This window comes from Chiloscyllium punctatum, chromosome 9 (assembly GCF_047496795.1).
Source record: "Chiloscyllium punctatum isolate Juve2018m chromosome 9, sChiPun1.3, whole genome shotgun sequence".
NCBI classification, from domain to species: Eukaryota; Metazoa; Chordata; class Chondrichthyes; order Orectolobiformes; family Hemiscylliidae; genus Chiloscyllium; species Chiloscyllium punctatum.
In genome coordinates, this window is record NC_092747.1 from 31,839,081 (window position 1) to 32,127,438 (window position 288,358).

Sequence of the window (288,358 nt, forward strand, 5' to 3'; positions counted from 1 at the left end):
GTCTGCTATGGCTACTTGCAGATATTCCAAAATCTCTGCCTGTAAGCCTCAGAAACTATTCATTCACACTGAAGAAAGTGAATGAAAGTGAAGCCTCCTCAGAAAGTAAAATTTAAACCTTGGGTGTTATTCCAACCAACCTGGCTTGCTTGAAAAATGTTGAGTTTCTTTTGCTCACCTCATCTGCTTAGATATCTTTTCTACATCACAGCTTTATTTTGAGTTGGATTTAGATTTTTCTTCATCATAATATTTCCTGGAGCCAGATCCATCTTGATTTAGTTCCTGCCTCTTAAGCTAATATTAGCTCACTTGCCTTTCTCTTTCCTGCCTCTACTTCCTTTTCTCATTCCAATTGCAATTTTAGTTCTAGCTTCCTAAATGCTTTCTTTCTCTCGATTTCTCTGAAGTGATTCTCTTTCAAGTTCAATCTTTTGTTTTAACCTCTGTCTTTCCAGTTAGTGGGAGTTATTTTTATTTTCTTGTCCAGGTTTCATCGTCTGCAACTGAATTTTCACTAATTCAATTGAATCGTTAACAGGATTACCTTTCCTCCTTTCAAATTTCACAATCACTCAATTTATGTCTGCTTTCCTAGCACTTGCTTTCAATTATAACTTCCACTTGTCCATTAATTCTAGTAGCTTAGCCTTGGTTGCTTTTTGTAAATCATCTAGAGATAAATCTTCATCATGAAAACTCTTATCAGCAGTCAGTCATTTTGGTTTAATAACGCTTTTCCATTTACCCATCTCCAATTACTATTACTCCCAATTAGATGTCACCATTAAGTAACCAACCAATTTTATGTTATAATTGAGACGGAAGAGTGCAGCTCTTCTGTATTCTCACTACTCCATGGGTCACAACATGAATGTAATTATATTATTCAGCAGCTGAAAAAGCTAATCATATGCTTTCTCCATTTAGACTCACAAGCAACAGAAGTTGCTGGAGAATCTCAGCAGGTCTGGCAGCATTTGTGAAGAGTCAGCAGACTCAACATTGCAAGTCCAGTGATGAGGCTTCTGAACAAGTCTAAAAAGGGGTTTGAGAAATTGAAATGTTAACTTTGTTTTGTCTTCACAGATGCTGCCAGTTCTGCTGAGTTTCTCCAGCAACTTCTGTTTTATGTTTGTTCCAGATCTCCAGCATCTGCAGTTCTTTGTTATATTTTAGACTCATGAGAAACCCAGTTGTTTGACCTTTTTATGCTATTGATAATTTTGTGTTTATTTATTTTAGGGAAAGCAATGATATAGTGATAATGCTCTGGGGTTTAAATCCCACCTAAAAAGTACAAAGCAATTCTGGAATTAAAAGAACAATGCTAACCATCAAGCCATTTTCAATTGTTGTAAATACACATCTACTTCATCATTGTTCTTTTGGGAAGGAAATCAACCATCGTAACCAGTTTGGTCTTAGATGTGACTTCAGACCTAACACAATGTGGGTGATTTTGAAATGCAAGTCATTCAGTTGTATCAAACTGCTAAAAACTATCAAAAAAGGTATGAAGCCAAATGGAACACCTTCCAGTGAAAATGATAATAGCCAACTCACCCCTGCTGGCCTGGCAATGTCCTCCATACTAATATCTTGAGGGTTGTGCCAAAATTGAGAAAGCTGTTTCGTAGAATGATCAAGCAGCAGTTTGGTATAGTCATACATATGGATTTGTACCTTATAGTGTCCCATACAGCACCGTTACCGGTCCAAGGAATGTCCTATCCCATCAGTAGGGCAAATCTAGCAGAGGTGGTGGTACAGTGGTAGACAGTTGGTAGGGAGCTTTCAACATTGACCTTGAACCCATGAAGTCTAATGAAGCATAGCAAGGAAATCTCCTCCTTATCACAAGGTACCAACACCTCCCAACTCCTTTCTCCATGCACGCACGCACGCACACATATAAACATGCACTCTCAGCTGATAAATCAGCATGTGTCTATGTTGAACATCAGTTGGACAAAGCACTGGCAGTGGCAGGTATTCTGGATGGGGACCACAATGTCCATCACCAAGATTGGTGCAGGAACACCACTACTAACTGAGCTGGTCAAGTCCTTCTAGCTCAGTGAGCAAAACTTACATCCAGAGCTGGTCAAGTCCTAAAGAACGGAATTGCTATTCTGGGTAGGGAGATGAAAGAGGGAAAAACCTTCTTGATCTCATCCTCATCAATCTGCCACCTGCAGGCATATCTGTTAATGGCAGTACTGGGAAGAATGATCATTGCACAGTCCTTGTGGAGCCTAGTTCCCTTAGTCCCTTCTTCACACCCAGAATATACTCTATTGCGTTGTGTAGCATTAGAACCGTGCTAAATCGGGACAGACTTAGAATAGATCTAGCAATTCCAAACTGGATATTATGATGTGTGGTGGGCCATCAGAAACAGCAGAATGATGCTCCAACACAATCTGTAATCTCATGGCCTGGAATATCCCCCACTCAATTATCACCATCAAGCCAAGGGATCCACCCTGGTTCAGCGGCGAGTGCAGACAGGTGTGCCAGGAGCAATACCAGGCATACCTGAAAACAAACTAATGGTACCAACCTGGTGAAGCTACCAAATAGGATTGCTGTCTACCTACAGCAGCAAGAGACAGACAGAACTAAGTGCTTGCACAACCAACAGATCTAAGCTCTGTTGTGCTATTGCAGCTAGTCATGAATGGGGATGGACTACTGAATAAGTCACTGGAGGACTGGATTCCAAGAATATCCTCATCCTCAATGTTGTGATATGCCAGAACATCAGTGCAAAAGATTAGGCTGACGTATTTGCAACAATCTTCAACCAGAAGTGCCAACTGTGTGATCCATCTCCGTTTCCTCCAGAAATCCACAGCATCACAGATGCCACTCTTCAGGCAATTTGATTCACTCCACATGAGGTTGAAGACACTGGATATTGTGAAGGCAGCAGGTCCTGACAACATGTCAGTAAAAGTGCTTTAAACATACCATGCTTCTAGCCAAGCTATTCCAGTACAGCTACAAAACTGTCATCAGAAAACTGCCAAGGTATGTTGTGTAAACAAAAATCAGGAGAAATCTAACCCTGCCAATTGCTGCCTATTAGACTACTCTCATTCATCATTAGAAATAGAATGTGTCATCAAAGTGTTATCAGGCAGCATTAGCTAAGATATAGATGAAAGTGAGGACTGCAGATGCTGGAGCTTAAAGTCAAGATTAGAGTGATGCTGGAAAAGCACAGCTGGTCAGGTAGCATCCAAGGAGCAAGAAAATCAACATTTCAGGCAGGAGCCCTTCATCAGGAAACCACCTTCCTGATGAAGGGCTCTTGCCCGAAACATCGATTTTCCTGCTCCTTGACTGCTGCCTGACCGGCTGTGCTTTTCCAGCACCACTCTAATCTTAGCTAAGATATAGCCTGACGTCCAGTTTGAGTTCTGTCAGGGACTCTCAGCACTTAACCTCATTGGTTCAAACATAGACAAAAGAGGTGAATTCCAGTGGTGAGGTGAGAGTGACAGCCACTGGCATTAAAGCCATATTTGACCAAGTGTGGCATTAAGAAGCTTTAGCAAAACTGGAGTTAATGGGTGTCATGGGGAACATTCTCTATGGATTGGAGTCCGACACAGCATAAAGGAAAAAAATAAGTTGTTGTTGGAAGTTGATTTTCAGGAGTTCCTCAGGTTTATGTCATATGCCCCCCATCATCAGCTGCTTTATCCATGACAGTCACTCCATTATAAAGTCAGAAATGGGAATGTTTGCCAATGTCTCCACAATGTTCAACAGTATTCACAACTCTTCAGGTATTGAGCAGCCCATGTCCAAGTGCAGCAAGGTTCCTATCAACATCCAGTCTTGGGCTAACAAGTAACAAGTAACTACCACACCACACAAATGACAAATGATGACAATCTCCATCAAGAGAGAATCTACCCAATGCCCATTTACATTCAATAACATTACCATCACTGAATCCTCCTCTACAAACTTCATGGGGGTTACCATTATCAAGAAACTGAACTTGACTAGCCATATAAATACAATGGCTACAAGACCAGGTCAGATGCTAGGACTCCTACATTGAATAACCTCCTGATTCTCCAAAGCCTGTCTACTATCTACAAGGCACAAATCAGGAGTGTGATGGAATACATCCTAATTGTTTGAATTAGTACAGCTCCAACAACACTCATGACAAGTTAGCACTTGATGAGCAACACTTCCACAAATATTCATGCCTCTATCACTGATGTTTGATAGCAGCAGTGTACCATCTACAAGGTGCCTTGCAGAAATTTAACAAGGTTTCTTAGCACCCTAACCACTACATCTAGAATGTCAAGGGCCACAGATACATGGAATGTCACCTCTGCTAGATCCCTTCTAAACCGCTCACCATCCTAACTTGGAAATATATCATTATTCCTTCTGTGTTGTTAGTTCAAAATCATGAATATTATGGACAGAGAGTAAATCTGACAAAGGAGTTCAGTGACCCCATCAGAGGATTTGCTGAGATGATTCTTTAGATCATTCAAACACTGTGTCTCGATCTTCTTTCTCCGGATACCTTCAATTGTTTACAATTAGATGTACAGGGTGACTGGTCACACTTATAGAGGTCTCTGATTCGACATTAAAAAGTCACAGCTTAAAGCAAGTGCTGAAGGAAAAAATAAAATGGTTATCTTCAGACTTGAAGTGTATTTTTATTGCAGAGGTAACAACAGTTCCTTAGCTTGCAGAGATCCAATAGCTTCTCCCTATCTTGTTCACAATACACAAGCTACCTGAAAGCCAAACATGTAGTTGTTAGCAGGCAGAAGGCATTTTTCATAGATAACTGGTCTCTATTCTACAGACCAATCATGCACTTGTAGCTGGCCGAACCTTCATTTGTACATAGCCTTTGGCTGCAACTCATCTGAGGTAAGGAACTAAAATGAAAAGAAGACACTGGGTAGAGTGGTATACAGGCCTCCTTATTAGATTCAGGGATGGTCCTTTAGATTGGAAAATAACTAAGATAACTCCTTTTCTTATAAAGGGAGGGAAGCAGAAAGCAGCAAAGTACAGGCTAGTTAGCTTAGCATCTATCATAGGGAAAGTGTTTGAAATGATCACTAAAGATGCAATAACAGGGCACTTGAGATAATCTGATCAAGCCAATACAGTTTGTCAAAGGGGAATCATGTTTAACTGATCTATTGGAGTATTTTGAAGAAGTAACTTGTGCTGTAGATAAAGGGAATCAGTGGGATGTATTGTACTTAGATTTCCTGAGCTTATTTGATAAGGTCGAGAGTGTGGTGCTGGAAAAGCACAGCAAGTCAGGCAGCATCTGAGGAGCAGGAGAATCAATAGACAATAGACAACAGACAATAGGTGCAGGAGTAGGCCATTTGGCCCTTTGAGCCAGCACCACCATTCATTATGATCATGGCTGATCAACCACAATCAGTATCCTCTTCCTGCCTTATCCCCATAGCCCTTGGTTCCACTATCTTTAAGAGCTCTATACATCTCTTTCTTGAAAGTATCCAGAGACTTGACCTCCACTGCCTTCTGGGGTGGAGTATTTCATATATCCACCACTCTCTGGGTGAAGAAGTTTCTCCTCAACTCTGTTCTAAATGACCTACCCCTTATTTTTAAACTGTGTCCTCTAGTTCTGGACTCACCCATCAGCGGAAATATGCTTCCTGACTCCAGAGTGTCCAATCCTTTAATAATCTTATACGTCTCAATCAGATCCCCTCTCATCCTTCTAAACTCAAGTGTATAGAAGCCCAGTCGCTCCAATTTTTCAACATATGATTGTCCCGCCATTCCAGGAATTGACCTCGTGAACCTACGCTGTACTCCCTCAATAGCCAGAATGTCCTTCCTCAAATTTGGAGACCAAAACTGCACACAAGACTCCAGGTGCGGTCTCACCAAGGCCCTGTACCTCTTTGCTCCTATACTCAATTCTTCTTGTTATGAAGGCCAACGTGCCATTAGCTTTCTTCACTGCCTGCTGTACCTGCATGCTTGCTTTCATTGACTGATGTACAAGAACACCTAGATCTTGTTGTACTTCACCTTTACCTAACTTGACTCCATTTAGATAGTAATCCGCCTTCCTGTTCTTGCCATCAAAGTGGATAACCACACATTTATCCACTTTAAACTGCATCTGCCATGCATCCGTTCACTCACCTAGCCTGTCCAAGTCACCCTGTAATCTCATAACACGTTACAGCTTATAGCTTATCTCTTCACCTTACAGCTAAGGTAAGGCAGTTTGTTTTAAAATTACTTACCTGTAGCGGGCAGCGGTGTTTTTTTTCTCTCTCTTCACAGAAAGAGCGGGAGCAGCAGGGGAAGTGACATCTACCAGAGGGGCAGCCGGGAAGGAAAGCAGTGAGTATATATATCAGGAAGGTGGCTAAACCCAAGATTCTACACCTGTAGTATCTCCCACCCACCCTCCTCCTCTAACCTCCTTAACTACACAGGTGTTTTTTTTATGGTAAAGATTTTCTATGTCTTTACCAGTGACTGGTTAAAAATTTACTTTGTTTTTGTGTGTATATATATATTAATTCTTTTTTAGGGAAAGACTATAGCAGAGAGGTATCAGAAAGTATTCTAACTCAAACTTGTACAAAGTAACTAAGTACTTAATTAACTAAGCAGAGATGGCTGGGCAGGTGATGTGCTGTAGCTGTATGATGTGGGAGCTGGCTGATCCCATTGTGAATGGCAGTGACCACATCTGCAGCAAGTGTTGGTTGCTGGAAGAACTCCGGATCAGAGTTGATGATCTGGAATCTGAGCTTCAAACACTGCGGCACATCCGGGAGGGGGAGAGTTACCTGGACGCTTTGTTTCAGGAGGCAGTCACAGCTGGGAGATTAAGTAATTCACATTCAGCTAGGGATCAGGCTCATCAGAGTGTGACTGTAAGTGAGGCAGGCAGGGGGAACCTGAGTTCAGGAGTGGAGGAGCCTCAGACCTTGACCTTGTCCAACAGGTACAAGATTCTTGCTCCCTGTTCGGATGAGGAAAAGGGCTCTGGACAGGATGAGCCAACTGACCAAGGCACCATGGTGCAGAAGGCCATTCAAGAGAAGGGAGTTAATAGACAAGTAGTGGTTATAGGGGATTCTATAATTAGGGGGACAGATAGTATCCTTTGCAAGCCGGATCGGGAGTCTCGCATGGTGTGTTGCCTGCCCAGTGCCAGGGTGCGGGACATCTCCGACCGGCTTGAAAGGATATTGGAGCGGGAGGGGGAGGATCCAGTTGTTGTGGTCCACGTTGGCAAGACTAGGGTGGAGGACCTGTTTGGGGATTACGAAGCACTAGGCAGGAAATTGAAGCACAGGTCCTCAAGGGTCATAATCTCTGGATTACTGCCCGAGCCACGTGCCAATTGGCATAGGGACAAGAAAATTAGGCAAGTAAACATGTGGCTAAGGGATTGGTGTGGGAAAGAGGGATTCCACTTCATGGGGCATTAGAATCAGTTTTGAAACAGGGGGGATCTGTACCGTTGGGACGGTCTCCACCTGAACTGATCAGGTACCAATGTTCTAGCGAAGAGGATAATTAGGGTGGTCAGTAGGATTTTAAACTTCTGAGTTGGGGGGAAGGGAAAGTGAAAGCGACAGGGAGTATGGTGTTAAATGGAAAGATAAGCAGCAGGATAGCATGTATCCAGGCGGATTTAAAATTGAGGCAGACTGGGAATGCAGAAAAAGCAAGGATAACTTAGGACATCATATGACTTCCAATATCTCTAATGATAAGAAAGTTAGCATTAAGGCACTTTACCTGAATGCTCGTAGCATTCATAACAAAGCAGATGAACTAACGGCACAGATCATAGTGAATGATTATGATGTGGTAGGCATCACAGAGACTTGGTTAAAGGGGGGTCAGGACTGGCAGTTAAACCTCCAAGGATTTTCAACTTATTGAAAAGACAGGGAGGTCGGCAGAGGGGGTGGGGTTGCCTTGTTAGTTAAGAACAAAATTAAATCTATGGCACTGAATGACATAGCGTCGGATGATGTGGAGTCTGTGTGGGTAGAATTGAGGAACCACAAAGGCAAAAAAACCATAATGGGAGTTGTGTACAGACCTCCTAACAATGGTCAGGACCAGGGGCGCAACATGTACCGGGAAATAGAGAAGGCATGTCAGAAAGGCAAGGTCACAGTGATCATGGGAGACTTCAATATGCAGGTGGACTGGGTAAATAATGTTGCCAGTGGATCCAAAGAAAGGGAATTCATGGAATGCTTACAGGATGGCTTTTTGGAACAGCTTGTCATGGAGCCCACAAGGGAGCAGGCTATTCTGGACCTAGTGCTTTGCAATGAACCAGACTTTATAAAAGATCTTAAAGTAAGGGAACCCTTAGGAAGCAGCAATCATAATATGGTAGAGTTCAGTCTGGAGTTTGAAAGAGAGAAGGCAAAATCGGATGTAATAGTGTTACAGTTAAATAAAGGTAATTATGAGGGCATGAGAGAGGAACTGACAAAAATAGACTGGAAGCAGAGGCTTGCGGGGAAGACAGTAGAGCAAAAATGGCAGGAGTTTGTGGGTATAATTGAGGACACTGTACAGAGGTTCATCCCCAAGAAAAGAAAGATTATCCAGGGAGGGATTAGATAGCCATGGCTGACAAAGGAAGTCAGGAAATGTATTAAAGAAAAAAAGAGATCCTATAAAGTGGCCAAGAGCAGTGGGAAATCAGAAGATTGGGAAAGCTACAAAAACAAACAGAGGATAGCAAAGAGAGTAATAAGAAAGGAGAGGATCAAACATGAAGGTAGGCTAGCCAGTAACATTAGAAATGATAGTACAAGTTTCCTTCAATACATAAGAAACAAACAACAGGCAAAAGTAGACATTGGGCCACTTCAAACTGATGCTGGAAGCCTAGTGATGGGAGATAAGGAAATAGCAGGAGAACTTAATAAGTACTTTGCATCAGTCTTCACAGTGGAAGACATGAGTAATATCCCAACAATTAAGGGCAGGCACGGTGGCAAAGGGCAGGCACGGTGGCACAGTGGTTAGCACTGCTGCCTCACAGCGCCAGAGACCTGGGTTCAATTCCTGCCTCAGGCGACTGACTGTGTGGAGTTGCACATTCTCCCCGTGTCTGCGTGGGTTTCCTCCGGGTGCTCCGGTTTCCTCCCACAGTCCAAAGATGTGCAGGTTAGGTGAATTGGCCATGCTAAATTGCCCGTAGTGTTAGGTAAGGGGTAGATGTAGGGGTATGGGTGGGTTGCGCTTCGGCGGGGCGGTGTGGACTTGTTGGGCCGAAGGGCCTGTTTCCACACTGTAAGTAATCTAATTTAATCTAATTAAAGGGAGTCAGGGGGCTGAGTTGAGTATGGTTGCCATTACAAAAGAGATAGTGCTAGAAAAGCTAAAAGGTCTTAAAATTGATAAATCTCCTGTCCCCGATGGGATAAATCCTAGAGTTCTGAGAGAGGTGGCTGAGGAAATAGCGGAGGCATTGGTTGAGATCTTTCAACAGTTACTGGAGTCAGGGCAAGTCCCGGATGATTGGAAGATCGCTGTTGTAACCCCATTGTTCAAGAAAGGATCAAGACAAAAGATGGAAAATTATAGGCCAATTAGCCTAACCTCGGTTGTTGGTAAAATTCTAGAATCAATCATTAAGGATGAGGTTTCTAAATTCTTAGAAGAGCAGAGTCTGATTAGAACAAGTCAACATGTATTTAGTAAAGGGAGGTCATGCCTGACAAACCTGTTGGTATTCTTTGAAGAGGTGACAAGTAGGTTAGACCAGGGAAACCCAGTGGATGTGGTCTATCTAGACTTCCAAAAGGCCTTTGATAAGGGAGGCTGCTGAGCAAGGTGAGGGCCCATGGTGTTCGAGGTGAGCTGCTGGGATGGATTAAGGATTGGCTGTCTGACAGAAGGCAGAGAGTTGGGATAAAAGGTTCTTCTTCAGAATGGCAGCCGGTGACGAGTGGTGTCCCGCAGGGTTCAGTGTTGGGGCCACAGCTGTTCGCATTATATATTAATGATCTGGATGAAGGGACTGGGGGCATTCTAGCAAAGTTTGCAGATGATACGTAGTTAGGTGGACAGGCAGGTAGTACTGAGGAAGTGGGGAGGCTGCAGAAGGATCTAGAAAGTTTGGGAGAATGGTCCAGGAAATGGCTGATGGAATTCAACGTGAACAAATGCGAGGTCTTGCACTTTGGCAAAAAGAATAAAAGCACAGACTACTTTCTAAATGGTGAGAAAATTTGTAAAGCCAAAGTACAAAGGGATCTGGGAGTGCTAGTCGAGGATTCTCTAAAGGTCAACATGCAGGTTGAGTCCGTGATTAAGAAAGCGAATGCAATGTTGTCACTTATCTCAAGAGGGTTGGAATATAAAAGCACCGTTATGCTACTGAGACTATAAAGCTCTGGTTAGGCCCCATTTGGAGTACAGTGTCCAGTTTTGGTCCCTACACCTCAGGAAGGACATACTGGCACTGGAACGTGTCCAGCAGAGATTCACACGGATGGTCCCTGGAATGGTAGGTCTAACATATGAGGAACGGCTGAGGATCCTGGGATTGTATTCATTGGAGTTTAGAAGATTAAGGGGAGACTTAATAGAGACGTACAAGATAATACATGGCTTGGAAAGGGTGGACACTAGGAAATTGTTTCCGTTAGGTGAGGAGACTAGGACCCGTGGACACAACCTTAGAATTAGAGGGGGTCAATTCAGAACAGAAATGCGGAGACATTTCTTCAGCCAGAGAGTGGTGGGCCTGTGGAATTCATTGCCGCAGAGTGCAGTGGAGGCCGGGACACTAGATGTCTTCAAGGCAGAGATTGATAGATTCTTGTTGTCTCGAGGAATTAAGGGCTACGGGGAGAATGCGGGTAAGTGGGTTTGAAATGCCCATCAGCCATGATTGAATGGCGGAGTGGACTCGATGGGCCGAATGGCCTTACTTCCACTCCTATGTCTTATGGTCTTATGGTCTTAACATCCTCCTCACATTTCACCCTGCCACCCAGCTTCGTGTCATCAGCAAATTTGCTAATATTACTTATAGTACCTTAATCTATATCATGAATGTATATTGGAAACAGTTGCAGTTCAGCATCGAACCTTGTGGTACCCAACTGGTCACTGCCTGCCATTCCGAACGGGACCCGTTTATCATTTCTCTTTGCTTCCTGTCAGTCAGCCAATTTTCAATCCAATTCAGTATTTTGCCCCCAATATCATGTGCTCTAATTTTGCTCACTAATCTCCTATGTGGGACTTTATCAAAGGCTTTCTGAAAGTCCAGGTACACTACACCCACTATCTCTCCCTTTTCCATCTTCATAAAATTCTCAAAAAATTCCAGAAGATTAGTCAAGCATGATTTCCCCTTCATAAATCCATGCTGACTCTGACCTATCCTGTTGCTGCTATCCAAATGAGTCATAATTTCATCTTTTATAATTGACTCCAGCATCTTTCCCACCACTGACGTCAGGCTAACTGGTCTATAATTCCCTGTTTTATCTCTCATTCCTTTCTTGAAAAGTGGGAAAACATTAGCCACCCTCCAATCTGCAGGAACTGAGCCGGAACCTATAAACATTGGAAAATGATTACCAATGCGTCCACGATTTCTAGAGCCACCTCCTTAAGTACTCTGGGATGCAGAGCATCAGGTCCCAGGGACTTATCAGCCTTCATCCTAACAGTCTATCCAACACCATTTCCTGCCAAATATAAATTCCCTTCGGTTCATCCATTACCCTTGGCCCTTCAGCCACTACTACTGGGGAGATTGCTTCCCCAGTGAAGACAGATCCAAAGTACCTATTCAACTTTTCTGCCATTTCCTTGTTCCCCATAATAAATTCACCCGTTTCTGTCTTCAAGGACCCAATTTAGTCTTAACCATTTTTTTTCTTTTCACATACCTAAAAAAGCTTTTACTATCCTCCTTTATATTTTTGGCCAGTTTGCCTTCGTACCTCATTTTTTTCTCTGCATATTGCCTTTTTAGTGCTCCTCTGTTGCTCTTTAAACGTTTCCCAGTCTTCCGGCTTCCAGCTCATTTTTGCTATGTTATACTTCTCTTTTATCTTTATACAGTCCTTAACTTCCCTTGTTGGCCACAGCCGCCCCGGCCTCCATTTAGGATCTTTCTTCGTCTTTGGAGTGAATTAATCCTGCACCATCTGCAGTATATCCAGGAATACCTGCCATCCCTGCTATGGTATTGAACCATTGAACCTTGGCCAGCTCCTCACTCATAGCTCCATAATTCCCTTTGTTCAACTGCAATACTGACACTTCCGATTCTCCCTTCTCCCTCTCAAATCGCAGATTAAAACTTATCATATTATGGTCACTATCTCCTCATGGCTCCTTTACTTCAAGGTCCCTGATCAAATCTGGTTCGAATCACAAAACCAGATCCAGAATTACCTTCTCCCTGATGGGCTTCAGTACAAGTTGTTCTAAGAATCCATCTCAGAGGCACTCCACAAACTCTCTTTCTTAGGGTCCAGTACCATCCCAGTCTACCTACATGTTGAAATCCCCCATAACAACTGTAGTAATGCCTTTGCAACAGGCCAATCTCAACTCTTTATTCAACTTACACCCTATATTCAGACTACTGTTTGGGGGCCTGTAGATAACTCCCATTCGGGTCTTTCTCCCCTGGGAATTTCTCAGCTCTATCCATACTAACTCTACATCCCCTGATTCTATGACCCCCCTCGCAAGGGACTGAATATCATTCCTCACCAACAGGGCCACCCCGCCCCCTCTGCCCGTCAGTCTGTCCTTTCGATAACACGTATAGCCTTGAATATTCATTTCCCAGGCCCAGTCCACTTGAAACCATGTCTCAGTTATCCCCATAACATCGTACTTGCCAATTTTCAACTGAGCCTCAAGCTCATCCATCTTATTTCTTATGCTTCATGCATTCATATATGATATTTTTCATTTGTTACTCCCCTCATCCTTCCTATCAATCGCTATTTCACTTGACCATACTGTATGATCCCTTCTCGAGTTTTCTGCTCCATTGATTCTGTTGTCTTTCATAACTTCTCTTATTCTCACTTTCCCTTTAATTTCCTTCTTGAATTTCCCGTTTGTCCCCTCCCCCCCACTACTTAGTTTAACCATACCTATGTTACTGTGGCAAACCTGCTTGCCAGAATGCTGGTTCCCCCACCTATTAAAGTGCAACCCGTCCCTCTTGTATAAGTTATTCTTACCGCAAGTACCCCAGTGATCCAAGAATTTAAATCCTTGCTTCCTGCACCAGTTCCTCAGCCACACATTCAAGTCCATTATCTCCCTGTTCCTGCCCTCACCAGCCTGAGGATCTGGAAGCAAACCGGAGATAACCACACTGGAAGTCCTGCTTTTCAGCCTTCTTCTGAGTTCTCTGAAGTCCTGCTGTAGAATGTCCCTCCTCTTCTTCCCGATGTTATTTGTGCCCACATGCACCACCACCTCTGGCGCTTCACCTTGGCCCTTGAGGAATCGCCTGCACTCTGTCGGTGACATCATGGATCCTGGCACCAGGAAGGCAACACACCATCCTCAAATCCTGCCAGTTGCTGCAGAAACCCCTTTCAGCTCCTCTCACTATGGTGTCCCCACCGCTCTCTGCTGCAAAAGAAATCAACGTTTTGGGCATAGGTCCTTCATCAGGAACGAGGCTTGTGAGCCAAGGAGATAGAGAGATAAATGGGAGGGGTGGGGCTGGGGGTAAAGTAGCTGAGAGTGCAATAGATAAATGAAGGTGGGGGTAATGTGATAGGTCAGAGAGGAGGGTGGAGCGGATAGGTGGGAAGGAAGGAAGATGGACAGGAAAGACAGGTCATGGGGGTGGTGCTGAGTTAGAAGGTTGGAACTAAGATAAGGTGGAGGGAGGGGAAATGAGGAAACTGGTGAAGTCCACTTTAATCCCATGTGGTTTTAGGATCTCAAGGTGGAAGATGAGGTGTTCTTCCTCCAGGCTTTGGGTGGTTAGGGTTTGGCGATGGAGGAGGCCCAGCACCTGCTTGTCCTTGGCGGAATGGGAGGGGGGAGTTAAAGTGTCGGTCACAGGGCAGTGGGGTTCCTTCGTGCGTGTGTCCCAGAGATGTTCTGTAAAGTATTCTGCAAGTGGGCATCCTGTCTCCCCAATGTAGAGGAGACCGCATCAGGAGCAAAGGATACAGGAAATGACATGTGTGGATGTGCAGGTAAATCTATGCTGGATGTGGAAGGCTCCTTTGGGGCCTTAGACAGAGGTGAGGCAGGAGGTATGGGCACAGGTTTTGCATTTCTTGTGGTGGCAGGAGAAGGTGCCGGGAGGGGAGGGTGGGTTGGTGGGGGGCAGGGGGTGGACTTGACATGAGAGTCGCAGGGGGAATGGTCTTTATGGAAAGTGGATAGGGAAGGGGAGGGAAATATACTTCTGGTGGTGGGGTCTGTTTGTAGGTGGCGGAAATGGCAGAGGATAATGCAATGTATATGGACGTTGGTGGGGGTGGAAGGTGAGGACCGGAGATTCTGCCCATGTTGCGGTTGGAAGAGTGGGGTTCAAGGGCGGAGGTGCTGGAAGAGGATGAGATGCGCTGGAGGACAACATTGACCATGTGGGAGGGGAAATTGTAGTCTTTGAAGAAGGAGGCCATCTGGTGTGTTCTGTGGTGGAGCTGGTCCTCCTGACAGCAGATGCGGCAGAGGAATTTGGAATAAAGGATAGTGTTTTTACAGGAGGCAGGTTGGGAGGAGATGTAGTCCAGGTAGCTGTGGGAGTCGGTGGGTTTGCAGATGTCCTTGTTGAGTCCATCACTGTTGATGGAGATAGAGAGGTCCAGGAAGGGGACGGAGGTGTTTGAGATGGTCCAGGTGAACTTAAGGTCAGTGTGGAATGTGTTGGTGAAAGTGATGAACTGGGAGCATGAGGTGCCACCGATGCAGTCATCCGTGTGGCAGAGGAAAAGGTAGGGAGTGGTGCCAGTGTAACTCCAGAAAGATGAACTGTTCCATGTAACTGACAAAGAGACAGGCATAGTTGGGGCCCATGCAAGTGCCCATGGCTACCCCTTTCAACTGGAAGAAGCGGGAGGATTTGAAGGAGAGGTTATTGAGTGTGAGGACCAGTTTACCCAAACGAATGAGAGTGTCAGTGGAAGGATACTGGTGAGGATGCCGGGAGAGGAAGAAATGGAGGGCTTGGAGGCCTTCATCATGGCAGATAGTGGTGTATAGGGACTGGATCCATGGTGAAGATGAGGCATTGGGGGCTGGGGAAACGAAAGTCATGGACCAGGTGGAGGGTGTGGATGGTGTCCTGAACATACGTGGGAGTTCATGGACCAGTGGAGATAGGACAGTATCAAGGTATGTGGAGATGAGTTTGGTGGGGCAGGAGCAGGCTGAGACGATAGGTCAGCCAGGGTAGTCAGGTTTGTGAATCTTGGATAGGAGGTAGAACCAGGCAGTGTGGGATTCCTGGACTCTGAGGTTGGAAGCTGTGTGTGGGAGATCCCCTGAGGTGATGAGCTTGTGTATGGTCTGGGAGATGATGGTTTGGTGTTGGGAGGTGAGGTCATACCCTCATGACCTGTCCTACTTGTCCATCCTCCTTCCCACCTATCTGCTCCACCCTCCTCTCCGATCTATCACCATCAGCCCCACCTTAATCTACCTATTGCACTCTCAGCTACCTTCCCCCCAGCCCCACCCCCTCCCGTTTACCTCTCTAACCCCTCGATCCACAAGCCTCATTCCTGATGAAGGTTATGCCTGAAATGTCGATTCTCCTGCTCCTCGGATGCTGCCTGACCTGCTGTGCTTTTCCATCATCACACTCTCGACTCTAATCTCCAGCATCTGCAGTCCTCACTTTCTCCTATTTGATAAGGTGCCACATCAGAGGTTATTGTGGAAAATGCAAGCCCGTGGTATAGGGTAACATATTGGCATGGATAGAAGATTAGCTTGTTAAGAGGAAGCAGAGAAGAGGAATAAGTAGCTTCTTTTCAGGCTGGCAGAAGGTCACTCGTAGTATGTCACAGAGTTTGGTGCTAGGGCTTCAACTCTTCACAACTGATACAAATGATGGGGAGGAAGGGATCAAAGGTCAGGTAGCTACATTTACTGATGACAGGTAGGGAATTGAATTGTGAAGAAAGCAGAAACCAGACGTGGCCAAAACATAGCATGATAGCAGGAGTGGAATATAGCACGTCAGGCTGAAGGGATCAAAGGGTATAGGGGAAATGCAGGAATAGGCAGTTGAGTTGGATGATTGGATGTGACCTTACTGACTGGTGGACCAGGTTCAAATGATTGCATGGCCGGCTCCTGCTCCTTTTTTCTATGTTTCTATGAAGAGAACACATGGGGCATACAAAGGGACAGAGATAGGTTAATGGGCAAAGATCTAGCAAATAGAGTGCAATGTTGAAAGGTGCAAAGTTGCCCATTTTAGCATAAAGAATTAAAAAGCAGATTATCTAAATGGTTAGAGCAGCGGAACTCTGAGGTGCAGAAAGACTATACGATCATTGTGCATGTATTAAAGAAGTTTAATATACCGGTACAGTAAGTAAAGTAAGTCAGGGAAGTTCATAGAATACTATGTTTGTTCTGAAGGGAATTGAATGCAAGAGTGGGGAGGCTAAACTTCATCTGGCATTGTTGAGACCACATCTGGAGTACTGTGTTCTATATTGGACACTCCTTATGGAAGGATGTGAATGCATTGAAAGCAGTTCAGAGAAGATTTACTGGACTAATCTCAGGACTGGGTGGATTGCCTTATGAGGAAAAGTTAGTCAGGGTAGGCCTGTGTCCCCTGCAGTTTAGCAGGAGCCAGAGGTGACTTAATTTAAACATTACACGATTCTGAGAAGACTTGACTGAGTGGATGTGAAAGGCATATTTCCTCTTATAGGAGAATCTAGAACTTGAGATCACAGTTTAAAAATAAGGGACTGCCTATTTAAGATAGAGATGAGGAAACATATTTTTCTTTCAGAGAGTTGTGAGTCTTTGGAATTCTCTTCCTCACAAGGCAGTGGAGTTAGAATCTTTAAATATTTTTGAGGCCAAGATAGACAGATTTGTGATTACCAAGGGAATGAAAGATTATCAGAGATATCCAGGATGAGGAGTTGAAGTAAAAATCAGAATGGTCATGATCTCACTGAATGGCAGAACAGACTTGTATGGCCAAGTGACTGTAAATTGTTCCTTATCTATATGTTCATATGTTCATTACAATGTTTATCTTTCAGTTTAAATTATGTGCTATATTTTGAGTGCTAAACTGGGTGAGGACTAGACATGGTCATTTTTTAAACTTGGGGACTTGGTGCCAAAGAGCCTGGAAGCGTATTTTGTTTAAATGCATTTTATAGTGAAATTTTACAATCTTGAATTAGAGGTGCAGTTAACAGTTCAGTGCATTTAAAATAAAAATTAGAGGTAACAAAATCAGAGCTTTTGCTAGCAATGGGTATCCAGTGACCCACAGAGAGAGAACAATCCAGAAAGTCAAGTAAAAGCAAAACACTCTGGATGCTGGAAATCTGAAACAAACATAGAAAATGCTAGAGAAACTTAGCAGACCTGACAATTACTGTGGAAAAAGAGACAGTCACTGTTTCAAGTTTGGCATGACTCTTCCTTACATTGGGCTCAAAATATTAACTTTGCTTTGTTCTTCACAGATACTGACAGACCTGCGGAGTTTCTCCATTGTTCTCTGTGTTTATTCCAGAAAGTCAGTCAGTCATCATATGGATGTGCTAGACAGTGGAGGCTGAAGTTTTAAACTCTTAAGTGAGGAATCTGGCAAGAAAACTGCTTGAAATTCAGTTATGTTTGTGTTTGCTCTGATGTTACAATAATAATCAGATTAGCTTGGCTTAGGTGTTTCAGGGAGAGATTCAACTGAAGAAAAATAGCATCTAATGAATGCACAATACTTCACTGAAAGGAAAGCGGGTACATTTGCACCACTGTGAGCAAGAAGCATTAGTGTGGTGATAACGGCGACTCTTCACTGGGTTTGGATGCATATCAGGATATTAATGGGATAAAAAGAATAGTGTGAAGCTGATTTCTTTTTATCTGGTGTCTGTAATAAGGTTTTTCCGATCTTTTGTCGTATATAATGCAATTCATAGTTCCTTTTTTTAAAACGCATCTCTTTTATCGGTTAAAATTGAATTATTCTGTAATTCATTTATACGGTTAAAAAATGCAGTTAGTATCTATCAAGCCAGGTTTCACTCTAGAATTTGATTTGCTCAGTATTAACAGTAACTGGGATCTTTAAAATAATATAAATTTAAATTGCTGGAAAGACTGAACTAACTCCAGCCCAATGTGTAATAGATGTTAATGTACACTGGGTGGCAGTAGACAACCATTACAGCCTCCATGAAATACTGGAAAAAGCAGGTTGCGCAGTGCTTATGTTATCCAATGTGTACTGCTCTCCACCAATAGTACAGGTTCATAAAATTAAATCTTAGGAGAATGATTACTCTATCACTGTTCTTAATGAATGGTAAACCTTAAAGTGGCATTTATCTGTTCACTGTTTTTGCAACATGTTAATCTGTTCAAACTAGTACATTATTAAAAAGAAAATTCAAGAATTTCACTCAGCCCATTAATGATGTAATAAAAATTAGACAATTTTTACTTGCAACAATAAATTTCTGACTAACATGAGATCAATATATTTCAGGTTCAGTACTTTAACCTAGTTTATTAATATGTGACATAGCTTTATGGTAATGTTTACCCTTGAAATTTTCAACAGCAACCAATATTGTGCACAACTAACAGAAACATTGTTAATAACCATTATCCCTTGAAGTAATGTTAACCTTGCATTTTCTCATTGTTTCTCTTACCATGCCATTAATAAATATTATTGAACGACAAATTCAAACTGGATCTTAAACAAAAGCAGAAATTACTGGAGAAACTCAGCAGTTCTGGCAACATCCATGGAAAGAAAGCAAAGTTAACATTTCAAGTCCAGTGACCCTTCTTCAGACTGAATCTTGCCTGCTTATGAATTTAGGACAATGTGTGATAAAATACTTAATCTTTGAACATTCGAAGATGTTGGCAGGTGCATTTGACTGAGGCATTTCTGTATGCTCTCATCTTGAAGACTTCATTCAGCATTAATTTAAATAAGGCCTGGGTACAGATATTTTTCAAAATTATATCGGCAGTCCCTTGTACAAATCTGCAAGTATGTTACATCTGTGGCTGATGTGCTATCAAAATGTTCATATCCATATAGCTCACTATAAATCATATCTCAGGCCTGAGGCATTAATGTGAACATACAATTGCAGAAAACCACAGATGGAAACAAGCCATCAAGACCACCCATCCAGATGCCTCATAATCTTTCACACCCTTAGAATGCTCCAGGAATGTGAAATGGAGTGAACCGTTGGCTGTGACACATCTGAGTGATTGGCTGACAGTCCAAGATTGTGAGGCCTGGAAAACAAGCTGTCGTCTCTGAGCCGACATCTTGTAGGGTATCTGTCACTGGTGGGTGCCAGGAAGCTCGGTTCAATTCCACCCTCCCACAACTGTCTGAGTGGATTTTGCACAGTCTCCCCCTGATTGCATTGATTTCCTCTGTGTGTTCTGGTTTCCTCCCACAGTCCAAAGAAATGCAGTTTAGGTGGACTGGCAATGCTAAATTGCCCATCGTGTCCAGGGATGTGCAAGCTGGGTGGATTAGCCATGGGAAATGCAGGGTTACAGGGAAAGAGTGGGTTGGGAGGGGGGGGGGAGGTTTGGTTGTGGTGAGTCTGGGTGGAATGCTCTTTGAAAGGTCATTATGGACTCAATAGGCTCAATAGGTGGCATGGTGGCTCAGTGGTTAGCACTGCTGCCTCACAGTACCAGGAACCTAGGTTCGATTCCTGCCTCAGGTGACTGTCTGTGTGGAGTTTGTATATTCTCTCTGTGTCTGTGTGGGTTTACCTCTGGGTGCTCCAGTTTCCTGCCACAATCCTAAAGTTGTGCAGGTCAGGTGAATTGGCCATGCTAAATGGTCCATAGTGTTAGATGCATAAGTCAGAGGGAAATGGGTCTGGGTGGGTTACTCTTCGGAGGTTCGGTGTGGACTTGTTAGGCCGAAGGGCCTGTTTCCACACTGTAAGGAATCTATTCTAATCTGCTTACACACTGTAGAGATTCTATGATGTATTCTCTGATTCTTTATCATGCAATATAATCCAAATAATCTGCCACAGTATAGGACCACCTTAGTTAAAAAAAAGCATTAATGTCATGACAATTGCTAACTACTTTGAGCTCTCTTTTTTGGTCCAACACTGATAGTAGGAGGAGTTCCTACATGATAAAAAGATCCTTTCCAGCCCCAGTGCATCATAGTAGCATCTGTAAAGAGTGACATTCTGATCATTTATTCACAATGTCATTTACCTGATACTTCAGTCCCATTGTTTATGTTGTTTGTGGTTCTAAATACTTGGAACTGACAATACAAAAAAAGGCAGGAAGGAGGGGAAATTAAAGAGAACATGTGATTAACAGTAGAGAATATCAAAAATAGCAAAGCCTTTGAAGCCACCAATAAACGTTAATAATTCATTAAAATTAATTGATAGTAATGCTGGTAGCATCTTTTAAACTTCTATCTTTCATTGGATATTGCTGGCAAGAACAAGATTTGTTAACTCTCTCTAATTACCCTCATACTGAGTGGCTTCCTTGGCCATTTCAGAGGATAATATCATATGGATATTTACATCAATGGTAATATCACTGCAGAAAATTGGTGATGGTTTTGTATTTACTAGATTTATTGTTTGATTTTAAAGTTTTACTTCGTGATGGTTTTTTTTAGATTAGATTAGATTACTTACAGTGTGGAAACAGGCCCTTCGGCCCAACAAGTCCACACCGCCCCGCCGAAGCGTAACCCACCCATACCCCTACATCTACATTTACCCCTTACCTAACACTATGGGCAATTTAGCATGGCCAATGGTATTTGAACTGTGTTCTCAAAACACTAATGCTGGACCTTGGGATGAGGAATGCGGTGACGTGACCACTACATTGCCATCATTTCAAATTATTCACTGGTGAGGCACCATCTGGTGTAGTAGTTGGAATGATGCCCAGTTAGCTCAGGTGGCTGACCAGATCACTCAGAATAATGCCAACACAGTGGAAGATTTAATCAGTGTTCCAGCTGAGGTTAATCGGCTGATACTGCCTTGAATAAATTCATAATAGACAGGCAGGAGCTGGAATAACACAGCAATTCCGGCAGCATCAGGAGGTGGAGAAGACGACATCACGGGTGTAACCCTTCTTCTGGACTGGGCTGGGCGTGAGGGGAGCTGCAGATAAAGGGGGTGGCGGGGACAGGGTGGTGAAGTGGAGATAGTTGAAGACAGGCAGAGGGTAAGACCTGGTTGGTCAATGGGAGGAATTAAAGAAGAGTGGGAGGTATGGGGAAGGGCTGGGAAGGGGGTCGGGGATGGGAGGGATGTTACTTGAAATTGGAGAACTCAGTGTTGAGTCCTCCAGGCTGTAGGCTGCCCAGGTGGAAGGTAAGGTGTTGTTGCTCCAATTTGTGTTGTAGTTCCTTTTGGCAATGGAGATGGCCAAGGATGGACATGTCAGAAAGGGAGTGGGAAGGGGAATTAAAATGGGCAGTGACTGGGAGGTCTGGTTGACCCCGGTGGGCCCAGCTGAGATGCTCGTTGAACCATTCCCTAAGTTTACATTCGGTCTCCCCGATGTAGCGGGGGCATCTGATGCAATAAACTAGGTTGGAAGAGAGACAGGTGAGCCTCTGTCTCACCTGGAAGGGCTGTTTGGGAACCTGAATGGAGGTGGGGGGATGGTGACCCAGTCATCACTGTCTGCTGAGGAAGAGAATTCAACAGACTAAATTCTCTTCATCTCTATCTTAAGATGGAGATCACTTATTTTTATGTTAATGAAGCAAGTGGTGTTACATGTGCAGTATCATTTGGACAACATCTGGTGCCTGCTTCCCTCCCCATTCTGAATTAAAATGAGGTTATAGTAGCTTGGTTTCCCTCAAATTATTAAGAATGCTACCTAGAGAAGAAGAAGTTTTGAAAGGATTATGGAACAAAAATAGATATATAGGGTTAGTTTGCAAACCATCCCTGATCCCATTGAAAGGCACAAAAGAAATTATGGACTAAGATGTCATTCTCGTGTTTGTAGGTTATGGACGCTGTTTGCAGGTTATTTGAAATTCTCCAATCACAGTTCAGATCAATATTTGGTCTCATTAACCAATATGAAATAAGTGTGAATTCCTATTGTAAGGACACAGCGTTGTAGATGGCACCATATCTGAAACATAGGTCATTATCTCTCTTGTCATTTTGCTCAACACGCTGACAGCCATGATGAACAATTCTTATCAAACTATTACCTAAATTTTTGTTGGATATTTTCTATTATTAACAAGAATTATTTAAATGTGATGATGTATATTTCACCCGAGAAACTAAATATAAAAAAGGGAATAAAAATGAATTATTGGAAATCTGAAATAAGAAAAGAAAATACATATGGGGAGATTGAAATCTAAAAGAATAGTGCTTACGGCCCGGGTTCAACTCCTGTCGCAGTCGAGATGGACTTGGAACGAGAGATAGACCTGCCTTCTCACATTGCCAGTGAAAAGGCAGCAAGAGACACTACTGACAAAACAATCAAGAACACCTCAGGCTGAAGTAGTAGCAGATAAAGAGCCAATGACCTTCTTTTGAACTCAGAACACTTGAATGAATGAAACAGTATTTCCATTATATTTCTTGACATTAGTAATTTATAGTGACCCATAACACACTGATATTAATCCTGTAACTGACACAAAAATCACCCAACACAGGACAAATTTCCTGGACAATGCTTAACATTGAATTAATCTCACCTCCCTTTCTACTTAGATCTTAGCTTGAATTCAGGTTTTGCATAAAAGTGAATAAGCTTATATGATTTGCAGTTGGATTTCATATGTCTAAACCCACTGGTGTAGATTGATGTGATCCATACCAAAAGCTTTACATAAAGGGGCAGAAGCTCAGCTTCTGAGATTTGCCAGCCAAAGTCTGGATGTTGTCCAACTTATGCTGAATATGAACATGGCCTGCTTCATTAGCTTAAAGATAAGCGATCTCCCTCTTAAGACAGAGATGAGGAGAATTTAGCTTGTGAAATTCTCTTACTCAGAAGACATTCATGACTGAGCCATGAGTTTGTTCAAGACAGTATTAGATAGATTTTAGATGGACAAGGGGAGTCAAGGGTTAAAGGCTGAGTCAAAAAGAGTGGTGCTGGAAAAGCACAGCAGGTCATGTGAGAAGAATCCAAGGAGCAGGGGAGTCAACGTCTCAGGCATAAGCCCTTTATCAGGAATGTGGAGGGCGAAAGGGGCTGAGAGATAAATAAGGGGATGGGGTGGGACTGGGGGAAGATAGATGGGAAGGTGATAGGTAGATGCAGGTCAGGGGTGATTGTGATAGGTCAGAGGGGAGGGTGGAGCAGATAGGTGGGAAGGGAGCTGGACAGGTAGGACAGGTCAAGAGGGCGGTGCCAAGTTGGATGATTGGATCTGGGATGAGATGGTGGGAGGGGGGATTTGAAAACTGGTGAAGTCAATGTTGATGCCGTGTGGTTGGAGGGTCCCAAGGCGGAAGATGAGGCATTCTTCCTCCGATAGGCGGTGGCTTTGATTTGGCAGTGGAGGAGGCCCAGGACTTGCACGTCCTTAGGGGAGTAGGAAGGGAAGTTGAAATTGTAGGCCAAGGATAGTGGGGTTGTTTGATGCATGTGTCCCAGAGATGTTCCCTGAAATGCTCCATGTGTTGGCATTCCATCTCCCTGATGTAGAGGAGACCACATCAAGAGCAATGGACGCAGTAGGTGAGGTGGGTGGATGTGCAGGAAAATCTCTGCCACATATGAGAAGATCCTTTGGGGCCGGGTGAGGGGGGAGGAGTGGACACAGGTTTTACACCTCTTGTGGTGGCAAGGGAAGGTGCCGGGTGGGTTGGTGAGGGTTGAAGGAGTCACGGAAGGAATGGTCTCTGCAGAACCCAGATAGGGGTGGGGAGGGAAAAATGCCCTTGGGGTCTGATTGTAGGTGGCAAAAATGCAGATAATGCGCTGTATCCAGAGATTAGTGGAGTAGAAGGTGAGGATCGGTGGGGGGAGGTTCTACCCTTGTTGCAGTTGGACAGGTGGTGTTCAAGATTGGAGGTGCAGGAAGTGGAAGAGATGCGATGGAGGGTATTGTTGATCATGTGGGAGGGAAAATTGCAGTCCTTAAAATTGGAGGCCATCAGGGATGTCCCGGAATGGCATTGCTCCTCCTGGGAGCTGATATGGCGGAGGTGGAGGAATTGGGAGTAAGAGATTGCATTTTTATAGCAGGGGGAGTGGAAGTGGGTGTGGTCAAGGTAGCTGGGGGAGTTGGTGTGTTTGAAATAGAAGTCCATGGGTTATAGGCTACAGACAGTGAATAGAATTAAGACCCCAATAAAGTCAGCTCTGACCATATTTAATAGTAGGGCAGACTCATAAAGTTGAATAGCCTACTGTTGCTTCTAATTCCTGTGTATCACTTCTCCCTTATAACTATTGGTATTTACTTGCCAATTATACAACAATTCAACCAATTTATTAATGTCTCCCAGTAAGTTAGTATGGACCTCCACTGTGCAAACCATATTATTGACATTGGTGTCATCCATAAATTTGAACAAAGTTAGAAGTCACATGTAACCAGGTTATAGTCCAACAGGTTTATTTGAAATCACAAGCTTTCAGAGCGCTGCTCCTTTGTCAGGTGAAGACCCTGAATCATCTCTAAGTTCCTTGTCCTAACAGGTTCACCTGTTATAAGGCCTTTGCTTTCCCCTCTCTCTCATTCTGCTTTCTCCCAAGCTGAGAACTGATTGATTCCTGTGAGTAAAGTGAGAAACAAAAGGCTCTCTCTCCGCCATTGCAACTTGGCAGACTTGGGATGTTCCAAACAGAAATTTAAAGTAATTATCTTTTAACTTCAAAACAACCCTTTAATTCTCAGACATGATAATTTAATTCTAAATTTAGACAATGGCGCTTTCTCCTGGATTATTAGTTTTTTACCAAGAAACCACCCTATAAACAGTGGAACTTTTAGCTTCTTTGACTGGAAGTTATATGAATAATGGAGACATCACTGGTTTACATTTCAATTTCAAAGCATTTCAAAGCATTTCCTGAAACACAAAGCATTCTAGTAACACAAGAAAAATCCCTTTGGGTTATATTTACCAAAGGTCTAATTGAATTGCTCTTTCTTCAGGATTGTTTGCCAGTTTCTTGAAACTGATGTTCCCATCTATTAAAAGGAAGGCATTTCCTAAAATATTTCACGAGTAAAATCAGATATTCTCAATCGTATTCTGATACGTCCTGTGACTGCATCTGTTCTATTAAGTCACGTGCCTAAAATGTTCTACTTTACTGAATGCTTTTCAAAAATACAAATAGATTGCATCCACTGCATTTCCTTGATTTATCCTTTCAATCAATCCATCAAAGAATTCATGAACGTTGATCAAGTATGATCTGTCCTTTTGGAATCCATGCTGACTATTCTATTATGTTTTCAGTACAGGGTTGGTCTCCAATTATATTTCTGAATAGCCATTCTATTCACTTTCACTGTTCTTGAGTTCTTTAGCCATGATTCCCTGGAATTGTTTACTTTTGTTTTAGATAAATAAATTGTATTGTTTGTCAATGAGTCCTTTGATATTGTTTCCTAATCTCACTGAATCTACATAGCATCTTAACAAATACTTTCTGTTAATCAAGGAACATGACATCATCAGAAACAGCGACATTTGGGTTAATGCTGCAGCTGTGGCCTGGAGTTTATGAGCTCTGGGGTTCTGATATAAGAGCGAGGAGTGAAAGCTGAGCCTGCATATACAACAGAGGGACTGGTCTGGCAATGTTATTGCAGGTGGCCTACTAATCGAAGAGTTGCTCACTGCTGAGGTAGGCTGGAGACCTCAGGAACTCAGACAGGCACATAACAAAAATGCAGAACGTTATTAGGTTGGAAATCATAGGGACAGGGTGTTAGTGCTGCAGGAGCTGCCTTTTCTAGCTCCACTGCTTCATGAAGGCCACCTCCAGTCATCCAACAGCATCTCTATGCAGCAGAGAGTTGTCTCATCATTGACGCAGTATTAGTGTGTCTGTGAAGTAGCCATTAATACAAGGGCTTTAAGTACACGAAGGCTGTCCACCTCTGAAGAACAAACACTGATCCACATTGCAGGCCACTGCTGGGTAGATGTATCAGCAGCGGGATTGCAGAGGTGAATTGTCACAATGCTGTTCCTCATTATCTTATTGATCATCCCCATCCGAAAAGCTCACCATCCAGGGAACGGTAAACTTCTGTCCTTTGTTCCCTGAGTCAATCCCAAATAACAGTAAAGCTTTCCAAATGTTCGGAACATGCCTCCTCCAAAATTTTATTGCACAGATATTCCACACCAGTATCAAATTCACTGTTCTATAGTCCCCAGTTTTAATTTCTTCTTTCATTTATATTTCAGAAAGGAAACCCGATGCGACAACACAGAAGCACGCTGACGTTACACTATGCCCATTTGGTAGGGCTTAAATGCATTGGGATTATCCTAATCAGATCAGGTTAAGTACTGTCCCCAACTCGTCTGTGCTTGGTCACAGTTTAACCAGCTGCTTACATCTGTCAATAACTTATTGCAATAGCTTGGCGAGATTCTTCCCTATGTACTACATAGAGTCATAGAGTCATATAGCACAGAAACATACCCTCAGTCCAACCAGTCCATGCTGACCGTAATTCCAGACTAAACTTGTCCCACTTACCTGTGCCAAGCCCACGTCCCTCAAAACATTTTTCATTCATGTACTTATCCAAATGCCTTTTAAACATTGTAACTGTACCTGCATCCACCACTTCTCCTGGATGTTCATTCCACACGTGGACCACTCTCAATGTAGCAAGGTTGCCCCTCACGTCTTTTTGAAATCTTGTTCCTCTCATCTTAAAAGTATACCCCTTAGTCATGAAATCCCCCACCCGAGGGAAAGATCACCTGCCATTCACCTTATCCCAAGATTTTATAAACCTCAATAAGACCACCCTTCACACACACGCAGACAAAAGTATAAAAGCCATTTTCCCAGCATGCAGTTGCAACAAAAGACTTTTTAGCCTGCCACCTTTTAAAATATTGAGCTAAAATGTGCATTACAAAGAGAAATTTGTGAAGTACAGACAAATCACATGGTGTTTTGCCATTGGGTGTATCCATTATCATGGGTCTGGAGGGATCTACAGGAGTTTTGATGGAGTAACTGTTGTAGCTTTGGATTGAAGGTCAGGAATAACAAAATTTTCCTTTCTATTTAATAAGAGAAATCCAAGGCAAAAAAAAAACCTCATTCCTATTAAAAACACATGTGATGTTGCAGCCACACTGGAAATATTTTCCAAAGAATGTGAGAACATTTTCACATAAAACACAAAGAAACGATGACACGCCTCATAAAATAAAACGATGTAACCACTAAAGGAACTAAGCTATTATGCCTTCCTCTACTTTTAAATTATATGATTATGTGCCAGTTTACATATTAAGGATAAGTAAGGCTATGTAAAGTTTATTTTCTGACCAGCAAAATATCTACATCAAATTATCACTGGAGGAAAATTGTATTGTTTCTGACTGGCCCTCATGCCAGTTAGCAAATTCAGACCTTGGTTTAAGGTATCAGTAATGGTGGACTTAGCCAGTTACTGAAGATGGGTACAATTATATTTAATCCTGCTATAAATACTGAAACTATTAGACACAATTAGAATTGGGCCAAATCATAATTGATTTATGAGATGAAAGTTAACACACTGAAAGGTTTCCTGAAGAAGGGTTCATGCCCAAAACGTCGATTCTCCTGCTCCTCGGATGCTGCCTGACCTGCTGCGCTTTTCCAGCAACACATTTTCAGCTCTGCAAAGAAACTAACCAGCTACAAGCAGTGGATATGTTTTCAGTATTATTGGCTTGAACGACTTTCTGAAAATGTGTTGCTGGAAAAGCGCAGCAGGTCAGGCAGCATCCAAGGAGCAGGAGGATCGACGGTTCGGGCATAAGCCCTTCTTCAGGAATGGCTCATGCCCAAAACGTCGATTCTCCTGCTCCTTGGATGCTGCCTGACCTGCTGCGCTTTTCCAGCAACACATTTTCAGCTCTGATCTCCAGCAGTTGCAGTCCTCAATTTCTCCTTGAATGACTTTCTACCTACATCAATGAAGGTTAACAATCATATTGGAAAATCCCCAATTATGAGGTCACCGTATGCAATGTTTATAATGTAGGTTTTCATATAATGATCTTTTAAAAACATTTTAATTTTAAAATGTGATTTTTAGATCGTAGACCTAGCTATGTTTACTGACCATCCTTATTTGCTTAGAAGAGTGAGTGATGCATTAAATTGCTGCTGATCTGAGGATCCATTCATTCCCATAATAGTGCCGAATGTGAAACTCAATGACAGAAAGGATTATGAATATCTAAATCAGGATGTTATGAGACTTGGAGAGCAGTTCGACCTATGCAGACAATGGATTTACCTAGTAATCCATGCTGTGTGAGTGTGAGTACAAATGCAATAACAACTAACATTAATATAATACCTTCAACAAAGTCAATATTTTTTAGATTCTTAGATTCCCTACAGTGTGGAAACAGGCCCTTCAGTCCAACAAATCCACACCGACCCTCCGAAGAGCAACCCACCCAGACCCATTCCTCCTGCACCTAACACTACGGGCAATTCAGCATGGTCAATTCATCTAACCTGCACATCTTTGGATTGTGGGAGGAAACCGGAGCACCCAGAGGTAACACATGCAGACAGTGGGAGAATGTGCAAACTCCACACAAACAGCTGCCCGAGGCAGGAATTGAACCCGGGTCCTTGGTGCTGTGAGGCAGCAGTGCTAACACTCCAGGATGTTCACTGTAAAGCAAAATTTGACACAGAACAACACAAAATGGCCAAGGATTGGTCATAGAGTCATAAAGTTGTACAGCACAGAAACAGATCCTTCTGTCCAACTCATCCATGCTGACCCCATATCTTAACCTAATCTAGTCCCATTTGCCAGCACTTGGCCAATATCCCTCTAAACCCTTCCTATTTATATACCATCCATATGCCTTTTAAATGTTGCAATTGAACCAGCCTCCACCACTTCCTCTGACAGCTCATTCCATACATGTACCATCCTCTGTGTGAAAATGTTGCCCCGAGGGTCAGTTTTATATCTTGCCCCCTCACCCTAAACCTATAGCGTCTAGTTCTAGACTCCCCCAACCCAGGGAAAAGACCTTGACTTTTTATCCTATCCATTCCCCTCATGATTTTATAAACCTCTATAAGGTCACCCCTCAGCCTTCGCTCCAGGGAAAACAGCCCCAGCCTATTCAGCCTCTCCCTGCAGCTCAAATCCTCCAATCCTAGCAACATCCTTGTAAGTCTTTTCTGAACCCTTTCAAGTTTCACAACATCCTTCCGATAGGAAGGAGACCAGAATTGCATGCAATATTCCAAAAGTGGCCGAACCAATGTCCTGTACAGCTGCTGCAACATGACCTCCCAACTCTTATACTCAGACAAATAAAGGAAAGCATACCAAACACATTCTTCACTATCCTATCTACCTGTGACCCCATAAGTGATAAGTTGTAAGGTGTGTCCTAAACAAGGAAAGAGATCGAGGGCTGGGATTATTTTGGGGGGGAATTCAAGAGCTTACGTCTAGGCAGCTGAATAGTCCAACCAATGGTGGAGCAATTAAAATCTCTGATGTCCAAGAGACTGAAATGAGAGGAATGTTGACATTTTGAAGGGTAGTGAGGCTGGCGGAGATTACAGATATAGGAAGGGAGGAGGTCATGGAAGGATTTGAAGACAAAGATTATTATTTTAAAATTGAGGTGCTGCTGACCAGGAACAAATTCTGGGACTTGCTGTGACACAGGAATCAGAGATTTGTATAACTGTGAAAGAGTAGAATTTTTGGAGGTTGACCAGGAATGTGTTAAATAATAAGGCCTAACCATAACTAAGGCATAGATGATGGTTTCCAGCAGATTTGCAGAGGCATGGACATGGTTGGACAATGTTATGGGGGAAATAGATGTTACCATAAATAGAGTATTAGTGATGCCACAGATATATGGGCAGGAGCTCATATTAAGGGCAAATATGACAACAAGGTTGTGAGCAGTTTTGTTCAGTCTTGAACACTTACATGGGAGAGGTAAGTGTCATTTTCAATTGTTTAACTATTTGGTATTTCACTTTGTGTGTCTGCACAATGCATGATCCTGGGTGGGATCAATGAAAAAGTGAAATGAAGCAAACAGCTGTAAGTTTGGAAACGGTGACTTCAATGCTTTGCTCCTTCTCCAGGAACACCCGGGCGAAATCTCTTTTTTTAATTTTTCCTCACACTACTGCCTAACAGCGGTAGTGCTTATATTTTCACCAGTGCCCATGTCATGGGTATGCGGGTGCGAGACACAGTGAAGAACAACAAGCGCATAAATCTTTATTTATATCATGCTTTTTTAAAGTCATTTGTGGGACATGGGCACTGGTGGCTGGCCAGCATTGATAGTTACTTGTTACTTCCTCAAAGAATTCCAATAAATTAGACAAGCATAATTTCCTTTTCATTAAACCATATGACTCCCCCTACATCTTCTAAAGTCCCCTGCTGTAACCTCCTTAATGATAGATTCCAGCCTTTTCCTGATTGCAGATGTTAAACGAACTGAACCTGCCAGTTCTTTTATGACCCCTTTCTTTAATTCGAGTCATTTTCAAGCACCCTTTTCCCTTTTGATTTAAATAGCTTTACGTTCCTCTGCTTTTCAACTATTGGTTCACAATTATTTCTGGGATGTTATTTGAATCCTCAACATGAAAAATATCTGTTTGATTCATCTGCCATTTCCGTTTTTCCTATTATTAATTTGCTATCAATGTTAATCTCTCCCAACGAATTTCGTAGCAATTAAACATAGCTACAGCGTGAAATGGAATTATTAGGAATTAAGCTTCAGTATTGAATCCAGCCACTAGAGGGTAGCAGATTCAAACTTTGGGTGCCGCCTGCTGTTCTCATGAAATTTGCAATGAGGACTACACTGAGAAAGTGGAAAATTGAAAATCCACTAACATTCTTAAACAATTACTCGAAAATAATAGCAAAAATACACGAATATAGCATCTCTGTTCCAATAAAACTTCCAAAATGTTTTGGAGAGACGAAGGAATCCTTTTTAAAAAACGAAAAACGAAATGTAATATTTGTACAGCGCGCAAAATTGCGGCTATTTCCTACCGCAATGTAACTTAAGTTCTGAGCCGGAAAATGCTGCAAGGTTTATTTGGATCTTTACTTAGTGGCTGTTTTGCTTATTTTCGTTCTCAGAACTTTTTTCAGTTTCCTTGGTTGAAAAGGTCGCAGATCCTGGAACAGATGATGAAGAAAGAGGTTGCTGAAATTAATTAAAACATTTTCATGATAAACAATAGAAATTAACACAGCGAGTTGATACTGAAACACCGTAGTCTGGTGAAGTTAGTCTGCTTCGAATTTAATCAATGGAAATCACAGTAAACAAGTTAGAGTGAGGTTAATCTCTCTCTCACACACACACACACGGTGGGGGCAACCCAAATCCCTGGAATTTGCAACAACTTTTCAGAAGGTAACTCACTTGTGCAAATAATTATCTTGCTGAGGTGCAAGATTGACGATTGAATTTCCACTTGGATAAAAGTGTAAAAATAATCATTAGAAAACGATGTGGGCGTATATCATGCCTGGAATAGTAATTTCAAGTGGTTATGTGCATTTTAATGGATGTTAGACTTTCTCAGTAACTTTCATTATTCATGCTTGTGGCTAACCGGCTGGAGATTGGTCTGGTAGTCTGTATTTTACTGCTTTGGATGTGATCCACAGTCACTTTGCTGGTGAACTCACTCTTTTTTTTTCACAGGGGTAGGCGGTGGTGGTGTGTTATCTGGGCTGGTCCTCCTTCGAGCTCAGCTGTTGTATAAAAGCTAGCAGTTACTTTTCCTCTTGCCCATTCCAATTTCACCGCCGAGAAGGTGACAGAGCAGCCGAGATGAAGTTCTTGTTTTTAGGCACCTTCAGCCTCTTTGTTTTGACATCCTTTGATCAAGCCGAGTCATCTTACTATGACAAGATACTGTCTCACAGTCGAATCAGAGCGAAGGATAGAGGGTAAGTAAATTTTCATTTTGAAAGTAAAAGCCTAGAAATCCATGAAATTACACACTGGAAATGTGCTACTATAAAAATTATCAACCTCAAAAAAGAACCTGCTGTTGCAATTTTTCTGGGTAATTTAGTAAAGTGACTATAACCATGCCTCCTGCACACTCAAAGTTGAATTTGCAACAATATTATGCCATTTCACTCGCTTGGTTCACTTTGGACCTTGATATTTTTTGTTTCTGTTTGCAGACCTAATGTGTGCGCCCTTCAACAAGTGGCCGGGACCAAGAAGAAATACTTCAGCACTTGTCGAAACTGGTACCGCAAATCCATCTGCGGCAAAAAAGCGTAAGTTTTAATGAAACCCCCCATTCAAGGGATTTAAGGGTCGCGTAATGAAATGTCATTGGCTTCCTCCCTGCGATTTGCAAACCGCTATCTGTAACTTTGTAGCCAGCTGTTTATGTCCAAGTGGGAAGAAAACAAAAACTTAGACCATTACAATTGTTTTTTTTATTGATTCCAGAACTGATTGGTGTCAGTTTCAATACTGACAGAATCAAGGTGTTAATTTCTTGAGCAGGGTTAACCCAGGGAAGTTTTGACATTTTGAAAATCGAGTTCTGAGAAGGAACGGGAAACGAATTCAAACTACATTAAAATTAGTTAAAGTCAAGAATTACAATGGAATTGATATTTGATAAGTTTAAGAACCATTCTCTCAGCTTTTTCCATGGATTCACCACAATGCCATTCGGTCACCATCAATGTTCTATTTGGTGGGTAGTTTCACGCCTGGACTCCTTTGTTCCCCCTTGCCCCGCTAACACCACCCCATCTCTCCAAGCTGGACATACTAACATACACTAACTTGTCTGCACCAGTGACTGGCTTTCTCTGATACCAGCAAGTCCTGGACTAGGAGTTGAACTTGGAGCATTCTAGTTCAGAGGCAAAGGTGCTACTGCTAGAACTGCAAGACCCTTACATTTACAAACCCACTCTGCTGTCTAAGGTAACTTCCCTGAAATGGAATTGCAGAGTCTCATTTGCTGGTAGCGGATCTGTGACAGGAGCCTGTTTACACAAACAAGCCAGAATTCCCACAGGAAGGGAAGCAACTCTGGGGAAGTTGCAGGATATATGGTGCCTACTATTTCAGTGCAACAACCACTTGCATTTATATAACACCAATAATGCAGGAAGGAAAATCGGCCCAGAGAAGCAGGAACAATGGATGCTTGAGCTATACAGAAAGATATTAGGTGTATTCAAGAAAAAGTTGCTAAAATAGTTGAACTTCAAAGAAGGTGTTAAAGCGAGGTGAGGAACTCTAGAGCACACAGACCAGATGACTGAAAGCACAGTTGCCAAACATGGGATGGCAGTAGGAAGGTATTTTGGGTGATACAATAGAGTAAAACATTTATAATCGATAGAATTATACGAGGGACTATGGAATGTATGTTTTCACATCTATAATGGAATTGGCAAGTTTTATAGGGTGGGACGGAAGGTATTAGGCACATTGCCCTTTATTAGCAGAGGTAGCAATTATAAGAGCATGGAGGGTTTGACGGAGTTGTATATAACACCAGCTCAACCACAGCTTGAACACTCACTGCTGTACTACTCACCAATTTACAGGAAAGCTGAGATTTCACTGGACACTGAAGAGATTTACAGAGATGTTGCCAGGACTGCAGAACTTTAGCCATTGGATAAGCTGATACTGTTTTCCATGGAACAGATGAGATCAAAGGATGACTTAATTGAGGTGTACAGAATTATGATGGGCCTAGATTGAGGAAATATGGATGACTTATTTAGCTGAGCAGAGAGGTTGGGAACAGGGGAGCAGAGATTTAAAATAATTGTAGAAAATGTGATGAGGACACATTTTTCACCCAAAGTATAGTAGTCCTGGAACTCACTGCCTGAAGCCATGGGATAAAGTGTTTGAATGTTTACTGGAAGAGTTGAGTTCTGTGGAGCTGCAGAACCACAGGAAGGTGGGATAAAGTTAGGCAGCTGTTCATCGATTAGCATGAACTATACATGGAATGGTCTGTGTAGCAAAACGCCAAAATCAGAAGAACTGGGGGTTTGGATGAGTTGGAAGAAGTTTGAGATAGGGATGGATAAAGCCAACCATGGAACAAATTACAAATAAGAATGAAAAATTTGAAGCTGAATGCCGAGGATTCCCTATGAACATCCCAGATGGACATTTAACCTCCTGGATGCTACTGCTGGTAAGCCAGGAGCACATCTGTAATTTAGTTCATAGCTGGGTATCAATTAATACCCATCACAAATAAATTTTACCAAATTCACCAGGCATCATAGCATCCAATTTGTTTCGGTATTTTGTAAAATTAATGGAAACACCATACAACCTGAGATGTGGTTTGGATAGAGTCCACAGTACGTATCAAAGGCTTGTTTTTCTCCTGTAATATTTGATGTGACTGAAACAATTATAATCAGAAGTGCTCAATAATTGTCAACAGCATAATAAATTATGCCACTGACTGCCAATTCTTAGAGGTGCAAATCACAAAATAAAAACTATACAAAGGAAGATGGAACTATAATTTGATAAGTTTTAAGAATCAACATATAATTTGAACCTTATAGTTATGAACTTTGACCAAGGTGAGAGTTAGTGTTGTTAAAGAGAGCAATATTTTCTGTCTTTGGCAACCAATCGCAGATGAGATATAAAAGTTAAAAATCAACTACTTATGAGGAAATCAACAGATAGAGCACAATATAGACTATTCATTTCTGTTCTGTGTTATAAACTTAATTGATATCATGTGCCTGGATGTCATATGATTGAACCTTCTAAGATCAGTCTAACTGGGGGAGATAGAGACAACCTGTGTAGGTCAATAAGTAAAACCTTGTGCAGCACAGTGTTGGATGAAACAAAGTTTGCTGGTGTGTAGATTGGAAGGTCACTTAGGGGTCTTTACGATTCTGGAGATGACAAAGACATGGATAGACTTCAGTGGTAGAGGAGAAGGGGTACCAGGAGAAGTGTCCAGTGTGATTTAGTTGATCTAAATAGTGTATTTATATAACTTGAATGATTAAGGTTGGAAAACTACTAATGTCAATATCAGTGGATGAATGCTGAACATGCTTATGTGGTAATTCTCTGCTATTTTTACATTGCAATCACAGATTTGGAAGCAACAGATTAACTAAATTACCAGCATGGCTTTATTGTCCGGAGCTGGTAATAAAATTGTTCTTTTGCATTTATTCCTTGTCTTATTACGAGGGGTGTGCAAGATGATACTTCCAGTTTTAGTACCTTTGTGAAGTGCTTTCGGCTTTGAACCAGCATGAAATTGGAGTATAAATCTATTTAAGGGTCCAACCCATCCCCAGGGAGAATGGAATGCCACTCCTCAAAGAAAACAGTCTCAATTTCCTTTGGTTGGACACCACATGGAGTACAAATCTGTTGGGAGTGGGGGGGTGGGGGGGGGGTGTCAAATTTGGGATCTAAATTGAATGGCACACCAACCCAGCCTCATTTATATATTTGTGTGTGTTTTTTTTAAATCCACTGTTAAAGCCCATTCACAGTTTTTTGTGTTATGGCTAGACACAGCAGCAGTGGTGGCAAGAACTGGAACCATTTCACAGGAGGGAACTGTGTGCATCACACTTCCCATCCCATTTCTAAGCATTAAAGTTTTAACATGATCTGAGTGCTTTGCCAGTGCCTGTATCTAATATGATGCACACAGTTCCCTCCTGTGAAATGGTTCCAGTCCTTGCCACCCACTGCTGCAACGTCTAGCCATAACACAAAAATTGTGAGTGGGTTTTAACAGTGGATTTAAAAAAAAACACAGATTTTCATTGAAATGAAGCAGTGTTAATCTAACTTTGGTCAAATTGATGGTCTTGATCTCCAGATATGACCCATATCTCCAAGAGGTAGGCTCAAGTTGCCAGTGATTTTGCATTATATCAGCCTCTGAAAGATTTCCCCACCACTTAATCAGAGACTTGACCACATTAAAACCAATCTAGTACAAAAGAAAACATTGCAAGTGGCCTGAAAAATTTGGAAATTTAATGATGAACAATCTTCAACCTCGGGGAGAAGGCACTACTCTGTATGACACTAACTTGGCCGGATGTAAAGCTGAATACAAGTGTCCACATAAGTACAGGCAGTATTATATAGACAGCAGCAAGAACAGATCACTGAACACAGGCCAACATATAGAGTCATAAAGCCATAGAGTCATACAGCAAAGAAACAGACCCTTTGGTTCAACCAGTCCATGCCGAACATGATCCCAAACTCAACTAGTCACACATGCCTGCTCCTGGCCCATATCCCTCCAAACCTTTCCTATTCATGTACTAAGCCAAATGTCTTTTAAACATTGTAATTGTACCCACATCCACCACTTCCTCAGGAAGTTCATTCCACATGTAAACCACCCTCTGTTATTCAGTGATATAAAATTATCAGCTGATTTGCCTTGTGTTGTACAAAGTCATTAAAGTTTCCATTGACCAAAGAAGAATCTTAGACATGGACCTGTAGTATCACTGCAATCTGAGTACATGTTAAGCTCCTATTCTTCATATCAACATATTAAGAATAGTATGTCAGATATATGTTCTTACGTCTGCTATATGCTTGATAATTATACTTGACATTACAAAAGAAAATTATACTTTTCATTCAAACTGTCAGGTTAAAAGATACATTTAATAGTTTGCTTTTAGAACTTAGGTACTTAGTTCAAGACGTCAATACCTCTACTTTGGGTCCTAAATTTTGTACTGAGCTTTTATGCTATGAATTTGATTGATTAATCAAAATTGAAGTATCGGGAGAGTAGATCTGTGTTTTACTTTCTAATATTAATAATGAATGCTATAACCTCTGTTTTACTAATGAATCCCTCAACTATTTCAATAGATATACATCACTGTTAAGTGCATTGCCTATAGATATTAAACCTAGTACTTTTTCTCATCTATGTGTAAAATATTTAAATAACCTATGAAATTATTGTTCCATGTGCTCACACTTTCAGCAACACACTGAAACAACAAGCAAATGTATAGTGCATACTGAATTTCTCAAATAACTCAGGAAACAAAGTAACTGTGCAATATATCAAACTTTGCTGTTTAGTCAGGAACTGTTTTGTGCGATTGAAATGCAAATTCTCTGCCCACTTATATTCTGACTTTTATATCCTCAGCCTGCTCAGCTGTTCCAGTGAAATGCAACATAAGCTCAGGGAGCAGCACTCACTTTTTATTAGTTGCTTTACAGCCTTCCAGGCTCAATGTTGAGTTCATCATCTTCAATTTATTACCTCCCCTGCCATTTATTTATCCATTGAAAACAAAAAAATGCTGGAGATCACAGGAGGTCAGGCAGCATCCATGGAGAGAGAGCAAGCTAATGTTTTGAGTCTAGATAACTCTTTGTCAGAGCTGACATTATTTATGCATTTATTGTTTCTGCAGCTGCTTTTGTCATTCCTGCGTTATTAGCTCATCAAGAACCATCTTTTATTTCTTAATTTGCATATTGACATCTCTTTCTGCCTTCCCATCATTCGTTGTGTTAATTATCTCCTGCCTTCTATCTTCATCCCTAACAGATGCTGCCAAACCTCCTGTGCATTACCAGCATTTTCTGTTTTGCTTCAGATTTCCAGAATCTTTAGTACTTTGTGCTTCTATACCTAAGTGACCATTTGTAGTGAAGTTGCTTTGCTACGTCAGATTCTAAAGTGAAATATGACTATCAAATTTAACTAAAATTAATTAGTGTAGAAATTAGAATAAGGAAAAAGCTAAGCCAACTAAGTCCATTTGGGGTTATGATGCAATGATTATTGCGGAGATCTGGTTTTAACATGGCCAGAAATGGGAATTTAAAATTCCTGGTTCCAAGTCATTCAGAAAGAATAAGGAAGGTAAAAATCCAGGATGGGTGTGGAAGCATCGACCAAGGAGAATTTTGCAGATTTACAAGGGTGACATAACATGAAGTTTTAAAGACTGAATCTAATTGATTAGTATTTAGGAACAGAAAAGGATCTGTTAAATTGCTTGGTGTTTAATGTAGATTCCTAAAGAAGGCAATACAGGAAAAGATATGTTGGCAAGTTTCTGGGAATCATAAAAGTAATAGAAGAATAATTGTTTGGGTCTTTAATTATCCTAACAGTGAGTGGGACAAGATGGTGCAAAATCAGCAAAGGAGAAAAATACTCAAAGTGAATACAGGAGACATTCTTAATTTGTTACCTTTCCAGTTAAATGTGGAAGGAAGTGATGCTTATCCATGACTGGGGAATCATAGAATGATGCAACACTGAAAGAGGCCAATCAACCCATCATGCCTTTGCTGGCCCTTTATTTCTATCTCCATATACATTCACAGTAGTCCTTCCATTTACTCAACTTCCTTTTGACCATTACTGCCTCTATTATTTCAGGCAGTGCAATCCAGTCTAAATAAACTAATGTGAGTTGCATTTGTTTCAGTGATATCCTACCGTATTAAATTTAGGTTTAAAGTGGTTATACAATGAGACAAATCAAGTCAACATTGAACTGGAAAAGAGCTGGTTTCATTAGTTCCAAGAAAGATTAGGAAAACAGTAAATGAGAACGAGCAGACTTAACTAAGGATTACAAACTAAGAATATACCCATAATTAAGCTCCATGTAGCTGGTGTTTATTTTGATTCACTATTTCTTTATCCTCTTTCTTAGAATTCTCTTTGTCATGTGTCATTTCAAGGACCTTGCCTTTCTGCTTTGGGCACTTAATCACGTGGTTATATCCCAATTCACACCTGAAGTACTTAATAGTTGTTCCTTTGTTGTTTCTGAAACTCTTTCTTCTTTGTTTTTTTTTCATTTCTGTCTTCTATGGTAATGTCTCGATTTGAAAATACTCATCCTCATTTTAATGCTGCTAATCCTTCTGTGGTATTGATGCCTGTATCCATTATCTGTAGCATTTACAAATCCGGCACTTATTGATTCTTTATCCTTTGTGTTACTGTGGAATGGTCACTATGCCCCATGAAGAATTGTTTCCCTTGAACTTCTCAAGAACTGATATTTGATGCAACAGAGTCTCCTTCTCCAAGATCTGAACATAAGTCAAAACAAGGGGCCTATCTGCATGAGAACCTCTTGCATATTTTCAAGAATTTGAACATACATAATGCTGATCCAGGAATCCAACTGTAGCTTTGCCAACTTTTTGCATAAGCGGTTAATATCTATGCTGTAGTCTATCATGGAATGCCCATCTCTTCTGAAATCTATAAATCTGACTATAGGCATTTAACAGATCAACATGCTTGTGATTTCATCCAGAAAACTCTATCTAACCAATAGACATCCAGCTCACAAAATAGTTTACTTCTGACTTCATGTTTGATAGCTTATAACAATGCCAAGGCTACACCATTTTCCCCTTTGGTAGGGAATGTAACCAAAGTCCACATATCTGCTTTATTCTTCTACTGTCATATAGTTGACACTCAGAGAAGATTGAAAGGTATATTTTATATCCATTTTATATTTCCTTTCTGTTGTTTTCCACAATGGTTATCATTACAGGCATCTATAGAAATTGATAACTTTTCAAAAAAACAAATTTGAATATCCAGTCAATGGCCACAACAAGACTTTTACTATGGCAACTGAAAATACTGTTGATGAAACTCTGTTTTTGCAGGTCACTTGTACTTTAGAGTACAGAACAAAATTTTTTACATTTTAACCCAACTGAAAACCCACTTCATGGATGTACATTACACTGTCCCAGAAGTAGTCATTTAAAATTCCAAGAAAATCACCAAAGAGATTCATGGCTCTCATGGCTTTAGTTCCATTCCTTTTGAAGTCAAATAACATTTCTGTCAGTTTAGACCAGTGCAGGCAAGATGGGCTGATTGGTCTCCTGCACTGTAATGGTTCTCTGAATTTTCCTATAAACAAGGCCAACTTTCAATTCTTCTTTCCAATTTGGTCTTTACAATTTGAGTGCGCAAATCTGTGCAGCAAACCATAGATACTTTCAGGGTCTAGCTATTTTCTCTTTCATGCACCCTGGCAAACTAACTTTCTGAGTTTTGGGAATATGTTAGAAACCCTTCCTCTCAAAACCCATTTTCACGGTTATGTGAATCACATGTATTTAAGTAGAAATGCTGATTAGCTACTCTTGAAATTTCAACTGTCTATTATTATGAAATAAATAGACACTTTAAAGCACACTGTTCACAACGCCAAATTCTTAGTAATTTCCTTGGACTTTGGAAACTAGCCATCTAACCACATGTCACATGTCACTACCATCATCTTAAAGTGTGAGTACCTGGCACCTTGTATGCAACAGAACAATATGGACTTTCTATTAATCTTTAATACTCCCCTTTGGTCAGGTAGACTTCAGAAATGATCACATAACCTGATTCATGTTACCCAAATTTAAAGATATTGTGTCAAAACATAACAATAAATACGCAGGATGATGATTTACTGTTTGAAAACAAGATTTTAACTTTCAGCCTTCATTTTTGCGATAACCTCCTCTCCTATCATGTTCTATACTAAGCCTCTTGGTGAACGTTCGATGGAGCCAATATTTACACAGTTTCTAAACTCGCATATACATAGTTACATGTTATAAGAATATACCTTTTAACCTCAATAACCATAGCTTAGTTTGTGTCTATTTATAGGGGCTCAAGTAAATCCTCAGTTAATGACTACTGCCTACATACAATTAAACAGAACTTACATGCAATTAACAGATGCTGTGTATACGGACTTCCAAGAAACATTTGATTTAATTATTGCAAAACTATTCTATAAAATAGAAACGCATGGTAGAAAGTAAGTGATAATATGAAATTATAATTTACTAAAAGGTAAGATGCAGTGAGGGACCATGAAGAATAGTTTCCTCTTTGAGTCTTTTGGTGAGAGAGAATGTGTAGGATACTTGCCATTGCAAATCAGGACACCAAACACAAATAATGAAGTCATGTTGTATCTTTACAAATCAATAATTAGGTGTTAGCACAAGTATTGTGTACAATTTGGAGCAACACATTTTGACAAGATATAAAAGTATGTGAAAAACAACAGAGGAAATACATTGGGAAGCTAGCAGTCAGTATGGAGAGATTGGAGAAGCTGACATTGTTCAGGATCAGATAGAGATGCTAAAAATTATAAGAGGCTTCGGTGGAACAATTGGGAAGAAACTGTTTTATCTGGCAAGTAGGTCAATAACCAGAGGTCATAAATTTAAAAACAGCAAAGAAGTAATGAGAATGTTTTTCATGTAGGAGGTTGTGAAGATCTTGAACATCCACCAGAAAGGATGGTTGAATAAATTGCCTCAGGAATATTCAAAAGGCAATTGGTTGACTAATTTATATTACTGTGAAGAAAAACTGGGGCATGGGATTGAATTGTATTGCTGTTTCAATTGGGCTGAATGCCCTTTTCCTATGTCATAAAACACTGTGAATCACTTTAGTGATGTTGGAGAAGTCCCATAGAGCTATTTCTCCTTAAAGGCCATCTGTTCTTTCATGTTTGAAATATGTTCAAGTTTCCTTTATTGTAGATGGTTTTTACTATGGCTAGCTCCATTGAATATAAAGTTAACAATGAAAAATCAGCCAATGACATGTTTTTACAAGAATGATCCTTTGTCACTTCTCAAATAATTAAGGGATTGCTTATTTTAAATAAATAATTAAAAGGTGGTAATCCAGTAGTGAAGTCTGAACTGAACAGATGAAATAGCTCAACTGAAATGATGAAAAAAAAACGACTTATCCAGCATTAGAATAATTAAGTAAATATAATTGAAACATAACACAAAGGGATCTTGAGGCTGTGACTTCCAGAAACCTGGAACCCAGTTCAGACTTGAGGTATGAATGTTTCCACACTTTGATGCTTTCAGTGAAAGAAGTTCCAGTGATCGTTATTCTGTTGGCAGTCGAATGAATGTAGAAGTCTACAATTCAGCAATAAATGCTGTTTTAGTAATGCATCCATCCTTCCCACCAAAAGAAAATATTGGGTTATAAAATGTCTCAGTGGTGCAATAAAGTGTTCTTTTCTAAGAGTGTGGAATAGGAAGGAGTGCAGACAAATGCAGATAGACCATATCCTTGCATTTCAATTTACCAATGACAGGCCAAACCGTAGACTTTTAGATTCTCTCAACCTGCAATGAGCTGAAAATTCACATTGACTTGGAGTTATCATCTATTTTCAGAAAGAGCATTTTAGAAAAAGAGTCAAAGAAAGAGAAAAACCCAACACACTCCCATATCATGACTTGGAATCTGTAGTGATTGTAACAAGGTCAGCCAGGTGGACCTAATAGAATATGAATTCCCTGACTGGGGCTATTAACCTGGTCCAATCAGAGAGCCCTGACTGACAGAGAAGAACAGGAGTGTCAGGCACCCTGTTCACTCATAGACCTGGCTCTGAGAGAGCTGGATCAGTGCCGAGAAATCTCCATGTGTAAACAAAGGGCAACTTGGTGACAGGATACAAGCATCTATGGAATTATTGCAACGGCAATGAGAGAAAGAAAATACACTCCTGAAGAAATTCCCTCGCAACTGAAATCTTTGAGTTGGGGTAAGAATATCTGGCATCATGCTATTATTTTGGAAGCTTGACTCGTTCAATCCTGCCGTCAAAGACTGGGCCCAGTATGTGGAAAGAATACCTTTTTTTATGGGTAAATGACATTGGAGCAGATGAAATGCAATAATTAATTCTCCTGACAGCTTGTGGACCTGCAGCTTTTTTCAGTTATTCAGAGCCTAACTTTCCTTGAGACACCAGATACTAAACCTTTTCAAGAATTGATGGATTTAGTTAAGGAATATTATGACCCCAAGCTTTCTCTAACTCTGAGACATCATTGGTTTTACTCATAGAACATAGAACATAGAAAAATACAGTGCAGTACAGGCCCTTTGGCCCTCGATGTTGCGCCGATCCAAGCCCACCTAACCTACACTAGCCCACTATCCTCCATATGCCTATCCAATGCCTGTTTAAATGCCCATAAAGAGGGAGAGTCCACCACTGCTACTGGCAGGGCATTCCATGAACTCACGACTTGCTGAGTAAAGAATTGAACAATTGAAGAAACAGGGGAATTGGTATTGGGATTTTTGACGAGGTTAAGTTGAATGGTGGAGGCATGTGACTTGGTTTAACCCTTAATGAGATGCTGAGAGACTGTTTGTTTCATGTGATTAATGATATAACCGTGCAAAAGTGCTGATTAGCTGAAGCCCAACTGGATGTCAAACAGGCACTACAACTGGCTTTAACATTGGAAAATGTGGTAAGTGAAGCATGTGAGTTTCAGGGTATTTTGATGGAAGTGGACGCTCTTGCTAGTCCAACTGAGCTTGGGAACACCACTTGAATGAAGGCAATTGCATAGCCTCATTCAGGGCATGTCCTGAACAGAAGGACCCTCGGTCAGCCCACAACAAAACCCAAAACAAAGCCAAGCCTCAGCCAAATGGTTAACATTTTCTTCAGGATCCAAGCCTGCAAGCCATTGTAGTTGCTGCCACTATTGCAGACTTGAGACTGCAAAAGAGTCTCACCAGACCTAAATTGAGTAAGAGAACTCATAGGCTGGTATCTGGGAGAGTGCACACCCTGGGAAGTCCACCTACATGTGGTTCAGGAACATCCAAATCAGAACCAATCAAAATAATCATCTGGTGAAATGGTCACTGGGTTCCAGTAGAGCTTGATACCGGTGCAGTCTTTGCAGTGATTGCAGAACCAAGCTTTCACAACATTTCACTCCAACCCTTAAATTTGTACAAGACCTCAGCTACACTGAGAACCTAGACCAGGGAACCATTGCAAAGTAAGGGTACAACTTCAATTCCAATCTCCTCTGAGAAGCAGCTGGTTCGGTTCCCACTGATTGTAGTAAAAGCCCAAGCTTGACGGAGTGAAATTGGTGGAGAAAGGCTCACTTAGATTGGCTCAACATTTTTCAATTAGAATGACCATCTGAGTGAAATTCCAATTATATCATTCAGGAAGGTTGAGGGGCTGTCAAAGGAGCCAATGTCACCATACATGTTGACCAGGAAGCAATTCCATGATTCTGCAACGTCTGTCCAGTGCCTTTGCTTTACAGGCAAAAGTAGAGGCAGAAACCAGGAGGCCGGAAAGTGAAGCAATGATCAGATCATCCAGATTGCAGAATGGGCAGCATTAGTCATACTGAATATGAAGACCAATTGGTTGTTTCGTCTTTGTGGGGATCTTAAACAAACAGTAAACTGCTTTTCACAGCTGGATAAATACCCGATCCCTCATATGGAGGATTTATAAGCAAAGCTGACAGGGAGCTGTCCTTCACAAGACTGGACATGATATATGTCCACTTGCAATTGCAATTAGATGGGGACTCCCAGATGTATGTTACAATTAATACCCATAAGGATTTGTATCCTTATACAAGACTACCATTTGGGGTATTGTCAGCCTGTGCAACGTTTCAACGGACAATGGAGAACATTTTACAAGGTCTACCCTAGGTTGCCAATTATCTAGATGATTTTCCCATCACAGGGAAAACTAATAAGGAGCACTTGGAGAACTTGGATATAGTCCTTAGATGTTTCTTCCAGGCGGATCTACACTTTAGAAAGGAAAAATGTGTGTTCCAGACACCCCAAGTGACGTAATTGGGCCACATAGTCGACAAGACCAGGTTACACCCATTGCATGATAAAGTGAGGACGATTAATGGTGCCCCTGCTCCCACATCAGTACTGGAGCTTAGATCTTTCCTTGGGCTGGGGAATTATTGCAGAAAGTTCATACATAATCTGGCCTCCATCCTGGCACCTTTTGGATCAGTTCTTGAAAGGGTCAGCCTTGGAAATGGTCTTGCAGCCAAGCCAAAGCTTTCAGGGAAGTGAAGAAACAGCTACCATCCTTTAAGGTGTTGGCACACTGGGATCACAAACAAGATCTGGTATCGACATGTAATGCCCAGATTGCCAACAAGGATAAAAGTTACTGCCAAGTGTTGGTCACAGATAATGGGCCATCATTTACCAGCAGGGAACTTGAAAATTTCCTAATGTCAATTGCTATATAAGGACAGCTCCATACCATCCATCTTCCAATGAGCTGGCAGAAAGACCTTGAAGGCAGGCTTAAAGCAACAGCCTACAGCTTCAGTAGACACCAAACTGTCCCGATTCCTTTTTGATCACCCCTCATGCAACTACAGGGATAGCTCCAGCAGAGTTGCTACTGGCTCTGAACCAGATTATAACTGATCTTCCTGGACTGGGCAGGGAGGATGAAACAACATCAGAAATGCCAATGCTGGGTACAAGATTCCGCTCAGCAAGAGAGACAGTTTGCTTCAGGGAACAAAGTTTTATGTAGGAACCACAGGAGTGGCCCTGCATGGGTAAGAGGCACAGTCAAGGCAAGATCAAGTCCAGTGATGTATAAAGTTCAGATAGGATGGATGGTTCTGAGCAAGCACATGGACCATATGACAGCTGCAAACTTGCAAACAATGTGGGAACAACATGGCTCTCTGACTGCCTTTCTGACTGTTCCTGAACCCATGGGTCTGACCTCTCCATCAAATGTTGAAGCGACTTGGGAATCTGAGATGGACATGGCAGATGTCACCACCTTAATGCCCTTGCAGCCTGAAGAAGAGAATGAATTTCTGATTGAGGCTGTTAATCTGGTCCAATCAGGGAGCCCTGGCTGACCGATACCAACAGGAGTGTCAGACATTCTGTTCCCTCACAGAGCTGGCTCTGAGGGAGCTGGATCAGTGTTAAGGACTCTCCATATGTAAATAGTGGGTGGCTTAGTGACAGGATACCAGCCTCTGTGGAGGGATTTCAGAGTCTTGATAGGTTGTCACACCAAGGAGCAAGTTAGAGAATCACATTTGTTATTTTGCTTGAACCTTGCCCTTGTTGTCAACAATATAGTTGTGGAGAGGAATTCCATTCCTTACAGAGACCAACAGGGGAGGACAAAACAAGAGGAATTTACGCCTTAAATTGCATTCACTTTTACCATTGCACCAGTGATAGAGGTAAAGGAGACTCAAGGTAAGGGGATGGAAAAACAGAATGTAAAATAATGGATGCTGATCCTTAAAAAAAGGAAAACAAAATTGGTTAGCATTGATGCAACTGGTAAGAAGAGAAAAGATACAAGCTTGCATTTATATTTGCAAGGATACTGTCCTCCCAATGTTGACCAAGTGAGAAAGGAGCAATAAAGAGGAGGTGAAATATTCCCTCACTGCAAGGGCCAATCAGCAGCAAAGTATTCCTGAAGGAAGCCTCTTCTTCTTGTACAGCTGAACCTTATATTTCTTTGGCAAGGTGGCCATTGTGTCAAGATTTTGAAGGGTTTTATGCCATGAAGTCCAATGAGCTCTCTCTCTCTCTCTCTCTCTCTACCTCATCAAATCTGCCAAATTAACTCTCTATGCCACCCTAAAGTATCCCCCATTTGTGATTCTAGTCCTGTTTTATCCTGTGGCTTTCCTGGAAAATCTCACAACTCAGTGGATGTTCATCAAAATTCACACATCCCTCACGCCTGAGGTTTCTTTAAAAGGCTACTATGTACCTGGACTGGCATTGGCAATCTGGTGTTGTCCATCACTGCAGCCACAAAGCCACTCTGCTGATGGCATGAGCCAACATGGCTGACACATGCTTGCACATACAACCCCATTCTCTCACCCTGTCATTATTGACCACTACACTAGACAGTTTCCTTGTTTGTAGCTACATCTCAATTAAACACCTTCTGTAAGGCAGTACTACTCTATCCTCAGTGCCCACTGGACACCCACAACCTCTCATTGGCCAGGTATGCAATTCAGCCTTGAACTTCTATTGACAGGATTCTAGGTAATCCAAGGTGGAGGACAGGAAGAATTTCTGGCTGTAAGAGCTGCTCCTTTTTTTTTGAGATATTTTAGGTGTTGGGGGTGATTTCCTCGAATTCCAGGGGCAGTAATTATTGTTTTATATGCTGTTGCATTGTTTTGGAACTCTTGAAAAAAAAGTCAAAACAACAGCAGTTTTAAAAGAGAGAAGAGCAGACAAAGGAAACATATGGTGAGGACAGTGCAGGAGACAGAGAGACAGAGAACCTGCACAGTCACTGCCTTTGCTGTTTTTGAATTCATGTGTCGCTGGGCATCGGAGTGCATCTGGGAAAATTAACAAACAGTGAATTTCACAACTAATCTTGGAGGAACCGGTTTGGGTGAAGTTCACAGCAGAGAATCAGGTAAGTTGATTGTTGTTTTAAGTCTGTCCAAGAGAAAGGCTGTATTAGTAAGTACAGTGGGTTCTTTCTTGATTATATCTTCTTGGAGATAAGTCTCTTGATTAAACTTAAAATATAAGCCATAGCTATTAATTTAACCTGGGGCAGTGTTTTGTAGAGGAATAAGGCGGTGTTATTTTCTGAGTCTGTAGATTGTGAAGGAGCAAAAATGGCCTTTGCAGTGAGATGTACTTCTTGTCAGATGTGGTAGTTTAAAGAGAGATTAAGGGTTACTGCAGACTATATCTGTTGGATGCGAATCTTATCAGATCGAGTGGATCGGTTGGAGAGACAGATAGAAGTGATGAGGAATTTGCAACAGCAACAGCATGTGATGGATGGCAGTTATAGGAAGGGGGGAAAGTCTTAGATACAGTCACATAGATGGGTTAACACCAGGAAGGGTATGGGAGGTCGGCACCTAGGTCAGGAGTCTTTTGTGGATATACCCATTTCAAACAGGTATGCTGTTTTGGAAAATGTAGGGGTGATGGATTCTCAGGGGAACATAGCACGAACAGCCAAGTTTCTGGTATTGAGACTGGCTCTAATGCAACGAGGGGTATGTCGGCTTCCAAGAGATCAATTCTGTTAGGGGATTCTGTAGTCCGAGGTACAGACAGGCGCTTCTGTGGCCAGCAGAGAAAAAGCAGAATGGTGTGTTGTTCCCCTGGTGCCAGGATCAAGGATGTCTCAGAGAGGGTGCAGAATGTTCTCACAGGGGAGAGGGGCCAGCAAGAGGTCATTGTCCACATTGGAACTAACGATATAGGAAAGGAAAAGGTTGAGATTCTGAAGGAAGATTACAGAGAGTTAGGCAGAAATTTAAAAAGGAGGTCCTCAAGGGTAGTAATATCTGGATTACTCCCAGTGCTATGAGCTAGTGAGGGCAGGAATAGGAGGATAGAGTAGATGAATGCATGGCTGAGGAGCTGGTTTATGGGAGAAGGATTCACATTTTTGGATCATTGGAATCTCTTTTGGGGTAGAAGTGACCTGTACAAGAAGGACGGATTGCACCTAAATTGGAAGGGGACTAATATACTGGCAGGGAAATTTGCTAGAACTGCTTGGGAGGATTTAAACTGGTAAGGTGGGGGGATGGGACCCAGGGAGATAGTGAGGAAAGAGACTGGTACAGTTGAGAACAGAAGTGACTCAAATAGTTAGGGCAGGCAGGGACAAGGTAGGACTAATAAATTAAGCTGCATTTATTTCAATGAAAGGGGCCTAACAGGGAAGGCAAATGAACTCAGGGCGTGGTTAGGAACATGGGACTGGGACATCATAGCAATTACGGAAACATGGCTCAGGGATGGGCAGGACTGGCAGCTTAATGTTCCAGGATACAAATGCTACAGGAAGGATAGAAAGGGAGGCAAGAGAGGAGGGGAAGTGGAATTTTTGATAAGGGATAGCATTACAGCTGTGCTGAGGGAGGATATTCCCGGAAATACATCCAGGGAAGTTATTTGGGTGGAACTGAGAGATAAGAAAGGGATGATCACCTTATTGGGATTGTATTATAGACCCCCTAATAGTCAGAGGGAAATTGAGAAACAAACTTGTAAGGAGATCTCAGCTATTTGTGAGAATAATAGAATAGTTATGGTAGGGGATTTTAACTTTCCAAACATCGACCGGGACTGCCATAGTGTTAAAGATTTAGATGGATAGGAATTTGTTAAGTGTGTACAAGATAATTTTCTGATTCAGTATGTGGATGTACCGACTAGAGTAGGTGCAAAACTTGACCTACTCTTGGGAACTAAGGCAGGACAGGTGACTGAGGTGTCAGTGGGGGAGCACTTTTGGTCAGCGACCATAATTCTATTCATTTTAAAATCATGATGGAAAAGGATAGACCAGATCTAAAAGCTGAAGTTCGCGACTCTCTGTGTGGAGTTTGCACATTCTCCCCGTGTCTGCATGGGTTTCCTCCAGGTGCTCCGGTTTCCTCCCACAGTCCAAAGATGTGCAGGTCAGGTGAATTGGCCATACTAAATTGCCCATAGTGTTAGGTAAGGGGTAAATGTAGGGGAATGGGTGGTTTGCGCTTCGGCGGGGCGGTATGGACTTGTTGGGCCGAAGGGCCTGTTTCCACACTGGAAGTAATCTAATCAAATCTAAATGGGAGAAAGGCCAATTTTGATGGTATTAGACAAGAGCTTTCAAAAACTGATTGGAGGCAGATGCTCGCAGGTACACGGCTAGAAAATGGGAAGCCTTCAGAAATGAGATAATGAGAATCCAGAGAAAGTATATCCTGTCAGGGTGAAGGGGAAGGCTGGTAGGTATAGGGAATGCTGGATGACTAAAACAAATTGAGGGTTTGTTTAAGAAAAAGAGGAAGTATATGTCAGGTATAGCCAGGATAGATCGAGTGAATCCTTAGACTATAAAGGAAGTAGGAGTATACTTAAGAGGGAAATCAGGAGGGCAAAAAGGGGACATGAGATAGCTTTGGCAAGTAGAATTAAGGAGAATCCAAAGGGTTTTTACAAATACATTAAGGACAAAAGGGTAACTAGGGAGAGAATAGGGCCCCTCAAAGATCAGCAAGGCAGCCTTTGTGTGGAGCCACAGAAAATGGGGGAGATACTAAATGAATATTTTGCATCAGTATTTACTATGGAAAAGGATATGGAGATATAGACTGTAGGGAAATAGATGGTGACATCTTGCAAAATGTCCAGATTACAGAGGAGGAATTGCTGGATGTCTTGAAACGGTTAAAGGTGGATTATTTTCCAGGACCTGATCAGGTGTACCCGAGAACTCTGTGGGAAGCTAGAGAAGTGATTGCCGGGCCACTTGCTGAGATATTTGTATCATCGATAGTCACAGGTGAGGTGCCAGAAGACTGGAGGTTGGCAAACGTGGTGCCACTGTTTAAGAAGGGCAGTAAAGACAAGCCAGGGAACTATAGACTGGTGAGCCTGACCTCAGTGGTGGGCAAGTTGTTGGAGGGAATCCTGAGGGACAAGATGTACATGTATTTGGAAAGGCAAGGACTGATTAGGGATAGTCAACATGGCTGTTTGCGTGGGAAATCATGTCTCACAAACTTGATTGAGTTTTTTGAAGAAGTAACAAAGAAGATTGATGAGGGCAGAGCAGTAGAAGTGATCTATGTGGACTTCAGTAAGGCATTCGACAGGGTTCCCCATGAGCAAAGTTAGATCTCATGGAATACAGGAAGAACTAGCCATTTGGAAACAGAACTAGCTCAAAGGTAGAAGACAGAGAGTGGTGGTGGAGGGTTGTTTTTCAAACTGGAGGCTTGTAACCAGTGGAGTGCCACAAGGATCGGTGCTGGGTCCTCTATTTTTTGTCATTTACATAAATGATTTGGATGCGAGCATAAGAGGTACAGTTAGTAAGTTTGCAGATGACACCAAAATTGGAGATGTAGTGGACAGCGAAGAGGTTACCTCAGATTACAACAGGATCTGGACCAGATGGGCCAATGGGCTGAGAAGTGGCAGATGGAATTTAATTCAGATAAATGTGAGGTGTTACATTTTGGGAAAGCAAATCTTACCATTAAGTGTGTAAGTCCTGCTAAGGTCCTAGGGAATGTTGCTGAACAAAGAGACTTTGGAGTGCAGGTTCATAGTTAGTTGAAAGTGGAGTCACAGGTAGATAGGATAGTGAAAAAAGTGATTGGTCCTTTATTGGTCAGAGTGTTGAGTACAGGAGTTGGGAAGTCATGTTGCGGCTGTACAGGAAATTGGTTAAGCCACTGTTGGAATATTGCATGCAATTCTGGTCTCCTTCCTATCGGAAAGATGTTGTGAAACTTGAAAGGGTTCAGAAAAGATTTACAAGGATGTTGTCAGGGTTGGAGGCTTTGAGCTATAGGGAGAGGCTGAACAGGCTGGGGCTGTTTTCCCTAGAGCGTCGAAGGCTGAGGGGTGACCTTATAGAGGTTTACAAAATTATGAGGGGCATGTATAGGATAAATAGATGAAGTCTTTTCCCTGGGGTCGGGGAGTCCAGAACTAGAGGGCATAGATTTAAGGTGAGAGGGGAAAGATATAAAAGAGACCTAAGGGGCAATGTTTTCACGTAGAGGGTGGTGCGTGTATGGAATGAGCTGCCAGAGGAAGTGGGGGAGGCTGGTATAATTGCAACATTTAAGAGGTATTTGGATGGGTGTATGAATAAGAAGGGTTTGGAGGGATATTGGCCGGGTGCTGGCAGGTGGGACTAGATGGGGTTGGGATATAGGTCGGCATGGACGGGTTGGACCGAAGGGTCTGTTTCCATGCTGTACATTTCTATGACTCTATGACAACCAGGTGAAATTAACAAAACAAGAGGAGACGTAGTCCGCTCCCACAATGCAAACCAAGAATTCCCCACCCCAGACAGATCCCTACAAGTAAGAAGCCTGTCTGTGCAAAACAGCACATAAGAACAACTGTTTAGCCTTTAGGGTCTGGCTGAGGTACTCACACATGGCATGGTGAAGCAAGGAAAGACTGGGTGCAGTGTGCATGCAAATAAGTACTAAGTGAGCAAGCAGCCCTGAGATGCTGCCAGGTGCAGACTGTGAGCTGCATGCCTGTGCCTGCAAGCAGTGTTCTTGCTGTAGTTTCTCAGTGCTAGGTGCTAGGTACATCCTGCAATGCAAGCCTGTGCTTTATAACCATCCTGCAGGCAAATCTAAGAGATGCCATGAGGATCATAGGGGATTGTCAAATCTTGGACACCAGTATCCATGAATGAGACATGCATATGAATTGTGTCTTGAGATTCCATTACATGGTGAGCAAATAAAGGCTCTTCCCAGTCAGTGATGAGCTAAAGTCACCAGGCACCTGCTGTGATTTCCATATTGAAAACTCTTGATGTATTGTTTGTTTTGTGCATTTAACATGATAGGAAGCTGCATGTTAATGAAGTGAGATGTGCGGTCAATAAGGCATTTTAAAAGTAATTATCCCCTTTTAATTAGCAGTTGGTTGCTGCCTAGAGAGAAACTCTCCTCAATGGCCATGAGAGGTTAAAAGATTCGGAGCATTGCTCCCAATGTTGAGCCAGGTCTTACTGAACGTCTTGTGTGATTCTACCACAAATCCTGCCATCACCCATGTCAGTCAGACAACTATACAATCCATCCCATGGTTTCTGCTCGTTAAGGCAGCATTATAGAGATTGAAGGATGGATCATCTGTCTGCCTATCCTTCTGGGATATATTTGTCCCTTTTACATGGGAGAAAGCGAAGAAAACCTTCATTATCCAGTTGAAGGAACCTACAGTATACCACAGTGTCACTCCATGGTGCTCAATCTTTAAATTTAATTTGTGTTGAGCCCACGGTTGGATCTTATTGCTTTTACATGTCAGCATTTTGGCTTTTCAGGAATCTACTGTTCTAAAGTCTCATGCGGTAATCCATATTTACATATTAGGTAACAGTAAATAGATGTGTTTATGTGAGAGCTGGACTTTGTAAAACATTTGACAATTGAATATTGCAATAATGGAACACCAGCTTTGAGAGAGATCCTACTTGTGGACAGACCATCTGTAGTTAAATGTAAAATGCACAAGTAATAGAATCTCAAATCAGAACAGATGACACTGAAAATAGTCAATGAGTCAAATGCTGCCTGTGGAGAAGAGAAATTAACATTTCAGATGTAACCATTCGTCAGTTCACTCCACATTATCAGTAATGTTAGTTTCTGGGGAAATCAAGTCATTTATTTTTGCAGGCTAATTAGGGAGATAAGCTAGTCAGAAAGTTCTTTAATTGTTAAGCTGTCTCCGCACTTTCCGGTCTATGGGAAATAGTGGCCAATGCGAAAACTAGCCTCAAGAAATACTGTATCTGAATCAGATAAGATAGGACACTCACTATGTCTGCAGCATTATATATTATACACTCGAGTTATTGTTCCTCGAAGCATTGACATTGGTTGCTGCCCAGTGATTCTTTCAGAAGCAGGTCTGGGCTCATATTCTGTAATGACCTCTACCAAGATAATTTTCTTGTGTAGACACTCAATGAAACATGTGGAACTTGGGCATTCAGACCATAGTCTGGCATGACTATTTTCTGCTTTTAAAAAATGTATACCATGTAGAAATGTGCTGTTTATTGAAATTAATATGCTATCCCAAGTGCAAAGATTTCTTGTAATCGTGGTTGGAAAGAATATTTATTTGTCCAGATGGATTCCTTCCAAAATGCAAACCTTTTTCCAAGAATTTCAGCATAGAAGATGATTTCTGCTGGGAACAGGTAGAATGGACAGTAATTAATTGTACTGTTCAGCCACATCTGCATTTGCTATTACTACACGTACTGGGCCATTTGCTCAAGTCATCCAGAATACTCAGTGGAGATAGGGGCATTCTATATTTCTCCAAAACTCGAAACTTGTGAATGCGTTGTGGCATTCTATGTATGGTTCAGTGTGTGCAAACTCAGACGCTCAAAAATTTGATGACTGCAAATTATTTCTCGCATCATTTCAATGATTGAATTATTTGAATTCACCTACTCCAATCAGTAGGTGTGTTGGTCACACAGACATGGGTGACATGGGGGAAAAATGGAGAAAGGAAGAAGCAGAACGTTCAGAAGGGCTCCTCAATCTAGGGACTGGCTGGTCACAGCTCATGTAAAGTGTGCACAAATATAAAGAGTGACTCGGTGACAGGATACCAATGTCTGTGCAGTTATTTCATGTATACAACATTTTTCAGTCAGCTAGAGCTTTGAGTCTTTTAATGAGCTGAAATTTTATTTCTAGTCTTCTATGAATCTTATGGATTTGCAAGAACATTTTGCAGAGGATGTAGTAGTAAAATTAAAATTGTGTATTTTTTTTACATTCTAATAGCTTCGGTACAAGAATAAAGTGATTTGCTTTGACTGAAGTAAGTGTTAACACATGTTTTGGGGTTTGGTGGATGGAATTCCTACACAGTTACCTACTTTGGTGTCAAATAAAATGAGTATCATAGTCAAGTGGTTAGACCGTCAGACTGCAAACCTAGAGGTTATAAATGGTGAATTTGTACTATATAACCTGGTAATTTGCGGTTGAATCATTGTTTAAAAATCAGTTGGTTTACTGATGTCCTTCGGGTCTTCCTTGTTGGTTAGCCTGTGACTAGTTTTGGAGGCTGCCCAGGTACACAGTAGTGTTTGTGTGTCAGCTTGAGCAATGTTAATGTGGCAGGCTTCAAGCCTCTTTTCTTGGTCTTCTGCTTGTGGGGCTCCTCAGGTTGGATCATCTAAAGAACATGGCACTCTGCTCTGTTCATGGGACTGAGCCAACCAGAAAGTAAATGCAAAAGAAAAAGCTGTGGATGTTGAAAATCTGAAATAAAAACAAAATGTGCTGAAACTGCTAGGCAGGTCAGTCAGCATGTGGGAGACATTTTTCAGATTGAGAGGACCTCGTATTAGGGTCCAACTAGAAACATCAGTGCATTACCGGGGTCATCAGAAGCATCAAGACTAGTAGTTGTGGAACTTTAGCTGTAACTTAGAACTTTTGGAGAGCAGCCTGATACCATTAGAGCAGCCCTGTACTATAGCCTATTCAATTTCCTTTCCTCTGCCATTGGAACAAGTTTTACATCAACATTGTGGTTAAATCCCCCAGTGCTTACTGTGTGAGACCAGCCCTGTGAATTTATGTTTGTATCATTGGCTGCCAGTCAGAATGCCTGAGAAATCTCCATGGGCCTGAGAAGCTTGCAGATACATTTAATGTTTATTTGTTCCGTATTCCATTCAGGACCGAGACTCCCTTGTCAGATTGCCACTCCCAATTTTTGCATTGCACTCATGAGCTTTAGCCTATTTGACACTTCTTGTTATCATAAATTTGTTCCGCTAGTTATTTTTGAAAAGAATGTAAAACATTTTTATATTCGTCGTAAGATCTACTGATCTTCAACATTACTACATCCTGACATGACTTTATATTGTGCCAGCCTTACTTGGTAGTGTTCATGCCTGTAAATTAGAGCATTTGGGGTTAAGACCATAAAAAATAGATACAGTAGCCCTTCCTGCCTGCTCTGCCATTTAATCTGATCTGACATTCTTCATGTCCAATTTCCTGACCTTTCCCCCATTACCCATTGATTTCCCGACTGATCAAGAATCTATCTTCGCCTTAAATATGCACCAGGAGTGGGTTTGAATCGCACTCAAGAGGCAGGAATACCTAATCTAGACTGAAACAACTAGCACTGAGTGAGTGTTCTGCTGTCTTTAGATGAGAGCACATATTGGCTGTTTGAAAAACAAAGCAGATAAGTGGATTTTAAGTGCGACCTTAAAGTAAGTCTGCAGTAGTGAGTTCTTTCTTGTTTATTGGATTACTTACAGTGTGGAAACAGGCCCTTTGGCCCAACAAGTCCACACCAAACCGCTGAAGCGCTCCCACCCAGACACATTCCCCTACACCGAACATTATGGGCAATTTAGCATGGCCAATTTACCTAATCTGCACATTTTTGGACTGTGGGAGGAAACCGGAGCACCCAGAGGAAACCCATGCAGACACGGGGAGAATGTGCAAACTCCACACAGTCAGTCGCCTGAGGCAGGAATCGAACCCAGGTCTCTGGTGCTATGAGGCAGCAGTGCTAACCACTGTGCTACCGTGCCGCCCAATTATATGTTTTATTGAGCTACGTCTCTTGACTAAACTTAAAATATAAGCCATAAGTATTAATTTAACCTGGAGCAGTGTTTTGTAGAGGAATTAGACAGTGCTATTTTCTGGGTCTGTGGATTGAAAGAAGCAAAAATGGCCCTTAGTAGAGTGATATGCTGTTCTTGTCGGATGTGGGAGTTTAGGGAGAGTTTACGGGTTACTAAGGATTATATCTGCAATAAATGTCATTGGTTGCGAATCCTATCAGATTGAATGGATCAGTTGGAGAGGCAGTTAGATGCAATGAGGAATTTACAAGAGCAAGGGGGATGTGGCAGTTATAGGAAGGAGGGAAGTCTCCGATACAGTCACATAGATGGGTTAACTTCAGGAAAGGTAAGACAGGTAGGCAAGTAGTGCAGGAGTCTTCTGTGGCGATCCTCATTTCAAACAAGTATACTGCTTTGGAAAATGTAGGGGGTGATGGATTCTCAGGGGAATGTGGCATGAACAACCAAGTTTCTGGTATTGAGACTGGCTCTAATGTAATGAGGGGTTTGTCAGATTCCAAGCAATCAATTGTGTTCGGGGACTCTCTAGTCTGAGGCACAGACAGATGTTTCTGTGGCCAGCAGCAAAAAATCAGAATGGTGTGTTGCTTCCCTGGTACCAGGATCAAGGATGTCTCAGAGGGTGCAGAATGTTCTCAAGGGGGAGAGGGACCAGCAGGAGGTCATTGTATACATTGGCACCAACGGCATAGGAGGTGAAGATTGAGATTCTGAAGGGAGATTACAGAGAGTTAGGCAGGAATTTAAAAAGGAGGTCCTCAAGAGTAGTAATATCCGGATAACACCCAGTGCTACGAGCTTATGAGGGCAGAAATAGGAGGATAGAGCAGATGAATGCATGGCTGAGGAGCTGGTGTACTAATACACTGGCAGGGAGATTTGTTAGAGCTGCAGGAATTAAACTAGTAAGGTAGGGGTGTGTGGCCCAGGGAGATAGTGAGAAAAGATTTCAATCTGAGACTGGTACAGCAGGGAACAAAGGCGAGTCAAACAGTCAGGGCAGGCAGGGACAAAGCAGAGAACAAGGTAGAAATAATAAATTAAACTGCATTTATTTCAATGCAAGAGGCCTAACAGGAAAGGCAGATTAACTCAGGGCATGGTTAGGATTGTGGGAATGGGATATCATAGCCACTACAGAAATATGGCTCAGGGATGGACAGGACTGGCAGATTAATGTTCCAGGATACAAATGTGACAGAAAGGGTGGCAAGAGAGGAGAGGGAGTGGCGTTTTTGGTAAGGGAAAGCATTACAGCTGTGCTGAGGGAGGAAATACATCCAGGGAAGTTATTTGGGTGGGACTGAGAAATAAGAAAGGGATGATCACCTTATTGGGATTGTATTATAGACCCCCTAATAGAGGGAAATTGAGAAACAAATTTGTAAGGACATCTCAGTTATCTGTAAGAATAATAGGGTGGTTATGTTAAGGGAAATTAACTTTCCAAACATTGACTAGAACTGCCATATGGATTGAGATGGATAGGAATTTGTTGAGTGTGTACAAGACAAAATTTCTGATTCAGTATGTGGATGTACCTACTAGAGAAGATGCAAAACTTGACCTATTCTTGGGAAATAAGGCAGGGCAGGTGACTGAGTTGTCATTGGGGCCAGCAACCATAATTCTATTTGTTTTAAAATAGTGATGGAAAAGGATTGACCAGATCTAAAAGTTGAAGTTCTAAATTGGAGAAAGGCCAATTTTGATGGTATTAGGCAAGAACCTTCAAAAGCTGATTGGAGGAGCAGATGTTCGCAGGTAAAGGGACGGCTGGAAAATGGGAAGCCTTCAGAAATGAGAAAACGAGAATCCAGAGAAAATATATTCTTGTTAGGGTGAGAGGAAAGGCTGGTAGGTATAGGGAATGCTGGATGACTAAAGAAATTGAGGGTTTGGTTAAGAAAAGGAAGAGAGCATATGTCAGGTATAGCCAGGGTAGATTGAGTGAATCCTTAAGACAGTATAAAGGAAGTAGGAGTATACTTAAGAGGGAAATCAGGAGGGCAAAAAGGGGACATGAGATAGCATTGGCACATAGAATTAAGGAGAATCCAAAGGGATTTTACAAATATATTAAGGACAAAAGGGTAACTCAGGAGAGAATAGGGCCACTCAGAGATCAGCAAGACGGCCTTTGCGTGGAGCAGCAGGAGACGGGGCAGATACTAAATGAGTATTTTGCATCAATATTTACTGTGGACAAAGATATGGAAGATGTAGGCTGTAGATCTAGGGAAATAGGTGGTGACATCTTGAAAACTGTCCATTTTACAGAGGAAGAAGTGCTGGATGTCTTGAAATGCATAAAAGTGGATAAATCCCCAGGACCTGATCAGGTGTACCCGAGAACACTGTGGGAAGCTAGAGAAGTGTTTGCTGAGCCTCTTACTGAGATATTTGTATCATCAATAGTCACAGGTGAGGTGCTGGAAGACTGGGAGTTGGCAAACGTGGTGCGACTGTTTAAGAAGGGTAGTAAGGACAAACAAGGGAACTATAGACCAGTGAGCCTGCTGTCAGTGGTAGGCAAGTTGTTGGAGGGAATCCTGAGGGACAGGATGTACATGTATTTGGAAAGGCAAGGACTGATTAGGGATAGTCAACATGGTTTTGTGCGTGGGAAATCATGTCTCACAAACTTGATTGAGTTTTGTGAAGAAGTAACAAAGAGGATTGATGACGGCAGAGTGGTAGATGTGATCTATATGGACTTCAGTAAGGCATTCGACAAGGTTCCCCATGGGAGACTGATTAGCAAGGTTAGTGCTCATGGAATACAGGGAGAACTAGCCATTTGGATACAGAACTGGCTCAAAGGTAGAAGACAGAGGGTGGCGGTGGAGGGTTGTTTTTCAGACTGGAGGCCTGTGACCAGTGGAATGCCACAAGGATCGATGCTGGGTCCACTTCTTTTTGTCATTTATATAAATGATTTGGATGTGAGCATGAGAGGTATGGTTAGTAAGTTTGCTGATGACACCAAAATTGGAGGTGTAGTAGGCAGCGAAGAAATTTACCTCCGATTACAACAGGATCTTGATCAGATGGGCTTAAGGGCTGAGAAGTGGCAGATGGAGTTTAATTTGATAAATTTGAGGTGCTGCATTTTGGGAAAGCAAATCTTAGCAGGACTTATACACTTAATGGTAAGGTCCTAGGGAGTGTTGCTGAACAGAGAGACCTTGGCGTGCAGGTCTATAGCTCCTTGAAAGTGGAGTTGCAGGTAGATAGGATAGTGAAGAAAGTGTTTGGTATGCTTTCCTTTATTGGTCAGAGTATTGAGTACAGGATTTGGGAGATCATGTTGCGGCTGTACAGGAAATTGGTTAGGCAACTGTTGGAATATTGCGTGCAATTCTGGTCTCCTTCCTATCAGAAAGATGTTGTGAAACTTGAAAGGGTTCAGAAAAGACTTACAAGGATGTTGCCAGGGTTGAAGGATTTGAGCTATTGGGAGAGGTTGAATAGGCTGGGGCTGTTTTCCCTGGAGCGTTGGAGGCTGAGGAGTGACCTTATAGAAGTTTATAAAATCATGAGGGGCATTATAGTATAAATAGACAAAGTCTTTTCCCTGGGGTGGAGGTGTCCAGAACTAGAGGGCATAGGATTAGGGTGAGAGGGGAAAGAGACCTAAGGGGCAATGTTTTCATGCAGAGGGTGGTACGTGTATGGAATGAGCTGCCAGAGGAAGTGGTGAAGGCTGATACAATTGCAGCATTTGAAAGGGGTGTATGAATAGAGGAAGGATTTGGAGGGATATGGGCTAGGTGCTGACATGTGGGACTAGATTGGGTTGGGATATCTGGTTGGCATGGACGAATTGGACCGAAGGGTCTGTTTCTGTGCTGTACATCTCTATGACTTTATAACTCTAAATAAAATCAGATGTGGACATTGCTTTGCCTGTGTTACACTCATTCCTGTAGGTACATTTAGGCAGGTGGTGAATGCATCTACAGACACAGTGGAAATTGACACTTAAGATATTGGTATAACTTCATTTGAGAATATTCATGAGGAAAGTCTTAAAGGGGTGCTACAGATGTGCAAAAGTGAGGTGGAATGCCTGTTTTTAACCCTGGCAACATCTGATTGCTCCTGTCTGCAACATGTCTTAAACCTGCTGCAGCAAACGCCTTCAAATAGATGACAATCAAGTAACAAGCACTGGGGACTGCCATCAAACAAGATGTCTTCTCAACTGTAGAAGGGTTCTGAAGAAGGGTCACTGGACTCAATGTTAATTCTGATTTTTCTCCGCAAATGCTGCAAGACGTGCTGAGTTTCTCCTGTAATTTCTCCCATTGAGTCAAAAGAGGGTGTGCGCATTCTAGGGAAGGTGGTGGTGTAGTGGTAATGCAATTTGACGAATAGCCCAGAACCTGCAAGATAATGGTCTTGGAAAATGAGTTCAAGTCTCACCAGGGCAGATGATGAAGTTAATGTTTTAGAAAAATCTGTAATTTTAAAGAAAAATCTAGTCCAATGGTGACTGTGTAACTACTGTCGATTGTTGTAAGAGAAACTTAACTGATTCACTTGTGCCCAGATCTGCCATCCTTATCTAGTGACTACATGTGACTCCAGCCCCACAGCTATGTTGTTGATTATATAAGTGTCCTTTCAGCAATTAAACATGACCTAACCAGTGATGCCAATGTCCTGTGAATGATTGATTTTTATTTCAGAAGTTATGTTAAATCTGCAGGTCCTTGCTGATCACCATTCAATATCCACCCTCCCCTTTTGCATGCACCCCTATCCTGGATGTTTGTCCAGCTTTTGGTTGGTGTGTGAGCTGGATAAATTTACATGCTCTTTATAACCTTCACCTCTTTGACCACGAACTCTAGATTCATAACTGGCTCAGCTCAGTTCATCAGCAATTAAAACTGAGGCCAAGGACACCAATTTCATGTGGTTTTGCTGCTACAAGAGGCATGTGGATTGCGTTGCCCTCGCCTCATGACCCTAAAGCTCTTCACACAAATGTGGCACATTTATTTTGCTCCTCTTCTAAAGTAAACACCAGTTGAAGAATGAAGCTTAGGAGGTACCACATGACCTCAGTCTTCCCACAATAACATTCAGTTGCCTGGAATGTGAAATGTCAGTGAACCTAATCAATTACTGTTAAAAGGAAGGAGTCCATTTATTTGCACACGCTTTTAACGTTGATCTTTCTTTACATTACTGGACTCAGCAGTAAAATCTTTTTTTCTCCCACTGTGGTTACCTAGCAGCTGCCTCCATTTCTTCATCAGGTTAGCAGCTGTTCTGAATTAGACCTGTCCTCACGTATAGAGCAATTAAAAGTGGCCTGATCTGGCTTTGTTGCACAGCACAAGTTCCCACCTGCAGGGTATGGGTTTCATTTTGCTTTGCTGCGATGTAACATGATTCACAGGCGTGTGTAAATAGGCCAGGTGCTGCCAAAGTGGACCTGACAATCCTGCAGTTAGTTGACTTAAGGCTCTCATTGTTAATTCCAAATGGCTTCAATCAGTAGACATGCTATCTGATGTCTGTTCAATGAAATCCTGTCTGGCTTTCTGCTGTAGACATAATACGCACTTCTATTTGCTATATCGCTTAAATGGTTCACTGAAATGGCTCAATTGCTCTTTCTTTGGCAGTAGCTAATGCATTGAATGCTTTACAGCTACCAGATGTATTGATTTTAAAATAAATAAATCATATTCTCTGAAATGTGCACATGGGTTATCAGCAAGGGTGAGTTATGTCTCCATGCTGGTGGGATCATCAGCATCATGGTAATTGCTTAACTAATATTTAGAATTATTCTACTGGAGCAAGTAAACTTGGGAGACCTTCTTACTGTGTTGACCTTTTACATTTTGCAGCCATCTAATTTATTAATTTCTAGTGGAGAGCTGATATCTCAGGCAGCGCCTTTTGTGAGGTCAACTTAACAGTGCTCTGAAACACTGCAGTACCATAAGATGGATTACTTACCCACATCTGTGTTGTCTTGCTCAATGAGTTCCAGATTTCCACACAGAACATGCTGACCAGTTCCAAAGTAGAAGCCAGACACTTGTTTCTATGGGACTGACAAAGTTTTACAAAGGCCTGCCTTGCGGAGAGAGAACAATGCAGACTATAGGTGGAACAATATCCTTCAGCTCAGCAAGCCATGAGTAAGAACTGGCTGACTAAATCCTGTCTATCAATTGAGGAGAATCACATGGTCTTGAGGGACACTTTTTTTCTTGCCAAGAGTCTACCCTGAGAAATGGTGAGCACGTTCCAGACAGTTTCCCAACAATTAAGATGAACGACCAGAAAAGCTTAAAAAAAACAAGCCAAACCAGTGTTCCCTGGATGATGTAAGGTGCAGAAATTAAGTGAATCAAGAAAAAGATGCATATAGCAGAAATCAAGTTGGTAATACTAGTGAGAACCAGACTGAATATAACAGGTTTGGAGGGAAAATGAAACAAAAAAGTCTTCTATTGACTGATTAAAGAGTGAAAAGCAGGACTGGGTTAATTTTTAAACACCAAAAAGGGAATTTATGCATGACAGGAGAGGACATAGCTGACGTTCTAGCTGAGTACTTTGCATCTGTATTAACCAAGGAAGAAGGGAAAGTAATTGAGACTGATTAATTAAAGATGATATATCAAAGATAAGCATCAACCATAAATACTGGGGGAAATAGGGTAGAAATTACAGAGGCAGGGCTGTAGTCTTCTAATCCTCCTTTGTTACAAGGGTGATGCAGAGGACTGAGAATTGCAAATAATGCAACATTGTTCAAGTAAGTGTAGAAGAATAAATTGCAGTTTAACCCTAGTGATGGGAAAGCTTTTAGAAGTAATAATCCAAGACAAAACTAACTGTCATGTGGAAAAATGTAGATTAATTACATAAAACCAGTAGTTTGTTTTTAATTAATCTGATTAAGTTTAAGGTGAACTGACGGGAAGGGTTGATGAGAATGATGCAGTTGATGTGGTGCTCATGGCGAAGTGCTACAGGACAGGTTTGACAGCAAAGTTGAAATCCATGAAATAAGAATTTGAAAAAATGATTAACAAGGCACAAAGAATCCTGGCTTTATGAATAAAAGTATAGTGTAAGAGCAAGGAAGCTATGATAATCCCTTCTAATACACTCGTATGATTTCAACTAGAGCAGTGTATAGTGCTTGAGTCTGGGAATTTTTACAAGGACATTAAGGCATTAGGGAGATTGACAAGAATGGATCCAGGGACACAGAACTTTAGTTATAGAATAGAATGGAGAAATTGGGGAGTTGCTCTTGGAAAAGGCAAGGTTGAGAAGAGTTTTGATAGCAACTTTTTAAATCTTGAGGAGTCTGAACAGATTGGAAAGGAGAAACTGTTTTAATTGGCAGAAGTACTGTATACCACTGATTAAGGAGAATGACAAAAGAAGCAAAAGCATCCTGAACAAAAAAAACAATTTTAAGTAGCAAGTGGAAATACTGCCTGATGGCAGAATCAATAATGGCTTTCAAAAGGGAATGTAATACATGCTTGAAGAGACAATGTTGGCCAGTCTACAGGGGAAGGACAGGGAAAGGGAAATAGCTGAGTTGTTTTGCAGAGATATGTCATTGAAACAATGGGCTGAATGGCTTCCTTCCGTACTATAACCATTGTATGATTCAATAACATGTTTATCATCTCAGGTTATGAACTGCCAGTGAGAAAAATTGGATGTAAGGGAAGCACATGTGTAGAATTGGCCCCGAAAGTGTTGCTGCACCTGCATTTCACAAACAAAGGGTCTACTGAGGACCATTAGCGAAATAAAATTTGGATACATATGGCCACCACGTCATGTTGAGTTACATTTATCTTGAGCCTGTCATAATCTAGTTTGATTCCTAAATCAGTTCATTTTGTTTGCTATATCGGTAGGTATTTAGCTGAAGATCAGGAAGATTTTAAAACTGAGTAAATTATTTAATATGAAATTATTAGAATTTCCTAACAACTTGCACCATAACAATTATGCCAAATCATGCTCTGCATTACAGGTAGACAATGCATTTCTTTATGATTATCGGGGAATAAATTATCTCCTTTTTGACGTATAACCCAGTCTCCTCTCTAAAAGAGTGGAAAAGAAGCTGATTCATTACTGGCCATTTTGACACCCACCAGAATCCAATCCCTTATAATTTGTAAATGAGAAGATTTGCATCAATAAAAAGATAGATTTCTTGCTCATAGTGCGGGCTCATTTCACTTAAAAAAAATAACCCTGTGCTGTTGAAATGTTCAATTGGCATCAATGAGATGTGCAATGAACAACTTACTAAAATATCCTAGGGTGTTTCTCAGCAGTGGTAATACACAGCTTAAAGACACAGAATCAAGTATAAAGTTAGAGATTAAGTCAAATGATGACTATTTGGTCAAAGTGATAGGTTTTAAGGGTTTTGCTTTATAGTTAAAGGAAGAAAGCATAGTGACAAGACCTTTGGCAAGGGTCCCCAAGTCTTTGCAATTCCAGATGGGATATCCTTAAAGGGTTCTGTACCCAGGTGAGAAGCGATGAATTGGCTTCTTTTAATTCACTCCCTTATTTGGTTAGTTGCAACTGGGTTAGTTAAAAAGGATCCCTTTTCTTATGGATGCAAATGTATTTATATCTTAAAAACAGCCAACTTATTCATGTTTTCTCGAGTTAAAGAAAGTGGGATTTTATTATCTACTGAAGAAATAATAAATGTGACAGATCTACAGAACAGAATTTGAATTGAGTAAAAAAAAATGATACAAATCAGTGTAGATTTCTTGAAGAGTAGGTGTTGGAACTTTGTGACTTTTGACGTGAATGATACTGGTATAACTGATATTGGCAGTGACACATTTGTTTTTAAGATTCTTGGCGCTGCAATTTTGCAGATAGGCTTTTGTCCTATTTTACTTTTGACAGTGACTTCACTGGTTTGCCTTGCTTCCAGTACTCAGAATGAGGGTAAGTCTTCTTTACCTGCAGCACAGGGGTGTCTAATGACTGTTCTGAAGCTGTGACCTTCCCTACACACAAGTGATCAGTCCACTATAGCACAATGACTGGCTTGTTTTTAATCCTTTTTTTTATACTTTCCTAGAAGGAAGTAACAAACATATCTGTAGTTTTGGACAGACTTCACAGGAGTTAGCTTTCTGCTGAGAGAGTTTGTTAATCCCTCATTATCACTGCAGCTACAGGAAATCACAGTCCAGTTTGTTTTGAATTGCATCTCTCTCTTTGAAGAGATTCTAGTTTCTGCTTGACGTTTCCTTGTTATCTTTTCAGGTGTGACAACCTTTCCTTTCTGAGCTTTGCATGTCACTGAATTTACATCTGCAGTCATCTTTTAGCTGCATTACCTGTCTTAAAAAAAGTTGTAATTATAAGTTCAATATGTCCATAATTAATCTGAGGTTTTGATCTGTTGCAATGAGGTATAAAGGTGGAAAGGAGTATAGAGAGAATGCATGAGCTTAGATTCTACATAATTGAAGCCACAGTCACGAGTGGTGGAGCAGTTTTTTGTATGTATAATTATTTATGAGATATGTGCACCATTGGCAAGATTAAAATACAGATAGAAGATCCTTTATCCGAAATTTTTCAGTTTTCAGAATAAGTGATAGTTTAATGGTGAAATTTTTAAAAACTTTGTACAGGAACAGACTTCTAAGTAAGGACGTGCTTGGCCACGCCCCCTCATGTCATATCTGAGTGACATGCATTGAGTGGGTATCGAATTGGGGGGGTTCACAGGCCTAACGGTGCTTGGCTATGCCTCCCCACGTTACATCTGAGTGACACACATTGAGTGGGTGTCGACTTGGGTTAACTATTTGCTTGCCAACAACCTTGTTAATGAGAAAAAATCTTCACAAAAAGCCTTCGGATTTTGGATGTTCGGATAAATGATTTTCTACCTGTAGAGGATTTGAAGAAGCCAAAAGTAGCTGCTGGTAACTCATAAGATTGTAGAGCTAGAGGGAATTGCATGGATAGGGAGGAGCAAGACCATATTGAATTTGATGACAAAGACTAGAATTTTAAACTCAAGACATTTCTTGGTAGAGAGTACTGCAGGCCAGCTAGCACATGGGTGCCAGGTGAATCGGGTTTGATGCAAATAAGTCACAGACAGCATTTACTTGGATAATCTGTGGGTAAGGTAGAATGTAAGAAACTAACCAGAAGTGAATAGTCAAATTGAGGGATAACAAAGGCATGAATGAGGGTTTCAGCAGCAGATTAGTTGAGGCAGGGTTGAGCTTGAGCAATGTTACAGAAGTGAAAATGAGTGTCTTAGTGATGGTGTGATTAGAAGTTCAAGTGGGGTCAATTATGACCCCATTTCAATTTGAACACACATTCTCACAATAATCAACTATCTTGGTGAACAGAGCAAGCAGCCACAGAGAATTGCATATTTTCATATGCTGAAAGCTCTGAACAATTTAGTCATAACTCATTTGCTTCGAGACTTGTTTTCTCAGTCAATGTATCCAATCAGATTATTTTTGAAGTTAAATTATATGTTCATTTTCACTTGTTTTGACTGCAGGTTGGTGCTATATGAATGCTGCCCAGGATACATGAGGCTTGATGAAGGGCGTGGGTGCCCAGCAGGTAATTAAAATGTCCAGATTTAATCATTTTTACCATTTGATTAGATGCAATTTTATTTATTGAATACAGTGGAATTGTTGAGAAATAGCGATTTTTAAAAAAATTATGTATGTCAATTGTTTTTCTTTGTATGAAATTGTATCTTCACCATCTGCTCCATTCAGAGAGAATGCAAATTAGGAGATAATCTAGAAATCTTAAATGCTGGTTTGTTAATAGATTTTGCAGCAACGCCCTAGGCATAGCAATGAAATAATAATGCACATAACAGAAATTTAATTTTGTGGGTGGCACGGTGGCACAGTGGTTAGCACTGCTGCCTCAAAGTGCCAGAGACCTGGGTTCAATTCCTGCCTCAGCTGACTGTCTGTGTGGGGTTTGCACATTCTCTCCATGTCTGCGTGGGTTTCCTCCCACAGTCCAAAGATGTGCAGGTCAGGTGAATTGCCCATAGTCTTAGGTGTAGGGGAATGGGTGGGTCAGTGTGGACTTGTTGGGCCGAAGGGCCTGTTTCCACACTGTAAGTAATCTAATCTTCCTGGTGTGAAATATTTGGTCTATTTCAAGCAAAATGAAATCAAATGTTAGCAATCTGTAAAATGAGGTAACATCTTAGACAAAAAATATTTCTGCATTAGTCCAGCAGAATATTAGAAAGCAGCTCTCAAATATAACAATGAAGATTGATTTTTTAGTTGACATGTCTATTGATTGACCTAGAAATTAGTGAGGAACAACTCTCATGAATTATGATTTGGACATGCTGGTGTTGGACTGGGGTGTACAAAGTTAAGAATCACACAATCCTACGTTATAGTCCAACAGGTTTATTTGGGAGCACTAGCTTTCAGAGCGCTGCAAAAGGTAGTGCTTCCAAATAAACATGTTGGACTCTTACCTGGTGTTGTGTGATTTTTAACTTCATGAATTATGTTTACATTGAAGAAAGCTGTTGAAATCTGGAATACCAATGTCAGGTTCTAAAGATAATTATCCACCACATATTTTTTGACTCAACTCATAATTAAATTATCAATCACATGTACTTGACTAATTCTAATGCATCCATCCATGCTGAATGGAAGTAATTGTGGTATCCTTAGTAATCACCCCTACCTTCTCCATCTCGAGGTACTGGAAATAATTATAGAGCTGCAGTTCCTCTGGACACAGTGAGGCTGACGATAATTGTAGTATTCCTGCTTCCTGCAGTAGTCATCCAGAAATGCTGAAAGTAATTCTAATCCTCTGCTGATAGTCTACTTTGAATCAGCATGTTCAATATTGGCAGCCTTCCTATTTTGCGTGGTGCAGTAAATCCTCAAATAAATCTGATGTATCATGCTGTTAATGAATTAAAGAGCTTTTAGAAGTCTTGAGTTGTCATATAAATCATTGAGCATTTGTTTGTCATTGTACAACAGTAGTTAGAGAGTATTTCACCCTGTATTCAGTCATGTTTAACCAATCTATCAAACAAAGTTTCAAAATTTCTAACCAATTGGGCAGTTCTATGCAACCAGCAGGAATCTATTAGTTTATCCATCACTAGGTTTAAAAAAATCCTCTTTTTTAAAGCTTTCACCTTCATCCTCCGGCATGTATATTTTCTGCTATTTATTGTACATGAAATGTTAACATTTGAAGGCATTTTTTAATTATTATTTAAATGATATGTTAATTTTTTTCAAAAGGTTTTTACTCCCAGACATAATTTCTTACTAGAATGCTAGCATTAGTGGATGTCATAAAGTCTGAACAGTAGAGTCAGCTACATTTGGGAGAGCTTGCTCCCACAATAGACGGTATGTTACAGTTCACTTGAGGCATCCAAGTTGCTTGTGTCAATATGCACTTTCTACCTGCATGTTGGGGCTAAGAATAGTGACGGCGCAGATGCCAAGGTTATCTCCTTCACATGATTGATCCAGATTCTCTCTCACTCTGACTGCTTGTTATTGCGATGTTTTAGAAGGATTTGCAGGTCGACATTCAACCTGCCAGGCTGCACTACGAATATGAATACACCTTTCTCAGCTATGAATGGATTGAAATTGAAACATGTGCCTCAGAGGCAGCGATAACCACCCACTGCACTGCCAGACTTCATGCCAGAATAGACACCCTTGATCTAATGTGAATGAAGCAATAAATTAATCATTGCAACTTCAGTGGGCAACATTAACTCATTGTAGAACATAGTGTTTGGAATTATAATTTGCAATATAGTGATGTGATTTAATTTCATAAACCCATAATATTTTAAGAGACCTTTGAAATGCAATCACCTGACACACTTTACAATGTTGACAATATAGTGCACTGCCCATCATAAATATATAAAGTCATTTTATTTCCAAAGTAAATTTTACAATAGTTGTCCAAATTCTTCTGAGCAGTTATTGGGAATGCCTGTAATGGAAATGATAATAGGATGACAATTTATGTCATTACTGTAATTGAGTACAACATAGTAGTCATCTGTTGCTAAGATCAAGTATTATTATTTCTACGTTCAGAACTTCAAAGGTTTACATTGTGCTTGCCGGTATATTTTTCATATGAAGCTCAGATGTGAGTAAAACGCTTCCTTGTATTTTCTTTTTTAGTTGCCCCTATTGATCACGTCTATGGTACTTTGGGTATTGTTGGTGCCAGAAGTACACAGAATTATGCAGACAGGTCTCAACTAAGAAAAGAGATTGAAGGAGTTGGATCTTTCACCTTCTTTGCACCAAGTGATGAAGCTTGGATGCTGCTGGATGCCGTAAGTTGTTGATAAAATATGTGCCAGAAAAGCAGTCCTTTTCAATAGGCAATAAGACTGGGAGAGTTGTGTAAAAATAGCACAAGTTATCTGTGGTCAGTCAGTTTGAACAGCTGTGGCTTGAATTCCACTTCTGGCCGAAGGCAATCATCAATTGTCAGCCACACTGCAATGTGAGTCTCTGACATCAGAAAATCTCCCTTCAGAGTAAAAATGATTTGTTTTAAAAGGAAATTTCAAACCTACAGAGTTAAACCTAATCAAGGTGTGATTCAGTTAGCTGCTAGTTTATCATGGATTTATGGAAAGAAGAGAAACAACTGGGTTCAATATCTCAGGATTAAATACAGTATTAAAATAAACTAAATTCATAAACAATTTCTTGGCAGAAGCAAAAACTATTTCTCCATCCATGACTGTACTTAACACTTAAGTTAAGAGACATTTATTAATAGATATTTATAAGGTCCACAAATACACTGATATTTTGTGGCATTAATTCATCCATGAAATTATATTCTTGGCTATAACAACAACATTCAAAATTGTAGGCACAAAGAACTGGTTAAATAATTAGTATTATCTATCTTTTCCCCAACAGGAGATTCGTGATGCACTGTTGAGCAATGTGAACATTGAACTCCTCAATGCTTTGCATTACCATATGGTAGACTATCGTTTATTGACAAAGGATATGAAAGATGGAATGGCTGTACCATCAATGTACAATGACTTCCCCCTTCTCATCAATCATTATTCAAATGGGGTAGGTTTTTACTCTGTTTTACATTATTCACCACTTTTGAAGCTTGTCTGTCCTTCATGTGTGGGAGTCAGAGCTCTGACAGGTACAGTCTGATTTTGACTGTGCTTATAATTCTGCTGTTTTGGTTCTTTCCATGATTCTCCCAAACTTCAAAAGCATACCAGGAGTGACATGACAGGTGCTAAAGTTTGTTCTGTTGACTTCAAAGCTTCCACACAAATAATTTGCTCCCAGATATGAGTGAAGTATTACACCTCAGCAATGGGAATGCTTAGAATTAGGAACACACAGAGCGGGAAATGGGGGAGGGTGAGGTGGGGGTGTACTCTGCAATTCTTCTTCCTGAGCCTCAGCAGTGACCAACCTCTGAGCTGCCAGTGCTTCACTAAGGAGCTTAGCACTGAAGTCTGACAACTCTGCAGCCACAAATCCAACCTCACAGCAGAGTAAGGGTTACATTGTCACAGATGACAAAGGCAAACATGGTCATGAACTTTGACTCTGGTGCCTTCTAGCTGGAATTATTTCTTAATTTAACATTCACTGTCGCATCGAGGTGACCATGAAGCTCTCTAGGCAAAGAGACATAACCTTCCGCCCTCACCTGAGATAGGGGATGATGGATGATGGTGAAGGAGGGAAGGGTGCTAGGAAATGATATGAAGTTATCTTCTCTAAAGAGTATTGAATCTTTTCTTTAAGTTTCATGGCTGTTTTAACAATTCTTGCTCTTCAATTCACTTTTTTTTTAGAAAACTAAGTTCATATTCTGGGTTTGTGATGGAACTGGGGGAAGGGTTGTAGAGCTAAGGCTTTGAATTTACATTTATCTGAAACATTAATCTCATGCCACTTCCCATTGAATGATGTTATAGTGGGGAAACATATAGATAAGGTGAAGAATGGCCGAAACATGGAATCTTAAAAATCTATGTGGAAGGAGAAGGTTTGGAGGTGCCGGTGTTGGTCTGGGGTAGGAAAAGTTAAAAATCTCACAACGCTAGGTTATAGTTCAACAGGTTTATTTGGAAGCACTAGCTGTTGGAGCGCTGCTCCTTCATCAGGGTGATGGAGAAAACATTTCAGCTTCAACGTTGGCTACAATGAGACAGGTTGAACTGAAATGATGAGAGGTTAGTGCCACGGAGGCAAGTTAGTGAAGGAATGCAATGGGAGAAGAAGCTTTGCCTCTTGAGATGCAAAGTTTATAATATTACTTTAGGAACAGTCTTGAAAATGTGGAACTCAGGGTGAAGTGTTTGATGTTTGAAAGCTGTGCACTAAAAAATATCTATCAATTGCTAAAACCCAGACAAAATGTATTTCTCTTCTTTGTACCTTTGCAGATTGTTACAGTGAACTGTGCTAGAGTGATTTATGCAAATCACATTGCGACCAATGGTGTTGTGCACGTCATTGACCGCGTTGTCACAGCAGTTGGTAACACCATTGCAGATGTCATTGAAGGAACTGAAGAGCTTTCATCTCTCAGGGTAAATTGCTGTACAACAAATAACCTAAGCGTCAATATTATGCAATCAACTGAAGAGTTCCTGATCTCTGATTATCAATACTTTCAATATCAGCTATTTTTGAACTTGATCATGATAACTAAATATTTAGTTTAAGATGCTGGGCATACACAAACGTATTGTAGTACTACTAGGTTTAAGCATTTGTTTTATAAATGCTTGCTATTCCATCTGAAAAATTGAATGATCAAGCATAATATAATGAGTTAATGGGAGTGCCAACATGACATTGTAAGTGAACAAATTGGAGACGATTTTGATCTCGTTGCCATAGCAATGTCTGGAAGTAAAGTAATGAAAATCAGACAGAAATTAGGTTTCCATTTAATTAAGGTCCAATTTAATTTTTGGGTTGAGTTTGGTATGCGAATTTAAAGCCCCAACGCAAAGCAGGTAGGAGCTTAAGGAATGTACTCAGAAGGCACATAAAAGTGCTGCATACTGTTTTTAGGCTCCAGGCATATTGCTCATCAAGTCTTCAGCTTCCTTATGAAACCTGAATTAGGACAAGGTATTGGAAGCACTTATGCACTGCTGGACTTGGCCAGGTCAAGCCAAGTGGAGTGAGCTGCATAAAGATCATTTTTTGGTTTCTTTCTCTATTTCCAGCAAGCACTTAGATTTTCATGTGGTTTTGTGCCAGATGCAGCTGTTTATTTATGCATTCCTCCCTTTCTTTAGTTGGCTGTAGAGGGTTTATCACCAGGCTGAGCTAACAGCTTCACAGGAAGGTGGAACCAATGTAAGGATGCTTAGCAAATTGGCAAGTTGTCTGCAACCACATTCCAATAATTTTGCAGAGAAAGGTAGCAGTTCCCATTCGGCAGCTGCTGCTGATAAAGCCTCCTATTCTTTGGGATTGAAAACAAATGTGGATTCCTGTCTAACTATATAAAGTAGAATTTTTTAAACATTGAGTCACAGCATGCCATCATTTACATGGTGCTGCATGAAAGATGGCATGTCAATATGACCCTCAACCAAACAAAATTAGCATCATTTCATCATCAGGTGAAAGCCTGAGAGGAACTTTAAAGGTAGCAGTTACTCTGGCATGTGTAGCAGATTCTGTGCAGGGAAAGCAGAGTTAATGTTTCTAGTCCAGTAATCCTTCTTCAGAAGAAGAATTCAGAAACATTAATTTGGCCTATTCTCCACAGATGCTGCCAGACCTCCATGCCTTCTGGGATCACACTCCAGTACAATTTTGAGCCAGCATTATTGATGTGTACAATAATCTATTCAATGGATTCCTCTTGTCCCTGTGATTAGCTTGTTGCTGCAACATGGAAATTTTATATCAATTTTGATAGGAGAAGGATAAATAAACCATTCTATTAATATATCGTCTAACTCCCAGTAAGATCACATCTGATGTTAATACCACTTATAAATGCATATGCTGATACTTCTTTATTGGACTAAATTGCACTGGCAGTTTGGTGACCATGAATATTTGGCTGATCTTAATAGGCTGACACCACATGTACGGAGTCAGTCTCATGAACAAATTAGACGTGTTCACATCTCACGAGTTCTGAAGAAGGGTCACTGGACCCAAAACATTAACTCTATCTTCTTTCTACACATGTTGCCACACCTGCTGAGTTTTTTCGACAATTTCTGTTTTTGTTTCTGATTTCCAGCATCAGCTGTTCTTTTGGGATTTTTTTTCAAATTAAATTATGAGTGGGTTGTTTCCCATTGTAGAATGAATCTAAAGACCGACAGCAGTTTAAAATGTCAGCCTTCATCATTTCTGACTTTTCAAAGTTTGCTAGTGCATTTCAATTCCTTTTGGTTTTGGACAAATGACATAAATCACATTTGTAAAAGAACAGTGAAAAAAAACTTATTTAATTAAAAAAATGACCATTTAACTCTAGACCAGAGATCATTCTACCATCTACTTTTTTCAATGAACAGTTTGATCAAGCTTTATATTGGACCACATTCTGGAGGTGATCTTTCTATTATGTTGTTCAATGGATAAGACGAGGCCGTTTATGTTGCCAAAAATAATACTTTTTTTACACACAATTGTGGTACCTTACCTTTTAAAAATTCTTTCATGGGATGTTGGTACCTCTGACAAGGTTACCATCCCTACTTGGCCTTGAACTGATTCTCCTCCGGACTATTTCAGACAACAGTTAAAAGTCACCCAAACTGCAAGGGTCTGGACTCAGATGTAGGCCAGACCAGATAATGATGGCAGATTTCCTTTCTTAATATTAGTTTAATTCTAGTTTTTTTAAAATTGAATTCAAATTGTAATGTTGGGACTCAAAGCCATGTCTCCAAGATATTTGCCTGGAGCTCTGCATTACCATCCCAGTAAAAGAAACACTATGCCACTGCTTTGACTTGCTTTCATTTCAGGGATGCATTTTAACTATGGATCATTAAAACATTAGGATGTATATTCTAATATAGGAAACTAAAATGTCAAGGATTGTAACTTATTGGACACTATCTAATGTATTTTCCTTTCAGGCTGCTGCCATTGCCTCTGGGTTGCTTGAAAGCCTACGCAAAGATGGTCATTACACTGTTTTTGCTCCTACGAATGAAGCCTTTGACAAACTTTCACGAGACGTTCTGGAACGCATCTTAAGTGACCCTGTGGCACTAAAAGGTACTTTGTTAAATGCAATAAATGACTCAGCAAAGTCATCTAGTTCAAAGAAAACATTTGGATTCCTCCTTTTTATTGATGCCATTCCTGCATTCCACATGTGAGAAACAAAGCTCACACACCTCAATAATTGCAGTCCGAGACAAAATCTGAATCAGCAGTGTCCTTTATTTTACACTTGCAAGTGGGTGAGATGTCCAGTGCCTATAAGGTAGAGGACATACACACACCTACTTACATCTTCCACTTCCCTAAGACCAGCCCCCATTACCCCTGTTTATCTCTTGCCTTATCCGGCCTTGTCTGTGACAAAATGCTTATTCCTGGCCTCACAAGCCTGTTTGACCTCATCCTGCTGTAGGTCATTGTTAGGCATATTCTTTCTTCATCATTTTCTACCCCCTCCATCTGTGCCTTTCCCGAGGCTGTTCTGATCCCTATGACCCTTTTAATTGGGGTTTGTTCCTCTGTCTCTGTAAAAGTGGGAAACAGATGTTTATACCTACTGTTTGTACAGGCGTATCTAGCTTAACTTCATCCCCTCACAACATCTTATCTACTTGCCCATAATGTATACCATTGTTTTGAAGTCACATTTCATTCTGACATACAGTTTTAGCTAATACAAAAACAATTATATATTTCCTCCACATCGTTTCCATTCTTGTTGACTCAGCTCGTGGCTAAAACAATTACACACTGGTGTGTAACATTAATTTACCTATATCCCACACACACCTTACTTTGGTTTGTGTCAGGATTTGCATTTCAGCTGTGTTAAAATGGTTGTCAGCCAAATAGACATGAGGACATAGATCTTGACTTTGTTCAACAGTGTAAAGTCAATGATAGCGATTCAGCAATCCATTGAGGTTAATGAAATAAAATTCTGGAGAGGTTTAGGACAGGCTACTAGCTCACACCATACATTTCATCCTGAAGCACAAAGATTTGTCCCAATGTGGTTTCAGAATTGTCTGCAAAGAGTTTTTTTAAATTAACATTTTGCTGATCACAAATCCAGTCATGATGCTTTGTAAACACATAGTTTAAAGAATGGCAGAATAACCTTTGGTGATTCTGCAAATAAAAAACTTTGCATGTACTGGACAAGTTCAAAGATGTGTGGGTTAGGTGAATTGGCTATGCTAAATTGCCCGTAGTGTTAGGTGTGAATGTAGGGGAATGGGTCTGGGTGAGTTGCTCTTCGGAGGGTCGGTGTGGACTTCTTGGGACGAAGAGCCTGTTTCAACACTGTAGGGAATCTAATCTAATCTAATTAGAAAGGATATTCAAGACAAATCCAAATTTTTTATAAGTTAATTTTATTAAGTTTTGAATGTCTTGACTGATGCATTTAAAACTGTTTTTTATTAGCTGGCTGAGCATTTCTGAACATTACATGAATTATGAGTTTTGGATATTCTTTTTTGAAATCCAGTGATTAAAAATCACTTTATTCAAAATAAAGCCCCGAGTTTTGACAAGATTTCTCCTCTGTTATCTATCTCTCTCTCTCTGTATGCTTAGAATTTGTTCCTCAAAATCTGTTGGGGGAAGTGCAGTGCCCACTTAAGGTTAGCTCCAAAAACGATTTGGGTGAATGTTTTGCTTGTCTCAGATGAGTTCCTACTTGCACTTGTCATCACTAGAGTTTCAGTGATGCTATCTTTTGGATGAGGCATTGACCTCCTCAGGTGGCTGTGAAAGATTCCATGGCATTATGTCAACCAGCAGCAGCAGAGATAACCTCATTAACTTGGTCAATGTTTATCTCTCAATCAGTATCACAAAAACAGATTATCATGTTATAATTACATTGCTGTTAGTGAAAGCTTGCTGTCATTTCCTGCTTTATAACAGTTCTCCATTATCTTAAGCAGCTGGAAGAATGCTACCATCACCACAGGCACATCAAAAACTCTTCTTTGCATGCTTAGTGCTTTTGTGGTTATGAGAGGTGTTCTATAAATCATAGTGCTACAGCACAGAGTGAGGCTGCCTTATCCTGATCAATTCTATGAGAGCATTTCAACTATGGTGGCTCAGTGGTTAGCACTGCTACCTCACAGCACTAGGAGTCTGGGTTCGATTCCATCCTTGGATGACTGACTATATGGAGCTTGCACGATCTCCCTGTGTCTGCATGGGTTTCTGTTAGGTGCTATGGTTTACTCCTGCAGTTCAAAGATGTGAAGTTAGGAGGATTGGTCGTGCTAAATTACCCATAGTGTTTAGGGGTGTGTAGGTTAGATGCGTTGGCCACTGGAAATGCAGAGTGGGTAGGTGTGGACTTGTTGGGCTGAATGGCCTGTTTCCACACTGTAGAGATTCTATAATAATAAATTAATAGTCCTGCTCTCCTACACCTTTCCCTGTAGCCCTGCATATTTTTTCTATTCAGATACTTGGGAAATTCTGCATTGAAAGTCACAATTAAAACCACATAACATGCTCATGCTGTGTATTTAACCCTAACAACTTGCAATGCAATGAATTGTTTCTTCCTGTCAATTTTGGTTCATTTCTCATTCACTTTGTATCCAGGGTTCTCTGGCTGTGAACAGCAAGCTCCCTTCCAAACAGCATGGCAGGTCACCTACACCTGCAAATAATGCACCAAATCAGAAAGGCAGCTCACCATCACCTTCTCAAGGGCAATTAGGAATGCGTAATTAATACTTGCCTAGTTAGTGACGCCGATATCTCATGAACGATTTTTAAAAAATTGTTTCTCCATTGGTTCTGGCCAGACCTCTTACGATTTTGAACATCTCTAGCAAAACTTCTGTGAACTCACTCTTCTCGAAAGACAGCACTCACACCTCCATTCTATCCTCATGTCTGAAGTATCACGCCACTTGAACCAAAACAATGTTTTCTATTTTCTCCCTATAATGCATTCACATCTTTCATGATATATGGTGTCCCGCACAGAATACCAGCTTAAGTTGACGTCAAAGCAGCATTTTGCAAAGATTCACTATAACATCCTTGGACATGATGAGAAATAGCTGCTGCCATAGGAGACAGATATCTGAAGAATCTTAAAGAGACATGGAGCTAGAAACAGACTAAATGAGCCTCCTTCCTTTATGCCTGTCAACAACACACTTCAAGTTAAATCTGGTTGAGATAGTTAAGATTGGTTTTCCTCCCTCTTTTGGACTATTAACATGTCAAACTTGCCCATGATTAATTGTCTCCAGACATCATGAATTCACCATCTCCAGAGCTTTTCGAGGCCAATTTTTTTTGGCAAAATTGTAGCAGACATCCTCTTTAAACGACTGTTAATTGATCCCTCTGCTTGTGATACACACATTGCTAAAACTGTACCTTAATCATTCATGGTTAACAGTGTCCAGTCATGGATTTCCTTTCACAGGCTTCCTTCGCACATGATGAGAAGACATCTGGACTGAAATATAATTCACACCCCATCACTCATCACCCACCATTCCATCTCCCCTATTAAACCTAGGAAGCCTATAGCTCCATGAACAGTTGGAGTCTCAACAATTCAACCTGATAGTTAACTCTTGATTCCCCAATAAAATACAGAAATCATTCGAATCCAATGAATTGACAAAATCTACCAAGCAATTTAAACAGCTCTCTCCCTTTTTAATTCCATTAATTTCAACTTTCATTTTTATTTCAGTAGGACCTAAGTTTTATTTTATATTTTGAGGCTTAAAACACTCCCATGCTCTTCCTGAAATCACCAATGTGGCTGCTCCATTGGATATGTGTGCGTGAAATGTTCAGTTATTGAGTGTTTTGCATTTAATACCGATTTTTTTTTGTGGCTCTGGTCCAAATAGTAAGTTTGCTCGATTTTAATTGCACCTTTTCTGTTCATTTCTTCTCATCAGTAACCGGCAAATGAATGGTTACAAATCCATTCACAACATATTCCCACAGCTGCCTGAATTCTGGCATTGGGATAGTGGCCTGGCTCGATGGAGCAAGATCCAAATTTGAAATGATAGAGTTGTGTTCCAATGACACCATTTTATATTGGCCTGATTTTTAATCCTGTGGAGTCTTGATCCCTCCATAGAAGCCATGACTCTGATCACAGCCAGCCCAATCAGTCAAGTTCATTTTACTTTCTGAAGTGTTGAGACACAAGGACATCATGGGACTTAAGTTCAGGATTTCAACCCCTTTCCCCTTCTCTGGTCCTGGAACAACCCAGTAGCAAACTATATCCCAATTCCTCTCCCTGTTCTTGATTTGTACTGTGAAGAACCATTTACATAGTTCCCTGCCAGCTCTGTGACTCTCCCACAACACAAACTTCAACTCCTAGCAGTGACGTAAATTCACAGTGGAATTCAAGCAACTTTCAGTAATGGAGAGTGTTGAATCTGATCATCAGTTTTATACTTTAATCTTTTGTCATTTTCTTGCAGCTATGCTGAACTATCATATTCTCAACTCTGTTCAGTGTTCAGAAGCCATAATGTCTGGATCCACCTACACTACCATAGAAGGAACAAATATAGAGATTGGATGCGATGGTGATAGTCTTACTGTTAATGGGCAAAAGATGGTCAATCGCAAAGACATTGTGACGAGCAATGGTGTCATTCACTTAATTGATAAAGTGCTGATTCCAGATGCAGGTAATTAGTGAAAGGCAGCGGGTGGTAGAATAAATTACAGTAAATGCTGTATTTCTGGCTTTTGACAATTAAATACATATTGAACATAATAAATTTCTTTGGTTAAATATGAAGTCAGTACCAATGGTGAATACCATTCTTATAAAAATCAATGTTTGCTGAATAAGAAGCATAATTATGAATTTGTACTGATTTTAAAACTAACCGCTTATTACTGGAATTAAATTATGCTGAAATCGTTGTTCATAAAAACATAAATGTAATTAGAATATAAAAGATAATCAGTCAGAAGTCAGATTTGAACCAGTTATTAAATACACACAATCACATTAATGCAATGGATCAGTTGGAAATGACAGTATAAAAGTTCATTGTAAAAGTTTAGGTGCTATTCCTGATGACACTGATACTGCATTGGCTGGCTTACAGTCAGCTTTAGACCTCATTTTCTTCCCTGGAGGAAATAATTTGATAGTATTTATGGAACTAGAGCTAAGAATGACCATAAAAGGCCATCACAAGCAAGCCGAAATTATATCCTGCCCAACAATCAGACAGGCAATTTTTTTCATTTAATTATTGAGCTTATTAGTACAAGTATTCAAATTATGGAAAAACAAAGTGTTATTATTTCGGCCCCTTGTCAGTTTAGTACATTTCAAATTGCCCTTAGCCTTCCAATAAAAAACGAATGTAGTCTTTCTTCATAGAAAAAGTTCTCTTTTCTGGCAACATCCTCATAAATTTTCTCTGTGCTCTGTGCAGTGGGATCACATATTTCCACAATGTGGTGACTAGAAATGAATGCAGAATTCTACCTGTGGTCAAACTAGTGTGTTGAACAGTTCCAACATCATTTTTGTACTGTCATTGATAAAGGAAATTATTCAATGTGCCTTTCTAATCACTTTAGTTACCTGTTCAAACTATAATAGAACAAGCTCTGATCACAAACACACGCTTGACAATTACCCTTCTCTTCTGACTACTGGGTCACTTTTGCCCAGTTTCCCACCAATCCCTTGGACTTTGCTTTTGTGTGAAGTCTGACTCATGGGGCATTATTCAAAGGCTTTGCTAAAACCTGTACAAACTTCATCAAAAGCATTATCCTCACTGACTTTCCTTGTTCGCTGCTCAAAGAATTCAATCAAATTATTCAGACCCAACCTGCCTTTTACAGTTCTGTGCTGATTGAGCCAGATTAATCACTGCCTGTCTAAGTGATGGTTAATATTATTATCTCAGAACCTATTCCAATAAATTTCCCCTGCCCCACTAGGGTTAGGGTGACCAGCCTATCCTTTTCACTCTTTTTAAACAATGGTGGAATGATAGCACTCTTTCAGTCCTCCGACACTGTGCCTGTAACCAGAAAGGAGGGAAAATGACGATCAGGGCTTCCAATATTTCTTCTCTTGGTCTCTTAAAAATACTTTTAAAATCTTTTAGTCCCCCATTTGTCATTGAAGTCATGACATGACTGGTCAACTGAAATGGGGACAATTGTTTAGAGAGCTGAAATGAGTTGAATGGTTGATTTAGTACAAACTCATTTATAGGAAATCTGATAAGCTGTTCAAACACTGATGCCTTTTTCTTATTGCACTTTAAGCTATGCAGGTCTTGGAGCTGACCAATGGCAAACAGACCACATTTTATGACTTAATGAAGGAAACTGGAATTTCTGCTGCTCTTGCTGAAAATAAGGAATACACAATCCTTGCTCCCATGAATGATGCTTTCAATGGTAAATCATCTCTGTCAAATATTTAATGCAGCACGTTGATTTTGATTATGGAAGAAATTTAAGCTGGCTGTTCTAAATGGTTTGCTGCCTCATTTAGAATACCAGACAAACAAGTTTAATCTCAGCATGTTAATCTATTGTACAAGAATATTAGGAACGTTAATTTTCAGGCCATTGTATTGCTTGCTTCTGTCATTTGACTGCTAAAAGAATTACTTACAGTTGAAGACATTCTCCTGATCAGGATAATTCTAATCACTTCTGTATTGAAGGAAGTATCACCTACCCACATTCCACACCCATCAAGAGTTAAGCAAGCTGCTGGCTAATCAGAAAGCCAGCAGGACTCTAGTATCACTGGAAGTAATGGCCACTGCAGAGACTGCAGCCTGTCCATCGCAAGGAGCAGCATGATAGCAAGATCCAAAGGTGAATCAGGGCAGCTTCACTGGGACCGATCAAGCATGCTTCAGTGAGGGGATATTTTGATGACTTGCTCAATTAACTTTTATCAATGCTAGGAGCAGAATTAAGTCATTTGGCCCATCAAATCTGTTCCACCATTCAATCATGGCTGATATGTTTCATGATTCCATTCTCCTGCCTTCTTCCTGTAGCCTTCAACTCCCTTACCCATCAAGAACCTATCTTTCTCTGTCTTAACTACACTCAATGACTTGATCTCCATAGCGCTTTGTGGCAATGAGTTCTTCAGAGTCATCACCCTCTAGCTGAAGAGATCCCTTCTCATCTCGGTTCCAAAGGGTTATCCCTTCAGTCTGAGGTGATGCCCTTGGGTCTAGTCTCTCCTGCTAGAGGAAACATCTTCTCCACATCCTTTATATCCAGGTCTCTCAGTAAGTTTCAATCAGATCCTCCCTCATTCTTTTAAATTCTATCGACTACAGACCTAAAGACCTCAACTGCACCTCATACAAAAAGTCTTTCATTCACAAGATCATTCTTGTAAACCTCCTTTGGATCCCTTCCAATGCCAGCATAGCCTTCCTTAGTTACAGGGCACAAACTACTCACAATATTCCAAATGCAGAGCCCATAAAGCTTCAGCAGCACATCTCTGCTCTTATATTCTAGTCTTCTTGAAATTAATGCCAACATTGCATTTACCTTCCCAACTGTTAACTGAACCTGCATGTTAACTTTCAGCAAATTGTGAACTAGGACTCCCAAGTATAGAGTCAGAGAGTCATACAACATGGAAATACACCCCTCGGTCCAACTCAGTCATGCCAACCAAATTTCCCAAAGTAAACTCATCCTATTTGCCTGCATTTGGCCCATATCCCTCTAAATCTATCCTATTTATGTACCTGTCCAAATGACTTTTAAATGTCGCAAATGTACCTGCATCTAACATCTCCTCTGGTAGTTCACTTTTTGCTTCAGATTTCTGAAACCATTCCCTACTTAAAAAAATAGTCTATACTTCTTTTCTTCCTATCAAAGTGCATAACCCCACAATTTCCCACATTGTATTTCATCTGTCATTTCTTTGGTCACTCTCCCAGCCTGTGCACGTCCTTCTGTTGCTTCCTCACATGGTCAACGTTACCAGTCCCTCCAGCAAACTTAGCCAATACGCCCTCAATTCCTTCAGCCAGATCATTAAGGTATATGGTTGTGGTCCCAACTCTGACCTCAATTGGTCACTGGAAGCTGCCCTGAAATCAGCTCTTTGATCCCTCTTCTCTGCTTTCTGCCAGTCAGCCAAACCTCTATTCATGCCAGAACCTTATCCCTAACACCATGGGCTCTTATTTAGCACCTTGTCAAAAGCCTTCTGGAAATCCAAATAGGTCACGTCCATTGGCTCTCCTTTGTCTCATTGGCTCGATACCTCCTCAACTAATTCTAACAGAGTTACCATGCACTCTGAGTATTCTGCAATCTCATCCTTAATAATGGACTCTAAAATCTTACCAACAACTGAGGTCAGGCTAACCAGCCTATAGTTTCCTGTTTTCTGCCTCCTGCCCTTCTTAAACAAGGGTGTGACATTAACTATCTTCCAGTCCTCTGGGACCCTCCCTGACTCCAGCGATTCCTGACAGGTCACCACCAATGCCTATACAATCTCCTCAGCTATCTCCCTGATTGATTTAAACAATTAGAATCTGACAATTTAAAGGAATCAAGTTAGCAAATAATATTCCGGTTTCATGCTGACTTTAATGTAGGTGTAGACTTGTGTGATAACCAGTTTTTCAGCTATGTCCAAGTAACTGCTCTTTAGGCAAAAATATCCTCATAAACTGTCACAGGTGTTGAATTAACCGTAATAGGACTAAAAGGAATAGCAATTTAATTTAACAGTGTACTCAAGTAGTACCTCTTCCTTCAACTTGGATGTTCTCAAGACTGTTCAATTTTGAATGAATCTTTCCCGTTTCTATTTTGACAGCCGAAGTTATGGGATTTGATCAGCGAATACTAAAACTAATCCTGAGAAACCACATTTTGAAAATGAAGGTGGTCCTCAATGAGTTGTACAGTGGACAACGGCTGGAGACATTGGACGGAAATTTCCTCAGAGTTTTTATCTTCCGCACTGTAAGTACACTAGGCCAGAATTTCAATGTGCTTTGCTGGGGTATATTCCAGCAAGCATATTGGTCTGAGGCATAGCCCCACAGCTTTCCATTACAATTTCTCAATAACACATATCTTATTTTTTGGTTAGAGGGGGAGGGAAGAATAGAAACACTACAGTAATGTAGCGTTTGGGGCTTACCATTCCTTGACATCGCTCCACTGTTCAGTCATGGTGACTGAGCTGCCTTCTCCCAGAATGGTCCTCTGCCACCCTCTATTGGAGGGGCAGGAGGAGGGGACATACCTGGCAAGCAACGCTCCCTTCTCCTTACTCACCCAAGACTGTCAAATGAAAATTTCATCAGCCATAACCTATTCATTTACACTATACTTTTTATTCTGCCATTTTATGCAATATTTCAAATAGAAGACATTGTAAGGGAAATTTGAAGAAATACTGAATTTGGAAATGTGAGAATCAGTTATCTCCGTAATGCTCAAACAAATTGTGCAGATTCTTTGAATTAGCAAAGATTAGAAAGCTGTTGGGATAAAAAGAAAAATCAAGTCCTGAATTAAATCATTATAGTTTGAATTTAAATAGAATTATTCAGTACAAAAATTAAAAAGTACCGAAAACATTTAGTGAAAAAAATAGATTTTCCAGAGTTGTTTCTTGTAAATTTATTTGTGTCATAAGCATGCCCTTTTTGTGACTAAAATGTAGGCACGAAAATAAAACTCATCAGTAGATTTATCAGCATCTACAATGGAAAAGATAAGTGATGTCTCGGAAAATGAGCATTTGTCAGAATTGAAAACGGCAGGATAAGCAATATCCATTAAACCATCCACTAAACAACACATGGAATTTTTTCTTCCTTGGGTGGACTGAGTAATGATAAGAAAGATGGGAAAACACTGAGAAATACCCTCTCTGCTCCTGGGTTAACTCGAGACACCACTTCAGCCTTTCAACAATTTCCCCAGAAGCTCAGGGATACCAATGACTTGCATGTTTCTGCCAGCTGGCTTAAAGAGCAAGCAGAAGTGTCTATCTTGTGCATCAACACAGGCTGTTTTTGCACTCATATATATATATATGCATCTTACAGTTCTTACTTTCTTAACACTGACTGACTTTGTGCTTGCTCAGAGGCTGCTAACCTTGAACCACTTCAAATTGCTTTCTTAGTGCATGATTACTGACCCTCAGGTTGTCAGCTGCTGTGTGGCTTTCTTAGCACACAAGGTCTTCAGTGCTCAGTCACTGTCTGCCAGCCTCTGTGACTTGCATTACACTTGTTGCAATTTGTAGAGGAAGAGGCAGACAGCTTATTAAGGTTGGGAGCACTGAACAATCATGGGGGTGCAGATGTCACTCCACAGCTTCACGATACATAACTTCAACCCTGTAACATGTGACAGCAGTTTACATGGCAAATGCACTGGGTATACTTCAACCAGATGGCCATTTGTGTAAGTGCTAAGTGGTGACTGCAGCCAGCGAGAGTGGACCATCACAGTCAGTCAGGGGTGTCATCTGCTTCCAGGTTGACTGTGGTCAGTCAGGACTTGGACCTGCTAGACCCCTGCCATTCTGAATCATTGCAGTCAGTGGGATTGAGCTGTCCTGCAGGTCAGATATCTTTTTTGGAAAAGAAATTAGGTTTTCCATCTTACAATAAAAGAAAATAACCTCACACTTCTCCACATTATACCGTCTGCTGCCTTTTTGCCCATTCATTTAACCTCGCTGCAGCCTCCATTTTTCTCCTGACAGTGTGCCTTCCCACCTAGCCTTGTATCATCTGCAACCATGATAAACTGCTCTGTACGTCTGTGTCTAAATGATGTGATTGTAAATAGGCCCCATATCTCAAGAAGGATGTACTGGTCCTGGAGCATATTCAGAGGAGGTTGAGAATGGCCCCAGGAATGAAAAGCTTAACTTATGAGGAACGTTTGAGGACTCTGGGTCTGCACTCAATGGAGTTTAGAAGGATGGGGGGAGATCTAACTGAAAGGCCTGGACAGAGTGGATTTTGGGAAGTGGATGTTACCATTGGTAGCAGAGATGAGGACCTGAGGGCACAGCCTTAAAGTAAAAGGATGACCTTTTAGAAGAGAGATAAGGAGAAACATCTTCAGCCAGACAGTGGTGAATCTATGGAATTCCTTGCTGCAGAAGGCTGTGGAGGCCAGGTCATTGAGTAAATTAAAGACAGAGATAGAGAGGTTATTGAGCATCAATGGGATCAAGGGTTATGGGGAGAAAGCAGGAGAATGGGGTTGAGAAACTTATCAGCCAAGATTGAATGGTGGAGTAGACTCGATGGGCTGAATGACCTAGTTTCTGCCCCAAGTCTTTTAGTCTTATTTTGAAGTATATTGCATTCAATGGTTCCACTTTACATAGTCTCAAAAGCATACGTAAGTTTGTAAAACAGGATTTCCCTTTCATAAAACCATGTTAATTTTCATATTCATGTTATGCTTTGCGAAGTGAGTTGCTAAGACTTACATCAAAATAGATTCGAATACTTACTTCATGATTTATGTCAGACTAATTGATCTATGTTTCCTGTCTCCTTTATTTCTTGAAGAGCACTGTTACATTTGCTGACTTCCAGGTTAGAAATTACAACGTCAATACCGTTTACTGCAATCAGTACCTCAAAGGAAATCACTATGGTCAAGGGAGTTCCGCCTTGAATACTTAAGTGAAAAGACAGATAGTTGAAAGCAGTTGGTGGCGTCAATTAGAGACTTCACTGCACTGAAGCGTAAGAACTCAATGCTTCACAGTGAGACCCACTGCACACTCCTCCCAACCCATTTCACAGTGACACTCACTCACTGCACACTCCTCCTCGTCCATTTCACAGGGACACTCACTCACTGCTCACACCTCCCAGTCCAGTTCACAGTGATACTCAATCACTGCACACGCCTTCCAGACCATTTCACAGTGACACTCATTCACTGCACACTGCAGCCTGTCCATTTCACAGTGACACTCACTCACTGTGCACTCCTCCCAGTCCAATTCTCAGGGATTCTCACACACTGCACACTCCTCCCAGTCCATTTCACAGTGACACTCACTCACTGCACACTCCTCCCAGTCCATTTCACAGTGACACTCACTCATTGCTCACGCCTCCCAGTCCATTTCAGACTGACACTCACTCATTGCTCACGCCTCCCAGTCCATTTCACACTGACACTCACTCATTGCTCACGCCTCCCAGTCCATTTCACTCATTGCACACCCTGTCCTGGTCACCGGACATTCACTCACTGCACACTCCTCCCAGTCCAATTCGCAGGGACACCCATTCGCTGCACACTCCTCCCAGTTAATTTAACCAGGACACTAATTCAGTGCACACGGCTCCCAGTCCATTTCACAGTTACACTCACTCACTGCACACACCTCCCATTCCATTTCACACTGACACTCCTCCCTGTCCATTTCACTCATTGCACACCCCTGTCCTGTTCACCGGACATTCACTCACTGCACACTCCTCCCACTCAAGATCACAAGGACACTCACTCACTTCACACACCTCCCAGTCTTTTTCACAGGGACACCCACTCACTGCACACTCTTACAAGACCAGTTCACAGTGACACTCACTGACTGCACACTCCTCCCAGTCCATTTCACAGGGACACTCACTCATTGCACACTCTTGCCAGACCAATTCACAGGGACACTCACTCATTGCACACTCCCCCCAGTCTAATTCACAGGGACACTCACTCACTGCACACTCCTTCCACTCCAGCTCACAATGATACTCACTTCCCCACTCCTCCCACTCCATTTCACAGGAACACTCCTCCCAGTCCATTTTACTCATTACAAAGTCCTGTCCTGTTCACAGGACACTCACTCACTGCACACTCCTCCCACTCCAGATCACAGCGACACTCACTCACTGCACACTCCTCCCACCCCAGTTCACAGGGACACTCACTCACTGCACACTCCTCCCAGTCTGTTTCACAGTGACACTCACTCACTGCACACTCCTCCCAGTCTGTTTCACAGTGACACTCACTCACTGCACACTCCTCCCAGTCTGTTTCACAGCGACACTCACTCACTGCACACTCCTCCCAGTCCATTTCACAGTGACACTCACTCACTGCACACTCCTCCCAGTCTGTTTCACAGTGACACTCACTCACTGCACACTCCTCCCAGTCTGTTTCACAGTGACACTCACTCACTGCACACTCCTCCCAGTCTGTTTCACAGTGACACTCACTCACTGCACACTCCTCCCAGTCTGTTTCACAGCGACACTCACTCACTGCACACTCCTCCCAGTCCATTTCACAGTGACACTCACTCACTGCACACTCCTCCCAGTCTGTTTCACAGTGACACTCACTCACTGCACACTCCTCCCAGTCTGTTTCACAGTGACACTCACTCACTGCACACTCCTCCCAGTCTGTTTCACAGTGACACTCACTCACTGCACACTCCTCCCAGTCTGTTTCACAGTGACACTCACTCACTGCACACTCCTTCCACTCCAGCTGACAATGATACTCACTCACTGAACTTTCCTCCCAGCCCATTTCACAGGGACACGCACTCACTGCACACTCCTACATGACCAGTTCACAGGGACACTCACTCACTGCTCACGCCTCCCAGTCCATTTCACAGTGACACTCACTCACTGCACACACCTCCCAGTTCATTTCACAGGGACATTCATTCACTGCACACACCTCCCATTCGAGTTCACAGTGACACTCCTCCCAGTCCATTTCACTCATTGCACACTCCTGTCCTGTTCACAGGACACTCACTCACTGCACACTCGTCCCACTCAAGATCACAAGGACACTCACTCACTTCACACACCTCCCAGTCTTTTTCACAGGGACACCCACTCACTGCACACTCTTACAAGACCAGTTCACAGTGACACTCACTGACTGCACACTCCTCCTAGTCCATTTCACAGGGACACTCACTGCACACTCCTCCCAGTCCAATTCAAAGTGACACTCACTCACTGCACACTCATCCCAGTCCAGTTCACAGGGACACTTATTCACTGCACACTCCTCCCAGTCCACTTCACAGGGACACTCACTCACTGCACTCTCCTCCAGTCCATTTCACAGGGACACTTATTCACTGCACACTCCTCCCAGTCCAATTCACAGGGACTCTCACTCACTGCATACTCCTCCCACTCCATTTCACATGTATACTCACTCACTGCACTCTCCTCCCCGTCCAATTCACAGGGACACTTATTCACTGCACTCTCCTCCCAGTCTATTTCACACGGACACTCACTCACTGCCCACTCCTCCCAGTCCATTTCACACGGACACTCACTCACTGCCCACTCCTCCCAGTCCATTTCACAGGGACACTCACTCACTGCACACTACTCCCAGACCCGTTTGGAGGGACACTCAGTCACTGCACACTCCACCCAGTCCTTTTCATAGTGACTCTTACACACTGCACACTCCTCCCAGTCCAATTCACAGGGACACTCACTCACTGCACACTCCTCCCAGTCCATTTCACAGGGACACTCACTCACTGCACACTCCTCCCAGTCCATTTCACAGTGACACTCACTCACTGCACACTCCTCCCAGTCCAGTTCACAGTGACACTCCTCCCAGTCCATTTTATTCATTACAAAGTCCTGTCCGGTTCAGAGTGACACTCACTCACTGCACACTCCTCCCAGTCCATTTCACAGTGACACTCACTCACTGCTCACGCCTCCCAGTCCAATTCAAAGTGACACTCACTCACTGCACACTCCTCCCAGTCCATTTCACAGGGACACTCACTCACTGCACACTCCTCCCAGTCCATTTCACAGTGACACTCACTCACTGCTCACGCCTCCCAGTCCAATTCAAAGTAACACTCACTCACTGCACACTCCTCCCAGTCCATTTCACAGTGACACTCACTCACTACTAACGCCTCCCAGTCCATTTCACAGTGACACTCACTCACTGCTCAGGCCTCCCAGTCCATTTCACAGTGACACTCACTCACTACTCACGCCTCCCAGTCCATTTCACAGTGACACTCACTCACTACTCACGCCTCCCAGTCCATTTCACAGTGACACTCACTCACTGCACACTCCTCCCAGTCCATTTCACAGTGACACTCACTCACTACTCACGCCTCCCAGTCCATTTCACAGTGACACTCACTCACTGCACACTCCTCCCAGTCCATTTCACAGTGACACTCACTCACTACTCACGCCTCCCAGTCCATTTCACAGTGACACTCACTCACTGCACACTCCTCCCAGTCCATTTCACAGTGACACTCACTCACTACTCACGCCTCCCAGTCCATTTCACAGTGACACTCACTCACTGCACACTCCTCCCAGTCCATTTCACAGTGACACTCACTCACTACTCACGCCTCCCAGTCCATTTCACAGTGACACTCACTCACTGCTCAGGCCTCCCAGTCCATTTCACTCATTGCACACCCTGTCCTGGTCACCGGACATTCACTCACTGCACACTCCTCCCAGTCCAATTCGCAGGGACACCCATTCGCTGCACACTCATCCCAGTTAATTTAACCAGGACACTAATTCAGTGCTCACGCCTCCCAGTCCATTTCACAGTTACACTCACTCACTGCACACTCCTCCCAGTCCATTTCACACTGACACTCACTCACTCCCCACTCCTCCCAGTCCATTTCACAGGGACATTCATTCACTGCACACACCTCCCATTCCATTTCACACTGACACTCCTCCCTGTCCATTTCACTCATTGCACACCCCTGTCCTGTTCACCGGACATTCACTCACTGCACACTCCTCCCACTCAAGATCACAAGGACACTCACTCACTTCACACACCTCCCAGTCTTTTTCACAGGGACACCCACTCACTGCACACTCTTACAAGACCAGTTCACAGTGACACTCACTGACTGCACACTCCTCCCAGTCCATTTCACAGTGACACTCACTCATTGCACACTCTTGCCAGACCAATTCACAGGGACACTCACTCATTGCACACTCCTCCCAGTCTAATTCACAGGGACACTCACTCACTGCACACTCCTTCCACTCCAGCTCACAATGATACTCACTTCCCCACTCCTCCCACTCCATTTCACAGGAACACTCCTCCCAGTCCATTTTACTCATTACAAAGTCCTGTCCTGTTCACAGGACACTCACTCACTGCACACTCCTCCCACTCCAGATCACAGCGACACTCACTCACTGCACACTCTTCCCACCCCAGTTCACAGGGACACTCACTCACTGCACACACCTCCCAGTCCAGTTCACAGGGACACTCACTCACTGCACACTCCTCCCAGTCCAATTCTCAGGGACTCTCACTCACTGCACACTCATCGCAGTCCATTTCACTGGGACACTCACTCACTGCACACTCCTCCCAGTCCATTTCACCGGCACACTCACTCACTGCTCACGCCTCCCCGTCCATTTCACATTGACATTCACTGACTGCTCACGCCTCCCCGTCCATTTCACATTGACACTCACTCACTGCACACGCCTCCCAGTCCATTTCACATTGACACTCACTCACTGCACACGCCTCCCAGTCCATTTCACAGTGACACTCACTCACTGCATTCCCCTCCCAGTCCAATTCTCAGGGACACTCACTCACTGCACACTCCTCCTAGTCTGTTTCACAGTGACGCTCACTCACTGCACACTCCTTCCACTCCAGCTCACAATGATTCTCACTCACTGAACACTCCTCCCAGCCCATTCTACAGGGACATTCACTCACTGCTCACTCCTCCCAGTCCATTTCACACTGACACTCCTCCCTGTCCATTTCAAAGGGATATTCATTCACTGCACACACCTCCCAGTTCATTTCACAGGGACATTCATTCACTGCACACTCATCCCAGTTAATTTAACCAGGACACTAATTCAGTGCTCACACCTCCCAGTCCATTTCACAGTTACACTCACTCACTGCACACACCTCCCAGTCCATTTCACAGGGACATTCATTCACTGCACACACCTCCCATTCCATTTCACACTGACACTCCTCCCTGTCCATTTCACTCATTGCACACCCCTGTCCTGTTCACCGGACATTCACTCACTGCACACTCCTCCCACTCAAGATCACAAGGACACTCACTCACTTCACACACCTCCCAGTCTTTTTCACAGGGACACCCACTCACTGCACACTCTTACAAGACCAGTTCACAGTGACACTCACTGACTGCACACTCCTCCCAGTCCATTTCACAGTGACACTCACTCATTGCACACTCTTGCCAGACCAATTCACAGGGACACTCACTCATTGCACACTCCTCCCAGTCTAATTCACAGGGACACTCACTCACTGCACACTCCTTCCACTCCAGCTCACAATGATACTCACTTCCCCACTCCTCCCACTCCATTTCACAGGAACACTCCTCCCAGTCCATTTTACTCATTACAAAGTCCTGTCCTGTTCACAGGACACTCACTCACTGCACACTCCTCCCACTCCAGATCACAGCGACACTCACTCACTGCACACTCTTCCCACCCCAGTTCACAGGGACACTCACTCACTGCACACTCCTCCCAGTCCAGTTCACAGGGACACTCACTCACTGCACACTCCTCCCAGTCTGTTTCACAGTGACACTCACTCACTGCACACTCCTCCCAGTCCATTTCACAGTGACACTCACTCACTGCACACTCCTCCCAGTCCATTTCACCGGCACACTCACTCACTGCTCACGCCTCCCCGTCCATTTCACATTGACATTCACTGACTGCTCACGCCTCCCCGTCCATTTCACATTGACACTCACTCACTGCACACGCCTCCCAGTCCATTTCACATTGACACTCACTCACTGCACACGCCTCCCAGACCAGTTCACAGGGACACTCACTCACTGCATACGCCTCCCAGTCCATTTCACAGTGACACTCACTCACTGCACATTCCTCCTAGTCTGTTTCATAGTGACACTCACTCACTGCATTCCCCTCCCAGTCCATTTCACAGGGACACTCACTCATTGCACACTCCTCCCAGTCTAATTCACAGGGACACTCACTCACTGCACACTCCTTCCACTCCAGCTCACAATGATACTCACTTCTCCACTCCTCCCACTCCATTTCACAGTGACACTCCTCCCAGTCCATTTTACTCATTACAAAGTCCTGTCCTGTTCACAGGACACTCACTCACTGCACACTCCTCCCACTCCAGATCACAGTGACACTCACTCACTGCACACTCTTCCCACCCCAGTTCACAGGGACCCTCACTCACTGCACACTCATCGCAGTCCATTTCACTGGGACACTCACTCACTGCACACTCCTCCCAGTCCATTTCACAGTGACACTCACTCACTGCACACTCCTCCCAGTCCATTTCACCGGCACACTCACTCACTGCTCACGCCTCCCCATCCATTTCACATTGACATTCACTCACTGCTCACGCCTCCCCGTCCATTTCACATTGACATTCACTCACTGCACACGCCTCCCAGTCCATTTCACAGTGACACTTACTCACTGCTCAGGCCTCCCAGTCCATTTCACTCATTGCACACCCTGTCCTGGTCACCGGACATTCACTCACTGCACACTCCTCCCAGTCCAATTCGCAGGGACACCCATTCGCTGCACACTCATCCCAGTTAATTTAACCAGGACACTAATTCAGTGCACACGCCTCCCAGTCCATTTTACAGTTACACTCACTCACTGCACACTCCTCCCAGTCCATTTCACACTGACACTCACTCACTCCCCACTCCTCCCAGTCCATTTCACAGGGACATTCATTCACTGCACACACCTCCCATTCCATTTCACACTGACACTCCTCCCTGTCCATTTCACTCATTGCACACCCCTGTCCTGTTCACCGGACATTCACTCACTGCACACTCCTCCCACTCAAGATCACAAGGACACTCACTCACTTCACACACCTCCCAGTCTTTTTCACAGGGACACCCACTCACTGCACACTCTTACAAGACCAGTTCACAGTGACACTCACTGACTGCACACTCCTCCCAGTCCATTTCACAGGGACACTCACTCATTGCACACTCTTGCCAGACCAATTCACAGGGACACTCACTCATTGCACACTCCTCCCAGTCTAATTCACAGGGACACTCACTCACTGCACACTCCTTCCACTCCAGCTCACAATGATACTCACTTCCCCACTCCTCCCACTCCATTTCACAGGAACACTCCTCCCAGTCCATTTTACTCATTACAAAGTCCTGTCCTGTTCACAGGACACTCACTCACTGCACACTCCTCCCACTCCAGATCACAGCGACACTCACTCACTGCACACTCTTCCCACCCCAGTTCACAGGGACACTCACTCACTGCACACTCCTCCCAGTCTGTTTCACAGTGACACTCACTCACTGCACACTCCTCCCAGTCCAATTCTCAGGGACTCTCACTCACTGCACACTCATCGCAGTCCATTTCACTGGGACACTCACTCACTGCACACTCCTCCCAATCCATTTCACAGTGACACTCACTCACTGCACACTCCTCCCAGTCCATTTCACCGGCACACTCACTCACTGCTCACGCCTCCCCGTCCATTTCACATTGACATTCACTCACTGCTCACGCCTCCCCGTCCATTTCACATTGACATTCACTCACTGCACACGCCTCCCAGTCCATTTCACATTGACACTCACTCACTGCACACGCCTCCCAGTCCATTTCACAGTGACACTCACTCACTGCATTCCCCTCCCAGTCCAATTCTCAGGGACACTCACTCACTGCACACTCCTCCTAGTCTGTTTCACAGTGACGCTCACTCACTGCACATTCCTCCTAGTCTGTTTCATAGTGACACTCACTCACTGCACACTCCTTCCACTCCAGCTCACAATGATTCTCACTCACTGAACACTCCTCCCAGCCCATTCCACTGGGACACTCACTCACTGCACACTCCTCCCAGTCCATTTCACAGTGACACTCCTCCCGGTCCATTTCATTCATTACAAAGTCTTGTCCATTTCACTGGGACACTCACTCACTGCACACTCCTCCCAGTCTGATTCACCGGGACACTCACTCACTGCACACTCCTCCCAGTCCATTTCACAGTGACACTCACTCACTGCACACTCCTCCCACCCCAGTTCACAGGGACACTCACTCACTGCACACTCCTCCCAGTCCATTTCACAGTGACACCTCTCCAAGCCCATTTCACTCATTGCACACTCCTGTCCTGTTCACAGGATACTCAGTCACTGCACACTCCTCCCAGTCCATTTCACAGTGACACTCACTCACTGCACACTCCTCCCACTCCAGATCACAGGGACACTCATTCACTGAACACTCCTCCCATGCCAGTTCACAGTGACACACCTCCCAGTCTATTTTACTCATTACAAAGTCCTGTCCTGTTCACAGGACACTCACTCACTGCACACTCCTCCCAGCTTATTTCACAGCAAGAGGCACTCAATGCACACTCCTCCCAGTCCAATCCTCAGGGACACTCACTCACTGCACACTCCTCCCAGTCCATTTCACAGTGACACTCACTCACTGCACACTCCTCACAGTCCAATTCTCAGGGACACTCACTCACTGCACACTCCTCCCAGTCCAGTTCACAGTGACACTCATGCACGGCACACTCCTCCCAGTCCATTTCACAGGGACATTCACTCACAGAACCTTCCCTGAAATCCATTTCACAGGGAAACTCACTCACTGCACCCTCCTCCCAGCACATTTTACAGGGACACTCACTCACTGCACACTCCCTCAAGTCCATTTCACAGGAACACTTACTCACTGCACTCTCCCTCAAGTCCAGTTGACAGGGACACTCACTGCACAGTTTTTCCACTCCACTTCATGGGGACACTCACTCGCTGCACTCCACTCCCAGTCCATTTCACAGAGGCATCCACTCACTCCACACTACTCCCAGTCCAATTCAAAGTGACACTCACTCACTGCTCACGCCTCCCAGTCCATTTCACACTGACACTCACTCACTGCTCACGCCTCCCAGTCCATTTCACTCATTGCACACCCTGTCCTGGTCACCGGACATTCACTCACTGCACACTCCTCCCAGTCCAATTCGCAGGGACACCCATTCGCTGCACACTCCTCCCAGTTAATTTAACCGGACACTAATTCACTGCTCACGCCTCCCAGTCCATTTCACAGTTACACTCACTCACTGCACACACCTCCCAGTCCATTTCACAGTTACACTCACTCACTGCACACTCGTCCCACTCCATTTCACAGTGACACTCACTCACTGCACACACCTCCCAGTTCATTTCACAGGGACATTCATTCACTGCACACACCTCCCATTCGAGTTCACAGTGACACTCCTCCCAGTCCATTTCACTCATTGCACACTCCTGTCCTGTTCACAGGATACTCACTCACTGCACACTCGTCCCACTCAAGATCACAAGGACACTCACTCACTTCACACACCTCCCAGTCTTTTTCACAGGGACACCCACTCACTGCACACTCTTACAAGACCAGTTCACAGTGACACTCACTGACTGCACACTCCTCCCAGTCCATTTCACAGTGACACTCACTCATTGCACACTCCTCCCAGTCTAATTCACAGGGACACTCACTCACTGCACACTCCTTCCACTCCAGCTCACAATGATACTCACTTCCCCACTCCTCCCACTCCATTTCACAGGAACACTCCTCCCAGTCCATTTTACTCATTACAAAGTCCTGTCCTGTTCACAGGACACTCACTCACTGCACACTCCTCCCACTCCAGTTCACAGGGACACTCACTCACTGCACACTCCTCCCAGTCCATTTCACAGGGATATTCATTCACTGCACACACCTCCCAATCCATTTCACAGTGACACTCACTCACTGCACACTCCTTCCACTCCAGCTCACAATGATTCTCACACACTGCACACTCCTTCCAGTCCATTTCACAGTGACACTCACTCACTGCACACTCCTTCCAGTCCATTTCACAGTGACACTCACTCACTCCCCACTCCTCCCAGTCCATTTCACAGGGATATTCATTCACTGCACACACCTCCCATTCCATTTCACAGTGACACTCCTCCCAGTCCATTTCACTCATTGCACACCCCTGTCCTGTTCACAGGACACTCACTCACTGCACACTCCTCCCACTCAAGATCACAGGGACACTCACTCACTTCACACACCTCCCAGTCCATTTAACAGGGACACCTACTCACTGCACACTCCTACAAGACCAGTTCACAGTGACACTCACTCACTGCACACACCTCCCATCCCATTTCACAGTGACACTCACTGACTGCATACTCCTCCTAGTCCATGTCACAGGGACCCTCACTGCACACTCCTCCCAGTCCATTTCACAGTGACACTCACTCATTGCACACACCTGCCAGACCAATTTACAGGGACACTCATTCACTGCACATTACTACCAATCCCCTTCACAGTGACACTCACTCACTGCACACTCCTCCCACTCCATTTCACAGAGACACTCATTCACTACACACACCTCCCAGTCCAGTTCACTGTGACACTCCTCCCAGTCCATTTTATTCATTACATGCTGCATAGACTGGACTTTGAGGAGAACAGATTACAAGGATGAGTTTGTTCACGCAGATGAAAGAATATTAGAGAAAACCTGGTTCCTTTTTACCTCAGCTTTTCTAAGGTGATGTCACTGAAGCATTTTAAACAAAAGCATTATACTTGTATGATACCTTTTTGCAATAAACAGAGGCTTAGACAGGCAGCTTGTTACAGTGGGGAGTAATGAATAGACGGGGGGCATACGTTTCGCTGCAGTAGAAATCAGAACTTATTTTCTTAAAAGGGTATTGAGGCTTGCTCAATGAAGAAATGTTGTAAATGAGAGGGATTTTTGTTGAGAACAATATGTTGCATAACTTATCCATGAACAGGCTATGATCTAGTAATGTGTAATTAATTCGGAATTGATGAGTTTCCTCATTAATATTCCTCTAGGGAATAGTGATCACAACAAGGTAGAATTTCAAATTTAATTTGAGGGATAACAACTTGAATCTCAAACACTGTCCTTAACTTAAATTACAGAGAAGTGAAGAAAGGGTTCTTTAAAGCAGACTTAGACAATAGACTTATTGGATGTTCATTAGAAGGGCAATGACATGTCATAGAAATGGCTTTCAGTCCATTGAGTCTGCACCGAACATATTGCATAATGCTAATTAAAAAAAATTCTGTTCAAAAAGAAGGATTTGATGAGAAGGATGAAGCACCTATAATCAATAAAAGTGATGAAGCAGAGTATCGAATCAAAAACTAAGACATATCCAACAGTGAAAACTAATGGCATGCCAAAGGATTGGAACTTTTTCAAGAACTACCAGCAGACTAAGAATCCTCAGAAAAAGATAGAAAATTGATTGGGAATATAAATTAGCAAAAAATACAACTGATTGTTATGACAGAAGGCAAGTAATATTTGCACCACAGTTCCAGGCAATAACCTTCTCCATTAGGAGTGAATCTAACCATCACGACTTCGCATTCCGTGATATCACTGTCATGGAATTTCTCACTATCAACATCTTGTGGGTTACTATTGATCAAGAATGGAACTGGACCAGCCATATAGGTACTGTGGCTACAAGAGCAGGTCAGAGGTGGCACAATAGCTCAGTGGTCAGCATTGCTGTCTCATGGCACCCGGGACCCAGCCTCGGGGAACTGTCTGTGTAGAGTTTGCACATTCTCCCCGTGTATGCATGGGTTTCCTCTGGGTGCTCTGACTTCCTCCCACAATCCAAAGATGTGCATGTCAGGTGAACTGGCCATGTTAAATTGCCTATTGTGTTCAGGGAGGTGTCGGTTAGGTGTATTTGTCAGGGGAAGTGTATAGTCATAGGGTAGGTGGGATGGATCTGGGTGGGATACTCTAAGGGTTGGTGTGGACTTGCTAGGCCAAATGGCCTGATTCCATGCTGTAGGGAATCTATGAAACGTGCAACGAATAATCACGTCCTGACTCACTAAAGCCTGTCCATGAATACTCCCGCTTGCTGATGAGATGACTGCAACTCCAACAGTGCTCAAGTTTGATACCATTTAGGACAAAGCAGCCCACTTGATTAGCACCATCCCTACAACATAAACCCTCACCACCACTGATACAGCAGTGTGTACTGTCTACAAGGTGCACTGCAGGAATTGGGTCCTTTTTTAGCACTTTTCAAATCCATTACTACTACCATCTAGAAAGACAAAGGTAGCAGATACATGGGAATGCCTTCAACTGCAAGGTCAGCTCCAAGTCACTCACCATCCTGACTTGGAAGTATAGCATGTTCCTTTAGCGTCACTGGGTCAAACTCCTCTAACTCGCTCCCTGACAACATTATCAGTCAATGTACAGCACGTGGACTGCAGCAATTGAAAAAGGCACTCACCCACCCCCCACCCACCACCCCCACCCACCACCTCCCCACCTCCACCCCCCCCCCCCCCCCGCCGTTCTCAGGGGCAACAAGAGGTTGGCAATAATGCTGGCCAGTGACATCTACGTTCTATGAATACGTTTTTTAAAAAAATATTTATATGGATCTAGAAATTGTATAGTTTCTACCTTCTTACAATTTCTAATTTCTCTTTCTTGCTTCCCCAAAATGAAACCTGTGTTCATTCACAGCAATTAGCAATAAGCCTTGAAAAATGTTAAGTCCTGTCCCACCACCCCGCCCCCCCCATCTGAGAAGCAAAGAATAAACAATGAGATTTACTGCAATAATTACCCACAATGCTGTTCCAATGGTCTGAGTTTTGAAATCAGTTTGTACTGGTTTTTCTGGCAGGCAGTTTGCATTGAGAACTCCTGTATGATCAGAGGAAGCAAGGAAGGAAGAAACGGTGTCATTCACCAAATCAGAAAGGTCATTTTTCCTGCGGAGAAGTCCCTGCTGCAAATTCTGAGGGAAGATCCTCGCTTTAGGTAAGTACGAAGATGTTCTAGCTATTGGGATTTAAGAGAAGTTATTTTATCAGAACCAGCAGGTCAATTGCCAATTTCACCAATGTTTATATCAGTTGCAAAGCAAGAGAAGCGTACTCAATGTTCACAGATGCAGCAGTATATTTTCCTTCTGGCAGAATATACCACGTTACTTACCCATTTCTGGGAGGGAAGAATTTGGAGCCATTTTGAGGCCCAGGCCTTACTTAAGTAGAACCATGACTAGTTGGCTATCAACCGGGTATCCTGATGCAGTGGTAAGAATGTAGTTACATTACTGCACTTGTAATCCAAAGCCCTGAACATCTTACCTAAATATACAGGTTCAGACCCTCTCCACGGCAGCTAGGTAATTTATGTTTAATAAAAGAAATAACATCTGAAATATGAAGCTTCAGTAGTGGTGACCCGATTTCCATAAAAACTCAGCAGGTATTCTAATGTCTTTTAGAAAAGAAAGTCAGACATCTTTGCCTGGTTTGGTCTGTATTTGATTCCAGATTCACTTGCCCATTGAGATGGCCTAGCAAGCCACTCAATTTTCAACAGGTGTCTTACCATCTTCTCATGGGAGTTTATGATTGATAAGTGCTGGCCTTATCGGTGATACCCATGTTCAGCAAATGAATAAACAAACATTTGCTGGATTTGAGTTGGCCTAAAATTAGTTGCATTTGAGTTTGCGGGGTAACTGTGAGGGAGGGAGATTGTTCCTCATTTCATGCCCATCACAGTGAGACTGTAGTCCATACCGATGAATCCTGTAATGGCCTGTGAAGGCATGGAACCAGAAGAAATATATTCACTGACTTTACAGAGCAAGAGAGAAATGTGGGTGCAAACACTGACTCTCATCAAAATGTTGAATAGATATAAAAACTCATTGAAGTGAATTCTGACTGGACTGAAGTGGAAGGACACAGAAGGCTGTTAATGCAGAAAATGTTTGTAACCTTAAAAAGAATCTTGATACTAAAGCCAGCCGAAAGGGACGACATCCTTTTCCCATTATATTCTTCTGCCGATCTTTCTCTTGTCAAGGAACTTTCACTAATGTTACAATTACTTTTCTTATCAGCGTATTCCTGACTCTGGCAGAATCTGCAGGTTTGACAGAACTGCTTACGGAAGAAGGAGACTGGACTTTATTCGTTCCAACCAATGACGTGTTTGAAAGCCTTTCATCAGATGACCTAAAAGAATTGACAAGTAAGAAATTGAAACTTTAAAAATACAACTGTAAGTTTTACAGTTTTAACTAAAGGATCTAAATATAAAGTTTTACTTTATAGACCTAACCTCGGTGTCTTAATAATTGATCAATTCAGAGGTCCTACATGAACAATGAGGCTGTCACTAAAGTGTTTACGGCTTTTTTTTATCAGATGATTCTGATACTGTCTTGAAATGAGCACAAATCTAATTTTGGTATTGAAATGAGAAGCCAGCCCTTATGTCAGTCAAAGATTCTGAAGTTTATATTCTTCAATCTTTAAATTTGCAACATGGAGATCTTCACCATCTTAATTAGTGGGTCCTTAAAAGGAAGGCTGAGAGCTCCTCAAGGAAAAAAAGTTTCAAAACCTTTTCAACATTGTGTTTTATGGATTCTAAGGAAGTAGATGTGCCCTTCCTTGCTTCATAAGCTAAATGTAGGCAAATAACAGCTCACCCTCTTTCCCCTCAATGATCACTCCCCATATCTCTGGTTTGTTATGCAGCTTGGTTTGAGTGGTGTCTGCAGTTTTTAATTGTGGTGATTTGTTTTACTTCAGTTCATGGATGGCCAGACGGTCTAGAATTGCAATGAGTTTGGAGCACTCTCGGATTTTTATTCTTATGTTCTTTTATTTTTAACAGCTTTGTTAAAATGAAAACACATAGTGAGATTGCTTTGTATATATTTAACTTGCAGTGTGTCACTAAATTGATACCTTGCTTTAATTGGTCATGTTAATGGTCTGTGTTTTAATACGGTGAATTCATTCATTAACATAGCTTTATAGGCAGTTCCCTAACTCCAGTGCGAAAGGAGAATCACGTTGTTAAAGGGATATAAGAGTGAAACTCCACTTAGCTACTTTCTTGAATAGCCACAAATGATCCAATACAGCTAATTTTGAAAAAAAAAAGTAGTACAGTCTATTGGACTGAATTTATCCTTTGGCCAGAAGCAAAATACATATTTATTCATTCATTTTGATGTACTGCCCAACATTCTTCCCTCAACTTAAAACAGATTTCATGCTAATTCATTTGTCCTTTGTGTGGAAACAGGTGGTTGCATATAGCTACATTACAAAAGTGACTTCATTGCAAAGACATTTGTTTATGATAAGGTGCTGCTTTACACAAGTGCTTGTAGTTTCACGCATGTCTCACAGTACACTGGCATCTTTAGAACTCCAAGAGTGTTATTGATTCAGGTGTGGAAAAAACATTAGGGGGCCATTTTATTTGCCTACCTCCACATTCATGCAGAAAAACAAAGGTGGATTTGTATGGAAATTGTGAAACAAAATTTTCCGACTGTTGGCTGTGTTCAAGCATGCCTTAAAATAACACCTCGATTTCCAATCTAAAACAGAAGGAACCCTTACATTTAGTGATAAAATGAGGATCCTTTATCTGCTTCCTAGGATTGCCTGCATTTCTTCCAATAATTGTTGCTGGGCACCTCAAGAAGCTTTGCAAATTGAATTTACTGGAGTTGCCCACTAGATATTTATTACATTCTCTATATTAAATATTAAAGCTAGTCCATTCAAGTCCAAGTACATTTTTAAAAACATGGTAAATAATAATTATAGTCAAATTATCTGTGACAGTGAAAACATTGTAGAATTGCTGAAATGTAAAAAGGAGATATTTATTTTACTTTTTTCTCTATTTTTGTCTGAATCCCATTCCTCTTTCCCTCTTTATTTCACTTTCTATACATGACAGGTATTTAATTAAATATTCTAACTTACATGTCAAGATTTAGACTCCATGCTGTTCATTAAGAATTCTACAGTCTAATTGATTAAGTTGTTGGTCTTGCTTACCTTGATTTCAGACACTGTAGAGAGCACCTCACTAATAAGGATTTCTAATTACCATAATACCATCTAGGAAGCCTGTATGAGGCGTAAATGTGATGAACAATTAACACCATCCATTTAGCACTGACAGCTCAAATAACAAGACCTGCTCACTGTGTGTCCACCAGCAGCAACAATATCTTCTACTTAAATAATGGCCTTTTCCTGGTAAAACATTCCAATGCATGTACAGCAAGGAAGAGAACAAGTCATTTGGGCAGACTATTATAGCTTGGTCAGAGAAGTAGACCTTAAAGATTGCCTGAAAGGAGAGAAAAGAGATGGAGAATTTTAAGGAGCTGATTCCACAATTTTGGATCTTGGAAGCTGAATGCACGGTCGTGCAAGGAAGAAGTGCAAAAAGCTTCCAACATTGTAGCATTGAAGGAGATTTCAGGAATTGGGAGGTGTGAGCCACAGACTGATTTGTAAATAAGCTTGAAAATTTTTAAAAGCAGGCTTTGCTTATATGTGAGCCAAAGAATTCAGTAAACACAGGGGCATTGGATGAGCAGGACATGGTGCAAGTTAGGAAGTGAACAGTAAGGTTTTGGTCCTCAATCCTTAGGCTTCCCTGTTTCCAATTCATACAACCTTTGGCATTTATTTCCAGACAAAATCAGAAACAATTTGCATCTATCTTACAGGTGATAAAAATGCTCTCAGACATATCCTTCTGTACCACCTCCTCAAAGGGATTTATGTTGAAGGTGGTATTGAGTATGGAGTCACCAATGTGCTGAAATCATACCAAGGCAGCAGACTTATGGTAAAACTGGTGAGTTGTTTTGACTATAAATGTAATTTTTAGCTCAGTGTACCTAAAACTGGAATGCTGCATAGCAATATGTTCCAAATCTTATCATACATTTAAGAAAGTAGCTGACTAAAATCTCATCTGATAAAATTGTAGCCAGAGTTCTGTCATGTAGGGGAAATTCTAGCAAGTTAAGTATTTTTACTGGAATCAGTGATAATACAGACATCAATTGATCATATGTCCTTAATTCAAGGAATAGCTAAACTTTTTAGTACATTGTTACAGTCACCCCATACCTTGATCTATTTCATGTCCTTCAGTAGTTTCATACAAAGCTGAAATCATTTAGTACACTGCAGTTTTACGAGTGTGTTACGGCGTTTTGTGTTTCATTATTCACACGTGAGCCTTAACACTAAATGTCAGCAGTCTTTATACCATAGTGAGAAAGGGAAGGTAGAAATTTGTAATCAAGTTCCCCTCAACCATCACCCCGCCACCCTCCCAAACTTTGTCTACCTCTATTTGTAACAGGAGTTGTTGATGGAGAACTCCTGACCTATTTGTTTCCCCACGACGTGTGAGGTACTGTGGGCACTTGTGGCAGTCATCTGGCTGAGATCAACTAATTGAACACAAACAGTGGATTGTGCTGAGGCCTGTGTTGTTTGTTGGACTTAGCCCATTGAGTAATGGGTAAACTTAATGAACCATTAGAGGAAGTTCACATAGCTTTAAACACAAAACTAAAGAAAGTCATCATTCACAAGTTAAAGGTACATGGGTGATTTATTGTAATGAAACACATTATTGATAAAAGCACTTAAGTCATCAATCTTCTTTGCTTTCAGGCAAACAACACAATGTTAGTAAATAACGTGAAGTCCACAGAATCTGATCTCATGGCAAACAATGGTGTTATTCATGTGGTTAACTCTTTACTCTTTCCAAAAGGTAAGATTTCTGTTTTCTCAATAATGGTTAGTTGAACCTTTTCCAGTGTCTCAATTAAAGAAATCTAAGGGAATTCATTGCTAAATGGATCTTTTCAAACTGTCTACTATATGTTAATCTGTTTGTGTGTTTCAGAACAGTAGCAAAACTGCTTTGGAAATTTCCTTGTTTGCCATAATGTTAGTTGTAATGACCACAAACCACTCCCAATCTTGTATGGCTTAGCTAGGATTTCCTTTTATCACCTGGAAAATTAGTGCAGCAACTTTGGAAATGCTCAGTGTTAATATCTCATCTCCATATGGTGAAGTTTCTCAAAAATTGGAATTTTTGTCTCGCAGCAAATCTTCCAGTTATAAGGCAGAAGGCAGGGGAAGCTCTAACTTAGACATCTGTCAGACCCAGGGCTTCATTTTTACAGGATCCAGGCAACTAGCTAGTTGCCAATGTGAAAGACCCCCAGGAGCTATTGAACAATTGGATTGCGAGCAGGTCGAAAATCTTAGCAATGTCACTGGAAATGGTACTCATAGCTAGGATTATACCTGACTGAAGAAGATACAGTGGAAACCCTCCCAGCAATCTGCTGGTGTTTGGGACACCATGCTCAGTTGGGTGAGCCATGATGATGACTGGAGGGAACAGGATTGATGATGGCACGTGCTGCACTGCCCATGGGCCATTAGATACACTCCCTCCAAACATATATGAAGCACTTAAGATATTTCCATACAGCCATTTTTCAGAAATCATATTACACAATTGCGTGAATTAAAATATTTCTTTCCTGTTCTCGTTCTATGAAAAAGGAGAATTATCGTGCACTGGAGTACTTTGTATAAGCGATTGGCCTATGCAATTTTTATTTTGTATGAGATGACATAACCTTATGGTTCACATCACATTCACCACTGTTCTGAATTGATGTGGATTAATCCATAATTGTTTAATAAAAAGCAAGGGTCCATCTTTGAATTTTGATGCTGAACAGTGAATATTGGGATCCTAACCAAACAGAGGGGAACCACAATTTCATTTCATCTCAACAATTACAATTTGAGTGTAGGACCGTGAAAATCAATCAGGGAATGGGAAGGTGCCTAATAGTTTCCCTGATTCAGTCAAAGGATGCAAAGGCTAATTGTAGATCTCGACCATCACACTAAATTACCACAGTCCCACAAATCGAACAAACAAAGACATAATATTTTTGTATGGGCCAGAACAAACAAAATTGGTCATTGTAATTTTGATAAACTTGTGTTTTTTTTCTCCAATCAGACAAAAATGTAAACTCAAGATTTATTGTCTGGGCATTATCATTTGAGGATGTGCGTGAGGGCGCTTCTGAAGTATTGTGTGCAATTCTGGTCGCCCTGCGATTGAAAGGGTATTATTAAATTGGAAAGGATTCAGGAAAGATTTAGCAGGATGTTGATGGGAATGGATGGTTTGACATGTATAAAAGGCTGAATAGGTTGGGACGCTTTTCACTGGAGCAAAGGTGTTTGAGAGGTGACCTTATAGAATTTTATAAAATCATGAGGCACATTGGTAAGGTGAAAAACAAAGGACTTTTCCCTAAGGTTGGGGACTTCAAAGTTGGGTTTTCTTTTTAAGATGAGAGAAGAAAATTTGAAAAGGACATGAGGAGCAACTTTTTTTACACACAGGGTGGTTTGTGTGGAATGTACTTCCAGAGGAAGTGGTAGATGCAGGTACAGTTACAACATTTAAAAGACATTTGAATAAGAACATGTATAGGAAAGGTTTGGAGAGATCTGGGCCAAATGCGGACAGGTGGGACCAGTTTCATTTGGGAACATGGTTGGTATGGACTCGTTGGACCGAAAAATCTGTTTCCATGCTGTATGACGCTGTGATTCTACGACATAATTCACCAATATGTTTTCTCAACCAAGTATGGTTGTCATTTTTGTCTTAATTATTCATGTAGCTGTTATTAAATTATTGTGATTGAAGATTTATGAACATTTAGCATTCATAATTTGAGGTCATGACTTTAAATTTTGAACCTGTTTCGACAGATCTTCCTGTAGGAACTGATTATCTGTACAGAATTCTTACAAAAATGATCAAGTACATTGAGTTTAAGGTAAGTTAATTTAAAATTGGACCATTGAAAATAATTGAGCCAAGCATTGCATAATACTTTGAATTAGTAATAATAGATATAGCTTAAATTAATGAGATATATTTAACATTTAGATACAAGCAGTAGTGTTACAGAAATGGTGGCCAGTTACATTGTGAGCAACTAAGTCACAAGTGTCTTACATTCCTTTGGTCAAGATAGTGACTGTATGTCAATAATAACTTTATGTTGACAGAGAATTCTCCTTGCACGAGATACTTAAATACAATAATTTATGTTTATGATCTTCCAAGCTTGTATTATGAAATATATTTCTGCAATTTTCAGGATAATAGCATCATGTAACATTACCCAATCAACTGGATTTCACAGAAACAGCAAAACAACAATATATGCAGCTGACCATGGAAATAACAATCAATACAGGCTTAACAATAAATACGGGTAAATGTCCCCCTATTCCCAGTAGCATGAAGTCAGAGGAATTTCCAGACATCCAGCAGGTTACGTAGTCAATCACATTTGGAGTATTCTTACAGACAGCAAACAAACAAGTTAAAAGCACTGATTATTCTTCATTTTTCAATATAGTTTTAAAAAGAGCAGAAGATAGTAAGGGAAATACCTATGTGTTTAAAGTAGGTGGTGAAATATCATGTTTTTTTAATAAAGATAATAACAATTTCACATAATGGTGAAATTTAAACTTGCTGGTAATATAAAATAAGACTTTCAGGGCACTTAAGAATGTTCAGGGATAATTATGAGCTTGGTATGACATTTAAAAACCCAGTTACTCCTCATTTTAAAAAGCAATTATTTTTTCGAGGATCTTTGAGCAAATTTTAATTGCATAAAACATGAGGTTCTCATCCATTTAGTGATCTCTACTTGATTGCATTCTGGGGACTTCAAAAGCTCACCCCAAGGAAAAGTGTAAACTCTCTTAACCACATGTTCTGCTATGCTTGTACTTACACTAGAGGTTTCTATGAATTTCACCATTACATCTTTTTCACCTGCAAATCCAGGCCATAGGCTTGCATTTTCCCACTAAGCGTGCCTCATCTTTATGACTTTTAAAAGTTTCTATGATTTATTTAGCACTTCGACTTTGAAATTACACAATCACATAACTGAGAATACTTCTTGAAACAGGTACAAGAGAGAGACTACTCCGAAAGCACGTGCAACTACTCCTAAAGGCTTGCAAATTTCAGTGAAAGCAGACATGGAAAAACATTTTAACAACTGCATAGGTTGTGACAATTGCACAGCAGGTTGAGGGAGTGCCAAGAGAAAATGTGATCTTAGAGTAAAACTTTTTACAATGGGCAAAATCTAAAATTTGGTTTGAAGGCCAAAAAAAGATGGACATGAGGGAGTCTGGAAGGATAGAATGCATAAACCCTTGAAGCTTTTGGAACGAAGACATCTGAATTTGGGAAACCAACAAATGGTTGATGGCTGTCAGCTGCCAAAGCGTTTTCTGGGATTTTAATGTACTGGCCTCAACTAAAGTTGACAGACAACTTATGAGGGGTCAAACAGATATTTTAGTAGAGTTTGCAGGATTGAGACTTCAGAGTTGGGTTGGGGGAAGGGGTTAAGATCACAGAGGGTGCATGTCCCAGTGTGATGGGGAGTCAGGATATTTTAGTGGACCTTGAAAGAATGAGAGCTGACAAAAATGAACCGACATTATTTTTTCACAGCCTCTTTTGTTCCATCTTCCATAGCACATAGCAGGCTGTAACAAATTCTGCCCTGAAATGGACACATAGAACATAGAACATAGAACAATACAGCACAGAACAGGCCCTTCGGCCCACGATGTTGTGCCGAACTTCTATCCTAGATTAAGCACCCATCCATGTACCTATCTAAATGCCGCTTAAAGGTCGCCAATGAATCTGACTCTACCACTCCCACGGGCAGCGCATTCCATGCCCCCACCACTCTCTGGGTGAAGAACCCACCCCTGACATCTCCCCTATACCTTCCACCCTTCACCTTAAATTTATGTCCCCTTGTAACACTCTGTTGTACCCGGGGAAAAAGTTTCTGACTGTCTACTCTATCTATTCCTCTGATTATCTTATAAACCTCTATCAAGTCACCCCTCATCCTTCGCCGTTCCAACGAGAAAAGGCCGAGAACTCTCAACCTATCCTCATACGACCTACTCTCCATTCCAGGCAACATCCTGGTAAATCTTCTCTGCACCCTCTCCAAAGCTTCCACATCTTTCCTAAAGTGAGGCGACCAGAACTGCACACAGTACTCCAAATGTGGCCTAACCAAAGTCCTGTACAGCTGCAACATCACCTCACGACTCTTGAATTCAATCCCTCTGCTAATGAACGATAATACTCCATAGGCCTTCTTACAAACTCTATCCACCTGAGTGGCAACCTTCAAAGATCTATGTACATAGACCCCAAGATCCCTCTGTTCCTCCACCTGACCAAGAACCCTACCATTAACCCTGTATTCCGCATTCTTATTTGTTCTTCCAAAATGGACAACTTCACACTTGGCAGGGTTGAACTCCATCTGCCACTCCTCAGCCCAGCTCTGCATCATATCTAAGTCCCTCTGCAGCCGACAACAGCCCTCCTCACTGTCCACAACTCCAGCTATCTTTGTATCATCTGCAAATTTACTGACCCACCCTTCGACTCCCTCCTCTAAGTCATTAATAAAAATTACAAACAGCAGAGGACCCAGAACTGATCCCTGCGGAACTCCACTTGTAACTGGACTCCATGCTGAATATTTACCATCTACTACCACTCTCTGACTTCGACCGGTTAGCCAGTTTTCTATCCAATTGGCCAAATTTCCCTCTATCCCATGCCTCCTGACTTTCCGCATAAGCCTACCATGGGGAACCTTATCAAATGCCTTACTAAAATCCATGTACACTACATCCACTGCTCTACCCTCATCCACATGCTTGGTCACCTCCTCGAAGAATTCAATAAGACTTGTAAGGCAAGACCTACCCTTCACAAATCCGTGCTGGCTGTCCCTAATCAAGCAGTGCCATTCCAGATACTCGTAAATCCTATCCCTCAGTACCCTTTCCATTACTTTGCCTACCACAGAAGTAAGACTAACTGGCCTGTAATTCCCGGGGTTATCCCTATTCCCTTTTTTGAACAGGGGCACAACATTCGCTACTCTCCAGTCCCCTGGTACCACCCCCGTTGCCAGTGAAGACGAGAAGATCATTGCCAACGGTACTGCAATTTCCTCTCTTGCTTCCCACATAATCCTAGGATATATCCCGTCAGGCCCGGGGGACTTGTCTATCCTCAAGTTGTTCAAAATGTCCAACACATCTTCCTTCCTAACAGATATCTCTTCTAGCTTATCAGTCCGTTTCACACTCTCCTCTTCAACAATACAGTCCCTCTCGTTCGTAAATACTGAAGAGAAGTACTTGTTCAAGACCTCTCCTATCTCTTCCGACTCAATACACAGTCTCCCACCACTGTCCTTGATCGGACCTACCCTCGTTCTTGTCATTCTCAGGTTTCTCACATACGCATAGAATGCCTTGGGGTTATCCTTGATCCTATCCGCCAGGGATTTTTCATGCCCTCTCTTAGCTCTCCTAATCCCTTTCTTCAGGTCCCTTCTGGCTATCCTGTATCCCTCCACTGCTCTGTCTGAACCTTGTTTCCTCAACCTTATGTAAGCCTCCTTCTTCCTCTTTACTAGACATTCAACCTCCCTCGTCAACAAAGGCTCCCTCACACGACCATTTCTTTCCTGCCTGATCGGTACATACATATCAAGGACACGTCGTATCTGCTCCTTGAAAAAGTCCCACATTTCCACCACATCCTTCCCTGACAGCCTATGCTCCCAACGTATGCTCCTCAAATCCTGTCTTACAGCATCGTAATTTCCCTTCCCCCAATTGTAGAAACTTCCTTGTTGTGCGCACCTATCTCTCTCCATAACCAAGGTGAAAGTCACAGAATTGTGGTCGCCATCACCAAAATGTTCACCCACTAACAAGCCCGGAGTTACATTTATGACATAAGATACTGATATACAGGTTAGATTGGACCTGACCCCTGAGGCAATGGATGATTTGGACACTTGATTACGGGCTCCTTTGTAAACAGAGCTAGCTCCACTACACTGCTTAGAAAAATGCAATGTAATGGGAATATAAGGAGCATGACTAGATATTAAAAATAGACGCAAAGACAACGTAATGTTTTGAGACATGGGATGTTCGGATAAATGAAGGTGATAACATGGATGGTGTAGTCGGTATATATTAACTAGAGAGTAAACAAAAATATTTGAACGGTGTGTGGAAAGTTACAACTACATCAATAAAGAGTCAAAAGTCCAAAGAATTCATTAGGAACACCACATAGCAATGGTAAACTTCAGAAAGAGAACATTTGGCCTACTAAGAAGTGAAAAGACTAGTTAGGAAGGAAACTGAAAAGAATTCTCAATAAGCTAGTTATAATTTTATGTGAAACAAATGGTTTCAAGTCAGAGGAGAAAAATGCAACAGATGCTTTTTTTTAAGCAATGAGTCTTGAGGCATAATTGGACAATGTTCATCTTTACCTTATGAATGATCCAGAAAATGGGCATCACATAATGGAGTTGATGGGGATCTCTCATGGGCTGGACAGCCCGGGGGAGCTCTGTCTCACCTCTTTGGGAAAGCCTGCTATATCATTACTATCAACAGGGACTTAAAATGGGCATCAGCTGGCCTTCCCAGGAATCTTATGACCCTGGGAATAGATATCCCTTCCACTTAGAGGCCAATCAGTAGCCAGCACCTCTTCATTGTTCAAGGGAAAGGTTGCTGCTGTTGCAGACATTGCACTGGTCTGAGGCCGAGGATCAACATGGAGACGGACACAGTTGAGTGATCCCTGGACGAGGGGTTGCTGAGGAGATGAGAAAAGGTAGCCAGAGCGGAGGTAGCAAGTTGCCCTTTTCCGACTCCCAGGTCCCTCAATCAAGCCTGACTAGAAAGGACACCCCAGAAATCCAGAAACACGAAGGTTTACTTACATACGCCTGAGAAGCAAATCAGCAATATACCACTTAATGAAAAACAGTGATGGCAGGTTTGGGCCTGAAAGTGGCAATTATTCAGTATTGACTAAGTTGAACCAGTCAAAACGCCATGGGCTAGAAGGCCAGGACAGAGGTTTTCTATGGCTCCTGATTCCCCAAAGTCTATAGGTCCAAGTGAGGCATGTGATGAACTATCCCCTTTTAACTGAATGAGTGCAGCTCCTACAGCTCTCTCAACATCATCCAAAACAAAGCAGCCTGCTTAATTTATCCCAATCCACCACATTCATTGATACACAGTGGCAGCAGTGTGTATCAGTGTGCACTGCAGAAACTCCCCAAGGATCTTCTGACACCACCCTCCTAATGACTTCTACCAACATTAAGGATAAGGGCAGCAGATTCATGGTATCACCACTACCTACAAGTTCCCTCTGAGCCACTTACCATCTTGACATGGAATTATATCATTGTTCCTTCACTGTCACAGAGTCAAAATGGCTTATATTCCATGAATGAATTTTTTTAAATAGCCTCTTTAGACTCCTCTATATTAAAGAAAACAAACTCTACTGATCCAATCTTCGCTCATAATGAAAATTCACCATTGCTGGCAACATCATTGTGAATCTCCTTTGTATTCAGTCAGATATGATTACTTCCTTCCTGGAATGAGGCAACAAGAACCACATGTAGGACTCTTGTCATTTTCTGTCTAGCATGTTGCATTGTCCTCATATAACCTTTCTGACCCTAGCTCTCAACTAATAAAAGAAATTAGATACATTCTTGACCAACTTATCTGCCTTGAAGAGTGTAATACTGGAAAAGTTCAATCGGTCAGGCAGCATCTGAGAAGCAGCAGAATCGACGTTCTGAACATAAGCCCTTCATCAGGAAAGAGACTTGTGGCCCAAGGGGGCTGATAAATGGGAGGGGGTTTGGCTGGGGGGGGAAGGTAGCTGGGAATGCAATAGGTAGATGAAGGTGAGGGTAATGGTAATAGGTTGGAAAGGACGGAGGAGCGGATAGCTGGGAAGGATGATAGGCAGGCAGGACAGTTCAAGAAGGCAGCGCAAAGTTGGAAGGTTGGATCTGGGATAAGGTTGGGGGAGGGGAAATGAAGAAACTGGTGAAATCCACATTAATTCCATGTGGTTGGAGGGTCCCAAGGCAGAAGATGAGGCATCCTTCCTTCAAGCATTGGGTGTTTGGGGCTTGGTGATAGAGGAGGACTAGGACTTGCATGTCCTTGGCGGAGTAGGAGGGGGAGTTAAGTGTTTTGCCACATGGTGATGGGGTTGTTAAGGCATGTGTCCCAGAGATGTTCTCTGAAATGTTCTGCAAGTTGGTGTCCTGTCTCCCTAGTGTAGAGAAGACCACACCGAGAGCAACAGACACAGCAGATGATGTGCGTGGAAGTACAGGTGAAACTCTTTTGGATGTGGAAGGAACCTTTGGGGCCTTGGACAGAGGTTAGGGGGACGTGTGGGTGCAGATTTTGCACTTCTTACAGTGGCAGGAGAAGGTGCTGGGAGTGGAAGGTGGGTTGTTGGGGTGCATGGACCTAACAAGGGAGCCATGGAGGGAATGGTCTCTCTGGAACACAGATAATGGAGAGAAGGGAAATATATCCTGGTGGTGGGGTCTGTTTGTAGGTGGTGAAAATGGCAGAGGATGACGTGATGTATCCAAAGGTTGGTGGTGTGGAAGGTGAGGACCAGGGAGGTTCTGTCCTTGTTGCAATTGGTGGGGTGGGATTAAAGGAAGGAGGTGCGCAAAGTGGAGGAGATACACTGGAGGGCATCATCGACCACATGCAAGTAGAAATTGCTGTCTTTGAAGAAGGAAGCCATCTCGGATATTCTGTGATAGAATTAATCCTCCTAGGAGCAGATGCAGCGAAGGCTGAGGAATTGGGAATAATTTCTACATTGGAATTGGTCCTCCTGGGAGCAGATGCGACGGAGTTTCTGTGGTATAATTGGTCCTCCTAGGAGCTTTTAGTGCGTGTTTCCCAGAGATATTCTCTGAAACATTCTGCAAGTTGGTGTCCTGTCTCCCCAACGTAGAGGACACCACATCAGGAGCAACGGACACAGTAGATGTCGTGTTTGGTAGTACAGATAACTCTCTGTCGGATGTGAAAAGTTCCGTTTGGGCCTTGGGACGGAGGTGAGGTGGGAGGTGTGGACACAGGTTTTGCACTTTTTGTGGGATCAATGTGGATTTCACCAGTTAACTCATTTCCTCTCCCCCCACCTTATCCTAGATCCAACCTTCCAACTGGGCATTGCTCTCTTGAACTGTCGTACGTACCTATCCATCTTCCTTCCCACCTATCCCCTCCATCCTCCTGTCTGACCTATCACTTTCACCCCCACCTTCATCTACCTATCACATTCCCAGCTACCTTCTCCCCAGCCCCACTCCCCTCCCATTTGTGTTTCAGCCCCTTTGGGCCACAAGCCTCATTTTTGATGAAGAGCTTATGCTCTTCAATTCGTCGATTCTGCTTCTCCTCAGATGCTGCCTGACCTGCTTTGCTTTTCCAGCACCACACGCTTCGAAGCTGATCTCCACCACCTGCAGTCCTCACTTTCTCCATCTTATCTACCTGTCCTGACATCTTCAGGGGTCTCTCAACATGCAGTCCTGTGTTCATCTACACTTTTCCTCAGAATCCTCTCATTTATTTTATGTTCCTTTGTCTTATTTGTTCTTGTCTCACTTTGTTTTTTGGATTGTATTCCAATCACCAGGTTCCTTCCCACCTCACCAATCCGTTGACATCTCTTACAGTCTGCAGTTTCTTTCTTACAACCAAGCACATGTCTAAGCCTCATATCCTCTGAGTACTTCTCAATCATGCCCCTTCAATTGAAGTCTAAATCATCAATATGTACCCCAGGCAAAAAGTAACTTAGCGCTGATCCCCACAGAACCTCTCTGGAAACAGTGGTCCAATCATATTTACAACAGTCCAGTTGACCACGACGCACTCATTCTTGGCACTGAGTCAAATTTGGCTCCAACATGTAACTTTCGCCTGGAGGCCATGTGCATTTGATTTACTGGTCAGTCTGCCATGTGGAACATCTGCTAATGGTCTTGCCAAAATCCTACATCAAGCACATGAATCATCCTTTTTACTTCTTCAAGAATTTCTATCAACTTTAAGAAGTTCTACTGCTGTTCACAATGGGACTTTGCATTTGTTCCCCTAGTTTTTCTAAGTTACTTTTCTTTGAAGTAAACATAGATATTGTTGAAGGTGTGTTGTAAAACAATAAAAAATATGAGAATTATACCATCTCACTGTGCTGTGTTCAGTCAAATTCATAAATACAGATTAGCATTTTATGAGTTCTTTACAGGTAAACATTAATTTCTTTCAATAGCTGCTGCTCATGACATTATTTTAACCTTTTTACTGCAACCTATTTCGAGGGGATGTAGATGTACAAATTTCTTTTATCGAAGAAGATTAAGTCAGGTAATATATAACACAATGACATAAAATATGTTTTGTTTTATGTTTTTCCTTGGCTAGTACATTCCGGGATACACCTACAAAGAAATCAGATTGCCCATCTTCAGTAAGTTCTTTAACTATTAGCAATATTTTTGAAAGTTTGAAATTGTTAATATTGTTTTTATTGAAATTATCTGTTTAAGATTTGAATACAAAAATATATTAGGTCGCTTGAAACAGAGAAAAAAAATTGGCAATGTTATAAAATTATAAAATTATCAGAGCATGAAGGTGCCACATGAGAGATAAGCTGTTGAAAAAAATATGTCATGGTTATCAGCATGTGTCTGTCTTCAAGCTGTCCTGTGTTATAGCCCGAATATATTCAGTTCCAATTAATCTGGGCCGCCAAGATCAAGGCTCTATGTGTTCCTTAGAAACTTTTTCAGAAGTTGTGATTGCCAGGATTCCCCTACTCAATCTGACCCCACATCAGACAGAATTGTGAACAAAATAATTTCTCAAGCTCATTTATCTTGGTGGTCTCAGAAAACCCCTTGGTTAAATCCAAGTTGCTGCCAATCTTTGGAGTGCCACTCAACAGTGATGGCTGAGACACCAACTGGAGTAGATGAAGAGTTGGGAAAGGAAGAAATTCCTAGAGGTGCTCCACAGGTAGCACTACTGTTTATGTTTATACTGTTTACTAACCATAACGTGCTCTGGTGAATCAACTGCTCTTTGACTGGCATGTAATTTGCTTAGAAAATGACAGGGGAAGATGCTATAAACCTTTGTACACACAATCAGTTTGAAAGTTACTTGACATGCACTGCCAACAGATGGAAAACAATAAAGCAGCCTGGAGTTCAGCAGACTGCAGGATGAATTGGTTAGCTGTGTCAAAAGGAAATTATACATCTGAATGGAACAGAATGTAGGAAAGCTAAGACTGGATCTGTCTATCAATTGCTGCAAATTGTAATGAAAAACTTAATGGTCTTAGTATGAACCTGAATGTACTGAAAGAATCAATGAAGTCTGTTTGTTAGTCTCCCAATTGAATAATTCCGCATGCTTCAGATTTGAGTGTAATGTCCAAATAGAAGTTAGTTACTCAGATGTCAGTAACACAATAATCGTTATGGTTATATAATAGTTAGTCCCTACAGTCTTAAGGTAATCAAGCTTGACTGTTGTAGGTGTTGCATTTTCTTAGAATCTCTAGTTATACATTGGTTGCTTCACAACCATCTCTCACATGCCCAGGAGATCTTCCCAGTATCTTTAAAGGACCTTGATCCTTGATATAAATCATTCATTTTACCCAGAATTTAAATTGAAGTGAGGTTCCTTCTCTCAAAACTGGTTATGTTGATGGTTTATCTGTTGATGCACCGAGATTAGATTCCCTTCAGTGTGGAAACAGGCCCTTCAGCCCAACAAGTCCACAACGACCCTCCAAAGAGTAACCCACCAAGACCCATTTCCCTCTGACTAATACACCTAATAATATGGGCAATTTAGCATGGCCAATTCATCTAACCTACACACCTCTGGATTGTGGGAGGAAACCAAAGCACATGTAGGAAACAGACAAGAGGAAATGAGCAAACTCCACACAGACAGTCGCCCGAGGCTGGAATCGAACCCGGGTCCCTTGCGTTGTGAGGCAGCAGTGCTAACCACTGAGCCATCGTGCCCCCCCAATTGAGCTACTGTGCCGCCCCAAATCTGTTTGATTTCTGACATTATAAAGGCGATGTTGTGGACCGTTTGGGGTGCTTAATATAACTTTGCAGCTAGTTTGTACGCAAGCTGGAATATTTGTCTCCTCCTGGCTAATTATCTCACATCACCGAACTATCCAATTGTTCTTACCTTCCTGTTGATCCAACTATTGGCTGGTACAAGCACATACAAATTGGACAGCGACCCCAAGGGTTAATTGTACTGGATGGGTAAGGTGACACAAAGCAAATTCTAGTCTTCTCTCAAGCAGCTTAGCTTTTAAACTCTGCCAATTTGTTTACTTTTCCTTTCCAATCATGTTCATCCCAGCTGTTTCGCCTTCAATTTGCAAACCTACAAATTACAAAGCACCAATTTATTTACTGATAATTTTGCGAATTGTGTGAATTTTATGGGAATTAGAGATATGATGCGGAACCTTTCAAAAGGCTGCGATAAATAGGCAGAGGCTGCCGGTCATGTAGCTGGCTCTCCAGCCGGCGACACACACTGCGAAAATGTATCAAAGTAACAATGACTGTAATGGTCAATACAAATTGAATGATTAAGAAAGCGTAGGAGGCCATACGAGCCCAGACAGACTGTCCTACATTATATACCACATCCCACCATTTGTGGTCTCCTAAAGTTTTGATTCCTTTCTCAATATCTTTGTTATCCTGTTGCATGTGAACCAAATGTTCTTGCGAGGTAGCTGTACGTTGAAGGATCGACTTCAGGCTAATGGACAGAGGGGGAATTGGGTGGCCAAAATGGACCACAGACTTTAGAGTTTCCTCCTGAAGAGGCAGCTCCAACTGTATTTCTGTAACATTGTGCAGGTGAACCGGTAATAACACTTTGCCTCCGACCTTGACTGGTTCAACTGGGTAAAGACAGAACATTGGCATGCTAATTGGGCATAAGGTTTCCCCATGATGCAGATGAGAGGCACTGGTTGTAACACAGTACCTTCCCCTACCCACATAGGCAGTTCTTGCCTGCCCAGGGCTCCACTGGCTTACAGCAACTGTGCAGTTTGGCGAGTGTTCGTCCAGTGTGAAGCCACAGGCCGGGGTGGTATGCTGGTAGACGTCACACCTACACACCCACTCATTTCCAACTTGTCGACAGCACTGCAAGTCTGGGGCTAGCCATGTGCCCTTTTTGTTAATCAGCCATCGAGGATAGTCCCTAAATTCCTTGAAGATGGGTTTGCCGTTGGAATGTTCAATGACTCCGATGGATTCTACCTTATACAATTGTGCAGGAGGGGCTGTGGAGTTCAAGACGATTGGGACTGCCAATAATACTGGGACCTGACTGTCAGCACCCTGAGCGTGAGCTCGAGGGGCGAAAAATGCCAAACCGTGCCGCCTTATCTGCTTATATTCTTCTTCTGTCTTATTGGACCCTAGCCATTTGGCCAAGTGGTGATTCTTAACAAAGGCGGGAATACGATTAGATTCAAGGTCTGATAATCCCTTTTGCAGTAAGGTTAGCACAAAGTTCCCATACATACTGCAGGTGACTGCTTTGGAAATATTCTGCTGTGTGTACTCCTCGTTGTTATCCTCAATGATTTCATTGACCTTGTTGACGATGGACTGCATGGCTGTCACAATTTCTTGGGTGGATAGCAATGTTTTGCTTTGTTCATGGATTAAGTCCCCATCTTGGTCATTTAATTTAGTCAGAAGCCCCTTCAGTTGCCTCCGTATGACTTCATCGTGTTCCCACATTGATTCAACATCTATACGATTCAGGCCAGCCATACTTGCAGTCGCTCCTATCCCTATCCATTCAGCCAGGTCTCTACGTTTGCGTCGTGCCTTTAGCCCTTGACCCATGTCTGGGTCAGGGCTTCTCCAATCTGTTCTTTGGTTCCTTGCCTGTGAATCCCATACTAATTCCTTCAACATGAGGTGAAACAAATGGAGATAGTTACTATGGCACAATCCATCTGGCAGGGGCAGAGAGCTTAAATTAAAAACAACTGGAACAATTTCAAAGCGGACATCGTTATATAAAAATTCTCCTGATTCTATCACTTCTAACCCATTAGTTTGTGGATTAGGTAGGAACATGGGACAAGGAGGATCTAGACTTCTGGCAGCAGTTTTAGCAGGTTTCTTGATGGCCTCTAACCTCACATGAGAGCTGCCATAGGCACTGTCATCATCTGGTTCGCAACGGATGTTACCACTGTGCCTGTTCCAGAACTGGGGCCAGTTTAATGTTTGTATTATTATCAGACGGTTCTTTCCATCAGGTTGTTGGAATATCTTTCCTTTATATGGCACCCCGACATCCCCAACCAGTGGGGCAAACATGCCAAACTGGTCCTGGAACCATCGCCATTGGATTCCCACTGCTGTTCCATTCCCGTTACAGGTGCATTTTATCTGAACACCCTTCCCTTCCTCCACACGCGCGCCAATAATTCGGTTCCTATACAACACTCCTTCCATGTAACCAGGACTGGCTATCTCCCAGTGACAGGTCCACCGTCGACTCAGACGTTCTGTGATCTCTTTTACTCTTTCTTCTTCCCGAGACTGATTGTACTTATACCATTCAACTTGAGGGCCATGCTGGCACCAGCCTTTAATCACTGCCGAGTGGCACACCCAAAGCATGCCGAAATCAATGATCAGGCACATCCACCAAATAATCCTGGCCATACCTAAGAAGCAGTCAGAAACAGCATCTGGTTACTTGTTAGTTCAAACATTCAAGAGATAGGAGTTATATCTAACAGGATGATAGTTGATCATTAATCTCAGCTCCACATTCTCACCCAAAATCCACCTCCTACATGTTGAAAACTCTGTGTCAGCCTTGTGTACTCAATAGCTACATATCCATAGTCCCTCAGATAGAAAATTCCAAAAATTCACAACCCTCTAAGTGGAGGAATTTCCCTGAATCTCAGTATTAAATTATCGACCACTTCTCCTGAGATCATGCCCCTTAGTTCTCAACTCTCTGTCAGGGGATCAACCTCTCAGCTGGTAAGCCCCTCAGAACCTTAGGAGAAAGTGAGGACTACAGATACTGGAGATCAGAATCAAAATATTTGGTGCTGGAAAAACACAACTGGTCAGGCAGCATCCAAGGAGCAGGAGAATCGACGTTTTGAGGATAAGCTTTACATTAGGAATGCATTGGAGGGAGCATAGCCCAAGGGGTCTAAGAAATAAATGAGAGTGGTGTAGGGCTGGGCGAAGGTAGCTAGGAATGCGATAGGTGGATGAAGGTGGGAGACGATGGTGATAGGTCGGAGTGGAGGGTGAACCGAATATGTGGGAAGGAAGATGGTCAGGTAGGACAGGTTAGGCTCAATCTGGGAAAGGTGGGACTTGTACAAACAGGTCGGTCTTCACTTGAACCAGAGGGGTACTAATATCCTGGTTGGGAAATTTGCTAGTGCTATTCGGGTGGGTTTAAAATAGCTCAGCAGGGGGATGGCAATCTGAGTTATAGTTGCAGTGCACAGGAGGATAAGAGTAGGAAGGATAGGGGCAGGATTTCAGGGTCACAGCAATGTGCTGGCAGACAGCAAACTGGTTTGAAGTGTGTCTACTTCAACGCCAGAAGTATCCGAAATAAGGTAGATGTGCTTGCAGCATGGATAGGTACCTGGCACTTCGATGTTGTGGCCATTTTGGAGGCATGGATAGAGCAGGGTGAGGAATGAATGTTGCAGGTTCCAGGGTTTAGATCTTTCATTAAGAACAGGCAAGGCGGTAAAAGAGGGGGAGGTGTGGCCTTGTTAGTCAAGGATAGTATAATGGTGGCTGAGAGAACTTTTGACAAGAACTCGTCTACTGAGGTAGTGTGGGCTGAGGTTAGAAACAGGAGAGAAGAGGTCACACTGCTTGAAGTTTTTTATAGGCCTTCGCAAAGTTCCAGGGAGGTGGAAGACAGGATTAGCAACATTATTCTGGAGAGGAGTGAAAGGAACAGGGTGGTCATTATGGGGGACTTTAACATTCCCAAACATTGACTGGAAATGTTATAACTAGTACGTCGGATGGATCAGTTTTTGACCAATGTGTACAGGAGGGTTTCCTGACACAGTATGTAGAAGGGCCGACAAGAGGGGAGGCCACACTGGATCTGGTGCTTGGTAACGAACCAGGCTGGGTGTTTGATTTAGTTGTCAGTGAGCATTTTGGAGAGAGTGACCATAAATCAGTTATGTTTAGTTTAGCAATGGAAAGGGATAGGTACATGCCACAGGTCAAGAGTATTCGATGGGGTAAGGGCAATTATAATGTGATTAGGCAAGAATTAGGATGCATAGAATGGGGTAGCAAAATGCAGGGGATGCAGACAATGGAAATATGGAGCTGGTTTAAGGAACAGATATTGCGTGTCCTTGATAGGTATGTCCCTATCAGGCAGGGAGGAAGTGATAAGGTAAGGGAACTGTGGTTTACTACAGAAATTGCATCTCTTGTTAAGCAGAAGAAAGAGGCTTATGTATTAATGAGGCAAGATGGTTCAGATGAGGCGATGGAGAGTTACAGATCAGCTACGAAGGATTTAAAGACAGAGTTAAGAAGAGCAAAGAGAGGACACGAGCAGTCTTTAGCAAATAGAATAAAGGAGAGCCCTAAAGCTTTCTATAGATATATGAGGAATAAAAGGATGATTAGGGTAGGAATAGGCCAGTCAAAGACAGAAGTGGGAAGTTAAGTGTGGACCCTGTGGAGATTGGAGAGTTACTAAATGAACATTTCTCATCAGTGTTTACTCAGGAAAAGGAGAATATTGTAGAGGAGAAGAATGAGGTACGAGATATTAGACTAGAAAGGATGGAGGTTAGTTACGCAGGGGTGTTATCAATTCTAGAAGGAGTGAAAGTAGACAAGTCTCTTAGGCTGGATGCGATTTGTCCGATGATTATCTGGGAAGATAGGGAGGAGATAGCAGAGCCTTTGACTTTGATATTTGAGTCGTCATTGTCTACAGCTTTAGTACCAGAGGACTGGAGGATTGCAAGTATTGTGCCCTTGTTCAAGAAGGGCAGTAGAAATGACCCAGGTAATTATAGACCAATGAGCATTACTTCTATTGGAAAGGTTTTGGAAAGGATTATAAGAGATAAGATTTATAATCATCTAGCAAGCAACAATTTTATTTCAGACAGTCAACATGGTTTCATCAAGGGCAGGTCGTGTCTCACAAACCTCATTGAGTTTTTTGAGAAAGTGACCAAGCATGTAGATGAGGGTAGGGCAATTGATGTGGTATACATAGAGCTGAAAATGTGTCACTGGAAAAGCGCAGCAGGTCAGGCAGAATCCAAGGAACAGGAGAATTGACCCGCTGATGCCCGAAACGTCGATTCTCCTGTTCCTTGGATGCTGCCTGACCTGCTGCACTTTTCCAGCAACACATTTTCAGCTCTGATCTCCAGCATTTGCAGTCCTCACTTTCTCCTCGTGGTATACATAGACTTCAGTAAAGCCTTTGATAAGGTTCCACATGATAGGCTATTGGAGAAAATGCAGAGGCATGGAATTGAGGGTGATTTAATAGTTTGGATTAGAAACTGGCTTTCTGAAAGAAGGCAGCAAGTGCTGGTTGATAGAAAATATTCAGCCTGGAGTCCGGTTACTAGTGGTGTGCTGCAAGGATCTGTTTTTGGACCACTGCTGTTTGTCATTTTCATAAATGAATTAGACGCGAGCAGAAGTGGGTGGATTAATAAATTTGCAGATGACACTAAAGTCAGTGGAGTAGTGGACAGTTTGGAAGAATGTTACAGGTTGCAGGGGGACTTGGATAAACTGCAGAATTGGGCTGAGAGGTGGCAAATGGAGTTCAATGCAGCTAAATATGAGGTGATTCACTTTGGGAAGAATAACAGGAAGGCAGAGTACTGAGTCAATGGAAAAATTCTTGGTAGTATGGATGTGCAGAGGGATCTTGGAGTCCATGTGCATAGATCCCTGAAAGTTGCCACCCAGGTAGATAGTGCTATTAAGAAGGCATGTGGTATGTTAGGTTTCATTCGGAGAGGGATTGAGTTCCAGAGCCACAATGTCATGCTGCAACTATACAAAACTATACAAAACTTGGAATATTGTATACAGTTCTGGTCCCCATATTTCTGGAAGGATGTGGAAGTATTGGAAAAGGTGCAGAGGAGATTTACCAGGATGTTGCCTGGTCCGGAGGGAAGGTCTTATGAGGAAAGGCTGAAAGACTTGGATCTGTTCTCATTGGAAAGAAGAAGGCTAAGAGGGGATTTGATAGAGACATACAAGGTGATCAGAGGATTAGATAGGGTAGACAGTGAAAGTCCTTTTCCTAGGATGATGACATCAGCGTGTACAAGGGGGCATAACTACAAATTGAGGGGTGATAGATTTAAGACAGATGTCAGAGACAGGTTCTTCACACAGAAAGTGGTAAGGGCGTGGAATGTCCTACCTGCTAATGTAGTCAACTCAACCACATGAGGGAGATTTAAACAATCCTTAGGTAAGTACATGGATGATTTTGGGATAATGTAGGGGACCAGCTGAAAATAGTTCACAGGTCAGCGCAACATCGAGGGCTGAAGGGCCTGTTCTGCGCTGTATTGTTCTATGTTCTATAACAGTTCAAGAAGGCGGTGCCAAGTTGGAGGGTGTACTGTCCTACTTTGTCCATCTTCTGTCCCACTAATCCGTTCCTCCCTCCACTCCGACCTATCATTATCACGCCTCACCTTCATCCACCTATTGTATTCCTAGCTACCTTCCCACCAGCCCCACCCCACTTCCATTTTTCTCTCAGTCCCCTTGGGCAACCCCCACATTCCTGATGAAGAGCTTATGCTTGAAACGTCATCTTTCCTGCTCCTTGGATGCTGCTTGACCGGCTGTGCTTTTCCAGCACCTCACTTGTTGTTGCTCAGAACCTTAACCAATTTCAATGAGATGACTGCTCATCCTTCTATGTTTCAGAGAGTGTAGGCCCAATGTCCTTAACCTCTCATCGTAGGACAATCTTCTCACTGTCTCAAAATCAAAGATTTCCTTTCTTAGATGTGGAGACCCAAACTGAACAGGAGTCCAGAGATAGTGTTATTAAAGCATGATACAATTGTAGCAAAACTGTATTACTTTTGTACTCCAGCCTGTTCCAATAAATATCAACTTGTAATTTCATTTGTAACATCCTGCTGTACCAGCGTGCTAACTTTTCATGTTTCTTCATGCATCCTTTTCTTGAGAAAAAAGGGGTCAGCATCTTCTGATTCAGGTTTGAGGAAGTTTGAAAGCAATGGACAGCAATAGTGAGATGATGGTCATTGGGGTGAGTTATTTGCCTGCTACTTAATGAAGGGGCATCCTACAAAATATTGAAAAGAAAAATGAAAATAGTAAGGGAATCATTTCCAATAGGCTATGGAAGATCAGAGATGTAACAGTAAGTACATAGAACATTGAACAGTACAGCACAGAACAGGCCCTTCAGCCCACAATGTTGTGCCGACCATTGATCCTCATGTATGCACCCTCAAATTTCCGTGACCATATGCATGTCCAGCAGTCTCTTAAATGTCCCCAATGACCTCGCTTCCACAACTGCTGCTGGCAACGCATTCCATGCTCTCACAACTCTCTGTGTAAAGAACCCGCCTCTGACATCCCCTCTATACTTTCCTCCAACCAGTTTAAAACTATGACCCCTCGTGTTAGCCATTTCTGCCATGGGAAATAGTCTCTGGCTATCGACTCTATCTATGCCTCTCATTATCATGTATACCTCAATTAGGTCCCCTCTCCTCCTCCTTTTCTCCAATGAAAATAGTCCGAGCTTAGTCAACCTCGCTTCATAAGATAAGCCCTCCAGTCCCGGCAGCATCCTGGTAAACCTCCTCTGAATCCTCTCCAAAGCATCCACATATTTCCCATAATAGTGTGACCAGAACTGTACACAGTTTTCCAAGTGCAGTCTAACCAAAGTTTTATAGAGCTGCAACTAGATCTCATGACTCTTAAATTCAATCCCCCTGTTAATGAAAGCCAAAACACCATATGCTTTCTTAACAACCCTGTTCACTTGGGTGGCCATTTTAAGGGACCTATGTACCTGCACATCTAGATCCCTCTGTTCCTCCACGCTGCCAAGAATCCTATCCTTAATCCTGTACTCAGCTTCCAAAATGCATCACCTCACATTTATCCAGGTTGAACTCCATCTGCCTCCTCTCAGCCCATCTCTGCATCCTGTCAATATCCTGCTGCAGCCTACAACAGCCCTCTATACTGTCAATGACAGCTCCAACCTTTGTGTCATCTGCACACTTGCTGACCCATCCTTCAATCCCCTCATCCAAGTCATTAATAAAAATTACAAACAGTAGAGGCCCAAGGACAGAGCCTTGTGGAACACCACTCACCACTGACTTCCAGGCAGAATATTTTCCTTCTACTACCACTCGCTGTCTTCTGTTAGCCAGCCAATTCTGTATCGAGACAGTTAAGTTCCCCTGTATCCATTCCTCCTGACCTTCTGAATGAGCCTACATGGGGAACCTTTTCAAATGCCTTGCTGAAGTAGGAAGGAGAATGAACATTGTGAGTTTATGGTGCGAAAGATGGATCTTGCCAAAAGGCTGAAGCAAAGTCAAGAAATTATGGAAAGCATGGTGCACAGAAGATTAAACACTTAACTTATTTGCACTATAGAGCATATTCACATTGATACAGTGGGAAAGCATCGGTTATGGCAAGAAATTTATGTTGACTGCAACGTGTGTTCAAAATGGCTGAAGATGGATAGAAGTGAATAAAGGTTATAGAATTGATTGTCGTTTGGTAACAAGTATTTATGTTGACAAAAGAATTATGCAATGGAAGATCAGAACATAGGTCTATAGAAAATGGTATCGTGCAGAAGGCTCTCAGAGGTTGCATCTAATGGTCTGCTTGATTATGACAAGTGAACACTGGCATCTCTCATAAATACTTTAAGTGTTTACTGAAATTACTCTGGTACAAAAATGGCACAAAAATAATTTGAGTTCTGAGGAAGGGTCACTCGACCCAAAATGTTAATTCTGATTTCTCTCCACAGATGCTGTCAGACCCGCTGAGCTTTCCAGAAATTTCTTTTTCTAATTTTCATCATCTGCAATTCTTCTGGTTTTTACAAAAATAATTATATCAGTTTAATTCAACAAATAATGCCACAAAAAGGGCCTTTAACATCATGACCATTCTGATAAGATATGGTGCATCTGTTTACAAGCTATCTTTTATTTATTCAGAATTTATTTTTGTTGGTGATTTCTGCATTACAACAAACTGAATATTAAAATCAATTTAATTCCAGAGACAGTTACATATTCTGATTTTTAAAAATGAATTCAGTCATTTTACAGCTGTCTCCCACTTCTACAGGAATACGTCTTAGGTCACAGCTTGTTCTTAAACTGGAGGAAGTGGTGATCGATTAATGTATTATAGCTTGAGGGTACCTGCCTTTAAATCATATTATCCTTGCATTTTCAGCTCGTATTATCAAGGTCATTTCTCAGCCAAACATTACCAGAGAGATTGGGACAACTATTACTCGAGTGATTCCATATGGTAGACAAACATCTACATGCACTGTATTTGCAATAGCTGTTGTTTTTAACCTAACTGTTCTTTCACTAATCTTTCCTCATTTCATCTCTCCCCCACCTTGAAGCCAGTGGGTCAAGGGCTTTGTGGAAGTGAATTATTTTGCCTGTCTCACTAATAGTGAGAAAACACTGTCAGATATCTGTGATGTAAATCAATGCAACTAGTGCACTGATAAAATATTTTAAAGTGCATTAGGTCATGTAACCTGACAATAATATATGGGAGAAGGACTTATTTGCTTTGCCTCCCAGCATTGGAACCTTAGACTTTTGCAGTGCAGAAGGAGATTCTGTGTCTGTTGTCTGTGACCACCTCTCCTTTACGATGCAGCAATCCAAGACTGGTTCCATTATCCTGCACTTTCCCCATAGCCCTGTATCATCCACCGCTTCAAATTTTTTTTACTTCTATATTTAAGGGATGGTATGGCCTCTACCTCCTTATGCCATAGCATCACATCTCCAATAACCCAGAATAAACCAATATTTTTTTCTAACCCTTATTCTTACTCACAATAATAATTTTAGAATGATGATGCCCCCAATTGTTGACTGCCCAAGTATAAGGAATGATTAACAGATTTAAAATTGCGAGGAGCATGTTTAATATTTGCACGCAGCAGGCATCAGTTTGCGCCGGGAATGTGAACTTGTATAATTATAATGTTAACCCAGTGATAAAAGGTTTAAGTAAATGAAAGCTTCCTTGTATAAAATTTTAAAAAAACACTACAAGTATTCTTATGTTAGTCTGAACCGTTGCAAGCGTTAAGCTAATTTTAATGTCAGCATCTTGGCTGATGGAAGTGGGGGAAGGAGAATCTTTTCTGGGACCACAGTAGCCAATATTGACCCCAACATACTTCCTTGTGCTGGATTCATACCGAAGTTACAGCAGCCTCCAATCCAGATTTCCACTTGTGAATCATATCTCATTACCAAAGTTTGGGAAATTGTCCAATGATGGCTGCAGCAGCTTCAAGGGCAAGGTAACATTGCCGAATCATCAGTTGCAGACTTTGTAAATTAAGTGTCTAGAAATAATGGGAAATTCTGATACAATCGCTGACTCTGTGGCTGCATCCAAATGAAAACTTCAGGTAAGTGCGAGGTGCAGTGGTTGGAAAGGGTTTGGGACATACAAACTAAAAAAGATCTGACAAATGTATTATTTATATGGAATGAGCGTACAGTGTCACACTGCTAAATTCAATGCCTTCTGTCCATTTTATACTCAGATGTTCATCAAGCTGAATTTAATTCACCTGTAAGTGAGCTACCTGAATATAAATGAGTGAATAATGATGTTACATTGGTATAGTGACATTGTCCCCGTAGCCCTGGTGAGATCTTGGACAGGGGATAAAGTCTTAAATTTCTACAATTTTGTGCTTTACTGAGGGTACCCAAGTAATCTTTTATGACTGCTCAGGTTTGAAACACAGTTGACAGAAATAAGAAAGCAGGTTCCACTTTGAAAAACATTCATTTGTCATGACTTGAGTCCAACTGAAATTACATTTGGATCCCTTCCTGTTCAGCACAAAATTACAACCACATTGAATGCTTTGAAAACTAGAATGATTGAAAATCAAGTGAGTTTTTACTTTCCCTTACCTCAGTTGATCTTTCAAAAATGGAAAATCAGAAGGTATTCGGTAAACCTGCAAATCTGAACAACAATGGAGGTAGAATTAAGACTCACACAGATAATCCTGTATCCTGATGCTGATATTAACAACACTGTTTGAAACAAGTGAACACTTACTTATAAAATAGTGGCCTGAGGAATTTGATACAAATACATGAGTTGTGTTCGGAAGTTTCAATTTTATGCCAGGCTCCATTCAACAAAAGATATCCTTCACTGACTTATCATTTTACACGTTTTTTTTGACTTGATTCTGAAGGAGTGGATTCTAGTTAAGTAACAGCCCAAAATATCTTTTGCTTCTCAGAAACTAAGGTCACAGAAATTACAAGAATTGTTACAACTAAACCAGAAATAAAAATAATTAGTGGAAAGGTCATTCAAACTGGTGAGTTCTTCGTAATTTAACTTGATTATTTTGATGACATTCTGTAACATGTCTACTCTCATAAATAAATATTTTTATGAGGAAACAGAATGGGACATGAAACAGCAATTCTTAACTTATTTCATGTATTTATTTCTAATGAATATTTGGTAGGTGCACTTCAATTTGATGTACCATGAGAAGTAAATTATGAATTGGAAACTTTAATGATACTATTAAAGGAAGAGGCACATTGGCAAAGGCAGTGTCAATGTGAAAGCAGAGAGAACCCAAGGGAAAAGGCAGATTATCTGATATGTGAGGGGTGAAGAGGTTCTGATCACTGGGAGTGTAGGTGAGAATTGTCCAGTGAGACTGGAACTAAGAGAAAGCTGGTGTGCATAGGCCAGTGGGAGAGATTGGAGTGTCAGGCCAGAGGGAACAGCAGAGAGAGAAATACCGAAGATCACTGCAGTCCCCAGCAGGAAGTGAGTGGGAGATCAAACCCTGCCACCTTGCAGGGAAGCTGGGAGGGAAAAACACTACAGAAGAAAATAGGGGGAATAAATGCCAGCCTAGTCAACAATATCACATCCTGTGAATGATTTTGTTTTTCAAAAGAGGATCCTGAGTGGAGTGAAAATTGAACAAGTGAAAGTGGCAGGGACTGTGGACAAAGAGCCGGAAAATGTATTTGTATTAACTAGTAGTGATACTGGAGAAGCTAATGGCATATTTAAATGGGAGGCCTTGGAACTGCAATATTGGTAATACCTAGATATTTAAAGATATGTAGAGTAAATACTGGTGAGTGAAAACAAGACAGATATTTAATAACACTGGGAAGCTTATTGCAAACTGGATGCAATCCATGTACGTGACCATGTACGCCTAGGTCCAATTGAAATTGATGCTCAAGCTACATTTAAATTATATACAAGAACTGACTGCAAATCTACAGGTAGCTCAGCAATGAAGCAGACGCAGTTATAAGTCACTGCAGCTGTTACTCTCAGGTGAGTGTGGGAAGAGGACCAACAATGATCTTCAGTATCGCTGTGGAGACAGAGGAACAACCTTTCTCTTCCTGAAGTGGAAATAACTACCATTCACCTCATAAGACCATAACCATTCTACACCTTAGGACATTAAGGTGTAGAAAAAGAAGTAGATCACTCAATTCATCAGGGAGACAGTGAGGTCTGCAGATGCTGGAGATCAGAGTTGAGAGCGTGTTGCTGTAAAAACACAGAAGGTCAGGCAGCAACCAAGGAGCAAGAAAATCAATGTTTTGGGCCAGAGCCCTTCATCAGGAATGATGAAGGCCTCTTGATGAAGGATTCCAACCCGAAACATCACCTTTCCTGTTCCTTGGATACTGCCTGACCTGGTGTGCTTTTCCAGCGACACATTCACATCAGTCTGCTCCACCATTCAAGGAGGAAACGGATGCCCTAATCATTCCACTTTCCTTCCTTTTCCTCATAACACTTGATTCCTGATTACAAATCTGACTATTTCAACCTTGAATATATTTAACGATCCACCCCCCACAGCCCTTAACGATAAAAAGTTCCACAGATTCACTCCCCTCTGAAAGAAAAAATTCCTCATCATCTCAGTCTTAAATTTGTACCCGCTTATTCAGTGATGATGCTCTCTGGTCCTAGACTCTCCCACAAGAGGACAGAACCTTTCTGCATCTACCCTGTCAATTCCTCTAAGAATGTTAAATTTTTCACACGCGTTGATGAGGCTAGATGCAAATCAAAGTATTTTTGATAAGAACAGCTGCCAGAGAACATGAATGATTTTTTTTTTACAAAGTGTCACACAACTTCATTTGAGAGTTTCATTTTAGCTTTGCCAATAAGTGATTAGCATTTGAACAAAGTTAAGCAGATACTCTGTAATATCAGTCATTTATCTGGCATGCAGAAAAGTAATCTCTTGTTTTTGTAAATGGTTTAAATATGTCTTAGAGTTCAGTATGCCATTCTGTCTTCACTCAGTCTATAATTTCAGTGATGTAACAGTTGTTTTGTAGGTATAAATATTGATAAATTTGGTCTGCTAAATGCTTACTGCTAAATTGGGCTATAGTTCCAAAGCAGATGATCAAGTCCTGTGCCTGAAGCAGAGATTGGGCCCTTTGCAAAAGCAAGTTAGAATCCTAATGCTGCAGGCGTCCATTTTACCAAATATTTTAGCTTAGTCATAGCCGCTACCAGTTTTCATGAAAATCAGGTCAACATACAATCTGACCTTTAAATCTGTCTTTAATTAGACTACTTCAGCCTGCAACCAAAATGTTTGTTTTCTTAAAAGAACTTAACCAATTAGGACTTCATTTTAAAACCATGGGCTGCTGTCAGCCACTACACATTCTCACCCCAAAAATGTTGTTCCATCTTTTTCTCTGCCAATTGCTGTCCGTTCCCCCCTGCCCTCTCTCTATTTCTCCCCTCTATCATGATCATTTACCCTTCTCATTAAATAAATGACAGAAAATGTCAGCATTCAAATCACCAGGCAAGTTGTCTGGAGACATTCAGTTCACTGATATGATATAAATGAGACCTATTGATCAATACTGGGTCAAGATCAGGATTACCTATTTCAGACCAAGAATCACTCAGTGCAAATCTTTCTCCAGTAGCTAATGTTTAAATATAATTTAAAGCTGTGATGATAGATGTGCCAAGATTGAAAACAGGAAGTATGTGAGGTTAAGAATCATCTTCCCAACTGGATACATTACAATATTAAAAACACAAACAATATAGAGTTTCTGCAGAGACTTAAAGTAATTTTATTATTCCTTCTCTCTCTCTCGACATTGATTCAGGTTCAATTGAACGCGATGCTGACACCTTTACAAAACTTATTGAAGGAGGAGGTTCGTAGTTTTTTTTAAGAATGCTTAATGAAATTTTGTAATTTCATAACTGATGGTTAGGTTGGGATCCTTATTGTCAAAATATACAGATGAAGGGCATAGTCTAATTGACTACTGAGGTCATTTGTAAAGAAAGACTGTTGGGACACAGGTAGTAGCAAGGAAGCAGGCATGGTTAATGCTGCATTCTGTAAATCAACCTATCATCAATAAAGACATTAATGTCCAGTTCTATACTCCCATCAGCTACCTTGCACTCAGATTTAGGGAGTGAGAAAGAAATTTTTCAGTTTCTCACCTGTCACAATGTCCATTTTGCCTCTCTCAGGATATTGTTTGCTCTGTACATTATGAAACGTTCCTGAGACCTCTGACTCTTGGGAATGCTTGGTAGATTTAGATTTTATTGTAACATGTACTCAAGAGCAGGAGAACAATGGAAAGTGTATAATGTCACCACACATGCACCATCTTAGGTATAAAGGTTCCTCGGTATAAAAAAATGTGGGTACAAAATACTAATTGAAACAAAGTGAAAAATGTTCAGCAATCCCTTCATAGAATAAGTAGAAAAGTAAAAAAAAATTAATAGTGAACATTAAAGTACTTCTTAATATAAACTAGCAAAGTAAAGGAATAAAGCTAAAAGTTCAACAGGCTTTTGATGAGTCTTTAGCTTAACTCACTCTCTGGAAGACCTCAGCTCTCAGCTGCCTGTTCTTGGCACTGCTGCTGCAGATACTACTGGCTCTTCCTACGTCAGGCCATGACGCAGTCAGCACTTGTGAAGCTGCCACCTCTCCGAACTCCTCCTGCTGCCTCTGGATGCGCCCATGCAGGACCCATTCACATGCCAAGATACCACCTCGCCAGGCTGAGAAACCAGGCCAAGGCACAGCCATGCTGGGCCAAAAGACTGCCACGGGCTGCCCAAAGGATGGGCCAAGACACCACCATGCCAGGCCGAGACATGGCTGCACCGGGCCGAGAGACCATCAAGTACCTCCAAGAGACCGACACAGGCTGAGCCAGGCTGAGAAGATGCATCACCTCTGTGATGAGGCCATGAGTGAAGAAAGAAAAGTAGGACCAAGAGAGAAAAAAAGAGAAAGACATGAATGGAGTGGATGAGCTCCAACTGAAGCTTCCTACTTCACCACCATCTTGGCATAGGAATCGTAGGAACATTTAGGATGATTTTTAATTAACGGAAGTTTGTTTCTGTAGATTTGTTTATCTTGATAATTATATTAAATTTTTAAACATTTACAGAGCAGCAATGACATTTGAAGAAGAACATCCTGTTTTGACAATTATGCCTCTTTCCCTCATGAGGCTAGCTGCGTATTCAATATATAACACTGAGCGAGCTGCTCATGCAAGAAATTCTACAGTAAATTGAGTTCAGATTGTACAGACAGAATGCTCTTTACTCTGTGATCTGTACTTACCCATCAAAGTGACAAATTTAAAGTTTAAGAATGGAGAGCCTGCCTGTCAAATTTTCTGTTGTCAGAGATTGTGGTAGAGCTGTCAACATTGTTCGCTGCCAGCATAGAAGATAATCCACTCAATCTCCAGGTAATTTGTGGAATTACCTTTGAGTGGTCAATGAGTTGAAATGATATCTTGTGAGCGGAATATGAAAGGACTAATCCACTTATCATTTGCTTTAAAACGGTCCGTTACACAAATCGTGTATGTTGAGTGGCAGGTGGCTATGTTTTAGGATTAATGCTCTGACTCTATCCCAGGCTCCCTCTGTCACTGCTACAAATGCACTCAGTGTGAAGTACTTGCTGAAACTTAGGAGACACCCCAGGCTGAAATACAAACCAGGCTGTTTCCTCTCTTTAGCTAATCAAATTATCACAATGAGCAGTGGCAAGAAGCCAGGAATGTCAGCTCATGTCATCTGACATATATTTCATACTTGCTCTCTGATTTGGAACATAAGAAATGCAAGACCTAGCCCTGATTTCTCAGAGCTCAATGCTCCCTCTCCCTGTCTTTGGTAGAAATCATATAGAGGAGGTCAGTTATGATGCAGCATGAGACTAAATAACCCCATGTTACATGGCCCACCCCATCTCCTCCCTAGGTATGACTTACTGACTGCAATTTGAAACTGAAAAGAATTTAGACACCCATCCCAGGTTGAAGAGGGTCCTCTGTCCACATCTCATTCAGGCTCTGATGACATGATCAAGGCTAGATCCAAGATTTCAATTTGGGGCCTGAGCAGAGAAGTGGTGGTGCCTTTGCTGTCAGGCCAAATCTGCCAACAGCTGGACCAAAGGCCAGGCAACATCCTGAAAGATTCATTTTATTTTTGAGTTTCCTTGGCTTTGAGGGGTAGGAATGCTTAGGCCTCCAATGGCTTGAGCTTGCCATTCATCTTTCAGTTGGATTCCCAATCAATCCATCACAATTTCCCTAACTGGAGAAATCTCTTCCGGCAAGCCTTTAACACTGTCCTGCCCACCTGAATTCCCCTAACCCTCCCACACACCCCAAGCTGACCTCAGAACTGGTATCTAAATTAGGCCATAAGTTCAAAGCTGCCTGGTTTTCAAGTGGTTGAGACAAAACTCAAAAGTTACTTCAATAACTTAGTAAAGTTTTCTTTTCTTTTAAAGCATGCTTTGCTCAGAAGCAGTGAAGCTTTCCTGAAGTATGTCACTGTTTTTGCGGACAAGTATTATTTCAATTTTGAAATGTCACATTCTAGTGAAGAACAGTGATGAAGTCTTTGATTTAATCCTCTATAAATACATCAGGGCCATGCCTTCTAGGGAAATAAGATCAGAAATCATTATTGAACCCAATCGATAGAGTCTTCCCAGCTGTGGAAGGATGTGGGCAATGGTGGGAAATCTGGGAGAGTTGTTTGAGATTGGCAGTGATGAGCTTCTAAATACGTAAGTAAAAAGTCCCCATTTTCCAGAAAGTTTTAATCAGTGAGATGAGAGTCTCACTAGTGAATGGCAAGATACTAATTTGCATGTATTCACATCCTCCTTTTGTGTCAGCTCGCCTCGCTGATTTGCAGTTTCCCATTTTTCTGCCCATTGGATACAAACCAGAAGGTGACAATTCCTACCCAACTCAACTTACTTTCCAGCTCTGCATCTTAGATAATTGTCACCAACATCTCAAGGCATGCTCCATGGATAAGGACCATTTGCCCACTCCTACCCATCAGGACATCCAGGTCTCCATCAGCAAAGAAGACAACATTTTCCTTCTCTCTGATTTGTCTGAAGCAATTCACAGGAATTGTGCAAGGGAGCTGCAGACTGCCAGACCTTTACAAAATGGCGCTGACACCAGGAATCCTGGGTGGGCTTGGCAGTGACTATAGGATGTGGTGCGTAAGTAATGAGATGAGTCTGGGAATACAGCATGAGTAAAATCTCTTGGGCTTATATTGAGAAACTATCCATGAAACTCACCAAAACCAACACAACAGATTTCTGTTGGGTTTGGGTTATTTTGTATTTGATCTAGCCTGAGGAGATTAAATCAGTTTCTGTTCTGACAGCTGTCAAGGGCTAAGTCTATTAACTTTTCATTTGAGTCTGATGCAAATTCAAAGGAAGTATGACTGCAGCAAATTAAGGAAATGGAATGGATCCACCAGTTCACAGCTTGATTAGATAACTATCTCAGGAGGAACTGCATGTTTTGAAAGTTGTTTCATTTCCTGAAACAAAATGATTACCCAGAAATTATCCCAAGAGATATTATGGTACGAATGCTCCATGCAATTGTCTCAAAGTCTTCTACCTACTACTTTAATAGAAGCATTAATTAGGAAATTAAAATAACTGAGTTATTGTAGCTATTAAATATGTGATAAGAATTTAATATTAATATATTAAGTAATTGAACCATAAATATCACGTGATTTATTGTTTACTTTATGTCTTCCCGCTCAATGAAATTAGTAAATTGCATGTGTCTTATTCAATAATTATTTTGTTTAATAAATTTAGTTTCATCAGGCACAACTGAAAAATCACATCATTAATCTTCTTGATAATTACCGTCAGTGGATCTAATAATCTTGTGGTATTTTCTGTATGTTTTCTATGTCTTTCTGTGGTCTCAGCAGTGAAATCATTTAAGATTCACCATTGACATGTATCTTGTCAGGAACACAGTACACAAAGTATACCAGGATTATTGAGGGTGATCCTAAATTACTTGAGGATGAAGACATCCAAAAGCTCCTTCATGGCGGTTAGTGAGCTGATGGCTCTGGCCCTTGCCTCCTGAAGCATGGACTCATAGAGTCTCCATTCCCTATTTATAACCTCAACCAACTAATTGTTTGTATTTCCTATCTCTATGTAGAATTTGCATCGTTTTGTTGTGTCCAGTGCTGAAAGTTATTTTTCTCGGGACATGTGTTACTCATACCCAACATTTAAAAACATCTTCTTCTTAACAATCTAAGGAAACAATTCTTTATATTTATTTGTAACCTTCTTTGGTGCTGGATATCAAAATCCAGCCTGAGAAGTTTTGCCTAACCTTCATTAACAATCCAAGGTTGCCTTTGTTAATGTCCAATTAACACCAGAAACTTACTTTTAGCTGTATTCACAGTTTAAGTAATAATGTAGGGGATTTTTTTTCTGTCAATATTTTGCACTGAAGACTGATGACACAACTTTCAGAGGCTTTCATTTCCCTTTGTTGATGAACGTGGTGAGGGTGAGACCCTTATCTTTATTGATTAGCAAAAGTGTTCCACCATTTTATATTAGATGCTAATTTCAAAGGAGATTTCTAGTTCACACCCCCTCCCCAGGTTTATCATTGGGCACAACCTTTTTTATTATCTATTTTGATTGTATGCCATGGAGGTCAGAATATTCAAACGCAGCCAGTGGAAACCTCCTCCCATACACTTTCCTCCTCATTAACAATCTTTATATTCGGCATCAAAATTATTATGTTCTCATTAATGAATTTACATCCCATTAACAATCTAAAGACACATACATTTGCATTCATTATATCGTGATGCCAGACATGGTCATCTTAGAGAATACATGGTTAAAAATGGTGGTATATGGCTTTTATGTCACATTGTGAGCTGTTTATAATAACCAAGTTCACAAGTGATGCAATGCGGTATTTCCCGTAATGAGTAACATAGTGTTCCATTGCAAAGAGGAGTATGTTGTAGTAGTGAAACCCTTTCATTGTCTATCATTTCCATACTTCACTTCTATTTATCATGACAACAATTTGATTATCTGAATGTTATTCACAAATTTCCAATAGCGACAAATTTATGAGCTCTGCAAAGGGCTGAAATGTTCATCAAATGTGATTGGTTGTTTTATTTTACATATGCAGATACAAAAAAGGCCTCTCGACAAATTCAGGTTGTGTGAAGCATGTCGAATTGAGGAAACTGCTACATTTTCAGTAGCATTGCATTGGAATGCAGATAATATAATTAATTCTTAGTATTTAATAACTATACAGCTGGTGCACGACATTTAATAGAATAAGTATAGATTTTTTTGAGATTTAACCAAGCATGATTTGATTCAGATTTCTTCTTTAAGGGACTGGTACTTTCCTGTAATAATACTTGTCGTGTATCTGCTACCAAGTACTGATGCTGTCATTAACTGTTACTTTAGCAGGCTCCTCTTCCAGATTCACTAAAATTACGATTGAGGGTGAACCGCTGAGGGAGCATGAAAAAGAAGTTGAAAAAATTATTCGTTCAGGTAAGAGTATCTTCCGAAAGTCACGTAGCTCTTGCAATTGTGTTGAACTCATTCAACAGACCTAGGAAGATACATGAAACAAAGTTTTAGTGATGGACTAAACTATGATCTATTTGCATTTTGACTTTTTACTGTGGCTTGATTTTAGTTTGTTGGATCCTTCAAGAAAGCTTAGTGTATAGAATATACTAGCTCCAGTAACTATGCATTAGAACCACCACAGTGACTGCTTGGCAAGGATCTAAGATGAAGCAAGTGTCATATCTGTTATACCCTGAACTTCTGAGATGTTGTTCTTGTCATAGAGTCACACAACATGGAAACAGACCTTTCAGTCCAGCTCATTGGCACCGCTCAGACATCCCAAACTGACATAGTCCCATTTGCCAGCATTTGGCCCATATCTCTCCAAACCCTTCCTATTCATTTATCCATCCAGATGCCTTTTAAATGTTGTAATTGAACCAGCCGCCACCATTTCCACTTCATTAAAGCAAAGCAAATATATTATATGTTGAAGCTACTTCAATTGACTCATCAGGTGGAAGTAAGTTAAGCATACGCAAACAAAATTCTGATGATGAATATAAAATTGTCTTCTTTTTCTCATTTTTGGCTCATGATTTTCAGTACATTTCCTGTGTTTCTGCCTTTGTTTCTAATTTAATGTATTTTTTTTAAAGAAATACCAAGGAGAACTAATCGTGGTGTGGAAAGAATGCCAGGTATGTGAAAATTGCTTATTTGTTATTAGAATATTAGATATTATATAAATTCCCACCTGGATAATTTTTCATTTTGTACATGTTGCCTGCATTCAAATTGGATTCTCCAATTGAAACAGAGACATTAACTTTATCGTTAGAAATTTGAGACCAGTGAATCAAAGCAGTTTATGCCATTTAGAAAATGGAGGAATAGTATGGGTTGGTGCTTTATTGACTGGTTAATAATTGAAGATGGAAAGTTCATGCTTCAGGTGTTGGCTGTGGACACTTGTTTCTGCCTTTGGCATTGTGATCAGTGGCACACTTCCAGCAAGAAATAGGCAAGGGGGTCACCCCTCAAATTGGATGTTTGTGCACCCACTTGAAAGGCAAGTGCAGTGCCACCAAATGTTTAGGCCACAAATCCAGATCATTGCATTACCCACTGTTATGCAAAAAATGCCCAAAACAGGATTAGCTTTTTCACTTTCCTTTCTGTCTTCAAATAGTTTGTACTTTGTTGCTGATGGGTACTAAATTACAGGCATCCAATTTACCAGAGTTAAAGCTGTACAACTTTGTCCATTTTTCTTATATTTTCTTACTGAATGCCACAGTTGGCCTCTCCTTCAAGAAACATTAATTTCCTTCTTCAACTTCTCCTGGAACAAGTATCCAGCAATCTTATTTATACACATTACCCCCTAGACTCCTTTCAATAAATGTATTTAGCTAGGGTCCATGTGATGTTTAATTTGATATTGTAGTTTACTTGAATGTCTGTCACTGCTCCACAGTTAGGTCTTGCTAAGTTAGAGACAACCTTGCAGATTAAGCAGTTTGATGCTGAATGTAACAATTTTAAAGGTGTTATTAAAAGCAACATGCAAATATTATATTACCACAATAAATGTAAAATTCTGACATAATGATAATGGATAGTTGTTAAAATTATTAATAAAAGTTCTCATCCATCTGGGTTTTAAAGTAATCAATCTTAGAAAAATTCTAACATTAATATGTCTGACCAAAGAATGCCCCATTGCATAGTTGGTATGCATTTAACTGTATTTTCAAACATGTCCTTGAAGGTTATGTATTTCATTTACATTTTATGATTTCTACATACAGTTCGAAGAAAATCAAGACAAACTACGAGGAGACGCCCAATAAAAAGAAAACCAGTTCAAGCTTAAGAATGATTTTACACCTTCTGGTACAGAAAATGCAGGACATCCATAAAATTCAACTGGTGCAATTTAAAATTGGAGCCTGGCTTGTGGAGATCACAAATGATAAGGATGTTATAAACTCTTGTCAGGTTAAATGGTTGTTGAATTGAAAGTCAGAATACATTAACTTTTGTATTTCCCTAAGTTTTGCATTGAATCTTAGTATATTTTAGGATCAAATTTGGATGGATTCTGGGGCATTTCCTTGGTATTATTGGAAAATTAAGTCAGTGACCTTTCAAGATGTAAAATGAATAATTTACTAAACAGCAATTTATTTGTTGAATTTGTTCCCTAGGACAACAGTTGCTTTTGCTGGGTAAAATTATAGCAAGTCAGGAAAAAGAAAGCAATGAAAGAATATGTATCTTCTTGTTTTCTCAGTATTGAGATTACCATAAGCACAAGGGAAATATATTCAAGGATATAAAAATTAGAATGTTTCAAAGCGAACAGTTTAAAAAAGATTAAAAGTTGCTTTATGTTTGGTATTTGTTTCCATTTTTTGAAGCTGGGCTTAATAACTTACAGATGGGGATTTGGCTAATGCTTGGAAACTGGTACATCTGCGTGGTTAAGGATAAAAATATTAAAGTCAGTGCTTGTTCTAGTGAGTCTATGGGCTATTTCTAACATGTATTTTGTACTAAGACATAAAAAATCTTTACAGGCAACCAACACAAGTTGAGGTTGTTTGTACTTTTGTAACTGGAGTGATATCTTTATTCTGAACACTTCTTTTCTGACTCAAGTTTTGTATCAATGAAAGACTTGCTCTTTATTCCTGTTTATGTTTTGCAGTTTAAATCCTTACTTATTGCTATTTTTGGGAAACAATGCCTGAAAATCTGTGGAAAACATGCTGAACCTGGTGCTTTTCTGTATTCTCTTTGAGAAACAATTATCCATTAAAAAAAATTCCTCACGTGGTTATACCTTAACTGGCTCTGTTACTCATGTGTATCCATTTGAATGTAATAATCGCTCCATAGGATGGTGCTAGAGTGCCCAGGATATTGTTGCTTTTGACCTTTAGTGGCAATAATTCTGGATATGGGAGATAGTGATATGAAGATATTTAACTGCAACTGCTGGAAATCTAAATTAAAAAGAGAAAATGCTGCAAGCATTAATTGGGTCAGACAGTGGTTGCAGACTGTTTTACACTCCACCCAATATGATGATTTTGCCGATTTGATGATTTCTGGGGTATGGAATTTGGATGAATAGCTCTGGATCTTAAAGGAGCTAGAAGTATTTTACATGTCTCCAAATAATCTTAGTAACCATGTCTAACTATCTAATGTAACTTGTACTTAATTGTAAGTGTGCAATAAACTCAATCTCATTAAGAGCTTCTTCTTCCTCATTAGTGGTTGTTCTGCCACCACCATAAACCAAATAGGCTTTTAGACCCAGTCAAGGACAGAGGAATGGTGGCAGCATCCTTCTGCTCGCAGACATCACAATTGACACAATATCAGGTTCCATATGCATGCAAACCATACATAGCACTTTGATCATCACTGCCTCTGTTTTGTTCGACCACTTGTTGGGCCTCCAATATTGAATTATCAGAACTTGCCTCCAAGTAAATTTTGAGAAGATTGAAGCTATTGTCTATGATTCCCAGCCCAAATTCTGTTCATTCTCCATTGTTTCCAGGCCTGTTAACTGTCTTAAACTCAGCAAGACTTTGGTGTTGTGAAGAAACCTTGAAATGAGTTTGCAATCACATAGTTGCACCATCACCAACATTATCGACTTTCAGCTCGGTAACGTTGCTGGACTCCAATCTTGGTATTATCCACTGCTGAAGCTCATGTCCTTGACTTCATTAAAAATCAGTTACCCGACGAAGGAGCAGCGCTCTGAAAGATAGTACTTCACAATAAACCTGTTGGACTGTAACCTAGTGTTGCATGATTTTTAACGTTGACCACCCCAGTCCAAATCCAGCACCTCCACATCATCCTTGACTTTGTTAGATTCAAATATTGCAATGATTATCTGAACAGACTCCCATCTTCCACCCAACACAAATAATGGATATTAAAGAAATGAAGAATTAAATTAAGTTTCACATTGTCCTCCTCACAGGTTATAAAGCTATCAAGTTTTGTTTCTGTTTCCACCATTGAGAATGGAAAAAGAAGTCCAGTATTAGCTACAAGTCAGGGAGCAGAATGATTGAGGAACTTAATGTAACATGAGGGAATTGGTCCAACATAAGTAAATGGAGCTGCAGGCTGACAAGTCTTTGGGTCCATGTGCACTTCATCTCAAGCTCTTAAAAGAGGTGACTAATGAACTTGTGGATGTATAATTATCATGTAAAAACACTTGTCAGTCCCATAACTGATCTGAATATATTACATTTCAGCTGTGCCAGTCCATCCAATATCTCCCAGCAGTATAGCAAACTCTACGAGTGGAATGATAGTATCAGATTGTGAGGCTAGTTGACCATTAAAGGTTTCTACAGATGCAGATTTGCTTCTTTAAGCTTTTTGGAGTCAATCAAAGGAAACTCTTAGTGAGATATGAATTTTTTATTGCACATAAGGAAAGGCACAAAGCAACATTTATAAACAGACTCAGTTTGAACCTGTGTAATTGTTAAGAGTCAACCATACTGCTGTGGATCTAGAATCACCTGTAGGCCAGACCAGGGAGAAATGGCTGAGTTCCTTCTCTGAAGGACATTAGTGAACCAAGACTTTACAACGACAGTCGCTACATGGTATCCACTCAGCTAGCATTTTTTTAAAATTCCAAATTTATTTTTATTGAATTCATATAACAATTCTTCAGCAGCAATATTTGACCAGATATGGTATTCAGAAAGCCTTAACAATATTTCTTCTTGTCGAATGCTACCTATCAAAAGTGAACATCTCTTTGTATCCAGATATTGATTTACTTATTTCAAGTAGAAACAGAAAATCATGCAAATATTTAGCAGGTCAGGTAACATTGTTGGCGAGAGAAACAGAATCAAGAGTTGTTGTTGCTGGTGGTGAGCTTGGAGTGTAAAGAGCTTGTAATTATGAATGGTGGTAGCAGTGAACAATTTCAAAGCTTGGATGATGCAAAACTGGAAATCTTTGTAAACTGAGAAGGATAGTATGGAACTTCAAAAAGACTTAAACAAGTTGATGGAAGGCAGATGGGTGCAGATGATATTAAATACGGAGGAGAGTAGGGTGACGCATTTTGGTAGGAAGAATTTGGACAGATAATGCAAAACAAGGGATATAACACTTACAGGGGTGAAGGGCCTAAGCACATATGTGCATAGTTCAATGAAGCTTGCAGACCAGGTGGAGAGAGCAATTAAAAATGTTAATTCATACATGTCCTAAACTTAATTAATAAAGACAAATTGTACAATGGCAAGGAGGTTATGCTGAACCTTTGCAAGATACTTCTTAGACCACAGTAGGATTACCATATACAGTTTTGGGTGGCATGTTTTAAGAAGGATGTGAATGAATTGGAAACAGTGCAGAAGAGTTACAAAATTGGTTCTAAGGATAGGAAACCTCAGAAAATGGAGAAGGAAAGGTCCGCTTTGGTGGATCACGTTAGGCTACCTGCAAGTGTGGTTGAGGCAGGTTCAATTCAGGCATTCAATACAACACTTGATGTTTATTTGAATGAAAACTATGTGCAAGGGTACAGAGAAAGACAGAAAAATGATATTAAGTCCTATTGTCAGAGGAGAACCGTTGAATACATAAAGGGCCAAATGGCTTCCTTTTGTACCGTAACGTTTCTGTGGTTCTGTATCTGAACCTGACCATATTTCCATTTTGGCCAGAATTAAGTTCTGACTCCCCAAATTCCTTATACTGCAACTGCTGGCATTAACCCAAGTACAGGTGAGCCTACAATCTTGCAGCATGCATGACAAGTCAATCTGCATGGGCTACTTTTCACCTCAGGCAAGAGATACGGGTTCCTCAATCAAAGGCACTCAGTGCCTGACTAAGAAACTCAGTGGGTAAAGGACGGGTTGCCCTCTGAGAGCTGCTTCCCTGCCCTAGCTGGTATCTGAGCCACCATCCCCTCTCCCTGCAGTCCCCACTGTGAACCACTCTTCCCCTGCCACCCATTTCATTTATCTGTGGCCTGAGTCCTCCGCGATCTTGAATCTCTAGTGGGTTTCTTTCTGACAGCAGCCATTTCCACTTGAGGAGTGCTACAGATCTGTCAGTCTCTGAGGTCAGAGTTTTGCAACCGAGGTCCTTGTTCCAGAGGAAGATCTATTGGTGGCCTCATTGCTGCCTGATTAGCTCAAGGTTTGGAGAGTCTTCCCGAAAAGAAGCAAAACAGATGTTTCACCAGCTCTCCAGCCATCATCCCAATACCACATTCTTCCCAATGCTTCAGGTCAATAAATGGGGAAAGCATTAAGCAACTGAAGAGTGGGACTGGAAAATAATCAATATTGTTACGTCTGAAATAGGATGGAAGATAGGACCGAATTAAAGATTTGGTTTTGCAAGGCCTGAAGGCAGTGATCTTGAGAAGAGTGAAGAAGCTAGAAATATGTCTAGAGGAGATCCATCAGGGTACCCATAGTTATCCCATAATTTGGAGCAAGTGACAAGGGGTGAAGTAGAAGTTGTTCAGTGTGAGAACAAATACACTCAGGTGTAGGAGGATAAAAATGCATGGAGGTGGATTTGATCTTTCAAGGGAGAAGCAGAGACTATGTATATTATTGGAGCTGGAGGTAAAGAGAGTTTGGACATCTCCAGTGGTAATGGTGGTTAGGGCCAGGGAATTGTTAAGGTGATGGAGGGTGTAGAAAATGTCATAGATATATGCTGGAGGGGAGAAGACAAGGGGATAAAGAATTTGAGGCAGGAAGAATGCTGTTCAGTGATGCAGGGACAGACTGAAATGATGGGTCTAACAGAGCAGTCTTATTTGTAGAACTTGGAAAGGAGGTAAAATGTGGATTTTTTTAGGTGAGGGAGCACCTCTGAAGGAGATTAGGTCAGTTGCTGTCTTGGGGACAGTGCCAGGATGTTTGGTGTTGGGGTCCTGGTCCAGGAGGTAAGAGGCAGTGTCAGACATTGTTGTTCAAGTCAGTTCAGCAGACAGCAACAACACCACCCTCATCAGCAGGTAAGGATAACAACATTAAGGTTGGGTCTGACAGAACACTGTGCTGCCACCTCACAGAAAGACTGGGTAGAGTGAGCGAGAGAAACAGAGGAATTGAGATGGCTGATTGCAGATATTTTCAAATGAAGTTTTTCACAGATGTTACTACGTACTTCTAGAATAGGTGGGAATTAAGCCCAAGCCTCCTGGTCCAGATGTAAGGACAATGGGTTGTCAGTTCTGAATGAAGAGAAAGGAGAAGGCAAAAGGCCAGAAGGAGGTATTCATATGGGGAGAGAATGGTGGAAACATTGGCATTTTGGGCGATCAGAAATAGAGAGAAAATAAACTATGAAAGCAAATTAGTGAGGAATATAAAACTGACAATAAGAGCTTTGAATATATTAAAAGGAACAGGGAGATTAAAGTGGATATTGGCCCCTTTGGAAGATGGTTATGGGGAACAAGTAAATGATACAGGAGTTAAACGAGTATACTGCATCAGTCTTTATCGTGGAAGATACTTTGAACATTCCATTAATACTAAAGAATGGTGGGGGGGTGGGGTGAGGAATTAAATACCTTCACCAGAGAAGTATTATTAGACAATCTAATGGAACTAAAGGCTGCTAAGTCACATGATCCTGATGGTTTGGATCCTAGGATCCTAAAATAGGTAGTTACAAAGATCATGGATGCACTGGATGTGGTTTTCCAAAAATCCTTGGATTCTGGAGAAGTACCAGAGGCCAGTGCAACAACACTATTCAAAAAGGGAGGGAGGCAGAAAGCAGGTAACTATTGGCCGATCAACCAACATTTATTATTTGGAAAAGAAGTGGAATCAATTATTAAGGAAGCAATAGGAAAACAATTAGGAAATCAAATCAAGCAGAATCAGCATGGCTTCATGAAAGGGAAATCCTGTCTGATGAGATTAATTGATTGATTGCTTTATTGTTGTCACTGTTCATTAACGTTTTTCAAGGAAGTCTCAGCTAGAGTGAATAGAGGGCAACCAGTAGATGTATTTGGACTTCCAGAAGGTGTTTGCCACGGTTCCTCACAAAAAGTTAAATAATAAGATAACAGCCCATGGTGTTGCAGCTAGTGCATTCATAAATAAAGGAATGGCAAATGGGCCAGAAACAGCAAGTGGGTATAGGGCTGTTTTTCACCTTGGCAGCCTGTGAGCAGTGGTGTTCCACAGGGATCAGTGCTGGGACCGCAGATGTTTACAATTTAAATAACTTTAGGTGGGAAGTGAATGTACCATAGCCAAACTTGCAAATACCCCAAAAATAGGTGGAAAGGTGAGAGGGATACAAATATCTTACAGAGAGATATATACAGGTTAAATAACTGGGCAAAAATTCAGCAAATGGAATGTAATGTGGAGAAATGTGAAGTTCGTTTTGGAAGGGAGAAAAAAAAAGTAATATTTAAGTGTAGAAAATCTGCCGAAACCTGCAGCACAGGGGGATTGGTGGGGGGCGGGGTACTTGTGCATGGAACACAGAAGCTAACACACAGGTGCAGCAGGTAATCAGGAAGGCTAATGGAATGTTGGCCCTTATGTCAAGAGTAGAGAAGTCTTACTGCAACTGTACAAGGTGCTGGTGAAACCACATTTGGAGTACTGGTCCCCTTATTTAAGGAAAGGTATTATTTCATTAGAGACAGTTCAGAGAAGGTTCACTAGAATTGATCCCCAGTATGGAGGGATTGTCTTACGAGCAAAGATTAAACAGGTTGGGACTCGTTGAAGTTCAGAAAAATGAGATCCCACTGAAACATGTCAGGTTCTTAAAAGTCTAGGACCAGAGGGCAGTCTCAGAATAAAGGGGTACCAATGTAAGAATCAAATGAGGAAGAATTTCTTCTCTCAGTGGGTAGTGAGTCTTTGGAACTCATTGCCACAGAGAGCTGTGGGAGTGGAGTCCTTATGGATATTTAAAGCTGAGATAGATAAATTCTTGACCAAGGGTTTCAGGGAAAGGGTAGAAAAGTGAATATGAGGATTGTTGGATCAGCCTAGATTATATTGAATGGCAGAGCAGGCTGAATATTCTCCTCCTGTCCCTATTTTCCGTGGTCTTCTGGCAGACTGGGGAAGACTCCATTCTAAAGAATTGGGCACAGAGGCAAAGATGACAGAAGAAACGATCAGAAATTTGCTGATCTCAGTTCATTGAGGTTGAGTGTAAGGAACTAAACCTTCAATAAGTACACATTTTTCAAGGTCTGGGAGGGGATGGTCAGATAGTATCATGAATACACGGTGAAAAGTGAGATTAGAAGGAAGGCTGCTGTCAGAGGGAAGCAAAATGGAAAAAAAAACGCTGATTCAAAGTGAACCAAAGGCACTTGAGCTGGTTAGTCCAGACTCAATTTAAATCTGATTTACATGCGGCAGGCAGGACTGTGTTCAGTCCTGTGAGCTTAAACTGTACAAGCAGAGCAAAATAAAGTCTTAACAGAGCATTACATTTTGCTTTTTAACATTTTTATGCTTTTCCTCTACAACCTAGCTTAGTATAATCCCATGTGTGACCTAAGTAACTAACTCGGGTTTCTAGCCGTGCACTGTATTTTCATCTGAAAGGTTCAGCATGTTTGTTTGTTGGTTTGTTCATTTTCCAATTACCTCCTTTCCTATCCCTCCTAAAGTGGGCTAAATCTGCTATCTCTTCTCATGTGACTTTTAGATCACTGGAAAATATTCCTCCTCCACACTCATACGTGAGCAATGAAATTGTCCCACAGGACGGCCAGCAAAAGCTAATTAAGTTCAGAATATAATTCTTTTTCCAGTTTTGAGAAAAGCTAATGCTTGAATTGGCCATCAGAAGCTAATAACTGGCTCACATTGAAAGAGAACTATATCTCTTAGCAACCTTGTGGAAGCAACGTTAGCAGACACAAATGTCTTCTGTCTTAATAATAGGGTTAGGACAGTGTTGGAGCAACCAGAAGAGAATAGACTGGCTCGATACATGCTGGCATGTGTATTGCACTGTGTTGCCAGTGGAAGGGACCTGCAGCAAGGAAATGCCTGCCCAAATTGGATGGAGAGCTCTTCTTCAATGTGTACGGAGTGATGTGCCAGAACTATATGTTCCAGATTCTGTTCCTCTGGCATGCAGGTCTTCTGATGTTAAAAATTCCAACTTGAAAAGCACATCCAGGAATACAGAGAAAGTAAATGTAAATAGCACTTAAAGTACATGCAACATATCCCGAAGATTTGACTCGATTTATGTATGTCACATGTACCGAAGTACAGTGAAAAGTTTTGTTTTGCGTGCAGTACAGGCTGATCATAACATACGAAATTCATAAGGTGGTCAAACAGAGTGAGGAATACAAAGTCATGGCTGCAAAGAAGGTGCACAAAAAGCAAAATCAACATTAGATTTGAAATTTCAGAGCTCCATTTAGAAGACTAATAACAGCAGGGAAGAAGCTGTTCTTGAACCTATTGGTACGTGTGTGGTATACATTATCTTCTTAATTCATGATCCAGGTACAAGGAACAAAAGGAAATAACAGCTCGCCCTGAGACAGTGGCTGTGTACTTCACATTCAGCAGAATAGACTTAACAGCAGCAGGAATCAAACATGTCCTTTTTGCTTTGTTTGCTTAAACAAATTACATAATAACAAAATTAGCCTTGGAAGCTCTGGTCTACTGCAATTAATTTGGAGTAAAAATGTAGTGAGAGGGTGTGCTCCACCAAAAGATATCCAAGTATGACCACCACCTCAAGGAACTTATCACATTCAATGAATGCAATTATTTTAGTGATAGGAATGCTGCTTTCAAATGGTTGAATGCATAAGAAAAATGCAAATAGTTAGAATATCTGAAATTAAAATGTAAGTATTAATTTAAATGTAATTACCTCAGACTGTCAAGCTACATAGGTTTTTAGGAGAATGAATATTCATTTTGAAAGCAAAGTAGCACCCATCACTTATACTGCTGTCAGACAGGAAGTAAATAGTGGCTGGAGCACAGGCTAAAATGCAAATACTGTGAGTCAGGATTCAGGGAGCAGAGTCCTGGCTTAGGCTTTCTATGTCCCAACTGAGAGCAAAGGATACACAGGATAAACTCTAGCCAAGTATAACTTGTCGAAGAGTGTGGGGCTGGAAAAGCACAGCCGGTCAGGCAGCATCTGAGGAGCAGGAGAATCAACATTCCGAGCATAAGCTCTTTGTCAGGAATGTGGGGTGTGTATGTGTGGCTGGGGGGCGCATAGGCTCTGAGAAATAAATGGGAGGGGGTGGGGCTGGGGGGGAAGGTAGCTGGGAATGCGATAGTAGATGAAGTTGGAGGTGAAGGTGATAAGTCGGAGGGGAGGGTGGAGCAGATAGGTGAGAAAGAAGATGGACAGGTAGGACAGATCAAGAGGGCGGTCCTGAGTTGGAAGGTTGGATCTGGGATAAGGTGGTGGGAGGGGAAATGGGGAAACTGGTAAAATCCATATTGATCCTGTGGTGTTCTTCCTCCAGGCATCAGGTGGTTAAGATTTGGCGATGGAGGAGGCCCAGGACCTGCATGTCCTTGGTGGGGTGGAGGGGGAGTTAAAGTGTTCAGCCACAGGGCTTAGATTACTTACAGTGTGGAAACAGGCCCTTCGGCCCAGCAAGTCCACACCGACCCTCCGAAGAGTGGATTCGTTTGGTGCATGTGGCCCAGAGATGTTCTCTGAAACATTCTGCAAGTTGACGTCCTATTCCCCAATGTCGGGGAAACCACAGTAGATGACGTGTGTGGAAGTGCAGGTAAATCTCTGTCAGATGTGGAAGGATCACTTGGGACCTTGGATGGAGGTGAGGGGGAAGATGTGGGTGCAGGTTTTGTACTTCTTGTGGTGGCAGCGGATGGTGCCAGGAGAGGAGGGTGAGTTGATGGGGTGGGGGGGGGGGAATGGTCTCTCTGGAATGCAGATAGCAGTGTGGAGGGAAATATATCTCTGATGGTGGGGTCCGTTTGTAGGTGACAGAAATGGCGGAGGATGATGTGGTGTATCTGGAGGTAGGTGAGGTGGGAGGTGAGGACCGGGGGGTTCTGCCTTGTTGCAATTGTAGGTGTAGGGTGCGGGAAGTGGAGGAGATGCACTGGAGGGCATCGTCGACCACATGGAAGGGGAAATTGCATTCTTTGAAGAAGGAGGCAAACTGGGATGTTCAATGGTGGAATTGGTCATCCTGGGAACAGATGCAGTGGAGGCAGAAGAATTGGAAATAAGGGATAGCATTTTTACAGCAGGCAGAGTGGGAGGTGGTGTAGTCCAGGTAGCTGTGGGAGTTGGTGGGTTTGACGTAGGTGTCTGTGTCGAGTTGATAGCCGGAAATGGAGATGGAGAGGCCCTGGAAGGGGAGGGACGTGTCTGAGATGTTTATGGTAAACTTGAGGTTAGGATGGAAGGTGTTTGTGAAGTTGATGAACTGTTCAACCTCCTTGTCGGAGCACAAGATGGTGCCAATACAGTCATCAATGTGGCAAAGGAAAAGGTGGGGAATGGTACCAGTGTAGCTGCTTCTTCCTCTTCCTCTCCCGCTGACCCAACCAGTAGCCTTACATTAACACACTCATTCAATTGGCTGAACTGGTTGACCTCTGCAAAGACATCAGAAATGCTAAGGGGCAGTACCAGACCAAGTTATAGGCCCAAACCTACTAACAGATTCCTGCCACCTATGGCAAGGCCTAAACAATGTTACGGGATACAAAATGAAGCAGAGTAAGATAGCGGGCAAAGACTCATAGCTCCCTGATGCGCTCAATGCTTTCTACGCTCAGTGTGAGCAGAATACCGGTGATGCGGTAATGCCTGCCCTGTCAGCCCCAGACACACTGTTCCCTTGGTCATTGCTGCAGATGTCAGGTTGGTCTTCCTGGGAGTCAACCCAAGGAAAGCAACGGGTCCGGACTGTGACCCTGGCCGAGCACTCAGACCCTATGTGGACCAACTGGCGGAGGTATTCACTGACATCATCACCATCTCCCTCCTAAAGCCGAAGTCCCCACTGCTTCAAGAAGACCACCATCATCCCCATACCTAAGAAAGCATGTGCAAAGTGCCTTAATAGCTACTACCCAGTGGCTCTGACCTCAATAATCATGAAGTGCTTTGACAGGCTGGTTGTGGCCCACATCAATTCTAGGCTCCCAGCCTGCCTCGATCCCCTGCAATTTGCCTACTAACTAACCAGGTCCACAGCGGATGCCATATCCCTAGCACTGCACTCATCCATGGAACATCTGTACAATAAGGACAGCTATGTCAGTCTCCTGCTCATTGACTACAGCTTTGCCTTCAACACCATTATCCCCTCCAGACTGATTTCAAAACTCCGTGACCTTGTTCTCAGCCCCACCCTCTGTAACTGGATTCTCAGCTTTCTGACTCACAGACCACAATCAGTGAAGCTAGACAATTGCACCTCATCCACAATAACTCTCAACATTGGAGCCCCACAGAGATGTGTCCCAGGCCCCTGCTGTACTCTCTGTACACCCATGACTGTGTCGCCAAATTCCAGACAAGCATCTCCTACAAGTTTGCTGATGCCACCACCATAGTGGGACAGATGTACCCTAGAATTCCTACAGTGTGAAAACAGGCCCTTTGGCCCAACAAGTCCACACCAACCCTCTGAAGGGTCTCCCACCCAGACCCGTTCCCCTAACTAATGCACCTAACCTACACACTCCTGAACAATAGGAGCAATTTAGCATGGCCAATTCACCTAACCTGTACATCTTTGGACTGTGCGAGGAAACCAGAGCACCCCAAGGAACCCACACAGACACAGGGAGAACATGCAAACCCCACACAGACAGTCGCCCAAGGCTGGAATTGAACCTGAGTCGCTGGCGCTGTGAGAAAGCAGTGCTAATCACTCAGCCACCATACCACCCTAACAATGCCGAGTCAAAATACAGAAAGGAGATAGAGGGCTGGGTGATGTGGCGCAATGAGAACAACCTCTCTCTCAATGTCGGAAAAATTAAGGCACTGATCATTGACTTCAGAAAGAAAGAAGGAGAACGTGCCCCCTTCGTCATCAACAGAACTGAGGTAGACAGGGAGGAGAGCATCAAGTTCCTTGGAGTGACCAAAAACCTATCCTGGATTTCCCACGTAGATAGTCAAGAAGGCCCAACAATGCCTCTTTTTCCTCAGGCAGCTGAGGAAATTTGCCATGTCCATAAGGACCATCACCAACTTCTACACTTGCACCATTGAGAGCATTCTGTCCGGGTGCATAATGGGCTGGTATAGCAACTGCTCTGCCCAGGACCATAAGAAACTCCAGGAAGTGGTGTGCAGAGTCCCATCACAGAAGCCAACCTTCCGTCTATGGACTCCATTTATATGGCTTGCTGCAGCGGAAAGGCTGCCAACATCATTAAAGACCCATCATACCCCGGTAATGCTCCCCTACAACCTCTTCCAATAGGCAGAAGATACAGAAGCCTGAACACACGCAGTGGCAGGTTCAGGAACAGCTCCTTCCTGGCCACTATTAGACTGATGAATGGACTCTCTAGCCTCAAGTAATGCCGATCTTGCTAACGCTGAGCTCACTTAGTACTTGCATTGTGTAATTGTAACCTGTATGCTTCTGTCTAAGTCTTTTTGACCTATACATCCCTGCCTGCCATGATCTGCTTGCACTGCTCGTAAACAAAGCTTTTCACTGTAGCTTGCTACACGTGACAATAAATCAGTTAATTAATCACAAGTGTACACATTACTCCAGCTGAGATCTAACAAGTGTCATCACCTCCTTGCTTTTGTACTCTTTATCCTTATAAATAAAGACAAGAGTATGATGTGCTATATTAACTGCTCTTTTCAACTGTTCTGGCACTCTCAGTGGTCTGGTCCATTGGTCTGGACCAAGGTCCCTCTGTTCATGCAACACCTTTAGAATTATAGAACCTATTTTATATTGTTATCTATCAATGTTCATCCAACCATAGTGCAGCACCTCATATTTCACTGCAATGAACCTCATCTGCCACCTTTCTACTCACTCGAGTAACTTGTTAATTTGGATTTCCATACTCTTTTTCTCACAGGTTACAATTCTTCCAAGTTCACTTGTACTGCAAATTTTAAAATTTTCCCCTGCATATTAATACATGTATCAGGAGAAGTGAGGGTCCCAATACCGAACCCTGGGGAGCTCCACTACAGCCCTTACTAAGCCAATTTTGCATCCACATGATGATATTCTTTTTATAGAATGACCTGCAACTTTCCTCACAACTCTGTAGTGAGGCACTGGATCAGCTATACCAGATCAAAGGTTAAATTCCTGCAATTGCTGATGATGGAATTCGAATTCAATACAAATCTGGAATTAAGTGTCTAATCATGACCATGAAATGATTGTCAATTGTCAGAAAAAAACCCATCTGTTCACTAATGTCCTTTAGGGAGGAAAATCACCATCCTCATCTGATCTGGCCTCCATGTGACTCCAGACACACATTGATATGGTCATCTCTTTATTGCCCTCTGGGTATTTAGGGACAGGCAATAAAAGTTGGCTGAGGCAGTGACACCCATGCCCTGAATGGACATTAAAAAAAAGCATTACCCTAATTGACCCTTTCAGTTACCTTTTCGAAAAAGCACTACCAAGTTAGTTAAACTTATTTTCCTTTTTGAAATCCACGTTGGCTCTTCCTCATCAACCCACCTGTTATCCTGTAGATAATAGTATCCTGAATAATTTCCAGAAGTTTCCCACCACTGACGTTGAACTGACTGGTTTGTAATTGCTGGAATTATCTTTACAACTTTCTCGAACAAGGCCATTACATTTGCAGTCTTCCAGCCTTCTGGCGTCTTCCTCCAGAGAAGACTGAAATAGTATGGCCAGGGCCTCCACAGTTTCCAACCTCCCTTCCTTCAAAATCCTTGGATGCATCCATCCAGTCCTGGTGTCAAACTTTAAGTATGGACAATCTCTTTAAGACTTCTTCCTTATTAGTTTTGAACCCCTCTGTCACCACTCTGTTGACACACCCTAGCACATGCCTCTTCAATTTCTTGCTGCAGTCACTGTAGAATCACCAGGCCACACAGTTAGAATGTGGGGACACAGTTTCAAAATAAGGCTTTCCCATTTCAGATAGAGATGATGAAATAAACGTTTCTCTGAGGGTCATTAATCTGTGAAATTCTCTTTTCTAGAGAGTGGTCATTGAATCATCTTCAGATTGTGTTTGACACATTCAAGACTGACAGAGGAAGCAAAGAACTTAAGAAATAGACTAGCGAAGCCACAGTGATTTTATCAAATGTCGGAGCAGGTTTAAGAAGCCACAAGGCCTACACCTGGACTTAATTAACCATATTTCACTCATTGCTTACATCAAGTCTACATGAGGAATTGGTGTACACCATGAGATAGAATTAAATACCAGACTGTGTCCAGTAGGGGAGGAGGCCTTCATCACCAATGCCTGGACATTAATGTTGGGCATCTGCACTGACAGTTGTAAGATGTCAAGTTAATTGATCAGCAAACTTGGAGAGTAATAGGTTGCTAGGTTAAGCTGCCACTGACAGATGTACTCCATGTATTTCTGCATTTCACGCTTGTTGTCAAACTCACCCCAGTGTCTGTTCTCAACACATCAGCGATTTAAAATCCATGCTCACACCATTATTGCAGTGTTGATGTTTTAAAGGTTGACAATGTAGTTTGTGTTTTTGAAAACTATTTCCCACTAATCCCTGTTACAGATTTGGTTCAATAAACTAAACTAAACCAAAAATTACGAATTAAACACTGCTGTCATGTTTGGGTTGCAAACTGGACAAAGTACAAAATACATTGTACTAGCACAGTAAGAGATTTAACCTGGCTTAGTACTGTATCAGAGACAAGTCTGGAGTATTATCTGGATGGAGGGCCCATGATTAAATTCTGCTTTTTTGTCATTTATATCCTCAAAACAATTTTTATTTTAATTTTCGATGATAAAAAAGAAATGTACATTTTATGATTATCAGGTTGCAATTTAATTAAATAAAATTGGATTTAGGGACAAAGAGGGGAAGTTGTGTATCATCATAATCAATATTCTGCCTACTGATATTAATATTTAGCAGAGTTAAATTTGTATTCCTGTACTGTAATATATCTCAACTGGTTGCCTCCCTGAGAACAATACTTCAACTTAAATAACAAAAATAAACAGACACTTCTTTTAATGTTAATCAGTAATATTTTAATATAGATAATTATCATTTTAATGTCTCAGAGACCTAGCATAGCTGAAACATTGTTTGATGGTCATCAGGGACAAATCTGGAATTTCAGAATGAGGAATGCAGTGAGTGGGAGAAAGGAAATGGGGCAGTAGGAATCCTTCATGGTCTCTGCTGAATAATTCATGCCATAACTTCACCTGAGAAATATGTTAACTACTTTCAGCTGAAATTTGTACTGAGGTCAGAGCAATAGGATCTCCTGTAACTATAACCCCACCTATTAAATGTGCAAATAACTTCTTATGTACATATTGGAAAACTTCTGAAATATTGAATTTAAAACATTAATGAATTCCAAAAATGCACAATAGTCCAGAAGATCACAATCTTCAGTTATGACACATCTATAGAATGGAAAACTGAATGATTGGCAAACATTTTAATAGGGCTAAACAGTGGGGAATATTAGGATCTATAAACCAAAACAGCAAAATGGCATGCAAGTTACTTATAGGAAAAAACAGCCAGTCTGAAAGAATGGCAAAGGTCACTTCTCTGTCCTTTTTTTTATGCTGTTCTAATGAAGCACAATTGGAAAACTTGAGAACAGGTATCTCATAGCTCCAGAACCACAGCTATGTGCTTAACTCTTAATTGCCCTCTGAGGTGGCCTAGCATGCTACTCAGTTGTATCCTAGGGCAACTATTAGTAACTGTTGGTCCAGCCAAGTGACACCCACATCGCATGAGGAGAAAAAAAAATCAACCATCCCTATAAGCCTTCTCCTTTCAGATAGTGAAGAATTAGTACCAACCAGGTCAGGCAATGGAGCAGAGAATTAAAGAGATTGATTAATTGCTCGATCAATCAATTTATTGTTGTCACATGTACCGAGATACAGTGGAAATCATTGTTTTGCGCACTATGCAGGCAGATAATACCATACAAAGTATATCAGCTTAGCAATACAGGGTGCAGAATACAGTGTTACAGGTGCAGAGAAGGTGTAGAGATAGAGATCAGAATTAACATTGCAGAGGTTCATTCAAACATCTGATAACAGCAGGGAAGAAGCTGTTCTTGAATCTATTCATTTGTGTATTCAAGCTTTCATACCACCTGCCTGATGGAAAAGGGTGGAAGAGAGTATAACCGGGGTGGGAAGGATCTTTGATTATGTTGGATGCTTTCCTGAGACAGTGGGAAGTATGGAAGTATAATATATTAATGGATGGGAGGCTGGTTTTTGTGATGGACTGGGCTGTATTCATGATTCTATGTAGTTTTTTGCAGTCTATCTATGGTGCATCTGTAAAAATTGGTAAGAGTCCTTGTGAACATGCTGAATTTCCTTCGCCTCCTGATGAAGTAGAGATGTTGTTGTGTTTTCTCAAGGTAGAAAAGACTGATGAAAAACATGCTGTCAAGTTTGTAGCCAGCTTCTCATTGCACCATGACACCAAGCCCTCTATCTCCTTTCTGTATTCTGACTCATTGTTGTTTGATATCCGTCCTACCACGGTGGTGTCATCAATAAACTTGCAGATGGTGTTCATTCGGAATTTGGCTACACAGTCCTGGGTGTACAGGGAGTACACTAAGTCAAAAATCACATGACCCCATGTTCTAGTCCAACAGATTTATTTGAAATCACAAGCTTTTGGAGCAACACTCCTTTTTCAGGTGATTTCAAATAAACCTGGTAGACTATAACCTGAGGTCATGTGATTTTTGACTTTGTCCACCCCAGTCCAACAACGACACCTCCACATGAGGAGTACAGAATGGGGTTAAGAATGCGTCCTTGGGGCGCTCCAGTGTTGAGGGTTATTGTTGAGGAGGTACAGTTATCTATTTTCACTGATTGCGGTCTGTGGATCAGGAAGCTGAGGATCCAGTTGCAGAGGGCAGAGTCAAGACCTAGGTCATGGAGTTTTGAAGTCAGTCTGGAGGGGAGAAAGGTGTTAAGGGCAGATCTGTAGGTCAATGAACAGGAGTCTGATGTAGGGGTCTTTGTTTCCCAGATGTTCCAGGGATGAGTGACATAGACATAGAAGCTCTACAGTGTGGAAACATGTCCTTTGACCCAACAAGTCCACATCAATCCACCCAGATCTATTCCCCTACCCTATTATCCGAAATTTACCTCTGACTGATGCACCTAACCTAAACATCCCTGAACATGATGGGCAATTTAGCATGGCCAATTCACCTCACCTGCACATCTTTGGATTTTGGGAGGAAACTGGAGCACCCAAAGGAAACTCACACAGACACGGAGAACGTGCAAGCTTCACACAGACAGTTGCCCGAGGCTGGAATCGAACCCAAGTCCCTAACACTGTGAGGCAGCAATGCTAACCACTGAGCCACTGTGCAATCATCTCAGGGTTCAGTGGTTAGCACTGAGGGCTAGCGATACAGCATCAGTTGTGGACCTATTTTGTTGGTAAGCAAACTGAAGGGGATCAAGGCAGGATGGGTGACTGGAGTTAGTGTGGGCCATGACAACCTCTCAAAGCACTTCAGGATTATTGAGGTCAAAGCCACTGGACAGTAGACATTAAGGCACATTGCAATTGCTTCCTTTGGTGCCAGGCTAATGTTGGACTTCTTGAAGCAGGTGAGGACTGTGGCTGTAGAAGGGAGAGGTTGAAGATGCCAGTGAATACTTCTGCCAGCTGGTCTGCACAGGATGTAAGTGCACAGCCAGAGCCTCCATCTGGGCCTGTCACTTTCCTTGGGTTGACTCTCAGGAAGACCGATCCAAGGTCTGCAGCGGTGACGGAGGGAACATGTGCATCTGGGATTTATGGGATTTCAATATCACTGGATGAGCCAGCATTTATTGCCAATCATTTATTGCCCTTGAGAAGATGATATGGATCTGCCTCTTGAACCACTGCAGTCCACTTTGTCTAAAGTACACCCGCAATGCGATTAACAATTAGTTCCAGGAATTTGAGCCAATGACAATGAAGGAACAGTGATATATTTTCAAGACACGATGGTGAGTGGCTTGGATTGGAACTTGCAAGTGGATTTTTCTATGTGTCTGCTGCCCTTGTCCTTCTAGTTGGTCATGGTTGAAATTTGGAAGTTGTGTAAGGAGTCTTGATGAACTTCTGCATCCTGTAGATGGTGCACACTGCTGTTCCATGGTATCAGAGGTGGATGGAATTATTGCTTGAGGATATAATGCCTATCAAGCAGCCTACTATGTACTGGGCAGTTTCAAGTTTCTTGAATATTGTCATCCAGGCAAGAGGGGAATATTCCATCACACTCCTGGCTTTTGCCTTGTAGATATGGACAGGTTTTGGGGAGTCAGGAGGAGAGTCACTTGCTTTAGGAATCCTAGCTTTTGACCTGTTCATGCAGTCATAGTATTTATATGGCGAGTCCAGTCCAATTTCTGGTCAATGATAAAGCCCAGGATGTTGAAAATGGAGGATCAAGCAAAGATAATGCCATTGAATGTCAAGGGACTGTGGTTAGCTTGTCTCTTGTTGAAAATATTTATTGCCTGGTGCTTGTGTGGCATCAAGAATACTTGCTACTTGTCAGGAGGAGAAGGGGAGGACTGCAGCTGCTGGATATCTGATGAAGGGCTTATTCTCCTGCTCCTCGGATGCTGCCTGACCTGCTGCGATTTTTCTAGCACCACATTCTCGACTCTTGCTACTTGTCAGCCCAAGTCTGTAATTTTGGACATAAACATTGGGCAATCAACAGTGAATATTAATAGTTCTGACCTTGTGATGGAGGAACGGTCATTAATGAAGCCGCTGAAAATGGTCGGGCCTAGGACGCCACCCTGAAGAATTCCTGCGGTGAAGGCCAGTACCCGAAATGACTGATCGCCAATAATTACAAAGACCTTCCTTTGTGCCAGGTATGACTCCAATCAGTTGGGATCTTTTCCCCCAATTCCCATTGATTCAAGTATTGCTAGGACACCTTAATGCCACATTCAGTCAAAAGTAGTTTTGATGTCAAAAGCGGTCACTCTCACCTCATTCCTGGAGTATTGCCGGAATATTGTCAGGGCTCACAGCCATTGAAATATCCAATGCCTCCAAACATATCTCTATATCACATGGAGTGAATTGAATTGGCTGAAGAGTGACCTCTAAGAAGTGGGATGTTTCTGGAGATGGCCAAGATGGATCGCTAACTCAGCATTTCTGGCTGAAGCTTACTGTGAGCGCTTCAGCCTTATGTTTTACACTGATGTGCTGGACACCCCATTTTGAGGATTTGGATATTTGTGGAGTCTTCAATAAGTTGTTTAATCATCTACCATTAATCATGCCTGGATATGGTAGGACTGCAGAACTTAGATGTAATCTGTTGGATGTGGAATTGCTCAGTCTTATTTACCACTCTATGCTGGCATACAGGAAGTCCTGTTTTGTAGTTTCACCAGGTTGACACCTGATTTCTGTTCCTGGTTATCCTTCTGTTTTAATGCCTTGTTAGACACAGGTCTGTAACTCAGCAACAGCCAGCTGTCATCAATAAGTGACTTGTCTAAATGCAGTTGGTGATCCTTTAAATTGACCCTGTTGGAGTTGGGGGTCAGGGGAATGGTTCTTGCTGCTGCTGGATGTGTTCTGCCATCTAGGTTTAAGACAGGATGTTCAATGGGCCCCTCAGTTCGAATATGGCATTTTTAGAGTCAACTTACCATTTCATATTAATGGTTGTCATGGTCTGCCTTTTCTCGAATGTATTTTTTTTCTGTTTTTCAGTAGCAGCAGCAGCAGCTTGAAGGGTGGAAGCTTGGACCGGGCCCTGTCGCGAGTGGTGAGTCTCTGATTTGAGTCTTTAAAAACTTACCTCAAGCGCAGCGGCCTCCATTTCTGTTTTTCAGCAGCAGCAGTTCGAAGGGTGGGAGCTTTGACCAGGGGCCTGTCAGGAGCAGTGAGTCATTGATTTGAGTCTCTAATCTGACATTGGAGAGCAGAGGTTTCTGGGAAAGGAGGGACTTTTTTTATTTCGCTCCGGCTATATAAGTGAGTGTTTTCTAAACCCAAGACCCTACCTTTGTTGGGCCTCCCACCCAACCTTTTCCTCTAACCTTAAACATTAGGGACACATCAGGTAAGCTTCTCTTCTTTTTTACGTTTTGATAAAGGGTCTAGCAGGGATGGCAGTGCAGGGAGAGGAATGTTCCTCCTGCATGATGTTTGAGGTGAGGGATGCCATTAGTGTCCCATCCAAGTGCAGCTGCATGAAGTGCACCCAACTCTCCCTCCTCCAAGACCATGTTAGAGAATTGGAGCGGGAGCTGGATGAACTTCGGATCATTCGGGAGGCAGAGTCATGATAGATAACAGCTACAGGGAACTAGTTACTCCTAGGCACAAAGAAAGCTGGGTAACTGTTCAAAGGGGGAAAAAACAGTCAGTGCAGGGATGCCCTATGGTCGTTCCCCTGAAAAACAAGTATACCGTTTTGAATGCTGTTGGGGGGATGGTGGGGTACTTACTGGGGGATGCATTGGGGTGCAGGTCTCTTGCACAGAGTGCGTCCCTGTTCACAGAAGGAAAGGAGGGAAAGGAGGAGAGTGTTAGTCATAGGGGACTCGATAGTGAGAGGGTCAGATAGAAGGTTTTTTTGGGAACGAATGAGACTCACGGTTGGTGAGTTGCCTCCCAAGTGCCAGGGTCTGTGATGTCTCAAATGGTGTCTTTGTTGTCCTGAAGGGAGAGGGTGACCAGCCCCAAGTTGTGGTCCATGTAGGTACCAACAGCATAGGCAGAAAGAAGGATATGGATGTAAGGCAGGATTTCAGGGAGAAGAGAGAAATATCAGCTAAACATGTGGCTACAGGGATGACGCAGGAGGGAGGGTTTCAGGTATATGGATAATTGGGGCTCATTCTGGGAAGGTGGGACCTCTACAAACAGGACAGTCTTCACTTGAACAGAAGGGTACTAATATCCTGAGTGGGAAATTTTCTGATGCTATTTGGATGGGTTTAAACTAGCTCAGCAGAGGGATGGAAACCTGAGGTGTAATTCCAGTGCACAGGAGGATGAGCGTAGGGAGGGCTCATACTCTCTAAGATTTCACAGTCACCGGAATGTGGCGGCAGATAGCAAACTGCCAGAAGTATCCAAAATAAGGTAGGTGAGCTTGCAGCATGGATAGGTACCTGGGACTTCGATGGTGTGGCTATTTCAGAGAAATGGATAGAGCAGGGTGAGGAATGGATGTTGCAGGTTCCAGGATTTAGATCTTTCATTAAGAACAGGGAAGGCAGTAAAAGAGGGGCAGGTGTGGCCTTGTTAGTCAAGGATAGTATAACGGTGGTTGAAAGAACTCTTGACGAGGACTCGTCTACTGAAATGGTATGGGCTGAGGTTAGAAACAGGAGAGGAGAGGTCACACCGCTGGTTTTTTATAGGCCTCTGCAGAGTTCCAGGGATGTGGAGGAGAGGATCAGCAAAACTATTCTGGCTGGGAGTGAAAGGAACAGGGTGGTCATTATGGGGACTTTAACTTCCCCAACATTGACTGGAAATGCTCCGACCCTAGTACGTCGGACGGATCAGCTTTTGTCCAGTGTGTACAGGAAAGTTTCCTGACACAGTATGTCAAAGGGCTGACAAGAGGGGAGGCCACACTGGATCTGGTGCTTGGTAACCAGGCCAGATGTTTGATTTAGTAGTAGGTAAGCACTTTGGAGAGAATGACCATAATTCAGTTATGTTTAGTTTAACGATGGAAAGGGACAGATGCATGCCAAAGGGCAAGAGTTTTAGAAGGGGGAAGGGCAATTAGAATGCAATTAGGCAAGACTTAGAATGCATAGAATGGGGTAGAAAAATGCAGGGGATGGGGACGATCGAAATGTGGAGTTGGTTTAAGGAACAGATATTGAGTGTCCTGGATAGATATGTCCCTGTCAGGCAGGGAGGAAGGGATAAGGTAAGGGAACCATGGTTTACTACAGAAATTGAATCTCTTGTTAAGCGAAAGAAGGAAACTTATGCAACGTTGAGACAAGATGGTTCAGATGGGGCAATGGAGAGTTACAGATCAGCTAGGAAGGATTTAAAGAGAGAGTTAAGAAGAGCAAAGAGAGGACACAAGCAGTCTTTAGCAAATGGTATAAAGGAGAACCCTAAAGCTTTCTATAGGTATGTGAGGAATAAAAGGATAACTAGGCTAGGAATAGGGCCATTCAAAGACAGAGTGGACCCTGTGGAGATTGGAGAGGTGCGAAATGAATATTTCTCATCTGTTTTCACTCAGAAAAAGGAGAATATTGTAAAGGAGAAGAATGAGATATGAGATATTAGACTAGAACTGATCGAGGTTAGTAAGGAGGAGGTGTTATCAATTCTAAAAGGAGTGAAAGTAGACAAGGCTCCTGGGCTGGATGGGGTTTATCTGAGGATTCTCTGGGAAGCTAGGGAGGAGAAGGCTGAGCCTTTGGCTTTGATCTTTGAGTCGTCATTGTCCACAGGTTTAGTACCAGAGGACTGGAGGATTGCGAATGTTGTGCCCTTGTTCAAGAAGGGCAATAGAGATGACCCAGGTAATTATAGACCAGAGGGCCTGTAGGAAAAGTTTTGGGAGGATTATAAGAGAGACGGTTTATCATATTTAGCAACAACAATTTGATTACAGATAGTCAACATGGTTACGTCAAGGGCAGGTCATATTTCACAAACCTTATTGGGTTTTTTGAGAAGGTGACCAAGCATGTAGATGAGGGTAGGGCAGTTGATGTGGTATACATGGACTTCAGTAAAGCCTTTGATAAAGTTCCACATGGTAGGCCATTGGAGAAAATGCAGAGGCAGGGAATTGAGCAGTTTGGATTAGAAACTGGCTTTTTGTAAGAAAGCAGTGAGTGGTGGTTGATGGAAAATATTCAGCCTGGAGTCCAGTTACTAGTGATGTGCCACAAGGATCTATTTTGGGACCACTGCTGTTTGTCATTTTTATAAATGACTTAGGCGCAGGCATGGTTGGATGGGTTAGTTTGTTTATGACACTAATGTAGGTGGAGTAATAGACGGTGTGGAAGAATGTTACAGGTTGCAGGGGGACTTGGATAAACTGCAGAATTGGGCCAAGAGGTGGCAAATGGAGTGCAATGCAGATAAATATGGGGTGATTCACTTTGGGAAGAACAACAGGAAGACAGAATACTGGGTGAATGGAAAGGTTCTTGGTAGTGTGGATGTGTAGAAGGATCTTGGAGTCCATGTGCATAGATCCCTGAAAGTTGCTACCCAAGTTGATAGTGCTGCTAAGAAGACATGCGGCGTATTGGGTTTTATTTTAGAGGATTGAGTTCCGGAGCTGTAATGTCATGCTGCAACTATATGAAACGCTAGTGCGGCTGCACTTGGAATATTGTGTTCATTACTGGTCACCCAATTACAGGAAGGATGTAAAAGCATTGGAAAAGGTGCAGAGGAAATTTACCAGGACGTTGCTTGGTTTGGAGGGAAGGTTTTATGAGGAAATGCTGAGAGACTTGGGTCCATTATCATTGGAGGGAAGAAGGCTAAGAGGTGATTTGATAGATACATACTAGATGATCAGAAGATTAGATAGGGTAGACAGTGAGAGTCTTTTTCCTAAGATGATGACGTCAGCTTGTATGAGGGGTCATGGCTACAAATTGAAGGGTGATAGATTTAAGACAGATGTCAGAGGCATGATTTTTACTCAGGGAGTGGTAAGGGCGTAGAATGCTCTGCCTGCCAATGTAGTTAACTCAGCCACATTATGGGCATTTAAACGATTCTTGGGTAAACACATGGATGATGATGGGACAGTGTAGGGGGGATGGGCTGAGATTAGTTCACAGTTCGGTGCAACATCGAGCGCTGAAGGGCCTGATCTGCACTGTATTGTTCTCTGTTCTCTGTTCTATGCTCCCAATTCCAAACCAAAGCACTGTTCAGAGAGGCCCACACTGGGAAAGTATGTGTGTGGTATAGACACCATTCTCAACCTGAAGTGGCAACCATAGGACTGAAAATATAATTCTTCCATTTACAGTTTTAATCCTTCTGGCCTTTTAACCTATCACAAATCATCCCTTTTCTTTCCTTCTCCCCCTCCCCCTTACCTGGTTAGAAACACTGACACCTTATTAACTTATTCCAGTTATGATGAATGGTCATTGAATTGTCACATTAGCATTATTTTTTTCTTAACATGTTTTGTCAGACCTGCGAACCAGCTCCAACATATTCTGTTTTTAGTTTGGATTTCCAGAAAGAGCAGGTTTTTTTTCAGATCATAAGAATGAGGAGCAGGAGTAGGCCATCTGGCCCTTTGAGCCTGCTTAGCCACTCAATAAAATTATGGCTGATCTTTTTGTGGACTCAGCTCCACTTACCCACACTCTCACCGTATCCCTTAATTCCTTTGTTGTTCAAAAAAAAATCCAGCTTACCTTTAAAAACATTTAGTGAAGTAGCATCAACTACTTCACTCAGCAAAGAATTCTATAAATTAACAACCCTCTGAGTGAAGAAGTTCCTTCTCAATTCAGTCCTAAATCTGCTCCCTCTAATCTTGAGGCTATGCTCTCTTGTCCGAGCTTCACCTGCCAATGGAAACATCCTCTCTATTTCTAGCTTATGTATTCCCTTCATAATTTTATTTGTTTCTATAAATGTCCCCTCAATCTTCTGAATTCCAATGAATATAACCCCACTCTAATCAGTCTCTCCTCATAAGCTAACTCTCTCAACTCCAGAATCAACCTAGTGAACCTCCTCTGCACCCCCTCCAGTGCCAGTACATACTTTCTCAAGTAAGGAGACCAAAACTGTACACAGTTCTCCAGGTGTGGTCTCACCAGCACCCTGTACAGCTGCAACATAACCTCCCTTCCTTTGAACTCAATCCATCTAGCAATGAAGGACAAAATTCTGTTTGCCTTCCTAATTACTTGTTGTACCTGCAGACCAACCTTCTGTGATTCATGCACAAGGATACCCAGGTCCCTCTGCACAGTAGCATGCTGCAAAATTTTACCATTCAAGTAATAGTCATTTTTACTGCTACTCTTACCAAAATGCATGACTTCATATTTATTCACATTATATTCCATCTACCAGATGTGCCTACTCACTCAATGTATCTATATTCCTCTGCATAGTTTCACAGTCCTCTGCACACTTTGTTCTTCCACTCATCTTCGTGTCATCGGCAAACTTTGACACTGTACACATGGTCCCCAACTTGTGGTCCCGAGACCGATCCCTGAGGCACACCACTAATTACTGATTGCCAGCCAGAATAACACTCATTTATCCCCATTCTTTGCTTCACCATGCAACCTTATCTTATGCAGCAGCCTCTTGTGTGGCACCTTCTTGACGGCTTTTTGGAAATCTAGATACACCACATCCACAGGGTCCCCATTATCTATCTTGCTCATAATGTCTTCATAGAACTCCAAAAAATTTGTTAAGTATGACCTGTTCTTCATGAACTCATGCTGCGTCTGCCAATGGGACAATTTTTTCCTAGATGCCTTGCTATTTCTTCCTTGATAATAAAGCTCAAGCATCTTCCCCACTACAGAGTTTAAGCTAACCAGTCTATAATTCCCCACCTTTTTGTCTAACTCCCTTTATAAACAGTCCAGCCCCAGAGTTCAGCAAATTTTGCAAAATTACCACAAGTGAACTTACTATTTCTCCTGCCATCTCTTTTAGTACCCTGGGGTGCATTCCATCAGGGCCAGGAGACTTATCAATCCTTAGCTCCATTAGCTTGCCCAACAATACCTCTTCTGTAATAATGATTGTTTCCAGATCCTCACTTACCTTTGTCTCTTTGTCAATTGCTGCCATGTTATTAGTGTCCTCCATTGTGAAGATCGATACAAAATACATGTTCAGTGCCTCGGCCATTTCATCATATACCATAACTAAATATCCTTTCTCATCCTCTGAAGGACCAACGTTTACTTTAACCATTCATTTTTGTTTTATATTTTTATAGAAACTTTTGTTATTTGTCTTTATATTCTGTGCTAGTTTTTTCCCTCATGTTCTATCTTACTTTTCTTTATAGCTCTTTTTGCAACTTTCTGTTGACAATTAGAATTTTTCCAGTATTCTAGTTTTTTTGCTTTTCATTCCATTTTTCACCTAAAATGAACGATTTTGGCAGTTATTTTGGCAAACAAATTATTATGGAAATGGTAGTTCAAGTTTTTTGAAACTTCTGATTTGTTTGGCAATGAGGAAAAGAACATTTTGCTCTTGGTTTTTTTTACGAAAGTTTGGTAATCATCCAGTAGCTACTGAAAGCGACAGATTGGATAAGGAACTGATCTTACAGCTTAGAAATGCATGAATATTGTTCACGAGTCCACTGAAAATAGAAGGCAGATGTGTTTCTTCATCCAACTACATCATAAAATCATGGTGCATACTGAAATAACTCCATGAAGGCCAATATCCTTTCAGAACCTCCCCAGTTGCTGCCAGACCTGCTGAACGTTTCCAGAAATTTCTGTTTTTGTTAAAAATAAACTTACTGGTTGTACCTGATTTCCATTTTAAGTATACAAGGTGAGTTAGATCAGTATGTGTCATTCATAAGGTTTACTGGCTTTTCCTTCTTGTGAGATAATGTTAGAGCACAGGGAAGGTCTCAGCTACCACTTTGAAAGAGATGTCCGATATAGCCCTCTGTCCTTTTGTCCATAACTCTGCAAATTAGTTTTGCTGTTTACAACAGTTTATACCCAAGAGGGTTAACTGTCATCATGGGTTCAGCTTTGGCCCATCACTGTATTAGGAACTCTTCCTGGGATGCATTAATCAGTTGCTGTGTTACTACTTTGGTAAAAGTAACGCCTAAGTATAGTTTGATGTCTCATTGGAATTTATCATTTAACTGTGATGTCACTCAAGTGAGTTGCCATATTATTAGCAATTAGATACTATTATCTCAAAATCTATGCTGATAGTCAAAATTACACCATTCTGCTTAACACTGCTTTCCCATATCAGTAACTGATTAAAATCAGTAGGGAGGATCGGTGCAATGAATATAATCAAGTCATAATGTGGAGGTACCAGAGTTGGACTGGGATGCACAACACCGGGTTATAGTCCAATAGATATATTTTAAATCACAAGTGCTCCAAAAGCCTGTTGGATTATAGCCTGTTGTTGTGTGAATTCTGACTTTATATTTGGATCATCTCAGATAGCTCAGGTGAACATGACGACAATATACACAAAGTAGACTTCAGCGTAAGCATCATAATATATGTGCATATATACAGAGCTCTCTTAAAATGCACATACAATTGCATTTTTAAAGTTTTGATGTGCTTTGATTCTACCATTCATGCATAATATGACAATGCCTTCCAGAACTCACAGCTTGTGAAGAAATTTATCCTTAATTTGCCTACAGCTCATTTGCCAATTATTTTGATTCTGAGTCCTGATCACGAACCCTTGTGTCAGAGGAACCAGTTTGTCTCCACTTGCTCTAACAAAATGCCTCACATTTTTGAGTAAATTTATTAGGTCATCTTAATCTTCTTTGTCCTAAGGAGGACAAAGCCTGTAAACAAAGGGCTTAATGAACATGCAGATGAGTCTCTGGAGTAAAGTCATCACAAGTCTGAGCAGACCATAGTGTTTATCCCTCATTAGAGAAAGAGAGAGATAGAGAAAGAGAGAGAGAGAGAGAGAAAACAGGTGGTGTTTTAACCTAAAGGTCTCCATACCTCAGGCAAAGTGGTACAAAGAACAAAGAAAATTACAGCACAGGAACAGGCCCTTCGGCCCTCCAAGCCTGCGCTGATCCATATCCTCTATCTAAACCTGCTGCCTAGTTTCTAAAGATCTGTATCGCTCTGCTCCCTAACCATTTCTGCAACTGTCTAGATACACCTTAGCTGACATTATTGTTCCCGCCTCTACTACCTCTGCTGGTAATGCATCCCAGGCACTCACCACCCACTGTATACAGAACTTTCCATGCATTTCTCCCCTAAATCTTTCCCCTCTCACTTTGAACTTGTAACCCCTAGTAATTGAGTTCCGCACTCTGGGAAGAACTTCTTGTTATCCACCCTTTTATACCTTTCATGATTTTGTAGACCTCAATCAGGTTCCCCCTCAACCTCTGTCTTTCTAATGAAAATAATCCTAATCTATTCAACCTCTCTTCATAGCGAGTGCCGTCCATATCAGGCAACATCCTGGTGAACCTCATCTGCACCCTCTCCAAAGCATCCACATTGTTTTGGTAATGTGGTGACCAGTATTCCAAATGTGGCAATCCAAAGTCCTATATAACTGTAACATGACCTGCCAACTCCTCCGTCAGCCCACCATGGGGAACATTATCAAAGGCCTTACTAAAGTCTATGTATATGACATCTACAGCCCTTCCCCCATCAATCAACTTTGTCATCTCCTCAAAGAATTCTGTTAGGTTTGAAGACATGACCTTACCATGCTGCCCATTACTGATAAGCCAATTTTCTTCTGAATGGAAATAGATCCTATCCCTCTGTATCTTCCCCAGCAGCTTACCTACCACTGACTTACCTGGAGTATCCCTGCTATCCTTCTTAAACAAGGAGATAACCATTAGCGATTCTCCAGTTCCCAGGACTTCACCCGCATTCAAGCATACTGCAAAGATATTTGTTAGAACCCCAGCTATTTCCTCTTATGATTCCCTCAGTAACCTGGAGTAGATCCCATTCAGACCTGGGGACTTCTCTACCTTAATGCCTTTTAGAATACCCAAAACTTCTTCCCTCCTTATGCTGACTTGACCTAGAGTACTCAAAGATCTATCCCTACCCTCCACATCCTCATGTCCCTCTCCTCAGTGACTACCAATGTAAAGTACTCAATAAGAATCTCATCCATTTTCTCTGACTTCATGATGTCTGTGAGGTCGCTTCTGCAATACTGTGTGCAGTTCTTGTCGCCCTGTTATAGGAAGGCTTTTACTAAACTAGAGAAAGTTCAGAAAAGATGTGCCAGATCAAGGGCAGCATGGTGGCTCAGTGGTTAGCACTGCTGCTTCACAGCACCAGGGTCCCAGGTTTGATTCCAGCCTCAGGCGACTGTCTGCGTGGAGTTTGCACATTCTCCCCGTTTCTGCGTGGGTTTCCTCCCACAGTCCAAAAATGTGCAGGTCAGGTGAATGGGCCATGCCAAATTTCCCATAATGTTAGGTGCATTAGTCAGAGGGAAATGGGATTGGGTAGGTTACTCTTTGGAGGGTCGGTGTAGACTGGTTGGGCCGAAGGATCTGTTTCCACACTGTAGGGGATCTAATTTAATAAAAGAATGTTGCCAGGAATGGAGGGCTTGAGATATAAAATAAGCTGGAATGTAGGGGTTTGTGGGGTGACGTTATTGAGGTTTACAAAATCACGAGGGGTATAGATAAGGTGAATGAGAAGGGTCTTTTCCCAAGGTGGGGGAGTTCAAAACTGGGAGGCATTTTTTTAAGGTGAGAGGAAAATAATTTTAAAACGGAAATGAAGGGTAACCTTTTTACACTGAGAATGGTTAGTGTGTGGGATGAACTGCCAGAGAAAGTGGGGGACGTGGATACGGCTACAATGTTTAAAAGAAGTTCATGAATGAGAAACGTTTAGATATATAATGGGCCAAGTGCAGGCAGGTGGGATTTGTTTAGTTTGGGAACATAGTCGGCGTGGACTGGTGGATTGAAGCTTCTGTTTCCACGCTCAATGATGCAATATATCTCCTAAACATGCACAGAAAGGCCTCATTAGCAGTTGCTGGGGGCAACTGAGGCATGGACTAGGATGTCACAGACAATAATCCATGTAGAAAGGAGGACGGGAAAAGTTTCTGGCTGTAATAGCTGCTCCTTTTTTGAGGTATTTAGGGGTTGAAGATGATTTCCTTGAATTCCAGGAGCGGCAATTACTGTTTCATGTGCTGTTGCATTGTTTTGGAACTTTCGAAAAAAAAAGTCAAAACAACATCAGTTTTAAAAAGGGAGAGGTACAGACAAAGGAAGCATATTGTGAGGCCAGTGCAGGAAAGAGAGAGAGAGAGAGAGAGAGAAAGAAACTGACACCGCAGTGAACCTGCACAGTTACTGCCTTTGCTGTTTGAATTCATGTATCGCTGGGCATCGGAGTGGGTCTCAGAAAATTAGCAAGCAGTGAAATTCACAACTGACCTTGAAGGAACTGTTTGGGCGAAGTCATAGCACAGAAACAGATAAGTGAATAGTTTCAAGTGTGGCCTACAGAAAGTCTGCAGTAGTGAGTAGAGTGGGTTCTTCCCTGATTATGTTTTTTGAGATATGTCTCTTGATTAAACTTAAAATAAAAGCCATAACTATTAATTTAACCTGGAGCAGTGTTTTGTAGAAGAATAAGACGGTGTTATTTTCTGGGTCTGTAGATTGTGAAGGAGCAAAAATGGCCTTTAGTAGAGGGATATGCACTTCTTATCAGATGTGGGAGTTTAAGGAGAATTTACAAGTTACTGTGGATTATATCTGCAATAAATGCTGTTGGTTGCGAATCCTATCAGATCGAATGGATTGGTTGGAGAGACAATTAGAGGCAATGAGGAATTTGCAACCCCAATGGTATGTGATGGATGACAGTTATTGGAAAGGGAAAAAGTCACAGAGACAGTCACATAAATGAGTTAACTCCAGAAAAGGTAATAGAGATAGGCAGTTAGTGCAAGAGTCTTCTGTGGCAATCCCCATTTCAAACGAGTATGCTGGTTTGGAAAATGTAGGGGGTGATCGATTCACAGGGGAGCATAGCACGACCATGTTTCTGATACTGAGGCTGGCTCTAATGCAATGAGGGGTATGTTGGGTTCCAAGAGATCAATTGTGTTCAGAGACTCTCTAGTCCGAGGTGCAGACAGACGTTTCTGTGGCCAGCAGCGAAAAAAAAAATCAGAATAACTTTCCGCCTTTGTCCTTGAGTGGGCCAACCTTTTCTCTAGTTACCCTCTTGCTCCTTAAATATTAAAGAAAAGGCTATGGGATTTTCCTTAACCTTGTTTGCTAAAGATATCTCATGACCCCTTTTAGTCCTCTTAATTCTACATTTCAGATTGGTCCTATATTCCCGCTATTCTTCCAAATCTTTGTCTGTCTTCGGTTACCTAGACCTTATGTACGCATCCTTTCCCGTCTCAGCTAGTCTCACAATTTCACCTGTCATCCATGGTTCCCTAACTTTGCCATTTCGATCCCTCATTTTAACAGGAACATATCTCTCCTGAACTCTAATCAACCTCAACATTAAAAGCTTCCCACATATCGAATGTGGATTTACCTTCAAATAGCTGCCCCCAATCTATGTCCCCCAGCTCCTGCCAAATTTTGGTATAGTTGGCCTTCCCCCAGTTTAGCCCTCTTCCTTTAAGGCCACGCTCATCTTTGTCAATGAGTATTCTAAAACTTATGGAACTGTGATCACTATTCCCAAAGTAATCCCGGACTGAAACAACAACCACCTTGCTGGGCTTATTTCCCAACACCAGGTCCAGTGTTGCCAATTCTCAGTCAGTGCAAGAATTGAACCCATGTTGTTGGCATTACTCTACATTGCAAATCAGCCCTCCAGCCAACTGAGCTAGCAAACCCTCAGCCAGGCTGTGTTGTAGCAGTGACTTCTATGGTTATACATTAGAAATTCTGTGAGAAAGTTGGAATTGGACCAGTTGAAAACAGTGATATCTCTTCTCACATCTCATCATCTATTGTTCATGAATGCAGCTTTTCTGGTCACCCTGCTGCTGTAAGTGGATATTATTAAATTAGAAATTTAATAAATAAGAAAAGGTTTACCAGGATGTTGCTGGGATGGAGGCTTTGAGTGACAAGGATAGTTTTCAACTTATTTCCCCTGGAGGGTAGAAGGTTGAAGGGTGGCCTTATAGAGGGGCAAAGATGAAGTGAATAGCAAAGATCTTTTCTCTTGGGTAGGGGAGCTGAGAAGAGAAAGATTTAAAAGGGACTATGAGGCAACTTGTTTCACACACAAAGTTTTTTATTCAGATTACTTAGTGTGGAAACAGGCCCTTCAGCCCAACACATCCACACCGACCCTCCGAAGAGAAACTCACCCAGACCCATTCCCCTACACCTAACACTACAGGCAATTTAGCGTGGCCAATTCACCTAACCTGCACATTTTTGGACTGTGGGAGGAAACCCAAGCAGACATGGGGGGAATGTGCAAACTCTACACAGACAGTTTCCTGAGATAGGAATTGAACCCAGGTCTCTGGCGCTGTGAGGCAGCAGTGCTAACCATTGTGCCACTATGCTGCCTATTTGTATGTGGAATGAACTGCCAGAGAAAACGGTCAATGCAAGTACAGTTACAACATCTAAAAGATATTCAGATGTGTACATGAGTAAGAAAAATAAAGAAGGATATGGGCCAAATGCAGGCAACTGGGACTAGTTTAGTCTGGGAAACTTGGTAGTCATGGACTAGTTGTACCAACGAATCTGTTTCCGTGCTGTATGACTTAATGCTTATAGAAATCTTGAAGTCTAGCTTTACTTGTATAAAGAACAAAAAAAACCCTATTAAATAATCCCAGCTTCTCCAGTCTCTCTATCTCACATCCCATGATACTTTATTTAAAATTTATTTATTTCCTGTCATGTCACATTGATGTTTGTACTGCAACCATGTGCTGAGCGACAATATGTCAGTCTGTCAGTCCACCTGTCACATGGAGAACTGCAAAATCTACATTCGATGACGCTGCAGCATTTTGAATTTAAAGTGTAACTGTTTCTGACTTAAGAGAGTCAGAAAGCATAGCAGGCTAGCAGTGTTCGTGAGTAACAATACAAGCATTCTAAATGGGTTTAATGCTCAATTAGATTGAAAAGTCAACCGAATACATGCCAGACAGAGAGAAAGAGAAGTGAATCGTACAAAAATGAAATGCTGCTGCAGGGATAAGCACACACCTCCAGCCATTGATAAATTGGAAGCTGATGATGTTGTTGAGACATTTGAGAAGTTTAAATGAAAGTGTGAACTTGCATTGCCAAAAGACATTCACAAAGAGGAGAGGGTCAGCGATATCTTTTTGTGGGAATGAGAGGTATTACATTTATTTCAAAGCAGTGAAATGTAAACACTCTTTTTGAGATTCTAACAGATTCAACAAAGCCAGCCAAATCCGAAATATTGGATTGACCAAAATATATTTCAGGAGGTGGAGACCAGTAAACCTATTGATAGTTTCAAAACAAGATTGCAAAATATAGCAGACAATGTCAATTTCAGGAGAGAGATGAAAGGTTGCTAATTCAACTCATTTGATGCTATTCACGCGCTGAGGTACAAAGAAATTGCTTGAAAAAGACAACTTCAAAGTGCTATAGGATGTAGACATTGCCAGATCACATGAATTCACAAAAAGTCAGATGAAAACACTGATTAGCCAAACAGCTGGTTTTCTGTTCAGATCAGAATAGGACATTGGCAACAAAAGAATGCACATCTGACAGAGAAAATGATGTACAAAAGGTGTAGAGGACCAAATGACCTCATAAACAGAAGGAAATGTCCCACACATCGTTCAAACTGTAAAACTTCTAAAAGCCAAAACAATAGGTAAAGATGTGCAGAACAAAAAAAGATGGTAAACAGGTTCAAAGTCAGAGCGACGGTGCTATGTCTATTCTCCATTATTCTTATTTGTCTCCCCCCACTTTGTGTCTTAGAACATAGAACATAGAACATAGAACAGTACAGCACAGAACAGGCCGTTCAGCCCACAACGTTGTGTCGACCACTGATCCTCATGTATGCACCCTCAAATTTCTGTGACCATATGCATGTCCAGCAGTCTCTTAAATGTCCCCAATGACCTTGCTTCCACAACTGCTGCTGGCAACGCATTCCATGCTCTCACAACTCTCTGTGTAAAGAACCCGCCTCTGACATCCCCTCTATACTTTCCTCCAACCAGCTTAAAACTATGACCCCTCGTGTTAGCCATTTCTGCCCTGGGAAATAGTCTCTGGCTATCGACTCTATCTATGCCTCTCATTATCTTGTATACCTCAATTAGGTCCCCTCTCCTCCTCCTTTTCTCCAATGATAAAAGTCCGAGCTCAGTCAACATCTTTTCATAAGATAAGCCCTCCAGTTCAGGCAGCATCCTGGTAAACCTCCACTGAATCCTCTCCAAAGCATCCACATCTTTCCTATAATAGGGCGACCAGAACTGGATGCAGTATTCCAAGTGGGTTCAAACCAAAGTTTCATAGAGCTGCAACAATATCTCACGACTCTTAAACTCAATCCCCCTGTTAATGAAAGCCAAAACATCATATGCTTTCTTAACAACCCTGCCCACTTGGGTGGCCATTTTAAGGGATCTATGTACCTGCACACCAAGATCCCTCTGTTCCTCCACACTGCCAAGAATCCTATCCTTAATCCTGTGCTCAGCTTTCAAATTCGACCTTCCAAAATGCATCAGCTCGCATTTATCCAAGTTGAACTCCATCTGCCACCTCTCAGCCCATCTCTGCATCCTGTCAATGTCCCGCTGCAGACTACAACAACCCTCTATACTGTCAACGACACCTCCAACCTTTGTGTCATCTGCAAACTTCTTGACCCATCCTTCAATCCCCTCATCCAAGTCATTAATAAAAATTACAAACAGTAGAGGCCCAAGGACAGAGCCCTGTGGAACACCACTCACCACTGACTTCCAGGCAGAATATTTTCCTTCTACTACCACTCGCTGTCTTCTGTTGGCCAGCCAATTCTGTATCCAGACAGCTAAGTTCCCCTGTATCCCATTCCTCCTGACCTTCTGAATGAGCCTACCATGGGGAACCTTATCAAATGCCTTGCTGAAGTCCATATACACCACATCCACAGCTCAACTCTCATCAACGTTTCTAGTCACATCCTCAAAGAACTCAATAAGGTTTGTGAGGCATGACCTGCCCCTCTCAAAGCCGTGTTGACTGCATTTAATCAAGCCATGCTCTTCTAGATGGTCATAAATCCTATCCCTCAGAATCCTTTCTAATGCCTTGCAGATGACAGATGTGAGACTTACTGGTCTGTAATTGCCGGGGATATTCCCTATTTCCTTTCTTGAAGAGAGGAATTACATTTGCTTCTCTCCAGTCCTCATGTACGACTCTAGTGGAGAGCGAGGATGCAAAGATCTTCGCAAGTGGCGAAGCAATTGCATTTCTCATTTCCCAAAGCAGCCGGGCCTGGTGACTTATCAATCTTAATGTTTGACAAAATTTTCAGCACATCAGCTTCCTCTATCTCTATCCATTCCAGCATGCACACCTGCTCTTCAAAGATTTCATTCACTACAAAGTTTGTTTCTTTCATAAAGACAGAAGCAAAAAACTCATTTAGGGCTTCCCCTACCTCCTCAGACTCCACACACAAGTTCTCTCTGCTATCCCTGATCAGCCCTACTCTTTCTTTGACCATTCTCTTATTCCTCACTTAAGTGTAAAATGCCTTTGTGTTCTCCCTAATCTGTTCTGCCAAGCCTTTCTCGTGCCCCCTCCTGGCTCTCCTCAGACCATTTCTGAGCTCCTTCCTCACCTGCCTGTAATCCTCTAGAGCTGAGCTTGACCCTAGCTTCCCCACCTTATGTAAGCTACCCTCTTCCTTTTGACGAGAAGCTCCACCGCTCTCGTCATCCAAGGTTCCTTTATCTTACCACTTCTTGCCTGACTCAGAGGGACATGTTTATTCATCACTCGCAACAACTGTTCCTTAAACAGTCTCCACATGTCTATAGTGCCTTTACCATGGAACAATTGCTCCCAATCCATGCTTCCTAACTCATGTCTAATCACAACATAGTTTCCTCTTTCCCAAGTAAATATCCTCGCATTTTGCCTAATCCTCTCCTTCTCCATAGCTATGTAGAATGTGAGGCAGTTGTGGTCACTATCAACAAAATGCTCACCACAAAAACAGCTCCATTCAAATCTTCTGCTCGAAGGGGGTTCCAATCAATATTGGGAAAATTAAAGTTACCCATTACAACGACCCTACTCCACACTTTTCCAAAATCTGCCGACCTATGCTTTCTTCCATCTCCCTGCTACTATTGGGGGGCCTGTAGTAAACCCCTCACGAGGTGACTGCTCCCTTGTTGTTCCTAATTTCCACCCATACTGACTCGGTAGGCAGATCTTCCTCGACAATGGAAGCTTCTGTAGCTGTGATACCCTATCTGATTAGTAGTGCTACACCCCCTCCTCTTTCTCCCCCCTCCCTATTCTTTTTAAATCCTTGTTTACTTGCTCTTACAGAGAGGATTCATTTTCTCCTTTTCACATCCCAATTTATACCATTTTTACATTTCTTCTTTCTCCACCATTAATAACCCCTTTGTGTTTTGCACTGGGCCCTTTGCCTCTGTCAAAAATATTTTTTTAAAAACTATGTTCCAACACTTTTTAGTTCTGAGGAAGAGTCTTAACGGACTTGAAATTTTAACTTGGCTTCTCTCTCCACAGATGCTGCCAGATCTGCTGCTGAGTTTCTCCCTCCTCTGTGGTTGTGATAAGTGGAAATTGCTTGGCTGCAGGAGACATGGATGTCTCTGTGTCCCCACAGGATCATTCCTGGTCCTCTACTCCAAGAGCACAGACTGTTCCTCATCTGGGGTGAAGACACAGATAACAGGCATCTCTCCCACCTGCACAGCATCAATGTGCCACATCATGGGATATCTTCTCCTGTAATGACAGAGAAATGATGAATGAGTAAGAAACAAGTGGATTGAAGATTGGGCTGGTGCATGTGGGGAAGAGGGCTTGAGGAGTCAGCAATGAGGGAATACAGGGTTAGTGCTGTAGAAAGATGGAGGGTAATGAGAACAAGTGAGGGAAGGTGTTGCATACAACAGAGGAGGTGTTTGACCATGTGTCTTGGGAGTTTGGTGCATTGGCAGAGATCGAGTGAGTGCACAGCAGCAGAGGATGGTACTTATGCTGGTGGAGCGAGGAAGACCACTGACCTTTTATCAGGATTGCAGCCTAGTTCTGCACCCCTTCAAAGGAGCAGGGCAGTGGCCAGGTGCCAACAATCCTTCAGTCATGCCATGGGCTTTCAAAGATGGCACAGATGCAACAGATGTTGATCTGAGGATGGCTATCTGGTTAGTGGCGAACTGTTTCAGGGACAGTACATTGTAATATCGGGGAGAAATCAAATGTGATACATGTCACAGGGGCAGGAATAGCAATTAAGATGGCAAGTTTGAAATCTATTCCAGGCTGTTGAGTGAGGCAACATGGAAAAAAATGGTAAGGGCACTGACAAAATATTTTCAAGTTCTCTCTGGTCACTGGAGAGGTTCTGTAGGACAGCCAATGTTATACCATTATTCAAGTTCAGTGATGAGGAAAGATCAGAGGAGTTGGGGTTGTTTTCTCCAGAGGGAAGAAAGCTAAGAGGAGATCTGATAGAAGTTTTCAAAATCACAGAGTAGATGTGGCATCAATTTCTCCCTTTCTAAAGAGATTAAGAATCAATGGGCACAGGTATAAAATGTTTTGCAATAGAAGTAAATGCAAACTGAGAAATATTTTCACTCACACGGCAAGGGCGGGATCCATGAGATCCAAAGAAAGTTGGGTACAGAATTATCTGAGTGACAGGAAGCAAATGGTGAAGGTGAAGGGCTGGGTTCATGACTGGAAACCAGGGTCAAACGTAATTCTGCAGAGATCGGTCTTGGAGCCCTTGCTGTTTGTGGTACATATAGAAGATTTAGAGTTGAATGTAGGAAGGTTGATCAGTAAGCTTGCAGATGTTACAAAAATTGTTGGGATGGGAAATAATGAAGAAAATAGCCTTAGATTATATGATGATATAGACAGGCTGGTCAGATAAGCTGATCAATTGCAAATGGAATTCAATATGAACTTAGGTGGCACAAACAAGACAAAGAAATACACGATGCACCGTTGGACTCTGGAAAGCTCTGAGATCAAAGGGAGCTTGGTGTGCCTGTCCACCAATCCTTTAAGTTCAAAGGATAAGTAGATCCAGAGGTTAAGAATGCCTCTGCTGTGCCAAGTCATTGAAGGCTATGGGCCAAGTGCTAGAAAAATGGATGAGAATAGTTAGCTGATTGTTTCTGACTGGTGCTGATTCGATGGGCCAAAGAATCCTTTTGTGCACCATATAGACCACTATGCTTCTTTAAACAGGGAGAGAATTTGTTTGAGATACAGTACCACATAATTGGATACAAAGCAAGTTTTGCCAATTTCAACAGATTCAACAAAACAGATTGAACATACAGCCTGTAGCCAGTAAGAAAAAGATAACGGATTATATCATTCATATGAATACATTTGTGAGGTCAACGTAATTGTAAGCTTGATTTTATTTTATAAATTGTGTATCAAAAGAAGTTTTGATAGAATAAATATCTCTTGATTTGCATCTGAGTTCTTACATGGGGTCAGACAGATTCAGATTAGTTTAAGTGAAACCAAATTACACCTACCTTACAGCCTTATTTTACGAATGCAACACTTTGGTAAATTTATTGATTTTGAATTATATGCGAACTTGCATAAATAATGGCGTGAACAAAAATGTATTTATATCCTCAGACAAGCATCCTCTTATTGTTAAATTTCAATGTGAATATACCATAAGATCATAATAAATAGGAACAAGTGTCAGGTGTTCAGCCCCTCAAGCCTGCTCCATCATTCCATATGCTCATGGTTGATCCGAGCATTTCTCATATCCACTCTCCTGCCCTTTCTCCATGACCCTGCCTGCTCAAACATTCATCTGTTTCAGCCTTCAATATTCACAAGGGCTGTGCCCCCGCAGCTCTCTGTGACAAGGAGTTCCAAGATTCTCAGTCCTCTGAAAGATGAAATTCCTCCTAACCTCAGGATTATATTGGCACCCCTTTACAATGCAAATAATATAAGAGCAGGAGTCAGCCATTGGGCTCATTAAACACGCTTGCTGCATTTTGTTAGCCATTTATCTTTTAAATCCCAATTTCTGATATTTTCTTCATATCCTCTTGTAATTGTTCACCCCGAGGTTTTGGAACCTCCATTTTGGAACTATAGATTTCACAGTTCTGTAATTCTTTGTCCTAGATTCATTTGTGACTCAGTTAGTTCTAATTTTAAGATTCCAATTATAAATTACCACCCAAAATTTGAATTGCACCAAATTCCAGACATTGGATCAAGCATGAATTGTGTCTGTCAATTTCCTTTTTTTAAAGGGATAGAAGGCATGCAGGTCGCGCCAGCATTTGCTGTCCATCTCTTAGTGTCATTGAGCTGAATGGCCTGCTCACATATTACAGATGTCAGCTAATAGTCTACCCCATTGCTGTGTGTATGAAATCACATGTGAATGAGTACAGGTAAAGTGAGATGGTTTCTCCCTCTTCAGGGTGGCACGGTGGCCCAGTGGTTAGCACTGTCGCCTCATAGTTCCAGGAACCTAGTTCGATTCCAGCCCTGGGTGACTGTCTATGTGGAGCTGGCACATTCTTTCTGGGTTTCCTCCAGGTGCACTGGTTTCCTCCCACAGTCCAAAGGTTAGGTAAATTGGCTATTCTAAATTGCTCATAGTGTTCAGGGGAAATGTAAAGTGATAGGGTCTGGGTGGGACGCTCTTCAGAGGGTTATTGTGGATGTGTTGGGCCAAATGGCCTGTTTCCACACTGTCAGGATTCTTTGATTCTACTCTGTGAGCCACCATGAATCAGGCAAGTTTTGTGAGAATCACTGACAGTTTCATGGTCATCACTATTGGGACAAGATTTCAATACATTCCAGTTGCTGCCCTCATGGGATTTGGCTGTAGAACATTGCTCCTGAGTCTCTGGATTATTAATCCAATGACAAACCACTATGCCACTGACTCCCCCGAAATGAGGGAGCTTAATTAAGCAGAATTGTATGAGAGCTGAGCATTTACGTATCTGTTAGAGGATATCCAGGGAAAGTCATCTATTAGACATGGGGAGAGGTCAGGTGTAGGAGGATGTCCATCGAGAAACTTGGAAATTAGGGAATGAACTTTTAAAGGCTAGCTCTAACTAAAATGAGCAGCGTCCATTAGGGAACATCAGCTAAATAGTTTGTCTCACTGAACTTCCGGTAGGCAGGAGAACAAGAAGGTCAAAAAGTGTGAAAGGTTTGGATATGAATTTGTGAAGTTGAAGTATCTAAAGTGAATAAATTAAAGGATTGATAATAGGAGAGAGGGGGTCCATGAGAACTCATGGAGTCAGACAGCACAGAAACAGTCCAACCAGTCCATGCTGACCATAATCCCAAACTAATCTAGTCGCATCAGTCGGCACTTGGCCCATATTCCTCCAAACCTTTCTTATTCATGTACTTATCCAAATTCTTCTAAGTATTATAACTTTCCTCATAGCCACCTACTTCCTCTGGAAGTTCATTTCACAAACAACTCTCTGTGTAAAAACATTGGCCTTGAATTGAATTGAATTAAATTAACTTGAATTGGATTTATTATCGCGTGTACCAAGGCACAGTGAAAAGCTTTGTCTTGCGAGCAATACAGGCAGATAAAAGAGTTAAGTAGCACATATAAGTAAATAATAGGTAAACAGCAGCAAAAACCAAAACATAGGTACAAGTGAATGCTCAGAGTTTGTGAGTCCATTCAGTATTCTAACAACAGTAGGGTAGAAACTGTTTTGAAACCGGTGCATGTGTTCAGGCTTCTGTACCTTCTCCCTGATGGTACAGGTTGTAGAAAAACATTGCCGGGGTGGGATGGATCTTTGAGAATGCTGGCAGCCTTTCCTTGACAGCGGGCCTGGTAGATGGATTCTGTAGATGGGAGGTTGGCCTTTGTGATTGCCCAGCTCGAGTTCACCGCTCTCTGAAACCAATCTTGAATGGTAGTTGCCATACCAGGTAATGATACATCCAGACCGATGCCCTTCTTGTCATTTTTAAACCTTTCTCCTCTCACCTTAAAAATATGCCCCCTAATCTTGAAATCTCCCACCATAAGGAAAAAACACCTGCCATTCACCTTATCTATACCCTTCATTATTTTATAAACCTCTGTAAGGTCACCCCTCAACCTCCTACACTCCAGTGAAAGCAGCCCCAGCCTATCCAGCTACCCTTTGTAATGCATAACCTCCATTCTGGTAAATTAGGTTCCCTATAATGTGGAAACAGACCATTTGGCCCAACAAGTCCACATCAAGCTTTGAAGATTAACACACCCAGACCCATTTCCCTCTAACTAATGCATCTAACATTATGGGCAATTTAGCTTGGCCAATCCACCTAATTTGCGCATCTTTGGACTGTGGGAAGAAACCAGAGCACCCGGAGGAAACCCACGCAGACACGGGGAGAATGTGCAAACTCCATACAGACAGTCACCCGAGGCTAGATTCGAAGATGGGTCCCTCATGCTCTGAGGCAGCAGTGCCAACCACTGAGCCACCGTGCTGCCCTAAAATCTTTTCTAAACCCTCACCATCTTAATAATATCTTCCTATAACTGTGACCAGAATTGGATGCAATACACCAGAAGAAAGGCTGCATGGTGACTCAGTGGTTAGCACTGCTGCCTTGCAGCACCAGGGCCCCAGGTTTGATTCCAGCCTTGGGCAGCTCTCTGTGTGGAGTTTGCACATTCTCTCCGTGTCTGCGTGGGTTTCCTCTGGGTGCTCCGGTTTCCTCTCGCAATCCAAAGATGTGCAGGTCAGGTGAATTGGCCATGCTAAATTGCCCATAGTGTTAGATGCGTTAGTTAGAGGGAAATGGGTCTGGGTGTGTTACTCTGCGAAGGTTGATGTGGACTCGTTGGGCCGAAGGGCCTGTTTCCACACTGTAGGGAATCTAATCTAGTCCCAAGAAGCCTTAACAACATCAATCTCACATGATATCCCAAGTTCTATACTCTAAGGTCTGAGCAATGAAGGAAAGTGTGATCAATGCCTTCTTTATCACCCAGTATACACGTGATTCAAAGTTTAAAGAATTATGTGCCTGAAGTTCTCGGTCTATCTGATCTAAAGCACTATCCAGGCTCTTACATTTAATTGCATAAGTCCTGCCCTTGTTATTTTACCAAAATGCAATACCTCGCAATTATGCAAATTAAACTCCAACTGCCACTCATCAGCCCATTGATCTAATGATCAAGATCTATTTGTAATCTTAAATAACCCTCTACACTGTCCAATGCACCACCAGTTTTGGTGTCATCTGCAAACTTATTAGCCATGTCTTCTATATTCTCATCTAAATCATTTACAGAACCAATGGACCCAGCACTGACGTCTGGGGAACACCGCTGGTCACAGGTCTCCAGTCAGATAAAAAAAACCTCTCTGTCATCACTGTCTGTCTCCTGCGGTTAAGCCAATTTTGTATCCAATTGGCAAGCTCACCCTGAATCCCACGTGATCTAACTTTACTAATTAGTCTACCATGCGGAACCTTGTGACGCTCCTGAATCACTAGCTATCATGAAAATGTAATGCTCAGCATTGGATAGGACACCCTTTACATACAGTGTTAAGCTCTCAGCATTAGTAATTTGTTATAATTTTACTTGGAAAAGTAGCTTAGAGCTCTCTTTATCCACTTCAACCTTGGATCCTCATGGACCATAACTTTCATGCACATTTCTTAGAGATACTGTCAGGTCGGTGTCAATTACGCAGAATTTAACAGTTATTTATGTTATCATACAAATTGCCTGGAAACTAGGATCAGCTTACTCACAGGCATTGCATTGAGAACACTTCATGCCAGCTGCAGAGAAGGTTCCTGTCTCCTTAAGTTGGATTCAAACCAATCTAAAAGGTAATCGGTCTTTTTCTGATATTGTGAAAACACTAGATTCAGACCCCTTCATGCATGGCAAAGGATATCTCCTTATTTCAGTGGGTTTTCTCCATAAGTTAAATGAATACAGAACATGGTCAGCAACACAATGGTGGGTGATGGGAATTTTGGCTCCTGCACAGCTCTGATAAGTTCCACTACTCCTAATTAATGTCTGGAAGTAGCAATGCACAGTTTGAGGATGACACATCTTGAGCACCGTAGCGATGGATCCTGTGACAAATAAAAGCTGGCAGCACAGAATATGAACATTATCCAGTTGTAAATGAATAAGGTATCAAGAAAAATATGCCCACTTTCACCTACTATTGGTAAAATGTGACATAAGATAAACTGTGAGCTGCAGCAGACTCAGGAAGTAGCACATGTCTAAGTTTAGTTTGAACTGTACCATTGTTACTCTGCCACAAAAAACTATTTCTCAAACAGTTATGAAACCCTTAGTGCATTGTTTCAATATCCCTCAACTGTTTCAAATCAAATTTTCCCACTATATCCTTTAAATTAACTATGAATTCTTCATTCAGTCATGGGACACAATGGAACTGTGTGAGCATCAACATTTCAGTAGTGAGTCAATTAACTGCGTTAACAATAGAAGTGTGGTACCATTGCACTAATCCTGTGTTATTGATGTATTCTGCCTATTCCGATGCCCACCATTCAATATAGTCTGTCGCTGTGGCTTCAGCAGAAATGGAGGAAGGCAGCTGTCCTACTATCTTTGTTGCTGTTCAGTGTTGCTGTTGAGCTGATGGACTTTGGGTTTCTCAGCCCGTGAAGGCCCTGCCACTGTCTATTTCTTCATGGTACATATGAGCCGGCTGGAATAGAAACACCCAGTCAGATATTGATAGGAGGGATAGCTATATCAGATATTCAGAGAAACATTTGAATTTGTCTCTCTATTCTGTCACCTTCCTTAGACATATTTGAACCAGACATGCCTTTGAATCCCTAATCTAGACTCTCTGTAATCATGTTATGATAGCACTCTCACAGCCAAGGCCTGCACAGCTGCTGTCTGAGCCTTCTGCTGGAGACCATGTCTGTGTGCATTGAGTCATACAACTGGCAGTCTATAATTTCCACAGAGCTTGCCACATGTTCCCTGCAGGATTGTAAAGTCATAATACCTTGCCTCATCAGGAATGTTGGACATTGCATCTTCAACACTGTGGACAATGTGCCAGCCAGCTCTGCCCATATTTCTGTCAATTGTTGCTGAGCCACAAGTATACTCTTTATTAGCACTGGCAGTAAGGAGTCTGTATCTCTCCTCTGACCAGAAAGGCTTGGGGATGACAATGTCCTCTGCTGTGTAATCTTGTTGGCCATCCCTTCCACCATTCTCTGTCTTGTTCATATGTGGCACGAAAGAAGAGCTTGAGACCAAATGTACTGCTGGTATCTGGCTGACTGTCCCACAGTGTATCTACTAATTGGTGTAGTCTGAAAAGAACTTCTGAAGAGTCATTGTCTACTCCCTTTTCAGACTCTTAATCAATATAGAAGTACATTGGCAGAGAGAAGGAAATGACAGTATTGAGTAAGTTTGAGTGTTCCAACTCATTTAATCTTAACAATTATCAGGAAAACTTAGAGGATTAAAGAATTACTCTAACTCCAGGGTAATTATTAAAAGTATGCCCGCAATAACATACACATTAAACTCTACATCCCCTGAACGCTCACCCAATTCACTACCTTCTGGTTCAACCACCTGTCGTCCCCTCACTGGCCTGTCCCTGCTGAACCCAACCCCTAACCCCTCTCCCACTGCCCCATGGACCATACACATGCTGCCTTCCTTCTGAATGAACCCTGCCAGGTTTGATATTACCCACACTCCAATCCTACACCTCCCTGAACCAATGCGGCATTGCAGAACATGATATGTACTGAATCCCCAACCTGGCCTAGTCTGACCCTGCAGGACCCTATGTTAACCCTTACCCCCCCCCACCTCCCAGCGTGGGTCAACTCTGCAGAGGTTGACACTCCTCTCTGACTGACCTTGCAGTACCCGACCCTGTGCTCCATCCAACATGATCAATTCAACCCTGCTGGAACTGATAGCAACCCCCAATTCCTGGCCTTGAAATCATCCCAGCCATAACCCCTTCACCACAACCACAACCACAACCACAACCTAACTGAAACATCCACCCTCATACCTGGCACTCTAATCACCTCGTCCATTTAATATTATACTTACCTTGTCCACTTAGCAACCTATCTCTTACTCATCTGGCATCTTACCCTTCTCATCGACCCTACCCCTTTTAGTTAGCAACCTACCCAGATCATGAACCTGGTGTCCTCTATTCCTCTTGGCACACAACCATCTGAATCATTTGTCTGGCACCCTCCTTCTTGCTTAATGTACATATTCACATTAGTCACTGTCAAAGTACCTTTGGGACCTCTAGCTCCTGAAATGCAGCAACAAGTGTCCTTAATAAAAGGGCGTGGCTCAGCCTGTAATGCTCCACCTGCACTGAGTGAATTTCATCTTGGATGTATTCGGGACAAGTCAGACTCTGAATCTTAGCCAGAGAAGTCTTCAGCTGGTAAGTGGGTAACAGAGTTTTACTGCTCAGCTGAATCTGTCCTGATGATAATCTGAATGCCTGGAGCATTGTAGAGTCATAAATAGAGTCATAGAGATGTATAGCACAGAAGCAGACCCAACTCATCCATGCTGACCAAAAACTCTAAGTCCCATTTGCCAACATTTGACCCAAATCCCTCTAAACCCTTTCTATTCATATACCCATCCAGATGCCTTTTAAATGTTGCAATTGTACTAGTCTCCACACTTCCTCTGACAGCTCATTCCAAACACGTACCACCCTCGGGGTGAAAAAGTTGCCCTTTAGGTCCCTCTCCTTACTTTATCCATGTTCCAACTTTCCTTTGCTTCATTCCATCATCCCAATAGCTTTACTTGCATTCCTCTTTCTTCCTGACAAACTGTTTCTCCAGCCACACCTTTCCCTCTCTGACCCACTGCAGCATTGAGCTGGTCCACTCCTGCTCTGGTGCAGCATATTTTACGTGCTGTAACTGGTCTGAAGTAACCCATGACCATCACAATGTTCTCTTCACACTAAATACACTGTCTTAGGAGATTGTTTCAAGCAGGTAATAGATATTAAAATATTATTAGTTTCTGACAAATATTGCACTTCGGCAAAAGAAATTCATAACTGAACACTTGGGGCAGGACTTCATAATTTGCCTTTTAAATATTTTTTTTTCCTGTTGCAATGTGTATATTTGGAGATAAAAAATGAAACCATATGCTGCTAAGTCTTCTCTTCAAGAAATATGTGGTGGAGAATCCAGGCAATTTCCATTCAATTTTCAACAGCATTACCATTTGTAGAGTAGAGGGTAATGAAATTAAATTTCTAAATTGAGCCCTTTCTGATCTGGGGTAAATGATACTTTCACCATGTGTAAAGACTAAATAAATCCATCATAAATAGACCAAAATTAGGTTAGCCATTTTCATGCTTCCAAGTCTGCAATTATAATTATCTCTGGCCTGCCAAAATCCATGATCCTGAATTGCGTGTGTTTAGTTTCATTTTTTAAAAAGTTCACTGTCTTTCTATCAATACTGTCTGTAACATAATAGCACAGTTAGAATTTAAAGAGATGAATAAAACACAGCAAACCTGAACTTTGAAATTGGAGACATAGGGGAATAAGGATACTTTGTCTTTGAATATTTAGATCATAAGTGATGGATGAACAAAATCAGGAAAGAGTCATTCACTCAGTAAAACTGTTTCTTTAACAAGCCTTGAGCCATCTTTCCTATTTTATCCATGAATTCTATTTGTTTAGTGATTGGAAGGAAAACTATTTTTATATTGCACCTTGGACCTCTAAAGTTATCTTTGAAAACTCCAAAACATTTAAGACCAAAATATTTATCAGTCCCTATATTATGGTGATTAGCTGTTTTGTAACATTTTATATATGCCTTTAACATGAAAGCAGAGCCCCGAGGCACAATTCAGAGAGCATTAAAGGCCAGAACTGCAAGAAAAAAAGAGCACAGCTAGTCTACAAACATAGAGGAGATGGCAGAGACAGGAAAAGCTGAGCCTAAGAAGAGATTTGAAGATGTGGAAAGGAAGCAGAAATTCAGCATGTTGGGAGGACTATAGGGCTTGTAGAATGAGATTCATGTCAGACTTAGTCGTACAGTCATAGAGATATACAGCATGGAAACAGACCCTTCGATCCAACCTGTCCATGCCAGTCAGATATCCCAACCCAATCTAGTCCCACCTGCCAGCACCTGGCCCATACCCCTCCAAACCCTTCCTATTCTCATACCCATCCAAATGCCTCTTGAATGTTGCAGTTGTACCAAACTCCACCACTTCCTCTGGCAGCTCATTCCATACACGTACCGCCCTCTGCGTGAAAACGTTGCCCTTCAGGTCTCTTTTATATCTTTCCCCTCTCACCCTAAACCTATGCCCTCTTGTTCTGGACTCCCCCACCCCAGGGAAAAGACTTTGCCTATTTACCCTATCCATGCCCCTCATAATTTTGTAAACCTCTCTAAGGCCACCCCTCAGCCTCCGACACTCCCGGGAAAACAGCCCCGGCCCGTTCAGCTTCTCCCTATAGCTCAAGTCCTCCAACCCTGGCAACATCCTTGTAAATCTTTTCTGAACCCTTTCAATTTTTGCAACATCTTTCCGATAGGAAGGAGACCAGAATTTCACGCAATAATCCAACAATGGCCTAACCAATGTCCTGTGCAGCCGCAACATGACCTCCCAACTCCTGTACTCAATACTCTGACCAATATAAAGATCAGGAAATTCCTCTGAACCCTAGCAACACAGAAAACCTTATTTTTCATGATTAACTGATCTTGAATTCTTAATCTCATCCCTAAATTTGGTCATATTGCTATTTTCTTAAAACTGCAAATGGACAGAAATATTGAAATCAATTTAATTCTTTTAATGAAAATAGGTCTAAAACAAGATGAAAAGTGTAAAACATTTGCACCTTAATTGTTTTGTGAATAAATGTATAATGTGAATTATACCTTTATTCTCAAGTTTCTCAGATGAAGCATTGATGAGGCCATTTCAACAACCAGTAAGCTCAGAGCCGAATTGGCTTACTCCTGCTCCTAATCCTTTTTAATCAGTGAAAGAAGGGGATAATGCTCCTGCTCTTAGTCATTGCTTAGTTCTCCCTGCTAGATAGACACTGATTTGGTTTGGGTCTAATTATTCTTCTAGACCCTAGCATTCCCCCTGTGACCCCCACCAAGTCTAACTCCTCGCTGAATGTAATGCTCCTAATATTTTGTGATACTTTCATTTCAGTCACATGGACAAATGTCTGCTGCCATTGGTGAATTCATATCCCATCTATGGAAGGACTAAAAGAGGAGAAATTGTTTGTAAGTCAAAAGAAACAACAATGTCAAGACAGCTCACACTACTTGATTTCATAAGCATCTAATTTGTGTACCAGACATATGTCTCTTTAATTTATATCACTATTGTTTATCCAACATGATTGATGTATTGTAAATGACTTTGTAATGGTCATTTTTCCTTTTCCAATGATACAGTCACAATTGATTGATCACAACAATTGTAAAACTACCCAAAGTCTGCAGTACCTGCATGTTTGTATTCTGTTCTAAGAATTTCTGACTCTGAAGAATCCCAGCTGACAGGGAAACTGAGTGACAGTCTTACCCTGGATCAATTACCTCAAGCACTCTGTAACTGCCAAAGTTCTCAACTGCCACAATAAAGAGGTTTGGTAGACATGCTTGTATTGGTCAGTGCATGGAGTATAGGAGTTCAGAGATCATGTTGGCTGTAGTTGGCATGGATGAGTTGGACCGAAGCAAGTGTTCAAGTACAGTGTATCTGCTTTATGACACCAGACTGGACTTATTTACAATTTTATATATCCATATACATTTCTGATATCTAGCAGCACCATGTATGGTACTAATAAGAGATATCATCACCCAGATAGGACCAAGTTTGAACAGTGTAATTTTTATGTAACAATTAAACAATTCATTGAAATAAATCATCAAATGCTCTATTTAAATACATGTAAGGGCATGACTGGAGTATTGTATATTATTCTGGTTGTAATATAGTAAAAGGTAAAGTCACCTTAGTCTTACCAGACCATAGGGCTACTCTCTTTTTAGAGAGAGATGACTGGTGATGGTTTTACCTGAGGGTTACTATGTTTTCAGGTGAGGGGAGAGTTGAGAAGGAATGTCCTTCACGGTAACCTCAACTGGTGCAGAAATTGAAGGATTACAACTGCATGGCAAACCACCCATCCAGTCACCTGAACCAACCAACCTCCTACATGTGTAAAAACTATCCCCCAGAGCATTAACCCTAATCTTATCCGGTGACAATACCCCAATGTCACTACCTTCCCACCTATTGGGCTACCTTCTTTCATTTAACATGAGGAAATAATGAGTTCTTTACTATGTTTAACTTACCATTCAGTCCAATTCTTGCATAAGAGCTTCCCAAGAACTGGATGACCTGATTTTGACTGCAATAAAAATACAATTAATTTTGGAGGAACTTGAAGTAAAATTCATGATGACAAAACATGTGCCAGATACTATGCAAAGAATTGAAATTTGTCGCTGAAATTATGACAATATAAATAATCCCACAGGACAATTGTTTGCAGTGATAGAGATTTGTGACCAATGATTCTTACAAATTTGAAAGTCCTTCTGTAAAAGGTGCAACAAAGGGGAATTGCTTTATTTTAAGTTGATGTCCATACTCTGACAAAAGTACAAGTGTGAGCTGCATGGAGTGGGATGATCATCACTCAGGACCTTTGTACTTTCCTGTTTCCGGAGAAACGTGAAGGTAAATGTACATATGCTTTTGTGGGGCTCATAAACCATAACAAAATATGAAGTTGAAATTTTGAAGTACGATTTAAAGTATTATTTGCTTGTTATGCTTATTGATACCTTTGTCTGCAGGGCGTACGTCTCTTGAAGGTGTAAGTGGCAGCTGGAGAAGCTGAACTATGAAGTGACGGTAGTAATCTGGTATTGGTAGTTTCTCTGTAGGGTCAGCAATCATAAATGCAGGGAATAGTGCTATAAAAGTTGAGTCATCTATCCACAGTTGCACCTCTTTCAAATTCACGATACTTTCATTATATATGGACATTATTGAAAATAACTTTGAACAAATTACCAAAGACTAAGATTATGAGTTGGTAAAATCTGACGTGAAAATAGTCACAAGACTGAGTGCTTTAATCATTAAGGTATGGACACTGGCCTTGGATATGCATAGTGATCTTTCTGTGATCAGAAACCAGTGTGTAGAATAATCCTGTTGAAACACTTGTTTGATAGCTCCAAGGAACTCTGTTATTCTTATGGAAACCAAATAAGATGCTTTACACTTAAGGAAATCTGGTCACCCAGTGAAAATGGTCCTCTCTGTTCATGTGATGCTTGCTTTGCCAAGGGCAAGTAATGACTGTGTGGTCCTTTGTGGCACAGTGGCTAGCACTGCTGCCTCACAGCACCAGGGTCCCAGGTTCAATTCCAACCTCGGGTGACTGCCTGTGTGGAGTTTGCACATTCTCCCTGTGTCTGCATGGGTTTGCTCTGGTTTCCTCCCACAATCCAAGGATGTGCAGGTCAGGTGAATTGGCCATGGTAAATTGCCTGTAGCGTTAGGTGCATTGGTCAGAGGGAAATGGGTCTGGGTGGGTTACTCTTCAGAGGGTCAGTTGGGCTGAAGGGCCTGTTTCCAATAATCTAATAAAATATTCACCTGCCTGATGTCTGAGCACCACAAGACTACCTGATCTCTAGGGATGGCTTGAAAACATGAATCCACGCAATTATTAAAATAAGGATGCAGATACAAGTAATGCATCCTCATTGTTTGACTCGTAATTATCAATTATAAAACTGGATGTCCATATATCAGTTGAGCAACATCGGGTGCCAAATGTTTTGACTTGCATCTGCCTGTGATTCTTAGTAGGACTAACAAAGCCCAGAAAATATCAGTTAATGTTAATCCAACAGTTTAGCTCTTGTCATTAACAGTTTTTATTCAGTGATTTAATACAAGGTTTGTTAGCATTCCTTGATGTTTATGTTATATCTCCCATAAAGTAATAGATTTGCAACTATATTTACAAGTACAGACTGTAAAATTTTCTATAGAGATGTAAAATAGAAACATTTTGGTAAAATGAGTTTGTGGGTCCAACACAGATATAAGAACATAGGAGCAGGAATAGGCTTTCACCACCTTGTGTAGTTCCCCCTTAAAACAAGTTAGACAACTCCAACCAGAATGTTATGATTGAATTTGCCCAGGTGTCCCACAATGCCGAAGTGGTCAAATCACAATGACCACAAGCCAGTACCAAAGCAAAACAGTCCCAACTTCATTAGGAAACAAGTTATAATATACTTCAATACTAAACATACAATCTCTAATCCGTTCGGCTTCTTAAGCTTATACTACTTCCCAAATTTTGAATACACTTACACAGTAGCTCCCTCCCTGGGTCTATGAAACTGCTTTCTCTCTTCCACTCTCTGTCAGTCTGTGGATGGTCAGCTAGTCTCTGCCTCTAGCCATTGCTGGTCTCCTCAGAAAGCCTTCAGAAAATTCCAGAGATTGGTCTGCAGATGAACCCTGTTTTTATATCATTTTGGGTGGTTTTCTGCAACTTTCTAAAGTTTTGGCTAATCAGGGAAACACACTTCATAGTTTGAAGCATTGTCAATCATTTGTTACTGTCTGTTTCTTTGTGTAGGAGGACCCAGTGCCTTTCTGACTGCACCCTCCTTTGTTAGGTAGATAGGTTGTTGGGGATATGTCTGTCCATGATAACTGTTGCCTCTTACATTATGCTAATGTCATTAGCACCTGGCTGCTGTGTTTGCATTGTGTCTGGTGTGCGGGTTTGTGACTTCAGTGTTTTACTTGGCTGATGTACCCAGCATCCTTTGTCATTTGACCAAGTTAAAAATTCATCGGTGTTTTAGCAGCAAGGAGTACTCTCAAGTTGTTCCACTATTCAGTGAGTTCATGGCTAGTCAGTGGCTTATGTCCATATAGAGTCAGAGAGTCATAGAGATATACAGCACAGAAACAGACCCTGGATTAGTGGTGCTGGAAGAGCACAGCAGTTCAGGCAGCATCCAAGTAGCTTCGAAATCGACGTTTCGGGCAAAAGCCCTTTATCAGGAATAAAGGCAGTGAGCCTGAAGCGTGGAGAGATAAGCTAGAGGAGGGTGGGGGTGGGGAGAAAGTAGCATAGAATACAATGGGTGAGTGGGGGAGGGGATGAAGGAGATAGGTTAAGGAGGAGAGGGTGGAGCGGATAGGTGGAAAAGAAGATAGGCAGGTAGGACAAGTCCGGACAAGTCAAGGGGGCAGTTACTGAGCTGGAAGTTTAGAACTAGGGTGAGGTGGGGGAAGGGGAAATGAGGAAACTGTTGAAGTCCACATTGATGCCCTGGGGTTGAAGTGTTACGAGGCGGAAGATGAGGCGTTCTTCCTCCAGGCGTCTGGTGGTGAGGGAGCGGCGGTGAAGGAGGCCCAGGACCTCCATGTCCTCGGCAGAGTGGGAGGGGGAGTTGAAATGTTGGGCCACAGGATGGTGTGGTTGATTGGTGCGGGTGTCCCAGGGATGTTCCCTAAAGCGCTCTGCTGGGAGGTTCCCAGTCTCCCCAGTGTAGAGGAGACCACATCAGGAGCAACGGATACAATAAATGATATTAGTGGATGTGGAAGGCTCCTTTAGGGCCTTGGATAGAGGTGAGGGAGGAGGTGTGGGCACAGGTTTTACAGTTCCTGCAGTGGCAGGGGAAAGTGCCAGGATTGGAGGGTGGGTTGTTTGGGGGCGTGGACCTGACCAGGTAGTCACGGAGGGAACAGTCTTTGTGGAAGGCGGAAAGGGGTGGGGAGGGAAATATATCCCTGGTAGTGGGGTCTGCTTGGAGGTGGCGGAAATGTCGGCGGATGATTTGATTTATGCGAAGGTTGGTAGGGTGGAAGGTGAGCACCAGGGGCGTTCTGTCCTTGTTACGGTTGGAGGGGTGGGGTCTGAGGGCGGAGGTACGGGATGTGGACGAGATGCGTTGGAGGGCATCTTTAACCACATGGGAAGGGAAATTGCGGTCTCTAAAGAAGGAGGCCATCTGGTGTGTTCTGTGGTGGAATTGGTCCTCCTGGGAGCAGATTAGATTAGATTAGATTAGATTAGATTACTTACAGTGTGGAAACAGGCCCTTCGGCCCAACAAGTCCACACCGCCCCGCCGAAGCGCAACCCACCCATACCCCTACCTTTACCCCTTACCTAACACTACGGGCAATTTAGCATGGCCAATTCACCTGACCCGCACATCTTTGGACTGTGGGAGGAAACCGGAGCACCCGGAGGAAACCCACGCAGACACGGGGAGAACGTGCAAACTCCACACAGTTAGTCGCCTGAGGCGGGAATTGAACCCGGATCTCTGGCGCTGTGAGGCAGCAGTGCTAACCACTGTGCCACCGTGCCGGCGGAGGCGGAGGAATTGGGAATACGGGATGGCATTTTTGCAAGAGGTAGGGTGGGAAGAGGTGTAAGGACTTCAACAGCTTCCTCATTTCTCCTTCCCCAACCACATCCTAGTTCCAAACTTCCAGCTTAGCATTGTCCCCATGACTTGTCCGGACTTGTCCTACCTGCCTATCTTCTTTTCCACCTATCCACTCCACCTTCTCCTCCTTGACCTATCACCTTCATCCCCTTCCCCACTCACCCATTGTACTCTATGCTACTTTCTCCCCACCCCACCCTCCTCTAGCTTATCTCTCCATGCTTCAGTCTCTCTGCCTTTATTCCTGATGAAGGGCTTTTGCCCGAAACGTCGATTTCAAAGCTACTTGGATGCTGCCTGAACTGCTGTGCTCTTCCAGCACCACTAATCCAGAATCTGGTTCCAAGCATCTGTAGTCATTGTTTTTACCTCATTGACTTTAACCCTACTGTGAATCCTCTTGCAAGGATGCCTGCCTTGAAGAAGTTTTCCTCCTCTCTCTACAAGAATCTCAGAGAGTCCGTCTCCCACTGCAACTCCCAGGTCATTTCCTCTGCCCTGAAGCTCTTCAACCATGTCGTGAAACAAACTCGCTACCACAGCCACATTCGCTTCCTCAGTGCCTGCCTCCGTAACCAACTCATCCCACACGGACTCCGGACCACCTTTAAACCAGCAAAGTTCAGACCCGAACAGGACAAACAGTACAGACTACAGATTCAAAAACACCAGCAACAGTTCTCCTTCAGGATCCTCCGCTCCACGCTTGCAGCAATGCGCCGTCACCTAACCTCTCTACAGTCAGCCCTGCCTCAGCTGAGGGCCACACTCTCTCAGAATTACAAAGGACCCACTCTGTACTACATCCTCAGGAGAATTCATACTCTCAACAAACAGTATTTCAAATCCATCTCAAACGTCAAAAGCTGTAAGTACAACAAACTTTTATCCACCCACCTCCATAACCAGCGCTTCTCAAACATTCCAGAAGATTCCCCTGGCCTCAGAAGCTATTCCACCATTAGCCATGTAGCTGATACAGCTACCACCCCCACGCTGATTGATGATGTCACTTCCACCCCCATCATGGCCACTCCCACAACCACTTCCACCCCTCACAATTCCTCATGCATCACACATGACATCACTTCTGCCCTTCACATCATCGCTGATGCCACATGCTCAGTGACTTCCGCCACCCCTACTGCCGTGGTCACCACCACTTCCGCCGCCACCAGTGCCACTCACCTGCATTCTGCTGACATGCCCCCCACAGATCCCACTGTCACTATCCCCACCCCCCAGAACCCCTAAGGGAACACTACCCCTGATCATGACTCCACCCCCATTCCCCCCACCATCACACCCACTCCAGTTACAGGTTCTGCCCCCACTCCCAGTTCTACACCCACACCAGATCCCAGCTCCCAGCACTGCCGAGTTTTCACCATCCCCCCAGACCACCCACTCACTGAGGACAAACGATCAGTCCTCAGCAAAGGACTCACCTTCATCCCCCTCTGTCCACGCATCAATGAATTTAATACACGCCGTGATTTCGGACAATTCTTCCGTCGCCTCCGCCTCCGAGCTTACTTTCACAATCAGGACTCCCGCCCACCTTCCGAGGACCCCTTCGCCCACCTCCAACACACTGCATCCACTTGGACACCCTGCGCTGGCCTATTACCTGCCCTCGACCTCTTCATTTCCAACTGCCGCCGGGACATTAACTGCCTCAACCTGTCTACCTCCCTCCCCCACTCCAACCTCTCACCCTCACAACGCGCAGCCCTCCAATCCCTCTGCTCCAATCCCAACCTCACCATCAAGCCAGCGGATAAAGGGGTGCAGTGGTAGTCTGGCGCACTGACCTCTACACCGCTGAAGCCAAACGTCAACTCGAGGACACCTCTTCCTACTGCCCCCTCGACCATGAGCCCACCCCCCATCACCAAACCATCATCTCCCAGACTATACAGAACCTCATCACCTCAGGAGATCTCCCACCCACAGCTTCCAACCTCATAGTCCGGGAACCCCGCACTGCCCGGTTCTACCTCCTTCCCAAGATCCACAAGCCTGACCACCCTGGCCGACCCATTGTCTCAGCATGCTCCTGCCCCACTGAACTCATCTCTACCTACCTCGACACTGTCCTATCCCCCCTAGTCCAGGAACTCCCCACATACGTTCGAGACACCACCCACGCCCTCCATCTCCTCCAAGACTTCCGTTTCCCTGGCCCCCAAACGCCTCATCTTCACCATGGATATCCAATCCCTCTACACCTCCATCCGCCATGTTCAGGGCCTCCAAGCCCTCCGTTTTTTCCTCTCCAGACATCCCCAACAGTACCCTTCCACCGACACTCTCATTCGTTTGTCCGAACTGGTCCTCACCCTTAATAATTTCTCCTTTGAATCCTCCCACTTCCTCCAGACCAAAGGGGTAGCCATGGGCACGCGTATGGGCGCCAGCTATGCCTGTCTCTTTGTTGGCTATGTAGAGCAGTTGATATTCCATAATTACACCAGCACCACTCCCCACCTCTTCCTCCACTACATTGATGACTGCATTGGCGCCACCTCGTGCTCCCGCAAGGAGGTTGAGCAATTCATCAACTTCACCAACACATTCCACCCTGACCTTATATTTACCTGGACCATCTCTGACACCTCCCTCCCTTTCCTGGACCTCTCCATCTCTATTAATGACGACCGACTTGACACTGACATTTTTTACAAACCCACCGACTCCCACAGCTACCTGGATTACACCGCTTCCCACCCTACCTCTTGCAAAAATGCCATCCCATATTCCCAATTCCTCCGCCTCCGCCGGATCTGCTCCCAGGAGGACCAATTCCACCACAGAACACACCAGATGGCCTCCTTCTTTAGAGACTGCAATTTCCCTTCCCACGTGGTTAAAGATGCCCTCCAACGCATCTCGTCCACATCCCACACCTCCGCCCTCAGACCCCACCCCTCCAACCGTAACAAGGACAGAACGCCCCTGGTGCTCACCTTCTACCCTACCAACCTTTGCATAAACCAAATCATCCACCGACATTTCCGCCACCTCCAAACAGACCCCACTACCAAGGATATATTTCCCTCCCCACCCTTTCCGCCTTCCGCAAAGACCGTTCCCTCCGTGACTACCTGGTCAGGTCCATGCCCCCAAACAACCCACCCTCCAATCCTGGCACTTTCCCCTGCCATCGCAGGAACTGTAAAACCTGCGCCCACACCTCCTCCCTCACCTCTATCCAAGGCCCTAAAGGAGCCTTCCACATTCATCAAAGTTTTACTTGCACATCCACTAATATCATTTATTGTATCTGTTACTCCCGATGTGGTCTCCTCTACATTGGGGAGACTGGGAGCCTCCTAGCAGAACGCTTTAGGGAACATCTCCGGGACACCCACACCAATCAACCACACCGCCCCGTGGCCCAACATTTCAACTCCCCCTCCCACTCTGCCGAGGACATGGAGGTCCTGGGCCTCCTTCACCGCCACTCCCTCACCACCAGACGCCTGGAGGAAGAATGCCTCATCTTCTGCCTCGGAACACTTCAACCCCAGGGCATCAATGTGGACTTCAACAGTTTCCTCATTTCCCCTTCCCCCACCTCACCCTAGTTCTAAACTTTCAGCTCAGTAACTGCCCCCTTGACTTGTCTGGACTTGTCCTACCTGCCTATCTTCTTTTCCACCTATCCACTCCACCCTCTCCTCCTTGACCTATCTCCTTCATCCCCTCCACCACTCACCCATTATACTCTATGCTACTTTCTCTCCACCCCCACCCTCCTCTAGCTTATCTCTCCACGCTTCAGGCTCACTGCCTTTATTCCTGATGAAGGGCTTTTGCCCGAAACGTCGATTTCGAAGCTACTTGGATGCTGCCTGAACTGCTGTGCTCCTCCAGCACCACTAATCCAGAATCTGGTTTCCAGCATCTGCAGTCATTGTTTTTATCCCACAGAAACAGACCCTTCAGTCAAACTCTTCCTTGCTGACCAGATATCATAAATAAATATAGTCCCATTTGCCAATATTTAGCCCATATCCTTCTAAACACTTCATATTATTATACCCATCGAGATGCCTTTTAAATGTTGCAATTGTACCAGCCTCCACTACTTCCTCTGGCAGGTCATTCCATACATGCACCATCCTCTGTGTGAAAAAGTTGCCCCTTAGGTCCCTTTATATCTTTCTCCTCTCATGTTAAACCTATACCCTCAGTTTTGGACTCCCCCACCCTGGGGAAAAGACTATACCTATTTACTCTATCAATGCTCCTCATGATTTATTCCTTAATAACTTTGCTTATCAAAAATTTATCTGTCTCCAATTTAAAGATAACAACTGATCTAGCATCAATTGTTGTTTGTGGAAAAGACTTCCAAAACTGTACCAACCTTTGTGTGTAGGAATGCTTTCTAACATCTTCATAACACCATAAGATATGGAAGGAGAATTAGGCCATTCAGCCCATTGAGTCTGCTCTGACATTCAATCATGGCTGTTATGTTTTTCAACTTTATTCTCCTGTCTTTTCCCCATAACCATCAGTCCCCTTACTAATTGGTCCCCTGAACAGTTTGGCTCTAATTTTAAATCTCTGCTCCCTAGTTCTAGTATCCCAACTAGTAGAAACAGTTGTTCTACCCTGTTGTTTCCTATTAATATCTTGAAGACTTTGATCAGATCACTCCTTAACCTTCCAAATCCTAAAGGACGCAGACCTAATTTGTATAATCTTTCTTTATGACCTGACCCCTGAAGCCCAGATATCATTCTTGTAAACCTACATTGTACTCTTTTTCCAAGGCCAAAATATCATTCCTAAAGTGTGATGCCCAGATCAACTCATAGCCTTCCAAGTGGTGTCAAACCAGGGTTTTGTATAACTGCCACGTAACTTAGAGTCATAGAATTTTTCAGTTCAGGAGGAGGCCATTCAACCCATACTGCCTGTACTGGCTCACAAAAGAGCTACCCAGCTAGTCCCATTCACAAGCTCTGCCTCTGTAGCCCTTAAATTCATCACTTTCCAATATATATTCAGATCTTGTTTGAAACCTCCAATGGAATCCGCCTCCACCATATTCTAAATCCTAACAACTTAGATTCATAGAGTCAAAGAGATGTACAGCATGGAAACAGACCCTTCAGTCCAACCTGTCCATGCCGACCAAATATCCCAACCCAATCTAGTCCCACCTGCCAGCACCTGGCCCATATCCCTCCAAACCCTTCCTATTCATATACCCATCCAAATGCCTCTTAAATGTTGTAATTGTACCAGCCTCCACCACATCCTCTGGCAGCTCATTCCATACATGTACCACCCTCTGGGTGAAGAAGTTGCCCCTTAGGTCTCTTTTATATCTTTCGGCCTCTCACCCTAAACCTATGTCCTCTAGTTCTGGACTCTCCCACTCCAGGGAAAAGTCTTTGTCTATTTACCCTATCCATGCCCCTCATAATTTTGTAAGCCTCTATAAGGTCACCCCTCAGCCTCCAACACACCAGGGAAAACAGCCCCAGCCTGTTCAGCCTCACCCTATAGCTCAAATCCTCTAACCCTGGCAACATCTTTGTAAATCTTTTCTGAACCCTTTCAATTTCACAACATCTTTCCGATAGGAAGGAGAACAGAATTGCATGCAATATTCCAACAGTGGCCGAACCAATGTCCTGTACAGCTACAACATGACTTCTCAACTCCTGTACTCAATACTCTGACCAATAAAGGAAAGCATACCAAACACCTTCTTCACTATCCTATCTACCTGCGACTCCACTTTCAAGGAGCTATGAACCTGCACTCCAAGGTCTCTTTGATCAGCAACACTCCCTAGGATCTTACCATTAAGTGTATAAGTCCTGCTAAGATTTGCTTTCCCAAAACGTAGCACCTTGCATTTATCTGAATTAAACTCCATCTGCCACTTCTCAGTCCATTGGCCCATCAGGTCCAGATCCTGTTGTAACCTGAGGCAACCCTCTTCACTGTCCACTACTCCTCCAATTTTGGTGTCATCTGTAAACTTACTAACTGTACCTCTTATGCTTGCACTCAAATCATTTATATAAATGACAAAATGTAGAGGATCCAGCACCGATCCTTGTGGCACTCCACTGGTCACAGGCCTCCAGTCTGAAAAACAACCCTCCACCACCACCCTCTGTCTTCTACCTTTGAGCCAGTTCTGTATCCAAATGGCTAGTTCTCCCTTTATTCCATGTGATCTAGTCAATCTCCCATGGGGAACCTTATCGAGCGTCTTACTGAAAGAAGATTCTCTTCATCTCACTCCTAGCTCTCTTGCTGTCAGTCTTGAAATTGTGCCACCTAGTTACTGACACACCAACTAGTGAGAACAGAATATCTTTCTTTGCCCTGTCAAAATTGTTCAGAATTTTGAACACCTCAATAAGGTCACCTCTTAATTCTCTCTGCTCCAATGAGAATAAGCCCAATTTCTCTAACTTTTCCTTGCACCCAAAATCTCTCATTCCTGGTATCTGGTATCATTCCAGGAAATCTCTTCTGCACTGTCTCCAAAGCTTTGATGTGGAGATGCCGGTGTTGTTCTGGTTGGACAAAGTTAAAAATGACACAACACATTGTTATAGTCCAACAGTTTTCTCCCAAATAAACCTGTTGGACTATAACCTGGCATTGTGTGATTTTTAACTTTGTCCAAGGCTTTAACATCTTTCCTTTAATAAAGTGCCCAGTGCCCAGTGCAGAACACAATGTTCCAAATGTGACCTGACTGATAATTTGTCGAGATGTAACATCACTTCCTTGCTAAAAACTCTACAGCTTCTATTTATAAATCCAAGCATCCTGTAAGCCTTCTTAAGAAAATCTGTGCCCTTCTAAACTGTCTTTCAGTTCTAAAGGCCAGTATTCCATTAATAGTCTTGATTATTTTCTAGATTAGATTCCCTACAGTATGGAAACAGGCCCTTCGACTCAACAAGTCCACACCGACCCTCCAAAGAGCAACCCACCTAGACCCATTCTCCTGACCTAGGTTTTCCTTTGACTAACACATCTGAGACTATGGGCAATTTAGCATGGCCAATTCACCTAACCTGCACATCTTTGGAGTGTGGGAGGAAACCGGAACACCCATAGGAAACCCACACAGATATGGGGAGAATGTGCAAACTCCACACAGACAGTCGCCCGAGATGGGACTTGAACCCGGGTCCCTGGTGCTGTGAGGCAGCAGTGCTAACCACTGAGCCACCGTGTCTGCAGAGTTATGAAAATTTATAACAGAAAATACAAAAATAGTAGAGAAACTAAATGTACCCTTAGTGTTTTTGTTTTTCTGAGCAAAATACAAAAATCTTCTAGAACTAGAGACGAACATGGATAGGGAGAATGGGGAGTTGAAGCAATAAATATTAGTAAAAGGATTTTACTGGAAATATTAAGATGGCTGAAAGTTGATAAATCCCCAGGATCTGATGGTCTACAACCCAGAATGTTGAAGGAGGTGGCTATACAAACAGTCAATAAATTGGTGATTATATTCCACAATTCTTTAGATTCTGGAATGATTACCGCAAGTTGCAAAGTAGCAAATTATTTACAAAGACAGTAAGAGAAAAAACAGGGAATTATAGACTTGTTAGCCTTACATCAGTAGCAGGGATTCTAGGAACTATTACAAAGGATGGGATAAATGGACACTTGGATAAAAATGATCTGATTGGGCATAGATAGCATGGATTTGTGAATATAAACTCAAGTTTGAGGAACTTGGAGTTTATTGACAATATTACTGTCAAAATTGATAAAGAAAGCCATTTGGACATAGTGTACTTAAAAATTCAGAAGATTTTGATAAAGTCACTTACAGGGATCTAAGGGTCAACTTTTTCACACAGAGGATGATGCATGAATAGAATGAGCTGCCAGAGGAAGTGGTGGAGGCTGACACAATTACAGAATTTAAAAGGCGTCTGGATGGATATATGAATAGGAAGGATTTAGAGGGATATGGGCCAAGTACTGGCAAATGGGACTAGATTTATTGAGGATATCTGGTCAGCATGGATTAGTTGGACCGAAGGGTCTGTTTCTGTGCTGTATATCTCTGTGACTCCATGACTCTATGACTGTCAAATTTCAAATCTAATTTTGACCTTGCTTTTTGTGCACCTTCTTTGCAGCTATAATTTTGTATTCTTTGCTCTGTTCGACCATCCTATGATCTTTGTATGTTATAATCTGCCTACACTGCATGCAAAAAAAAACTTTTCACAGTACATAGGTACCTTTGACAATAATAAATCAAATCAAAAAAACCAAATCAGATTCATCATTACCTTTTCAAAGGCATAATGTTCTCATCTCTTTAAGGATTAATAAGAGGAATTTGATGCCATTTTTACATTTTAACATGGATACTTATTGTTTTCTTGAAATGGTGAAAACTACCAGAATAAACAAAAGTTTAATTTTGGATCTGATTCTTGTTCATTAAACAAACACCAATATAATTTGAATAGTGTCTCTGAGATTTATATATTTCAATCTCTCTATTCAATTGAATCGTATAATTTCTCTCATTATATCATTGATATATCATCGCATTGATCACTCATTATATGCCTTGATCTAAGTTTCAAACATGCATTAGTAAAGTATTTTGTTCCGGAGTTATCAAATGTTACCTTGTACAAAAATATCTAACATGCAGTGTTGGGACATGGTCAGTTAATCAAAATTGTGCCTGTTGTGCAATGTTGTCTGTTTATTTTATTGAGTCAGCGAGTGTCCAGTAAGCTAAATGTTTCAACCATGAATTCGGGTAAATATGACAAAATGTAGCAAAACATAATCATTCAATGAAATTTCTAATTTATTAAATCTAACCGAGCACAGAGGTTAGGATGATTAGAGGTGAAATTCTTCTCCGGGTAGCTCACTTCTGCGAGTCTATTTTTCCTGGCACAACTCACGCTGTCAGTGCAAGAAAGGGATTTCCCTGTGCTTTCTGTTATTCCACTATTCATAAATTCACTCTGGGTCAAATGGTCAAAGCACAGATGGGGGGGGTGATGGAGGATGGAAGATGATGAAAATGAAATTTTCTTTGCAGAAGAAGAAGAGAGCTGATGTGGCACTTCAGTGCCGTTGCTGCACTTTTTCTGAGTAAGGTAATACATCATTTCTTTTTCAGTATGGACGCCTCCTGCTCCAGAAAGCTGCCATACGTTTATAGTTTCACCCTGTGCTGCTTGAGAATAGATGGTGATTTCAGGTCAACTCAGTATCTGCAGAGAGATGCCATTCTCCCAGATAAGGCAGACATTTATTATATTGCACTTCTCTCGAACCAATGTTCTGCAGTGGTACCGCTGTCTTTGACACAAAAGTTTTTGTTTCCTCTATTACCATACTCACAAGGGAATCTTTATTATCTTTACATATCCCATTGCCCTCTTAGAATAGAACAAAGAAATTCACATTCATGTAAGTCATGCCTTTAATTTCTCCTTTCCCAAATTATGGGTACAGTCACTATTTACACCCAATTGTCAATTAAAAGCTCTTTCACTCCTTTCTAGTGAAGAATTATAGCTAAGTATTTGTCTCAGTTGATATTTTCTTCATGTCTTACAAGTAATAATCAAAGAAGCCCATAACTGTAGTGAACATGTAAAGCAGAATTTAATTCCTTAATATAACTTTAATGATTCTGTGTTCACAAGTGTTAGGGACATGCAGCTATTACATGCATCTTGTATTCTAGATTAGAGTGGTGCTGGAAAAGCACAGCAGTTCAGGCAGCATCCGAGGAGCAGGAAAATTGACGTTTCGGGCAAAAGCCCTTCATCACGAATGCACCTCTACTCCTCATTTTAAAAATAACCATTTCCATATCTTTCAAGGAGAGGAAGCAGAATTCCCACCAGAAGATCCATGCTCTCAGGAGTGCTGATGACTGCTTCAAACAATCTAATGTCAAGTATAACAAAGCAAAACAAAAATAGACAATTACTTAAATATTCAATCCATACAACAGAAATGCATATAAACCAAATCTAATCAGCCACAGCGAAAGATCTTGCGGTAAATGTACATCTGCTGGTTATGGGTGTACAGTAATGTTCATTGTTGAAACTTTTCAAGAAATCCATGCAAACAACCTTAATGTCACAGAACAGTATGACAGTTCAATGACCACAGCACAACTGCTTCAGAAAACTGAGGGCTAGAACCAAGCTACTGTCAATTCTGTTACAGATGAGCATGACACATGTGGCATTGACTAATAGTTGTAAAAATTCAGCCTGACAGTTAGCACAGGAGTGGGTTCAAGGTTAGTGAGAATATAAATAGAATAGTTGAGAAATTACAAGAAAAGATCTACAATGACATTGCCGGGAATGAGAGATTGGAGCTGTCAGGAAACATTAAACAGGATGGGACAACTTTCCTTTTAAAAAGAGACTTAGCAATGACCTGCTCGAGTTCTGTAAAATTGTGGATTGGGCAGGACAGAAATGAAGAAAAAGTTTGAAATTGTGCGAAAATTCAGAATTAGGGATTAGAAATCCACGATAGATCCGAAGAAACCCAGCAGTTTAAACAGAAGGAACTTTTTCACTCAGAGAAGTGCTTGGAATTTAGAACCAAGCAACCACAGGAAGTAGCTGAGCTGAATAACCCAAACACTTTGAAAAGAACCCTTCTTTTATTCATTTGTGGGAGTTAGACATCACATAAGAAACATAAGAGCCTGCTCCACCATTCAATAAGATCATGGCTGATCTTTTCATGGACTCAGCTCCACTTACCCGCCCATGCACCATAACCCTTAGTTCCTTAACTGGTCAAAAATCTATCTTTGCCTTAAAGATATTCAATGAAGTAGCCTCAACTGCTTCAACTGGGCATAGATTCACAGCCGAGTTGAAGAGTGTGGTGCTGGAAAAGCATAACCTCTCAGGCAGCATCCGAGGAACAGAAGAGTTGACTCAAAACATGAACTCTCCTGGTCCTCGGATACTGCCTGACCAGCTGTGCTTTTCCAGCACCACACTCTTTGACTCTGATCTCCAGCATCTGCAGTCCTCACTTTCTCCTAATAGATTCACAACCCTTTGGGTGATGAAGTTCTTCTTCAACTCAGTTCTAAATCTGCGCCCACTTATTTTGACGTCATGGTCCCTTGTCCTAGTTTCACCCACTAGTGCAAACAGCCTCCTTGCTTCTACCTTATCAATCACTGGCTGGATCAGCATTCATGGTTCATCTGTAATTGCTCTTCAGAGCTGTCTTCTGAACTGCCACAATCCATTTGATGTAAGCACACCTACACAGCTATTCAGGAGGTATTTCTGGGATTTTGACACAGTGATACTGAAGGAATGTCGATATACTTCCAAGTTAGGATGGTAAGTGGCTTAGAGGGGAACTTACAGGTGGTGGCGTTCCTAGTTCCTGCTGCTCTATTGCTTTTTGATGTTAATGGTAGTGGCTTTGGAAAGTCCTGTCCAAAGCATTTCTATCATGCATTTTGTAGATGATAAGCGTTGTTGCTACTGTGTGTAAGTGATAGAGACAGTGAACGCTAGTAGATATTTGCTATTTTAATGCTTTGTACTGGATGGTGTCGAGTTTCTTGAATGTTGCTGGAGATCCATTCATCCATCTACACTCCTGACTCACAATGAAGCAGCAGCAGATAATGAAACCAAAGACCTGCCTATAAGCAGAGTGCTCATGATATGTTGCAGCAGAAGTTATGTAATATTTGACACTGAAAATTACCCCAGAGGCGTCCATAGACAAGACGGGTCACAGTTGTGTTAATTTAGCAGAGTTATGTGGAGATTAATAAACCAGCTGTCTGCAGTGAGAAATACAGGGAAGGGCTGATTCCACCAACAGGCTGAAAATGCATGAATCTTGAGTGTTGTTTGCTCTGTTAATGTTTAAAAAGTCAGCAAGGAAATACAATATAATAATACTGTACAATACAACACAGGAACATGTCCTTTAGCCCACACAGTCTGTGCTGATTCTAACTCTTATTTCGACAAATGGGTGACTCCTGGAGAGCAGGGGTTGCCTGGTATTTCTATGGTTCACACCCTGCACCGTGAATAAATATCAGCAGGGCATGAGTGCAATGACACCCATGCCTACAGTCATCATCGAGCACATAATAAATGTACTGAAGCAGTTATCCTTCAAAAAACAGCCAAAATCACTCGACTAATCAACCAACCATAAATATTTCACAATAGCACATACCTTTTCTCAATCTTTCAAAGGGAAAGTGAAAATGAATCCTGTATATACTGTGACAGAGTGAGATGATTATTGAAACAAACATGCCTCAATGCCTACCTTTCCTATCATATGTTTGTTTGCACATTACTAACTAATTGCATGTTCCTTTTGAGAGGTGACAATTTGCTATTGATGTTCCTGGGATCAATCTCTAAGGATGACCCACGTTAGACCTGTTAGATGGTAGCTTGGCTTGACAGACTAGCCCTGTTTCCTATGAATATCTTACAATGTGAAATCAGGATCACTGCACTGCACTTGACATCCTCCTGCCAATTTTGATCCTAAACCTGCAAGGAACATTTCTCAAGTGATGCTTAACAATTGATCGTTATTGACACCTACCCATGGTAGTGGACAGCTCCCTTCCACAGTATTTTGCTTCTGATTGCCTTCTGTTATTTGCTGCTGACTCTGACGTAGATAGTAGGGAGATAAGAGGATGTCATATTATCAGAGGCTCCTGAACTCCGTGCATTAAGATGCATTCTGTCAGGCTTGTGTTGAATCTTCAAGAGTGAGACAGATGAAAATCAAACATGTCAGTGGGCTGTCCTCGGGATTTTTGTACAGAAGAGCCCAAGGAAGAGGGTGACGAGTCCATGATGAAACTTCAAAATCATGGGAAAGTGGAGAGAAAATGAAGGACAGCAAGAGGAAGAGGTATGAGATGACAAAGCTTCATGTTAGTTTACCTGAGAAGGATCGTGGTCTAGTAACCTGGCCTACCAATGCTCTGAGAACACAAGTTCAAGTCCCAATACAGCAGCTGGTGCAAGTTAAATTCAAGTAACAATTCTGGAATTGAAAACTAATCTCAGTCATAGACACTGTGAAACTAAAAGTTCTAAAAAACTCATCTGGTCATTTAATACCCTTCAGATAAAGAAATTTAATCTCCGTGTTCCTGCAGACCTGCAGCAATATGGTTGACTTTTAAATACCCACCGAGATGTCCGAGCAAGCCACGCAGTTCAAGAGACGGGCAATAACTCCTCAGTTTGCCTATATCCCATGAAAGAATAAATCAAAGAAATAAGAGTAATTGCAACCCACCTTCCCAGTCAGATTGTATGATGTTCAACAATCCTGCAGCTAAATCCTGAGCACTGTGTTTTAGTGACCCATCTGATATTGTTCATATGTCAGTATTGTCAGTCCAGTGGCAGTGGCCGGGAAGAATACTTCCTTTCTCAGCTTCACTTCCTGAAGCAACATCTCTGTGGAATTATTGATAAGGCTGATAGTTTGGCTTCTTGTCTCAAAGCTGAACCCATTCAAGAGACTGATAGCAAACTCACACACAAGCAAAAATGGGCAGAAAATCAAACCCCTTACACAACCGAATTAAGGCAGAAAGCAAATTAAATCTGGCATCATGAGAAACAATATAACTAACACATAGGCTACATCTTCAAGCTGAATCAGATTCTTAAGAGTAAAGTTTAAAAATTGCTCTCCCAGGTAGCAACCAGATAGATCACTGCTAGGTAATGTCATCAACTCGATCCCACCTTGCAGGAAGATGTAAAATATGTGCTGGTGAAAAGATTTAATATTACTGTGATGTTACCACAAAGGATGGACCTCCCTTTATGATAGCAGAACCAGGGGAATTCTAGCCGGGCTCTTGTACTGTTGTTTGTTTGCAAGCATAGGATTTCACTCACCCATCTTGCTCACTGATTGTATGGGATGCTGCTAATTCCCAAGGGAAGGCACTAGAAGGAGTACAGTAGAGATAAACAAGAATGGCTCCAGGAATGTCAAACTTAAGTGAAGAGGAAGATTTGAAGAGTTAGTGCTGTTTTCCCTGGGGAGAGGAAATCTAAGAGAAGTTTTCAAAATCACAGATAAATAAAAACTAATCTCACAAGTAACAGGTTCAAGAATCAATGGCCACAGGTTTAAAGTTTGCAAAAGAAGATGAGAAACATTTTCACACATACAGTGAGTAGTTAATTGGATTTATTTATTTATTATCATGTGTATCTTGTTTCAAAATACAGTGAAAAGTGTTATATAGTGTCGCCACTGTCTCGCGCCATCTTAAAACACAGAAAAATAAACCAAAACATAGAATGCAAAGGCAGAAAATTGAAGAAATAAAGAAAGTGTCCACCTTCACAGTCCTTCTTGTTAATGCTCCATCATGCATCATGGGCCTGGTGGCCAGGCATGAGGCCCCTTTGCCATCTGCTACCACTGGAACCAAAGTCACCCACTCTTTGGTGCTATCTCACCTCCATTGACACCCTCACCACTATGAGTCCTTGCTGGACCTTATTAATGCAGATTCTGGATTTCCCCTTCCCCCACCTCACCCTAGTTCCAAACTTACAGCTTAGCACTGTCCCCATGACTTGTCCGGACTTGTCCTACCTGCCTATCTCCTTTTCCACCTATCCACTCCACCCTCTCCTCCCTGACCTAGCACCTTCACCCCTCCCCCACTCACCTATTGTACTCTATGCTACTTTCTCCCCACCCCCACCCTCCTCTAGCTTATCTCTCCACGCTTCAGGCTCTCTGCCTTTATTCCTGATGTAGGGCTTTTGCCCGAAATGTCCATTTTGCTGCTCCTTGGATGCTGCCTGAACTGCTGTGCTCTTCTAGCACCACTAATCCAGAATCTGGTTTCCAGCATCTGCAGTCATTGTTTTTACCTCTTATCAATGCAGATACTGCCAATGCCAACCAGGAACCACACTTGTCCAAACTCAACTCTGCAGCCACTATGAGTCCACTTCAGGGCTATATCATTGATGCAACTGCTGCTGATGCTGCCGAGTCTCATATTGGACCCAAACTTGGGTCCACCGCCTTGAATCCGTGCTGGACACAGACGGCACCAGGAACTCAAACTCACCTCGGCCACAGCAATCACGAGTCGACTCTAGGACTGCCTTAAAGATAAGAAGCCGCAGGGAACCCAAACTGACTTCCAACACTGACACAAATCCACACTGCTGGGCCCACTGGAGTCAATGCTGCTGGGCCACTGGAGTTTGTGCTGCTGGGCCCACTGGAGTCAATGCTGCTGGCCCCACTGGAGTCCGTGCTGCTGGGCCCACTGGAGTCAACACTGCTGGGCCCACTGGGGTCCGTGCTGCTGGGCCCAATGGAGTTCATGCTGCTGGGCCCACTGGAGTCTGTGCTGCTGGACCCACTGGAGTCAACTTTGCCGGGCCCACTGGAGTCCGTGCTGCTGGGCCCAATGGAGTTCGGGCTGCTGGACCCACTGGAGTCCGTGCTGCTGGGCCCAATGGAGTTCATGCTGCTGGGACAACTGGACTCTGTGCTGGTGGACTCACTGAAATCCACACTACTGGATCCACTAGAGTCCGCATTGCTGGGCCCATTAATTCTGTGCTGCGGGGCCCACTGGAAGTTATGCTGCTGGGCCCACTCTAGTCTGCATTGCTGGGCTCACTCGCTGCTGCCAATGTTGCTGCCACTGCTGTGACTGGAGTCTACTCCAAGAGGTAAGTTAAAAAAAAGAAAGAAAACAAGAGAAGAGAAAAAATAAGAAAAGAAGCAAAAAAAAGCAGCTGGACCAGACAAGCTCCAGGCTCATTTGGCCCATTCTGCCACCATCTTACCAGGATCAGTGCCTGGAATGTGCTGCTTGAAAGTGTGTGGAGGCCAGTTCAATAGAATCATTCAAGAGGGCATTAGATTAATGTTCAAACAGACTCCCAGAGAAAAGACAGGAGTTCGCTGTTAAGCCAAAATGCTCAGTGCCAATGCAAACACACTGGACTGAATGACAGGATCTGTAATGCTAACAAACCTGTAGCTTGGGCAGGAGCAAGGGTAATACCAGATGTTGGTGGTCAATTACGTTCATACATAGGAACAGGAGTAGGCCATTGAGCCTTTTGAGCCTGTTCATTTAATCCCTACAGTGTGAAAACAGACCATTCAGTCCGTCAAGCCCACACCAACCCTCTGAAGAGCATCCCACCCAGACTCCTATCCCTGTAACCCTGCATTCCACATGGGTAATCTACCTAGCCTGCACATCCATGGACACAATGGACAATTTAGCATGGCCAATCTATCTAACCTGCACATCTTTGGACTATGGGTGGAAACCAGAGCACCTGGAGAAACCCACTCAGACACGGGGAGACGTGCAATCTCCATATGGACAGTTGCTCAAGGTTGGAATTGAACCTGAATCCCTGGTGCCATGAGGCAGCAGTGCTAAACACTGAGCCACTGTGCCACCCCAATTGTCCCATCATTCAATTAAAACATGGCCTAACTCTATATCCCTGTCTTTCGGCCAAATTCTTTAACATCTGCGCTTAATAAAAACTTATCAATCTCAGATTTGGCAACTGATCTAGCATCAACAGCTGATTGTGGAAGAGAATTCCAAGCATCTTTGTGCGTCCTAATATTTCTCCTGAACAGTATGGCCCTAATTTATGGACTCTGCCTCCAGGTTCTAGAATCCTAGAGTCCTTGTGGCAATAATTTATCCGTATCGACCCTATCTTTTCCTGATAATACCTTAAAGACTTCAATCAGATCCACTACACTTGTTGTGTTGCAGCATCTGATGACTGATGTAGCAGCTTCTGTTCTGCACATGTAGCTTGCCCAGCCCATTCAGACTGCTGTCACGCAAATTCAACTTACTGCCATGCACGCTCAGACACCTGGCATCGTTTCTGTGGTTGAAAATGTGTGAAGGGGCTGGTAGAGTATTGCAGCAGCCCAGCAACAAACTGCCAAGGTTGTTGAGACCCTGTCCCAGAGGTGGCTTTCTGAATAAGGAATCTCCCTTGAGATGATAGCATCAGTGTTACCCACCTTGATACACAGTCAATACACTTGCTGTTAACAGCAAAGTGAGCCTGCTGTTTCCCCTTGTTGAGATGGTGCAGCCCAACGTCAGGTCTTCCAGGCCTAGAACTGCTTGAAGTCATCCTCCAAGACCATCTGCTGTCTATACCATTGAACTTCTGCAGCCTTCTAACATTCATACAGTAATCAACCGGGACATACACAGACACGTAGAAGACAGTCAGTAAGGCCAATTTTAGTTATTCTGTGGAATATGAACTAATTTTCTTTTTGAAGCTTTGTTTGGAATATTTACTTTGGAATTGTTTTATTTTGCATTGTGGTAAAGAGGATTTTGTAATGGTCAGTACAGACAAAAGCCAGTGTAGGTCAATAGGGAATTGGGGTTTCAATTACTTGGTTATGAACTCCGATGGAGATTTCGTGACCAGCCAGCCAGAATGGTTGTCTGGTTTATTTCCTGTTCCTCCTACTACTGCTTCTCAGCTACTGCAGTGGCAAGACAGTGCATCATTCAGCAAGCCACTGAATTGTAAAACAGACCTTGTTGTATATTTCAGCTCTCTCCAGAATGGTTGAAGCTCTAGAAGCATTGATCGACACATTAATTCTCTGCTTCCTTTTCATACGGCAACATGACGTTCATTGTATATCTGCGGTGCAAACAAGCATGGGTTATACGCCAAAGTAATTAGTCATGTGGGTCGTGAATAACTCTTGCTACTCAGTAACCTTTGATTTGTCATGTTGGCTCAAATCCAACTGGAATTGAAGATTGCTGCATCATAAATTCATCATGACTTCTTTCAAAATACTGAGCTGGACATTGATCTGGATGATTCTCCAAGTAAATCTGGATCTTGAAAGAGTTAATTCTGTCACTTTGGCTGGAGAGCAGAGTTAACATGCAGTGCCTGCAAAGCTATATGAATGCAGTCCGCAGCAGTCATGTCATGGTGAAGTCTGCAAACTCAGTGATGTTGCATGCTCTCTCCACATGCTGCTTATTAAATGGAGAGCATTAAATGACATTTCTTGTAGAACTGCAGCCTGTAAGGTGTTGCAAAGAACTCCAGCTATAGCCTAGAAGGAGCCAGACAGACAATGATTTACAGCTAAGATCACTTTCAGAGACTTTACTAAACTTGTCTTTGTCCTGTCATGAGATTGCACCAGCTGTCAGACCTCAATAAATATATCCATACTAAAGCAAAGACTGTTCCTCACTCACACTCAGGTCAGAGAATTGCTCCCTGACCACTCCGGGTGGATATCAATTCCTGCTGAGGATCTTCCTGCAGTGTGTCCTACCCTGGGTGGCCTCTCTTTATTCTCCATGCTGTGTTCAAAGAGGAATGGCTAATAGTACACCCATGCCTTGGAGCAACCGGTTTGTGTAAGAGGTTTGAAGTTAGCAAAAACCTCCTGTTACACCTGCCACATTAAACCCTGTAGACCTTTATAGCCTTAAAAATCAACATAAAGCATCAAACAACATGTAGGGTGGCATGATGGCTCAGCGGTTAGCACTGCTGCCTCACAGCACCAGGGACCTGGGTTTGATTCCAGCCTCGGACAACTGTCTGTGTGGAGTTTGTACATTCTCCCCATGCCTATGTGGATTTCCTCGTGCTGCTCTGGTTTCCTCCCACATTCCAAGGCGTGCAGGTTAGGTGAACTGGCCATACTAAATTGCCCATGGTGTTCAGGGGTGTGTAGGTTAGGTACATTACTCAGGGGAAACGTAGAGTAATAGGGTAAGGGAATGTGTCTAGGTGAGTTACTCTTTGGAGGATCGGTGTGGACTTGTTGGGCCAAATGGCCTGTTTCTGCACTGTAGGGATTCTAGAAAAACATCAGCTAGCAATAAACGTGCAATTGTTGATGAACTCTTTACATGGTGGGGGAGGAGGTTAAATAAGGAATGGGGAGCTTTTCCAGCTGCTAAATGCATGGTCAGCTGTATAAGGTTGAGAAAATATTATTTGCAGCATGGAGACCAAAATGGCCCTGTAAGTGTCAAGTTTATGTTGTATTCAGATTCATATCATGTTCTGTCAGTTCTGCATATATCAGGTTCACTGCCTTCCTTATTCTAACAATGTAATAGAAAAGAATCCCTTCAGCCATTCAGCCCATCAAGTCGACACCAAGCCTTTGAAGGACATCCCACCCAGAATGCTACCACTACCCTATCCCTGTAGCCCTGCATTTCCCACAGCTAATCCACTCAATCTATACATTCCTGGACACAATGGGCAATTTAGTATGGCTAATCTCCTTAACCTGCACATTTTTGGACTGTGGGAGGAAACCAGAGCACAGAGGAAACCCCAGCAGAAATGGAGAATGTGTAAACTCTACCGGAGGTGGAATCAAACTGAGATCCTTGAGGCAGCAGTGCTAACCTCTGCACAAACCATGCTGCCCCATTTAAGGGATATGAAATTATATTTTTCCTTCCAAATCATATGCAGTTTCAGCTTCAAGAAGCCGTGAATTAGTGTAATCCAATCAAACATCTGTGGTAGCCTCAGACAAATCCTCAAAACCATTTCTTCAGTACTTGTGCTCTTAATCTCATGAAAGATCCTTGCTATTAAAAATTGCAGTCCTTAGAAATTCATATTTGGTATAACTTTGCACAAACTAATATGCCATTCAGCATGATTCACACCTGAAGTGTGTACACATAGCACAGATGTGAATTTAGAGTTCTAAAGTGTTCATAGCCCCCTAAAACAGGTGCAAACAATCCCAAATTCTAGCCTTGCACATTGTGCTCTATGTTGTTGTACTTCCTTTGTTACAGCTTAGTAAATCTTTTTAGCAGAAGTGTGATTTATGAGTTATCATGTGAAATTGGTTGTCACAATCATGAAATTAATTGATTACAGTGACAGGGTAAATCATGGTCAACTTGGAAGGATTTCAGAGTTTAACTTATGGACTCATACATCATTAAGTCATCACAATTCTATTCTCCTCATGATACATTGATATAAATGTTCTTCTTTCTGGATGAAAGTCATTAAAAGACATTGCCCAAGAAGAAAGTGAACAGTCAAAAACCGGGAATACACAATTTGGATGTCAAATGGAAATACTAAATCAGGTAAGGCTGCAGGTTGGAATCCACTCACTCTGCCAACTAGTTAAATGACTCCATGTGTGAAATACTCTGGAGAATCTGCTGAACAATACTTTGTCCATAAATTTAAAAATCACACAACACCAGGTTATAGTCCAACTGGTTTAATTGGAAGCACACTAGCTTTCGGAGCGACGCTCCATCAGGTGATAGTGGAGGGCTTGATAATAACACAGAATTTATAGCAAAAATTTACACTGTAAATTTTTGCTATAAATTCTGTGGTACGATCGAGCCCTCCCCTATCACCTGATGAAGGAGCATCGCTCCGAAAGCTAGCGTGCTTCCAATTAAACCAGTTGGACTATAACCTGGTGTTGTGTGATTTTTAACTTTGTACAACCCAGTCCAACACCAGCATCTCCAATCTTGTTCATAAATGACATGGAAAAATGCAATTGAATTGAACAAATTAGCCATGCCTGCATGTCAAATATCTATTCAGATCAATAAAGAAGCCAGGATTCAAAGCACAACATCCGGCGTTTGCATTTTATAATTGCTGGAATGCGTCAGCTGAGGGAATTAGTTTGTGAAAAAGATGAAAAATCAACCCGAATCAAAGTTATGGAATTAAAAAAGACAACTTGGAGAATTGCTTTGAAAAGATAAGTGGAAATGACATTTGTTTGTCTTTTAATTATTTTCATTTGAAAAAGCAGACAGAAGAACTTTTCAAAATTGAGAAATCAAAAGGAAGCACCAAAGTCCATAGGATATCACACAGCCAATATTAACAAGAATAAAACAGATAATTCAGGTCAGAAATTAGCAGTTATTTGATGCCTTGGTAGATTCTAGAATTAGCCCTTTCACTCTTTAAACTTTTATCAGTGAGACTCCACATTGAAAGGTTTCACAGCTCAAAATTACCCCAAATATCTAATATAATGAACATGTTTAATTCAATTAAAATCAAAAGACCTGGGGTGGACAAAGTCAAAAATCACACGACACCACGTTATAGTCCAACAAGTTTATTTGAAACTGCAAGTTTTCCTTCCTCAGGCAGCAAGTGAGAAAGAAAACATTGGACACAGAATTTAAAAGTTATTAAGTCTTTAATCAGTTAGAATGAAGGTGCAGGATTCAATTGATTAACAAGTAAATCCCAGAATTCTTTTCAAGGTCACTACCCCCTAAGTTGAGCTAATGAGTGATAAAAATACCAATATGTTGAAACCCAGCCAAATAAAATTTCATTGCTGAATCTAGAGGAATTCTTACTCTATACTCTACAGCAGATTATTTCTGTAACTTTACCAAAATGATCTAAAATAGTTTTTTTTTAAAATTTTAGTGGGATTTGAGTGTCACGGGCTGGCCACAATTTGTTGCCCATCCCTAGTTGCTCTCGAGAAGGTGGTGGCAAGCTGCCTTCCTGAACCGCTGCAGTTCACGTGCCATGGGTTGGCCCATAATGCCATTAGAAAGGGAATGCCAGGATTTTGACTGAGGGACAGTGAAGGAATAGCAATATATTTCCAAATTAGGATGGTGAGTCGCTTGGAGGGGAACTTGGAGATGGTGGTGCTCCCACGGATCTACTGCCTTTGTCCTTTTAGTTTGGAAGTACTGTCTAAGGATCTTTGGCAAATTTCTGCAATGCATCTTGGAGCTAGCATTCACTGCTGCACACTGCTGAGTGTAGGTGGCCTGGGGAGTGAATGTATGAGAATGTGGTGCCAATCATGTAGGCTGCTTTGTTGTGGATGTTGTCAAATTTCCTGAGTGCTGTTGAAGCTGCACGCATCCAGGCAAGTGGGGAGTATTCGATCACATTCCTGACCTGTGCCTTGTAGATGGTGGACAGGTTTGGGGAGTCAGGAGGTAAGTTAGTCTCAACAGTTTTCCTAGCCTCTGACCTAATCATGTTGGCCACTCTATTTATATGGCGAGTCCAGTTGAGCTTCTGGTCGATGGTAACCCCCATGTCGATAGTGGGGTATTGGCTAGTGGTAACACCATTGAGTGTCAAGGGGATGGTGTTTAGATTGTCTCTTACTGGAGGTAGTCATTGCCTGGCATTTATGTGGCCAGAATATTACTTGCCACATGTCAGCCCAAGCCTGGATATTGTCCAGGTGATGTTGCATTTTAACATAGTCTGCTTCTATATCTGAGGAGTCGCGTAGAGGGCTGAATATTATATAACCATCTACGAACCTCCCCAATTCTGACCTTATGATGAAGTGCAGGTCATAGATGAAGCAGCTGAAGATTGTTGGGCCTATGACACTATGCTGAGGAATTCCTGCAGAGAGGTCTGGAGTTGAGATGACAGGCCTCCAACAACCACATCTTCCTGTGTGCTAGGTATGCTCCAACCAGTGTAGAGTTTTCCCCAATACCCATTGATTCCAGTACTATCTAATGAGATATTTACAAATAAAAGTTGGCTATTAAATTTAAGCCAAAATAACCTGCCTAGAAGACCCATTTAGAAAGGGCACTCTTGGGGATAGTTAGATCACAGAAGGCACCGATGCAAAGGAACAGCTGGCAACTCAAAAGGACTCGGACTAATGTTCGCACAGAGCAGTGTGGTTATGGAGGTTTCGTCTAAATTGACGTGGAGTTGGCATCAGCATTAAGAAGTAGAAGAACAGAGATTTGGTACAAGTACAAGACAAGGAACATCAGTGTGCAAGAACCCAGAGCAAGAGGAGGCAATTCAGCCCTTTGAGCCTGCTTCGCCATATAAGATCATGGCTCTCAACTCTACTTTCCATACCCACTCTCTATAATCTTTTAGAGCTATTACTCATGAAAATGTCTTTATCCTCCTTAGATTTAGTCAGCACTGTAGGGGAGTAAATTCCACCAGTTCACAACCTTTGAGGGAAATAATTCCTGCTTATTTCTATTTTAGATCTGCTGACCCTTAGCCTAAGAGTATCACCTCTCGTTCACCAAGAGGAGTAACATCTGTGCCCCATCAATGTTCTCAAACCCTTTCTGTATCATATATATATCAATTAGGTCACTTCTCATCCTTCTGAATTCTAGTGAATAGGTCTTAGCTGCTCAATCTCTCCTCATAAAAGAAGGCTTTCATTTCTGGAATTAATCACATGAACCACCTCTGAATTCCTTCCATTGTAATTACATCTTCTCTCAAAAAATGGGACTAAAGCTGTACACATTACTTCAGGTTAAAAATCACCAGGTTATAATCCAACAGGTTTATTTGGAAGTACAAGCTTTTGGAGAACGGCTCCTTCATCAGGGTGCTGCCTGATGAAGGAGCAGTACTCCAAAAGCTTGTGTTTGCAAATAAAACTGTTGGACTATAACCTGGTGTTGGGTGATTTTTAATTTTGTATACCCCAGTCCAGCACCGGCACCTCCACATCACATTACTCCAGATATAGTCTCACAAATGCCTTGTACAATTGCAATGCATCCCTACTTTTATACTCCATTTCTTTAGTGATAAGTGCCAATTTCATTTTTCTTTATTCGTTCACAAGATATGGGCTTACTGACTAGGCTGGCATTTATTACCCATCCCTAATTGCCTAGAGGCAATTAAAGGTCTACCACATTGCTGTGCATTTGGTCATACCAGGTAGGAGCAGCAGATTTCCTTCCCTGAAAGACATCAATGAACCAGATGATATTTTCTGACAATCGACCAACGTTCATGGTCATCATTAGACTCTGATTTCCACATATTGAATTCAAATATCTCCATCTGCCATGGCAGAATTTGAACCCAGGTTGCCGTACCATTACCTGTGATTCTGGATTAATAGGAGAGAGTGAGGACTGCAGATGCTGGAGATCAGAGTTGAAGAGTGTGGTGCTGGAAAAGCACAGCCTGTCAGGCAGCATCTGAGGAGCAGTAGAGTCGACGTTTCAAGCATAAGCTCTGATGAGGTGCTTTTGTTTGAATTGTCAACTGTCCTGCTCCTCAGATGCTGCCACTCTTTCTGGATTAATTGGTTAGACATAATGCCGCTAGGCCATCAACTCCGCCCTGGAGTTTCATTTGTCCTCTTTATTTCCTACAGTACCAGCAAACTAATTTTCTGTGATTCATACAGATCACAATCAGGTCTCTCTGCATTAAAGCATTTTGAAGTTTAGGTAATAAGTTGCCTTTTATTCTTCCAACCAAAGTGAATAACCTTACACTTCTCCACATGAACTCCATCTGCCAAACCCATTCACCTAATTTATTAATGTCCATTTAAACATTTCTTATTTCTTTATTGCAACTTATTTTCCCACCTATTTTCTGGTCATCTAAGAATTTGGATATAAGTACACTCTTTCATTAATATAGATTGTAAATAGTTGATGCCCAAAAACTGAACCCTGTGGCACCCTATTAGTTACAACTTGCCAACTGAAAAGGATTCATTTCTCTCTCATGACGTTTTACTTTCTATTGGTTAACCAATCCTCAATCCAAGCTAAAATATTAGTTCTAACCCATGTGCTGTTGCCACATGTATTCACTTTTTGTATAAAACTTTATCAAATGCCTTCTGAAAGTTCAGATACACTACATCTACAGAACTTCATGATGAACTAATTTGTTACAACTCTAACAAGTTAATCAAAGATGATTTATACTTCATATATTCACGCTGAATCTGGTGGATTGTGTTTTGACTTTCCAAAGGCCCCATTACGACTTCCTCAATAATTAATACTCAATAACGCACATCAAAATAATTGGCTTATTATTTCTTACTTTTTGCCTCCCTCTCTTTTTGAATAATAGTATTAGATGAGCAGCTTTCAAATTCACTTGAACTTTTTGTGAATTAATATTCACTATAACTACTGTGTTCCATTTTGTATACGCATAGAAGCTTTTGCTATCTGTTTTCATATTTTGCGCTTGTTTTCTTTTATAATTCACTTTTTCTCTTTATATCATCTTCTTAGTAACCCTTCATTGGTCTTTGGAAGTTTCCCAATCCTCTAACCTGTGACCTTTGCAATATGGTATGTTTTAGTTTTTCCCTTAACTTCTTTGATTAGCCATAATGCTTTATTCTACTCTTACATTCTCTTTTCCTCAGTGGAACATATTTTAGTTGGGAGGAATTGAACATATCCTTAAATATCTGCCACTGATCAGCAACTACCCTACCTTTTATTCTTCCTGCCCTGTCTACTATGGCTATATCTATCCTCATGCATATGAAATTACCTTTTTTGAAAATCAGAATATTAGTGCAAACTCAAGTTTCTCATCGTTAAAATGCTTCTGAATTTCCAGCATGCTAAGATCACTCTTGCTCAGAGGATCCTTTACAATGAGATCATTGATTAATTCCATCTCATCACACAACACTAAATTCAAAATAATCATCTTTCTGGTTGGTTCTCGAACATTTTGTTCCCAGAGACAATTTCTAATAAACTCTGAACTCTCTCTCTCCAGACTACCCTTGTCAATTTGATTAATTCAGCCCATATGTATATTAAAATCACCCATGATTATTGTCAAAGCTTTCTTACAGATCCTTAGTGTTCCTGGTTTATACTGATTCCTGATATAAAACTACTATTAAGGGAGCTGTAGATTATTCTGAACAACAATACTATACTGGGAAAGGAAAAAAAACTAACAAGGACTTTGAGGGATAACAAGAGAGAGTTACAGATCTTTTAGATATACTTATGAAATGTAGTGAATAAAATTGACGTGCTTCAAGCACAAATAATCTTGTGAGAATATAGAACTGAAACATGGATCAAAAACGGATGCAGATCAGGTGCTTAATATTTACAAACTGTTTAGAAAATCTGGGAATGAAAGGAAAGAAGGCAGATTGGCAGTTCCTAGTAATGAAGATACTGTATAGTTGGAAAAGCAGGGTATCCTTGAGGAAGCAACACATTTGCTTGGTGCTACGAAGTAGCATCATCTCTGCTTTCCCTGTGAGGTTTCACTGGGCAGATACCCAATATGGCAGCAGACACCCAAAATGGGCAAAATGCTTACAGAGGTGGGAAGGAACCTTTAGTTCATCACTCAATTGGCCTCTTGGTGAACAGCTGGTTGGCACCATTTCCAACACTGGAAAGATAGCATGGCAGCAGTAAGATATTAGGCATTATTCCTGACAGCTTCTTCAAACTATTTTGCCAGCCTTCTTGCCTGCCAGCCCTGTTCCCAAAGTTGCAGTTGAATTTAACCCTTTGAGTGGGACACTTTGTAATCTCTGCAGTTTAATACTGTTGCAAAAGGAAAGGTGTTAGTCTTGCCCAATGCCCAAGTAAAAAGGTTTACATTTTTCAGCTAGTTCCTCCTGAACTTTCAGTTTCTAATAGGAATTAAAATCTAATTCAATCAATTATATTTTTGTCTCCTTTTCATCAGTCAATGTCCCCCATCCAGGTATGAGAAAAGACTAAAACAAATTGGACCTTTCACTTTAGAGAGCAGAAGAAGAATGTTATAAATGGGTGTGGTCAGTTTAGGTGCATAGGTAAAAACTGTGACAGATAGAGTGCCTGAGATCATCCATTTTGGATTCAAAAAGAGCAAAATGAAAAGGAATTGGAATCTGTAGAGCAACAAAATTAGGGTGTACAATTAAACAATCACTAAAAGCCAGACTAGTTGCAAATTATTCTCAAATGATCATTAGAATAGTGACCTTTATCTCTGGAGAATGAAAGGAGGAATATACTCTTCTGTTTTACAAAGCTTCGGAAAGACTTCACTTGGAGTAGTGAATTCAATTTTGGGCACCACACTTCATGAGCCTTGGAGTAGGTGCATTGTTGATTCACCCCCATGATAGCAAGGCATGAAAAAACAGCTTTGTTCAGAAAAAAACGTTCCGCCCCTTTAACTTTAGAAAGTTGAAAAGAAAATTAGTTTACGGTTTTAAAATTTAAGAATTTCCTGGGGCAAATACATAAAATAGAGTTCAATCTTAAAATTAGAACTGAGATATTTAGGAATAAAGTCAGGTAGCACTTTGCACATAATGGTAATGATATTTGGAAATCTGTCCCTCAAAAGGCTGTTGAAATTTGCACAGCTGAAAGTGATATAATTTTATGACAGTAGCAAGGCACATGGATTAAAAGAATATAAATGGAGTTGAGGTACAGATAAGCGATGATGCAATTGAATGGCAGAATAGTTTCCAAATGAAAATAGGACATTTAAATTCCTTTGTTCCTATGGAAATGAAGTAATCTTATTGTCTATAATTGGAATGGAAGGAATTAAACAAGAAGTAGTATTTTAGTCTAATTGGCAATGCAAGAACAAGTTGACAAAGGTACATAATTTGAAATTGGTAAAAGATAGGTTTGGTATTGTATTCTGGCATAGATTCTGCACCAGACAGGCCTGTTCATTTCAGACAGTTACATGACATTACAACACATATTGTTCCAGTGTAAAAGTATGCACCTTGCATTCACTCACACTCCTTCTGTGCCATGGAGTCAGTTTAGTATTTTGAGTCCATAAGTTATGTATATAGTGTCATTAGTAAGCACAGAGTCCAGATGGTGTGTAAGTCTGAGTGACATCACATCTGTGCAAATAGCTTTGTTAATAAACTTTAAGGCATTTGTCGCAACAAGAACCACAGGATAAAATATAGAAAAGCACAAACCACATCCTGGTCACAACGAGCCAGCACTGAAAGTGACAGTAAACGAATAGCAAACATTCAAAATGTAACAATAGTGCAAAATAATTTTCCTAACAATCATCCAACAATGTGTCTGAATTCAGACCTAAGTTATTTCAACCAAGACGAAACTGTTACAACCAAAACAAAAATATACAACCCCATATGGAAGCACAGTGAGTACTCCACCTCTTTCTCTGTGAATTGTTTTAAATGTAATTTACCAGAAGGCAACTGCTTTACAACAAAATTGTAATTTGAATATGGTGAAGGACTGTCCTAATCTAAGAAATCAATCCTGGAACAAAGTACAGAAAAAATAATCACTAAAAAAATACTTGCTATACTCAGTGGACTTTTCCTGTATTCAGGCATCAGTCAGTTCTGCCATTTCTTTTTCCAAAAAGGGTATAAAAGGAGAAAATTGTGTGTGTGACATTATCATTGATCCATGTTTGCCTAAAATGTCATCTACAAATGCAAGCCTGAACTTTTAAAGTAGCAACAACAAATAACATTTTTAAAAGTGCAAAGAAGCCAACAAAAAACACTACACTGCAAAATAGGTTCCTACACTGCCATGTTAATGAGCAAAAAAGCTATACAAAATTAATAGAGAAAGCAACCATCTCATCATGGACTAGCAATCCATTAAGATTCTGTGAGAACGTTCATTGTTTAAAGAAGGTGTGAATCATTACTTTATGGATCAGCAGATAACTGATGAAGAATGATCAAACTTCTTTTTGCTTTGGGCACTAAAATGTTAAGAGGAATTAAATCCTGTGGCATTTCTGACAATGACTGCAAATATCATATAACATTTTTCATATTTTACAAAATTTGTTCAAGTCAGTCACAATTACACAGGCTTGGATTTATGTTATGCAGTCCTCAGCCATTGAAATTATTGATTAATTCAAACACAGTTGTAAATGAAGAGGTACAGATTTGAGTCTAGCATTGGGTGACTGTGTGGAGTTTGCACACTCTCCCTGTGTCTGTGTGGGTTTCTTCCAGCTGCTCTGGCTTCCTCACACAGTCCAAAGATGCAGAGATTACGTGGATTGGTCAGTCTGGGCAATGCTGCGGGGACAGGTGATGCATTTGGAATTCAATTAGTAAACCCAGAATATAAAACTAATCTCAGTACCTTTGCCTTCTCTTCTTCAAGTTAGACACAATTCCTCACGAATGAACTTGAGCATTTCTTTTCTCGCCTCCTTCGGGATAATGAATCTCTTTCCTTTACACACGATGTTATTTGGCATCTCTGCGTGGCCAATACTTTCTTATAGCAACAGATGTGTCTTTGCAGACGATCGTTTCATCAGTGCTTCAGAAAGCTTTTAGAGATCGGCATCTTGCTGTTGCGTTTGCTGATTTGAGCAATGCACTTGCCTTTCAGAATCAGTATCTTGAGTTCCAGAGGATGTCAGGCTGTTGGTTCTGATTGAATCTGGAGGATCTCATGTTTTATGTTCATGTGGGGTAATGCTGTTGTCAACATTGAGCAGAATGTCGTGCCCAGATGATATTTCTGCAAATGGAGTAACACTCTTTGCAGACAGATTGGAGCCAAAAGCAGTTTGAGGAAGGTGCTTTGAAGTGGCTTGGTGTTGGACTTCACTGTCACCAAGGTCCTATAGGGAAGGAAATCTGTCATCCTTCGCTGATCTGGCCTACATGTGACTCTAGACCCACAGTACTGTGGCTAACTCTTGCATCTTTTTCTGAAATGGCCTTTACGCTTCAGTTTGCCAAAGCCTTTCCCATTTAGAAAATATCCTACATCTGTATTCTTCCCAGCAAAGTGCATAACCTCACACTTTCCACACATTGTAATCCTGTACATTGGTCTCTCTGTAAATTTCTCTCCTTCATTCAGAAATTGGACAATGCTGGCTTTCTTTGTAGGCGTTGGTGTGAGATGCCTGTGAAGTGTATGGATTTTTTTTGTTGATTGTTATTCTATCACTTTCTAAAGTAATATAAAGAAGTTGGAGGCATACATAGTTGAGCTATCTTCTTACTGCAAGTATATGAACTTATCATTGTGCACTCTAAAGAACTAAGATGGATGCTCCATCATGTGACATTACATCACTTCCGGCCATAGCCTAACTACTTATATAACCATATGCTTAAATCTTTATATATAAACTATTTATATAACCACATACTTAATACATTACATATTGACAAGCATACTATCACACTAGCATATATATCAGCATATTTGCAAATCATAAGCCAAAAAATTAAGTTTATAAATAAACTGTTTATTAAATACTGCTTGACTTTTCAGCATAAGCTGTTATAAAATTGAGAACTACTATTAAATTATGTATGTTTCTGATCAAATCCAAAACATGATTCTAATAATAAACTTCTGTACATTTCTAAATCACTGTGTCACACCTAATAAAATTGTAAACTCAGGCTGTATTGCTTTAAAATGTACAAATGAAGACAAGCAATGAAGCAATCAATGAATTCTTAAATGATACTATGGATTTTCTATTTATTACGATTTGGGAAGATGATTGCAGGTATTATTCTAATAATTTCTGCGAGAAAACAATTTTTTGTTATTCGTCATAAATGGTGCAGGTTGTAGTTTTCCATATGTTAGCCTCTGTTACATACCACAAAGTCAGGTTCTTATTGAGATTTATGTCTTCAAGTTTATTTACAACACTATCTATAATACACAGTTACATTATCACAGACTTACAAAGGTAGAGTGATAGCTTCCCACCCGCTATTTGACTCTGCAAGAAAGTTGGGAAAATCACCTGAGATATCCAGTGAGGACTTTCTTGCCATTGACACCAAATAACCAAGTGTTGGACAGAGAGATAAGGTTGTCTTTAGTAAGTAACAAGAGGTCAATGGATTATTGCTCAACATAGAAACATTGGAACATTGGAATTAAGAGTGGGAATTACCGTTCAAGCCCACTCTGCAATTTAACATGATCATGGCTGATCTTATCTTGATCTCAGCTCCACTCTACTCCCCTTACCCCCTTATCCCACTTTTCATCAGAAACATATCTATTTCTTTCTTGAATCTGTTGATTGATTCTGCCTTCACTCCAATCTGGGCCAGCGAGATACACAGATTCACAATCCTTTTACCTCAATTTTGAACCAACCTCCTCTCATTCTGTATCTATGACAGCTTGTTTGAGACTGTCTCACAAGGGGCACAAGAGTAGTGCCTTCAAGTCTGCACCAACCTTCCAAAGAGCATCCCACCTAGACCTGGCCCCCCCCACCCTATCCCTGTAACCTCACATTTTACCATGGCTAATCCACCTAGCCTGCACATCTCTGGACACTATAGACAATTTAGCATGGCCAATCCACGTAATCTCTGCATCTTTGGACTGTGTGAGGAAGCCAGAGCTGCGACTCCACTTTCAAGGAGCTATGAACCTGCACTCCAAGGTCTCTTTGTTCAGCAGGTAGATAGGATAGTGAAGAAGGCGTTTGGTATGCTTTTCTTTATTAGTCAGAGTATTGAATACAGGAGTTGGGAGGTCATGTTGCGGCTGTACAGGACATTGGTTAGGCCACTGTTGGAATATTGCATGCAATTCTGGTCTCCTTCCTATAGGAAAGATGTTGTGAAATTTGAAAGGTTTCAGAAAAGATTTACAAGGATGTTGCCAGGGTTGGAGGATTTGAGCTATAGGGTGAGGCTGAACAGGCTGGGGCTGTTTTCCCTGGAGCGTCGAAGGCTGAGGGGTGACCTTAGAGAGGTTTACAAAATTATGAGGGGCATGGATAGGATAAGTAGACGAAGTCTTTTCTCTGGGGTGGGGGAGTCCAGAACTAGAGGGCATAGGTTTAGGGTGAGAGGGGAAAGATATAAAAGACACCTAAGGGGCAACTGTTTCACACAGAGGGTGGTATGTGTATGGAATGAGCTGCCAGAGGATGTGGTGGAGGCTGGTACAATTGCAACATTTAAGAGGCATTTGGATGGGTATATGAATAGGAAGGGTTTGGAGGGATATGGGCCGGGTGCTGGCAGGTAGGACTAGATTGGGTTGGGATATCTGGTCGGCGTGGACAGGTTGGACCGAAGGGTCTATTTCCATGCTGTATATCTCTATGACTCTATGACTCTATGGCTGATGAATCAATACTCGTCCATATTGAATGACACTTGGAGGAAGCACTGAAGATGGCAAGGCTGCAAAATGTACTCTGGGTGGGGGATTTCAGCAGCAGCACTGCTGATTGAGCTAGTTGGGTCCTAACGGACATAACTGCTAGACTAGGTCTTCAGGAGGTGGTGAGGAAAGCAACAAGAGGAATAAACATATTTGACCTCATCCTTATCAATCTGCTGGCTGCAGACAGTATTGACAGTATTGGTAAGAGTGACAGTATTGGTAATAGTGACCACTGCATAGACCTTGTTGAGACGAAGTCCTGTTTTCACATTGTGAATACTCTCCATCATGTTGTGTGGTACTATCATCATGTTAAATGGGACAGACTTCGAACAGGTCTAGAAACTCAAGACTGGGCATGCATGAGACACTGTGGGTCTTTACCAACAGCAGAATTGTACTTCAACACAATCTATAACTTCATGGCCTGACATATCCCTCACTCAGTCATTACCACCAAGCCAGGGGATCAACGCTGGTTCAATGGAGAGTGCAAGAAGGCATGCTAGGAGCAGCATCAGGCATACCTAAAAATGAGGTACCAACCTGGTGAAGCTACGCGCAAACAGTATAAGCAGCAAGTGGTAGACAGAGATAAGAGATCGTACAACCGACAGATCAGATCTAAACTCTGCAGTCCTGTCACATCCAGTTGTGAATGATGGTGGGCAATTAAACAACTCACTGGAGGAGGAGGGTGTGCCACAAATATCCCCATCCTCAATGATGGAAGAGTCCACCACACCAATGCAAAAGATAAGGCTGAAGCATTTGCAGCAATCTGCAGCTAGGAGTGATCCATCTTGGACTCCTCCAGTGATCCCCAGCATCACAGATTTAGCCAATTTGATTCACTCCACGTTGTGTTAAGAAATGGTTGGAGGCACTAGATACTGCAAGTCTATGAGCCTTGACAATATTCCGGCTCAAGTACTGAAGACTTATGCTCCAGAATTTCCTGCTTTCCTAACCAAGCTGTTCTTTTACAGTTCCAACACTGGCATCTATCTAACAATGCACAAAATTGCCCAAGTATGTCCTATATAGAAAAAGCAGGGCCAATCCAACCGAGCCAATTATCTCCCTATCAGTCCACTCTCGATCAACAGTAAAGTGGTGGAAGCTGTCATCAGCAGTGCTCTCAGGCAGCACATGCTCTGCAATAACCTGCTCAGTGACACCCAGTTTGGGATTGAACCAGGGCTAGTTAGCTCCTGACCTCAATACAATCTTGGGTCAAACATGGAAAAAAGAGCTGAACTCCAGAGCAGAGGTAAGAGTGACTGCCCATGACATCAAACCATATTCAACCACTGTGTAGAATCAAGGAATAAAATTGGATCAAATTCCCTCTCTAATGGTATTGTGGGTAACCCTACAGCTTGTGGATAATGCGGTTCAAGAAAGTAGCACACCACCACTCTCTCAAGGGTAACATGGACTGGCAATGAATGCTGGCCAACTGGCACTGCCCATGAGTGATTTAAATAAATTGTGATTTGTCTTTATTTTGGATTACTCTCTTGATCATTTTGCTTTTGTTTATTCACTTGTGGGATGTGGGCATCGTTGGCTGGCCGGCACTTATTACCTGTCACCATTGCCCTTGAGAAGGTGATGGTGAGCTGCCACAGTCCATTTGTTGTAGGTACACCCACAATGCCATTAGGGAGGGATTTCCAGAATTTAGAACCAGCAACATTGAAGGAACAATGACATATTTCAAAGTCAGGCTGGTGAGTGGCTTGGAGAGGAACTTGTTGGTGGCAGTGTTCCCAGGTATATTTGCTGCACATGTCCTTCTATGTGGAAGTTGTTGTGAGTTCAGAAGGTGCTGTCTAAGGAGTCTTGGTGACCTTCTGCATTGCATCGTTAAGATGCATCTGCTGCTACTGAGGAAATGGATGTTTGTACATTTGCTACCAATCAAGTGGGCTGTTTTGTCTGATGTTGTCAAGCTTCTTGAATGTTGTTGGAGCTGCATGCAATAACGAAAGATAGAAAAAAAAAGCAAAATCACCAAGGTAGTAATTGAAAGCAATCATGAATAACCTTTTTAATACTTTTTCGGCTGTATTATCGATGGTGGATTGCGATGAGCAATTAGCTTGACCACTGGATAAAATACAAATATAATCACCTCAATACTTTTATAAAAGTAAATTATTGTGGAAGCTGAAGGTTTGCATTAAAGCAGAAAATGCTCTTACATTTAGCATAAGAGAAATCTTGGTGAGGAGTAATGTTACCAGAGCAGCTGATTTCTTAAGTATTTTATGTCTTTTTTTAAATTAAATTTGTAATTTAAAGTAAACATTGAGAAGGATGATCTGATGATAAAAGTTAGAAATTAAAAACCTAACCATGACTTTGTTTGGAATTCATTTCCTACTGTAGCTAATATGAAAGGGATGACTGGCTGTGTGCCTCCTACATTTACAGAGAAACCTGCTTAATGTGCTGATCTAGCCATCTGCATACAATAACTGTAGGCTCACAAGCACTGAACCATGCTTTGCAATAAAAAAATGAGAAGAAATGGCTAGGATTCCAAAAACAGCTCAAAGAAACAAAGTGCCAGTTAAAAAAGGAGTGACATTTTCACACATGTTGCCATTCTGTCTCTTCTTTTCAATACAAGAAGGAAGCTCCAATTTTCTGAGCAGAAACTCTGATGAGTGCACGCACATGCACCCTGAACTTATTTGACATTGAATCACAAAATGAAACTCAAATAGGATATCACCAGTAATGAAAGCTGCCAATCTGAGTAGTACTTAAATGTGAGAAATACTCCAATTTTTGTTTTCCACTGAACTCAGCGATCGTATTGCTCATTAGGTAAGTTTAGTTTATTTGGCACAATGATAGAAATCATAAACTGACAGGCTCTTAGCTTATACATAGATCTACTGATTCAGATTCATACAGTAGTATGAATAAACCATTGCAAAAAAAAGATTTATATAGATTACAGTGGAATTATCTTCTTAAAATAGCAAAAATTTAACTTATCCTTTTGAGCTTGAAATAATGTTATGATCATTCCCTGAGAGAGTTTCTCAATTTATTAAACTAGATGGCCCATATGGTGGCTCAGTGGTTAGCACTGCTGCCTCACAGCACCAGGGTCCCAAGTTCAATTCCAGATTTGGGCAACCGTCTGCGTGGAGTTTGCATATTCTCCCCATGTCTGCGTGGGTTTCTTCCCACAGTCCAAAGATGTGCAGATTAGGTGAATTGGCCAAGCTAAATTGCCCATAGTGCATTAGCCAGAAGGAAATGGGTTACTCTTCAGAGGGTCAGTGTGGACTAGTTGAGCTGAAGGGCCTGTGTCCACATTGTAGGTGTGGAAACTGTTTGTTTCTCTGATACACCTAAGTGCTTGACTAACTCCAATACAACAGCTTTCCTTTTATCATTGGTTAAACCTAATTCTGACCAATTTGCTAATTCTAAAAGTGCCTGTACAATGCTGCACTGTTTTAAATTATGTTCTTAAAATGCTGTTCCAATAAGGCACTTACTAAAATTGCATCAACTTAATTTCAAAACAACACAGTCGCTGTCTTCTTCTATGTCTTCACTCTACCAGCTGCAGATCTCCTTAGGTCATCATCCTTCTTTCTGCTGAGAGTGTGTTTCGCATGAAGAGGTAGCTTTGGTAGAGAGTGTTTTTCTAATTTCTTCGAGAGCAAATTGTTAGATGGGCCATTAGCTCTCTAGTTTCTCTCTCTACAGCTGTTGCTCTCTCATAAAGGTACAATACACACCTTCAACTTCACAACAAGTCCAACAAGGATTATTTGAAATCACAGGCTTTCAAAGTACAGCTCCTTTGTCAGGTGAACACATCTCTACAGGGGAGATGGCTTCCTGCCAAAAGAGAACAGTGGGTAATCAGCCTCTCATTATCTCTTCTGTTTAGTCTTTCAGGTTGAAATTTCCTTGACTCCTTCAAATTTTAATATTGTTGAATGTTTAAGAACCCATGGATTTTATTTGTTTTTTTGTTTAAATAATGTTGCACTTCTCTCTCTCTCTTTCATATTTCCATCTTTCTTTTCGCATATATACTTTTACATTGTATATATTCTACCTCATGCTTCCTGGGAAGTGACCTGGTAAAGAAATGTCAGAGAACAAAGGATGGAATTGAAGGAAGTCAATATTAGTACAAAATTCATCAGCCATAGATCATAGAGTCATAGAGCTGTACTTAAATATTATTTAAGTAGTGATATATTGGGAGGTATCAATGTACAAGGGAGTTTGGATGTCCCTGTACATGAGTCAATGAAAATACACAGTGAAGCCCAGCCAGCAATTGAGAAAGCAAATTTAGGCCCCTTAAGTCACGGAGGATGGGTTATAATTGGAAACAAAGAGATAACAGACCGATTAAGCACATATATTGGTTCTGGCTTCACTAAAGAGAATACAAACAACACCCCAAAGTATTGAAACACAGAATCTGGTGAGAAGGAAAAGCTGAAGGGAATCAGTATTAGTTGCAAAATGTGTTGTGAAAATTGATTGGATTAGAGGCTGAAAAATTCCCAGGGCTCAAAAATTTATACCCCAGATTGTTTAAAGAAGTGACTCAAGAAATATTTGATATGTTGAATCTTTCAAGATTCTACAGACTCTAGAACAGTTCCTGTGAATTGGAGGGTTTCTAATGTAACCCCACTGTTGTAAAAAGGAGGCAGAGAGAAAGCATGAGAAGACCAGTTCACCTGATATCAGTCAGATAGAAATACTAGAGTCCATAAAATATAAAATATTTACAACAAAGTGCTTGGAAAACAGTGACAGGATCAGGTAGTGTCTACCACTGAGGACTGTGGAGGCCAAGTCATTCAATATAGATTTTAAGGGCATCAAGGGGATGATGCAGGAACATGGTGTTGAGATAGATGATCAGCTGTGATCATATTGGATGGCAGATCAGGCTCCAAGGGCCAAATAACATACTCCTGCTCCGGGTTTCTATCTGTATGGTTCAATTATTCTTCAATCTGATTCGTTGATCAGATACATTGTTATTTACTCTATTCATCCTTTTGGGTTGTGTTATGTTCCACAACTGATAAATTAATATACATTTAAAGGACGTGTTCATGATATTATGACTATACCACAGCATGTGGCCTCAGGTCATAAAGGTCTCCCATTCCATCTTAGCTTGGGTCTCTTAAACCATGAAGGAAGATGATGGAAGCATGCTGCTGTTTGTTATCAAATAGCTCAATGTTAGCCCAGTGCCTGTGAATGTAACATTTTAATATATTACAGAGCTGTGATAAATGTTGAATGGATCTTTCGGTACCACATTTCCCACACCCGGTTTCTCATGTAACAAGAGATAACTTTAGTATTGCTATAACAGATGTTGCTGAAGGCAAAATGGACATCAAATAAAACCATGCTCTTTTGGATTTATTGTGGTTATTGTATTATACAATCCCATGAACAGTCAATGAATAGCTGTAAGCAAAAGGAATGATAGTCATCATTTATTTGCCATTGAACGTAAAATCTGGACCAAAATGTTTGAAGATTTTTTTTCCTGGATGGAATTAAAAGTTTGAGAAACCAAGTGGTTTGGAAACAAAGGGCCTCAGCTGTTATCACTAAATGTCATATATCTAACAGCTGTTAAACTTGGTATAAGTTCAACAATGATATTGATGGATTTGTGCAGGAAGACAAGTCTGCAAAACCAATGCATTAAGTGCTGGAACAATAAACCTGAAATTGTCTGTTTAAACATGTGTTTTTTATATACAAATAATATTATGTCAGGGAATGCTAGTAGACCACGTTGTTACTTGCAAATTCAACTATTCAAATTTGGTATTTGATTCGCCCACAAACCCATACCCACAAATATTCAGTTCATCAACCACCAATGCTTACACGTAGCAGTGTGTGCTATTGACAGGGTGTACTGCAGAAATTCACCAAGGTTCCTTAGACTGCTCCCTCCTGAACAGCACTGTGGGTGTACATACACCAAATGGACTCACCACCACCTTCTCAAGGGCAAATAGGGACATAGGCAAATAGGCAAATAGGTAATAAAGACTGGCTCAGCCAATAATACCCACAATCCACTAATTAATTTTAAAAGGCTGAACAGAAGAATTTTCCTTTTATCTTCATCTCTATAAACTTGAGTTCCTCCAAAGATCTGTCACTCGTATCCTCACTTACATAAAATATCATTCACCCAACACTCCTGTGCTGTCAGATCTACTTTGTCCCTTAGCCAAATGACAGCTTGAATATAAAATGCTCACTTTAGTGTTCAAGCCCCTCTGTAATTTTACCATTCAAATGAATGTAACCTCCTCCTCTCCTGCAACAGTCCCAGCTCTCTGCCAGCTCTTGTCCCTGCCTAATTTTCTTCGACCCACTACTGGTCATATATCTTCGCTATTAGGGGCATAGATTCATAGAAATGTACAGCATGGAAACAGACCCTTCGGCCAACCCGTCCATACCGACCAGATTTCCCAACTCAATCTAGTCCCTCCTGCCAGCACCCAGCCCATATCCCTCCAAACCCTTCCTATTCATATACCCATCCAAATGCCTCTTAAATGTCGCAATTGTACCAGCCTTCACCACATCCCCTGGCAGCTCATTCCATACACCTACCACCCTCTGCGTGAAAAAGTTGCCCCTTAGGTGTCTTTTATATCTTTCCCCTCTCACCCTAAACCTATGCCCTCTAGTCCTGGTCTCCCCGACCCCAGGGATCCGTCATTTTAAGCCCCTATATTAAATATCTGTCCAAACTTCTCTCTCTTAAGGAGAACAATTTGAGTTTCTGCAGTATAAGATATAAACATAATATGGGTCAATATTCAGTACCTGCAGTCAGTATAACAATTAATATAGCAGCTATGTGAACTTTCATCAGATTTCTAAATTCTTTCGTCTGTCTGTGTAATTGAAGTCCCTCATTTCTATTATCATTCTTACCATTCTCCAAATGTTAGCATTTTCTAAAAGTGTGTTCCAGAATTGTGAGTACAATACTCCCCTGTGGTTTAGCTTAACTTCCACGTGAATCTATGCCTTTTCTTTTTAAAGTCAAGGATCCCATATACTTTTACTAGCATTCTCAACTTGGCCTGCCACTGTCAATTATTAATGTCGGTATGCCTCCATGTTTCTCTGTTCCTACACTCCCTTCAGAACTGTACCATTTAGTTTATATTGCCTCACCTTATTCTTCCTAACAAAATGCAACACGGTGCACTTGTCTTTGTTAAATTTCATTTCTGTGCCTTCTCTTTTCTGTTTAATTATTTACTTTTGAAATCTATTTTTGCGATTTACTACATTTCCATGTTGCCTGCCACTTCCAAACACTGAACTTACATGTTGTACAATAAAATCTAAGACCTTGATATATATCAAAAACTCAGTGATTTACATTCTGACCCCACCAGTCTGTCGTTTAGCTGCTTTTATATCCTTGCTGCCACTACCCATTTTATTTTTGCAAGCCTTAATTTGGATGACAATCTATTATGTGACTTAGCACATAATAGTCGGGGACTTTCAACTAGCTTCAACTTATTCTGGTAGTTTGGTGAAAGGTAATTTACATGAAACATGAATCTGATTTTCTCTCGCACAGATCTGTAAATTTCCAGAAATTACTCTTTTTATTTCAGATTTCCAGCACTGGCAGTACATCCTTTTAGTATCAACTCTCTGATGTTATAAAAATAACACTTAGCTCTACACCTTTTTTTGCCAAATCCCTGCTGTTGTAATTTATTAACCCATCTTTTTCTGACTGGCAATCAATATTGTCTCAGATTATGTAATACTCACCGAGGACAACTGTAGCCACTTTAGAGGTGTAGCTTATTCCTTTTTCTGATTAGAAAGAGGCATGATCAAAGATGTTAGCTTTACACCTGGTTAATAAGTTCAAACCCTGCCCAAGGTCCTTTGGTTGAATTAGGATAAGATGAAAAGCAATAATTCAGGAATCTTATATCTCAGGGAGCCATAGATAGAGTCATAGAGTTATGCAGCATGGAAACAGACCCTTCGGTCCAACCAGTCCAAGCTGAACATAATCCCAAACTAAGGATAAAAGCAAATTACTGCGGATGCTGGAATCTGAAACCAAAAGAGAAAATGCTGTAAAATCTCAGCAGGTCTAGCAGCATCTGTGAGGAGAGAAAAGAGCTTTGACAAAGGGTCAGTGAGACTCGAAACATCAGCTCTTTTCTCTCCTTACAGATGCTGCCAGACCTGCTGAGAATTTTCCAGCATTTTCTCTTTTGGTTTCATAATCCCAAACTAAACTAATCCCACCTGCCTGCTCCTGGCCCATATCCCTCCAAACTTTTCCAACTCATGTACTTATCTAAATGCCTTTTAAATGTTGTAATTGTGCCAACATCCACCACTTCCTCAGGAAGTTCATTCCACCCTTTGTGTAAAAACAATTGTGTTTTTTTTAACTCTCTCTCCTCTCACCTTAAATCTGTGTCCCCTAGTCTTGAAAGCCCCCATCTTCAGGTAAGGATACCTGCCATTAACTCTCATGATTCATAAAGATCACATAGTCTTGCAAAATGAAATTCAATGGCATCATCAACACTGAATCCCCCACCATCGACATCTTGAGGGTTACCATTGACCAGAAACTGACTGGACTAGCCTTATAAATACAGTGGATAAAAGAATAGGCCAAAGGCTAGGAATCTTGCAGCAAGGAACTCACCTCCAAATGTCACCATTTACTCTCCACTTGCTGGGTTGGGTGCAGTTCCAAGAACAAACAAAACACTCAACACCATTCAAGACAAATCCAGGCTACTTGACTGGCACCACATCCACAATTAATCATTCTATCCACCACTGACATTCTGAAGCAGCAATGTGTACTACCCCCAAGCTGTACTGCAAAAATTCACCAAGGCTCTTTAAAGAGCACCTTCCAAACCCAAAACCACATCGAACTGGAAGGGCAAAGATAGCATTTACATGGAAATACTATAACCTCAAAGTTCCTCTCCCAGCCCACACCGTCCTGACTTGGAAGTATATCACCAGTCCCGCTGATCAATATCCTGGAATTCTCTCCCTGACAGCATTGTGGGTCTACCCACAACAAATGGATTGCAGCAGTTTAAGAAGACAGTTTAGCACCACTTTCACAGGGGCAATCAGGGATGCTAACCCAATCAGCAATGCCTACATCCCATCAATAAATCATTTATTTTGCCTGCAACCCATACATACAAATTAGGAACACTTTGAGAGAGTTTTAATTGGATGGTAAGGAAAAACAGGCCTATGTTAACTTTGTGCTGTCTGCTATTTGCCAGAAATGCTCTCTCCATGCCAGGAAGTGGTCAAAGTTTGGGAATGAAGTTGTTAAAAGCCACCTAGTATCTCATAAATTAGTGGGGGATTGTAAGGGATGGAAGTGGTGTGAGCAAAGATCATTTATATGAAGCATTGGATGAAGTGGAAGGCCGGCTAATAAGCTTCAGGCCCTCCACTTCAAGGAATAATTTGGAGTCTGGTAAAAGGAAACGTCAAACATTTCAGAGAACCAAGTTCAAAGCAACAATAAATACATTGGAAGCAAGATCGCTGAGGTTCTCTTTCAAAGAAAAAACAGTCTATCACAGCTGTCACCATCAGAAAACAGGAAATTTACAAATACTGCTTCCTGTTTATGTGAAATATTCACAAATATTGGAAGTATTTGGCTGGATTTAGTGCTCAGCTTGAGTGTCCTATAACCAAACTGTTTCACTAACTCACAAACATGATTTAAAGATCTCACAAGTTGCATTGTTAAAAGTTAAATAAGTTAAAGTGCAAGGACTCTGAACTTCAAGCTTTACACAGTTACCAATCACTCCAAAATGGGGTCCAAGTTGTAGGGAGATCAAATGGAATGGGCAATAAATGTTGACCCAACCAGCAACATCACATACCATGAATGAATAACAAGAAAAGACCATATTGCTATTTTGCAACTCCACAATGAAACCAGCAGCCCGTTATTTTGTTTGTTAGTATATATTGGTAAACAATATGAGGTATCTCCCAGCAGCGGAAGAGGGCACAAAATGTTATTCAATAAGGGCACAGCGTATTTCAGTAAAGGAACTAAAGCAGAGGAAGTTTAACTACGTTGAGTTTCAAGGCAAGGCTGGGTGGCCTCGACTTTAATATTAGGAGTATTACAGGTAAGACAGATGTGTTAAGATCACGGATTGACAAGTAGAGTTGTGATATTGCTGCCATCTTAGAAACATGGTTAAGGGAAGGGCAGGACTGGCAATTCAACATTCTGAGGTATAGGATCTTCAGCCAAGACAGGGAAGGGTGCAAAAGTAGTGGTGTTGCATTATTAGTTAAGCAGTCAGTTACTGCAATAAAGAGAGGTGATATCTGAGGAAAAAGAAGAGACAGTTACACTGCTGGGGGTGTATTATAGACCCCCAAATACTAATTGGGATAGTCATTATGTAAAGGGTTTAGAGGGGGCAGATTTCTTGAAATAATTTCAGGAGAGCTTTTCATATCAATATGCTGAAAGTCCAACACTGTACCTTCCCTTGTTGGACCTAATTCCGGGAAGCTGAAAATGTGTTGTTGGAAAAGCGCAGCAGGTCAGGCAGCATCCAAGGAACAGCAGAATCGATGTTTCGGACATCAACCCTTCTGGGAAAGCAACCAGACAAGTGTTTTCATGATAGCAACCACACCATATTTTATATGTTTGTAATGGTAAAGGAAAAATATATTTTACAAAGGAAAATGGTTTTGGATTGGAGGAAAACAGATTTTATTGCAATAAGGTAGGAACTGGCCAAAGTAGATTGAGGACAGTTATTTGCGGGGAAATTTACAACATGAGACTGGTTTGCATTCAAAAGGAAATTGGCAAGAGTACAGGCTCAACATGTTTCCTTTGGATTGAAAAACAAGCCCCAGGAATCCTGGTTGTCTAGGAATATTCAAGACTGGATAAGATTGAAAAGAGAGACTTTTACAGGTACAAAGGGAGCAAGTCAATAGTGGCCCTAGTGGAGTATAGAAAATGTCAAAGTAGTGGGGAGGAGTGCTGGTGCTTAAGAAAACAATTAGGAGAACAAAGAGGAGACTTGGAAAACACTGGGAGGCAAGAAGAGGGAGAATCCCAAGATAGGCAAAAGTGAGGACTGCAAATGCTGGAGATCAAAGTCAAGATTAAAGTGGTGCTGGAAAAGCACAGCAGGTCAGGCAACATCTGAGGAGCAGGAAAGTCGACATTTCGGGCAAAAGCCCCTCATTCCTGATGAAGGGCTTTTGCCTGAAACATCGATTTTCCTGCTCCTCAGATGCTGCCTGACCTGCTGTGCTTTTCCAGCACCACTCTAATCTTGACCCAGAATCCCAAGATATTCTGTAAGTATATAAAACTAGGGAAAGAGTAGGACCAATAAGAACCAAGTAGACAATCAGTATATGGAGCTGGAAGACAGTGGAAGAGTGCAAAATGAATACTTTACAATGGTCTTCATTGTGAAGGAGAACGATGTAGATATAAATTTGTGGAGAAATTATGAGGTTCTTTAGCGGATTGACATAGGGAGAGTGGAGATGTTGGAGGTTAAGCCAGGCTTAGAAGTGGACAAATCCCCGGGTAGATTGTATCCCAGGCCTCTGTGGAAGATAAGGGATGTAACCCAATTTTTTTAACTTTCTCTCTGGCCACAGGGGACATGCCAGAGGACTAGAGGATAGCTAATGTTGTCCACTTTTCAAGAAAGTGGTAGAGATAGTTCAGGAGATTATGCACTAATAGTAGGGAAACTATTGCAGAAAACTCTGAAGGAGGCAATTAATCTCTACTTGGAGAGGCAAAGTTTGATGAGGGATAGTCATCATGGCTTTGTCAATGTGGTGACCAGGTGTATAGATGAGGATAATGCAGTTGATATAGTTTTTTATGGATTTCAGCAAAGCGTTTGATAATGTACCACATGGGATACTGATTAAGAGCATAAAAGCACAACGATCCAGGATAAATTAACAGTATGTGGAGCTAGAAGACAGTGGAAGAGTATTAAATGAATACTTTACAATGGTCTTCATTGTGAAGGAAGAGGATGTAGGTACAGATTTGGGGAGAAATTGGAGAAGGGAAGAAGGACAGCAATTGTCAAAACCCAGTTCTGATGGGACTCTTCAAAACCAACCCATGAATAAATGCTTCCACTGTCCTCATAATCACGTCTCCTTTTTCCATCCAATTTTAATCACTATTATTGGATCCAAAATCAGTTTTGTGGTAGTAGTCAGAGGTGGTGTTTGTGTGACTAGAGACTAGTGTATCATATGGAATCAGTTCTCGGTCCTTCATTGTTTGTTATATATATAAACGATGGAGATAATACTGTTAGAAGGGACAATAAGTAAGTTTGTGGGTGACGTGGCTGGTTAATAGTGAGGAAGAAAGTCTTTGGTTACAGCAAGCTTTAAACAGATTGGTTAGATTGGCAGGTCAATGGCAGATGGAATTAAACCTTGATAAGTGTGAGATGATGCACTTTGAAAGAAGTAACAAGAAAAGGGAGTACTCCGTGAATGGCAGGGCACTAGGAAGCTCAGAGGAATAGAGGGAAGTTGAGGTATTTGTCCGCAGATCACTGCCTTCGGAAGCTCATGAACAGGACTTGGTTAGGTCAGAGCTGGAGTAATGTGTGGAAGTTTGCTCTCCACACTGTAAGAAGGATGTCTTTATACTGGAGGAGATGCAAAGGAAATGGACCAGGTTGTTGCTTGGAATGGAGCAGTTTAACTAAGATGAGAGGCTGAATAAGCTTGAGCTGTTTCTTTAGAGCAGAGGAGGCTGAGACGGTCCACGATTGTGATGTATAAGATGAGAGTATAGACAGGATGGATAGATAACAGCTAACGCCCTTAGTTGAAGGGCCAGTAACATGGCGGCACAACTTTACGGTGAGAGGATTGGAGCAGATTTGAGGAGAATTTGTTTTCACCTAGAGGGTGATGGGAATCTGGAATGAACTGCCTGGAAGGGTAGTTGAAGCAGGAAATCACAGGACCTTTAAAAATTACTTAGATGGGAAATATCATCATATTCAAGGCTGTGGACCAAGTACTTGGTATTGGGCCTAGTGTAAATTTAGAGTAATTTTGCAGTGCAGACTTGATGGGCTGAAGGGCCTCGTCTGTACTATACAATTCTATGATAATGCTCGCAAGTTAATCACTTGTTTATAAAATATCACCACTATTCGAGTTATATGCATTTTTTAAACGAGTTCCAGTTTTGTTTAAAGTTCAGTAATCTACGTTACCTATATTTGTGGTTGGATGCTGCATGGTCCACCACTTCTCCAACTGGAGGAAGCACCATAACCACCACTGCCAGATGACACAGAAGGAGGGATGGGCAGATAGTGCACAACAAAGATGAAGCAAAGAAAGAAAAACAAGTGGAACAGGAGAATGACAAGGGTGACCATTTGAAAAGGTGAGAGAAAAGGGAAGAAGGACAGCAATCATCAAAACCCATTTCTGATGGGACTCTTCAAAACCAACCCATGAATAAATGCTTCCACTGTCCTCATAATCACATCTCCTTTTTCCGTCCATTTTCAATCACTATCCCCTTAGGAACTGGGGAATGTAGTCTGGGAGCAGCTGTTTGAGGGTAAATGCATATCTGGCATGTGGGAATCTTTTAAAGAACAAATGGACAAGCATGTTCCTGTGAAAATGAAGGATTCGAATGATAAGATTTGAAACCTTGGATGACAGGAGAAATTGAAAGCTTAGTCAAAAAGAAATATGAGACATGCGTAAAGTTTTGAAAACTAAAGACAAACAAAGCCTTTGAAGAATACAAAGACACCAGGAAACCACTCAAACAGGACTCAGGAGGGCTAAAAAGGAGCATGAAATGGTCAACAGGATTAAAGAAAATCCCAAAGGTGTTATATGCATTTATAAGGAGCAAAAGGGTAGTAAGGGAAAGGGTAGGTTGACTCAAGCACAAAGGAGGGAATTTATGCCTGGAGCCAGAGGAAGTGGCTGAGGTCCTTAACAAGTACTTTGCTTTGGTGATCACCAAGGAGAACGACACGATGGATGCTGAGTTTTGGGAGGGAAATGTTGATATTCTAGGACATGTTAATATGAAAAAGAGAAATGTTGGGTATTTTAAAAAGAATTAAGATAGACAAGCTCCCCAGGACCTGGTGAGATCTATCCCGGAATGCTGAGGGAGTCAGGTGAGGACATTTCTGGGGCCTTGTATGAAATATTTGTATCCTCTTTAGGCAACAGACAGGCAAATTCAGCACAATTCTGGCTTTGCAATTAACCCCACATTATATATTTACATGGAGTCAATGAGGAGATCCAAAACATACTGTTCAAAGAAACAAACACAAAAACATTTGATGAATTCTTCACCTAAGTTACCTTTGCTTATTTGATGTTGCTTAGATAAAAGTCTCCCAGGATTATCCAGCATACCTATCTGACAAGTTCTCATTATTTCTTCATTTGTGCTCCACCATACCACATGGTTACTGTTAGGAGGACTTTACACCACTTCCACAAGTGACTTCTGCTCCTTATTATTTCTCATCTCCATTCAAATCTTTTCCAGATCCTAGTTTCCTGAACATCAATCATCATTCTCTGTTGTGCTACACTAAGTAACAAAGTCATGCCTCCACTGTTTCCTGGTTTCCTGTCATTCCTAAATATCCTGTATGCCCTTCAACATTCAGGTGCCAGTCTATCTCATCCTGCAACCGTGCCTGTGTAATAGTCATTGGATCTTACTTATTTATTTCTATTTTCACTGTCAGTTCATCTGTTTTGTTTGAAGAAATAATGAGGGCTTGTCAGACACACGTGGTGGATAATCCTAGGAGATTTTCACCTATGTACAGGCTAGAAAAGTCATCTAGGTAAAGGAAACCTTGATGAAGGGTTCAACAAATGTTTTTGGTTTAGTTTTTTACACCAGCATATTTTGGAACAGGCTGTACTGCATCTCCACATTGACTCGACATAGATGCATTATATTGGGTTATTTGCAGATTCATGCTGTCTTTACTTGTGATCAATGAGTAGATTAATGCAGTCTTAGAAACAAATGAACAGTCCATCAAGTCTATTCTTCCTTTCAATTAAGTCATGGCTGATCACCTATCTCAATACTACTTTCACACATTATCCCAATATCCCTTGATGTCATTAGTGTTCAGCAAGATTGATTCCTGCCTTGAACTTGCCCAATAACTGAGCTTCTGGGGTACAGAATATTATCCGCTAAATGAAGAAATTCCTCCTCATATCAGTCCTAGATGCCTTACTTATTATTATAAGATTATACTTCCATGTTTTAGACTCACCAGCCAGGAGATACATCTTATCAAAATTCACCCTGTTCCATTTCTGTAAGAATTTTGTAAATTTAAATCACCTATCATTCTTTGAACATCTAAAGAATACACATGCAAACTCCTCAATCTGTCCACATAAAACAATCCTGTCATCCCAAGTATTATTCTGGTAACTCTTTGTTGCACTCCCTCTTTGGCAAGTATGCCCTTTCTTAGCTAAGTGGACTAGAACTGCATACAATATTCCAGGTGAAGTTTGTGATCTGGCTGGCATTCCAGCGACACTGCTGTCAAGTGGCAACTGACACCAAACTTTAAAATGGTTCATTCTAGCGAGGTAACTGCATTAAAATACCAGACAGACCAGCTGACATTTCTTCCTAGTTTTCCACCTGATATTGGAAACCCCTCCACTACTTGAAATAAACCTCAGAGTTATTACAGGATCCATCGTCTGCCTTTCATTTGAGTGTCCTGAAGCACGGTTAAACCAGAAATTTCCAGATTTCTGATTGATCTCAAATCCTTTCATGAAACATCGGAAAATATTTTGACAGCCTGCAGAAAAACATTTCCCTCCTCTTTAGGGAATGGTTAGATTCCCAACTGAGTAAAAAACGTCGAAGTTCAAGGCTGCATCATTTATTGTCCTCAAGAGATGGCATTCTTCAAGAACACATTGATGTCGGTTCTATTACTGATGTAAGAACCAGATGTAAAATGTGTTTAGCTTTACTGATACATTATATGATAGATTGCACAGCCTCCAAAGACTTAATGAGTAAACATTTGCTATCTATTTACACCTATGACATTATGGAAAAAATTGACTGAACAAATCATGCTTTAAACCAGAAAGTGTTTTGACATGATAACAAGAATGATTTGTGTTACAGTGGCGTAGTAACCTTTCGTTTAGAAATTTGAACACCCTGAAGAGGTCAGCTTTTGTCCATTATAATCACAGCATGAAATTTTACAGATGATTTGTTTTCCTTTACCTGAATATTCCTTGTTAATCAGTGAAGGCAGAATAAAAGAAATCAAGGATTTAAAATATAAGTCATGTTTTTGGTTAGTAAATTTATGAAGTTTGACTTCCTTAGCACACGTTGTCGGAGAACAAACTAGCTTAGGCTCCTTTGCATGTGCAAAGTAGATGGTGTACTTACAGACTATGTCCAATCTGCAGGGTATAAATAAGGCTTTCCCATGCCTCAATTGACTGGCAAAGCCATATTGCCAGTGTTCTTTATGTTGTCAGTACTGGAGATCACTGGGCCAAGCAATGTGCTGAGCTACAGCAAATGAGAGATGAGCTCATCAGAATTATCCCTAACTCTTACTTCTTTCCACTTCATGTAGGTTCTTCTTGGCAGCAAACAACTCATGTCTGAGAGAACACCTCAGAGGAAGGCTATATTCTTGAGCATTCAACATCATCTATGCTTTCAGTCCTAGGAATGAGTTTAGACATGAACATTCCCCTTGGGGTAGTCAGTGAGCTCGGGAGGTTCATGTGTGCTGAAAGCCAGTGGCAGGATCAGTCAGGGAAAAAGCTCACCGGAGGGTATGACCTAAGATGAATATGTTTAGGCCTAAATATGTTTAGGCCTAAATATGCGAAGATTAGAGAGTTTCACCACTATAGCTGCAAAATTACTGACCACAAGCAATTCAGAGTCACACCATCAGCCTTCCATCTGCCTGCTTAAGGCTATTATAAAATCAGCTTAACCTTACTGAAAGAAGGCACTACGGATTGATCACTGAGGTGAACAAGAAACACAAGGCAATTATTACATTTGAGTACTCACTTAATATCTTTATTTCATTTTGCCCTTTGATCTGTTGTGTGGCTTTGATTCTGCAGATAGTAGAATGTTCCTCAGATTGAGTGGTTAAGAGCAAATGCTTCTTTTAATGCAAACAAAAAATTGGATCAAACTGATCTTGTGCAAGCCAACTATTTTATTTACGGACAAACAGCTACTTTGTCAATTTGAGGTGTGTGATAATTGAAACGTAAATGGCATCTAAGCCTTAATAGAGACATGCAAGATGACAGGGTGGACAGTGAGAGCCTTTTTCCTCAGATGACGATGGCTGGCACAGGGGAATATAGCTTTAATTTGAGGGGTGATAGATATAGGACGGATATCAGAGATAGGTTCTTTACTCAGAGAGTAGTAGGGGCGTGGAACGCCCTGCCTGCAACAGTAGTAAACTCGCCAACTGTAAGGACATTTAAATGGTCATTGGCTAAACATATGGATAATAATGGGATAGTGTAAGTTGGATGCGATTCAGATTGGTTTCACAGGTCGGCGCAACATCGAGGGCCGAAGGGCCTGGACTGCGCTGTAATGTTCTATGATCTATGTTCTAAGCAGTCTTCAATTAGAAAATCAAATTTTGGTTAGGCAGAGCTAGACCCAGTGTTGCTGACACTAAAGACCTATGGGCCCTACTTTTAATCAGCTATTGATGGGCCCAAAATATGACAGGGTCCACCAAATGGTTGAAGTGAAGGATTACTTTTGCTTTCCGCTCCATTGTCAGAGCATTCACCACCCCAACGATACCCAGTGTTTGGATTGAGATGTGATTTGGGCAGCAGAAATGGGCTGAAATTTACAAAGCTGGAATATGTCAGGCTAAACAGGAGAGTATTGATGTAGTTGATGTATACTGGGCTTCCGAGTTAATTAGTTCAGAAGAGGGAGGTGACGTGCAGAGGATTAAGCTAATCCATCACCATGACACATCTCCCACAGAATTAAGTTCATAGAATCTCTACAGTGTGGAAAGAGGCCTAATGGTCCATCAAGTCTCAATGACCCTCCAAAGAGCAATCCACCTAGACCGTAACCCCTCATTTCCCATGGCTAATCCATCTAACCTGCACATCCTTGGACTGGGAGAGGAAACCCACACAGACACAGGGAGAATGTGCAAACTGCACACAGACAGTCGCCCGAGGCTGGAATTGAACCTGGGCCTTTGCATCTGTGAGGCAGCAGTGCTAACCACTGATCACAGGAGTAGGCCATTCAGCCTGTTGACTGTGTTCCTTCATTCAGTTGGATCATGTTGGTCACCAAGTGCCTCCCCTAGGCTCTGTAAACAGGTCATAGGAGGTGATTAGTCAGCAGGAAGGTCAATTTCCCGATTTTATCCCTTGACTCATTTTTCAGTTTTCTCATGTCACTGGAATTTTGTTCTTTTCCTGTTTTGAAAATGGATACAAGCTGCTAAATCTGCCAGTACTTTTAATATCCTTAATCATTTTGAGTTTATATTGCTCCAGTCTCTTTTTTATAGGTTTACAAAACTTTCTGCCGTTGGTTTTAATATTGTTTGTCAGTTATATTTCTTGTTGCACTTCATGTTAATATTTTCTGTGTCTCTTTGTTTATTTCAGTCTTCTGGGTTTTAACGTTTTATTTCGCTAATATGAACCTTTCCTTTCCACTTGACAATGTTCTTTGCCTTGTTTGCTCAAGTGGCACTTCAGACGTACGCACATTTTTTTATCCCAACAAATAATTTTTGTATACTTCCCATTCTTGCCTATCCAGTTAACCCATTCATTTGTCTAATTTACTGTGGTCACTTTATTTACCTGCATAAAATTAAAACATTTAAAGATGTTTAATTGAAACTTGACTCATTAACCAGATTCAAGGTAATACACCATAGGTATAATCATAAACAAAAGGCAAAATTCTGCGAATATCCAGCAGGTGGGACACCATCTGTGGAGAGAAAAGAAAGCAGTGGTAACATTACAGATCGGTGACCTTTATTCAAAACCCACTGTTCTTATATATTTTCACATGCTAGGGTAAATGTTAAGTAAAACAGAGTTTGCTTCAAAGAAGATATTTTGATGATAATCAACTATTATGAGTCCTTAATAAACCGAGTTAAAAATCACAAAACACAGGTTATAGTCCAACAGGTTTAATTGGAAGCACACTAGCTTTCGGAGCGCCGCTCCTTCATCAGGTGGTAGTGGAGGGCTCAATCCTAACACACAGAATTTATAGCAAAAATTTACAGTGTGACGTAACTGAAATTAGTTAAAAATCACACAACACCAGGTTATAGTCCAACAGGTTTAATTGGAAACACACTAGCTTTCGGAGCGACGCTCCTTCATCAGGTGATTGTGGAGGGCTCGATCGTAACTCAGAATTTATAGCAAAAATTTACAGTGTGACGTAACTGAAATTATACATTGAAAAATTGATTGTCTGTTAAGCCTTTCATCTGTTAGAATACCATGATAGTTTCACTTCTTTCATGTGTAAATCACAAAACCTTTTTTTTTAAAAGTTGCATTCTCAGGTTAGCTGTTAACAATGGTGATAGCTAGACAATATGTTGAAGGTGTTAGCCCCCTGTATTCTCTGTCTATGACCTGATGTTTAGATTGACTCAAATCTAAAAAGTGAGATAACGGAGCTTACATAAATTCATGCAGCTTTTGAGCTCAGAGTTCTACATGAATGTATGCAGTTTTTGAGCAAAGTACAATGTAACCCTGCAAGTACAAATTCACTCCCCAAAATATCTGTGTGCGCATGGGTCTTTGTCTGTGTGTGTGTCTGTCTGGGGTGGGGGTTGTGAGTGTGAGAAAGCATATGTGTGTGTGTGTAGTGAGTGAAGAGTGTCTTAAGTCTGTGAAGGGGTGCATGTGTGAGTGTGGGAGTGTGTGCGTCTATAAGGGTGTGTGTGGGTGTCTGTGTGCGCGCCTGTGTGTATGTGTGTATAGGAGTGTGTGTGTGAGAGAGTGTGTGTGTGTAGGAGTATCTGTGTGTGTGTATAGTGCAATGGTGGTCACCTGTAATGTGACGTGAACCCAAGGTCCTGGTTGAGGCCCTCCCTATGGGTACTGAACTTAGCTATCAGCCTCTGCTCGACCACTTTTCTCTGCTGCCTGTCCCGAAGTCTGCCTTGGAGGATGGTCACCTGAAGGTCCGAGGTCAAATGTCCTGGACCACGGAAGTGTTCCCCAACTGGGAGGGAACACTCCTGTCTGTTGATTGTTTTGCGGTGCCCATTCATCCGTTGTCGTAGCCTTTGCTCGGTTTCCCCAATGTACCATGCCTCCGGGCATCCTTGCCTGTAACGTATAAGATAGACAACGTTGGGTGAGTCACATGAGTACCTGATGAAGGAGCGACGCTCCGAAAGCTAGTGTGCTTCCAATTAAACCTGTTGGACTATAACCTGGTGTTGTGTGATTTTTAATTTTGTACACTCCAGTCCAACACTGGCATCTCCAAATCTTAACAAACCTAAGCATACTTCCAACCAAAATGTGAACAACACTGCCCCAGATATGGGCAACTGAATGACTTAGTCACTTCAGAATCAATCATGCAATGGTGCATACAGGGTTTATCTCTAGCTCTAATCATACCCGTAATGTTTCATAGAATCCCTACAGTTTGGTCCATCAAGGACAGAACTCTGTTATTCGTCACCTTCTACCTCATCAACCTCTGTATACATCACATCATCCTCCACCATTTCTGCCACTTACAAACAGACCCCACTACCCAGGGTTATATTTGCCTCCCCACCCCATCCACTTTCCGTAAAGACCATTCCCTCCGCAACTGTCTTGTCAGATCCACAGCCCCCACCAACTCACCCTCCCCTCTCGGCACCTTCCCCAGCAACCGCAGGAATTGCAAAACCAGCACCCACACCTCTTCCCCCCGCCCACGTCTATCCAAGGCCCCAAACAAGCCTTCCACATCTATCATAGATTTACCTGCACTTCCACACATCATTTACTGTATTCATTGCTCCCAATGTTGGTCTCCTATACATTGGGGAGACAGGAGGGCTACTTACAGAGTGCTTTAGAGAACATCTCCGGGACACCCACACCAACTGACTCCACCGCCCTGTGGCCAAACACTTCAACTCAACCCCCAATTCCACCAAGGTCATGCAGGTTCTGGGCCTCATCCATCACCACACCCTCACCACCCAAAGCCTGGAAGATGAACACTTCATCTTCCACCTTGGGACCCTTCAACCACATGGCATCAATGTGGATTTCACCAGTTTCCTCATTTCTCCTCCCCCCACCTTATCCCAGTTCCAACCTTCCAACTCGGCACCGCCCTCATGACCTGTCCTACGTGTCCATCTTCCTTCCCACCCATCTGTTCTACCCTCCTCTCCAATCTATCACCATTACCCCCACCTTCAAACACTCAGCACTCTCAGCAACCCCTCCCCCCAGCCCCAGCCCCCTCCCATTTACCTCTCCACCCTCTCGGCTCACAAGCCTCATTTCTGATAAAGGACTCTTGCCCGAAACGTTGATTCTCCTGCTCCTCGGATGCTGACTGATCTGTTGTGCTTTCCTAGCACCCCACGTTCATCTCTGATCTCCAGCATCTGCAGTCCTCACTTTCTCCATCCAGTCCCTACCAACTCTCTGAAGGACATCCCTTTCAGACCAACTCCTCCACACTCTGTCCCTGTAACCCTGCACTTCTCATGGCTAATCCGCCTAGCCTGTACACCTCCAGATACTATGGCTAATCCGCCTAGCCTGTACACCTCCAGATACTATGGCTAATCCACCTAGCCTGTACACCTCCAGATACTATGGCTAATCCACCTAGCCTGTACACCTCCAGATACTATGGCTAATCCGCCTAGCCTGTACACCTCCAGATACTATGGCTAATCCACCTAGCCTGTACACCTCCAGATACTATGGCTAATCCACCTAGCCTGTACACCTCCAGATACTATGGCTAATCCACCTAGCCTGTACACCTCCAGATACTATGGCTAATCCGCCTAGCCTGTACACCTCCAGATACTATGGCTAATCCACCTAGCCTGTACACCTCCAGATACTATGGCTAATCCGCCTAGCCTGTACACCTCCAGATACTATGGCTAATCCACCTAGCCTGTACACCTCCAGATACTATGGCTAATCCGCCTAGCCTGTACACCTCCAGATACTATGGCTAATCCACCTAGCCTGTACACCTCCAGATACTATGGCTAATCCGCCTAGCCTGTACACCTCCAGATACTATGGCTAATCCACCTAGCCTGTACACCTCCAGATACTATGGCTAATCCGCCTAGCCTGTACACCTCCAGATACTATGGCTAATCCGCCTAGCCTGTACACCTCCAGATACTATGGCTAATCCACCTAGCCTGTACACCTCCAGATACTATGGCTAATCCACCTAGCCTGTACACCTCCAGATACTATGGCTAATCCACCTAGCCTGTACACCTCCAGATACTATGGCTAATCCACCTAGCCTGTACACCTCCAGATACTATGGCTAATCCACCTAACCTGTACATATTTGAACTTTGGGAGGAAACTGGAGCACCCAAAAGAAACCCATGCAGGCACAGGGAGAATGTGCAAACTCCACACAGTCACCCGAAGGTGGAATCAAATCCAGGTCCTTGGTGCTGTGAGGCAGCAGTGAACCACTATACTGCCCCAACATGTAACACCTGAACCTACAAAACTATTCAGTACAACTGCACAAATATACTAACTATGTTGAAAAAAGCGATATATATACAAATATATTTCTAAAACTTTCAGTCGTCCCTGCTGTGTGTTGTAAAGTTAAAATGCAGTTTCAAACTTTTGTTGACTTTATTGTTTCATTTAAAGACCTGATTTTTCCTGAGCATTTAAGTCCAGAAGATTGAAAGATAAAAAGGGGTATGAAGATAGCAACAGAATTAAAACTATGAAACAAGATGGCCTGTACATCAGATCATTGCCTTAACTGATGGAATTGGTAATGCTGAGTGTGTTGAATGTAGACTCAGATGTGAAACAGGAAAGGGATATATTCCTAATTCAGAAGGGAGCAGTCACATTGGCATGGTGTCAAATCAAAAAGGAGGTGAAATATTTAAGCTAGTGTATAAATTTGAAGTCAGTTGGATCAGATTTGCATGGCATTGTTTTCATTGCTTTTACCGTGACGCTCAAAAGGACATCGCTTTCCCACATAACTTCTTCATTTTTCTTTGGGGTCAAAAGGGTAACAAACTAAATCTGTTATGATTGCTCTTTGTACCCCCAATATCTTACTTTTGTGCACTCCTTTTCTTAAAGGACTGAACTTTCACCATTGGCCTGTTCCCCATGACACCCTGTCAGAGAATTATTCACCAGGTGAGGTGAGATCCTGGTCAGGCATCTAGGGGAATCGTCAGCAGGGGAAATGTAGGCAGTCCTGCAGTGGATTATTTGTAACAACACTGGGCAAGAGGAGTCTGGCAAAGAATGGGCAAACGTAGCTGCAGAAATTTAAAATAGTGAGAGCTGGAAGACAGGTAACATCCCTTAGTACTGTACAAAAGTGACATTATTGATTTTTTCCACTGCTGTTCCAGAGTTTAATGTGGCCTGTCTTCCAATAGTCTCTGAGATAGCAGTGGCAGCACAGAAATTAATCAGGCTGTTGGCTGTCTTTTCTCTCTCAGTAGTTGCATGGACCAGCACAGCAGACCAGAAATAATGTTATGAGTATATCTCTTAAAAGTATACTGACATCTTGACCATAATACTTAATACAAACCATATCACACACAATGGAGGCAAAAAAAAATTGCTTTTGAGGATAGCTCTCAGACTGTGATAAATACTACCTTTTCTATTATGCTTTTGGAAAAGGATCTCAAGATTTACAGATTGCTGTTACAGATTTAATATGTTACCAAAATATTCAAATATATATATTTTTGAAAGCTGTAATGTAAGAGTATTTTCCTCTGGAGCTAAGTGCTCCGAAAGGCTTTTGATATTCTTTTTTTCTAACTGGTTGATGGCAGAATTCCCCATAATACATATCTTTTCCATGTTGTGGAACAGCAGTGCACTTTTATAAGTTGCTTTTACCTATAAAGTGCACCACAGAGAGCATTTGAAGTGCATGGTAATGTGTAACCATTATAACACAAACTGAGTCCAAGCACATCAAGTGTTTTTGAGAAAAGTTTCTGACTGCCTTTTAAATCAGATTTCTGATTTATGCATGAACCCCATCACAAAGTGCTCAATAAAAAAGAAGCCAACTCGAGGATGAGTAACTTTTTAAATGAGGTCATGTATCGGGTAAATACAGGAAACTGATAAAGACAAAGTAAACCAACATAAAAGTATTGGTCTTCTGGAATTTTACGAATTAACCACAGCAGGACAATTTTACAGTTACGCCATGCAAAACCTGGCCTGAAAATCATATGTATACCTTAAGAATGTTTCTTAGAAGAACTGGTAGGTTTGAACATTTTGGCAGGATTCTCTTCCAGTCACATGAAGGAAAGCTGCCTGAAACATCACAGACCTCTGTCAGACAAGAACGGCTCTTCCTAGAGCAAAATCAACAGGATGTAACCATAAACAGTTTTACTCAATATTACCACTCCCTACATGAAAACCTTCAAACAATGTTTCGAATTGGACTTTGTGGAAAAAATGATGAAGGAAAATGATTAATTGAAATCCATATTGTCTCAGTTCTTTGAACTGGTGGAAGATTACCAGCGACGGAAAAGATAAAAGAAATCTATTTGACTATGTAGTTCAAAAGCTTTTGAAATTGCTGAGAAACTACCTCAAGACAGAGACGCCCTCTCTCTTCCCTACCTGTAACAGCAGGCTGCAGCTTCTTCTGTGCTGTCAGGCCTCCTATTGACTATTGAGTTTCAAGAGCATGCTATGTCCTTAATTGGATGACAAGCCTGCTTGCTGGTCACTAATTGGTCAATTCCAACAAAATTCTTGTCAGGTGACTTCTCCACCATAGTGTGGGATTAGGACCACTGTTTGACCATCCCTTTTAGATATTAGGCCTTTCGTATAGATATTTTCTTAATCAACCTGTCAGATATGTTAGTTAGACCTGTGGAGCAAGTGGGACTTGAACACAGGGCTTCTAGTCCAGAGGTAGATTTAAACAAACATCCTTAAGGCCTCTTGCATATTATTGAACAATCTGTTCAATGATTTCTACAGTTAGGGTGATTCCACCGGAACAGAATGGTCAACCTCACAAACAGGCCATTTACCCATTGTGCTTATGTCTTAATAAGGATCCCAATTTTTTCTTCTTCTCCATAACGCTGCACATTTCTCCTTTTAAGTTGAAAAGTCTCTTTTTAAAAATTATCATTGAATCCCTATAGTGTGGAAGTAGTCCATTTGGCTCATCGATTCCACACTGACCTCCCAAACAGCATCCCACCAAAATCCATCCTCTTCCCCAATCCCTATAATCCTGCATTTTCCATGGCTAATCCAACTAACCTACACATACTTGAACACTGTGGGGAAATTTAGCATGGCCAATCCACTAACCTGCAAATCTATGCACTGAATTATTGAGTACGCTTCTCCTATTTTTCAGATTTTTACTCTTCTCTTGCCAATGAATTAATTCCGTTTTACAAACCCACCGACTCCCACAGCTACCTGGATTACACCTCTTCCCACCCTACCTCTTGCAAAAATGCCATCCCATATTTCCATTCCTCCGTCTCCGCCGTATCTGCTCCCAGGAGGACCAGTTCCACCACAGAACACACCAGATGGCCTCCTTCTTTAGAGACCGCAATTTCCCTTCCCACGTGGTTAAAGATGCCCTCCAACACATCTTGTCCACCTCCGCCCTCAGATCCCACCCCTCCAACTGTAACATGGACAGAATGCCCCTGGTGCTCACCTTCTACCCTACCAACCTTCGCATAAACCAAATCATCCGCCGACATTTCCGCCACCTCCAAACAGACCCCACCACCAGGGATATATTTCCCTCCCCACCCCTTTCTGCCTTCCGCAAAGACTGTTCCCTCCGTGACTACCTGGTCAGGTCCACACCCCCAAACAACCCACCCTCCAATCCTGGCACCTTCCCCTGCCACCAAAGGAATTGCAAAACCTGCGCCCACACCTCCTCCCTCACCTCCATCCAAGGCCCTAAAGGAGCCTTCCACATTCATCAAAGTTTTACCTGCACATCCACCAACATCATTTATTGTATCCGTTGCTCCCAATGCGGTCTCCTCTACATTAGGGAGACTGGATACCTCCCAGCAGAGCGCTTTAGGGAACATCTCCGGGACACCCACACCAATCAACCACACCGCCCTCTGGCCCAACATTTCAACTCACCCTCCCACTCTGCCAAGGACATGGAGGTCCTGGGCCTCCTTCACTGCCGCTCCCTCACCACCAGACGCCTGGAGGAAGAACGCCTCATCTTCCACCTCAGAACACTTCAACCCCAGGGCATCAATGTGGACTTCAACAGTTTCCTCATTTCCCCTTCCCCCACCTCACCCCAGTTCCAAACTTCCAGCTCAGCACTGTCCCCATGACCTGTCCTACCTGCCTATCTTCTTTTCCACCTATCCACTCCACCCTCCCTCCACCCCTGACCTATCACCATCCCCTCCCCCACTCACCTATTGTACTCTATGCCACTTTCTCCCCACCCCCACCCTCCTCTCCCTTATCTCTCCACCCTCAGGCTCTCTGTCTGTATTCCTGATGAAGGGCTTTTGCCCGAAACGTCGAATTTCCTGCTCCTCGGATGCTGCCTGAACTGCTGTGCTCTTCCAGCACCACTAATCCAGAATCTGGTTTCCAGCATCCGCAGTCATTGTTTTTACCTAATTCCGTTATATGCTTGGTGAACAGTGGTGTTCTGCAGGGATCTGTTCTCTGGGACCTCTGCTGTTTGTGATTTTTATAAATCACTTGGATGAGTCAGTGGAAAGGTGGGTTAGTACGTTTGCTGATGACACAAAGGTTGGTGGAGTTGTGGATAGTGTGGAGAACTGTTATAGGTTGCAACGAGATATTGACAGGATGCAGAACTGCGCTGATAAGTGATAGATGGAGTTCAACCTGGAAAAGTGTGAAGTGATTCACTTTAAAAGATCAAATTTGAATGCAGATTACATGGTTAAAGGCAGCATTCTTGGCAGCATGGAATAACAGAGAGATCTTGGGGTCCATGTCCAATGATACCTCAAAGTTGCCACCCAAGTCGATAAAGTAGCTAAAAAGGCATATGGTGTGTTGGCTTTCATTAGCAGGAGGATTGCGTTTAAGAGCCATGAGGTTATGCTGCAGCTCTATAGAGCCTTGGTTAGACCATACTTGGAATATTGTGTTCATTTCTGGTTGCCTCATTATAGGAAAGATATGGAAACTTTAGAGAGGGTGCAGAGGAAATTTATCAGGATGCTGCTTGTAATGGAGGGCATGTCTTACAAAGAAAGGTTGAGGGAGCTAGGGCTTTTCTCTTTGGAGTGAAGGAGAATGAGAAATGACTTGATGGAGGTGTACAAAATGATAATGGACATAGATAGAGTGGATGGTCAGAGACTTCCGTCCATGGTGGAAATGTCTATCATGAGGGGGAATAATTTTAAGGTGACTGGAGGAAGGTTTAAGGGAGATGTCAGAGGGTGGGCTCTTTACACAGAGATTGATGGGTGCGTGGAATGCCCTGCCAGCAGTGGTAATAGAGTCAGATATATTAGGGACATTTAAGCAACTCTTTGATTGGCACATGGAAGATACTACAATGAAGGGCATGTAGGTTAGCCTGATCTTAGAGTAAGATAAAAGGTCAGCACAATATCAAGAGCTGAAGGGCCTGTACTGTGCTGTACCGTTTTGTGTCCAAAGTTAATTAAGCAGGCCATGAATTTTTAGGTTCTCAACAGAATCAATTTATTTTCTTCCTCATGTCAGCATCTTCAGGCACAGGAGTAATCTTGATCAAAACTTGTAATACAGGTCTCCTGGAAAAAATGGCTTTCTGGTGCTACCTGGAAAAGCACACCTGTTTCTCTTAGCTCAAGAGAATGAAATGTTAAATTGTATATGATTAACTTCCTGCTGGTCTCTTCCTGATCAACAACCTTGATCCCAGTTGATCCTGACCAGAATATTTGCATCCCCCACTCCCCCCAATCCCCATTCTGGCCTCCAACTAAAACTGTAGCTCATCACTCAGTTACATCATCAGATCTAACCTGTAAACTGAAAGATGGATCCCAACCCTTTCTGCAGTTTGACTGGTCAAAATGGCAGGCTAAAAATGAAATAGAGTGGGAAGACAGCCGGATTAGAGGGATAGTTTTCCTCAGATAAAAACAGTTAGTTCTGGAGAAACTTGCAGCATCTGTGGAGAGAGAAACCGTGATGGTTTGAGTCCTATATGATTCTTCTTTGAAACTGAAAGAGGCAGAAAAACAATGGTTTTAATGTTGCTAACAAAGGTGAAGTGGGAATGAATGAAACAGATGGTATGGGTGCCCAGAGAAAATGAAAATGACAACACAAATGGTAATACAGGAGTGATATTGATGAAGAGAATGTGTTAATGGTTTGTATTATTACCAGTAAATAGGGCAGCTCTGCCAAGAGTATACAGTACTCTAACAAATAAGGCAAGTAAGTGTTTGGCTGGGAAAGTGGATATAATCAAATTGGAACATACTAATCATGGTCTTGAGTTGTTGAACACAACATTGAATACTGAACTTGTAATGTGTCAAAGTGGAAAATGAGATGCTGTTCCAACAACTTATTTTGGACTTCACTGGAATACTGTAGCAGGCTAGGATGACAGCCAATTGGTACACTCTTGCGGCAAATGACTAAAAGGTTCTGGTTATAATTACAGAGAGAGAGAGAGGATGTTCTGCAAGTGGTCACCCATCTGCATTGGTTTTGCTAACATGAAGGCAACTACATTGTGAGCAGTGAATATGGTGGAGTAGACTAAAAAAAGTACAAGTAAATCAGAGGGTATATTTCAGACTTTGGACAGGGAGGAAAGAGGAGGTGAATAATGGGCAGGTGTACACCTTCTGCAATTGAATTGGAAGGTGCCATGGGATGGGTGAAGAGTTGTTAGAAGCAATGGAAAAGTCGAACAGAGTGTCACAGAAGGAGTGGTCCCTGTGGAACGTGGACAAAGGAGAGAAGAGGCAGATGTGTTTGGTGATGGCAGAATAAAAGTGGAGGATGAAAGCAGAAGTCAGTCAGGGGTGGGGGAGAGGGCGCAATGGGGGAGTGAGGACAAAGGGTGAAATAACTGCTCAGAAGCTGGCATCCTGTGGCCAAGTTGCCCTTTACTTAACATGGAGTGTCCTTGACACTGATTCAGTTCCCTCAGAGCCAGCTCTCAGAGTGAACAGGATGTCTGACACCATTGTTCTTTTTTTAAACTTTTTTTTAAATGAGGAGATTCATTTTTTTGAGGTTCATTTTTTCTTCTTCTTTTTATCCCCCACACTACTATTTCACAACAGTAGTGCTTATTTTTCCCCCACATCACCCGTGGTGTGTGTGTGTATGTTCAATGACTCAGTAAAAAGATGCTATGTGCAAAAAAACTTTATTCAATATTTCCACTACCAGGAGAAACACCCACGTAGCTAGTGAACCAGTACCAAGCAAAGTGCGATAAAGATAATGCTGTCATGAAGAAAGTGTTCTTAGCTATCAAGCAGGGCTCTCTGATCAGATCTGATGAACAGCTCCAATCAGGGAATGCATATTCTATGAGGTTTTCCTGGCTGACCGCATTACAATTACTACAAGGGGAACCCTATCATTGTCCGGGAGGGAAATGAATGCGGGCAGAAGTTGTTCAAGTGGGTTCTATTCCATTCTCCCAGATCCTGTAGCTCAGTCACCCCTGATTCAATGATGCTTCCTTCCACAGTGTGTCTCTGACATGTTCTTTTTTCTCAGCTGAGGACTTCCCCTCATGGTGGCTGACAGGACCCTCAGCAGTGTCTGAACCACTTTCTGCACTTCTACACTTTTCTCTGGGGCAGATGCAAAGAGTTGGGAAGTTTATGTGAATTTCTCTGACTCATGCTATCCAACCCAGGGTTGAAAACCTGACCCATAGTCAGAATGAACACCTAAAGATTAAAAGAAATGTAGAGTGTTGCTACCTAACAAAGTCATATTTAAGCCAAAAATCACACAACACCAGGTAATAGTCCAACAGGTTTAATTGGAAGCACACTAGCTTTCGGAGCGACGCTCCTTCATCAGGTGATTGTGAAGGAGGTCGCTCCGAAAGCTAGTGTGCTTCCAATTAAACCTGTTGGACTATAACCTGGTGTTGTGTGATTTTTAACTTTGTACACCCCAGTCCAACACCGGCATCTCCGAATCATATTTAAGCCATACACTGAGACTGAATATTTCTTCCCAATTTCAATGGAAAGTTCAACATAGTTGCAAGTAAATGTCTCAAAGTTTATCCTGGGACAACTTGATGTCCAATATTTCAAACTTTAAATCATATTTCAGTGTATAAACTGATGGCAAAAGTGAGTACTGCAGATGCTGGAGATTAGAGTCGAGAGTGTGGTGCTGGAAAAACACAACAGATCAGGCAGCATCTGAGGAGCAGGAAAATCGACGTTTCAGGCAAAAGTTCTGATGATTGTAGACTGATGGGTCTACCTTAGAAATGTGACTTTTTTGGGATGTAGGAATAAGTAACTACTAGTTTGAAAGAATGAACAGTTCATCCTAATTCCAAAAAGAGAAGATAAATAGAAGCTTGCTTACTAGGAGAAATGGATAGGCCAGAACAATCATAATTATTAGCTAGATTACAGATCTGCCCAACTCCACAAGGAAAGTTCTACAGGGAGACAAGGAATATATAATGACCAGGCATGTTAAGACAAAGTTTCCAATGTTTGCAAAACTAATTTACAGTTTGACCCAGAGTGAGTCGTTAGAATAATTGTAGGTTTTATGATCCAAGTTGCTCAATAGTGCTATTGGCAAAAGGCATACACATTTGAGACAAAGTACTGCTGCAACAAGTCAAGAATGAGGTACAAGAAGGACATAAATTCACAAGGCTCCATATCTTGACAAGACACTGGTACAATAAACCCTTCATAGCATTCTGCTTCATTGAGGCCCATGCACAGCCCTTTCAGTCTGGGGAAATGCAGCACTTTGTAAATGTATTTTAGCCAAACCTGTCCTGTTGTTAATTTTGTTTGACATGTAATCTAATATTTTTTCCATTTGAATTGTTAAATACAAAGTGATGTTTTTAAGATAATCAACTACCAGCAGCATTGCTCAAAGTGTTGGATGTTTGCTTTCATTAATGTTATTCCAAATGCATGCAATGTGTCTACATAGCACTAGGTTAATGGCTTGACCAAGTGCACTGTATTCCTTCTCCTAATGATGTCTATTGAAGTATTTAGGTGTTTAAAAAAAAACCTCTTCCAAACCTGCGTGCCATTCCTTAACTTGACTTTCTTGGCTGCAAAATGAGAACTAAATTTAACTCTAAGAATTTAAGCCATTACCACAATAGACATTAAGTCAACAAGCATAAACAATTTGATCCGAGTATTTAAAAGCTGGATAACACCATAGCAGAACTGTCCAATCAAATAACAGTTGCAAAACCAGTGACAAACAATTCCAATAATTAGAGATAAATTCATCCCTCCGAAGTAAATACTGATGACAAGAATGTAGTAAATAAATACACCACAGATTTATTACAATTTGAAGCAGATGCCAGAACAGTAATCTTGTTGTATTTCTTTTAAGATTCAACTTGTTTTCTACATCCAGAAGTTTTCAGTTTTTTGAGATTTAAAGTAGTATTCTCAAGTATATGTTGAGCACTAAGTAAATCAGTGATGCTGATAGTCGGAATTTCATTTGCTTAAGTAAAGGCCAAGTACACAGATGCTGGAAATCTGAAACAAGTACAGAGAATGCTGGAGAAACTCAGCAGGTCTGGCAGCATCTGTGGAGAGAAAAAAACAGTTAACATTTTGAGTCTGGAATGATTCTTTTTCAGGACTCATTCATATTTCTTCTGCTTCTTGTTCTGCTTTATTTATATCAATGCCACAGACTGACATGCATAATTCACCAATATCCTCATAGCTAGCACTAACTAACCTGCTGAAAATGTATTTCTGATAATGTAAACATTTCAGTGGTTCTTCAGAGAGAAACCTAGAGCTTCCTCACATGTGCTGCTTATAATGAATTTTAGAGCAGACCAGGTGCTGTAGGCGTTCTGTGGTTCCCATGAGTTGAACAGCATCTGTGAGGAACTGACTAAGTTCATCTGTCTTTGCAGAGTCCATGGGTCTGTCGACATTGAATATACAAAGGCAACGTTTCAGCTGCCACTGCCACTTTTGGACCAGGCAAATGGAGGGGCAGTCCAGCAATCATCAGATCCTGTCAAGCTTGGAACATCCGTGTGTTCCTCAATCAGGTGAGGATTTAATGCCAATATTGACATGACGGCTTTTCTTTGCCTCCCTGATGAAATTTGGGTGTTTGTTATGACTGGACCGTGATCTGGGCGTTTCATCAGGAGGATGATTCTGTTGGTGTTTGCCTTCCTTGCCAATGTTGTCCCTCCCTCTGGCATTGAAATGACCCAGGAGAATCAGCTTGTCTCCTTTCAGTGAGGAGAGAGTAGAACCTGGTCAGATAGAAGAGTGGGAGAGGACAGAGCAGAAAAGAGAAAGCTAGAGTTAGAGTGGCGTGGGAGAGGAGGGAAGGCTCAGAGCTTATAATGTAGTGTGCAGTGGTGATCCCAGACCAAAAGATCCCATGCATACGCATCTTCCACCCTGTCAAAACAAAGTTTGGGACCTGAAATACCAGGATCCTCTTGAAGAACACCAGCAGTGACAGACCTGAACATCAAAGATATTGGTTACTCCAACATTATGACACGGACATCGCTGCCCTGAGAGATAGAGCAGGCTGGCAGGAGAGGGTCCAATCAAAGAATAAGGTGGCAGATAGACATTCTTCTGGAAGCGTAACACTGCGGAAGAACACTGACTCCACAATTTCACAATAAAAAACAAACTAATTATCTGTCTTAGTAAACCACTCACCCACCCAATGGAATAAACAAATGCTTCTCCCAGAGTCACAATGCTCACCCTAACTTAGAAGGAGTACCCCATGATAATCAGGGCATATGCTCCAACCCAGAAGCAATGGATGAGGCTAAAGGGGAATATATACTTTAGCCTTGATCAGTTGGTAGGCTGCTGCAAGACACATAATTCTTCAGTTGATTGCAAGTAAGGCTTGCTGTGCCTTTAGACAAACAAGTTGGAACACTCCCTGGCTGCTCTCCCACACCTCCCTCTCTTGTTGCTCCCAGCAACTGCAGGTCCTTATCCTCCAGCCCCAATGACAGACCAAACGACATTTTTTTATGGAAGCAGAACAGAAGAATTTGCAGAATTCCTGTGCAGAAATTGACTTCTATTACCAAAATGCCACTGTACCAATGTTTTGAATTTGGTTAGAGAAGTCAACGTAGTCACTAAAAGTCTGTCAGAGTCTTGAAACAAAAAGCAGATACTTGTCTGAATGCAGCTGAAAGTGGATGTTAATTTATTCAGCAGATGTGGATTTAACATTTTACAGCACTGGAGTCAGCCCATGTAAATTAATGGATTAAGTGAGATTAAACATATTCATTGGATAATTTGAGAAATGTTGGCTGCTTGTTAACCAAATGGTTCACAGACTGTCCATCACAAGTTATGAGATTAGATTCCCTACAGTACAGAGACAGGCTCTTTGGCCCAACTAGTCCACATCGACCCTCCGAAGAGTAACCCACCCAGACCCTAGCCTATATTTACCCCAACTAACATACCTATCACTATGGACAATTTGGCATGGCCAATTCACCTAATCTGCACATTTTTGGACTGTGGGAGGAAACCGGAGCAAACCCACGCAGACACAGGGAGAATGTGCAAACTCCACACAGACAGTCGCCCAAGGCAGGAATCAAACCCTGGTCCCTAGCGCTGTGAGGCAGCAGTGCTAACCACTGAGCCACTGTGCCATACCTTACTTTAGAAAGCATCTGACCTCTTGGTAAGTATATTAACTGAAGGGCAACATGCTGTTACACAAACAGCAAACTGGAGGAAAAATGTATCACTTATATCACTTTAAGGATGGATTTTTATCCTTGCCTCCTGAGTTGCAATATTGGTGAAGCCATTCACTACTTCAGCAGAGAAGCTGTTCAGTTTCCATTTTATTGAACCATTGGTGATCATTGCCATTTCAGTTTGCTGAACAGAAATATTAGGCTTTTTACAAGTTATTGTAACTCAGTACATAATGAGGTTCATAAAAATGAAACAATAATAGTAATTAGACCCCTTATTTCAAACATGGTGGATATTGAGTAAAATGGTACTTTTTGCCAGAACAAGCTTTACAAAGATAACTTGCAGTCACACACCGGCAATTGAAAAAGACCCTAATACAGCTAAATAAAGAAAATATTAAAGTCATTAAATGTATTTCTGTAAAAAAGCAAAATCAGCCACTGTGCAAAAATGCATTGTTGGCTGGGTAATGTGTTAAGCTAAGAACTTTGTTTTGCATTGTTTATTGCAAACCATAAGAGATATTTATTGCAGAGTATGCATTGACTTATAAGCTGCTTCTAACAAATCTAGGAGGGGAGGCAGAGGCACAGCAATAATATCACGAGGCTAGTAATGCAGCTTGCCAGATGAATGTTCCGGGGACACCGATTCTAATGCCATCATCCAAATTAGAATTCAAGGGAAAAGATCTGGAATTAAAAGCTAGGCCCTTGGTGCCCATATAATATTATCAAGTGTCATAAATAGACATCTGGTTCTCTAATGTGCTCTTCGAAAAGATAATCTGCCATCCAGGTCTGGCCTACATGTGTCTCCACACCCACAACATCCTTAACTGGCTGAGTAAGCCATTCAGTTCAAAAGCAGTAAGGAAAGGCCACATCCCTTGAATAAATAAATAAAAATAAAATTATAAGTCAATGAAGCATTTAACATTTTCAGGCCAGAGTTCATTGCAAGATTGAATTCTCCATATGGATTCCTGATGCACGTAGTTTAGTGTTGAGTCTTCTAAGGATAATATTTTACATATTTAGTACTTTATATTTCTAATTCTAGAGTATTTTTCAAATTCCCTATTTATTCCCCTTATCCCTCTCCTCTCACACAGTGAGATATCATATCTGAACCTGATGCTGTCTTGATCCAGTCTGACTGTGGATACATATCAATACACTCACCAATATCATTCAAAGCGGAATCACTGATTAGCTTATCTCATTTATAACTCAGGAGCGTTGAGGCCATATGTAGTATACTCAACACTTAACCTGGCTAAATATTCTGCAAGCACAGAATAGAATAAATTCTAATTGTAAGCAAGGTTTACATCATGAATAAAATGCATTTTTCTACTAACTCTCCAGAGGATTTGTCATTGGTTAAGAAAAAGAAGAAAGAATATGTAAGGTTTGGACAGGATAAATCGAGTGAATCCTCAAAAGAGTATACAGGAAGTCGGAGTATACTTAAGAGGGAAATCAGGAGGGCAAAAAGGGGACATGAGATAGCTTTGGCAAATAGAATTAAGGCGAATCCAAAGAGTTTTTACAAATACATTAAGGACAAAAGGGTATCTAAGGAGAGAATAGGGCCCCTCAAAGATCAGCAAGGCAGCCTTTGTGTGGGGCCGCAGAAAATGGGGGAGATACTAAATGTGTACTTTGCATCAGTATTTACTATGGAAAAGGATATGGAAGGTATAGACTGCAGGGAAATAGTTGGTGACTTGTTGCAAAATGTCCATATTACAGAGTGCTGGATGTCTTGAAACGCATAAAACTGGATAAATCCCCAGGACCTGATCAGGTGTACCCTAGAACTTTGTGGGAAGCTGGAGAAGTGATTGCTGGGCCTCTTGCTGAGATATTTGTATCATTGGTAGTCACAGGTGAGGTGCTGGAAGACTGGAAGATGGCAAATGTGGTACCATTGTTTAAGAAGGGTGGTAAGGAGAAGCCAGGGAACTATAGACCAGTGAGCCTGACATCAGTGGTGGGCAAGTTGGTGGGGGGAATCCTAAGGGTCAGGATATACATGTATTTGGAAAGGTAAGACTGATTAGGGATAGTCAACATGGCTTTGTGTACGGGAAATCATGTCTCACAAACTTGATTGAGTTTTTTGAGGAAGTAACAAAGAGGATTTATGAGGGCAGAGTGGTAGATGTGATCTATATGGACTTCAGTAAGGCGTTTGACAAGGTTCCCCATGGGAGACTGATTAGCAAGGTTAGATCTCACAGAATACAGGGAGAATTAGCCATTTGGATACAGAACTGGCTCAAAGGTAGAAGACAGAGGGTGGTGGTGGAGGATTGTTTTGCAGACTGGAGGCCTGTGACCAGTGGAGTGCCACAAGGATTGGTGCTGGGTCCTCCACTTTTTGTCATTTAAAAAAATGATTTAGATGGGAGCATAAGAGGTACAGTTAGTAAGTTTGCAGATGACACCAAAATTGGAGGTGTAGTAGACAGCGAAGAGGGTTACCTCAGATTACAACAGGATCTTAACCAGCTGGGCCAATGGGCTGAGAAGTGGCAGATGGAGTTTAATTCAGATAAATGCGAAATGCTGCATTTTGGGAAAGCAAATCTTAGCAGGACTTCTACACTTAATGGTAAGGTCCTAGGGAGTGTTGTTGAACAAAGAGACCTTGGAGTGCAGGTTCATAGCTCCTTGAAAGTGGAGTGACAGGTAGATAGGATAGTGAAGAAGGCATTTGGTATGCTTTCCTTTAGTGGTCAGAATATTGAGTACAGGAGTTGGGAGGTCATGTTGCGGCAGGACATTGGTTAAGCCACTGTTGGAATATTGCGTGCAATTCTGGTCTCCTTCCTATCAGAAAGATGTTGTGAAACTTGAAAGGGTTCAGAAAAGATTTACAAGGATGTTGCCAGGATTGGAGGATTTGAGTTATAGGAAGAGGCCGAACAGGCTGGGGCTGGTTTCCCTGGAACATCGGAGGCTGAGGGGTGACCTTATGGAGGTTTAAAAAATTATGAGGGGCATGGATAGGGTAAATAGACAAAGTCTTTACCCTGGGGTTGGGAGTCCAGAATTAGAGGGCATAGGTTTAGAGTGAGAGGGGAAAGATATAAAAGAGCCCTCCAGGGCAACCTTTTCACATAGAGGGTGGTATGTGTATGGAATGAGCTGTCAGAGGATGTGGTGGAGGCTGGTACAATTGCAACATCTAAGAGGCATTTGGATGGGTATATGAATAGGAAGGGTTTGGAGGGATATGGACCGTGTGCTTGCAGGTGGGACTAGATTGGGTTGAGATATCTGGTCGGCATGGACGAGTTGGACCGAAGGGTCTGTTTCCATGCTATACATCTCTGTGACTCTATTTCTGAAAGTATGCTGACAGTTTATAAGAGTCCAACTACAATTTTCAACATTCTTAAACAACACCTCAATTTCAAATGCTCAGCAGGTTTGGCAGCATCTGTGAAGAGAAATCAAGGTTAATGTTTTGGTTCCAGTGAACCTTTCTTTGGGTCACTGGACAAGCAACATTAACTTTGATTGCTCTTCACAGATGCTGCCTGACCTGCTCAGCTTTTACAGCAACTTCTGATTTTGCTTGTAGTTTACAGCATCTGCAGTGTTTCGGTTTTTACCTCAATTTCAAACATTTTCCAATAAGGCAAATTTACATTCCTTTCCAATCTAATAAAAGTATTCAAAAATATAATTTCCATACAAAATACATTAATATCAGAGGTGATTACTGTGAGTTAAAATGCTGACAAAAATAAACAGTTAAATATAATTGTTGTGATAAGCTGGACAAAGTGGATTGCATATAATTATCACCTTTACAGGGTGCATATAAATGAGAAGTAAGGGCAGCATGGTGGCTCAGTGATTAGCACTGTTGCTTCACAGCACCAGGGTCCCAGGTTCGATTCCAGCCTCAGGCAACTGTCTGTGGGGAGTTTGTTCCGGCCCAGTTTCGAACTGGAGACCTTTCGCGTATAAGGCGAATGTGATGACCACTACACTACAGAAACAAGTCTCAGCGGCCCGTTTGTCGAGGTTCATCCCGAGCACCACCGTGATGTGGGACTCCGTGCTCTACGGCCTGTTCACTGAGACGAACATCAACTGTGCCTGGAAGATCATCAACTCGGTGAAGGATGCTCTCTGGGCGGTCTGAAACCTGCTGATCTTCCAGCTGAAGGAGTTGACCCTGACTGAGTGTTGCAGACTGGCACATTCCCAGGTCCAGGACTACGTGTTGAGGGATGTGCTGAAGCTTGGGGCAGCTGCCGCCAAGGCGCGGTGGGGAAAGACCACCGTGTAACATCTGCCTGCCTATAGAAGAACAGGGGGTCCACGCAGTCATTTGAGCTCTGCTGACGCCTCAGCTAAAAATGTAATCGTACAGACCTGTAAATAGGAATGATGACTCTGTTTTGGTATGCAAACAAATGGAATGTTTATATGTGTATGGCATGTCCAACTGTGCAGACCATTGAAGTATTTTATGAATAAAGTATATTTTTGAAATAAAATTTTAAAAAGTCTGTGTGGAGTTTGTATATTCTCCCTGTGTCTCCGTGGGTTTCCTCCCACAATCCAATGATGCACAGGTTAGGTGAAATGGCCATACTAAATTGCCCATAGTGTTAGGTGCATTAGATTAGATTACAGTGTGGAAACAGGCCCTTCGGCCCTACAAGTCCACACCGACCTGCCAAAGCGCAACCCACCCATAACCCTACACTTACCCCTTACCATGCAATTTAGCATGGCCAATTCACCTGACCTACACATCTTTGGACTGTGGGAGGAATCCGGAGCACCTGGAGGAAACCCACGCAGACACAGGGAGAACGTGCAAACTCCACACAGTCAGTCGCCTGAGGCGGGAATTGAACCCGGGTCTCTGGTGCTGTGAGGCAGCAGTGCTAACCACTGTGCCATTGTGCCACCCAAAGGAAAACAGCTCCAGGTGACAGTGAACAATAGCAGAGGATGGTTTCGATCCATCGACCTCTGGGCTATGGGCCCAGCATGCTCCCGCTGCGCCAGTCAGTTCCCGCATTAGTCGAAGGGAAGTGGGACTGGGTGGGGTTACTCTTTGGAGGGTTGGTGTGGACTTGTTGGGCCGAAGGGAATCTAATCTAAACTGAAGAATAAAATATATTGGGGTGGTTCAGTGGTTAGCACTGCTACATCACAGCGCAAGGGACCTGGGTTCAATTCCCACCTCAGGCAACTGTCTGTGTGGAGTTTGCATATTCTCCCTGTGTTTGCATGGGTTTCTTCCAGGTGCTCCGGTTTCCTCCCACAGTCCAAAGATGTGCAGGTTAGGTGAATTGGCCATGATAAATTCCCCATAGTGTTAGATGCATTAGTCAGGGGTGAATGTAGGGGAATGGGTCTGGGTGGGTTGCTCTTCAGCGGGTCAGTGTGGACTTGTGGGGCCGGAGGGTCTGTTTCCACACTGTAGGGAATCTAATCTACTGTAAATGTAAAAGTTAGCATGAATATAATTAGACATAATCGTTAATAAAGATATTCTTGGTTTTAATTAAAGTATATTATTTATCTTCCTCTGTGACTAATGTAAGAAAAAGCCCTGTTTAATTTTAATTTAGACTCAAAGACTATAAAACATATGTATTTTTCCACACATTTGAAGAAGTGCTTTTTTTTAAGTCTAAAGCCTAACTACCTCAATTAATGCTTGCTCTACACATTTCTGAGGAACTTTGATAACTAGGAGATATAACAACAGGTTGCTCAAGTGGAAGAAGAAATTGCAGCAAAGGAAGAATGAATGTTCTGACCAAACTCCTGGCTAAATTTTCTGGGTAACCATGGAAATGCCACTCCTCGGCCCACCAGCCCATCTGGTTAAGGTACTGTTGTTCTCTGAGGTAACCTGCTTCACTGTCCACGACACCACCAATTTTGGTGTCATCAGAAAACTTCCGAACTATACCTCCTATATTCACATCCAAATGATTTATACAAATGACAAAAAGCAGTGAACCCAGCACCGAACCTTGCAGCACACCACTGATCACAGGCATCCAGTCCAAAAATAAATCTCTACCACCACCCTATCATCTCCTATCACCTGCTTTTCTGTGTACATGACATAGCTGGGCTATTTGCCATGTTTTTGGACTGGTTCCATTCTTGTAATTGTACTGGAACGGCTTGGCTAGGGAAGCACAAGTCTTCAGTATTATTGCCAGACTGAACAAGAATGGATTTGAGGATATTTTAAGTGAGTGGTGCCAATTGGCAGTCCTACGGCAAGTAAAAGATACCTGTGGATATGGGTAGGGGCAAGTAGATGGTGTGCACAGTACCACCACATGGCTCCCCGTTTACCTGATCAATTTCCCATCTTCCTCCTGTCAACTCACCCTTGGGACAGGGGTGGGTGGCATTCAGATTGATAAAATCACAGCCTATTCTTTAATGCAGATACTTTATATTATATAATTAAATGTCAAATATGATTGCTCCTGAACATTAGTTTTCTCCATTTTAGCATGTACAGATCTGACTTTAATTGTAACGTATTTCATGTCCAAATACCTAAAGAATGATGGAGAATTCCATGAGGTTCAGTCATGGAAACAGCAAAGAGATTATTTCAAAGTGAAGATTGTACTGTAAGTAATAGACTTTACAACAAAATCCATTCCCAGAAAACGGTGCTTTTAGCAAATACAACATAGAACAATGCAGCACAGAACAGGCCCTTCGGGCCTCGATGTTGCGCTGACCTGTGAACTATTTTCAGCTCGTCCCACTACGCTATCCCAAAATCATCCATGTGCTTAACTAAGGATTGTTTAAATCTCCCTAATATGGCTGAGTTGATGCCCTTACCACTCTCTGAGTAAAGAACCCTGCCTCTGACATCTGTCTTAAATCGATCACCCCTCAATTTGTAGTTATGCCCCCTCATGCACTCTGACATCATCATCCTTGGAAAAAGATTTTCACTGTCTACCCTATCTCATCCTCTGATCATCTTGTATGTCTCTACCAAATTGCCTCTTAGCCTTCTTCTTGCCAATGAGAACAGGTTCAAGTCTCTCAGACTTTCCTCATAAGGCCTTCCCTCCAGAAGAGCCAACATCCTCGTAAATCTCTTCTGCACCTTTTTCAATGCTCCCACGTCCTTCCAGAAATATGGTGACCAGAACTGTACACAATATTCCAAATGTGGCCACATCAGCGTTTTGTATAGTTGCAGCATGATATTGCGGCTCCAGAACTCAATCCCTCTACGAATGAAACCTAACACACCGTATGCCTTCTTAACAGCACTATCCACCTGGGTGGCAACTTTCAGGGATCTATGTACATGGACTCCAAGATCCCTCTGCACATCCACACTGCCAAGAGTCTTTCCATTGACACAGTACTCTGTCTTCCTGTTATTCTTCCCAAAGTGCATCACCTCACATTTAGCTGCATTGAACTCTATTTGCCACCTCTCAGCCCAATTCTGCAGTTTATCCAAGTCCCCCTGCAACCTGTAATATTCTTTCACACTGTCCACTACTCCACAGACTTTAGTGCCATCTGCAAATTTACTAATCCATCCACCTATGCCTGCGTCTAAGTCATTTACAAAAATGGCAAACAGCAGTGGTCCGAAAACAGATCCTTGTGGCTCACCACTAGTAACCGGACTCCAGCCTGAATATTTTCCATCTACAACCACTCGCTCCCTTCTTTCAGAAATCAAGTTTCTAATCCAATCTGCTAAATCACCCTCAATTCCATACCTCTGCATTTTCTCCAACAGCCTACCATGTGGAACCTTATCAAAGGCTTTACTGCCCAACCCTCATCTACATGCTTGGTCACCTTCTCAAAAACATTCAATGAGGTTTGTGAGACACAGCCTGCCCTTGTCGAAACCATGTTGACTATCTGAAATCAAATTGTTGCTTGCTAGATGATTATAAATCTTATCTCTTATAATCCTTTCCAAAACCTTTCCTACAACAGAAGTAAGGTTCACAGGTCGATAATTACCTGGGTCATCTCTGCTGCCCTTCATGAACAAGGGCACAACATTTGCAATCCTCCAGTCCTCTGGTACAAAACTTTTGACAGTGACAACTCAAATATCAAAGCCAAATGTTCTGCTATCTCCTCCCTAGCCTCCCAGAGAATCCTCAGATAAATCAGGGGACTTGTCTACTTTCACTCCTTCTAGAATTGATAACACCTGTTCGTAATTAACCTTGATCTTTTCTAGTCTAATATCTTGTACCTCATTCTTCTCCTCAACAATATTCTTATTCTCCTGAGTGAAAACCGATGAGAAATGTTCGTTTAGCACCTCTCCGATCCCCACAGGGTCCACACTCAACTTCCCACTTCTGTCTTTGATTGGCCCTAATTCTACCCTAATCAACCTTTTATTCCTCACATACCTATGTGAGGAATAAAATGGCAAACCTGGCAGACCAAGCATGCATTACGCACTATTTCTACTTTATGAAATAACCTTTCCTTTTTTGAAAAACCATGGATAAGCAGAGATTAGACTGTCAGTGGGTGACAGAAGCCTACAGCAGATTTTGCACACATCAGCAAATATGCGTATGGACGACATGCAAACAAAAGGACTTGACTGAATAGGTTTGATGACATTAAAAAAACAAAGATCTGAAGGTGCTGGAGATACGAAACAAACCAAAACAGAAAATGTTGGAGAAACTGTTCAGAATCTCTGAAGAAGGATCACCGGGCTTAAAACATTAACTCTGTTTTCTCTCTACAGATGCTGCCAGACTGTGAGTCATAGCATCGTAAATCTATACAGTATAGAAACAGACCCTTCAGTCCAACTCATCCATGCAGACCAGATATCATAAATAAATCTAGTCCCATTTGCAAGAATTTGGCCCATATCCCTCTAAACACTTCCTATTCATATACTCATCCAGATGTCTTTTAAAGGCGAGGGAAAAACGAGGACTGCAGATTCTGGAAACCTGAGTCTGGATTAGAGTGGTGCTGGAAAAGCAGAGCAGGTCAGGCAGCATTCAAGGAGCAGGAAAGGATGAGGTTTCTAAATTCTTGGAAGAGCAGGGTCGGATTAGAACAAGTCAACATGGATTTAGTAAGGGGAGGTCGTGCCTGACAAACCTGTTGGAGTTCTTTGAAGAGGTGACAAGTAGGTTAGACCGGGGAAACCCAGTAAATGTGGTCTACCTAGACTTCCAAAAGGCCTTTGATAAGGTGCCACACGGGAGGCTGCTGAGCAAGGTGAGGGCCCATGGTGTTCGAGGTGAGCTACTGGTATGGATTGATGATTGGCTGTCTGACAGAAGGCAGAGAGTTGGGATAAAAGGTTCTTTTTTGGAATGGCAGCCGGTGACAAGCAGTGTCCCACAGGGTTCAGTGTTGGGGCCACAGCTGTTCACATTATATATTAATGATCTGGATGAAGGGACTGGGGGCATTCTAGCGAAGTTTGCCGATGATACAAAGTTAGGTGGACAGGCAGGTAGTACTGAGGAAGTGGGGAGGCTGCAGAAGGATCTAGACAGTTTGGAAGAGTGGTCCAGGAAATGGCTGATGGAATTCAATGTGAGCAAATGCGAGGTCTTGCACTTTGGAAAAAAGAATACAAGCACAGACTACTTTCTAAACAGTGAGAAAATTCGTAAAGCCAAAGTACAGAGGGATCTGGGAGTGCTAGTTGAGGATTCTCTAAAGGTAAACATGCAGGTTGAGTCTGTGATTAAGAAAGCGAATGCAATGTTGTCAATTATCTCAAGAGGGTTGGAATATAAAAGCACCGTTGTGCTACTGAGACTTTATAAAGCTCTGGTTAGGCCCCATTTGGAGTACTGTGTCCAGTTTTGGTCCCCATACCTCAGGAAGGACATACTGGCACTGGAGCATGTCCAGCGGAGATTCACACGGATGATCCCTGGAATGGTAGGTCTAACATATGAGGAACGGCTGAGGATCCTGGGATTGTATTCATTGGAGTTTAAAAGATTAAGGGGAGATCTAATAGAAACTTACAAGCTAATACATGGCTTGGAAAGGGTGGACGCTAGGAAATTGTTTCTGTTAGGTGAGGAGACTAGGACCCATGGACACAGCCTTAGAATTAGAGGGGGTCAATTCAGAACAGAAATGCGGAGACATTTCTTCAGCCAGAGAGTGGTGGGCCTGTGGAATTCATTGCCGCAGAGTGCAGTGGAGGCCGGGACGTTAAATGTCTTCAAGGCAGAGATTGATAAATTCTTGATGTCACAAGGAATTAAGGGCTATGGGGAGAATGCAGGTAAGTGGAGTTGAAATGCCCATCAGCCATGATTGAATGGCGGAGTGGACTCGATGGGCCGAATGGCTTTACTTCCACTCCTATGTCTTATGGAAAATTGACTACAAAAAGAAATTGTTTTAAATCACACAGGCAGTTGCCCAATGCTGGAATCGAACCTGGGCCCCTGGCACTATGAGGCAGCAGTGCTGACCATTGAGCCACTGTGCTGCCCTTATAAGAGATTTTTTTTTAAAATCACACAGGCAGTTGCCTGCGTCTTTTAACTGCTGTAATTGTACCAGCCTCCATCACTTCCTCCGGCAGATTATTCCACACAGGCACCACCCTCTGCGTGAAAAAGTTGTACCTTTTAAATCTTTCCCCTCTCAACGTAAACCTTTGCTCTCTAGTTTTGAATTCTGCTACCCTGGGGAAAGACCTTGTCTATTCACCTCATCATGCCCTCATGATTTTATAAACCTCTACAAGGCCACCCCTCACCCTCCGATACTCCAGGGAAAATAGCTCAAGCTTATTCAGCCTCTCCCTATAGCTTAAACCCTCCAACCCTGGCAACATCCTTGTAAATCTTTTCTGAACCCTTTCAAGTTTCTGACATCATGGAGACCAGAATTGTATGCTGTATTCCAGAAGTGTCCTAACCAGTGCCCTGTACAGCTGCAATGTAACCTCCCAACTCCTTTACTCAATGCACTGACCAGTAAAGGAAAGCATACCAAATGACTTCCTCACTATCTAATCTTCCTGGAATTCCACTTTCAAGGAACTATGAACCTGCACTCTAAGATCTTTTTTTGTTCAGCAACATTCCCCAGGACTTTACCATTAAATCCATAAGTCCTTCCATGATTTGCCTTTCCAAAATGTAGCACCTTGCATTTATCTAAATTAAACTCCATCTGCCACTCCTTGGCCCATTGGCCCATCTGATCAAGATTCCATTGCACTCTGCAGTAACCTTCTTCACTGTCCACAAATTTGGTGTCATCTTCAAACTTACTAACTATACCTCCTATGTTCACATCTAAATCATTTATGTAAATGATGAAAGGCAGTGGACCCAGCAACAATCCTTGTGGTACATCACAGGTCACAAGCCTCCAGTCTGAGAACCAACCTTCCACCACCACCCTCTGTCTTCTACCTTCGAGCCAGTTCTGTATTCAAATGGCTAGTTCTCCCTGTATTCCATGTGACCTAACCTTGCTAACCAATCTCCCATAAGGACCTTTGTTGAACGCCTTACTGGAGTCCATATAGATCACATCCACTGCTCTGACCTCACCTATCCTCTTTGTTACTTCTTCAAAAAACTCAATCAAGTTTGTGAGACATGATTTCCCGTACACAAAGCCATGTTGACTATCCCTAATCAGTCCTTGCCTTTCCAAATACATGTAAATCCCTCCCTCAGGATTCCTTCCAACAACTTGCCCACCATCGATGTCAGGCTCACCGATCGAAAGTTCCCTGGCTTTACCCTACCACCTTTTTTAAATAGTAACACCACATTAGCCAACCTCCAGTCTTCCAGCACCTCACCTGTGACTATAGATGATACAAATATCTCAGCAAAGGACCCAGCAATTGCTTCCCTATCTTCCCATAGAGTTCTAGGGTACACCTGATCAGGTACTGGGGATTTATCAACCTTTATGCATTTTAAGATGTCCAGCACCTCCTCCCCCATAATATGGATATTTTTCAAGATATTGTGATTTATTTCCCCATGTTCTCTGCTGAGTTTCTCCAACAATTTCTGTTTTGACAGTTTGATGACAATTGCCTTTGATTTAGCAGATTGCAAATTAGCTTTAATGCAGAAGGAACTAAATGAAAGGCAAAGTAAATCAGGATTTGATTTGAAATTACTCCTTTGTATTGAGTGATTTCTATTGCTAGTTTTACAATCAATGGCAGAGGCAGTTTATGATTTTTGGCGATGTTATAAATCACAGGAAATGTGTTTGAGAATAGGCTACAAATGGTGCATTTGCATCAGGCAAGATCAGACTTGAGCTGAAGTCAATTGCCTTGTCAAAGTCTAGCTTTTGAAGGTCAAGACCTCACCGCTGGGCAGCCACTACACTGTAATTCTTGGATCCAGATAGACTATGGCCAAAGGCTGAGCCTGCTACTTCACCTTGTCACCTGCATGCCCAGCATCCAGGGGCACAATATCAGCTGGACATGGCCTCCTGAATCCAGGAAGGGCAGCGTGGAAGCTGGAGGGGACCAGGTGGTGAAAGAGGCAGGCACAGTGAGGGAATGGTAACCATGGAGACACTTCTAAGGAAAGGAAGCAATATCTGCAGAATGTGACAGCTATCTGCTCACACATATAATACCACATCTGTACTGGAGACTTGTAGGGTTCAATGACTGCTACTGGCAATACTCTGCATAGATAATCAGCAGCACATGCCCAGATGCATCTGTGGTCAGTTGCATGTGCAAACTGCCATGTTGCTTTCTGGATCATCACTGAGAAAATATTTGAAGGGAAGTCCCCCCAAATAAAAGTTCAAAAGAAGAAGAAAGAGCTTGCATTTAGGCACCTCTTTTCTTCCTTCTCAAAACTGCACAATTTCTTTTTAAGTATACTCACTATTGTAGCAGTAACAGCAAGACCCCTCAGACAGCAACAAGACAAATGCCCAAATAATCTGTTTTCATCCACATTGAGGGAAAAATGTAGGCCATGGCACCAGGAGCCCTCCCTTGCTCTTATTTTCATGCAGACAAGGGGTCTTTATCATTCACTTGCGAGGTTACAAGAAGCCTAGTTTCAGGTCTTAGCTAAAAGATTGCATCAACAGTAGTGAGACACTGTCCCTTCACTGCACTCAGGACTCCTTGTGAAGTGGGTCTTGAATCTGCAACCTTCAGATTCAGAGGTGAGTAGTCTGCCTGAGGCAAGGCTGACACTAAGACACCGTCACTGGTTTAGTACCACACTTATTGCCTGATGTTCCTTATTAATGTTGAAGAATGTCCATGAAATATGAAGAGCAAGTATTTCAATGTATTTACTGAATAGTCACAGTATTGTGTCTATGATAAAGGTTCCTGAGATACTCATGATTATTTAAAACAAAAGAAGGGTGACTGCAGACTGTGGCTGCTTGCAGCCTGCTGGGTCAGTCTATCCAACAGTATTCTGGTATTCAAGTGGCCATTGGCTGAAGAGTGAAACAGGAAACATGTTTGATTCTATTGCACGTTTGACTTTCTTGAGGAGATTCCACTTGGAACTGTGTGTGATCTGTGCGAAAGTAAACAAGCTAAAGGTTGGAAGACAAACTGAGGAAGAGGGCGGAGTTGTGAATGAAATAATAAAGTGTGATATCACTGAAATCATAATATTCAGAATTATTTTAACTTCAAAGTAAAAGTGGAATAATGTGCTAGTTTTGAGAGTAATGTGTGTTGCGCTTGATTTTAAACAGGAGAAGGTACAGTGAACTGTCTCACTGTAGTCAGAAGGGAGAATTGCAGAATAGAAAAAGAGGTCTGGCTGTTTTGGCAGTGCTCCTTTGCAGGAATAAATTCTGAGCAAGTGCAAATTGAAGAGAAGTTATGGTAGGGTCATTAAATCTTTTCCAGAACTGCAGCCTGGTAATGATGCACTGACTTGCTCGTGCAGTCTCTCTGTGAATGTTGACTTTGGCACTTTTCTGCTACTGGATAAAAACAGGACCTTCCTACTGGCCCTGCCTTCTCCCAAGCGTCTTTCCATCATAGAATCAGAATTTCAGATGTTCTCCATTATTGTGACAGCTGCTCCACAAAACACTTACTCTGAACTATCAGCGAAAATAATATTTTCCTGATTTTGGAGAAGCTTTGTAACTCAGGTTGTGGATCAGGTTGTAAGTTTGTTCACTGAGCTGGTAGATTTATTCCTAGACATTTCATCGTCATGCCAGGTAATATCATCAGTGAGTCTCCAATGAAGTGCTGGTGTTCTGTCCCACTTGCTATTTATGAATCTTGAACTGTTGTGGTGGGTGATATCATTTCTGATTCTTTTCCTGAGGGGTTGCTATGGAGTCCAAATCAATATGCTTGTTAATGGAGCTCTGGTTTGAAGGCCAGGCCTCCAGGAGTTCCCATGCATGTCTTTCCCAGGATGGATGTATTGTCCCAGTCGAACTGGTGTCCCTCTTCATCCGTGTGTGTGGATACTCATGAGACTTGGTCATGTCTTTTGGTGGTTAGTTGGTGCTCCTGGTCACTAGTTTCCTGCCCATTTGTCCATTGCAATGTTTGTTGCAGTCCTTGCAGGATATTTTGTATGTTCGCCCTGCTGGTTGTTGGTACTGGGTTCTTTAAATTCATCAGGAGGCTCACTGTTTATGTTACCTAGCATGGTGATGAAACAACTGAGAACAAATCCACCAGTTCAGCGAGCAAACTTACAACTTGAACTTGCTCTATACTTCAATAGGATCATGGCTGACCCAATGGACGTCACATTCACTTTCCTACCCATTCCCATAACATTGATTTGCCTACTGATCCAGAATCGATCTCAGCCTTAAATATACACAAAGACTCCATTCCCACAGCTCTCTTTGGCAAGGAGTTCCAAAGACTCAGAAGAGAGAAGAAATCTCTCTTCATCCCAGTCTTAAATTGGTGCCCATTTATTCTGAGACTGTGCCCTTGGGTCCTAGACTCTCCCATGAGACGAAACATCCTCAGCATTTACCTTGTTATGCCTTTTAAGAATCCCATGTGTTTGAATGAGATCACCTCTCATTGTTCTAAATTCCAATGAATACGATCCTCACCTGTTTAACCTTTGCTTATAAGTCAAACCCTCCATGCCGGAGATCACCCTAATGAGCCTCCTCTGAACTGCCTCCAATGAATTAATATCTTTCCTTAAAAAAGAGGACCAAACCTGCTCACAGATGTGGTCTCAGCAGCACATTGTACAGTTATGTCAAGACTTCCCTGCTCTTACAGTCCAATCCCTTTGAAATTAGGCTTCCTGATTGCCTGCTGCACCAGTGTGCTAGCCTTTATTGTTTTGGAGATACATAGCAGGGAAGAATCAACTCATAACCACAAAAACTATTTTTCTATGAGCATCCAGTTTAGGAACTGCTTCTGCTTCTCAACACAAATCGATACTTTAATGAGCACAAAAATTCAATAAAATATTGAAAACATAAAAGCAAAAGAGGAATTATAGAATAGAACTGTTGCGCGTCACATCAGGTTTGATCACTTGTTAAAACAAACCACCAACATATGTCTACAAAGTTATTCTGAAACGGCAACAAAGGATAAACATGGAGAAAGATGGATCTAAACACAGAGGAACCTCAATTATCCGAAGGATACAGGCAGGGAGAATTTTGTTCAGTTAATCGAATGCCAGATAATCGAATGCTGGATAACATAGTTTAGCCGAGCATCGGGATCTTGCGATCTTGCCAGATAATCCAATATTCAGATATTCGAATGCCAAATAATTGAGATTCCTCTGTATACTTGGAAAGTTTGAAAGCCTTGTTCATACTGACTAGAATCAACTTATTTCCACATGTCTTGTCCTACTATGTACTCTCTGGTCAGTAGTATTTTAGGAATATTTATACTGATGTGAGAAAGATTTCAGTTTCAACTTTGTGACTTTCTCTGGTTTGACAAGCAATTGCTCTTATTGTTGAAGGCAATAATTAGCATGTTAAAAGAGGATAAGAATTGAAACTGGCGCTGGAGTCTTACAGGAAAAACCATTGACTATATTTATGAAAACATTCAACATTTAACTGTTGGAAAGGCTGCCAAATACATCTGACAAAGTCATAGAGGCCTTTGAACAGATATGCAGACTAAATGATGTACCATGTTAATCATATATTCTATAATTTACTGCAGGGGCTACTGAAAATGTTTCTGTGCCATGTTCTGAACAAGTCGCAGAATGATAATGTAAATTTCAAAAACTCAACTCTGCTAATTTTATACAAAATGCAGCTTCTCCCATCATTTTCCTGCTGTGCCAACAATGCAGCATTTTCCATGGACAGGTATGAACTTCCTATGATTGAGAGATATAGACTTCATACAAAGAATGGATGAGTTAGAGTGCTGCATGAGTCATCAGTACATTTTTCATGAGTTACATAGTTCACTAGGAGGGTCAGTTGGCTGGGTAGCTAGCTTGCAATGCTACAGCAACAGCTGGAGTTTACTATGAAAAGCTCTCCCTTCACCTGAGGTGTGGTGACCCTCAGGTTAAACCAACACCAGTTGTCTCTTTAATGAGAGGGTGAAACTGTGTTGACTTGACCTATTATCTTTGTTGGAAAAGTACCATACTAGCGGACTGAACTGGATTTTATATTTTCTCACTGTCACACTTGATGTTGGGGGAAGCTCCTAACATCCAATCAGTGGCTTGCCTGCATTAAAGCTGCCCATCTAATCTGATATGAAATTTGATGGGGGACAGTTGGTACATCAAGTGGCCTTCCTTCCTTTGGGCTATTGAGCCACTTAATCATTACTTGATGTGTGAGGAGGTGCTCAATAGCCCTAAAGGCGGGTATGACACCCAAAATGTTCATTGCTCCCCATAAAATTTCATACAGTCTGGGGCCAGGTTGGTAAGCAACAAAAATTCCATATCCAAGCATCCCTAGCCCATCCTCAAACCCGCATGCAGTGGAACATAAAGACCAGGAAATAGTGTCCAGGTGAATACATTGTAATTTTTTGAGAATGTAACTGAGATGAGTGAACTAACCCTGTGGAATAACTAAATTGACTTTGTCTCCACTAATCTATTTGTTGCAACTCTGTCTGTTTGTGACAGTATAGATAACAGTAACCATCACATAGTCTTCATAGTGAAGAGGCTACCATCTATTTCAATGCAGCCTGATCACCATGCTGAGAGGGAGAGACAAGGGAATGATCCTGCAGACCATAACTGGATACTTATGGGGCAATTTGGCTATCACCACCACAACCTGCAATCCCATGACTCTGTCATCAAGCCAGATGACCAAGCACCAGGCGGCAAACTTCCCAGCAGCTAGAGACATACCTGGAGCAAAAAGATGGTTTTTAAGACCAAAACTCTCCAATCATCATCTTTAATGCACCATCCAAGACCCAATTTTCTTCAGATGCTTCATCAATGATCCAACATAAAATTAGAGGTGCGCAGTGATTGCACAATGTCAAGTTCCATCTGCAATGCTTCAGGTATGAAGAAGAGGAAAAACACCATGTTTGTGTAATGGTCCTGAAATGACTGCAGATGCTAGTGTCCCATTAGCAATCACCCTTTATTTACATGTTCAGAATCCTTGAGACTAATCTAGCATCCTCAGAGCCAGCTCTCAGCGTGAATAGAACCTCTAACAATCCTGTTTATATAAGTAAGCCAGGATTCCCTGATTGGATCAATCAGGGAACTCATTCTATGAGGTTTATCTGGCTGACCTCATTACAATCACAGCATTCCTCCTTCATGTCTGAGGACATGAACTGATTCATTTTCTTGTAGCTCCTCCTGGGGCATTTTAGCACTGGGTCATGTTCCTCCAACTATGTCTCTGATATGGGTGGCATGTAACGCACAGTAGCTCACGTTTTGTGCCCTGAGCATTTCAGGAGAAATTCATTCTCTTCAGGCAGCAAAGGCATTGAGGCACTGAAGTCTGCCATGTCCATCTCAGATTCTGACGTATCTTCAGCATTTGACAAAGAGGGAGAACCCATGGATTCTGGAACAGTTGTAAAGGCAGTTGAGGAGCCAGTCATGATTTGTTCCCACACTGTTTATGAGTTTGTGACTTTCATATGGTCCACGTGTTTGTTCAGAACCCTCGTACCTAGCCAAACTTTATGCGTCACTGGACCTGACCGTGCATCAACTGTGCCTCTTATCCATACAGGGCCATTCTCATGGTTCCTACACCAACCTGTCTCCCTCACTTAGCTAGTCTTACATCCAGTATTGGCATTCCTGATGCTGTTTCACCTTCCCACCGGGTCTGGGAAGATCAAATTTAACCTCCTGTGGAATCTTTGCCCCATTAGCGACTCTGCTAGAGCTATCCCTGTAGTTGCATGATGGGTGATCCTATAATCAAATAAGAATTAGGACAATTTGGTATCTAGTGAAGCAGTAAGCTGTTTATTTAAGCCTGCCTTCAAAGCTTGGACTGCTCTTTCCACCAGACCCTTGGATAATGGATGTGATGCAGCTGACCTTGTATGTCAAATAGAATTCCATTTCAGGAGATGTTCAAATTAACAGCTGGTAAGTAATGGTCCAATTCCTATGACCAGTACTTCCGGGAGTCCGCGTATAGCAAAAGATGTGCACAGTTTTTCAACCATTATCTTCAAGTTTGTCAAATGAACTCGATGCACATCCAGCCACTTTGAGCGGGCATTCACAATGACTAAGAAGACTCAGCCCATGAAAGCACCTGTATAGTCAACGTGCAAGCCAGTCCTGGGTTTACACGGCCATTCACACAAATGTGAAGGAGGTGTTGGTGGTAGTTTTGGTCCTTATTAGCACTTTGGACACTGCCCCACCGACACAAATATGTCTGTATCTAATCTTGGCCACCAAATGTAACTTCTCACCAACATCCTCATTTTGGAAATCCCTGGATGACCCTGGTGGAGTTCAGCCAATAGCTGGCAGCAACCTTTGCTCCGGACAATCCTCTTGGGAGGAGCTAGCCAAGTTTCAATGGTTCAACATCCTAGCAGGGATGGTAGTGGAAGAACAATGGCAGGTATTTCTGGATATAATGCAGATGGTGCAGGATCAATTCATTCCAAAGAGGAAGAAAAATCCTAAATGGAGGCCAGGGTGGCTGTGGCCAACAAGGGAAGTTAAGGACTGTATAAAGATAAATGAGAAGAAATATAACATAGCAAAAATGAGCCAGAAGCCGGAAGACTGGGAAACTTTTAAAGAGCAACAGAGGAGCACTAAAAAGGCAATATGCAGAGAAAAAAAATGAGGTACGAAGGCAAACTGGCCAAAAATATAAAGGAGGATAGTAAAAGCTTTTTTAGGTATGTGCAGAAAAAAAGTGGGGAACAAGGCAATGGTAGAAGAGTTGAATAGGTACTTTGGATCTGTCTCCACTGGGGAAGACGCAAGCAATCTCCCAGATGTAATAGTGGCTGAAAGATCTCGGGTAATGGATGAACTGAAGGGAATTTATATTAGGCAGAAAATGGTGTTGGATAGACTGTTAGGTCATTTTCCAATGTTCTATAGGTTCAGGATCAATTTCTGCAGATTGGAGGGTGGCTAATGTTTGTCCCACTTTTCAAGAAAGGAGGGAGAGAGAAAACAGGGAATTATAGACCAGTTAGCCTAACGTCAGTGGTGGGAAAGATACTGGAGTCAATTATAAAAGATGAAATTACGACTCATTTGGATAGCAGCAACAGGATAGGTCAGAGTCAGCATGGATTTATGAAGGGGAAATCATGCTTTACTAATCTTCTGGAATTTTTTGAGGATGTAACTATGATGATAGACAAGTGAGAGCAAGTGGATGTAGTGTACCTGGACTTTCAGAAAGCCTTTGATAAAGTTCCACAGAGGAGATTAATGAGCAAGTTTAGAGCACATGGTATTGGGGGCTAAATACTGACTTGGATTGAAAATTGGCTGGCTGACAGGAAGCAAAGAGAAATGATAAACGGGTCCCTTTCGAAATGGCAGACGGGGTATCACAAGGCTCAGTGCTGGGCCCGCAGCTGTTTACAATATACATTAATGTTATAGATGAAAGTATTAAAAGTAATATTCGTAAGCTTGCTGATAACACAAAGCTGGGTGGCAGGGTGAAATGTGAGGAGGATGTTATGAGAATACAGGGTTACTTGGACAGGCTAGGTGAATGGATATTGGAACAATTTCCACTGGAGCAGTAAAGACTAAAATGAGATCCACTAGAGAATTGTATCATGCAGAATTCTGACTGAGCCGTCATTCATGTTTCTTGAAGGAGACTTAAACCAATGCTGATCTGCTATGAGATCAAATACGTCTAAATGCCCTTCTAATTTTTAGGATTGTGGCATTAGACTGCTTCGTGCCTATGTGCCACCATTACTAACCAGCAGAATTTACCTTCCAGGGCACTATGCTACTTGATCTCTTGAATGGCATTCCAACTTGTAATTATATGCATTTAGTATTACAGCCCATTGCTGAATTTGGCCTGAAGCTATGAGTAGCGCTGCCTTGTCATTTTTAAGTAAACCCAGTAGGGAATTGTGGTCTATTATTATTACAAATTTAGACCCCAACAGTATTGGTAGAACTTCCTGACTCTAAATATGATCACCAAACCTTCTTTCTCTATCTGGATGTATTTACTCTCTGCATTAGCCAAAGTCCTGGATGCACATGCTCTTGGCCATTGCTGTTAAGATTCATTTGGTTCACTCATGTCTTTTAGGGAAGGAAATCTGCCATCCTCAGCTGGTCTGGCCTACATATGACCCCAGAACCACAGCAATGTTGTTAACTCTTAATTGCCATCTGGACAAAATTTGAGCTTGGCAATAAATGTTGGCTTAACCAGTGACACCTCCATCACATGAATAAATGCAAAAGGAAAAATAGCTGTCACCATATGTGGAGTAAGTGTTTTCTTTTTGCTTTACATTTGAACAATGTGAGGTCTTCAAGGTACAATTGTGTTAATCAGACACTTGCACAGTTCATGATAAAGTCATTTGTATTCATAGACTTCCACACGGACAATACATACAGTGTCTAACTGTGTGATACAAATTATGACCATGAGCAGTGTTGACCAGGAAATTGGTCAGTACAAACCCAAGAATCACTTCCACCTATAGGAAACACCTGCCAAATGTGCAGAGACGTGGCTTTAACATCAGGCTCATCAGCCGCATGAGGACTCATAGAACTCATGATCACTGACACAGAGTTTCTGAGGTGGACAATCATACATATTAGCGATGGCTGAAAATCATTACACATTGATCAATGTTATCTTTGTGAAGCAGAAGTTATCACAAGCAACGTAAGCGTGTCAGCTCCAGGCCAAATTAATAAAGATGACATAAGGTCTCATAACCTGCAGAAGGACACAAAACTGTTCGCCTCCAATCATAAATAGTTCTTATTTGCAAACACGCTCTTATAAACAATGTTGCCATTTTTGTGTTTTATTGTGATGGGTAGACAAGGTTTCTCTAAGCTGATTGCATTTACAATCTCCTACATGACTTGCATTGCATTTATTAATTTAAGTCTACTATGACAAAGATCCATGAATATGCATTCCATGGCCCACGCTTATCAGAATCCTTGACATTCTATTTATTGAGGACAATACTATACTGTCATTTCTGTGAGGCACAAATATTGACTGCTCACATTACTAAACATTTTTTCTATTTTTGGTGTTTGTGGAAATTGGTGTCCCTCTTAAACCTGCATTCACTTAATATTCCATTTATAGTATTTTCTAGCAGTATAATCACTCAGTTAACTGTCATACTGTAATGGCTAATCTTTCATAAACATAAACAAAAGATTTATCAGGTGTTCCATGAACCTCATATGAATGCAATGTTTTCAAAAATACAAGGTTTTGTTCTTCAAAGGAATGAAAATTAACCTTCAATAGAGGTGTACAAGAGGCCAATGATCATCCTGTAGCTGCCTGTAGCCATTTAGTAAGAGGGCTTAGACAGGTAATTGATAGAACATAGATTGCCAGCTCCCAAAATAATATACATCAACTGGGGATAGGTGAGCAAGAGATAGTGATGAGCAAGAGGATCCAGGCAGACAAGCTATGTCCTTCCTGCATGAAGACTGGAAAAGACTCTACATCAGACCAAGAGAAGAACAAAGGCAAATGCACCATATCTGCCCCTCCATTCTACAGGACAGATTCAGGAGCAATGAAGCATTCTCACCTGTTGTGGTTGTATAGTTTTCTTGCCTAATTAATTATTGCATCATACCTAAACCACTGCTTCTTAATAAGCTCAAAAAACAATCAGAAAACTGCTACAAATCATCAACTAAAAGGTGATCATTAATGCCCAAAATCAACATACAACACATAAAACCTCTTTGGAACAGTGACGAATAGGTCCAGCCCACAGCAGGGACTATTGTCGCTGTGGTTGTGGTACAATGAAAATGCAGAGAAACCGAAGAGGAGCCAATGTGCTTGCAAGCCCAAGGCCAGCAACAACTTCCCACAGCAGCTGGATAGCTGCCACATGAAGGGGACACAACTGAAGGTCTCCCTGCAAAGCGAAAGAGTACAGGAGGCCCAGAGACTGTTATCTTCAATGCCATTTCCTCCAGATGAGCAAAGTTCACTACCACCACTGAAAGCGGATGTCATAAGAGTTTGTCACAGACTTGTGTCATCTGCTGGAGTGAAATACAAAGCCATATCTGGAAAAGTTACAGATCACACAACACCAGGTTTTCGTCCAACAGGTGTGTTTGAAAATACAAGCTTTCAGAGTGCTGCTCCTTTGTCAGGAAGCTAGTGGGGCTACCTGACAAAGGAGTAGTGCTCTGAAAGCTTGTACGTCCACATAAACCTGTTCGACTATAACCTGGCATGTGATTTGTAACTTGGTCCACCCCAGTCCAACTCCAGCACCTTCACATCATATCTGGAAATGAGCAGTTCTGAGGAAGGATCACTGGATTCAAAATATTAATTCTGATATCTTTCCACTGATGCTGCCAAACCTGCTGAGTTTCTCCAGCAATTAGTTTTTGTATGTTTCAAATCTCTAGCATCAGCAATTCTTTGTTTTATATTATTGCTTCAGTCCAGGAATTGAAGATGGTAACATGTCGGAGTGAGGCAGTTTAATATAAATTGGCAGTAGTGGATTTTGTGGGAATGTGTTGAGATTTTGAGAGTCAACTTAATAGTTATCCAGGAGTTAGACTAGATTTTAAATCATTTAACATTTTGTTCTGGGAAACTGTTAACAGAAGTGGATATGCCTTTCATGGACTCTTTTAGAGGTTCTAATGAAAGGGAATTAGCTATCAATTGTCAACTTCCCTGGCAATTCTGCAACATCTGGCATGCAATCCAAGTCTACTTTGCTGCAATGACTATCTGGCCATTGAAACATTCAGGCCTTTATTATGGAGAGTTTAATTGTCTATACTGCAAAATTTCCTGTTACAAACAATACACAGATTTCCTAACGACCACAGAAAGTGGTTAGATTCCTTACTGTGAACATTAGAAAGATTGTCTAAATTTGAAATATAGTGAAAAAACACCTGAAGAAATGTGGCTGCTGGAAATCTGAAACAAAAAGAGAAATTGCTGGAAAAACTCAGGAGGCATCAATAGGGAGAAGCCAGCACCTTTCTCCATGCTTTCCCTTAACCCTATATACATGTCTTGGCATCACATAGATGACTATCACACACTAACTGATACCACACATTACCCATTTTCAGTCACTCATATCCCCACTAGCAGCTATTCATTCGTCCACACTGACCTTGAACTATTCCTTGTCTATTCAACTGTTTTTCTCTCTAGTTAGGCTTTATCTCCACCGACCATTTACTCTCCTCCCTTCCCCCACCTTATCTTCTGTATAAAAACTATCCTTTCCCAGCTACCATCAGTTCTGAAGAGGGGTTACTGGATCCAAAACATTAACTCTGATTTCTCTCCATAGATGCTGCCAGACCTTTAATTTTTAGCAAAATTGTTTTACCATTATTCATTGTATTGTAAACAAATATATTTTGTAACTTTGCAAGAGGTCGTAACCAATGAAAATCTTACCCCAGGTGTATTATGTCACTGACATCTTGTTGATAGAGGAGCTGATCTGTGTTACCTTTTTGTCCCTCATCTACTATCAAGATATGAATTTTTTTTACCTCCCAGTGTCAATTGAACTGTTTTCCATCTGTCTAGCTTTGATTCCCATTTTTACCATTATACGCCAGTTATTGGACAGACCAATGATAAGGGATTGAGATTAAGTATGTGCCAGAAAAAATGTTGCTTCAGTCAGCTATTATATATCATACTGACACTCAAGCTCCTGAGAAGCTGGATTAATACTGGCTGATGTGATAAGTTAACATGGAAAGAAAGCATTTCAGTGACTGAGCCATTTCTAATTTCTAGTTTCATTGAGCTGGAAAATTTGATAACCTTCTATTAAACTATACACAGAATTTACATTGAACAATTTTGAACTTAAACAAGAAAGCTTTAAATCCACCTCAAAGAGGATACATTCACTATTGTGACAATAGTGGCCTATTAATGAATTTGAGGCAAGTAATTTGGGAAATTTTATACCAAATAAATACATAATTATAGGAGAAATTGATATTCACTGAATCAATACACTATCAGCACTTTTTGACCACATGGCATTATAATGCCCGAAGTTATTTGATAGCATTATTTTTCTGCTGAAACATGTCTGGTTGTGTAAGATCAGTGAAAGCAAGAATGAGACCTGGGAGCAACTTTAACCCTTCCCCAGCAAATGGAAGTCTCTGAAGTAAAGTGAATAATTACCGTATCTTGATTCTCACTTGCTGTGCACTCTGTGCAAATGAGCAGTTAAATCGCCTGAGTCACTTAGGATGCTTGAAGCTGCTAGGAACCAACAAACACAGACTAGCCTACTCGACAGAGGAGGCAGTGCAGACACAAGGCCAAATCGAGCAGACTATTTTCCTTAATGTGTCTGGTCCCATTGATGAAATTAGGATCCAATCCACCTGTAATTTTTAATGGAAAATTTAATGGTAAACAGCAGTGAATTTCCCAGAAGGTCAACCTATTTAGAATGTATACATTCTATTCTTTTCTGGTTGTGCCCTCTTGTGGTGCAGTAATAATGTCCCGACCACTGGACCAGGAGGCCCAGTTCAAGTCCCACTTGCTCCAGAGATGTGTAATAACAGCTCTGAACAGTTTGATTAGAAAAATAGATTACATAAAAGTAAATAACTTATTTGCTTTAATTTCTTTGTGGAGATAGGAAAAGATGCTCCTTCTCTCAATCATACCTATCTCACTGCCCACTTGGGACTATTAATATTGGTCTGATTGCATCCGCTCTTGGCCAAGTGAAAAATTAACTCACTGGCTAACAGTTACACAACAGTAAAAGTTGCAACAAAAATGCTCACAGATGTTTAAACTACAATAAAGATTTACTTGAGAGATAAGGCACTGGAAAAAACCATCATTTGAGTTCAAATATCTTGTTGATTTATCAAATTCCAAAACCAACTATGGAAGCAGTCTCAATTACTACCAATTCAAGTTAAACAACTGGTTTATTTATTGGTTTACATGTGAGCTGGTTTGAAAATATTAGTATAGCCACAGAGAAGTGTAAACAAAATGTTGATGTATATTATCAGAAATTTCAATAAGTTGATGTTGAAGTATTATTTCAGAACTGGAAGATATTAAATTGTCAACATAGCCCATGAAAGAAGAGAGCTCTTGTTGTGCAGTTATTGGTCCCTATCTATCGACCAAAAAGTCCAGGTTTATGTTCTACCTGGCACAGAGAGGTATCATAAAAGGTTGATTTAAACATACTTTATTTATCCCTTCCATAAATTGAAATCAGATTGTTTTCATCTCATAGAAAACTAATTATTTTGAAGATTCCCCAAAATATTTTAGCTGCTGTTAATCACCTGCTTTAACCATAACAGTAGAATATGTAACAGCTGAATATATATGATGAGTAGAATTGGAGATTTTAAGAGCATAACTGGGTCCTCAGCAAACATGGTGGTTTCTATACAGGAACAACAAAAAAATTATGCATGAAGCAATATCAGTCATTGCTGAGAAGCATGCATTTTACTATAAAATTTTAAATTCTATCAAAATTTGCACAGCTTTCTTTTGGAAACTGTGGGGGAAAGGTATCAGCATTCTATGTTCATAAAAATTCTTCCCTGTTAATTATTTTGCTTTAAACAAAACAGTGATTGCAATAACTAGAGACTACAATGGGAGCCACGGTTACTTCTGGGAGTTTGGGCTTTAATGGTCAGGACTTATCAGGGACCAGTCTATGGAGCCCTGGGGGAAATGGGAAGCTCAGTTCTGAGCATAGTTTTCATGACTGGATCTCAAAAGGACTGATCAAACTCTCCTAGACCTGGTCCTGTATAAAGAGACAGGAATAATTAATGACCTCATAGTTAGGGAGCCTCTTGGAAGGAGCGATGGAGAGTGTGAGATAAAATCCAATATCAGTGTCCTGTACTTGAACAAGGTAGACAACAATGGATGACGGAAGACTTGGCTAAAGTAGACTGGAAACAAAGATTTTGTGAAGGGACAGTTAACAATCAGTGGAGAACTTTCAAAGCAACTTTTTGAATTGGTCAACAAAAGTATAGTGCAGTAGAAAGGAAGGACTGTCAGAAAAGGGGTAATCTGCCATGGGTGTCTATGGAAACGAGGGAAGCTATCAAATTGAAAGAGAAGGCATACAAAATGGCCAAGAACAGTGAGAAACTAGATGATTGGGAAAACTTTAAAGGTCAAGAAAAAGCCAAAAAAGAGCTATAAAGAAAAAGAAAATAGAACATGAGAAAAAAATAGCTTAGAAATAAAGACTGATAGCAAATGCTTCTATAAATATATAAAACAAAAAAGAGGGGCTAAAGTAAATGTTGCCCTTTAGAGGATGAGAGGGGGCATTTAGTTATGGGATATGATGAAATAACTGAGGCATTGAACATGTATTTTGTATCGGTCTTCACAATGGAGGACACTAATAACATGGCAGTAATTGACAAAGAGACGAAGGTAGGTGAGGACCTGGAAACAATCATTATTATGGAAGAGGTAGTGTTGGGCAAGCTGGTGGAGCTAAGGATAGACAAGTGAAGTCATCCTTTTTGGTAGGGGTAGCAGTGAAAAGGATTATTACTTGAATGGTAACATGTTGCAGCATGCTGCTATGCAGAGGGATCTTGGTGTCCTTGTTCATGAATCACAGAGGGTTGCTCTGCAGGTGCAGCAGGTAATTAGGACGGCAAATGGAATTTTGTCCCTCATTGTTAAAGGGATTGATTTTAAAAGCAGAGATGTTATGTTGCAGCTGTTTAGGATGCTGGTGAGGTTACACCTGGAGTACTGTGCGGCAGTTTTAGTCTCCTTACTTGAGAAAGGATATACTGAAACTGGAAAGGGTGCAGAGGAGGTTAAATAGGTTGATTCTGGAGTTGAGCGATTTGGCTTATGAGGAAAGACTGAGTAAACTGGAATAACACTCATTGGAATTCAGAAGAATGATGAGGGATCTTGCAGAGACATGAAATTATGAAGGGAATAGATAGGACAGAGGTAAAGAAGATGTTTCCACTGTGAAACTAGGACAAGAGGGCATAGCCTCAAAATTAGGGGGAACAGATTTAGGACTGAATTGAGAAGGAACTTCTTCACCCAAGGGCTTGTAAATGTAGGGAATTCCCTGCCCAGTGAAGTAATTGATGTTACTTCAGTAAATATTTTTAAAGCTAAAATAGATTTTGTTTGAACAACAAAGAAATTAAGGGATACGGTGAGAGCACGGGTAAGTGAAGCTGAGGCCATGAAAAGATCAGCCGTGATCTTACTGAATGGTGGAACAGGCTCGAAGAGCCAAATGGCCTTCTCCAGCTCTTAGTTCTTAAGTTATTATGGAATGATTAAAAAGGGTAATTCAAGTTGGAAATGTGGGACGATAAGGTATCGGAGCAGATGGGCCATTTGGCCCATCAAGTCTGCTCCACCATTCAGTCATGTCTAATCTGTTTCACAATCCCATTTTCCTGCCTTCTCCCCATTACCCTTGACCTTCTTACCAATCAAGAGCTTATCTATCTTTGTCTTGAATACACTCAATGATTTGGCAGTGAGTTCCACAGAGTCACCACCCTCTGCCTGAAGAAATTCCTCCCCACCTCAGTTCTAAAGGGTTATCCCTCCACATTAAGGCTGTGCTCTCAGTCCTAAATCTCTCCTACTAGTGGAAGCATTTTCTCCATGTC

The 288,358-nt window shown here is 41.8% G+C and overlaps 1 protein-coding gene and 1 non-coding gene across 10 annotated transcripts; one reads left to right on the forward strand and one right to left on the reverse strand.

Annotated features, from left to right (window-relative positions):
* The first annotated feature begins 32,210 nt into the window (after positions 1–32,210).
* On the forward strand, positions 32,211–140,390 carry LOC140481264 (periostin-like). 9 transcript variants are annotated; one of them, XM_072577172.1, is made up of 23 exons: positions 32,211–32,461; positions 32,705–32,803; positions 67,194–67,258; positions 69,868–70,025; positions 70,627–70,791; positions 72,138–72,284; positions 74,820–74,961; positions 79,383–79,595; positions 81,211–81,345; positions 83,768–83,916; positions 99,854–99,990; positions 101,090–101,220; positions 103,742–103,872; positions 104,706–104,808; positions 106,857–106,924; positions 115,548–115,593; positions 126,722–126,799; positions 128,796–128,876; positions 131,704–131,754; positions 135,913–135,999; positions 137,424–137,510; positions 138,194–138,235; positions 139,349–140,390. In XM_072577172.1, the coding sequence occupies exons 1-23, from the start codon at positions 32,343–32,345 to the stop codon at positions 139,411–139,413; spliced, it is 2,499 nt and encodes an 832-aa protein (XP_072433273.1). In that variant the 5' UTR covers positions 32,211–32,342; the 3' UTR covers positions 139,414–140,390. The 9 variants fall into 9 exon arrangements, with proteins under 9 accessions (XP_072433273.1, XP_072433276.1, XP_072433272.1 ...); XM_072577171.1 differs by having other exon boundaries at positions 32,212–32,461; positions 137,421–137,510; XM_072577175.1 differs by lacking the exon at positions 135,913–135,999 and having other exon boundaries at positions 137,421–137,510.
* Positions 140,391–263,910: 123,520 nt separating this feature from the next.
* trnai-uau (transfer RNA isoleucine (anticodon UAU)) lies at positions 263,911–263,983 on the reverse strand. The gene has a single exon. It is a non-coding gene; the product is annotated as a tRNA-Ile (tRNA).
* Positions 263,984–288,358: the final 24,375 nt, after the last annotated feature.

Excerpts from the sequence above, each read along its gene's own strand:
- LOC140481264 (XM_072577171.1), top strand. The coding sequence starts at position 32,343 with ATGAAGTTCTTGTTTTTAGGCACCTTCAGCCTCTTTGTTTTGACATCC. Across the intron at positions 72,285-74,819 it reads AAGAGCTTTCATCTCTCAGG|GCTGCTGCCATTGCCTCTGG; the intron begins GTAAATTGCTGT and ends TTTTCCTTTCAG. Across the intron at positions 106,925-115,547 it reads TCAAGTACATTGAGTTTAAG|TACATTCCGGGATACACCTA; the intron begins GTAAGTTAATTT and ends TTCCTTGGCTAG.